We start from the raw sequence: 288358 nt of genomic DNA, 5'->3' as shown, positions 1-288358 counted from the left end.
CTCCAAAGAAGATATACAGATTGCCAACAGACACATGAAAGAATGCTCAGCATCATTAATCACTAGAGAAATGCAAATCAAAACTACAGTGAGGTATCAGCTCACACCAGTCAGAATGGCCATCATCAAAAAATCTGGAAACAATAAATGTTGGAGAGGGTGTGGAGAAAAGGGAACCCTCTTGCACTATTGGTGGGAATATAAATTGATACAGCCACTATGGAGAACAGTATGGACGTTCCTTAAAAAACTAAAAATAGAACTACCATATGACCCAACAATCCCACTACTGGGCATATACCCTGAGAAAACCATAATTCAAAAAGAGTCATGTACCAAAATGTTCACTGCAGCTCTATTTACAATAGCCAGGACATGGAAGCAACCTAAGTGTCCATCAACAGATCAATGGATAAAGAAGATGTGGCACATATATACAATGGAATATTACTCAGCCATAAAAAGGAATGAAACTGAGTTATTTGTAGTGAGGTGGATGGACCTAGAGTCTGTCATACAGAGTGAAGTAAGTCAGAAAGAGAAAAAGAAATACCGTATGCTAACACATATATATGGAATCTAAAAAAAAAATGATCATGAAGGACCTAGGGGCGAGACGGGAATAAAGATGCAGACCTACTAGAGAATGGACTTGAGGATACGGGGAGGGGGAAGGGTAAGCTGGGACAAAGAGAGAGAGTGGCATGGACATATATACACTACCAAACGTAAAATAGATAGCTAGTGGGAAGCAGCCGTATAGCACAGGGAGATCAGCTCGGTGCTTTGTGACCACCTAGAGGGGTGGGATAGGGAGGGTGGGAGGGAGGGAGATGCAAGAGGGAAGAGGTATGGGGACATATGTATATGTATAACTGATTCACTTTGTTATAAAGCAGAAACTAGCACACCATTGTAAAGCAATTATACTCCAATAAAGATGTTAAAAAAAAAAAAAGAATGGCTATCATCAAAAAGGCAAGGGAGAGGGCTTCCCTGTTGGCGTAGTGATTGAGAATCCGCCTGCCGATGCAGGGCACACGGATTTGAGCCCTGGTCCCAGAAGATCCCACATGCCGCCGAGCAGCTAAGCCTGTGCGCCACAACTACTGAGCCTGCACTCTGAAGCCTGCAAGCCACAACTACTGAAGCCCACGTGCCTAGAGCCTGTCCTCTGCAACAGGAGAAGCCACCACAATGAGAAGCCCACGAACCGCAGCAAAGAGTAGCCCCCGCTGTCCGCAAGTAGAGAAAAGCCTGCATGCAGCAACGAAGACCCAATGCAGCCAAAAATAAATAAATAAATATTTCAAAAATTTAAAAAGGCAAGGGAGGATGTGGAGAAAAGGGAATCCTTGTGCACTGTTGATGGGACTGTAAATTGGTACAGGTACTATGAAAAACAATGTGGAGGTTCCTCAAAAAATTAAAAATAGAACCACCATATGATCCAGAAATCCCACTACTGAGTATATATCCGAAGGAAATGAAATCACTATTGCAAAGAGATATCTGCAGCACCATGTTCACTGCAGCATTATTCGCAATAGTCAAGACATGGAAATAGTCTAAGTATCCATTGAAGGATGAATGGGTAAAGAAAATGTGACATACATACATATATATATGTATGTCTGTATGTACCATTAGTTACAGCTCCAAGGATGATGGGTTGTAAAATGCTATTAAAAACGGATTTTATTTTAAAGTAAAAAAAATAAAGTAAATCTATTAATTAAAAAATAAACAAATGTGGTAGCAGGAAAGACAATAATAGGAAATTTCTTAGTGTTGATGATTCTTTGTCAGTTTTTCTGGAATATAGTATGCTATTTCAATTTGTAAATTAAAGTGTTCCTCTTTTTCTAGAAAATTTTCTAGAACTGTTTTTAAACATTTGGTTTTATTTTTTTTCAGTTTTCTTCTTTAGGAACTCTAGGTATGTTTTGGATCTCCTTTGCTTGTCTTCCAAATCTACCATCTTCTCTCTTTTTAGAGTTTTAATTTCTGTTCTCATTTTTTGAACACATTAGAGATTTAACTCGTTAATTAATAAAGGAACCAGTAAGATGTTACAGCTGTTTCAAAAGATGAGTAAAACACACACACACACACACACACACACACACACACACGGGCAATTAGGAAATGGATTTACAAGTATATTCAAAACTGAATTGCCCATAAGTGTGTGTGAATGTGCATGGGTATGTTATCCTTTGCTATTCCAAAGCTAGGATACAAAGGCCAAGAAACTCTCTCCACCAGATTTACCCGTAGTACTTATAAATTTGAGGAAAATCATCTTTTTTCAAGGTCCTTCAAATTTACTAAGGTCCCTGGCCTTATGGAAAGTGAACTTTTTGTCACATTTAGACTGGGAACCCTCCCTATAAGTCAGGTAACAGGACAGTTCACTGAGAGGACTTCGTAGGCATTTACTCCATACAGCTGAGGTAAGAGCAACCTTATTCCTTAAACGTATCTTATCATACCTGATTAAGTGGCTCTCTTTCTTAAATATGGATAGTTCATGCAAGGCCTTTGTTGCACAATGAGTCCATTTATATCCTGGTTTAAAAAGTGGAAGATTTTTATAGAACCAATGCAAATAACTATATTGCCATGAAAAATAGGGAGACTTAGGAACAGTTTCTGAATTCATAAGGGAGGGGTAGGATGGGGAGGAGGTAAGTGAGAATCATATCATTTTTAAATATTTTAATTTAGTTTACAGAAGCAGCATCTACTAAATTGTTTTGAGTTACAAATAACTTACAAAGAAAAAGGACTTTCTCATAAATTCAGAAAATAGAACATTAAAACATAATCAACGATATTCCAAATAAATAACCACAATAAAATTTCCCTCATCAGTTTATTCAGTCCTATATCATTAGTGCTAGATCTTTGGTTAGTAGTCTGCTTTCATGAAGCTGTATGCTTCTAAACTTAAAAAAAAAAATCTCTGGAAATCCTCACTAAGTACACTGGTCTCAAAGTTGTCTATGCAATGTTAACTTAGAAACCTGTTCCTGAAAGTCTATTCTGATACGTCAGTAGTTTGAAGAACCTGGTCAGTAGTTTGAAGAACCTCGTACAGTCCTTTTCTGTGAGTCTCTGAGCCTGTCCTTTGTTGGAGACACAGACTCTGGCCTGTAACTTATAGCAGTCTTCAAGCCAGCAATAGAGTAAAACAAAAACTGTATACTACAGAGAGTTAATGGCTGTGGTTAATTTAGTAAGGTAACCAATAATATCAGAATGGAGGAAGGTAAACTTCTCTATTGGGGTACAGTACATAACTATTTCATAAGAGTTTTTATTGTGGTAAAAAATATATATATAACATAAATTTGCCATTTTAGCCATTTTTACATATACAAATCAGTGGCATTAATTACATTCACAATGTTGTGCTATTTATTTCCAAAACTTTTTCATCACCCCAAACAGAAACTCTGTACCCATTAAAAAATACCTCCCTATTCCCCCTTCTCCCAGCCCCTGGTAACCTCTAATGTTCTTTATGTCTCTATGATTTCGCCTATTCTAGATATTTCATTTAAGGGCAATCATATGATATTTATACTTTTGAGACTGGCTTATTTCACTTAACATAATGTTTTTAAGGTTCATCCATGTTGTGACATATTAGTACTTCATTCCTTTTTATGGCTGAATAATATTCTATTGTATGGATATACCATATTTTGTTTATCAATTCATCTGTTGATGGACTCTTGGGTTGTTATCACCTTTTAGCTATTATGGATAATGCTGCTATGAGCATTGGTGTACAAATATACAAAGCAAATATCTGTTTGAGTCCCTGCTATCAATCTTTTGGATCTATATCTAGGAGTGGAATTGCTGGGTTATACGATAATTCTACATTTAGCTTTTTGCAGAACTGCCAAACTGTTTTCCATAGCACTACACCATTTTACATTCCCACAAGCACTGAATGAAATTTCTAATTTCTCCACCTCCTGGTAGCCATCCTAGTGAGTATGAAGTGGTATCTCATGGTTTTATTTGCATTTTCCTAATGACTAATGATGTTGAGTGTCTTTTCATGTGTTTATTGTCCATTTATATATCTTCTTTGGGAAAAAAAGGACTTGTCTGTCAAGTCCTTTGCCCATTTAATTGGGTTAGCTGTCTTTTTATTGTTGCTTGTATTAAGCCTAAAAAAGAAAAACCTAAAGTTTCTTCCCCCTCCTGTGTTTTTTCTTTCCTGTATACCTCCTTTACCTTCACAGAGAACACTTCTGGTCACCAAACGTGTGGAGATTTTCCCCCACACGAAGCAATTTTCTGTGACACCAGCTGAGTGTGCTGCAATTCACCTGGGCTTCTGACCAATGGCTGTAGATCAGAGATCCCAACAGCTCTCCCCTTGGGTTCAATTAATTTGCTAGAGAGGCTCATGGAGCTCAGGGAAACATTTACTTATGGTTACCAGTTTATTATAAACGGAGATGATAAAGGATACAGATGAACATCCAGATGGAAGAGATGAGTAGGGCAAGGTATGTGAGAAGGGACGCAGATTTTCCATGCCCTCTCCAGACATGCCACTTTCCCAGCACCTTCATGACTTCATCAACCCGGAAGCTCTCGGAACCCTGTACTTTGGGGATTTTTATGGATGCTTCATCACGTAGGCATGATTAATCATTAACTCCATTTTCAGCCCTTATCCCTTCTTAAGAGAGTGGGGGACGGGGCTTAAAATTTCAAGCTTATAATCATGGCTTGGTCTTTCCAGTGACTAGTCCTCATCCAGGAGCCCACCCAGAGTCACCTCACTAGAACAAAAGATACTCCTATCACCCAGGAAATTACAAGGGTTTCAGGAGCTCTGTGTCAGGAACAATGATCAAAGACCAATATTAGAACAAGAGATGCTTCTTGTGTTCTTATCTCTTGGGAAATTATAGGAGTTTTAGGAGCCCTGTACCAGGAACAAGAGGCAGAGACCAATATATATATTTTCTATTATCTCACAAAACCCTTATCAGGTACATCATTTGCAAGTATTTTCTCCTATTCTGTAGGTTGTCTTTTCACTTTCTTGATAATGTCCTTTGATGCACAACAGATTTTAATTTTGATGAAGTCCAGTTTATCTGCCTTTTCTTTTGTTGCTCATTATTTTAGTGTCATATTTAAGAATCTATTGCCAAATCCAAGGTCATGAAGATTTGCCCCTGTATTTTCTTCTAAGAGCTTTATAGTTTTAGCTCTTATATTTAGGTCATTGGTCCATTTTGAGTTAATTTTTGTATATGGTATGAGGTAAGCATCCAGCTTCATTCTTTTGTGTGTGGAAATCCATTTGCCCCAGCAGTATTTTTTGAAGAGACTTCTTTTCCTCGTTAAGGAGTATTGACATTCTTGTTGAAAATCAGTTGGCCATAGATGTTTATTTCTGTTCTCAGTTCTGTTTTATTAGTCTATATGTTTATCCTTAAGGCAGTACCACACTGCTCTGATTACTGTTGCTTTGCTGTAAGTTTTGAAATGGGGAAGTGTGACTCCTCCAACTTTGTTCTTTTTTGAGATTATGTTGACTTTTGGGGGCCCTTACAATTCCATATGAATTTGAGGATTGACTTTTCTATTTCTGCAAAAAAGGCTGTCAGAATTTGGTAGGTATTGCTTAAGGTAGTTTTGATATCTTACCAATATTAAGTCTTCCAATCCATGAACATGGGATGCCTTTCCATTATTTAGGTCTTGTTTGCTTTCTTTCATCAATGTTTTATAGTTATCAGTATATAAGTCTTTCACCTCCTTGGCTAAATTTACTCCTAGGTATTTTATTCTTTTGGATGCTATTGTAAATGGAATTGTTTCCTTCATTTCCTTTTTGGATTGTTCACTGCTAATGTATGGAAACACAGCTGATTTTTGCATGTTGCTCTTGTACACTGCAACTTTGTTGAATTCATACATTTCTTGTGGATTCATTGGGATTTATATATATATATATAATCATCTCATCTGTGATCAGCAATAGTTTTATTTCTTCCTTTTTAATGTGGATGCCTTTTATTCCTTTTTCTTGCCTGATTTCTCTGGCTAGAACTTCCAGTACAATAACAGCAGTGAACACAGGCATCCTTTTTTTGTTCCTGACCTTAGGAAGAAAGCTTTCAGTCTTTCTCCATTGATTATGTTACCTGTGAGCTTTTGTAAATATCCTGTATCAGGCTGAGTATATTCCCTTCTATTCCTAGTTTTCTGAGTGTTTTTTTTCTTTATCATGAAAATGTCTTGGATTTTATCAAATGATTTTTCTGCATCAATTGAGATGATCATGTGGGTTTTTTTCTTTTGTTCTATTAATGATATATTAATATATTATCAATTGATTTGCTTATGCTGAACCAACCTTGCATTCCTGGGTTAAATCCCACCTGGTCACAGTGTATAATCTTTTCATATGTTGTAGGATTTGGCTTACTAGTAGTTTGTTGAAGAGTTTTGAATCATTATTCATATAGTATATTGGTCTGTAATGTTCTTTCCTTATGATATCTTAATTTGGCTTGCTGCCAGAGTAATGCTGGCTTCATAGAATGAGTTGGGAAATACTCCCTACTCTTCAGTTTTTTGGAAGAGTTTGAAAAGTGTTGGTGTTAATTCTTTAAGTGTTTGGTAGAATTAATCACTAAAGCCTTGTCATCCTGGACTTTTTTATTAGGAGGGTTTTGGTTACTGATTCTCTTTTAATTTTTTAGGTCTGTTGAGATTTTCTGTTTCTTCTTAAGTCAGTTTAAGTAATGTGTGTGCTTCTAGGAATTTGTTGTTTCATCTAGGAAATCTAATTTGTTGGCATACAATAGTTCATGGTAATCCTTTTTATTTCTGTAAGGTCAGTAGTGATATCCCCTCTTTTGAATTACTAGAATCTGATTCTAGTAATGAGTCTTCCCTCTTTTATTGTCAGTGTAGCTAAAGGTTTATCAATTTTGTTAATCTCTTCAAATTCTTGGTTTCATTGATTCTCTCTATTGTTTTTCTATTCTCTATTTCATTTTTCTCCGCTCTTTATTATTTCCCTCCTCTAGTAGCTTTGAGTTTATTTTGCTTGTTTTTCTAGTTTCTCAAGGTTTACAGTTATGTTATTGCTTTGAATTTTTTCTTTTTTTAAAAAGTATATTTTATTTTATTTTATTTGGCCATGCCACTTGGTATGTGGGATCTTGGTTCTCTGACCAGGGATCGAACTCATGCCCCCTGCATTGGAAGCATGGAGTCTTAACCACTGGACCACCAGGGAAGTCCCTCTTCTTTTTTAATGTAGGTATTTACAGCTATAAACTTCCCTCTGAGTACTTGCCTTCACTGCATCCCATAAATTTCAGTGTGTCGTGTTTTTGTTTTCTTCCATCTCTAGGTATTTTCTAACTTCTCTTGTGATTTTTTTCTTTGACCCATTGGTTATTGCTTAATTTCCACATACTTCTGAATTTTCCAGTTTTATTTCTGTTGTAGATTTCTAGCTTCATTCCATTATGGTCAGAGAATATACTCTATTTCAGTCTTATTAAATTTATTGAGACTTGTTTTGTAGCCAAATATATGGTCTCTACTGGAGAATATTCCATGAGCACTTGAGCATAAAGTGTTTTCTGCTGTTGTTGGATGGAATATTCTGCATAATGTCTGTTAGGTTTAATTTGTTTATAGTGTTGTTGGCATCCTCTGTTTCCTTGTTGATCCTCTATCTAGATATTCTATCCATTATTGAAAATGATTCGTAAGTGTTTCTCTTGAAGGTAAAAATACACTAGGAACAGAGAAGACAGTCAAAAATCTCCAGGAACTGCCCATAAAGTATAAAATATCTGAAATTTTTATATTAATAATGTTTTACCTATAAAAATTTAACATAGAGAAGGCTGAGCATCTCTTCTGATTTTGCAACTCTTCTCATGCAACTCTTAAAATAGTAACCCATCAAACAAACCTAATTACTTCTCTCTTTTTTTTTTTTTAATGTTTGGTCTTTTATTTATTTTTTTAAATTTATTTATTCATTTATTTTTGGCTGCGTTGGGTCTTTGTTGCTGCGCACAGGCTTTCTCTAGTTGCGGCGAGCGGGGGCTACTCTTTGTTGCAGTGCGCAGGTTTCTCATTGCGGTGGCTTCTCTTGTTGCAGAGCACGGGCTCTAGGCACACGGGCTTCAGCAGTTGTAGCTTGCAGGCTCTAGAGCACAGGCTCAGTAGTTGTGGCGCATAGGCTTAGTTGCTCCGCGGCATGTGGGATCTTCCCGGACCAGGGCTCGAACCTGTGTCCCCTGCATTGGCAGGCGGATTCTTAACCACTGCGCCACCAGGGAAGCCCCCTAATTACTTCTTATATTTCTGTCTTTATGAGGAGAAAGAATAAATCTTTGCAGTTTTCCAGGGGCCCTTTTGAAAATCTCAAAGATAATTTTAGCTTTAAAAGATATCCTGAAAACTTTATTTTATATCTTCTATATTTGGGATGCGACTTTTCAGAAGACAAAATCAAGAGTTGTTAGAGGCAGTTTGGGCGCTTGATTAAAATAGGATCATGGGTGCCTAAGAAACAGTACCTGGTTACCTATTCAAGCAAAATGACAATAAAACGTTTACAAATAAGCATAGGAAGTAACACAATTCTAAAGAACTTTAGCTCTTTAATAAATGAGGAAACTTTGTTCTTTGTTTGCCATTAAATGATCAAGAGTAAAGACATAACAAAGACAATAAAGATCAGAAAATTATTCTGATAAAACACAGAATCTGCTATCTAGGCAGATTACATACAAGGTAAAGAATAGCCTTTCATATTGTAAGTGAAACCATTAATTAGTAAACTAAGGAAGCAAGCCCATCAAAAACTCAAGATAACTTTGCTCCATTTTAATACATTACAGAGCTTTATTTCAGACTCAGGTTTATACCAGGGCAAATAAAATTTACTTTCCAGGTTTGTCCTTCATTATGCTCTTTTATATTCTGGAACAAACTGACAACCTTTTAGAGGATCTGCCTAGTCAAAACTATTTTTATGATAATTCTAAGACATAGTTTTCCAGAGGCTACATGATGTGTGATATTGTAATAGATTGGATGCAGAAGCAGATATAAGAATCTAGCTATTTCTATTAAGCCAGGCATTAAGGAGCTTTTCAAAACTGTGAAACAATCTTCTCATTCATTTTTAAAATATAATTACTTTTTAATTGACGTTAACATGCAGTGGGTTCGTCTCAAATTAATTCAATCAGGAAATAAATTTAAATTTTCTGTTTTAATTTTTAATATGGTAAATATCAATAGTTATAACCTACATATGAAAAATCTCTTTGATAATTTTTTCAGAGTGCAAGGGGGACCTGAGAACAGAAAGTCTGAGAACCACTTATTTAGGAGTAAACTACATTTTCCTTTAAAAACAAAAGCACAGGGACTTTCCTGGTGGTCCAGTGGGTAAGACCCCATGCTCCCAATGCAAGGGGCCTGGGTTTGATCCCTGGTCGGGGAACTAGATCCTGCATGCATGCCACAGCTGAGGATCCCACATGCTGCAACAAAGACCTGGTGCAGCCAAATAAAATAAATAAATAAATATTTTTTAAAAATCGGTTACAATTGATTAAAAATAAATAAATAATAAAAGCAAAGGCACCTATCCATTTGACACTATTGCTCATATATAATCTCAACCACTTGTTTTAATTGTAACTTTTAACCAAAATAATTTTTATTTCAAAGAGAAAACTTGGAGAGGTGTAATTGAGAACCATCTCTCACTCACAAACAATATATTTATCTAATGAAAGAACCAGCTTTTAGTTTTATTGATCTTTGCTATTGTTTCCTTCATTTCTTTTTCATTTATTTCTGATCTGATCTTTAAGATTTCTTTCCTTCTGCTATCTTTGGGGTATTTTTGTTCTTCTTTCTCTAATTGCTTTAGGTGCAAAGTTAGGTTGTTTATTCGAGATGTTTCCTGTTTCTTGATGTAGGCTTGTATTGCTATAAACTTACCTCTTATAACTGCTTTTGCTGCATCCCATAGGTTTTGGGTCGTCGTGTCTCCATTGTCATTTGTTTCTAGGTATTTTTTGATTTCCCCTTTGATTTCTTCGGTGATCACTTCGTTATTAAGTAGTGTATTGTGTAGCCTCCATGTGCTTGTATTTTTTACAGATTTTTTCCTTTGATTGATATCTAGTCTCATAGTGTTGTGGTCAGAAAAGATACTTGGTACGATTTCAATTTTCTTAAATTTACCAAGGCTTGATTTGTGACCCAACATATGATCTATCCTGGAGAATGTTCCATGAGCACTTGAGAAGAATGTGTATTCTGTCGTTTTTGGATGGCATGTCCTATAAATATCAATTAAGTCCATCTTGTTTAATGTATCATTTAAAGCTTGTGTTTCCTTATGTATTTTCATTTTGGATGATCTGTCCATTGGTGAAAGTGGGGTGTTAAAAGTCCCCTATTATGATTTTGTTACTGTCGATTTCCCCTTTTATGGCTGTTAGTATTTGCCTTATGTATTGAGGTGCTCCTGTGTTGGGTGCATAAATATTTACAATTGTTATATCTTCTTCTTGGATTGATCCCTTGATCATTATGTAGCGTCCTTCTTTGTCTCTTGTAATAGTCTTTGTTTTAAAGTCTATTTTGTCTGATATGAGAATTGCTACTCCAGCTTTCTTTTGATTTCCATTTGCATGGAATATCTTTTTCCATCCCCCACTTTCAGTCTGTATGTGTCCCTAGGTCTAAGGTGGGTCTCTTGTAGACAGCATATATACGGGTCTTGTTTTTGTATCCATTCAGCCAGTCTATGTCTTTTGGTTGGAGCATATAATCCATTTACATTTGAGGTAATTATCAATATGTATGTTCCTATTACCATTTTCTTAATTGTTTTGGGTTTATTATTGTAGGTCTTTTCCTTCTCTTGTGTTTCCTGCCTAGAGAAGTTCCTTTAGCATTTGTTGTAAAGCTGGTTTGGTGGTGCTGAATTCTCTTAGCTTTTGCTTGTCTGTAAAGCTTTTAATTTCTCCATCAAATCTGAATGAGATCCTTGCTGGGTAGAGTAATCTTGGTTGTAGGTTTTTCTCCTTCATCACTTTAAATATGTCCTGCCACTCCCTTCTGGCTTGCAGAGTTTCTGCTGAAAGATCAGCTGTTAACCTTATGGGGATTCCCTTATGTGTTATTTGTTGTTTTCCCTTGCTGCTTTTAATATTTGTTCTTTGTATTTAATTTTTGATAGTTTGATTAATATGTGTCTTGGTGTGTTTTTCCTTGGAATTATCCTGTATGGGACTCTCTGTGCTTCCTGGACTTTTGATTAACTATTTCCTTTCCCATATTAGGGAAGTTTTCAACTATAATCTCTTCAAATATTTTCTGAGTCCCTTTCTTTTTCTCTTCTTCTTCTGGGACCCCTGTAATTTGAATGTTGGTGCGTTTAATGTTGTCCCAGAGGTCTCTGAGACTGTCCTCAATTCTTTTCATTCTTTTTTCTTAATCCTGCTCTGCAGTAGTTTTTTCCACTATTTTATCTTCCAGGTCACTTATCCGTTCTCCTGCCTCAGTTATTCTGCTATTGATCCCTTCTAGAGAATTTTTAATTTCATTTATTGTGTTGTTTATCACTGTTTGTTTGTTCTTTAGTTCTTCTACGTCCTTCTTAAAGGTTTCTTGTATTTTCTCCATTGCATTTCCAAGATTTTGGATCATCTTTACTATCATTATTCTGTATTCTTTTTCAGGTAGACTGCCTATTTCCTCTTCATATTTTAGGTCTGGTGAGTTTTTGCCTTGCTCCTTCATCTGCTGTGTGGTTCTTTGTCTTCTCATTTTGCTTAACTTACTGTGATTGGGGTCTCCTTTTCACAGGCTGCAGGTTCGTAGTTCCCGTTGTTTTTGGTGTCTGTCCCCAGTGGCTAAGGTTGGTTCAGTGGGTTGTGTAGGCTTCCTGGTGGAGGGGACCAGTGCCTGTGTTCCGGTGGATGAGGCTGTATCTTGTCTTTCTGGTGTGCAGGTCCACGTCTGTTGGTGTGTTTTGGGGTGTCTGTGGCCTTATTATGGTTTTAGGCAGCCTCTCTGCTAATGGATGGGTTTGTATTCGTGTCTTGCTAGTTGTTTGGCATAGGGTGCCCAGCACTGTAGTTTGCTGGTTGTTGAGTGAAGCTGGGTCTTGGCATTGAGATGGAGATCTCTGGGAGATTTTCGCCGTTTGATGTTACGCGGAGCTGGGAGGTCTCTTGTGGACCAGTGTCCTGAACTTGGCTCTCCCACCTCAGAGGCACAGCCCTGCTGCCTGGCTGGAGCACCAAGAGCCTGTCATCCACATGGCTCAGAATAAAAGGGAGAAGAAAGAGGAAGAAAGAAAGAAGAAGATAAAATAAAATAAAATAAAGTTATTAAAATAAAAATTAAAAAATAATTATTTAAAAAATTATTTTTAAAACGTAATAAAAAATTTTTTTAAAAAAAGAGGGAAAGAAAGAAGAGAGCAACCAAACCAAAAAACAAATCCACCAATGATAACAGTGCTAAAAACTATATTAAAAAAAATACAGACAGAACCCTAGGACAGATGGTAAAAGCAAAGCTATACTGACAAAATCACACACAGAAGCATACACATACGCACTCACAAAAAGAGAAAAAGGGAAAAAATATATATATATCGTTGCTCCCAAAGTCCACCTCCTCAATTTGGGATGATTCATTGTCTATTCAGGTATTCCACAGATGCAGGGTACATCAAGTTGATTGTAGAGATTTAATCCGCTGCTCCTGAGGCTGCTGGGAGAAATTCCCCTTTCTCTTCTTTGTTCACACAACTCCTGGGGTTCATCTTTGGACTTGGACCCGCCTCTGCATGTAGGTCTCCTGAGGGTGTCTGTTCTTTGCTCAGACGGGACGGGGTTAAAGGAGCAGCTGATTAGGGGGCTCTGGCTCACTCACGCCTGGGGGAGGGAGGGGTACGGAGTTTGGGGCAAGCCTGTGGTGGCAGAGGCCTGCATGACTTTGAACCAGTCTGAGGCGCCGTGTGTTCTCCTGGGCAATTTGTCCCTGGATCACGGGACCCTGGCAGTGGCGGGCTCCACAGGTTCCCGGGAAGGGAGGTGTGGAGTGTGACCTGTGCTCGCACACAGGCTTTTTGGTGGTGGCAGCAGCGGCCTTAGCATCTCATGCCCATCTCTGGGGTCCGCGCTGATAGCCGCGGCTCGCGCCCGTCTCTGGAGCTCCTTTAAGCGGTGCTCTTAATCCCCTCTCCTGGCGCACCAGGGATCAAAGAGGCAAGAAAAAGTCTCTTGCCTCTTCGGCAGCTCCAGACTTTTTCCCAGACTCGCTCCCAGCTAGCTGTGGTGCACTGGTCCCTTCAGGCTGTGTTCACGCAGCCAACCCCAGTCCTCTCCCTGGGGTCTGACCTCCAAAGCCCGAGCCTCAGCTCCCAGCCCCCACCGGGGCCGGCGGGGGAGCAGACAAGCCTCTCGGGCTGGTGAGTGCTGGTCGGCACTGATCCTCTGTGCGGGAATCTCTCCTCTTTGCCCTCCGCACCCCTGTTGCTGCACTTTCTTCCGTGGCTCTGAAGCTTCCCCCCCACCCCGTCCACTCCCCCGTCTCCACCCGCAAAGGGGCTTCCTAGTGTGTGGAAACTTTTCCTCCTTCACAGCTCCCTCCCACTGGTGCAGGTCCCATCCATATTCTTTTGTCTCTGTTTTTTCTTTTTGGTTTTGCCCTACCCAGGTACGTGGGGAGTTTCTTGCCTTTTGGAGGTCTGAGGTCTACTGCCAGCGTTCCGTAGGTGTTCTGTAGGAGTTGTTCCACATGTAGATGTATTTCTGATGTATTTGTGGGGAGGAAGGTGATCTCCACGTCTTACTCTTCCACCATTTTTAAGCTCCCCTCTCCGTGACTCTATGTTTAATTGTTTGAGGACCTACCAGACCATTTTCCAAAGTGGCTGCACCATTTTATATCGTCACCAGTAGTGTATAAGGCTTCTGATTTCTCCACCAGCATGCCAACACTTGTATTATCTGACTTTTTGATTCTAGCCATCCTTCTGAGTGTACAGTGATATCCCATTGTGGTTTTGATTTCCTGATGACTGATTTTCTTTTTTTTTCTTTAATTTATTTATTTATTATTTATTTTTGGCTGTGTTGGGTCTTCGTTGCTGCATGCGGGCTTTCTGTAGTTGTGGCGAGGGAGGGCTACTCTTTGTTGCGGTGTGCGGGCTTCTCATTGTGGTGGCTTCTCTTGTTGCAGAGCACAGGCTCTAGGCACTAGGGCTTCAGTAGTTGTGGCACGTGGGCTCAGTTGTTGTGGCTCGTGAGCTCTAGAGCGCAGGCTCAGTAGTTGTGGCGCATGGGCTGAGTTGCTCCATGGCATGTGGGATCTTCCTGGAGCAGGGCTCGAACCCCTGTTCCCTGCATTGGCAGGTGCATTCTTAACCACTGCACCAGCAGGGAAATCCCAGTGACTGATTTTCTTGACAACTAATGGTATTGAGCATTTTTTCATATGCCTGTTGGCGATTTGTACGTATTTTTTGGAGGAATGTCTATTTAGATCCTTTGCCCAATTTTTAATTATTTTTTAAATTAAGTCATAAGAGTCCTTCTAGATGCAGGTCCCTGATCAGATATATGACTTGCAAATATTTTCTCCCATTCTGTGGGTTTTTTCCTTTTTTCAGTAGCATCCTTTGAAGTACTTTTTTTTTTAACTTTCATGAGGTACAATTTATCTATTTTTCTTTTGTTGTTCCTGCTTCTGATATCATATCTAATAACTGCCAATCCAAAGCCCTAAAGGTTTACTCCTATGTTTTCTTCTAAAGAGTTTTGTAGTTTTAGTTCTTACATGTAGGTCTTTGATCCATTTTGAGTTAACTTTTGTATGTGGTATGAAGTAGGGTCCAACTTCATTATTTTCCATGTGGCTATACAGATCCATTTGTTTAAAAAAGCTATTCTTGGGGCTTCCCTGGTGGCGCAGTGGTTGAGAATCTGCCTGCCAATGCAGGGGACACGGGTTCGAGCCCTGGTCTGGGAAGATCCCACATGCCGCGGAGCAACTGGGCCCGTGAGCCACAACTACTGAGCCTGAGCATCTGGAGCCTGTGCTCCGCAACAAGAGAGGCCGCGATAGTGACAGGCCCGCGCACCGCGATGAAGAGTGGCCCCCACTCGCCGCAACTGGAGAAAGCCCTCACACAGAAACGAAGACCCAACACAGCCAAAAATAAACATAATAAATAAATAATAAATAAAAATTTTTTAAAAAAAAGCTATTCTTGGGAATTCCCTGGTGGTCCGTTGGTTAGAACTCTGTGCTTTCACTGCTGAGGGCGCGGGTTCAATCCCTGGTCAGGGAACTAAGATCCCAAAAGCCATGCAGCACAGCCAAAAAGAAAAGAAAATAAGTTATTCTTTCCCCATTGGATGGTCTTTGTCTCCTTGTGGAAAATTGTTGACCATAGACACATGGTTTTATTTCAGGAAATGTTAGTCTCCAAATGTGTTCTTCTTCTTCTTTTTTTTGTGTGTGTGTGTGTTTGTGTGTGCTCTTCTTTTTCAAGATTGTTTTGGTTATTCTGGATCCCTTGAATTTCCACATGAATTTTAGGATCAGCCTGTTAGTTTCTGAAAAAAGAAAAAAGCCAGCTGGGATTCTGATAGGGATTGTGTTGAATATATAGATCATTTTGAGGGGTATTGCCATTTTAACAATGTCAAGTCTTCTAATCCATGAACATGGAATATTTTTCCATTTATTTACATCTTCCTTACTTTCTTTCAATGATGTTTTATAGTTTTCAGTGTACAAGTCCTGCACTTCTTTAATTTAATCCTAAATAGTTTATTTTTGATGCTATTATAAGTGGAATTGTTTTCTTAATCTTATTCTCATTTTGCTCATGGCTATTGTATAGAAATAGAATTGATTTTTGTACATGAATATTATTAAACTTTTTTATTAGTTCTAATGGTATTTTACTGGAATCCCTAGGAATTTTATTTACAAGATCACATTGTGTATTAATAGACAAGAAAGATTGTCTCGCAAGATTGTCTTGCAATCAGACAAGAAAAAAATAAAGTGCATCCAAATTGGAAGGGAAGAAATAAAACTCAGTGTTTCCAGATGACATGATACTATATATAAGAAACCCTAAAGTCTCCACCAAAAAAGTATTAGAACTAATAAATGAATTCAGTAAAGTTGCAAGATACAAGATTAATATACAGAAATCTGTTGCTTTTCTATACACTAATAATGGACTATCAGAAAGATAAAGCAAGAAAACAATCGTGAATAAAATCACATCAAAAAGAATAAAATACCTAGGAATAAACTTAACCAAGGAGGTGAAAGACCTATACTCTGAAAACTATAAAACATTGATGAAGGAATTTGAAAATGATACAAAGAAATGGAAAGATATCCCATGTTCTTGGATTGGGAGAATTAACATTGTTTAAAATGTCCATTCTACCCAAAGTGATCTACAGATTTAAGGCAATCCTTATCAAAATACCCATGGCATTTTTCACAGAACTTGAACAAATAATCCTAAAATTTTTATGGAACCACAAGAGACCCCGAACTGCCAAAGCAATCTTGAGAAAAAAGAACAAAGCTGGGGTATCATGCTCCCTGACTTCAGACTGTACTACAAAGCTACTGATACTCAACAAGTGTATAGAAGACATAAATAACACTATCAATCTACTTGATGTAATGGATATTTATAGAATGCTCTACCCAACAACACCAGAATACACATTTATTGTGATCAAAACAACACATTTATTTGTAATCTAAACAACATGGTACTGGCAAAAAAATAGACACATAGATCAATGGAACAGAATAGAGAACCCAGAAATAAACCCATGCACCTACGGTCAATTAATCTATGACAAAGGAGGCAAGAATACACAATGAAAAAAAGACAGTCTCTTCAATAAGTGGTGCTGGGAAAATTGTACAGCCACATGTAAAAGAATGAGATTAGAGCATTTCCTCACGCCATACACAAAAATAAACTAAAAATGGATTAAAGACCTAAACATAAGACCTAAAACCATAAAACTTCTAGAAGAGAACATAGGCAGAACACTCTTTGACATAAATCATAGCAATATTTTTTGGATCTGTCTCCTACAGCAAAAGAAATAAAAGCAAAAATAAACAAATGGGACCTAATTAAACATAAAAACTTTTGCACAGCAAAGGAAACCATTGACAAAACGAAGAGAAAAGCTATGGAATGGGAGAAAATATTTGCAAATGATATGATCAATAAGGGGTTAATATCCAAAATATATAAAGAGCTCATACAGCTCAGCATCAAGAAAAAAACCAGGGCTTCCCTGGTGGCGCAGTGGTTGAGAATCTGCCTGCCAATGCAGGGAACATGGGTTCGAGCCCTGGTCTGGGAAGATCCCACATGCCACGGAGCAACTAGGCCCGTGAGCCATAACTACTGAGCCTGCACATCTGGAGCCTGTGCTCTGCAACAAGAGAGGCTGTGATAGTGAAGAGGCCCGCCACTGCGATGAAGAGTGGCCCCCACTTGCCACAACTAGAGAAAGCCCTCACACAGAAATGAAGACCCAACACAGCAAAAATAAATAAATAAATATTAAATAAATAAATAAATAAAAGTAAATGGAAAAACAAAAAAAAAAGAAAAGAAAAAAACCAGCAACCCAATTAAAAATGGGCAGAAGTCCTAAATAGACATTTTTCCCAAGAAGACATACAGATGGCTAACAGGCACATGAAAAGATGCTTGGGTTTCCCTGGTGGTGCAGTGGTTGAGAATCTGCCTGCCAATGCAGGGGACACGGGTTCGAGCCCTGGTCTGGGAAGATCCCACATGCTGCAGAGCAACTAGGCCCGTGAGCCACAACTACTGAGCCTGCGCGTCTGGAGCCTGTGCTCCGCAACAAGAGAGGCCACGATAGTGAGAGGCCCGCACACCGCGATGAAGAGTGGCTCCCACTTGCCGCAACTAGAGAAAGCCCTCACACAGAAACGAAGACCCAACACAGCCATAAATAAATAAATAAATAAATAAATAAATGAGTTCCTTTAAAAAAAAAAGATGCTCAATATCACTAATCATTAGAGAAATGCAAATCAAAACCACAATGAGATATCATCTCACACCTGTTAGAATGTCTACAAATAACAAATGTTGGTGGGGATGTGGAGAAAAGGGAACCCTTGTACACTGTTGGTGGGAATGTAAATTGGTGCAGCCACTATGGAAAACAGTATAAGGTTCCTCAAAAAAGTAAAAATAGAACTACCATATGATCATGCAATTCCCTCCTGGGCATGTATCTACAAAAAAAGAAGACAATAATTCAAAAAGATACATGCACCCCAATGTTCATAGCAGGATTATTTATAATAGCCAAGATATGGAAGCAACGTAAGTGTCTATCAACAGATGAATGGGTAAAGAAGATGTGGTGTAATATATAAAATGGAATATTACTCAGCCATAAAAAGAATGAAATTCTGCCATTTGCAACAACTTGGATGGACTTAGATAATATTACCCTTAGTGAAATAAGTAAGACAGAGAAAGACAAATACTCTATGTTATCCCTTATATGTGGAATCTAAAAAATAAAACAAACCAATGTACATAACGAAGCAGAAACAGATTCACAGATACAGAGGACAAACTAGTGGTTGCCACTGGGGAGAGTGAAGCAGGGAGGAGGCAGGACAGGAGTATGGGATTAAGAGATACAAACTACTATGTATAAAATAGATAAGCAACAAGGATATATTGTACAGCACAGTGAAATATAGCCATTGTTTTGTAATAACTTTGAGTGTAAGCTATAAAAATATTGAATCACTATGTTGTATACCCAAAACTAATATAATATTGTAAATCAACTATACTTCAATTTAAAAAACATACTTTTAAATAATCAAATGGGTCGAAGAGAAATTCGCAAGGGAAATTAGAAATAGTTTGAATGGAAGTAAATGAAAACACAGCATACAAAAATTTGGAGGATACAGCTAAAGCAGTGTTTAGACAAAACTTTGTAGAAATAAATGCCTCTGTTAGAAAAAGAAAGATCTTAAATAAGCCTCCACCTTAGGGGAAAAATTAGCAAATTGAACCAACTCAAGCAGAATGAAAGGAATAATATAAGAGCAGAAGTCAATAAGATTTAAAACAGAAAATAATAGATAAAATTGATGAAACCGAAAGCTGTATTGTTGTTGTTGTTTGAAAAGACCAGTGCAGTTGAGAAAACTCTAGCCAGGCAGATCAAGACACCAATTAACAATATCAAGAATGATAGTGTAGACATCACTACAGATGCTAGAGACATTAAAAAAAAGATAACAAGGGAATATTCTGAACAAATTTATGCCCATTAATTTGAAGGGTTAGATGAGATTGACAAATTCCTTGAAAGTCAAACTACCAAAGCTCCCACAAAAAGAAATAGATAACCTGAATTGTCCTATACCCATTGAATTCATACTTTAAAATCCCCTAACAGAAAACCCCACTAGGGAATTCTACCAAATATTTAAAGATGTAATACCAATTCCATATAAACTCTTCCAGAAAGTAGAGGAGGACACACGTCCCAGCTCACTTTATAAGATCAGTATTACCTTGATACCAATACTAGACAAAAAATGAGCAAAGAAATCTATGGACCAGTATTCCTCATGAAAATAGATGCAGAAATCCTCAACAAAATATCATCAAATTTAATTTAGTAAAACATGAAAAGGATAATAGATTATAACCAAGTAAATTTTATCCTGGGTTCAGCATTGTAAACTCAATCATTTAATTCACCATATCAACAGATTAAGTGACAAGACTCAACATCCATTTATTATAGAAACTCTCAGCTAAACAGGAATAGTAGGGGAGTTCCTCAAGCTGATAAAGGCCATCCACAAAAATGAAACCTACAGCTAATGTCATTTTTAATGATGAAAGACTGAATGCTTTCCCTCTAAGGACATAAACAAGTCAAGGATGTCTACTCTCACCACTCCTGGTCATCATCATCCTGGTGGTCCTAGCCAATGCAATAAGGCAAGCAAAAGAGTGGGAAAAGACATATAGAGTGAAAAAGATCAAATAAAACTATCTGTATTTGCAGAGGACACATGATTCTCTATATAGAAAGTCCAAAGAATCTACAAAAAAGTTATGTGAACTAATAAATGAGTTAAGCAAGTCACAGTATACAGGTCAATATTCAAAAGTTGATTGTAGTTCTACATGCTATCACTGAAGTTCAATAACAAAAAATACCCATTAATAGTGATAGAAGTCAAAATAGTTGTTAACTCTGCAAAGGTGGTATTGACTAGAAAGGAGCACGAGTGTTGGAAGTGTTCTATATCATGATCTGGGTAGTGGTTATATGGGTTTGAACATATATAAAAATTCATCACCCTCTTTGTTTAAGATTAATGCACTTCACTCAGTTTATTGTATGTATGCTATACCTCCAAACTTTTGAAAATGTTCCGTCTAACAAGGGTGATTGGAAACCATCTCACGTAGTATGGTAGATGCCACCTGATACAAGATTCTGCCCATGACGATAACCAAGAAATATTGTTGACTGACTAAATGAAACAGTTTGGAAACTTTCCCTAACTTTGTTTAAAATAAAACCACAGTTGGTTTATATTGCACTGTATTTTCTGGTTAACTCAGTCATTAAAGTAAGGCAGGTAAACGTATTTGAATAGATAGCAACAAGACTTTTCCAGGCTATTTCGGAATATCATGGTAATAATTTCAGGAAATGTAGACAACTCCAGTGAATGCATTTCAGTGTGTGAAAGTATTGGTGAGTTTATAGATTTTAAAATGTAAAAGATCTGTCTACAGGAGCTGGGATAACCTTCAAATTATAAGTAAAATTGATTTTCCTCAATAGGAAAATCTCTCCAGAAGAGAGATTAGAATAGAAGAGAATGTAATAACAGAGAATGTTGCATTTTTGCCTCTTTCTTAGGGGACTTCTCAGGTGATCCATGTGAGACATTGCTTCTGCTGTATGAGTTTGAAGTTAAAGCCAAAATGAATGACCCATTACTGGACAGCTTCCTGGAATCAGTGTGGGAACTGCCTCATTTAGGAAGTGGAACATTGGAAACAATCGCATGTAAGAGCTATATTTATGTTTTTGGAAGGCTGGTACCCATTTAAATCGTACTACTCTTTTCTTTCTTCTCTCTCTTCTCTCTTTCCTCCAGGTGGGAAGCAATGTATCCTCATAGCACTTTGTTTCCCCTTCTCTAATGGCATTCTTGAACTATTTTGTATTATAATCATTTGTGCATTTATCTTTTTCTTTATATGAGATTATAGGCTCTTTAGGGTCATGAGCAATAATTACTTGTATTTGTTGTACTTATAAACCCTAGCAAAGTGCATTGCCCATAATAGGTGCTCATATTTATTTTATGTGTAGAATCGAATAATATAACTACACAATAGAGGTAGCTCAAACTTCAGAAAGTTAGTTTTGCTCAGCTAGTTAGAAATAGACAATCAGCTGCTTCGCCAATCAAAAGTGATACACTCTTTGCTGTTTATGAAAGTGTACAGAGAAATATTGGTGATATTTTTAACACAGTTGCCAACCTCAAATTTGTCATTGGGCTATAAGTAGTATTTGGGGGCTCAGAGCCTCTATGGGGATATACTGCAAGAAATGGCCTCATTATGTTCCCTTTATATCTTTCACCCTCCTCAGGAACCTATGTGTGGCTAATAAAGGTATTAGGTAGCCCCAAGTGCACAAGAGTCACATTTGCCTTTCCTTGTCTTGCCAAGACAGAATTTCTAGGGACGTGGAGCTGGTGGCGTATACTTTATAGACATGTGAAGGTGACCACTGTTCCTTGTATAATGGAACTCCAATTCTAGAGGCCTGGTAGATGCGTCTAGAAGTTTTAGGGGTTTTATCTCTGATACTTACTCTTATGTCAAGTGTTTCCTGTTTTTAATAGTAGGCAGAAACAGTATATTTAGTATAAATCTGTTTTTGGTTAGTACCCTTTTACTTATCTGCTTTCTGTTTCCTTCTTAGTGTGCCCCTCCTTCACTTTGGTTCCTAAGATTATTGCTTCACCTGAATGACTATGCGCAGGCTCACAGAAACAGTAGGTTCTCTGTTGATGTTTGCTGAAGAAAAAATATAACCTGGTGATCCTACCATGTTACTCTGCCCAGAAAGTAGAAGCTATCTCTGAAAGCCATGGATTCATCGTTTTATAAAATTCATTTTTGGGTTTTTGTGTTTGTTTATTTGTTTTTGTCATCTGTCTCAGGTCAGCTTCATTAGAGAAGGTCAGTTGTAACGTGGGATGAAAACTGTGATAGATGAGATTATGGTATTCACAATCTTTTTGCTTCCCTTCCTGTAGCATTAGCAATGGAAATGCCTGCATACTATCCTTCTATCGCTCTAAAGGCCTTGAAAAAGGCTGTATTTCTCTACAAAAAGAGAGAATCAATTGATGTTTTGAGATACAGGTTAGTAAATATAATTCAACACTGAATCCTAGCTTTTGATAGCCAAAAGTGCTATAGTCAATGTCCCATAAGTCATCAATCATACTCAACTGACTCAAAAGATGATTGGGTCACTCCTGTAACTCCTGGACTAAAAAGCCCTCAGAACAGCTCCATATTTAGAGTTGTGTGATAGACCGAGGCAAGGTGAAGGAGTCTGGTTTTCCCAAAGGAGAAAAGAAGGAGAAAGTTGCTTTTTTGTGTGAGTCTGTGTATATAATAAAATTACTAATTAAGTACCTTTCTTTCTTTCATTACTGAATATGCCAAATATACAGAAAAGTACAGAGATTAATATAACAAACACCAGTGTATCCACCACTCAAATTTAACAGATGTTAACATTTTGCTACATTTGCCTCATATATTTTTTTCTAAGCACCTTTCTTTAAGGACCAATAAGTGCTGTACATAATATAAAATAGTATTTATTGAAGATTTTATGTTCTCTACGCCTAGACATGGGGGAAAAATAGATATTGTGTGATTTTTCTCTGGAAAACTTCATTACAGTCTTCCTTTTCTGAGACATGAGAGAGCTCTCCTGGAATTACTCCCAATTTAAATCCCAATTCCCTTCCCCATTTGAGGATGTAACGAGATGCTTTAAAGTATCTGTAGATTAAACCAGCTCATAAAATATAGTAAACAGATACAACTCCTTAGTTCAGGAAACTAAAAAAAAAAAAAAAAAAAAAAAAAAGTGAAAGACAGCCGTAGGCATAATAAAAGGAAGGATTGGTCAGCCCCCTTTATATCTTCAAAAATCTGTCTTCTGAGCTTGGAGGCCAGATAAAATTGAAGGAAGAACAGAAGTGTTTTGAAGCTCTTAGTCTGGGATGAGATCCAGATTTTACTTATCTTAGCCATGAAGTCAATGATTTCTTTCCTTATGGGATGCGTTTTCTCTTTTTGATTTTCAGCAAATGTATGCACAACTTGATTAACCTCTTAGTGCCAGATGCGGTGGTGAATAAAGAGCTCTGTCCCCTGGAAGAAGTTTGGGGCTATTTTGAAGATGCTCTGAGCCTTATTAGACACACTGTAAGTCAAACAATGATATTAAACTTTTAAGCTAATTTTAAAGAATTAAATTATCTTATGTATTAGAAATTACATAGAATAATGCTTTCGATATGAGTTTTAATGTAAATAAATTTGTATTAAAATGTGGTTACACACTATAAAATTTCCCTGGGTTTGTGAAATGTAAATAGTTAAAAGTAGAAAATTTCTAATACAAGTATACTATGGATTAGGTCAAAGTAGCAGTACCATCTGGCATTTTTAATTACTTTGTATTTTCAAAACCTGGGAGAATTATTATTTCCCTGTGATGAGACTAACCCTTTGAAAAAGTTTATTATTATTCCTGCCACTTCTGAGACAGGTAATAGAGTAGAAGGAACAATGAAGACCTGTGTTTTAGTCCCTCCTCTGCTGCTTTTTTTTCTTTTCAGTGCAGGTTTATTCAGTAATTTTTAAATTAGCTTTATTAAGATGTAACTTATATACCGTAATATTCACCTATTATATCTATATAATTCAGTGATTTTTAGTAAATGTATGGTTATGCAGCTGTCACCATAATCTAGTTTTAGAATATTTTCATTACCCCCAAAATTTTCCCATTGCCCATTTGCAGTCAATCCCTGCTCCCATTTTCAGGCCCAGGGAACCACTGATCTGCTTTCTATCTCTATAGATTTTCTCATTCTAGACACATCATATAAATGGAATCATACTTGTGACCTCTTGTGTCTGGTTTCTTTCAGTTTAGCTTACTGTTTTTGAGGTTCACCCATGCTATAGCATGTATCACTATTTCATTCCTTTTTATTGCTGAATAAATAGAATATTTTTATAGTCTGTTGAATTAGTACGTCATATTTTGTTTATGCACTCACTAATTGATAAACATTTTATTTGTTTCCACTTTTTGGCTATTACAAATAATGCTGCTATGAACAGTTGTGTCTAAGTCTTTGTTTTCAAAGGTTTGTTTTCAGTTTTCTTGAGTACATGAATTAATGGGTCACATGGTAACACTCTATATTTAACTTTTTGAGGAACTGCGATCTGTTTTCCAAAGTTGCTGCACCTTTTACATTCCTACCAGCAGTGTATGAGGGTTCCAACTTCTCCACATCCTTATTAACACTCGTTATTGTCCATCTTTTTTATTATAGCCATCCTAGTGGGTATGTAATGGTAGCTCATTGTGGTTTTGATTTGAATTTCCTTGATAGCTAACACTGTTGATCATTTTTTCATGTGCTTATTGACAATTTGTTTATCTTTTTTGGAAAGATATCTATTCAATTATTTTCCCATTTTTAAAATTGGATTCTCAGTAAATTATGTGTTCTTTATGTATTCTAGATACAAATCCTTTATCAAATATACTATTTGTAAATATTTTCTCCCAGTCTCTGGCTTGTCTTTTCATTTTCTTAATGGCAGCATTTAAAAAGCAAATATTCTGAATTTTGATGAAGACCAATATATTATTTTTTCTTTTATGGATCATGTTTTTAGTCATGATAAGAAGTCTTTGCCTATTCCAAATTTACAAAGTTTTTCTTCTATGTTTTCTTGTAGCTTTTATACTTTTATTTCTTACATATAGGTCTGTGATTCATTTTGAGTTAATTTTTGTTTATGGTGTATGAGGTAAGGGTCTAAATGGTTTCTCACTTGTTTGTTTTTGCATATGGATATTCCTCCTCTGCTGTTTGACTTCAGTTTTCTCATTTGTAAAATGGAAATAATACCCTTTCTGACTCCCACACTGAGGTTTTAAGGATCAATTAAAATAATAATATGTGTTGTGAACTTTAACAACTCATACACAGGTAAGGTAGTATTGTTATTATAAGGGAGCTATAAAATATTAAGAAGGTCAAATGGCTTGCTTAAAGTCACACAAAAGTCATTATCTGAGTCCATGTTAATATCCAAGGCTCCTGACTTGCCCAACTGCTTCTTCATATACAAATGTCTGCAAATCACAACAGATGGTGGAACAATATAGCAGGGTGACAACCTGGTACAAACTAGCATCATCTTACAGAAACCCAGAATTCTGGAGCTATGTAATTATGGCCTGTGTAAATTTAAGTTTAAAAAAAAAACTTTAGCATTGAACATTTTGGAGATATGTACATCTTTTTTTTCCCCTCATCTTAATTTTCTTTGGGGAAGAAGAGAAAATTAAATTTCTAAGCCATGAGCCTCATCTGGACCTTCAGATGTGTTTGCCATAGTAACAAATACAAACTAAAATTAAATTGTACTATAAATTCAAATTGATCAATTTCCATAGTCGCTATATAAGGCCAAAACTGCTCTGAGCATTTTGTTTTTGCCACTTTTATTCTATCTAATGTATTACTGTTCCATCTCTCCGAATCTTGGGTTGCCTATTAGAGAGGTTAATATTTTTTTACTTTTTTGACCAGCCTCCCATCCATTATTGCTAATTCCCTGAAACATGATGGGATAGTTAGCTTTTCTATACAGACATTAATTTAATAACCCTCTTGGTTCTTTACATAGTATATGTTGCTTTTTACTGTTTGATTGAATGTGCTCTGCATCCCTTTTGTTTTAAATACTTGGAAAAATATTTGCCCTTATTTGACTTTTCTGATGACCAGTCACTCATTCATTATTTATTAAGCAGATAACCTTTATCAAGTGCCTCCATACGGTGGCAAAATGGCTATTGCACAAATATAAAACCTCAAGCCCACACTATCATACTTTACATTTTACAAAGCATTCTTACATCCATTATTTCATTTGACAGCCTGCCCCCCAGTAATTCTATGAAGTAGGCAATGCTGGTATTATCCTTGATATACAAATGAGGAAATTTTTAAGATTCAAAAAAGTCAAGTTACCAATTTGCCTAAGTTCATATGGCTAACGAATGAAAATCAGAACTAGAACCGTCTGACCTCAGTCCCAGGGCTCTTTCCACCAGAACACACGTCTTATTTACCTGCTCTTGCTAGAAATTTCAGTTCAAGGGAGAGGCTCAAGTGGGTATCTAGTACACTTTTTGCCTAGCCCTATATCCCAAAGATTTTCTCCTCTTTTTTTAAGTTTTATAGTTTTATATTTTACATTTAAGTTCATAATACATTTTAAGTTAATTTTTGTATGAGGTGTGAGATTTAGGTTGAGGTTCATTTTTGCTATGATATCTAGTTGCTCTAGCACCATTTGTTGACAAGGCTGTCTTTCCTCCGTTAAATTGCTTTTGTACTTTTGACAAAAAATCAGTTGGGCATATTTGTGTGAGTCTCTTACTGGGTTCTCTATTTTCTCTATGTGTCAATCCCTCTGCCAGTACCTGATTACTATAGCTACACAATGTCTTAAAAGCAAGTAGAGTGATTGTACCCACTTTATTGTTATTAGCTGTCTAGTTCCTTTGCCTTTCTATATTCATTTTAGAATAATCTTGTCTAAATCTACAAAAATTCCTCCTGGGATTTTGATAGGAATTGCATTAAACTGTATTTGTTTCCTAGAACTGTGATAACAAATTAGCACAAACTGTGTGACATATAACAAGAGAAATTTATTCTCTCACAGTTCTGGAGGCTAGAAGTCTGAAATCAAGGTGTCAGTAGGCCATACTCTTTCTGAAGGCTCTATGGGGAGGATCCTTCTTTGCTTCTTCCTGTCTTTTTGTGGTTGTTGGCAAACCTTGGCATTCCTTGGCTTATAGATTCATAACTCCAGTCTCTGTCACCACATGGCATTCTCCCTCTGTCTTTCTCTTTTTCTTATAAGTACACAGCCATTATTGGATTAAGGGTCCACTCTACTTCAGTATGATCTCATCTTAACTTAGTTACATCTGCAGTGACCCTATTTCCAAATACGGTCACATGATGAAGTACCAGGAAGGACATGAATTTTGGGGGAGGACTCCATCGAACCTAGTACACTGTATATCAAGAATTGACATCTTTAATTATATCTCAATTTAAAAAAAGAATTGACATCTTTATTATATCGAATCTTCCAGTCCATGAACAGGGTATGTCTCTTCATTTATTTAGATTTTTTATTTCTTTCATCAGCATTATGTAGTTTTCAGCATACAAATCCTGTACATGTATTGTTAGATTTATATGTAAGTGCTGTGGGTTTTTTTTTTTTTGAGTGATTGTAAGTGGTGTCCTGTGTTAATTTCTAGTATGAAGAAATGCAGTTGATATTTCTGTGTTTATTTTGTATCCCACAACCTTGCTGAACTCACTCATTTCAGGAATTTTCTTTGAAGATTCCTTAGGATTTCCTATGTAAACAACCATGTCATCTGCAAATAGGGACAGTTTTATTTCTTCCTTTCCAATCTATATGCCTTCTCTTTCCTTTTCTTGCCTTACTGCGCAGACTAGAACTTTCAGCACCATGTTAGTTAAGAGTAATGAGAGTGGATATTCTTGCCTTGTTCACTCTCTTAGGGGGAAAACATTCAGTCTTTCACCATTAAGTATAATGTTAGCCGTAGGATTTTTGTAGAAGCTCTTTATCAAGTTGAGGAAGTTCCCACTATTCCTTTTTTCTGAGAGTTTCATGAATGAGTATTGAATTTTGTCACATGCTTTTCCTGCATCAATTGATATGATCATGTGATTTTTCTTCTTTAACCTGTTAATATGGGGGATTACATTGATTGATTTCAAATACTGAACCAGCCTTGCATCGTTAGAATAAATCCCACATGGTCATAGTGTATAATTCTTTTTTTTTTCTTAACATTTTTATTGGAGTATAATTGCTTTACAATGGTGTGTTAGTTGCTGCTTTATAACAAAGTGAATCAGTTATACATATACATATGTTCCCATATCTCTTCTCTCTTGCGTCTCCCTCCCTCCCATAATTCTTTTTATATATTGCTGAACTCTGTTTGCTAGCATATTGTTAAAGATTTTTTATCTATATTCATGTGGGATATTGGTCAGTAGTTTTTTTTCTGCACAGTCTTTGGTTTTGGTATCAGGGTAATACTAGATTCATAAAATGAATTGCAGCGTGTTTCCTCATATTTTTGGAAAAGATTGTGTAGAATTTATGTCAGTTCTTTTCTAAATGTTTGGTAGAATTCTGCAGTGTAACTAGGCCTGGAGATTTTTTTCAAGAGTTTAAAACTACATATTCTATTTCCTTAATAGTTATAGACTGTTCACATTATCTATTTTATATTGGGTGATTTGTGGTAATTTGTGTTTTTCAGTGAAGTGACCCGTTTCATCTAAGTTGTCAAAATTTTTTTATATATAAATTAGTATGACCAAGGCTGACAACATCAGCATTTTATTTTATTTTTTAAAATTTATTTTATTTATTTATTTTTGTCTGCATTGGGTCTTTATTGCTTCATGCGGGCTTTCTCTAGTTGCAGCAAGTAGGGGCTACTCTTCGTTGCAGTGCACGGGCTTCTTACTGTGGTGACTTCTCTTGTTGCAGAGCGTGGGCTCTAGGCACATGGGCTTCAGTAGTTGTGGCATGCAGGCTCTATAGAAGGCAGGCTCAGTAGTTGTGGTGCACGGGCTTAGTTGCTCCATGGCATGTGGCATCTTCCTGGACCAGAGCTTGAACCCATGCCCCCTGCATTGGCAAGTGGATTCTTAACCACTGCACCACCAGGGAAGTCCCCTAAGTTGTCAAATTTATGTGTATAGAGTTATTTGTATTATTATTCCCTTATTATTCTTTTGATGTGTGCAGGGTCTGTAGTGATATCTACTGTTTTATTCCTGATATTGATAATCTACATCTTCCCTTTTTTTCTCTCTGTCATTCTTGCCAAGAGTTAGTAAATTGTATCCACCTTTTCAAAGAACCATCTCCTCCATTGATTTTCTCTATTGCCTTTGTGTTTTCAGTGTTGTTGATTTCTGCTCTTTATTATTTACTTCTTTCTGCTTGCTTTGCATTTAGTTTGCTCTTCTTTTCTAGGTTCTTGAGATGGGAACTTAAATTACTGAGACCTTTCGTCTTTTCTAATGTATGCATTTAGTGCTGTAAATTTCCCTCACTGAGCTGCTTTAGCTGTAGCCCACAAATTTTGCTATATTGTATTTTCGTTTTCATTTACTTCAATGTATTTTTTTAATTTCCTTTGAGACTTCCTCTTTGACCCATAGATTACTTCGAAGTGTATTGTTTAGTTTCTAAGTGTTTAGAGATTTTCCTATTATCTTTCTGTTATTGAATTCTAGTTTTATTCCATTGTGGTCAGAGAACACAACTTGTATAATTTCAGTTATTTAAACTTTTTGAGATTTATTTTATGGCCCAGGATATGATCTTAGTAAATGTTCCATGGGCACTTGAAAAGAATGTGTATTCTGCTGTTGTTGGGAGGAGTAGTCTATAAATGTTGATTAGATCTCACTGGTTCATGGTGTTGCCAAGTTCTTGTATACTTTTTCTTATTTTCTGACTAATTGTTCTATTATTTGTTGAGCAGGCATATTGAAATCTTCAACTATAACTGTGGAGTTATCTAGCCCTTCTCACTCCTATTGGTTTTTGCTTCATATTTTGTAACTCTGTTATTGGATGCATACACATTTATGATTGCTATGTCTTCTTTGTGGATTTCACCTTTTATCATTGTATAATGTTCCTCTATGTCTCAAGTAATTTTCTTTGCTCTGAAATCTACAATAACTAATATAATATTGCCACTCTTGCTATCCTTTGATTACTGTTTATATAATATACCTATTTCCATCCTTTTACTTTCAACCTGCCTATAATGTTATATTTGAAGGAACTTTCTTGTAGCCAGCATATAGGCAACACATTTTTTAATCCACTTTGCCAATCTCTCTTTTTTAATGTTCTCTCTTTTTTAATTATATTAAAAGTTTCAGGTGTACAACATTATAATTCAACATTGGTATACGGTACAAAGTGATCACCCCAAAAACTCTAGTTACCATCTGTCACCACATAATTGGCTCCCTTTACCACTTTTGCCCAATCCCCAGCATTCTTCCCCTCTGGTAAACACCAATCTAGTCTCTGTATCTATGAGTTTGTTTTCAATTTGTTTTGTTTTTCATTTGTTTTGTTTTTGTTTTTTAGATTCTACATATGAGTGAAATCATAGCCTATTTATCTTTTTTCTTCAGACTCATTTAGCATAATGCCCTCAATCCATGTTGTCACAAATGGCAAGATTTATTCATTTTTATGACTGAGTAGCATTCCATTGTGTCTGTGTGTGTGTACACACACACACACATACACATATATGCCACATCTTTATCCATTTATCCATCCATGGACACTTAGATTTCCCCATATCTCAGCTATTATAAATAATGCTGCAGTGAACATAGGGGTGCATATATCTTTTTGAATTAGTGTTTCATATTCTTTGGATAAATACCCAAAAGTGGAATAGTTGGATAATATGGTAGTCCTAGTCTAAATTTTTAAAAGAATCTCCATAATGTTTTCCATAGTGGCTGTACCAATTTACATTCCAAACAGCAGTGCACAAGGGTCTTCCTTTCTCCACGTGCTCGTCAACACTTATTTGTCTTTTTGAAAATAACCATTCTAACAGGTGTGAGGTGGTACCTCATTGTGATTTTGATTTTCATTTCTCTAATAATTAATGATGTTGAGCATCACTTCATGTATGTGCCTCTTGGACATCTCTATGTATTCTTTGGAAAAATGTCTACTCAGGTCCTCTGCCCATGTTTTTTTTTTAATACCTTTATTTATTTATTTATTTATTTATGGCTGCATTGGGTCTTCGTTGCTGCGGGCTTTTGTCTAGTTGCAGTGAGCGGGGGCTACTCTTCATCACAGTGCATGGGCTTCTCATTGTGGTGGCTTCTCTTGTTGCGGAGCACGGGCTCTAGGCACACAGGCTTCAGTAGTTGTGGCACGCAGGCTCACTAGTTGTGGCTCACAGGCTCTAGAGCACAGGCTCAGTAGTTGTGGTGCATGGGCTCCGCGGCTTGTGGGATCTTCCCAGACCAGGGCTTGAACCTGTGTCCCCTGCATTGGCAGGCGGATTCTTAACCACTGTGCCACCAGGGAAGTCCCTGTTTTCTTATTATTAATTACTGCCTTTTTTTCAGCTTAGAGAATCCCTTTAACATTTCCTGTAAGGCCTTCTTAGTGGTATGAACTCCTAAAGGAGTTAAAGATTTTGCTTATCTGGAAGACTCTTAATCACTCCTTCAATTCTGAGTGATAACCTTGCTGGGTAGAGAATTCATGGTTGGAAGTTTTTTCCTTTCAGCACTTTGAATATGTCATGCCACTCTCTTCTAACCTGTAAGTTTTCTGCTGAAATATCTGCTGATAGTCTTATGTGGTTTCCCTTGTATGTAATAAGTTGTTTTTCTCTTGCTGCTTTTAAGGTTCTCTCTTTATCCTTAACTTTTACCATTTTAAGTATAATATATCTTGGTGTGTTTTTCTTTGGGTTCATCTTATTTGGAACTCTCTGGGTTTCCTGGACCTGGATGTCTGTTTCCTTCCCCAGATGGAGGGTGTTTTCAGCCATTATTTCTTCAAATAATTTTTCCAGCCCTTCTTCTCTCTCTTCTCCTTCTGGGACCCCTTTGATGTTCATATTAATACTCTTGATGTTATCCAAGAGGTCCCTTAAAATATCTTCACTTTTTTAAAATTCTTTTTTCATTTTGCTGCTCTGAGTGATTTCTATTGCTTTATCTTCCAGCTCACTAATTTGTTCTTCTACTTCATCCAGTCAGCTGTTAAACCCCTCAAGTGTATTTTTTAGCTCAGTTATTACTTCTGTTTGGTTCTTTCTTATATTTTCTCTTCCAGTATCCTCCCAAGTTTGGTGAGCATCTTTGTGACCATTACTTTGAACACTTTATAAGGCAGGTTGTTTATGTCCATTTCATTAAGGTCTTTTTTCTGGGGATTTGTTCATAGGTTTGGAACATACTCTTCTGTCTCTTCATTTTGTCTGACTCTGTGTTTGTCTATATATATTAGGCAAAACAGCTACCTCCCCTGGTCTTGAAGGAGGGTTCTAGTGTAGCAGATGATCCATGGGGCCTGGAAACACATTCTCCCCTGGACATCAGAGCCAGACACTCAAGAGGTGTCCCTTGTGGGGCCATAGCTGCTAATGGGGAGAGTGAGGCAAGGTGTATGTGCTCACCCCCTTGGTTGTAGCATAGCTGTTTCATGGAAGGTTGGGGATGAGGCACATGCCTGGCCTGGTTGCAGAACAATTGCATGGCATGGGGGTGGACTCAGGGTGCTCTCGTGGCCCAGTTGTGGTGAGATTGCTGCACAGGTGGACAGTACACAGGGTACCTGCCTGGTCTGATTGCATCACAACTGCTGCACTTAGGCAGGTGGGGGGGTAGTGCTCTCACCTAGCCCAGGTGTGATGAAGCTGTTGTGTGAAGTGGGTGGGTGCTCAGGGTGCTCACCCAGTCAGGCTGTTTTGCAGGCTGTGCAGAGCATGCCCAATGGTGTAATCAGGCTAGAGGGAGGGCACCAAAAATGACACCTGCCAGCTCTGTCACCAGCAAGTTAGGATATGACTGCAAAATGTTGTCAGCCACGAAAAGACAACCCTCAGAATGGGAGAAAATATTTGCAAATGAATCAACGGACAAAGGATTAATCTCCAAAATATATAAACAGCTCATGCAGCTTGATATTAAAAAAACAAACAACCCAATCCAAAAATGGGCAGAAGACCTAAATAGACATTTCTCCAAGGAAGACATACAGATGCCCAAGAAGCACATGAAAAGCTGCTCAGCATCACTAATTATTAGAGAAATGCAAATCAAAACTACAGTGAGGTTTCACCTCACACCAGTTAGAATGGGCATCATCAGAAAATCTACAAACAACAAATGCTGGAGAGGGTGTGGAGAAAAGGGAAACCTCTTGCACTGTTGGTGGGAATGTAAACTGATACAGCCACTATGGAGAACAGTATGGAGGTTCCTTAAAAAACTAAAAATAGAATTACCATATGATCCAGCAATCCCACTACTGGGCATATACCCAGAGAAAACCACAATTCAAAAAGACACATGCACCCCAATGTTCATTGCAGCACTATTTACAATAGCCAGGTCATGGAAGCAACCTAAATGCCCATCGACAGACGAATGGATAAAGAAGATGTGGTACATATATACAATGGAATATTACTCAGGCATAAAAAGGAACGAAATTGGGTCATTTGTTGAGACGTGGATGGATCTAGAGACTGTCATACAGAGTGAAGTAAGTCAGAAAGAGGAAAACAAATATCGTATGTTAACGCATATATGTGGAACCTAGAAAAATGGTACAGATGAACCGGTTTTCAGGGCAGAAATTGAGACACAGATGTAGAGAACAAACGTATGGACACCAAAGGGGGAAAGCCGTGAGGGCGTGGAGGTGGTGGTGTGATGAATTGGGCGACTGGGATTGACATGTATATACTGATGTGTATAAAATTGATGACTAATAAGAACCTGCTGTATATAAAAAAAAAAGAAAAAAAATAACATTCTTTTCTCCCAGTTAACATTTTCTCTTTTCTGTTGATTTTCATGGCATGGGATAGCAGGCCTATCCTATATTTACAACACTGCTTTTCCAATTTTGTCTGAAGAGCCATGTCTTGGAAACAATAGATGTGAACTTTTTTCTATTAATATAAAAGTCATTGTCTTTCAATAGGGTAATATATTCTACTTATAGCTATTTTAGTGTGTTTTTCTTTTCTGTCTCTTCACGTTTTTCTTTATTAAAATGTCATCTTTACTTTCTTGTATATTCATTCCTCCATATTCATGCATTAAATCATTCAAAATATTTATTAAGCAAAAAAAAAGAAAAGATGCTCAACATCACTGAATATTGGAAAAAATGCAAATCAAAACTACAACAAGGTATCAACGCACACCAGTCAGAATGGCCATCATTAAAAAGTCTACAAATAATAAATGCAGGAGAGGGTATGGAGAACATGGAAGCCTCCTACACTGTTGGTGGGAATGTACATTGGTGCAGCCACTGTGGAAAACAGTATGGGGGTTCCTTAAAAAACTAAAAGTTACCATATCATCCAGCAGTCCTACTCCCAGGCATATATCTGGAGAAAATTCTAATTTGAAAAGATACATGCACCCCAGTATTCATAGCAGCACTATTTACAATAGCCAAGAAAGGGAAGCAACCCAAATGTTCAACAACAGATGAATGGATAAAGAAGATATGGTGTGTTTGTGTGGGTGTGTGTAATATATATTTGCATACCTATACACACACAATGGAATATTACTCAGCTATAAGAAAAAATGAAATAATGCCATTTGCAGCAACATGGATGGACCTAGAGATTATCATATTAAGTGAAGTAAGTCAGATGGAGAAAGACAAATGTTATAAGTTATCACTTACATGTAGAATCTAAAAAAATGATACAAATGAACTTATTTACAAAACAGAGGTAGACTCACAGACCTAGAAAACAAACTTATGGTTACCAAAGTGGATAGCGGAGGATGGGGGGAGATAAATTAGGAGCTTGGGATTAACAAATACACACTACTAGGTATGAAATAGATAAACAACAAGGACCTACTGTATAGCACAGGGAACTATACAGTAAGTCCCCTACATACGAACCTCCAAGTTGCAAACTTCCAAAGATGCAAATGTGCATTTGCATGTCCAGTCATGTAAGGCGTGAGTGAAATTGCAGCTTGCCCTCCGTCTCCTACTGCTGATGATCCTTCAGCTCTGCCATCTCCCACCTCCTCTCCCTCCTCCAGTCAGTAACTCTTCTTGCCTGTTCACTCGATGCCAACCCCTGTATGCCAGCTGTTGTACTGTACTACTGTACTTTTCAAGGTACTGTACTGTAAGATTAAAAATGTTCTCTTTATTTTGTGTGTTTGTTTTTTATGTATTATTTGTGTGAAAAGTATTATAAACCTATAATAGTACAGTACTATATAGCTGATTGTGTTAGTTGGGTACCTAGGTTAACTTTGTTGGACTTATGAACAAATTGGACTTAGGAACGTGCTCTTGGAATGGAACTCATTCGTATGTAGGGGACTTACTGTATTCAATATCTTGTAATAACTTATAATGTAAAAGAATCTGAATCACTTTGCTGTACATCTGAAACTAACACAACATTGTAAATTAACTATACTTCAATTTTTAAAAATGGTTAAAAAAAAAAGGAACCCCAATGAGAGTAACTGTTGACTTCTCACCAGAAACAGTGGGGACCAGAAGGCAGTGGCATATTCAGAACGATAGGAAAAAAATAACAGCTAACCAGGAATCCTATAATCAGAAAAATTATCTCACAAAAATGAAGATATTATCAGATAAAGAAAAACTGAGAATTTCTTGCTAGCTGATCTGCCTGCAAGAAACACTAAAGGAAGTTCTTTAGGTTGATAGCAAGTGACTGCAGATAATAATTCAAATCCAAACTAACAAACAAACAAAAAGCATTGGTAATTAGGTAATTATACAACAGTATAAATGCATATTTTCCTTTCTTCTCTTGTACTATTTAAAAAGCAAATGTATAAAACATATAATTGTTTGTTGGGCTTTTATCATATAAAATGTAATATAAAAATAACAGCACAAAGAAGGAAGGTGGGAGCCAGTTTGGGAATAAGGAATGACACTAGAGAATAACTCTTAAGCCATGGGAAGAAAGGAAAAGAACCAGAAATGGTAAATAAGAAAGTTAATATAACAAATTATAAATATATACTTTCAATCTTTACTTCTCTTAGCTTCTTTGAAACACATCAAATTATATGAAGTAATTAAAACTATTATTGTTGCATTGTCTATTTCAAAACTTACCACAAAGCTATAGTAATCAAGACAGTGTGGTACTGACATAAGGATAGACATAGAGATCAGTGAAATAGAATTAAGAGTCCAGAAACAAACCCTCACCTTTATGGTCAGTTGATTTTTGACCAGATTGTGAAGACTATTCAATGTGAAAAAGTAGTCTTTCTAACAATGGTTCTGGGACAAGTGTGTAACCACATGGAAAAGAATGAAGTTTGGACCCCTATCTCAAAATGGATCAAAGACCTAAATGAAAGAGCTAAAATTATAAAACTATAATTATATATAAGCTAAAATAATAAAACTTTTAGAAGTATAGGCTTAAATCTTTGTAACCCTGGGTTAGACAGTGTTTTCTTAGATATGACACCAAGAGCACAAGCAATAAAATAAAAAATCAATTAATTAGATATCAGCAAAATTAAAACTTTTCTGTGAAGGACCATCAAAGAAGTGAAAAGACAACCCACAGAGTGGCAGTAAATGTTGGAAATCATATATTTGTTACAGAACTTGTACTTGGAATCTATAAAGAGCTCTTACAACTCGATAATATAAAGACAACTAATTTTTTTTAATGGGCAAAGATCTGAGTAGATAGTTCTCCAAAGAAGATATTCAAATGACCAGTAAGCATATGGAAAGATTCTTGACATCATTAGTCATCAGAGATAGGCAAATCAAAACACAGTGATCTACCACTTGACACCCACTAAGATGACTATAGTCAGAAAGACAGATAATAACAAGTATTGACAAGGATGTGGAGAAATTGGTGCCCTCATACACTGTGTTACTGTACAGTGGTACAGCTGCTTTGGAAAACAGTCTGGCTAAGTTCCTTAGAAAGTTAAACATGAAGTTACCATATGACCCAGCAATTTCACTTCTAGGTATATACCCATAAGAAATGAAAACAAATGCCAAACAAAGACTTGTACACAAATGTTTATAGCAGCCAAAAGTGGGAGCAACCCAAATGTCTATCAACTGATGAATGGATAAACAAAATGTGGTATTTCCATACAATGGAATATTAATTGGCCATAACAAAGAATGAAGTATTGACACATGCTACAACATGGATGGACCTTGAAAACATTATGCTAAGTGAAAGATGCCAGTCATAAAGGACTACATACTGTGTGACTCTGGACATTTATCTGAAATGTCCGGAATAGGCCAACCTATAAAAGACAGAGATGGGGGTTATTGGGGGAGATGGGGAGTGACTGCTAATGGGCATGGGGGTTTCCTTTGGGGATGAAAATATTCTACAATTGACTGTGGTGATGGTGGCAGAACTCTGTGAATTACTAAAACCCATTGAATTGTACACTTTTAAGTAGGTAAATTGTATGGTATGTGAATTATATCTCAGTAAAGCTGATGTACACAATATTCACTTCAGGAACCCTGAAGAGAGCCTAAAAAGACAGCATTTGTGTTCCAAAACACGTACAGTTTTGTTAGAGATATATATGACTGCCATGTTTATTAAGATGTTGAAGACAGAGAAAACTGGCTTCAGATATGAGCCCCAGAAAATCATAAGCGCAAACATCTCTGCTTGCTGGCGTTGATTTGTATGTTACCACAGGCAAGCCTGTGTTGCACTGGGGTGAGTAGCTGCACGGTTGCATTTCTTCATTGAAGATGAATGATTCTCCTGAGCAGTGCTGGACATGAGAGTAGCTAACGCAAATGAAAATAAAACTCCTCCAGTTCCCTAACTCATTGAATGGCACCATCATTCCTCCGGTTGCCCAAGCCAAACATCTCGGAGTCATCCTCAATTCCTCCCTCACTCTCATTTCTAATCTATCACTAAGTCCGGTCAGTTCTGCCTCCTAAATATCGTATATTCATTTACTTTTTCCCATCTTCCACCATCACCAACCTAGTTCAGGTTATCATCTCTTTCCTCAGCTACTGCAGGAACCTTTTAGCTGGTCTTCTTGCATCTCTTGCTTTCTTCATTTCTCCATCCAGCAACCAGAGTGATCTTTTAAATTTTCGAATATATGTGACCTTGCTTAATCTTCTTCAGTAGTTTCTCATTGCTCTTAAAAACCAAAATCCTAAACGTGGCCTACAAGGTCCTGCGTACCTGTCTGTCCTCATCTTGAGCCACTGTTTGCGTCACTCTCTGTACTGCTAGCCACACAGTACTCCACTAATTACCACCTCCTAGACAAATTTGATGGCCTCTTTCTTTACCCTGGCCTTCATTATTGACCACTGCCTCCTTATTGAAACTGTCTTTTCTTTTGTCCTTTATGTTCTCATCACTCTTCTGTGTTATCTTTTCCATCTTGCCACCCAACTATGAACGTTTCCAATATTCTCTCCTCTTTCCTTCTCCATATTCTATACTCTGTCCCTTAAGTGGATTGACATTTTTCAACTATTACCTGAGTTCCAGTCCATACCTGCAACAGCCCACATGATATTGCCAAAGTTACCTCAATCTCAACATGATTAAAATAGAAGTTAACATTATCTTGATCCTTTATCCCCAGAAACATTTCCTTCCAGTTTCTTCTTTCAGTGGTATCAGCATTCTCTCAGCCACTCAAACTGTGTACTTCAGAGCCATTTTTAATTGACCTATCTTCCATTCCCCATATCAAATCAGTTACCAAGTTCTACTGATTCTTCCTTTAGAGTGTTTCTTACATCTTTCCATTTCCATTGTCACTATTCTATTTCTGACCCTCATCCACTTCATTCTTCGTCTCTTACAAGTCCATTTAAACAGTTCTCGCTGTATGTGTTTTCTCACACTCACGTCTGTTCTAAACACCACTGGCATTTCAATCTTATTAAAACTCCAGTTTCATCATATAACTTTCCTTCTCAAAAAGTTGCAGTGACTTCTCATTGCCAGCAGAATAAATCCCAAAATCTGTGGCCTGTTATGCAAAACCCTTAACACTCCAGCCCGATGTTTCACAAATTACATTCCACAAGATGTTAGTAAATGATCTACATACTCTGGATTAAACAAAGTTACATGGTTTCTTCACTGTAAAAGTTCCTAAAACTTTTAATGAACTAATGTGCATTAAAACTCTCCAAGAGGTTGTATATAGAATGCAGCATTTCCAAAATGTATTTGACTAAAGAACCCTATTTTTATACACCATCTGTTAACATTTTTCATGACACTAATGTTCTAAGGAAAAGCATCTAGGAAGTGCTTAGGTAGCCCCATCCTACATTTCCAGTCCTGTTTCCCATTAATTTCCCTACATCAATTGTCTGCTTGGGCCAAATGACTATTAGTCCCCCTGAGATGTGCTTAGTCTCAAGCACAATCTGAGTCTTTATTGATTCTGTTCTGCCCACATGGAATGCCCTTCTCTTTCTCTGTATATATTTTTTAAGTTGAGATACAATTCATATATCAATTCATATATAAAATTCACAATTTTAAGGTATACAATTCAGTGGTTTTTAGTATATTCACAAAATTCTGCAACTATCACCAGTATCCAAATCCAGAACATTTTCATCACCCCAAAAAGAAACCCCATAACCATTAGCAGTCACTCCCCATTCCCCTCTCCCCCAGACCCTGGCAACTACCAATCTGCTGTCTCTCTGGAATTGCCTGTTCTGGACATTTCATATAACCTCTCTATAGCTAGATATCCTGCTCATCTACTCTTAAGATCATGTTTATTTGTTCAGTCATTTGTTAAGTCATTCAGTTAAAATCACAACACGGTCATGTGTCAGGCTGTGAATACGCAAAGGTAGATGACATTCTGCCTTTAAGGAACTCCCAGCCTAGTGAAGGAGACAGACAATAGGTGCCGTGAACAAAGTGCCATAGGAACAAAGTGGTACAGATAATAAATTGTGGAGAGTCAGGCAAAGCCTGACTGAGGAGGTAGCATTTTAATAACTGGATATTAATTCATTTGTTCATTCATTCATAAATTCATTCATTCAGCAAATATCTATTGGGCCCTTATTATGTGCCAGGCACAGTGTTGGACTCTGAGGATACAAAGATGAAGAAGAAAAATTCCCTGTACTCAAGGAGCTCAGCCTGGAGGAGATATATATTATACAGTTTCAAAACAATGTGATATAAGTTGTATTAGAGGAATGTAAAGCTTGCTGTGGGAACAGAGAGAAAGGAATAACTAACTCCATTTGTTAATTTGAAGGAAAGGTAGAAGTTTACCAAGTGGATAAAGATTGGGTGGGGGGGGTGGCATTTCAAGCAGAGAGACTAGACCTCTGACTGTGCCAGCCCAATGCTCATTTGTTTGACTGAGCTGGAGCACCTAATGCCTGTGTCACTCTGACTAGCCCTTAATCACATTCCTGGTGTGGTCCTCTCTATACGTGGATGCCTTGTCTCCCCAGAGGCATTATGTGTCATTTAGGGTAAGAGCTTTGTCTTGTCACTCTTAGCACCCTCATTTGCATAGTGTTTTATGCATAGTAATTTTTTATAGATCCACATGGGTGAAAGGACAGCTGAGACAATGTCATTGACACTCTCAAGAACCTGCTGCCCAGGTCTTCTGTCACATGTCCCCCTTCCAGGGCCTGAGACCTCTTGTGTAGATGAAGGACTTTAACATGGAATGAGCACACAAGTGCTCCCTCTGTGGTCCATCTCCTATACAAGAACGGCAAAAGTAGCTCCTTAGACTAATCCTTTTTGCTATTGCAAAATCTTGTGATCAGCCACGTTAAAAGGCAAAGGGACCATCTTAGAAATGTGCCCTGTGTTCATAGCTAGGTAGGTACTGTCAACGCTAAAGATCATTTTTAAATTGCAATCAGTTGAGTTGAAGTACAATAAAACGATTACACTCCATAATCAGTTTTTGCCTTCAAAGTGGAAACTGAGGTTTCCCGGAGAAGGAATTCTGCCTCAAGATTCTAACAGAAATTCTTCCTGAGTTTCCAGCCTGCTGGCCTGCCCTACAAATTTCAGACTCAAGATCACAACATCAAGTCTTACCTGATTTTATAGCCTGCTGGCCTACCCTACAGATTTCAAACTTGCCAGCCCCTACATTGTGTGAGCCAGTTCCTTAAAATAAATCTGTCTATACATATGCAAAAAATAAAGATTAATATAATTTCTATTCCAAACACAGACTGATTCAGGTCAAGGAAATTAAGAGATTCAATAAAACTGCTGCTTCACAACCTTCTCTGAAAATTAGAGATAGGTACTGGGGAGATAATTGACTGAGGACAGCAACAAGGGAAGCCCCAAACAGGATACAGGTTTTTCTCCTGCTTCAGAAAGACAGAACTCAGTCCAAGAGGGCTGCATTGCTTTGCTTTTTTAGTGTATATGTCACTTCATGAGGTCTTGCTATGGAGCATCCTACAGCTGACAGACTTTCAAGGTGGTCTCCTCCTACTCTCCAGGAGCACAGGATTGCTCGTGGGGGCCGCGGGCTCCTTCCTCCGTGTCAGCAGAGCACCCATTGTTTAATAATACTGGGATGCAGCCCTGATAGAGTCAGGGCTACAGTGATTGTGACAGTAATAACTGTAAACCCACTGTTCTTGGATTTCAGGAAGACTACCCAGAAATGGAGATTCTGTGGCTGATGGTCAAGTCCTGGAATCTTGGAGTATTTATGTACAGCAGAAACAACTATATGTCTAGTGAAAAATGGTGTGGCCTGGCACTGCGTTTCGTTGACCACCTTGGCTCCCTTAAGAGCAACTGTGAAACTCAGGTGAGGAGGGAGAGGGCTACGGGTGGATGGCATGACTCAGGGACAGAGAGGTTCTACATAGCTCTCGTTAAGGACACAACCCTACCTTCCTTGGCTAGGAAAGGATCGTGACCATTGTTCCTCTCAGTGGTTCCACAGAAGTGCAAGAGTTATGGGACTATAAACAGTAATTTTTTATAGTGAAAACCAGGAAGAATGGTGAACAAGGCAAACTTAGGAATAGCAAATGGAATCTAATTAAGAAGAATGCCAAGAGTGAGCTCTGGAAAGATGCATCCCTGTCAATGCCAGTGCATGCAGGGAAGGACCAGTGTCTGTGCAAACAGCGACTGTTTTAAAAGACATTTTCTGCAGGAACTATTTTGAGTAGCAGACTTCTGGGCCCTTAGCTAACCAGGAGAGGCTTGATAGAGAAAAAGTTTTTGTATCAAATAAGAGCAAAGGATCTTTTATGTTTTAAGTACTTCCTCCCTTCTTCTGCCTATCTCTAGTGAACAGACCTAGTGTCATGGGATCCCTTTTCCCCAGGTGAGTACTGTATGTTCTTCCCAGAGTGGTGCCTCAGGTCTCAGAAGATAAAGGTTGGACTCTCATGCCATCACCATGGGTCTGGGAAGATTTCCCACATTTCCTTTCCTCTCAAGAAATCTATTTGCTGTTCTCTTTCCCAGATGAATGTTCTGTACAGTGAGCTTGTGGAAGCATTAGATAAAAAAAAAGGGCCCACTTGTTAATGAAGAGTGAGAACTGCTAGAACGGAGCAAGCTGACAGTGACTTGAAGATGTGTGCTCCCGAGATGTTGAATATTTAAATTCTTACCAAAGTTACTCTTGAGTTTTTGTTTCTGTTTTCTCCTGCCCTGTTTTCATGTTGTTAAATGACATTTTCTAAAATAAAAGCATTTTGACTTTTACTGCTGTGACCAGCTAATTTCTGGGGGACAAATGATTTTCTCCAAAGTGCTAAGGAGCTAAGGAACATTTTATATATATATATATATAGAAATAGCCCATGTGAGAGCAAGATAGTTCATGCCCCATGTGAACAAAAGGGGATGTTCATCCCAGTCCCACACAGGTTGCATTTTATTCGAGAAGTGCTCAAATTCGCAATACCTGAAGATAACAGAGAACCATAGACTCTTCATCAGAAGGACCTTAGTGGTCTTTGGGCCCAGCATTGATCAGATTTCATGAAATCTATGACATCCTTGAGACTTGGTTGTGCAGTCTGTATCAGAACATAGCCTGTGACGAACTCCCGAGACAACGCAGTCTGCCTTTTTTTTGCTAATTGGTAAAATACCCTTCCTCATACTGAACAGAAATTCGTCTCCCTGTAACAAGTTTGTTTCCTCTGTCCCCCACCCTCCTGACTTTTTTGTCCTCCGGTTAAACATCCTCAGACCCCCTCAGCTGTTCCTCATATGATGTAGTCACCTCACCTTTCCCAGAGCCAAGGCCCATGTTCCAGTGAGGTCTGACCCACACAGAGTTCAGCAGCCTCATTCTGGCTAGACTTGCATTAGTGTACCGTAAGATTACACTGGCTTTTTTTCCCCAGTTGATTTGTATTAACATTTTTTAACTTTTGATTTTGAAATAGTTTCATACTTACGGAAAAGGTGCAAATTGCCACATAACCTTTACCCAGATTCCCCATTTGTTAACATTTTACCACATTGCCTTATCATTCTCTCTTTGTGTATTTCTTTCTGAACCATTTGAGATTAATTTACAGACTTCTTGCTCCATTACCCCTTAATGCCGCATTGTGTATTTCCTAAAAGCAAGGATACTATTCTCCTAAGTCAGGGGCCCCCAACCCCCGGGCCGCGCACCACAACCGGTCCGCGGCCTGTTAGGAGCCGGGCTGCACAACAGGAGGTGAGCAGTGGGCGAGCGAGCGAAGCTTCATCTGCCGCTCCCCATCGCTCGCATTCCCCGCCCCCGGCCCCCCACCGCTGTCCGTGGAAAAATTGTCTTCCATGAAACTGGTCCCTGGTGCCAAAAAGGTTGAGGACCGCTGTCCTAAATGACCACAGTACAACCATCAAAATTAGAAAATTAATAATGATACAAGTCTACCATCTAATCCACAGGCTCCATTCCAATTTCATTGATTGTCCTAATAAAGTCCTTCATAAGTTCAGGATCATAAGTTGCATTTGGATGTCATGTCTCTTTCATCTCCTGCAAACGGAAACAGTTTCTCAGTCTTTCCTGATCTTTCATGACCTTGACATTTTTTAAGAGTACCGGCCAGTTACTTTGTAACATGAACCTCAACTTCTGTGTGTCTGGTGTTTCCTAATGATTAATTTATGCAGTTTTGGTAGGCACACCACAGAAGAGATGTGTTCTTCTCAGTGCATCATACCAACAAGACAGACAATGTCAGTTTGTCCCACTGATGGTTAAAGTTAAGACGGTGTCTACCGTATTAGTAATTCATAAGTAATTAGGAAGTGTTTTGTGGAAGACACTTTGAGACCAAATATCCTGTTCCTCATTGAACTCCCACTCACTAGTTTTAGCATCCATTGATGACTCTTGCTGGAATCCCTTTTTACTGTGATGGTTGCTAAATATTGATTTTTAAATTTCCATCATTCCGTCTTCATTTATTAGTTGGCGTTTGTTAGGGAGAGCATTTTCTTCTCCCCTACTTATTTATTTATATTTTAAAAATATGTTTTAGTACAGGCTAATGGATTCCTATCTTATTCAATGAGTTATAATCCACTATTTTGCTGCTCAAAGGTGGCTCCTATGTCCTTTTGACATGTCCCCATCATTCTTTGAACAATTCCTTACTTCGTGACATAGTAAGATGTTCCAGGCTCATCTTGTACTTTCCCTGCTCCTGCACTGGAATCAGTTATTTCTCCAAGGAGCCCTCATTTTTTTTTAAGAATTTTATATTAATCTTTTATTTATTTTATTTATTTATTTTTATATTTATTTTTGACTGTGTTGGGTCTTCGTTTCTGTGCGAGGGCTTTCTCTAGTTGCGGCAAGTGGGGGCCACTCTTCATCGCGGTGCGCGGGCCTCTTAACTATCGTGGCCTCTCTTGTTGCGGAGCACAGGCTCCAGACGTGCAGGCTCAGCAGCTGTGGCTCACGGGCCCAGTCGCTCCGCAGCATGTGGGATCTTCCCAGACCAGGGCTCAAACCCATGTCCCCTGCACTAGCAGGCAGGCTCTCAACCACTGCGCCACCAGGGAAGCCCCCTCATTCCTTTTAATGGAGAATGGTAGTATGCAAGATCTGGGTGCGGGCTTCCCTGGTGGCGCAGTGGTTAAGAATCCGCCTGCCAATGCAGGGGACACGGGTTCGTTTTCAGTCCAACACCAGAGGGTTCATTCTAGCCTTCCTCCCTTTCCATATTTGCAACTATCTCTTCCAACACTGAGAAACCTGGCTCCTATTAACCTCAAGTATTCACTTATTTGCTCAATCATCTCCCTGCTTGAGAATAATCTCCCAGTCGTGCCTCAGTCCTGACCCCACCATCCTGACCATGAGGGCCGCCGCTTCAGCCGAGAAGCGCTGGCAAACACTGGCCAAGTCATCAGCGGAGCTTCCAGCCCAGGGAGTGAGCAAGCTGAGTCCCTCGCTGAGCCCCCACCAAGGGGAAGGCCAAGGAACCACATTCCATTCAAGCAGGCATTTCATATTGTTGACTCATGGGACTTATTGTTTACTCTCCCCTGCTTTCACCTTGGTGTTTTTCCTATTTAGTTTTGAGAAGTCAGCTCAAGTGTCAGTTCCTCAGAGAAACCTTCCTCCACCAGGTCAGGTTCTCTTGTCGTGTGCTCTCTTAGTGCTCTGTTTTATTCTTAATAGTTTATAAACATTTATTTCCTTGTGGACTAATTTGATTAACATCTGTCTCTCTCAATAGTCCTTAAGCTGCAGAAGGGCAGACAGTATGTTTCCTCACCACTGTATATCCCAGTGTCTAGCACAGTGCCTGGCACTTTCAACAAATATTGGTTAAAAGAATGAATGAAAACTTCGAAGTCTTCTTTTCATACATCCTGCTATTAACTGATGTCTCAGCTTTTACTTCCAGTCTGTTTAAGTGCATTTATCACTATTAAATTGCTCTCGCCAGTTGTTCTTTTTGGATACAGTGTCTATCTTTATTACAGTGTTATCCTGCTCAGACTCACATTATCTGCATATTTGATCAGCGTGCCATCTAATGTCTTTATCCAAATAGGTGATAAGATGTACTGAATAGGGGAGGGCTGAGACAAAGCTTGGTGACAGACCTTGCAGTCCTACCCATAAGTTCATTCATTCATGCAACAAACAAACACTTTCTGAGCACTTTCTGCTATGTACTGGGCACGGTTATAGGTACTGGGGATAAAGTCATGAGCAAACTAGAGGACGAAGTCTCTCCTTTGAGGAGCTTACATCCGAGTGGGTGTGTCAGATAATAAATTAGTATATAAATAAGCTTTGTTCTTTTAACTAGCAGACTTTGGGATGATCATTCGCCCATTCCATAACTGTACTATCTACATTTTCCCAACTTTTTCACAAGGAAAAAGTCACACATGAGTGATTTTGTCAATGCCTTGCTAAGATCCTGATAACACTGTGTCTACAATGTTCCCCTGCTTTACCCACTTATATATACTCACCTCATTTCAGAAAAGAAAATGAGCTTAGTCTGTCTTGCGCTATTCTTAGGTAAAGGGTTTTATATATCCTTTGTGATCACTAGTTCCCTTCCAGGTCTCATGCAAACCATCCTTTCCCATAACGTATAGAAATTTGCCTGGGATTAAGAGGAAATCTACCTGTCTAAAGCTTGTGAAACCTATCATCCTCCCTTCAAAAAGGAGCATATGTCCTTCTCTCTAGGCTTCCAGCATCTTTCTTATTCCCCATGGTTACAAACACCAGTGCAGTGATCTCATCAACAGGTTTTCTCAACATTGTGAAATACAATTTGTCTGGGCCAGGAGACTCAAAATCATTTAAAGCACCCTGATGCTTTCTTACAATTTTCGTATTTACTGTGATTCTCAGGTCCCTCTTACCAATGTCTGCTTGACCCTTTCCAGTCTAATGGACAGAGTTTGTATGGCGGAGAAGACCAGAGCAAAGGAGGAATTAAAGAGGTCCTCTTTATCTTTGTTGTCTGGCAACATTACACCATTTCATTTTTCATTTTATACCCTGTGGTACTATTGGAATTCTTTTTACATGTGCTGTATTACGTTTATAACTTTAAAAACTAATTCTTTTTTAAAAATTTATTTATATTTTATTTATTTTTATTTTTGGCTGCGTTGGGTCTTTTTGTTGCTGTGCGCGGGCTTTCTCTAGTTGCGGCGAGCGGGGGCTACTCTTCGTTGTGCGCGGACTTATTGCGGTGACTTCTGTTGCGGAGCATGGGCTCTAGGTGCACGGGCTTCAGTAGTTGCAGTACGTGGGCTTCAGTAGTTGTGGCTTGTGGGCTCTGGAGCGCAGGCTCAGTAGTTGTGGCACACGGGCTTAGTTGCTCCATGGCATGTGGGATCTTCCTGGACCAGGTTTCAAACCCGTGTCCCCTGCATTGGCAGGAGGATTCTTAACCTCTGCGCCACCAGGGAAGTCCTTAAAAACTAATTCTAATTAAAAGAAAACATACTATCTGCCCCAACTTGCAGAGTTTTTAAGGCCTCCTTGATCTGCTTCTTGGCGTAAACAAAACTGAAAACAGCCTCTTTTTCTTAGTCTTAGCATTAGCTCATTTGGGGTCAGGCCTCCCCGATATGATTCTGACAGCTCCGTGTTACTACTTTATAGTCATCTGTGGTCACATGCCCTCTCTCCACCTTATTAATGTCTCATCATCAAAGAACTCCCTCATTTACATCATTTTCTTTCCATACTTTTACTTCTTCATTAAAATACTTCACAATTATATGGTCAGAATTTAGTTTCTAAGAGCTTTTCAACCCTTTTGGGAGGGCAGTTAAGTAGAAAGTGCAAGAAAACTAACAGTTGATGCACCCCTACTAAGAGCTGAGCCCTTCATGCATGTGTGCCATCCCATCTAACTGTCGTCACAACCCCGGGAAGGAGGTGGTGTCATTCTATTGTTGCCATTCCTTCCTTCCTTCTTTCCTTTCTTTCTCCCTCCCTCCCCTGTCATTCCTGTGGGAAACTGAGGCTCAGAGAGTTTAAGTCACTTAATCAAGGTCACACAGCAGGTAAATGGCAGAGCCATGATTTAAAGCTAGATCTATGGGACCCCTGCTGTTTCTTTGCCCTCATGATACCTTTCTTTTCTCTGAAACATCTGAAGTCTGCCTTCTTAAATTCTAGGGCAAAATACCTTACTATGTCCAGCCTTATGCTCTCACAAGCCCTGAGCTAATACGGTTGCTCTTTAAGTTTCCACTTCGCCTATCATTTCTTTGTTATTGGTCAGAATTAGGTCATGGAGAGCAGACAGTTCTCTTGTGGATTTCTTTACTTTCTAAGGGGCAATATTGTCAGCAAGACAAGTATAAAATTTTGAAGTGTTCTGCTTTTAAGCAAATGAAGCAAGAGAAGCCCTGGACAAAGTCCCTCATTGCTGCTAGATCTTGCCCAATGCCATTTTTGTGATCTGCATCAGGAATACATCATCCATTTCTCCCATTTTGTAAAGTGCTGTGTGACGTACTTACACGATATTACTCCTGGTCCTTTCTCCTTTCAACTTCACCAAAACTCTGTACAGGACTCTGTCCTCATGTTTGTGGATATCTATGCACACAACACAATACCACCTCCCATTCTCAAGGGCACCTCTCTTCTTTACAATGTGCTCCTCCTGATACCAAATTCCAGTTGTAAGTTTCATTCCTCCAAGTCTTAATGATATCTCTTAGGTGATATTTACTTCCTTGAGTTAAAACTTCAAGTTTACCTCATAACCTTAGGTTGAACCATATGAAGTTGCCATTTTTGTAGGTCAAAACCATGGAATATTGGCAATTTCATGTGGTTCAACCCAATGCACGTGCTGTGTATTGATACAGAAACAGCTTAAGCCGTAAGTTCTATTTATGACTCTTCCCAGATGTATTCTCCTATGACTGAACAGGCACCTCTTCCAGTGCTGTTCTTGTTGTCATATCTGATATCATCCATAGTAATTGATTTTATAATATCATCAGGTCATTTTTCTCCTTTCCCCTCCATTTTCAGTTTACAGTTCTCTGTATCAGATCAGCAAGGCTCTGGGTAAACACATTTTTCCCAGTTACCATAGAGAACTCTGTCCCTAGCCAAGAGCCCAGCAATCCAGTATTTTAAACAATGGTCCAGACAAAGCAAATCCTATTCTACAGTTCCATCTCTACAGGCAACTATTTCACCATCCATCTATTCTTTTCTAAAGTACCAGTTTTCTTTTGCAAGAAAAAAAAAACCCAAAACACCACCTGGTCCGTCACATCCTTGGATTTTCTGGGCACAACTTCATAGTCCTTGGAGATGGTTTCTATGTCTCCTTTGGTGGGGCCACTCATCCCTACAGGAGGTCCACCTGTTAGATCAAGAGGTGGAGGAAGGTGGAAATGGGCAGCATTTGTTTGATTTGATAGCTTTCCCATGGCTCTCTGCTAAACTGCAATGAAAATACATGATCAAAGAAAATATTCATAATGTCTGCATACTTATGGCCCCCTCCACATTGTCAATCATGAAGCCACCAACTATTCATTCATTCATTCATTCATCTGTCCATCCAGCCAATGAGTAATTGTGGTTTATACCCAGATCCTACCCTCAGTGAGCTTATAGGAAAGGAACTGGTTAGGCTTACATTTATCATATTACAGTGATTATAATATTAAAGACAGAACATGAATGGTATAAAAGTAGGGGAAACGTGCTGAGATTTCAAAGGAGGGGACCAGGAAATGCTTTGTGGAGAAGGTTGAACTGGACTTTAAAGATGTATAGTATTTGAACATAAGGGGACAAGGGGAAGGGTATTCTAGGCAAAAAAACAAACCAAACCAACCAAACAAAAAACCAGCATGGCAAAGACATGTAGTCTTTCCATACAAGGAACGATGAATGTTTATTTGCAGCATAGAGTACTTGAAGGTGAGTATTCGGGGAAAGCTTTAAAAAGGTGGGTTGGAACCAGATTATGGAGCATCTCCAATACCTGGCTAAGGTGTTTGAACTTTACTCTGTAAGCCATGGAAGGAATTTGAGCTGGGGAGTGGTGTGGTCAGAGACAGACTCTGGGAACATTAATCAGGGCAACAGTGGGTGCAGTGGATTGGAGAAGGGAGAGTCTAGAGGTAGACTAATTTGGAGGTCATTGTAACTTCTCTATTTCACCCTTTTATAAAGGCCCATACTTTTTGTGAACAGCACCTTATCACTTTGTAAATATCTATTTGCTTGACTGTCTGATGCCTGTCTCCTCCACAGTGAGCTCTATAAGGGCAGAGACTTATCTGCTTTGCTCACCGTTGTATCCCCAGGGCCTGACATGTGGAATTATGTGTTTGTCGAATGAATGAAAATAATGAAGAATCAAATTGGGATAATAGCAGTGAAAACAGTGATAGCGGACGTGAGGACGATTAGAGAGACATAGAGATGATGCAAAGGTTTCAGGTCTGGGTGGAGAGGATGTTTCAACAGCATCAAATATGGCAGAGAGCTTTGTCTACCTCTATGAAGGTATCAAATCTGGTGACTTGGAAGCCACGATGACTTTTGAGAGCAGTTTCGATGGAGTGGTGAGGGCAAAAGCCAGACTGCAAAGAAATACCTAGGCGGGAAGTGGTAAGAAATAGACGAAGCAGCACAGCATGGTGGCGTAACCCGGGACCAAACAACTGCCCAGGTTCGAATCCTTGCTCTCCCACTTACTAGCTGGACGGCTTTGGGTGAGGTACTTAACCTCTCTCCAGGCCTCAGTTTCTTGTCTATAAAGCTTCCATAACAATCCTAGAGTTGTTGTAAAGAGTAAATAAGTAAATACATGCAAAGCTGGTAGAGCGATGCCTGACACCCAGTAAGTGCTTCTGAAGGTCTGCAATTATTATTCCGCTCTTGCTCTCTAGCAGGGTCACGTGTTTCCCTCCACCCACTAACTCTTGACACCCTCTTGTCATTCTGTTTCTCCAGGAGATCTGAATTTTCCAGCCCCAGGAAAGGCTTCCTACCTTTATGGGGCAGCTAGAGTGATGATGTGGGGTTTTTAACTCTTTTCTGTTGTTTTGCAGTCTTCTTCTGCTCATCAGAGTCTCGACTCTGGTTTTTATTCCCCTTTACTTTCTCTATTGCCTGTTGTTATTTCTTCTCTAGAAATAGTGGGGTGAACTCTAGCAGACCCCGGTGAGCAAGCACCATTTTTGTCTCCTCTACTTAACAGCAAGGAGGGTGGGTTCCCTCTTGGCTTTTTTAGGATCTTTTTACCTTTACCTTTTGAGTTCTTTTTTTTTTTTTTTTTTTGCAGTTTTTCCCCTCATTCGGCCTAGGAAACTTCAACCTCTCTGATAAGGCAAAGGCCTGGGAACCTTTTTAATGCCTCGAGAAAAGTTGAAAGTTGATAAGCTCGCATTTAATTTAACAAACACAAAGCCAGCAATTGCTCTGACTAAAAGCCAAACCTAGGCTTCCCTGGTGGCGCAGTGGTTGGGAGTCTGCCTGCCAGTGCAGGGGACACGGGTTCGAGCCCTGGTCTGGGAGGATCCCGCATGCCGCGGAGCAACTAGGCCCGTGAGCCACAACTACTGAGCCTGCGCGTCTGGAGCCTGTGCTCCTCAACGGGGGGGGCCGCGATGGTGAGGGGCCCGCCCACCGCGATGAAGAGTGGCCCCCGCTTGCCGCGACTGGAGGAAGCCCTCGCGCGGAGGCGAAGACCCAACACAGCCAAATAAATAATAAATACATAAATAAAAACAGAAAACAAAAAACAAATAATGTTTAAAAAAAGCCAAACCTGGTGCATCACTGCCTGCAGGGGCCTTGGAACCAGGAAGTACTTCCTGGTTGGCGTCTCACAGCTGACGGCCCTCATGCTCTCGTGGGAACCACCACTAGGAGCTACTATTTGCCACCGTGGGCCACCTACACTCTCCTTAGGAGGGCATCTAGTGGCACGTTTGACACCTCCATTCCCATATTTCCCTAGCGCCATTTCTTTGTCTAACGGTAAGTAATGAGAAGCAGCGCCCTCTTCTACCACAGTTTTCTATTATTTTAAGATGTCCTGGGATCGTGCGCCTCCACCCAACTGGGAGAAGGAAATTTCCCGTGTCCCAGTCCACACATCTCCTGTGGCTCCTTTTGCCCCCTCCTTTCCAGCAGGCACCTAGCCTCTGTGTGTAACGTGTGATCATGTATAAACCTTGGGCCATGTTCTTTGGCAGCTGTATTTAAGCCGTTCACGTCATCTGCATCACTGTTCATTTGTTTTTTCCAACTGCAAGTCCACACAAGGCATGAACTTTCTTTTTGTGAGGGATTCCGCACAGTACATGTCCTTTAGAATTCTATTTTATCATTGTCAATAAGCGTTAAGGGCCAGAAGAGGCCGTAGAGATCATCTGTGCAACTTCCTCCTGTTTTAGATTAAGACAGTGAGGCCCAGAGAGGGGGAGCTCATTCAACAGTCCTTTATTGAGCATGTAGCATGTAGTAGCTGCTGTGAGGAATACAAAGATACACCAGATGCAATCCCAGCCTTCTAGAAGCTTTTTGTCTAGTTGAAGTATGTTATGGACGAGGAAGAACAGAGTAAGTTCGTATAAACTGCTAAAGTGGTGCAAAGGAAGGGAGGGGGAAGCTCTTCTGGAGAGACCAGTGACGTCATCATGAAAAAATGCCATTGAAGCTGAAACCCAAAGGGTTTCATAGAGATCGGGACTGGAAACATTCCAGACAGAGGCTTTGCTCACAGGTGAAAAGGCAAGTAGTCTAGATTGGTTTATAGAGAAATACAGGAGATAATAGGGAAAAGCAGATTGGGGCCCGCAGAGGGTGTTCAGTACTTCGCTTGCCTACATCCCACACACCTCCACCACCAGGCTAGCCCTGCTGACCTTATAGGTCTAACCTGAACGTCTACCTCCTCAGAGAAGCCGTCTCTAAGCAGGGCCCCTCGCTGTATTACCCTCTATTGCTGCATCCCATGTATTTCTTTCACAGCGTTTAGTATAACAGGTAATTATATACTTAGTTACTTGTTTGTTGCCTCCCCCCACTAGACTAGAAGCTCCCTGAGGGCAGGGGCTGTCTTTGTGTGATTTGCCATTGTATTTCCAGCACCAAGCACGAGGCCTGTCATGAGGTGCTCGCCGGGTCGTGGCTCTTGTTATTGCAAGGGTAGGGGCAGTGATAATGAAAACAAAGCACTAAATTGAACAGACACTGTAAAGAATCAAGTTTTGGTAGGAGATTGGCTATGATGACCAAAGGAGAGAAATCAGATTTTGAGCTTAGGTGACTAGGAAAATGGTGGCACTTAGGATGGGGGAGAAGAGTGGGTGAAGCAGTCTTCCTTGCAGCCAAAGGGCTCCAGGGAGGAATGGGGTCACCGCGAGGAGCGGGGGACGTGGCATGTTCATCTTTCTCTGACGCTGAGGCTGAGAGAGGAGTCTTTGAAAGTCATGCTTGGGAGGTCCTGGCTGACCCTGAGAGCTTTCGGGCACTGGATAAACTTGTGCTGAACGAACAAATGGTCAGTAAGTGGGAGCAGAGCTGTGGGACTGTTCAGTTCCTGGTGAGCAGGCAGCAGAGTGAAAAGAAGGGGAAGGAGCTAAAGGAGAGGAAGCGGTTGGAGATGGAAAGGAGTCATAATTAATTGGAGCAAGATCCCAGAGGAAGTAGCAGGAACTCCAGAACGGAGGTTCTCCATAAAACAGAAAACAAAATTCACATTCACCACAGGTTTGGGCCTCGTCAAATCTCTTCCCTCCAAGCTTGAGCCAAAGACTAGGACATCTCCTCGTTTACTGAGCACCTGCTATGCGACAGGTACTGTGCTGAATGCTGGAAATGGGAAGGCAAATAGGACAGTCTCTGCTCGCAAAGAGGAGTCAGGGAGAGGAAGCCAGATGTCAAGAGAGAAGGGCCAGAAAACGTGTGGCAGAGGGAGAAGCAGCGCAGCGCTTGAGAGCACAGCCACTGCAGCTGGCCTGCGCTTGACTCATTGCCGCGTATTAGCTGCATGACCTCCGTGTGCCTCAGTTTCAACCGGAAAATAAGGATAAGAGCACCAACCCCACAGGGCTGTTTTTGGCAATAAATGATTTAAAACGCACAAAGCACTGAGCACGGTGCCTGTCACATAGTAAGTGTGAAATAAGTGTTAGCGGTTATGATGATGGCGAAAGTTCTTACAGGGTCTAACAGCACAAAGGAAGGAAGGGTCATTGTGACCCACGGCATGGGGGCAGAAGAGGTGCTTCAGGAAAGGCAGCATAGAACGAGGGGAATTCTTGGAGTCTTAAAATGTTGACAGGAGTTTTGCAGGTGAGCAAGGTGGGGTGGCAGCGAGGGCATTTATGGGCAGAAAAAAAAAAAAGTCAGCAAAGACACAGGGTTGTGCTGCATTCAGAGAACTCACGGCTGGAGCGGACGGGGCCACGGCAAAAGACGAGGCAGGAGAGAAAGGGCAGGGCCGCCACGATAAGGAGCTTGGACTCTTCCCCGTAGGCAACAGAGCCCCACGGGAAGGGAGGGCGCTTTAGTAGGCCGATTCTGTCAGCTACAGGGAAGGATGGCTGTGGTGACAGGAAGGCCAGTCAGGAGAGCATCCGCTTGCACATGTTCTTCACCACCAGCAGGCAGGTCTGAATCCTCCTTCTCAAACCACCCACTTTCCAGTCCTCTGCCGTGCGCTAGATGCTTCTGGTGACAGTGTGAGTGCCGGGGAGGGACAGGACGCAGAGGGAGTCCATTAGGTCTAATGTGGAAACCACCAGTGGGTATCACCCTGCGACAATAGGCTCAGCCCTTCAGATAAAATGTAGTTGGGGCTTCACAGCTGAAACAGACTATCCTCTGCGAAAGCTCTTGCTACCAAGACCCCACTGGTTCGGCAGGAACCAAGGTGTGCGGGGAGTGGGGGGAAGGGGGTTGCCAAGTTCTGCTGTTTCTGGGAAGTGATGAGGAAGAGAGGCTTTGGAGGAAATTGGAATTTGGGCTTCAGAAAGTTACTTGCAGTAATAATAGAATGTCCTAGAGGTGCCACGGAACTGACTGAATGGGTAAGAGGATTAGTGGCATCGAGGCCATGAAACCCTAGTTGGGAACAGGGATGAAGGGCAAAACGTGGGAGCGCTGAGGTGAGCGTCTCCCACAGGCGCTCGCTCGTGGGGTTGCCTTGAGAAAGCTAAGGCTCTCTCAGCAGCCACCGACACCGTGGGCCTCCAGTGGTTGGCACCAGGCAAGTGCTGTCCCCGTGGAGAGGGCTCCGTTGTCCTTTAGTACTGACCTTTCTGCTCAAGGAGCCCAGTGTCCCTTTGCAGTCCCATCCTTTTTAGCTTGACTTGGACCCACTCAGGAGACTCCCCCTGTAGTCTCTTCCCAGTCCTGCAGCCCAACCCCTACCTTCCTCTGTATCTGTATTAGCCTCATCCTTGAGCATAACTTCCACACTTGTTTTGGTAAAGATTTTGCCTTCATCAGCTAATTTCTAGAACCACTTTCACCTTAAGACAAAGTTGGTCATTTGCATCTGAACAAATATTTTATGTAGTCATCAGCATCATCCTAGGAATGTTTTAACTTAAGGTCTGTTTGTCAGAGACGAAGAGACTGGGGCGGGACTGGCTGCGTTGTCAGCAGCAGAGCCGGGGAGAGAGCGAGGCGTTGCCTCCCAGTGGAGAAGGCGGCGGTAGAGTTCAGGGTCAGGGTGTCCACCTCTGCTCTTTCCGAGTTGCTCAGCATCTTCCCTCCGGGGCTGCGTTTCTTCAGCTGCGCTGCCTCTAGGAGGGACAGCAGCTGTGGAGCCAGAGTCTCAGCACAGAGGGATCAGAGGCCAGCTCTTTGTGCCCTTTACACTTAGGAGGTGGATTTCCTTAAAACCCCACAGAGCACTTTGGGGACTCCTTTTTGTTAGGCTGCCTTCTGGCAAATGAGAGAATGCGTGAAGAGAAGCACCCTGCAAACAGCTAAGCACTGTTGTCCTTGCTGTGGTTCGGCCCACACACACTCAGTCATCGCTCTTGAGCTGAACCACAGCAGGACGTCCTCAGGCTTCTCCACACAAGCTACAGGGACATCAGCCACGTCACGGGCACCTGCTCTAAGCGCTCCTCCTCTCGTCACAGGGTCGCCGGGATGACTGCCACCCTGCTCTGCAACCTGGGCCCATCTCACCCCCATTCCCCCTGCGCCCTAATGCTTTCTGGTAGCTGGGAGCCCAGCTTTTTCTTACCATGTTTATTACTCAGTTCTCTGCTCCTGCCTTGGCTCCCGCTTTCTCTAACAAACATCTGTGCTGCATTAGGCACCTCCTGTCTTTGTGTACCTTTGCCATTTTGCCCCGAAGGCCGTGGATGCCCTCCACACACACCCGGCCAGCACTACCTGAGGCCGTTTTTGGGGGGTGGGGTAGAAGACTGAGCGCAAAGCTTTCACAAAGGACCTCTTATGACCACAGGAGTCTAGAGCCATCCAGAGGAACACCTGACTCGGTCAGCTGACGGTCACTAAGCAGAGAGCCTTTTGGCCCCCAAAGGTTTGGGCCATTTTTCCCACTGCTGTGCCCCCACCCTCCCCTCTCAACTACTTCAAGAAGGTCTCTGAGCCACAGTTCATTGCAACTATCATTTATTAAAAAATATATGTCTCCTTGGAAGGAACACTGGTAAACCAACTAGTGTCATGCTTGCTTTGAATCTCTGCTTTTCTTCCCTGGGAGGGGTAGAGGGTTGAGCGTCACTCAGACTACATCACTTAACATCAGAGAAATCAACAACACTCCCAGCTCACCCCCTCCTCCCCAGAGTCATAGTCGGACACCACTTTACCCCTCTTGCCTCCAATCCAGTGTACTGCGCAGGTAAAGCTGCTGCCCTTTCTTTACCCACATTCTGGGCCCCACACTTTACAGTTAGCCTCATCATGCTGGTAGGAGAACTGTTAACAGACTTCCCAAATCTGGCTGGTAGCGCTCAAAGCATCTTCGACATGTATGCTTTGCGCCGGTTGTGACACAGTGGGCTAGGAAACAACAGGCTCAACCCTGGGGCCCAGCATGTCCACGCTCTTCTCCCCTGGGTCGTGCCTCCAGCGTGGAGCTGAGGGAGGCATGGTGGCTTCAAAGGAGCATGGTGGGGTGGGGTGGGGTGGGGTGCGGTGGGGCGGGGCCCGGGCCACACCTGCCGCCTGCATTTGCGGTCAGAGAAAAACCCCCTTGACCACAATCACTGCCGTCTGACTCTGGGAAAAAGCAACAAGGTTTCACATCTCAACAGTAAGTGAATCGTAGCTCTACAGCTCAAATTGACAGCATCAAAGTCTACTTTCTTCTTGAAGAAACAGTAAGCTACCAGCTGTTGGTGAGGGACTGGGGTAGGTAGGGCACATGAAGCAGCTGCGAAAAAAACCCAAATCAAACTTTTCATTACGCGGCTGGCCAAGCTCAGGGCCGTCCCACTGTCCCAGCGCAGAGCTGGAAGGCAAGTGACTCCCCGTCCCTGCCAGTGGGCCCCATGACAGGGCCTCGGCTGAGCCCAGCATGTCCCTGGCAGGTGAGTGAAGGGACACGTTACAGTAGGAGGCCCAGCTCCTGTCGGTTCTCAACTGCCCCCACTTCCCTTTGCGCTGACGGGATGGCCAAGCCCGGGTCACCTAGTCTATCACGAGGCCCGGCTCCTCCAGAACATCATGAGCCTTTAGAACACGGTCAAATTGGATTCTACACATTCACTTAAATAGTAAAAGTAAAATTTGGAGGAATGAAAAGGCTGACACAGTAGCACAACATGGTTTTGGTTTAACAGCAGCTTAAAAATGAACAAAAAGGAAACCTCTCATGCAGACACATCAGGTGGCATAAAACAATCGGCAATTTAATACGGTGGGAGCACCGTTAGCCATTCTCTCGCCCCCCACACGCGGGCCTGACTGTGCCCCAAGGGCAGCATCGGCTCTAGGGTCACAGCTCCAAGCCTCTGGCCCCCAGGCCAAAGCCCTTTCTCACCGTTCTCCGGCTGACCCCTCCTAAAGAAAAGCCCAGCTCTCAAGAGAATGACCAATGCGGGTGCCCTCGGTACAGCACTTACTACCACTTTCACTCCCTCCCCAACCAGTTGGGATATAAGATGCCATCTGATTGGAATATGAAAATTAAAGCATTTCTCTAATAACACAGTACCATTGATGAAGTCTCCATAGATTTTCTAGTCCAAATGCGTGTGAATATATATATATATTATATGAGAGTGTATAATATATATATATATAATAATTTCTATATATTTTATATAAATTACATATATATATCTATATATAAATAAGATACTTTCTGTCGCCATGACCGCGCTGTCCCAAGCCGCGAGGCAGTGTACAGATCGTAGCAAAGCCTGGGAGCCTCTCCTCGCGGGGTGCGCGGGGCTCGCTTCATAAGCCGCGCAGCTGTCCAGTCTGTCTTTCCATCAGTCCTCCTCTCTTCTCTTCGCTTCTGCTTGGTTTTATGAAAACAATGACTCTGATGGATTTGCACCTGTGCTAGTGCTTGGGAAAGGTCCATGCAGGAATGGGCGCAGTCACATGATGAGTGAGATGGCATCATCCCAAAAAATAAACTAAAACAAAACAAAAATTTAAAAAAACAGAACAGGACTAGAAAACTCAATTTTTTGGACATATCTAAAAAGGAGACAAGAACAGTACTCATCTGTTCTCCCCATGGGGACAGGAATGAAGAGGGAGGAGGGAAGAGGGACTTGATTTCTTCTGTTCACAATAGAATGGTTGGAGGGGATTCTTCAGAGTTTTTCAGGGGATGGGACCCAAATGTAGTGCCCAGACTGGTCCTCAATGATTTGTTTGATTTTGTTATAAATCTCTTCCAGTGAGTCACCCTGTACAATGGCTGAAGAGGAAAACAGAATTATTACTGTGCTCCACAGCAACCCCCTGCCCCAAACCCTGACAGTCTGGCCCATCCCAACTGTCCCACAGCTCAGCCCCGCTCATTCACTAGGCGGCCGTCTGGGAGCCCAGGGCGCTGGGGAAACTGGCGGGCACTGCAGGCCCGGGGCTTGATGTCAACTTGCTAAGACAGTGAGACTGAGCAGCAATTAGTAGGAAAATGTGTTCTTCAAAAATGTTTATTGAGCACCCATTAGATGCCAGACCTTGTAGATCATGCCCCTCTTGGCTGCCATGAGGCCGGCAGCTGGTAATTCTAAGACGGCCTTACCAGAAGATGTGGAAAATCCTGGTTATCCAGAGCAAGAGCTGAAAAAGCCACAATTTCTGGCAAGGTGCCGTGCTCCTGGGGCCGTCACATCTGCTCCATGTCAGAGGTCAACCCGACAAAAACAAGGACATGGATGCTAACAGAAGAGGGAGCTCCAAGACCCAAGGTATGCGAGGACAGTTATGAATCCTGTCCCCTGGTAACCTTGCAGCACCACCAGCTAGAGTTTACTCAGCACCACCTTGCACACATATGTCCCTGTACTTCAAAAGGTAAGCGACATATTACACAGAAACCTTCCCAACCTTTTAGGAACTGACCCTTCTAAAGTAGGTGACCATATAAACACACACGCACGCGTGTGCACACACCGACAGACAGCCTGAACACCACGCCAGGGAATCATCATCATCAACAAACGTTCACTCAGCACATAAAACATGCAAGGACAAGTGCTGGATGGGGCAGCCTGGGAGGGAGGGAAACAACCTAAAACAGGGAGCCTACAATCTAGGAGGGACATGAAGACGAACAAAAACGATCAAAGGCAGCATTTGGTGATGGTGGTTGATACCAGAAGCTGGCTAAACTCCTCTGGCTGGAGGGCACTTGAGTACTTTGGAAATGCTTGAGCTCAAAAGCACCCAGAAGCTCTGTGCAAGGTGTCTGGGCCTCTTGGAAACACTCACAGAATAGGTGCCCAGCTGCTCCCACGTTACCCCAGCTGTGCAATGGGGAGACTTACCTGTGAAGTATTCTCCAAACTCCTGCTCCAGTTTCATGGCTTTGTCATAGATCTTATTTGCTTGTTCATATGTCTGCCGTCGGTTCATTTCCCTGCCAAAGACACGGAAGAAAACAGTACCCAAAACTAGGTTCTATGTTTTGATTAACATAAAGGACTGTTCCAGGCTCCCTGAAAAGCTGCTCAGCTGCCCTCTGAGAGCAGCAGCGGCCCAAGGCTCAGCATTCCTCAAACCTGGAAGGTTTGAAAGCTCAACCAGTAATACACGCAAGAGCACTCGAATCCAAAGGAGCCCCCAGTGAACAGGGTGGGGCGCAGACATTCCACTGGGCACCCATTGGGTCTTACCCCTGCCCAACAAACCACTTGATTTTTCATTTCCTTTCCAGGGCCCTCTCCTAGCCGAGAGTCTCAGCAAATACTTACATAAGCGCTTCAATAGACTTGGGCTTGATGAAAATGGCAATGGGGTAAAGTTGTGACTGCTGCAGCCTCTTGATAGCATTGCCAGAAACATCTAAGATGCAGTGCTTGCCCTGAAACAGCAAAGACTGGCATCAGTGCACCCAGTCCCTGTCTACGCACTGTGCTAACCCAAACATCCGCCTGCGGGAAACATGGGGCTGCCCAGAGAGGCCCGGAAGATTCTACTTCTGAGGTACCCAGGCTCCACATTTTGCTCCTACTACCCAGACAAGGCCACATCTGCAGCTGCAGGTGGGTGACGCCCTGGGGTGAGTTGCGCAGAGGAGACAGATGCCTCCAACCCGGGGCTGGGAACACGCGGAGCGGGCGTGGCCTTGGTCAGCACTGCCACTCGGTAGGCCATGTGCTGCTGGAAGGATGAGGATCCACGCAGCACCTTGGCTGGAGCATTTCCGTGCTCCCTTTGAGGGTAACTTCATAGGGCCACCGCCTCCGCCTCTCTCCTTACCCTCTCTGCAACTGCCCTCACTGACTGGATGCTGGTCCCATAGAGATTATCGTTGAATTGGCCTGCCTCGATGAACTTGTTGTCCTGAATATCCTTCTCCATCTGTTCTCGGGAGACCACAAAGTGGTAGTCTTGCCCATCCACTTCATTATCACGCCGAGGCCGGGTAGTATCTGCAGGAAGAGAGGAAACGCTCTGTGGTGCAAGGACAACGACCTGCCCCAAGCCCCCGAGAGCTGACTTGTTCCCCCCAACCACCGCTGGGCCCCAGGGCCACTCCAGTGCTTTTCAGATGAGTCAGGGGAAAGAGGCTGGGAAGAAGTTTGTCTTGCCTACATCTCTTCTAACCGCCAGGTTAGAAGCTGGGAGCTATCTGCTTTAGCTTCAACTGGACCAGAAAGGTGGGGCTTCCTGGGCCAAGGTCTGGCAGACAGAGGGTGCCAAACGTGGTACAGGAGCCAGCAAGCCTCACAAGCCGACCAGCGGGCCGCACCCACACCTCGTGGGCGGGGCACCCCCAAGCGTCCAATCGTCCAATCGTTCCCGACCACCACCACTCAAACTCCTCTCCAAGGGAGTGAGCAGGCCGGCCTGATGTCTTAATCCTCCCCACATCAGCTTTGGGGGAATGCGTTGCTGCCTAATCTCTTCCAGGGTGGGTTTTTTCTTTTTACATTTTTTAAAACTATCTATTTTTTCAGCTGCGCCGGGTCTTACTTGCGGCATGCGGCATCTTCGTGGCGGCATGCGGGATCTAGTTTCCTGACCAGGGATCGAACCTGGGCTCCCTGCATTGGGAGCATGGAGTCTTAGCCACTGGACCACCAGGGAACTCCCTCTTCCAGGGTGTTAGGTGCACCCTGTTCCCAGAGAACCCTAGAACCTGGCTGCAGGCCCTTTCCATAAAACATCAGAGCAACAATTCCCAGGGCACCAACGCCTCCCTCCCAAAGATGCCCTGGGCTTTTACGTGGTACACAGGATCCAAATTTATGCGGGAACTCCGAAATCAGGTCATCGTTGACTCTGTCCTTCATTGGGCCCAGGATGATGACAGGCCTTGCATAGTGAACTGGAGAGCAAGCACGGAGACAGTCAGTGAGGCCCCCACCAGATGGCCTGTTGTCCCTCCCCGTCTGCCTGGAGCACTGAGGCTCTGGAGCCACTGCTCAGATGGGAGAGCACATCTTCGGCCATTCTGCCTTTCAACTACAGAGACATCAAAGAGCCTTTAATTTGAGAATATCTAAGTCCAAGGCAAGTATGAAATCAGAAGCCTCTCCCTTTCCGACAGATTCAGGAGAAATCTCTGCATGGGCACCAACAGCTGAGCAAGGGTTTTCAGAGCAGCCACGGAAGGGAGGGACCGGAGCCTCTCTTTTAGCAGTGGCCACATCCACTGAAATCAACCTCTGCCATCCTTGTCAATCTGTCCTATCCTTCGGAAAGCATCCCAGCAGCAAGCAAAGGTATAGTGAGGGATGCACACTGGGTGGCCTTCCCTGTTCTCTCTAACACTAGGAAGAAGTAGATGAGAAGGAGGCACCCAGGGGCTGGATGCCCTCCTACTCCCCCACCTTCACCCCTCTGCCGCCACGGCCAACCACTGGGCCGGGCCCCATGACCACCAGACTGGCTCAAAGGCAAGGCTCTCAGAAGGGGGCTTACTTTCTTGCCGTGTCACTGGCTCATATGACAAAATAGCATCCTCTTGTCCTTCTGCAACAAAAAAGGGAGACATGTTAGCACTTTATAATCTGCCTCCCTGTGTCCTCATCTCCCTACAATGTTCACTTCACCCCCACCTCTGCCAGAAAACAGCCTTGTCAGCTGGTACTTGCTAACACCTGCCCTTGGGCCTGTCTACTTCCCACTGGCAAGAAAGCACAGGAAGACCTTCACCGCCCCGGGGACAGGAGTCAGGAGTCCTCTTGTTCAGTGAAATATAGCTGAGCAAAGGGACATGACCCAGAAGCCATGAAGCCTCCACCAAAAGCCACCTCAATTTCTCAGAAGTCTTCTTATAGGTAATAGTCTACTGTGCTCAGTTGCCTTCTTGCTCTGGTGAGAATCACAGGAAAGCATCAACTGGTCGAGACACACTGCCTGTGTCCCCTCATCCGCGGGCAAGGGAGTCAGGGCACTCATGCAGGTCCCCAAAGATGCAACTGAACTTTGCCCCTTTTAAGGGTCTACCTATCTCCCCTTCACTGGAAGAAGCAACCAGAAAAGTGGCACAAGGCTGGGCTAAGGTCCTCAGTGCCCTTTAAGAGCAGTGCTTAGCACCGCTCTCCCCTCACGGTAGAGCTCCATCTATCCTAGCAGTGATGAGCTCTTCCTAAAACAGTCACCAAGCGACGTGGTACTGGGCGCTAGGAGGTCCCAAAGTGGCCGACGGCAGTGCCGGGGAAGGCAGCGATATCTGCATCAAGCCCCAGGATGCATTCTCAGGGCCTCCAGCCACAACTCCTGAGAGGCCAGTAGTCTCAAAGTTCATGCAGCTTGAATTGTGGCTTCTCTGGCCTGGTCACAGGATCTCTGAAGGAAAACTGGGCAGTCATCTGGTCATTTAGCCCAGCTAAAAGGTAAGGACACCAAGCCTTAACCCAGGAAGTACTAGTGACCTGGAAAGGCAATTCAGAACAATATCCCACAGGAGCCATTCTTCTTTTGGTCTCTGAGCAAATCTGTAAAACTGGCAGCACCTACAGCCCATAGTGGCTATGGCAGGGATTTGCTCACTGGCTGCTCAGCCTTCCCAGGGCCCAGGGAAGCTTTTAAGTCAGGTCCTGGCCAGAACTGCAGGGCTTATGCTCTCCCCTCTAATCCACAGCCTAAACCCCATCCCATAAGGACAAAATGGCCACAGCATTTCCAGGATCTCCAAGTGTACATGGCTAAAAGAAGCACTAGCCTCTGAACAGAAATGGCAGCCGTGCAACGCTGGAATGAGGATGGCTGGGACACGTGGTAGAGCTACATGACATGGGGGAGAATGACACACACTTACTGGAACTGCTTTCGCTGTCACTGGTGTTGGATGTCACTCCCTCTGCAAGCCAACAAGAAAGAGACTCCGATTCAGAACACACCACTGAGAGGTCACACGCGGCACAAAACTCAAATGCTCCAAGAGCCAGACACTGAGCTGCCAACCAAGTCAGGCCACGGGAGGCCTGCCACATCAGGCTACCAGCTGGGAGGCACAGCTCCAATCCTGAGCCCCGGCCACCTCGCACTTGTCCCCAGGGCCCTCTGGGGCTGCCAAGGCCCTCCCTATAGACTACCAGCTTCCAATCTTTGGCAGCATCCTCTTCATCTGAATCAGAAGAACTGACTTGGACGGTTTCCAAATCCTATCCCAAAATGCACCTCCCAATGCTAGACGGGCAGTGACAGTAGCAAAGGAAGCCCAGAGACCAGGCTGCTCTTGAGTTTCCTCCCCACATAGAACCCCTGAAGTACAGAATTGTGCAGGACTAAGAGGCTAAGCACTGGGTTGGCTGAGCAGTCAGCAGGGAATGACGTGTTGGCCAATGGGTGGAACCAACAGCCCTCCTGCCACTGCTACCTGGAAAGAGGGCTTGGCCCCAGCGGTGAAGGGGGATGCTCCTCCGTCCAGGAGAAGACAGACACGTCACAACACAGAGACAACAAATGAAGAAGAACACTGGGAAGACAAGACGATCCTCCTGTCTCAGACTGTTGGGGCCTCCCCGCATCTGAGCGGGCACAGCAGCCGCACTCACAGGAGGCACAGAGCACAGTTTGGCCCAAAGAAAGCCCATCGCTCCCGAGACGACAGGCAAATGAAGATGAAACATGGAAACAACGAACTATGGAGTGAGACACTGCTCGTTTCAGCCAAGATGACACTGTTCCAGACCGTGATATGCTGTGGCCCCCAGGAAGGACTGGCTGAGTCACCACCCATGCTAGTTCCTGAGCAACCCCCCAATGAAGCTCCTTTACCCTCATGCCTTTATTACTTATGGAAGGAGAGTATCCACTAACAGAACCTGCCCGGCACGGCCGCATGTGTGTGCCCGTGCCTGTGTGCACAGCAGGGAGGCTAAGGCCCTGTCATCTAGGTCCCTTCCTTTTTCAAGTCTAGGATTATTTTCCAGAGGGGAGAGGTTGGTCAGAGTTTTCCCAAGCTAAAGCACTAAACATATATAGTCCAGAAAATGCTGTCGAGGCTCCCACCCGCTCAGCCCCTTAGAGATGCTCTGTGGGGAGCCAGCCCACAGCCATCTGCTGAGGCCCCTGAACCTTGTGGGACATCCCAGATGTACGCTGGGTAAAGGGCTTCACAGTACTCTTACCCCCTGTTTAGAGAGACTGAAACAACTAATTCTTAAGTCCAATTCTTTAGTGCTGTGTCACTGGAAGAAGAATACAACGGGCGGGTACCCCTCACCTCAACAATAGGTTAGAGATGAGCTGAGTGGTCACCCCTGGAGAAGCACTTCTTGCCCCCCCTCACTTATAAGGTGGGATGCCAAGACGGCTCCACACCATTTCAAGGTACAAAAGGAAAAAAAGAGACATGGATGAAAGGCTTTTATTAGGGTACCAGGGATCCAGAGCAAAAGTGTGACATTCAGAGCCACTTCTAATTCCTCCTGGTGTGGTACCAGTTCTCACAAATTCTCTCACTGCCCTCCCCTCCGCCCTTTGCCCTCACCCATGTCCCCTATACCCCAACCCCAGCAACTCCACTCATGCCAGAAATACAGTTAACGGTATGTAAGTTTGACTTACTCAGGTTCTTTGCTCCATAATAATCGTCACTTAACCCAGGGAAGTCCTAATTTCACAGACAGCAGGACAAAGTGGGAGGTAGGGAGGGAGGGAGGGAGGAAGGAAGGGAGGGAGGGAGGGAGGGAGGGAGGGAGGAAGGGAGGGAGGGAGGGAGGGAAAGAATTGGGGAGAAGACAGAAAATAGAGAAAAAGACAAGGGGAAGGAAGAATACAGAGCCAGGTGAGCATCAGTGACAGAAGTATGAAATACTATGAAGACCTATAAATATAGCCAGGTTAAGAACTTTGCTACAGAAAGAACATCCCAGGTCATATATGATACCTGGACTTCATGCTGCCCAATTTGCTGCCAAAAGGCCCTGGAGTGGATGACCTTTTTGAGGTGGTCTATATATAGCCTACAGGCCGACAGGACAGACAGGTGACTTACCAAGGCTTGGAGCACCTGCTTTGACTAAATGTGTAGTTACACAGCCATCTCTGCTTTGCCCCTGAAATCACCATTTCCCTCTGAGGGTGAATGAAAAATCAAACATCTATGTGTGGCAGACAGGCCGGCAGAATTATCATCATCCCAAGGAGCTTTCGTCCAATACTGACTCACTCTGTCCAAACCCTTCAGGGAAAGCTTCATGCAGTCTGAGGTGTGGGCTTCCAAGCTGACCTGAGTTGTGCAGACCACAGGGGATGAGCTCAGCTTCTGGAGAATAAGCACTAGGCAGTTTCAACTCTTATCCAGCAGCCAATCCCCTCCCCCTGTTCAGCTGGGCCGCCCAACAGCGAAGCCTCCCCAGGCTGGGCTCAGCACGGAAGTTCTGGAACTTGTCTGGTGAACTGTGGTGACCTCACCTCAGGCCTCTGTCTCAGACCGCCTCCTACTGCACCTAGTGCTTCTTATTGAGCTGCCCAGGACTGTGAGCCCTAACCAGCATCTGGATGAGGGCACCCTTGTAATCTACTAGCTGCCACCCCAGACGCTGATGACCTATGTATCCCATGACCATGAAACATGCTGGCCTAGAAAAAGGACATTCCCTATCGGAACTAGTCAGTCTCCTGCTGTCCCAACAGCTCAGGACCCCGAGACCCCTCCTTGTGAGGCAGAAGAGGAGAGGTTTACAATTCACCATGAGCCATGTGAGAAATATTTTAGCAGCCTGACCTGGTATTTAAGGTTAGGGTGAGAGCAGTTAATTTCTGAGGCACATGGTAGAAAGAGAATATTTCTCAGGATGGCAAGTTCATTTAGCCCAGCTTTATGGCCTTTTCTATCAAACCAGCTTTGTGTTTCTCAATAAACCTTTATTTGGACAATGTTTAGTAAGCCCCGTTCGGTGTCAATTCCTTTAAGCAAGCAGGATTTTATTTTGAAAGCTGGCTCTGTAACACTCTGGGAAGACAGTGAGTCTGTTAGAGCTGTGTGAACATCCCTATGCATTACACACATATGCATGTGTGTGTAATTCAAGAAGGAGGCCCAACTCCATGTGTCCAGGGAAGAAAAGGCTCTTCTCTTGACATAGATGAGTGAAGATAAGGGAAAGAAAACACAAGAGGAAGAAGCCAGGAGAGCAACACTGAGTCCCTAGACTTGGTTTTCTTGAAAAACCGTTTTTCTGAACTGTGGCTGATAACTGCTCATCACCACCACAGCAGAGCTCAGCCTGGCACTCCCAATGCCAGTGCCAGCGACTTCCTGGTGGGCAAGCCCTGGGACCAGTTCTACCTCAGAGCCTCCAACATTCTTTCAGAGCGAGGAGCTGGACAAAAAAGACCCAACGTCTCCCTGTGAAGACCAATTTCTACCCTGACTCTGCAAATAAGCAGGTACACACACACACACACACACACACGCATGCACACATGGCAGATAGACAGGGGGACCAACACACACGGACACACACACACCCACACCCATACCCACACACACTTTCCCAGTCTTCGGTGCAAATGAGGAAGAGAGGGCGGGGCTGTGGGTGGCCTGCTCTCTGTTCCCTGCTGCTACTTACGTTCCTGTACGCTGCTCTCCTGGGCCATGTTTTCTTTGCTCTTGTAAAATGGAAACTTTCGAGAGAGGCGGAAACTCTTTTTACGTTTCGTTTTGATCGACTGTGAAAGAACATGAAGATGGAGGGGAAGGACAGAAGAAAAAAAAAAACAGAACAATGGATTTTAAAGCATGCAAGAAAAACTAAAATGGAGACAATGGTGAGCTAAACAAAAGACCATCTCTCACAAATGGAGTCTATGAGATTAAATGAAAGTTGATGTAAGAGGAAAATTATGTTTACAGGAAAATGTTGTGGGGATGTTAGAGGTTTCTACCTAATCCAGACTCACAGCACTCACTGGTACTTCCTAAAGGATAAAGGTCACTGTAGCCTCCTGGACACATGCCCTAAGGTGCCACTGATACACACAGAGTCATCTACTCCGTGTCTCTCTTCCCTCTACCGCTCCGGAAGTTCTTTGGCCTGTGAAGCTCACAGAAGAAAAGGGGTGAATGGAGAGAGCCCTCATGCCTCGTTTGGTCTGAAGGGCGGTCGGAGCTCTGGGGCTGGCCTTGCTGGCTGGATGATGAGGCCAGGCTCTGTTCAGGGTCCCCACAGCTCCGAAAGGGTCTACAGCCAGGGAGACACCCACAAGTGGTTTCATGTGCCCCAAGAAAGTCAGCCTTCCAAACAGTCCAACTCCAACACATCTTCAAGAGCCAGTTACCCAGGGGGGAGGAGTATATACTGGCTGTAGAGGTTGGGTGCCCGCTCTCTCTGCTTTGTGAAAAGCAGTCAGTATTCTGATAGGACAGAGCCAGCGCCCTGAGAAAGAGATATTCTTTTGTGCTCGCCAGTTCTCTTATCCACCAGACAGACTTCAAGCTTCTTATGCCTCTTCACATATGGCTGACTTCCTTGGGGATCCCCACTTACCCTGTTAGACTCAATCATCCCCGTCCTGGCATGAAACTTCACGGTTTTCAATCGAGCCCTTTCTTTCTTTTCCACCCTGTTTTGGAGTCAGAAAGAAGTCCTGTTACTGCCAGTGCATGGTCTCAGCAGTGGGTTGCAGTGGGCACAGCAGCCATCTTTGACTCACTGAATCGTAACCATGTCCTGAGCACCAACTCTCTACCAAAAAGGAGTAATAAAGCACATCCACTGCTCTCAAGCAACTTATAGTATAATAGGTAAAAAAGAAATCAATACCAGGAACAGGGTAAGGAAAACCTCGCTCATGATCATGATGACTCACCTCTTCTTACTGGGGATCACACCAATTTGCTCACTTTCTCCATGGGGGGTCACCAGTCTCGCCTGCCACCACTCATCATCAGAGGCGTTAATGACATGTAGAATGTCACCATAGGAGAAGCTGAGGCCTTGGCTCGGCAGGCAGCTGTCCCGAGTCCGGTCATAATCAAACAAGGCCCTGGAAACAAACAGTGAAAGATGAAATGGTCATCTCAACCCTAAATAGGTGGAAGGATGACAGAGGAAGGCCAACCCAAAGAGTCAGCACACACCCAGCAGCCTTACAGCAGACCAGAAGGAATTCTGTGGGAGACTGCATCCTTCTTTCAGTCTTGACATTGTAAATATCCCATTCTCCCAACAAGGGGCGTAAGGGAAAACAATCTTTCACGAGTCCCATCTCCTCCCAGCTTCTGGACATGAAGTGTGAGTCCGAAGCAGAACACCCTCGCTAGTCTTCTCCCTCAGCCACATCCTAGGGAAAACAAGTTAGCTCTGCCAATGGGCTGTCTCAGTTTACAACAAATCTTTAAAAAGTAGTTGAAGATAGGACACAAAAATGTTAACTACAATCCCAAACAATGAATGGTAAATGTTGTAGAAATACAAAAGAGAAAAGGGCCGTGCATCCTGGGGCAGCGAAAGAAAAAGCTAAGGCTGATGTTGACCCGCACAAGGATAAAGTTGAAGGGGCCCCTATAAAGAAGTCTCCCAGTTCAGTCTCTCTCTCTCATATACGGGGAAACGGAGGCTCAAGGAGGAAGAATAATTTGACTGAGGTCACACACCAAAATAACTGGGACAGAAGCCAGGTCCTCTGACAAGACATGCAGAGTAAAGATTAAAGGGGAGGGTAGGAGAAGGTGGGGAGAGAGCTATTCCATCTAGGCTTGAAAAAAAGGAGGAAACCAGCTTGGTTGCAGCTGAGAGTCATGGAAAATGAGGCTGGAAATAAAGGTCTGGGGCCAATTTTGGAAGGTCTTGAATAGACCTGATCTAGTGACCTCTGAAGATTTGGGAGTAAGGAAGTGACACATCAAAAGAGACTTAGGAACATTAATCTGACCTCATATATGATGAGATTAGCAGGGAAAGGGGGTGGATTTGAAGGAACATTTAAACCAAAGCTACAAGCTCAATCCTTCAGGATACACCGCTGACTTCGGCTCTGGTGAAGCTGGTGGTACTTGACAGCAGAGCTCCCCTGCTCAAGGAACAAACACATCTACATGAAAGTGTCTACTTTTCTCATCCACTGGATCTCTCCTCATACGCAGTCACCACAAATGGGTGATTTCAGTGAGAAGTCTGTATTTTTCTACTTGCAATCTAGGCTCTGTCTTCTTCGTATTCTCTGTTAACACCTTTGCACATACAGCCCAGCAGATTTCCCAGAACTAGTTCCAAGACTTAGACTTCTACCTGCAATACAGTGGTCTGTGGCTCGGAGGGAAGCTGCAAAGTAAAACATACTATTTCCCCATGTGCAGGCCGGCCCAAATGAAATGCAGAAGGTCATAAAACTGTGGAGCGTGAAACACCCATCTACATCTTAAACTTCTTAAAATGGAATCCTTAAGAAGTCACTGTCAGAGTATTTGAAAATGAAAATACCCAAATTCTGACAAAAAGCCCTTTATCTCCCTCAATTTACACACTCAAAGCAATAAGGAGAGAGGCTGAGGTCAGCAGATTAAGGAGGCCCTCCATCCCCAAGGTTCTTTCTGGGCTTTGTGTGATAGAATCAAATCTGAACACGTTTGCACTGCATTCGAAACTGAGTGTCCTAAAGCAAGGAAGCTATTCTGTCAGAGCTTCCTACGAACACGTACATGGTGAAGACCTTATCCTAAGTGACAATGAGAAACACTAAATGTCATTATGGGCTTCAAAGATTAAAACAAATATAGTAAGGAAAAGAAAAGAGCTTGGATTCTGTACAAATTAGTTTGAGGAGGGAAGGAAGAAAATGTTTAAATGAGTTAGGAGAGCTTAGGATGAGGCTGTAGAAGATTAGAAGGGAGAGTTTGCTGGTTACAAGTTTAAAACATAAAAGGGGCAATCCAATATATATTTAAGCACCTCACAGAACCATATTGACCTGTGGCAACAGCAGTAAGAAGCTGGAGTACATATAGTAAAGTTGATGTAAACATTTTCTGCATGAGGAATCCAATTATTGGTAATTGATTAAACATCTGAGATTTAAATAAAACTAATAGGTCAGTTTACTTCCAAGATGAATTTTGGATACTTTACAATATTAAAACACATAACACGAGCTAAGTAAAAACAAAATAAGCACAGATCCAAGGCAACAAGAATGCCAGCAGTTCCCACTGCGTGTCAGGAATGGAACTGTTTGGTTTGTTTTTAAACCACAGGCATGTGTTCCTTTTACGACTTTCAAAAAATGTAACTCAATTTAAAAAGGAACTGCTTTCAAATATTTTAGCTGTTTCTTTTTCTTTTCTAACATATTTCTAAACAACTGCTTCTTCTTGCTTTGTTTTTTACATTTTAGACATTATGTATTGGTCTTCTATAGCACTCACCCATTTTTTTCCCCCTGCCCTCCCAATTTAGTTACATCACATTTTTTTGGTTAAACAATATTTAATTTTACATCATTATGTAAGTGGTGTTCATAGATGACTACCCCTCCTTTCCTATAAACTTTTTCTATTGTTGTTTTTTTCTTAACAAATTTATTTGTTTATTTATTTTTGGCCGTGTTGGGTCTTCGTTGCTGCGCATGGGCTTTCTCTAGTTGCCATGAGCCGGGGGGGGGCTACTCTTCGTGGTGGTATGTGGGCTCCTCATTGCGGTGGCTTCTCTTGTTGCAGAGCATGAGCTCTAGGTGCGTGAGCTTCAGTAGCTGTGGCACACGGGCTCAGTAGTTGTGGCTCGCAGGCTCTAGAGCGCAGGCTCAGTAGTTGTGGTGCACGGGCTTAGTTGTGCCGCAGTATGTGGAATCTTCCCAGACCAGAGCTTGAACCCGTGTCCCCTGCATTGGCAGGCGGATTCTTAACCACTGCACCACCAGGGAAGTCCTCTATTGTTTTTTTTCCTGGTGGAAGTAAATGCCTGATTTTTCATTTGACTATATTTCTACATCCCTATTATTTTGTAACTCCCTTATTTAACACATAGAAGGCTATTTAGATTTACTATTTCTTTTTGCTACAGTTAAAATATTTGAAAGCAGTTACCTTTGTGTAGCAAGAAAGGGGGGTGAATAGGCAAGGGGTTAAATTTTTTGCATATGCTATTGTAATATTTGACATTTTAAACTATCCATATGCATTAATTTCATTAAAAATTAAATTAAAATAATATAAGCTCATTATAGAATATTTGAAAAATATAAAGTCTAAAAATAGAAAAATCACATTTAATGTAACTTAGAAGTAACTCTTCATACTGTTGTGGTATTGTATAATATTGCATAATAAACACACAAATCAAAAAATATATATTTCTCTAAGTTGCAAACATGGTGTGTATACACAATTTTGCAACCTTACTTGTCACTTGAAATTGTATCATTAATATTTCCCATATCATTGACTATTCTTCAAAACTAATATTTTAAATGATGATACAATAGTCTATTCTTAAGGATATTCATTAATTAAGCAAATATTTCTCAGCATCTAATATGAACAGACACCACTCTTCTAGGCACTTTAAAAAAAGAAAAAAAAAAAGGGCTGGGGGAGTCAATAAACCAGGCACCTGACTTGAGTCATTTACTTCAGATGAGGAACCTGTTTGGTTCTAAGTTCCCTGGCAAAAAAGGTAAAAAAGGCAATTTCCCAATAAAATGTAGTACCTAAGTTTATCTACATTCTATCTGATGAATTTGTGAATGAGCAATAGTGAACAACAGAATGGACAACGCTTTTTTTAAACCATGATTTTGTTAAAAACATAGCAGCCTAAAATTTGAATTTGAAATTCTGAACTACAATATCATTCTCAGTTGAGAACGTAAAAGGTGAATTGACAAGAATTTCCTTTTCTATCAATCGGAACAGCAAATGAGAAGAGCTCTGCAGAACACCGAAACCTCAAGGGTCATTTCATCCCACTTCCTATCTAATAAAGGAAATTCCTTTGATATTCTCTGAATTTCTTTCCAGTGCAAACATTTAATGAGTCTGAGTCCTTGCTAGGTCTTCTCTACCAGGCTAAACATTCCTAATTCCTTCAACAGTCCTTCCATTGTCATGATCTTGATTTGTTTTCCAAAGCCTTCAGAGGGAGCATAGGTCATAGCGAGCTTGGGGAATCTATGGGGAGGTGTTAACTTTGAACTGGGCCTCGATGACGGTTCAGATTTCAAAGACAGAGATGGGGAGAGGCCCATCCGGCTAGAAGGAACAGCATGAGCAGAAGCTCGGAGGCAAGCAGCCCAGGGCCTGCCTGTGGACAGCCTGGAGTCCAGCTAAGGAGTCTGGCATTCATTTAGGAGGCCTTGTGTGACCGACTTCATTGCCTCGCTTTTTTTTTTTTTCTTTTTTTTTTTTTAAATCATTACCAGGCTGGTGGCACAGTGGTTAAGACTTCGCGCTCCCAATGCAGGGGGCCCGAGTTCGATCCCTGGTCAGGGAACTAGATCCCACATACATGCTGCAACTAAGAGTTCCCGTGCCACAACTAAGAAGCCCACATGCCGCAACTAAGGAGCCCGTGAGCCACAACTAAGGAGCCCACGTGCTGCAACTAAGACCTGGTGCAACCAAATAAATTTTAAAAAAAAATCATTACCAGGCTAAACTTTCACGTGGGAAGTAATCCAGTAAAAGTGAACAGGCCTGAGTAGTAAAGTCAAACCACCTTTCAAATGACATGTATTTCATGTAATAGGAAAAAGTATGCAAATTAGACCTTAATAAATTTTGAAAAAATATTGACTACCTACCTAAGATCTTTAAGAGGCATGCTAAACTGTGGCCTTCTAGCAATAACAGTCTCTCTTAGGAACAACCTAGAAACCTAAGGAAGTGACAGGGATTGGCACCTTGTTACAAATGCCTCTGGTCAGGCTTGGTAAGAGGATCAAAGAACACCTTTCTCCACAACATGAATATATCCTCCTGCCCGCCCCTTTTTATCCTTAGGGCAAGCACTAAGGAAAGTCAAGGCAGTAACATACCGTCCCTTTTAAATCAGACTGAACAACTGTCCTGGAGCCAAAATCCTACACATGCAGGGTCCAGATGACACAGCAACCAACCTTTTCAACCTCTGACTCAAACCAAGAGTGAGCAGAAAAAAAAAGGAACACCTATTTGTCTCCAGACCCCTAAAGAAAGACCATAATTAACTACTCTGTCACCTTGGTCCCATCTCATGCATGTGAGCTTATTGACAAGATGGTGTGTTGGGAGACTAGAAGCCTCAGAAACTCCTTATCCTTCCTGGGTGTAAATATAAAGAATCTCATGGGGGTCTCCAAGTTAAGGACTGGTCAGGTCAGAAGGAAACACTATGTCGGGAAACAACAAAGCTTATGGAAATATTACCATCCACAGCCTAAGATCACAGTGAGTGGTCTACATAAAAGATTATTGACTTCAACCCTGAATATGTTCTCCTTGGTTATGGCCATGTACCTCTGTGAAGCAAAGGAGAGCCAGATCTTGGGTTTTCCCACAACTTCTCAAACATCATGGCCAGGCCAGAAAATACTGATTTATCTTGAGAGCAGGGTAAAGAGCATGTCCCAGGTAAAATGTGGCAGGTAAAAACAGAAAGTGGGCGATGAAGCCACCTTCCGGAGCAAAGTCACAGCAGCACCAAAAGCAGATGCTCACTTCCCAGGGTCTGCAGGTTGGAGTTCCCAAGCTAAGCTTCAGCGCGGCAGCTTTAAATGCCGCTGCCTGTCTTTCTTAAGGAGAAAGTGTTGTCAAAGGTCTTGAAAGATATGTTGTTTAAGTGGTGACCTTTCAAATAGTATCCCCTAAGAGCTGCCCACAGGGATGATGCACACGCTCCAGAGGACTTTGCCTAATCTTCCTTTCAGCTGGGACCTCACTGCCAAGTGGGAAAGCAGGAATATAATCAGCTCAAAGTAAACAGATTACCAGGCCCAAAGTCTCTGCAGTACAGGTCCTAAATTTTAAAGTTTAGGGTCTGAAAGATCCAGAGAAATCATAAGCATCTGGCCCAGCCACCCTGGTGTCTTAGTGAACAGGAATGCAAAGAAAATGGCAACTACGGAGGAAACTGGTCAGGCAGGTTTCTCAAAGCAAAGTAAACAACAGCACGTCAGCACTACAGCCTCAAAGGCAAGTAGCTGCTTCCATGTGCTCACCTAGTAGTGTGCCCACCTCTTTGCCTGTGGCCCCAGCCATCTGTCTGGCCTGGGAGGCTCTGCCTGTCCCCTTGCGCCATCAGCAGCTCCTCTGAGGCCCAACCCAAGTCCCACCCTTCTCTGTGACCCTGCCCACTCCAAATTTCCTTCTTCCAAATTCATACTACGTATTTAGCAGTGATCTTTCTTTATATTTTCTGTTTATTGCTATTTAACTCTTGCAGTTTTCTAATCTTTCATATTATATCCCTTTGGGGAAAGCCCTTTGAGGACTGAGGCCACGTATGATGCTCGTGAATGGTGGATGAGACCAAGCTGGGGCAGGGAGCACAGAACACCCTCCCAGTTACTATCCTGCAGTGTCCTTCCACTGTATATCCCTCCCATACCAGTTGGGAGACATTGATTTCTTCCTTTGGTCAGTGTTATCGGCTGAATGTTTGGGTTCCCCCCTCCCAAGTTCATTTGTTGAAGCCCTAACCCCCAATGTAATGGTAATTGGAGGTGGGGCCTTTGGGAGGCAATTAGGTTTAGATTAGGTCATGAGGGAGGGCCCCTCATCCTAACATCAGTCCTTTACGAGAAGAGGAAGAGACAGAGAGACCTGTCTCTCCTCAGAACACACCCAGGAAAGGCCACATGAGGACACAGCAAGAAGGTGGTCATCTACAAGCCAGGAAGCGGGGAGGGGGCTCACCATAACCTGAATTTGCCAGCACCTAGAACTTGGACTTCCCAGCCTCCAGAACTGTGAGGAATAAATGTCTATTGTTCAAGCCACTCAGCCTATAGTATTTTGTTACAGCAGCCCAAGCTGCCTGAGACAGAAAGTACCAGATAAAGGGCACATGTTACTTAAAAATTCAGCAGCCCCTCCCTTGCCTGGTCCATCTAAAGGATGCACAGAGAGCTATAAAGCAGCAGTCATTCATCAGCCCTTGACCTTAGTGCGAGAGTTAAAATTTCTAGCAGCTCCTGAAGAGCAACTCAAAAGTCCAAACTTGAGTACTCAGGTAGACACAAGGTGGGTCATCACAGGAGGAGCAAGTGCGGCTGGCAGCAAGTCAGGAGCCCCTTGCACACCTTGAAGAAGGGAACATGGAGAACAGGGGAGGGCACTCTTCTCCTTAGTCTACCTCAGAGTCTCAGGCCTTAGAGAGCAATTATGAAGTTAGAGGGGCACTCACAGACCCACAATGTGTGAATATTCGGGGTTCACAGCACCTGTTGGATCAGCTGAGGGGATTACAAGTCCAGGACTGGTGTCTGTATATGATCTAGCAACAGGCACTTCCAGAATCACTGATACAGGAAACTGTCCCATCCTCTGGTAGCCCTGAACACTACATAAATTGTGATTGCTTTTTAAGATGCGGATTATCATCACTCCCAAATTCTGTCAGATAGTGAAGCCTGCCAATATTACCTCGTTGGCATCTTAATCCACTACTGAAACTCACTAATGAGCAAGACAAAGTTGGGCTCCCCCGGGCACCACCCTGGGCTAAGCACAGAGCAGTGTACAATTAATGTCTGCTTGTTAAGAAGAAGGAGCATCTTCCAGCCTTCTTTGATGACCAAGCCAATATTTCTGACATTTTTTTTTGACATTGTTTCTTGAATCAGGACTACAGATGGGGCATGATTTCCTTCCTAGAGTGGGAAGAAAACTGGGATGGCAGATGGCCAGCCAGAAGGCCAGGACTCCCAAAATGCCTGATGCTGTCCTGTGACTGCAAAGAATATAGCCAGGCTAGCCGGAACAGACTTTCAAAAGCTATTTCTACAAATGTACTATCAAGCCTCTTGGCAAGCTTTGGAGGATAAGGTCTTTTGTTCATTCATGAAATACATAAATAAACTAAATTAAATACAAGTGTAGAACTTGGAGGTCTCTGGAACTCTAACCTACCCTGTGTCTTTTTACTACCTTCACATCAGAATGGCCTGAGTTAAACATCTAATCACCCTGACCCTGAGAAAAAGGCTCAAGAGAGGCATATTTTGTGGACTTTTCTAGTGTGGAAGGCAAATTAACCAGCAGAGCAAAGGCCCTAGACTGGGCAGAAAGAGGGGCTCTGTTCACCCTGCCTATACTATTTAAGAGATGTTTCTATAGTATGGTGAAGGGTGGGGAAGGCCTTTCCATTAAGTCACTAGTGACTTTAAAACCAAGTTTCATTGTCCAAACACTGTTATCTTTCCTTCTTCCTCCTGCTCCCCACTCCACAAATCCCATCCCCCCTGTGGTTAGTGCGGCTGCAGCTCCCTAAGGCTTCACCTGCTACAGCCTCGGTGCAGCTGCAAGAGGGTGTTATTTGCTTCAAAACAGCTTTGCAACCCCATGCACACCAGAGGAGGACAGAGATTCAGGGGAAGGGAAGGGAGGAGGAGCATGTCAGAAGGGGAAACAACAGCAAACAGAATTAGAGGTGAAATCCCACTGTGAAGGGTTCCTTCACTTTAACCACCTGCTGCGCAGTATCTTCTGTGTGGATGGCAAGCTGCTGGAGGGCGGGAACCACGTCTACCGCTTCCTTGAATCTACCGCCACAACCACGCCCAATTTCTCAGGCCCGTGCTTTACTGCTTTCCACGCAGCAGGAACTAAAGTAAGTGTAATGTTCAGTTGTTCGAGTGAAACAGAAATAAATGTCTATTCTGACAAACAAGTGGTCATTCCTAAGCATTATGACTGCTTGTTAAAAACATACATTTCCCCAAACCTGGTGAATCTAAATCGATAGAAGAGGAGCCTGGGAATCTGTACTTTTACTAGCATGCCAGCTGATTCCTATCAGCAAGTTTGGGAAATGATGAGAGAGCCACACTCTAGTCAGAACCAGGTTCAAATTCCAGTTTTGGAACTTCTTAGCTGTCTAACTGGAATCTGTTTTCTCACCTGAAAAATAAGAATAATAATGCCTACTTCGTAGCATTATTAAAAGGATTTTAAAAGCAATTTAAAGAGAATGTTTAAATGTTTGTTCCCCTAAATGTTTGTTTAAAATGTTTATTTGTTCCCCTTCATCCTGAAGACACTGGGAACTACTAAAAGCCTCTGAGCAGATCTTTAGCTTCAACCCGCTCTGCAACACTCAGACACATGGTTGCCCAGCCTCTTCGGTAACACCTCCAGTGACAAAGAATCAAATTTACTATCTCCAGAAGCAGTTCATTCCACTTTCAGACAGTTTTAATCATGAGCTCTTTCTTCCTTATGTTGAGTTGAGATCTGCCTTGGGTGACAGAACAAATCTAATCCCTTTTCCACATGATAGGGTGACGCAATTAATTTAGATAAGGAAAGTAAGGAGGAGGAGTAGGTGTGGGGGTCCATTTGGAACACACTGCTTGTTTGAGGCACTGGGAGGGCAGCTCCAGTCACGTGTGCAACAAGTGGTTGATATGTGGGTCTGGAGTTCAGTAGAGATCAGAGTTGTCATTTACACAACAGGATTTGAAGCTGTGAACATAAATGACATTGCCATTTATGGGGTAGAGCTAATGAAACGTATTGAGGAATGGTCAGCAAGGTAGAAAGAGAGCCTTTAAAGAAGAAAGCCGGTAATTCATGGAAACAAATGTGACGAGGTCAGACCAATGGCAGAGAATCAGCGAACCAGTCACTACTGACAGAGTTGGGCTTCTGCCCCTCTGGAGCCTTCCAGAGTTGCTTGGAACCATACCACCATGCTGATAAGCAGATGTACACTTCCTTTCCTACTGAAAGAGAGGCAATTTGAAGAAATAGCAGCAGCAAGTACAGATGACTGCAATATTTCCCAGCCTGGATGCTAAGACCAGTTTCTCCAAATAAGGCTCCCATGCTCCTATCTTTGGGGGAAACACTGCCTAGTACAATCCCTCCTGGAGATTGATCACAGTAAAGAACCCTATTTTCCTCTGTTTAATCCTGCATTTGCCCAACTTACTGAACCACTGATTTTTCACACAATACTTAACATCTTGAGGAGCTAGTGTTTCCTGGCACATAATGTGGCAAATGTGGTGAGCAGAAGAAGAGAAACAAGACAATAGTTTAAGGGACTATTGGTATCAAGGGAATTTTTTTCTTTCCTTTTTAAGAATGGAAGAACCTTGAATATACTTAAATGCTGAACAAAAGGAAGCTACTGCAGAGTAAAAAAAAAGGCCAAAAACAGGCACAAAAAGCAATAGAGCGAGCCAGGCTTCAGGCTTTGGTAGAGGGTTAGCTTAGCGAAATACCTCAGCTCGCTAATCTAGCCATAAAATATTATTTCCCTTGATGAACTCTAGTGATTACAAATGTTCACTATTCTAAACCATATTTACTTTCCTCTGAGGATACAGATGTTATCTACATAAGGTTAAGGGCAGATGATATAAACTGTATAAACTGATTCACTAGAAAGAGTGCAGTCTCCACCCTCCTCCCCAGAGGTAGACGGAATGTGTCCCTTGCCAGGACCAGAGAAGGGTGTTCCAGGTCTTCCAGGTTGAGAGCTGATGCCCCACTCCCCCTGCCCAGGCAGGGAGAGCTCTAGCACAGGATAGGCGGAGAGGGGAAATTTAGAAATAAAGCTCTCCAAAGAAACTGTCTTGCCTAAAGATCAGCTTCCCACACACACTGGAGTGCCACATCTGCGGGGGCTGGAAGCACGGGAATGGAACAATCCTGACCAAGTCACATAAGTATTACCCTTTTGCGGGAGGCAACAGCATATTTCTGAGTCCCCCCATTGGCACCCCAGTGTCTAGGCTGCAGATCCAGAGCAAGGGCTTAGGGACAGAAAACAGGAGACTGAAAAGATCACCAGTGACGACTAGTCCAGCCTTCCTCCCGCTCTCCTCTCTTCACAGCAAATGTGAAGAAAGCTGCTCTCAACACAGAGGGAGTTGAGCTGAGGGTTCATTTTAGAAAAGAACCATGAAGGGTTCTAGTGGGCTTGAGGCTCAAATCTGGGCTCCCTTGGCTCTTCTCCCTGCAGGAGGGTCAGGAACTAGCAACTGAGGAAAAAGAAAATCAAGCACCGAGAGAAAAACTGCAATTAGCATTTATATCGGTTGGCTATTGGCTATCGTCATCTCAAACCCCAAGGACAGAGTAGATGTCACGTTGCCAGGCAACTAGCAACTGTAGCCTCCCCTCCCCCACCCCCTAGCTGGTATCAGAGACCACTAGAAAAAGTTTAACCCAAGAGTCTGATACAAGCATTAAACACACACACACACACACACACACACACACACACGGCTCAGAGGAGTAATCCTACGACCTCTTTCTCTGAGGATTTTACCCTTGGAGAGGTACAATGTACTTGCCCCAGACTGTTGGAGTTTTGCCAAGAAGCCCAAGCAGGAAGAAGGAAACTATCCCTAATTCTAGGAGGAGTCCATAGTGTTCATTTAGCAATCCAACTCTCTAAGAGGTTTGTACTTTGACCTGACAAAGTATTATAATGTGACTCAAGGGTCAGAAGCTCAGCCTTGGACAGTATCTCAGAACAGCTTTCAGCAGCAATACACTCAATGCTATATATCCGTTCCACCCACCCTTCCTGTGGAAGATACACCATCCCATCCCATGTCCCATGATTCAGATACAGCAGACCAGTGCACAGGGAGTGAGGGAACACACACACAAAAAAAAACCCCAGAAAGCAGCAACCTGTCAGTTCTTTGGTTTCTTAAAAGAGACCCTGTACCAGAACACAGTGATAGCTGATATGCTCAGATACAAATTCTGATGTCTATTATGCATATGTGGAAGGGGGGAATGCCAAGTTTCCCCTCAAATCACAGATTGCAAGCAAAGTACTTTGAACATTTGAGTGCTCTCTGAATGCTGACTAGCAACAATCACCCAACAGTCTTTTACAATTAGAGCAAACTGAAAATTTCCCATACTGAGTCATTCGGGAGCAAAAAGGAAGAAGCCAGCTCACAAAAGGGAGGAGATACTGACCATAAAGTACACAACCTGAGCATACAGTGCAAAGTGTTGTTTTAGTACTGGGAGTACACACTCCCTACCCCACTAGTTAAACAAGAAGGGCTGGGTTGGCACGGAGCTCCCCCCGTGCAGCACAAGGCCTGGTGCTCAGAGGTGAGACTTACCTGACATACAAGGACCTCTTCTCACTCGTTCGCAGGGACCCAGACCCAGAGCTCATACTGCTGTTCATCATTTGTTCTCGCAAGTCATGTATCTTCGATTCAAAGCGACTGTATTCTGTCAGAGAGACAAGGGAAAGGACAAGAAAAGAATGAACCCAAGGAGCTGCACCAAGCCTGTGTGCCAGCGGCCAAAGAGCCAGGAGGACCCTTGGCTTCAAAGCAGCCAGAGCCAGCCCAGTCAATCTTTGCTTTGATAAGCAGAGTACCTCCTCCACACACAGAAAGATTTCTCTCCACCCCCAGACTAGTAGAATGAAAGAATACACCTGAAAAAGGAGTAACATTTGGACATATCAAATGGAAAAAAGCTCACTGATCCTTAAAAAAAAAATAACAACTGGAAAGAGGTTCCAGTGCAGCCTTCATTAATCTTTAGAGCAAGCACTAAGGCCCAAGGAGAGCAGATGGGAAAAGAGACTTTCCCGAAAAGTGGATTGCAGAGAACAGATGGCCCTGAGGTGCAGGGTGGTGGGGCAGGGAAGGACCTGAGGCCATTATATCACTGTTAGGCAAAGAAGATGATCTGTTTCTAGATGACTTTTTTTTTGAGGGGGGACGTTGGAATGCAGTACAAAGGTAAAAACAAACCTCACAATCAGAAGAGAAGATCACAAAGCTCTCCTGAATTATTTCCCTTCTAACAAACAGGGTCTTTGGCTTCAGTAACAATTGAACATTACAATAGAAATTCTCCCAAACCCAGAAGTCTGCTGACATCTCTCTCCTCCAAAACCATCTAGTCAGGGGGGTCATAAGTCCATGCCCAACTTTGTAGCCCACTGACACCATTACAACAGTCTGAAAAAGCCTCATCATTCTGGAAAGGTGACTACAGGTTTATACCCAATTTAAGAAAACCTGACATAGGAAAATTAACTCTATCCATACAATTATTATAAAAGGCTTTTTACAGGGCTACTTTGCTGTGACACTCTCCTAGCACATTTTAAATATGATATTCACATTTACCACAAACACACACACACACCACACATTTTTCAGGTCTATAATTGCCAGTCTATAATTGCCACATAAAATGGGATATATCTAAGGCACAGACTGTGAAAACGGTAGAAAACAGGCATACTTCATTATGACAAGCTGATTTTAAAGGAAGTCACAATTTATACTGGGGGTTGAAGGCTGGGGAACTGCTTTAAAAAACAAACACATTTCCAGGAAAAAAGAATTCCACAAAAGCATTTTCATGCACCACAGAGGGCTGGCAAGAAGCATCCCCATCTAGTGTGCATGACTCTACAGGCAGAAAACAAAACACCTGTTCTAACACCTGACACTCCCCTTCCCTCAGCAAAGCAACCTGACCTTCAGCTGGGTATAAAGGGAAACAGTAAAAAGCCTAAACAGGAGGGAATAGAGTTCTAACTCATACAAATATCCTCTTCTCAACAAAGTTTCTTTTTGTTCACTCTGGTACCAATGAAGCCAACTGGTTAATAAACTCATGTGCTCTTTCATTCATCACGCACTGGTGTTATGGTGATTTGTCCTCATTACTTACTCCTGTCCCTGAAATCCTGCAGGAAGCAGTTAAGTCACTGACTCACCCATTAAATGTTGGGGAAAGAAAAAAAGGGAGACAGCAGCTGGACAATGTCCCTATTCTGAGGGTTACAAGGCAACACATCAATATCAATGAGGCTTCCCAAACTAAAGGTAGAAGGTGGTGACCGATCTGTCATGGCAGCCCTGGACGGCCCAAGCGCGCAGCAGCAGGGCTATCTACCTCTAGAGCTGCCCAGGCGCAGGTCCCGCCCCAAGGCTCAGCCCTCCAGCCCAGCCCTCTCCAGTTGGCTCCTTTCTGGCCCTCCTCCCCACTCACCGGCTAAAAGGAGACTGGGTGAGACAAAGAGATTTCTGACCAAGCAACCATTTCTTGAGCAAGATAAGTAAAAGGCAGAAATATGCATTGAACACAGAAAAAAAAAAGAAAAAAGAAAACCCACCACCCAATCTATCCTTAAGCCATTTTCCCCCTCTCCCAACTTGTTTATATATTCTCTTCTTTGGAATTGGCTTGCCCACTGAACTCCAACTTAGCAGCCGGTCATGGTAGTTGCTTAGTAACTACATTTCTTAAAAAACCCTTTAAAAACAACCACCAAACCACCATTTCCTCAAAGCTCCTAATCCAAGGTTGATAACGCTGGGCCAGAGGGCCCACTTAAAATAGACTATAGAAAGAGAACAAGGCTATTGCTTTATGGAAGCCACTTTCTGTTTTCTACGCGCTACTAAGCTTTCAAGTCTATTAAATAGTGTTTTATTCACTTTTCCCTCATTCAGATGATCCCCTTAGAGTTCTAGCTGCTCATCGGTCTCTGCCTTTTATTTGTAGTTATCTAATGTCCAGTAGGCACAAAGTAGGCTCTGAATAAATGATTGTTGGGTAAACGAGGAGCAGATTAAAAAACTCTGCCCAAGTCGATGCTTCTGTTCTCAAACTAATAAAACTAATGGTTTATTTAACTGATGGCTGCCAGCTTCACTGAGGGCTTGGAAAAGTAGTTAAGAAGTATTCCCATTTGCTTTTGTTCCCAAGGTTAATTGTTGGGAGCAATTGGAGTATATGTTTTTTAAACACCTTTTTCAGATGTTAATAACCCACAGTGGGCATCTGATTAACAAACTTTGTTTATAACAAAGAAAAAATAATTCTAACAAAAAGCTGTTTAGAATAGTCTTTAGATAGTACCTCATCTTAATATTAGAGGCCTCATTTTCCAAGGACAAAAGCTTCACCTAAAAAGCATCTGAATTCTAAGACCTTACAATTTGCCAAGGTCCCTCTTTTCCCCTTCCACTCATAACAAAGCCGTTGCTGGAAGGCATCTCCTAGGCCTAAGTCTTTGCCTAAGAAGCCCACCAGACCAGCCTCTATAATTCAAAAGGCCTACTTCAAACAGGTTATTTTAAAGAAACAACACTTATTACTAAAATCTCAAGTCTACTAAACTGTGTTATATTCATTTTTTTCCCATTCATATGAATCCAACCATTTGTGATCCACAAAGATACCCACGGTGAATCAGTCATTGCTCCCTCATTCTCTTTACTAATCACAGAGAGAAAAGGGGGTGGGGGTGGGGGACAATCAGGCATCATTCCCCCAAACAGGATTTCTCACTGACCATCTGGGGTGCCTCTGAAAGATCAGGATTTGGGACCCTACCCCCTGATACACTGACTCAGAACCTACTGAGTGGGCCCAGGAATCTGTATTTTTAACAAGCATCAAGGTAATTCTGATGCCAAATAAAATTTGAAACTGCTGGTCTTGATTACAAAATTGAGTTTTGTTTTATTTTGTTTTGTTAGTTCAGGGAAAAGATAAGGTAAGTATCCTGCAGCCTGTCTCAAAAGGAAGTTAGGACAAGAGGGTTGGAAAGCTCTCCAAAAAAAAAAAAAATTGTCAATACAACTGCAAATTCCACGGGAAAGGAAAGTGCTAAAGAAGCCTCTGTCCAATATATACACTACCAAACGTAAAATAGATAGCTAGTGGGAAGCAGCCGCATAGCACAGGGAGATCAGCTCGGTGCTTTGTGACCACCTAGAGGGGTAGGATAGGGAGGGTGGGAGGGAGGGAGACGCCAAGAGGGAAGAGATATGGGGACATATGTATATGTATAACTGATTCACTTTGTTATAAAGCAGAAACTAACACACCATTGTAAAGCAATTATACTCCAATAAAGATGTTTAAAAAAAAAAAGAAAAAGAAAAAAAAGAAGCCTCTGTCCAATGTGCCTGCAAAGAAAGCTAATGAGTTTACACTTTTTTAAATTATAAAAGTAGCACATGATTTTTTAAAATCTTTAACTGTTTTCTTTGGACATTCCTGTATCATTTCCCCATCCCACTACCCAGAAGTAACCAGTTAGGATTTTTAGTATGTATCCTTCCAGACTTACTTCCATGTATATATCGTTTATATACATACACTCACAACTCACATAGATTCACATGCTTTTTTCATTCTCTGATATATAATGGAAACCTATTCATGTCAGTGCACAGTGATCTACCTCGTCCTTTATAATAGCTGCACAGTACTGCATATTATGGACAGACCATAATTTATTCAGTCATATCCCAACAGACATACATTTAAATTGTTTATAATTTTTTTATATTACAATCAATGCTGCACTGTATATTTGTATGAGCATTTCGATAGCATAGATTCCTAGAAGTGAAAATGCAGGGTCAAATTACATGCACATGAAAAAATTTGATTGGCACTACCAAACTGAACCCCAATATTCTGAAACCTTCATGACTGGAAGTGAGGATAAACTGCTAGTCTAAAGCTTCCAGCAGCTCTTCTGTTCCTGAAGAAGTAGAGGCAGAATTTACCTTTGAGGACAGATTGATCTTTTTGTTTGGGGGAAAAAACTCTAATAAGCCTTTTGGTTATGAAAAAGTAAAGCCAAGACTGCATTCTGGAATAGACAAAGAGGAACCTCAAATGTTCTCTCTGCATAATCACAGAAAAGGTCCTCCTGTGGGTGGAGATGCTGATTCAAAGGGCTTGTCCTAACACCTATATGATACTTTATCTACCTCTAGAAACATCTACCTCTAGACTTGACCACTCTGCCTCCCCCTACTTAGTAATTTCATGCCAAACCTCCCTGGTACAGTAAATGACAGCCCCCTTCCTCCTGTGCACAACCAGTGTTTCCTCCTGCGCACAACCAGCGTTTCCTTAGTGTTTTGCTGATGTTCTTCCTAACTGCTTCCTCAATCCATCTCCTTCTTTCTAACTTCCATTGTCATTGCCTTTTCCTTTTCTCATGATTATTTTTATCTCTTGCCTGGATTTAGGTCACACTGTGTTATCTCTTCTCTGGACCACTGCTGTATTGCTCTAGCTGGTAGTCTGCCCCCAGGATCTCCAAACTCCAATCCAGCTTAAGATTCTATTTGAAAAGCCTTCCTAAAACGCCAACTTGTAGCCCTCTGTCCGGGTATCTATAATAACTCAACAGCAACTAAAGAACTTTAATATCTCAACTAAAATTTCAAAGACTGCTAAAACCATCATCCTGTCACTCTCAGCCGATCTATCCCATGTCTCATTAGACAGATCCTCTTTTGATCTAACCTGCCTGGAACTCCTGAACACAATTTGTTCATTCCTACCTATTATTCCCTTGTCCTGAAATTTTCCTCCCTGCCTGACACTGAACATCCTTTATGTCCTTCACCACCCAGAAGTTTTACTCATTCATTTATTTATTCAAATATTAACTAAATGTCTACAGTGTGCCAGGCATTATGAGAGCTGATGGGGATATAATGGTAATCAAACAGTTCCTAGAAATTACAATAATGAAAAAAACAACTATTTAATTACAATTTTAATTACGATCGTGACTACTGCTATGAAGAAAATGCTACGAGAAGAACAGGGTGACCCAATCTACTGAGGGGGGGATGGGAGGTTAACAAAGGTTTCCATGAGGAAGTGACATTTAAGCTAAGCCTTTAAGGATGAAGAGTTAGCCCGGGGAAAAGGGGTAGATAAAGAAAGCATTCCAGACAGAAGGAACAGCATATGTGAGGGTATAAAATATCTGGATCACAGGGAAGTAAGGGAATACTGGCAGGAGATCAGACTTGTAAGGTAGACAGAGGTCAGATTATACATGACCTTGTGGACTACAGTAAAGATTTCTGCTTTCATCCTAAGAGTAACAGAAAGAAGTCACTGAAAGATTTTAAGTAAAGGAATGACATGAACATGTGTGTATGTGTATCACTATGGCTATTGTGGGGAGAATAACTGTGGTGCCTCACATGTAGATTTAAGTTTCTTGACAGCAGAGGACCATGCTTTCTCTTTTTGTCTAGGCCCTACAGCCTCTAGGGGGGCCTGCTTTACAGCATCCAAACCAGCTAGCCCCCTAGCCTCTGCTCAGATATATCCAATGTTGGGAAGCTCTGTATTCCTTAATTATTAGACAACACTATTCAAGAGAAAATTCTTGGATTGAGGGCCATCTCTTTTGCTAGCTGGTCCTATTTTGGTGTCTAAAACAGTATAAAACATGATGGATTCTCTTCTGCATAACTGTATGAAGGAACAGTTTAAAGAAAATCAAAGAGCTGGGAAAGCCTGGAGCAGGTTCCAAGACTACTGAATAAGACTGAAGAGAAGGTAGAGTGTGAACAGGGGAAGGGGAAGTGATGGAAGGTTAGGGGGCCAGATTATACGAGTTTGAGATAGGACTTTTCTTACTAGGCTTTGGGAACCACTGTTAAGTGTTTAAATAGGAAAGTGATACAATTAGAACTAGGTTTGGGGGAAGATTATTCTGAGAACATAATACAGAAGGGAAAGCAGTGACAAAGATAACAGAGACCTGTTCTACTAGTATAGACAGTGACTTCAAAGGCTTGACATAGTGTGGGGGCAACTGAGGACAGAAAAAAAGAGGCAAGAATCAGGAAATATGCTGGAGCTAGAGGAGAGAAAATCTGACATCTGACTGGATGTAGGGTGAGAAAGGATCAAAGGCAGCTTCTGAGTTTCTTCCTGAAAGACCAGGAAAAGGTGGGATAATATCAGCCATAATAGAAAATGGCCATCATGTCCTCCAAATAAGTTCCCTATTCTCCAGGCTAAATGTTGTTACTTCCTTAACCATTCTTCATCTCACATGGTTTCCAGGCCCTCCACTACCTCTCCCTTTTTAAAATCTAGTGCCCAGAATTTGTGGTGATGTCATTTTCTTTACAAAACTGTAAGCTCCTTGATGCGGTTTTTGTTTCCTACTCAAAGTTTAGCATGGCAATCTGCACCCTTGTTGAGTCAACGATCTTTACTGAATGTGCTAACTCACTATAAAGATCCAACAGGACAAACCTGGACACTGTAATTCTCAAATTCTGACTCCTCAGGAACTAATGTAAGAAAAAAGAATACAAAACTTTCTCCTTCCACTGACCCCAAAATGGTAAAAACTGAACAACAAAACCACAAACCACTTCTGCAAAACACTAACATATCAGAGGTTTCAAGACCTACTTAATAGCCTAATAAAGCATCAAAAAGGACTGAAACTACAATATTCACTAATATGAAATGGACACATAACCAAGCCTCCAAATCCATCTCCCCTATAAGACTTTGATCTCAAATGCATCTACATTCCTAATGACAGAAAAACTGTCTTCTCAGGATAAAAAATGACATTTGTCAGTAATTTGGAAAAGCAGAAAGGGGCTCAGTTTCTCAACCCATAGAAGATTTATGTGGTTCTATTTGATTATGGGTAGGAAAATGTTGTAGAGACAGGAAACAATGGGAAGCAAAAAAGGGTACTTACTCTGCATGAAGCACTGACTACCTATGGTTTGAATGAAGATATAAAAGGTAAATGCTCCAAAATAAAATAAAAACCATGCCTACCAAATTTGGAAGTGACAATGAAGCTGGGGAGACAACTGGATGACAGACTTCAGACACACAGATTGTGACAGGTAGGAACAATGGAAAGATGTGAATACAAGTAGAATGCAAAAGAGAAATGTAACTTCCTGACCTTGAGTCCCCACACAAATACTGAGTAGGGAAGACAGGGCTGAATAACAGCATGTGTCTTGCTTGGCTATCAACACAAAACAAGTCAATAGCTGCCCAAAGGCTCGTTTGTTCCTATGGAAGTGAAGGTGTTCCAATCTCAAACTCATACAGCCCTCATTTGCCATTGCTGAGCTGCCCTGAGCTCAGAGGAATCACCCGTTGTGCAAATGTACAGAACTCATGACAGAGTCACAGATTTTGATGAGTATGAATTGTGTTTCAGGTTTCTACAGTTACCTTTGGAGTGCAAACCCTCAGGATTTGTATGAATTACAAGCATCTGTCCCAACAACATAGCTCATGTTTTCAAAAGAAACGGATGGAGCCAAAAGTAAAATAAGCCCATCAAGAAGATACCTGTCAGTGTGGTGATAAGTACATGAATCGTCAAACAGCACAACATTTCTTGGAATCACAAACTTGTCTCTATAAAATAATATGAAGCCTATTACTTGGGTTAGTTTCTAATTATGGGGCCTACTGTTTAAAGAATCTGACACCTCTAAGAGACGCCGCAGACCCGGACCGGAGCAGCTTGGAGGCGGTGAATAATAGCTCTTCAAGTCTGCAACAAAAAATGGTCTCCAATAAAACTACATTGCAAAAACTGGGAAAGAAACAGAATGGAAAGAGTAAAAAGTCGAAGAGGCAGAAGCTGAAGAATTTGTGGTAGAAAAAGTACCGGACCAATGTGTAGTGAATGGGAAGGTGGAGTATTTCCTGAAGTGGAAGGGATTTACAGATGCAGACAATACTTGGGAACCCGAAGAAAATTTAGATTGTCCAGAGTTAATTGAAGCATTTCTTAATTCTCAAAAAGCTGGTAAAGAAAAAGATGGAACAAAAAGAAAATCTTTATCTGACAGTGAATCTGATGATAGCAAATCAAAGAAGAAAAGAGATGCTGCTGATAAACCAAGAGGTTTTGCCAGAGGTCTCAACCCAGAGCGAATAATTGGTGCCACAGACAGCAGTGGAGAATTAATGTTTCTCATGAAATGGAAATATTCAGATGAGGCGGACTTGGTGCTGGCAAAAGAGGCAAATATGAAGTGTCCTCAAATTGTAATTGCTTTTTATGAAGAGAGACTAACTTGGCATTCTTGTCCAGAAGATGAAGCTCAATAATCGTTTGCATTGCTTTATATATATATATATATATTTTTTTTTATCAAAAATCTGGGTCTTGGTTTTTTGATTTATTAGTGTGAAGAAATAACTACATTCTAATGAAAATCAAGTTTGATATGTTCGTTTTGAAGTAGTATTGGGGAAGTTGTTGGGTTTTAGGGGGGTTTTTTGGGGGTTTTGTTTTTGTTTTTTTTGCATCTGTATCACTGGTTACTTTTAACAAATAAAAGCTTTCTGTAGTTGCTTCCTTTAGCAGAAAAGAACGTTTGATACCACGGTATATTATTTCCTCTGCATTAGAGAACAGCTTTTCTAAATGTTGGAGAAAATCTCCATATTCATTACTCAATCAGAATTTAGAATTTGCATTTAACTCATATATGCCTAAGGACCATTCTGGGTTTTTTGTATGTGTATACATAAAATACATATGTAAATGGTTTGGGGGTTTTCTGGTTATTGTTTAAATACATTTACCAAAACAAAAACAGCCTTTCACAACCATGGATGAGCCCATGTTTCTGGGATTCTATCATTTTGAGCAATATAAGAAATCACTTCAACTTAAATTGAAAATTTAAGTCTTAACCTTTCAAATTAAATAATTTTGTAATTAGACAAATTAATGTAAACAATTTAAATTGGATAATTTTTTAAAGCAGCCCTACTAGAATCTGCATCCATATCTACCATCATATAAATGCAGTTTTATATGTAAAACCCCTGAAAGGAAAATTTTATCTCTGTCCACCCAAATGAAAAAACTAGAAAAATTCTGGTATGTTTTAATTAGCCAAGCAAGACTTAGTTAAATGGACATTTAAAGCTTCCTTTTGGCAAACCATTCTTTTATAAGAAGTTGAAATCTCTGTGCTGTATTTACTGAAAGACTGTGATACATGGAATGTCTCAGACTTGTTAATGGAAATCTAATCAGATGGTTAGAGATGTTGGCAATTTAGGATCTGCAGGAATAAATGAGTGAACAAACTTTACTAATCTAAACTTGACCTGCATGTTTTTTCAAACTTTACCCCAACCCATTCCTTACATGTAGGCTCAATCTTCTCAGTATTCTGGGTTACTGGTTCAGCAGAAGCCAGGAAAAACAATAACTTTGTAGTAATCAGAATGTTATTCAACTGTATATTGTTTACTTTATTGTAAATACTGGTGAACAGTGGTCAATAAATAGTTTTATATTCAAAAAAAAAGAATCTGACACCTCTAAAACTAGACAATTTCTCAGGTCCCTTCTAATTTTGACATAATTATGATTTTAGAACCAAATCAATGAGGTGCATAAGAAATCAAACCTAGGACTAGTCTAATAAAAAATTTTAATATGATCTACAAGAAGGAAATCTTCACATCTGCAAATAATCCTAAACTCTTTGGGTCAAAAAAATACCAATTTAAGGAGTATAAATTGCAAGAAAAAGAATTTAAGGCTATATGAGAGGGCAGAAAAGTTGCAAACAGACCTCCATATGGGCAAATGCTGCTTTAAGAAAAATAATTTCAGCTCTACTTTTAGAACAATGGGCTCGGAACTATGACTAACCCAGAACAGAAACTTCAGTGTCATTGTATTCTGGTCCCTGCACTGTCACAATGTGCTTCCTCACCCATACACACACATTACCAGGGTCCTGATACTGGGAATAAAACAGAAAACAAGACAAGCCATAAAAAAATCCAGATTATCCCTACTGACTGGATGTTTCTGTCCCCTAAAGAGCTTAGTGAGGATGCAGGAAGGGCCACTGAGCAAAAGTGCTATACTATATAAAGGTGCCATGACATTGAGCCACCTGGTCTGAAATGAGTAGAATGAAAAATGCTTTGATCTCACATCAAGCTAAGAAAAAGTTTTTCATAGGACCTGGCCATTGGCTCTCCTCACCCTGTTCTGGATCACCCAACAGATCAGGGTAAAAGCTTCAAATAGGGCCTTTTCTCTAAATCAAAAGAATTTCATATAGCATATTCAAATGCAACAGTAACAAAGCCTTTAGCTCCTTTAACCCATAAGTCAAAGTCTATGTAAGAACTACCCCAAGACAAAACACCTCATCTAGAAAAACATGAGCATGAATACCTTGCCCTGAAGGTAGCAGGTACTCTTGTTCACAACAATCTTTTCCACTTAACAGAAATGCTGCAACACAGTGACCGAAACACACAACATTTTATGACTAAGCTTGCTAACTTGAGATAATGTAACTGATTTCTATGTTTTGTTTTGTTTTTTGTTTTTTTTGGCCACAGCCGGCGGCTTTCCCCCCACCAGGGATCGAACCGGGGCCCCCTGCAGTGGAAGCGCGGAATCGTAACCACTGGACCACCAGGGAATTCCCTGATTTCTATGTTTTACTATGTCAATTGAGAATCTAGATTCAAATGTTCTTCACAGTAGTCACTCCAATAGGATCACAAATTCTCTCACAATAGTTATTGGGGTATCAACTGAATCTCTTTTGGGTCAAGTTTCTGTGGAAGGAACCCAGAAACTGAGACCTAGAGAAAGACCCTTCTGGTTATTTGTCAAAACATCTGTGGTCATTTTTCATATTTTACTCTGATAATCCCAGAGTAAAATATTACAGAAGAGAATTAAGAAACCCCAAATCCAAATTATGAGCATGTGTGTGTGGTTGTGTGTGTGTGTGCATAATAAAGGTGGCACTTCAAAACAGCAGGAAAATGATGGATTATCTAATAAATGGTACCAAGGTATTCCTTAAATATTTGGAGCGGGCTTCCCTGGCGGCGCAGTGGTTGAGAATCTGCCTGCTAATGCAGGGGATACGGGTTCAAGCCCTGGTCTGGGAAGATCCCACATGCCACAGAGCAACTAGGCCCGTGAGCCACAACTACTGAGCCTGCGCGTCTGGAGCCTGTGCCCCGCAACAAGAGAGGTCATGACAGTGAAAGGCCCGCGCACCGCGATGAAGAGTGGCCCCCGCTCGCCGCAACTAGAGAAAGCCCTCGCACAGAAACGAAGGCCCAACACAGCCAAAAATAAATAAATAAATTAATTAATTAAAAAAAATATATTTGGAGCAAAAATAAGGTAGTGTCCTATCTTACATCATAAATAAAGTCCAGGCAGGTTAAAGTTTTAAACGCAAAAAGAAAAACATTAAATAACTACAATAAAACAAAGGCGGACATTTATTTTCTATCAGGGTAGGAAAGGCCCTTCCAAACCTAGGGGCAGAGGTGAAATACACAAAAGAAAACACTGATAGATTTGACTACATAAAAACAAAACATCTGTACATCAAAATAAAATAAAATAAAGCAAAATGGGAAAAACCGCTGCAATATATATGACAAAGAACTAATATTCTAACTACTTTAAAGCTTTTACGTATCAGTAAGAACTAATGAACATACGTCAACAGGGAAATGGGGAAAGGGTATGAACAGGCAATCCACACACAAAAAAAGAAAATGATGAACACACAAACACACACACAAATGTTCAATTCTATTATGAAAAAGAAATACAAATTAAGATATAAATTAAGTAACATTTTTACCTATCCAATTTGCAGAGATTTTTAAAAAATAATACTCCATGTTAGCAAGGTTGGTGGAGGTGGAGAAATATACCAAAATATATCAAATATATCAAAAGTCTTAAACATGTTCATATCCTTTGGCCCAATAATTCCACTCCAAAGAATTCATTCTGAAGACACAATCACAGATTCACAAAAAGCCTCATACAAGGATATCCATCAAAGTGTTATTTATAAGATCAAAAAATTGCAAATAACCTACAAGTCCTCCAATAAGGGAATGATTACATGAATTATGGCACACACATGATGGAATATTGTTTAATTATTAAAAACCATTTTAAAATATGCATGACATATGCTAAGTTAAAAGAATGGATATAAGACTGCTTAAATACAATGATCCAAGTCTTGAAAGAGATACATACATACTATATGATATATAAAAGTTTGGAGGGAAATATACACAAACACAAGGTTATTTCTGGAGGTAGTTTTACAGGTGATTTGAACTTTTTTTACTTTGTATTTTGTTATGTTCCAATTTTCTACAAATCTGAATGTAATATTTATATATCCAGGAAAAATATAATTTTAAAAATTATATATTTTAAAATTATATATATTATAATATAAAATATAATTTGAGGGGGATGGGGAGGCAGACTGAAAAAGACAGGCCCAAGGATGAAGCCAGGACACACGTGCACTAGAAATTCCCCTCCTCACTGCTCTTGACTCCATCATTTTCCTCTGGGACGGATCACCCAACCAGTTACAGACAAATCCACTTAAGTGTATTATCACTATTATCACCTTGCCATCTTATCCAAGAGTAGACCAAAGAAGCCCTGCCAATGCATTGCTAAAATCTAGATATACCACATTTACCCTATTTCCTTGGTCCACCAGTCCAGTAACCCTGTCCATCAAGGCAATTTGGCAGTCTGACATGATTCGTTTGACTTTGGTGAACCAATACTGGTTCCAGTGCTCACCACTTCTTTTTTCTGAGTGTTTACAAAACAACTCTTAATAATCTAGTTTGGAATTTAACCCAAGATTTACAAAATTCTCTTTCTCCTTTTTGAAAATCTGAAGGACACCTGTGTATCCATATCCCCAATGCACATATTTATACAAAATGTGTTAATTTCATCAAGTTGAAAAATCCCCAAATCTCTAGGGTCTTTGTTTTTTTAAGATATCTAAATTCAGTGAAAAGTAAACAAAGATCTATTTCAAGAGGATGAAAGCCTTATCACAGGAAAGAAGAGGGGAAGACAAGACCTTTATTAAAGCAAGACTGTTATTAACTCAAGACTGTGATTCAATAACAGTCTAGGTACAAACAGGAACTTGTGAATTGAATTCACAACTCACACTTATCTAACACAGAATTTGAGTTAGAAGAAACATGTGAGATCATTTTGCACAGTCCCCTCATTTTACAGATCAGAAAACTGGGGCCCATGGGGACTTCCCTGGTGGCACAGTGGTTAAGAATCCACCTGCCAATGCAGGGGACACGGGTTCGAGCCCTGGTCCGGGAAGACCCCACATGCCGCGGAGCAACTAAGCCTGTGCACCACAACTACTGAAGCCCGTGCTCCGTAACAAGGGAAGCCACTGCAATGAGAAGCCCGTGCACCACAATGAAGAGTAGCCCCCCCGCCCGCTGCAACTAGAGAAAGCCCACGTGCAGCAACGAAAACCCAACACACCCAAAAATAAAATATAATAAAATAAAATTTTAAAAACCCAATAAAACAATTACCCTATTGTGGAATATAAGTCTAAAGTGTCAAACAAACAAAGCAACAGTGTAAATATCAGGGTCAAGATTTCAACAAGCAACACATTAAATTAAAAAGAAATTCTAAAAAGCTATAAATAAATAAGAACTAATTCATTCTCTATATCATTCTAGTCACTCTACCCCATCAGAAGAACCGATGTTTTACAGACACCAAAGCTCCTAGGATTTTGCCTCAAACCATGTAACAAGGACAAGAAAGCACCTGTCTAGCTAGGTTCAGAATTCTTTGCCAACTCTAGCTACCATGTCCTTAGGCTACATGGAAGACAAAAAAGCACAGTGCACACGAGTACACACACAAACACACACACACACACCTGTATATAAAGTTCAGCCCCAGGAGGCAAAACTGAAAAGAAAGCTAACATTTTTCTCTCTTCTAAGTTTGCAAAACAGGGTGGGCCTAAAAGGGCGCAGCCACTTTGGGAAAGTCTGGCAGTTCCTCAAAAATGTTCAATGTTGTTACCTTATGACCCAGCAATTCCACTCCTAGGCATATATACCCAAAAGAATTGAAAACATATGACCGCACAAAAACCTCCCATGAAGTTCATAGCAGCAGTATTCACAATAGATGAAAGGTGGAAACAACCCAAAAGTCCATCAACAGAAGAATGGATAAACAATTTGTGGTATAACCATAGGATGGAATATCATTCAGCCTTAAAAAGGAATGAAGTGTTACATGCTACAACATGATGAACCTTGAAAGCACTATGCTGAAAGAAAGAAGACAGACACGAAAGACTACATGTTGTATATGATTCCATTTATATGAACCAGCCAGAAAATGACACTTTACAGAAACAGAAAGTAGATCAGTGGTTGCCTTGGGTGAGGGGAGGCGAGGGGAGGTGAGGGGAGGCGAGGGGAGGAGTTTGGGGGAAATGGGCAGTGACTGCTAATGGGACAGGACTTCTTTTTGGGGTGAGGAAAATGTTCTAAAATTGACTGTTGCACCACTCTGAACATTCTAAAAACCACTGAGTTGTACACTTTAAATGGGTGAATTGTACGGTATGTGAATAAGCTGGAGGGTTTTCTGTTTGTTTTTTTTTAAAGGTGGGCCCTATCATTTTTATCAGGTCAGCATTCCTAGATAAAATTATCCGTACCCACGCCCTCCAGCACACAGTGATAAGAGTGGAAAGGTAGTCCCTTATCCTCCTGGTTCCCTCTAATCACCTGAGTAATAACAGTTGGCTTGCTCTGGTCTCAAGTCAATTTATAAACAACGTGAGAATCAGGGGACTAAGCAAAGCAAAACAATAAGCACATGAAAAGATGCTCAGCATCATTAGCCATTGGGTAAATGCAATGAAAAGCACAATGAGGACTTCCCTGGTGGTGCAGTGGTTGAGAATCTGCCTGTCAATGCAGGGACACGGGTTTGAGCCCTGGTCCGGGAAGACTCCACATGCCGTGGAGCAACTAAGCCAGTGTGCCACAACTACTGAGCCTGCGCTCTAGAGCCCGCAAGCCGCAACTACTGAAGCCCGCGCGCCTAGGGCCCGTGCTCCACAACAAGGGAAGCCACCACAATGAGAAGCCCGTGCACCGCAATGAAGAGTAGCCCCCACTCGCCGCAAGTAGAGAGCAACTACTGAAGCCTGCGCGCCTAGGGCCCGTGCTCCACAACAAGGGAAGCCACCACAATGAGAAGCCCGTGCACCGCAATGAAGAGTAGCCCCCACTCGCCGCAAGTAGAGAAAGCCTGCGCGCAGCAACAAAGACCCGACGCAGCCAAAAATAAATAAATAAATAAATAAAAATTAAAAAAAAAAGAAAGAAAAGAAAACCACAATGAGATATCACTTCACACCCACCAGAATGGCTAGAATCAAAAAAACTGACGTTAACAAGGGTTGGCGAGGATGTGGAGAAACTGTAACCCTCACACTGCTGGTGGGAATGTGAAATGGTGCAGCCACTATGGAAAACAGCCTGGCCATTCCTCGAAAGGTTAAATATAGAGTTGCCATATGAGCCAGTAGGTATATATAACCAAGAGAAATAAAAACACATGCCCATGCAGGAAACTGCATACAGATGTTCAAAGATAGTATTCATAATAGCCAAAAGAGTGGAAATAACCCAAATGCCCATCAACTCATGAATGGATAAACAAATTGTGATATATTCATATAATAGAATAGTATTCAGTCCTGAAAAGAAATAAAGTACTGATACATGCTACAACACAGATGAACCTTGAAAACACTATGTCAAGTGAGAGTAGCCAGTCATAAAAGACCATATATGAATCCATTTACACAAAATGTCCAGAACAGGCAAATCCATAGAAGCAGGAAGTAGATTAGTAGCACTGAGGGGGATGGGGAGGTTGGTGGGGCAGTGGGGTGGGGAGGGGGCTGGGGGGACCGCTAAAGGATTCAGTTTCTTTTTGAGGTGGTGAAATGTTCTAAAATTGACTGCTGTGATGGTTGCACAACTCTGTGAATTTTACACCATTGAATTACACCCTTAAATGAGTGAATTGTAAGTTCATAAAAAAATGAATGACAAATACAACTCTATTTCACTTGAAGAAATGGGAAATTCCTCTTTACTGCATTAGTATTCTTAGGCCTGCACACATTTGCTGTTAAGTCAAGCCAACCAATTCCCAACTTTTGGCTCCTCCTGAGGTTCCCCCCACAATATCATTCTATGGTAGTCTTCCCAAGTCCACGTTCCTTTTGCAGGAGAGGGGGGGGTCTCCTTCAGGCTTCCAGCAGTCCCTCTACCCCCAGGTTACCTCCTCCTTTGGTACAGGAGTTTGTGGTCATCAAGACTTAAAAAGCTGACATTTGGGGCCTTACCTGCTGGCGCAGTGGTTAAGAATCCGCCTGCCAATGCAGGGGACACAGGTTCAATCCCTGGTCCAGGAAGACCCCACGTGCCACGGAGCAACTAAGCCTGTGCTCCTCAACGAGAGACGCCACCGCAATGAGAAGCCCGTGCACCGCAACGAAGAGTAGCCCCCGCTCGCCGCAACTAGAGAAAGCCTGCACACAGCAACGAAGACCCGACGTGGCCAAAAATAAATAAATTTATTAAAAAAAAAAAGATGACATTTGGGAGTTGGCTTTAGTCCATTTTTTAACAGCTTCTGGCACCTGAAGAGTCTCAGAGCAGTATCTTCTGGGTAGAGAGAGGGGGCTCACAGCTTCTCTGCTGTGGAGAGAGGTTGTTGTGGTCTCTTGGCAAAAGCCCTGGACACGAAGTTCTCAGGAAATCTGACTTCAAATTGTGATTCTGCCCCTTACTGGCTGTGGGACCTTGAGCAAGTCACTCAACCTCTCTGATCCTCACTTTCCTCATCTGTAAAATAGGGATAATACCACCTATCCCACAGGGATATCCTGAAGATTAATGCTTACAAAAGCCATCTAGAACATAGACATACTCAATAATTCAACAAAACATGTGCCAGGCTCTGGACTAGGTGCCGGGGCACAAAGAAAAATACAATAGTAGCTGCCTTCAAATTGTTCAGTGTAGAAATGCTGTTAACAGGAATTCATTTTCTTCCCTCCCTACATTAGCCTTCTTTTAGGATGGCAACAGGAGTTTCAGAACTTTGATTCTTTGCCTTGATAAACTTTCACCTCTGTGCTCTCAAAAGAGATCATGCTGATGGGGTGGCAGCTATGTTTACATCCCTCACTCTCAAACAGGGGAGATGGGGTGGTAAACTTAAATGTTATGGGGAAAATATCCCTTTTATGCTTTCAAGTTATTACCAACACTGATCCTTACACTCTTCCAGGCCTTACCTGAAGGTGTTTCCATGGTGAAAAGTGTGCTTCTTCAGCACTTTAAAGTAAGTATGGAAAACCCTAGTTCTTTCTCATTCCCTGTACCCCCAGCCTGTCTGGATTTATATTCCAGTTGAAAAGACTAGTCACAAAGGATCAGTTCCCAGTTTAGCTACCTTAGTGACCAATTTCTGGCTCACCTCCTGATTTGGGGTTCAGAATCTATGCTAAAAACAAAAGGACTTTCCAGAAAAATACTAGCTGAGTTTATAAACAGAGGCTGACACAAAGCAACTAGGGAGGAAAATGTAGGAGATAGTTTCTAAATCAAAATGTTATAACATGAAAACCATCCTTCCCTTGGTGGAGCAATTCCACAAGTCACAGAAAAATATTTTTCATTTTAGAATAGATTGGAGGAGAGCCTCTGCCAAGAGCCAGTTGTTTAAATTTTCAATTTGAATTTTAAGCAGGATTATACATGCCCAAGAACATCATGCTATTTTTAGCTAAATAGGTAGGATTGCTGTGTCCACAACTGTTTGGAGCAATCAGGAGTGAAACTATTAAACAGCATCTCTCACTGTAGTACCTTATCATTTGGCACTTCTATATCTATTTTAATATTTTCCAAAGCTTCATCATACAAATATTTGTAAAGCACCCATGCTTAGGCACAATACAAAGTTTAAATAGATAGACAAGGTTCCTATCTTCATTATGGTTCAACCTATTAAGCAACCAGATATATGAAAGAATCTCACAATTAGAGCAAAGTCAGAGCTGCCATCCAGCCCCTAAGTGCCCAGATGAGATACTTCAGGAAGCCACTGTCCTACACCTATCACCCTTCCAATGCTTGCACCATCTCTATGTATTCAAAAGAGAGGGGTAATGAAAATGTTCTAAAATCGACCGTGAGGATGAATGCACAATTCTGTGAATACACTAAAAGCCACTGAATTGTACACCTAAATGGATGCATTGTATGGTGTATGAATCATATCTCAATTAAGCTGTTAAAAAAAAAGGAGAAAAATTGTTCTTACTCTGATTGTTCTAATTAGTGAAAGCTATTTTTTTTAAGCTCTCGTACTAAAGAATACCTAGCTAAAGGCTGCACTGGTTTGGCAATGGTGCCTCAAGGGCCACCATGGAGACCACTCTAATCTTTCCCTCACCCCCTCTTCCATTATTTTCCCAGTTCCCTTCCTCTGCTCCAACTAGGTCTTAGGTTTCTCAGGTATTCCCAAGCACGATTTGTCCCAGCTGGTGGACTTCAGGATTAAACTGATTGCTGACCCTCAGCAACTTTCCCTTCATGACCTTAGGCAAGTCATGTCCCTGCTCTCCTGTCGCTGTTCTGGTTTGCACAATGAGGGACTGGACTACGTGATCCTTTCCAGCTCCCACATTCCATGTGAAAAAAATACAAATGATGAACACTTACTTGGCCAATAACATACAAAGTCTCTGCCATTTTAGCCAACAAACATATATTTGGATTATTCATTTTGTAAATGCCTATGTGATGCAATCCTCCAAAAAACAGTATTTAACATAATTATAAAACGATCAACATGGAGTCTTTATTCTTAAAAACTATCCCTTTATCAAAGAAAATTCAGAGCCCAACACGGAATGCTTGATAGTCTCTCCGGACCTGTTTCCAAGGGTCCATTTTTGAATGGAAAAAAAAAAAGCTTTTGCATGTTGGGGCCCTGTTGGATTTTCCAAACCAAAGGAAGAAATGAGATTGGGGTGGCAGAGCCTTAACAACAGTAGTTCAACTAAATCCTAAGAGAAGAAAGGCTTTGTTTGGCAAATGGTAGAGAAACCTAGCATAAGACAGCACCTCGACAGACATCAAAAATGCTCAGAAATATGCCCAGAGGGCAATGAACACTGAAGGAATCCCTTTAGCCAGGACAACTTGCAGCTTTTTATGCAAATCAATTACATTCTCCTAAGAAAACTCGGAGAAACATGTAGTCACCAGTTTCCAACATACTACCACCAGACAAATTCACAGTATTGTTTCCATGTGCCCAGCATCAGTGAGCAAAACCGAAAGAAACACATCAATTTCTCCTACACACACACACACAAATATGCAAGAGAAACCATTTTCTTTGCAGAACCTACGTTGCCTAAGTTGTGGGCATGAAATGGATAAATATTGGTTGCTAATAAAAATCAGATGGTGAGCTCTACACTGAGAAGCAAACAGCACGCGCAGGCATCATAAAAACAATAACCCTAATGTGTGTTTCTTGTCATTAAGCTGGACACCCAACATGGAAAGAAATGACTCAAAGTGTCCATTTGCATCCCTCTTTCCCACTACCTCAGACCAACAAGCTCTCCTGTTAGTCACCTCCCTACACTTGTCCCCATCAAAAGAGCCTAGTGCAGAAGGCTGCAGGCCCCTCTCTTGTTGGCCTTCAGGCTCCTGGCTTGAGGCGCTGAACAAGGGGTAGGGAGGGGGGCGGCGGAAAGGACAAAGGTAGGCGCTTTCGATCCCTCACGGCTTTGCAGCAGGGCTGCCAGCCTCTCCCCATTCTCATCACGGAACAGAGCACCTGCCCAGGAGAGGGCCCTTCCTCCACCTTAGTAACCGGCCCTGGGGCCTAGGTGTCCCAGGAGCCCAGGCGCTGCAGCCCTAAGGGACAAAGGCCGGCCTTACAAAGAGGAGGGGGAGGCGAAAGGGGTCGGCGACAGTCGCAAACGCTGGCAAACAAAAGCGGGCGTGGGGGGGCCCGAGAACACCAAGCCCACCTCGGGGGTTCCCAGAGGTCGCCAGGTTGGGGTGGGGGGGAAAGGAGGCGTAGTAACGGATGTGGGGGAGGGGAAGACGGAGAAAATTCCTCTGAGGACCGAGATTAGGGAGCTGCTGGGGGCGCAGCCGCCGGCAGGAAGGAGACTGGGGGGCGGACAGAGGTTCCAGGCGAGAAGGGGCAGAGTTCGTGGGTGGGGAGAAGTGATGGCCAAGAGGTGGAGGCCGGCCGGGGCTCAGCCGCGCGCGTTGCTCTGCGGGGCCGCGAGGGGCCCTCGGGAGGGGCTCCAAAGCCGCGCGCCGCGCGGGGCTGGGGACACGCGGCCCAGGGATTCCGGGGAGAGCTCAGAGTTGGGGGCGCAGTGTGGGAAAAGAGAGAGTCTGAGAACAGAACCGTAGAGAGGCTAGGGGGGACTGTGAGGGGGCCTGACCCCCGTCCGCCCCACCTCACCTGGCGCCGGGTCGGAGTCCAGGTCTAGTGCTGAGAAAGCGCCAGCTCCGGCCGGCCCCTCTGTCCCGCGCGGGAGACCACGGACACAAAGCGGGGCACGCGGGAGGAGGGGGGGAGGAGGGGGAGGAGGAGGAGGAGGAGGGGGGAGGGGAGGGAGGAGGAGGAGACGCCTGAGGCGCCCGAGGCGGGGAGGGGGGGGAAGGAGGGGGGCCCGCCGCCCTCCGCCTGGGTCAGGGGGCGGGGCGTGAGGCTGGAGGCCGCGCTCGGCCGGCCAATGGCCACCCCGCCGGCCGGCTGGCTCAGGCGCGCTATCCCGCAGCTCACCTCGGCACCTGGGCCTTGGCTGGCCCCAGCCAATCAAACGCTTTCGTTTGCATAACCGGCCCCGCCCACTCGCCCAAGCCGGGGGACTGCTCCCGCAGAACACAAAGAAGGCCCCCAGCAGGGAAAGGGGGTCCACTTACGATTCCCTACCTGGAGAGCCTAGCATCACCTTTTCAGCGCGTTTATGGCTGTTTCACGGTCACCCTGATGAGGGGAGAAGTGGGGGTCATAGAGGTTTGGCCCAAGCACTCAAGAGGTCGGTACTCTTCTCCCTCAAGTCCTTCTAACCGAGAAGTACACTCCTGTTCCAGGGAACACAGTTATGATCTTCGCCTCTTGAGCCCTCCGCCTCTGCCTCCCTCCCCCTCCCCTTTTTCCAGTCGCCCCAATCTCTGCGCTTCCTCCCGTAAACTGCTGCCCACTACTGGCCTTCAGCTGCATTGCAGCCCTATTCACCAGGCTCTGAGCACAGCCTTGATTGATGCTCCCAAGCTGTCCAAACCTACCCCAGACCAGAAGGAAAACGAGAGAGGAGGAGGTTACTGTACCAGTGTAAGAAGGGACCTAGTCAAGTGGCTTTGTTACCTATGATGGCAAAAAGCCAGCAGTTAGTAATAAGTCTAATCTCCCCAAATCATCTTGTTCCACCTTCCTTCTCCTACCTTCAGGTCTGTACTGGGCCACAATAGTGACTGACTGGCCAGCCCGTTTCAGAGCAGCTGCAGCCTGCTCATGAGTTGCATTCCTCAGGTTCACGCCATTCACCTGTCCAAAGAGAGGAGTTATGAGCCACCCCAAAAGCAAGAAAGGAGTCCTCTGTTGTAGCAGTTAGGAGAGGGAGATGGGTAGCCCATCCCTAAGCCTACTTGGATGCCTTTCTCAATATCCCATCCTTGCCCCTAGGACAAGACCTAAAGGATACACCTCTAGCGTAATAATATCTTTGTGGGGGTCAAATGCCAGCCAGGGTTAAGATCCAAGAGATACTCACTTCCTCCTTAAGTATAAGTCTGGTCCCTGTCCCTCACTAAGGACATCTATAAAGAGAATATGTTTTCTCCAGCTCTTAGCCTTCCCCCACTTCAAGAAGCATTCCTTGGAGACAGCGAGGTCTTCCCTCCTCCCTTTCAGACTGGCATAGCTCCCATCCTCCCACCTTGCCTTTGTCTCCTCACCGATAAGATCCGGTCTCCTCTGCGCAGCTCCCCACTCAGGTCAGCTGGGCCTCCTGCCAGGATGAAGGAGACGAAAATGCCTTCTCCATCCTCTCCTCCCACGATGTTGAAGCCCAGGCCTGTGGAGCCCTTGTGCAGGATGATCTTGCGGGGCTCTCTGGTGGGAAAGGAGTGGAAGGGTCAGGACAAAGTAGGTATAAACTGTTGTCCCTGTGAAGGCCAGCCTGGAACAAGGCCCATATGGCTGTAGAAGGACTTAGGTCCCTAGGTATGATACTCTGTTGCTCCCTTTCTCTCCTGAAACCTGCTTGGCTGCTGTTTGCTGCCAGGTGCCAAGTTTCAGTTGTTCTTCCTCCCTTCTTCCTGAGGGCTTGGAGTCAACTTCCCAGTGGACAGTCCCCGACTCTCTCTGGTCAACAAACCCCTACCCTGGGCTCTAGAGACCATATCTCAGAGCCCACTCACTGGTCCTCTTCCTCCCCAGATTCTCCCATCCTACCAACTGGTGTGATTTGAACCCTGGGCCACAAGAAGGGGAATCAGTTAGGGGCTGTGGGATGGCCCTGGGGTTGATTGCACTCACCACCCACAAACTGTGCATACTTACTTTATACATGCTTCTCCGCAGTCTCAAAAATCCACCGACCAACTATGACCCCTCCTACTTTCCCCAACAACAGATTTAGTCAACAGCTAGCACTATGTACCCTTGCTGGGTGATGTGGGAGATAGAGATAAAGAAATCCCAGGTCCCCAGAAGAAGCTTAGGAGCCTAACTGAAGAGAGGAGACAAACACATGAAAACTCCAACTCCAGCTAACCATGTCTAAGGAATCCCTCTGTAAATGGTCACAGTGTCATCAAGTGAGAGCAGCTGCGGCTCCTGTATATCCATACAACCTGACTCAGCACACTTGCCCAGCCCACTGCCTTCACTTTAAGCATCTTTCACCCGAGGAGCCCCAGGTCCGAGGCTCTTCCCTTCTTGCTCCCAGTCTCAGGTGCAAGGCTCCTTCCCTGAGACCCGGATGCTCTTGCTAAAGCCCTCCTCTCCTCCTACCTGGCATCCCCTCCAGGCCGCAGGGAGCGGAGCGGCCAGGCCCACCTCTGCGAAGCCCTCCTCCGCGAAGCCCTCCTCCAGGCCGAGGCCGAGGCCGAAGCCGAGCCCAAGCCCAGGGGCAAGCCGGAGCCTGAGAACTTGCGTGCCCTCTCCATGGCTCCTCCAGCTCTCCCCCCTCCTCCAACTCCGTCCGCCTACCCTTCCGGCTCTACTGCAGCCAGCCCAGCAGCCTCCCAGGCCCCACCCTGCAGCAAACCTGTCCCCCGGAACCCCTGCCGGCCCAACCAGTTCCGCGGCGGCAGCAGCCGCCAGAGTGGGGCGGGGCCGTTCCCTGCGTGCGAGGCCACCTGGCCCGCCAGCCTCCCAGCATCCCAGACCAACCCCACCGGCTGAACTGCTCTCTTCTCTAACGTGGAATGGTTGCGGCAGAGGGGGCTGCAACTGTCTCGGGGCAGGAAATCCGGCAGCCTCCACCTCCTCAGCCCCCTAAACACTCCATCCTACCCTTTCTCTGCACTTTCGAATGGGGGCCACACACTTGGCACTCCCCCTGATGGTAGAACTTGTCCCTGCAGCCACCTCTGTCCCTCCTTAGGGCCCCAAGGGCTTGAGAGGGGGCCTCAGACCCCAAAGACAGGAGCGATGAGGGCTTTATCCTCTTCTTTGCCATACTACAAGGAGGCCTGTGGCCAGCCAGAAGCGATTCCTCTCCGCCCCATCCCTAGGTAGGATGCGGAGGGGCGGGGCGGGGGGGGGGCGGGTCTTACCTGGTGAAGTCCTCCTCAGCCAGCATGTGCCTGGGGATAGGAGAGTAGCGGGCGGGGGGAACCTGAGGAGGAGCAGGGTAGCTGACCTTGCTCTCCACAGCCCCGAGATAACCCAGGCTGGAGTTATGGCTTATGTGGTTGTCAGCCAAGGCAGTAAATGCTGGAATCGAGAAAGGGAGAGAAAAGTTCCGAGACCACTCCCCAGTGGTACCCTACTCCACCCGCCACCAAGGGCTGACCACCACCCCCCCAACCTCAGATGCAAAGAGACCAGACCGAGGGATGCAGATTCCTCAGGCGTCTCCTCCCCACTCCACCCCCTAGGGTTCCTCCTCCACAGTCCCTTTCTGAATCCTGAGCTCACTCCTGTGAGTCTTAGAAAGAGCTAAAGTCAAGGCAATCTACAAAGAAAGGCATGACTAGAGGTGTGACTAATAATAATCCCTCACATCTCTATAGCCTGATACAGTTTTCCAAGGGCTTTCTCGTCCGTGATCTCATTTGATCCTTGCAGCAGTCCTATGAGGAGGGCAGCACATATATCATTAGCTCCATTTTGCCAAAGAGGAAACTAAAGACAGGTGAAAGGAACTTGTCCAAGGGCACCCAGGTATAAGGGACAGGGCTGGGATTTGGACTCAGCTTTCCTGAGCACCACTCTTATTCTCTCTCTCTCTCTCCTTCTCTCTCTCTTAACAAGGAGCATAAACTTCTTCCCCTCCAGAAACCAGGGGGCAGGGCTTCAGGACAGGGACAGGGCAGGTTGGTACGTACTGCTGGCATAGTCGGGGGGTGCATACATGTCGTTGAGGTGGAGGCTGCCTGGCTTGGCCACCTTCAGATAGACCATATCAGATGTGTTCTTCAGCGAGGCCACAGCTTCCTCATGCCTCACATCCTGCAGATTGGTGTTGTTCACCTAGGAGAGGAGAGGCCTTAGGGCTAGCACCGGGGAGAAGAAGGGAGGGCCTCCCCAGGGAGCCCTGAGGGGTGCCCTTTCAGTGAAATTCAACAGTGCTCTATCTAACAGAGGTCCAAATACAGTGCTGTGAGGGGCAGAGAAGCAGGGGGTAGGGGTGGACAGGTGAGGGAGTTCCAGCCATGAAGAGGACTAGGGCCTTGCTATCTGGGGACACACAACTCAGATGATGCTCTTGAAATTTCCCATGATGCCTAGTCCCTGAGTGAGGTTCAGGTGGAGGGAGAGGCTACTAGAGCTCCACCTCCCCACCCCACCATTTGGGCATCCCCGGGAAGGCTGTCTCACCGCCAGCAGCCGATCCCCGATCTGTAGGCGTCCATCCTTCTGAGCAGCGCCCCCCTCAATGATCTTGGTGATGTAGATGCTGTTGTCTCCTGGGATGTGCTGGTTGCCAATCCCCCCAGCAATGCTGAAACCCAGGCCTGGGCGGGAGCCAGCAGGGAGTGGGAGAGGGACACAAGGAGAAGTTAGAGCACGCAGTCAATCCCAACCCCAATCCCCCACACCCAGCCAAGCCACCAGCCCCATAGGAGCTCCCCCCAGGGATCCCAAACACCAGGCTGCCATCCCGAGGTCAGTACAGGTGAGATGTGAGATCAAGAAAGAACGCTGTGAGCTGCACCAGGGAGTCAGGAAGGAAGTGAGGGTATTCCCTTCCAATTCCTACAGGGCCAACCAGGGGCCTCTGGCCAGAGCACGAGAACCCAGAGGGCCGCACCTTTGGGCCCTTTGAGCAGGTTGACCTCCATGATGGTCTCTGGTGGGGGCTGTCGCCTCCGTACCACCAACCGCACCACAGGGCCGGCCTCCTTCAGCGCCTCCACCGCCCGGCTGTGCACCACCTCTGACACATCCACCTCATTCACCCGCAGCACACAGTCATTCACCCTGTGGGGGAAGCCCAAGAGGCATGACACCCTGCCACCACCCCTCCACCCCCTCCCACCTCCTCCTCTCCCTCTCCCCTCCCCTCCCCCTCCCTTCTCTCCCCCTCCCCGTCTCAGATCTAATGGAAGGGTCATTCTGCCAGGCGGCCCTCCTCCCCTCACCTCCATCCTGCCCCTGCCGTCCCCAGCCCTGCTTCCAGGCCGCCTCACCCCAGCCTCCCGTCCATGGCAGCTGCTCCACCAGGGATAATCTTGGTAATAAAGATGCCAGGGTCATCGGGGACATGGGGGTTGTCGATGCCACCAGCAATGCTGAAGCCCAGGCCAGAATTGCCCTGCAGAAGGAAGTGGAGGGGCACAGTTTGCTCATGCAGAAGGCATGGGGGAGGGTTTCCGGGGCCCCATCTACCCCTGCCCCCCCCAGAGCAGCTTCTCCAGGCCTCAGAAGGGGCCACGGCAGGCTGGGGCACATTCGTCACGAATCTGGCAGATTCCCAGCCTGTGATGACCATTCTGGCGTGGAGGCCTCAGCGAAGCCATCCCCTCCCCAATTCCCCAGGCCTCAGCGAGCAAGGTCAATTAATATTTGTTAGTCAGTTGATTGATTGATGCAGTGATGCAGCCTCTGAGGGCCGCCGTTTCCCCATTCTCTCAATGCAGGTCCCCCATGAGTCTTGAGACCAAGGTTCAGGGCCCTCCCCTCTCCCCGTTCTAACCCTGCCCTCCCATTTCATCCTGCCCCACCTCCAGACTCACCCGCTCAAGGACTATCTCTTCATACTTGAACATGCCATCACTGCCATTCACCTAGGGGAAGACACAGGCAGGGCCCTAAGTGCATCCTGCGCCGCCCACCCCCCCGGCCCCCTGGTCAACCTGCTTGTCCCCCAACTCCCCACAGAGTAGGAGAGCCCAAATTGACCCTGAGACACCTGTTGGCCACAGATGGGACAGGCTGACCCTGAGGAGGCCCCCCTCCCCTTGCTTCCAGCCATATCAGGCCCAACCCAGCTGCTCATGTAGCCCAGATCAATTGTCTGGGACCGAGCCAGCCAGTGGTGCACTCACCAAGAGGATGGGCTCCAGGGCCTCGTGGTTCACTAGGAGGGGTGCAGGGCTGGCCTGAGGGGGATGGCAGAAATGGAACATGGCAGGCAAACCATGCCACACTCAGCATCGTGGGGGCACCCAGTGGCCTGGACAGGGACCTGCGCCCCTTCTGAACAACAGCTCTCCCTGACTTGGGATCACAGACTCCCACCACGTCAGAGCTGGAAGGACAGCAGACGCCATCTTGTCCAACCTCTCCCATGCGACAGATAGTGACACTGAGGCCCAGAGAGGACACAGGTTGTGCCTAAGGGCACACTGGGAGTTAGTGGCAGAGCAGGGGCTAGAACCTGGATCTCCACATGCTCTTTTGAGTAAAGCAAGCTGCCAAGGCCATTGATGTTCTGGCCACTCATCACCTTGCCCAGCAAAGCTCATGGGAAAAAGAAAAGTTACCCCCTTCAGAGTACCTCATGAACCCTCATTCTATCTCCTGTGTCCCCAAGAACCCAATTCCTCAAATGGGCAGAAGTCAATCCATTTTCTATCAAGGGGCTTTTGATCCCGAACCCTTTGTGTTTCCCAGCAGAAAGGGATCTGCTCGGGAGTCAGAGGCAAAGCCAGGGGTGGGACAGGAGCAGAGTGGACAAGATGCCCCATGAGGGAGAAGCTGATGACCCATGGACTGATTGGCAGCAGGGTCCACGGCCTTCAACATGCAGTAGCCACAGGAGGAGAAGCAAGGGAAAGGGATGGAAACACAGGGTTGGTCTGACCAACTCACAGAGATGGCCTCTCGGACAGGACTTACTTGTGGCCACTGTCAAGTGAAAATGTGATTCTGGACAGACAAGTGGCACCTGCTCGCTGGCTTTCACTCTTATCCCCAAGAACGGAGGAGCCCTCTTGCCTCTCTCCCCAGATAGACTGGTGCCCCTCCCCCATCTTTCTCTGGCTGTGTTGCCCCTTTCCTGACCCCTGGTCTCCTCATCTGAAGAGGGAAGCTGCAAACCCAGGGTGAGGGCTCCTCTGCATGCCCTGCTCTGCTTCCCCTCCCACCTACACCCCACACAGCTTTGGCTTCGAAAAGCAGAGAGGAGGAGAGGAGGAGAGGGCCGGCTAGTCACGCCTCCACCGTTTCTGAGCCGGGCCCCAGGACTTTTTGCCCTGCAGCCCTAGGAGTTGGTGGGAGGATTCTCCCTGCAGCCCTACTCCTGTCCCTGATCCCAGGAGGAAGAACCGATGGCTCTTAAGAGCCCGGAAACCAACACCACTGCCTGAAGTACCGTGCAACAGACACATAGGCAAAAGGATTTCCATGTAGCTCTTGTATGCATCTGGTACACCATGTGTGCCCACATGTGATAGCCATACTTCAAGTCCAGCTCTGGTGAGACCCAGCAGCTCCCAGCTTCCACTGGTCCACCCTCCAGCCTGCCACCACCCCCCTCAGGGAACCTGCTCCCAGGGCCAGGAGCCATCCAGGGATCAGCCCTGGCAAAGAAACCTTGACCAACTGGCCCAGCCTTGGGACTGGCACCTATCTACCAGTTGAGCAGGACAAGCACAAGAGAGTGTTTACAAGGGTAGGGCCCCAGGATGGAGGGGAATCCGCTGGAGAGGGCAAGGGGCCAAGGCAAGGGACACAGGAAACAGTCAGTGTGGACAGACAGAAGGCCAGAACCGAGGACTCCTCTCCCCAGGAAGTCCCCACCTTTGCTTCTGAGTGAGAGCACATCTGATCCCCAGAGGGGGACAGAGGTGGCCAGAACGGTCACCAGCTTGGGGCAGCCAGCACCTGCCGTCCGCAACAAAGCCGCCTCCTCCCCTCTCCCTACCCTGGGGGCTGCAGAGCCGAATAACCAGACAGGCCCTCCGCCATGCATGCCAGGGACCTGGCTCTGCCGGCCCAGCCTCCATTTTGCTGCTTCTCCCACAGATGCTCCTTCCATTTTCTAAGCTGGCAGTTTAGGCTGGGAGTGGAAGCCGGAGTTGTGCCCAGCACCCAGGGGTTCCCAAGCTGTGCCAAGTCAGGGCTGGGGGGCCAAGTTCTCCCACATCTTGCGGTACCCACGGGGAAGATGCCCCACCGGGGCCAGTCCCTGCACCAGAGCAGCTGCCCCTTGCCTGGCTCCAGGCATCATGCCTGTTCTGGAGCAAGGAAGCTGGCTTCAGTCCCCCCCCTCGCCCCCTGAGTACACATACACACTTCAGAGCTGCTTGGACAAAAGAGTCCATCCTTCTCAGCAGCCTCTCAGCCTTGCTTGGGACGTGTCTCTCGCCTCCTCCCCCTCCCCTCCCTTGCCTGTCAAGCGCCTCTCACCAGGGACACCACACGGGCGCGCGCGCGCGCACACACACACACACACACACACACACAGAGGCACACGCGTGCACACACTTGCAGCCACATGCTCACACACATATACATGTAGCCACACACACACAGGCAAACAGAGCCAAACCTGCAGCTTCATCTACAGAGACACCTCCACATTCAGAGAGACATCCCCACATGTCCATGTGCACATTCACACACAAAGGGACTAGGACGGAGAGGGACTCATGGCATCAAGGGATGAAGCTCAGCAAGCTGGGCACATGGGCTCCTCGACATAGATTCACAGGAGCTCCACTGCCTTCCTCCACACACCTCAACACACACACACACACACACACACACACACACACACACACATGTCCCCCCTACACAGAGCACCATGCCCCCTCCTCCCCTCCTGTGGAGACACACACCGCACACAGCCCCCGCAGAACCTCCCGCCCCCTGCCAGACACAGAGACACTGCTAAACCCCCCGCCCACGCTGAGGCGAACCCAATCCCCCCACACGGGAGAATGTGCCCCTCCGCCATGCCTTCGCCTCCTGACACACAGCTCCTCCCAATCCCCTCCAAATGGAGACCCCCAAACAGACACACTGGGAAGCACACATTTCCAACCGCCTCTCTTGGCCCAGCTGCAACGTTAGGGCTCAGGGTCTGCGGGCTGGGAGCCCCGGGAACCCGTGCTGCACCCCAGGCCTCCAGGCGCCCACTCCCCAGCCCCCGTGGGTTGCCCCACCACCCCCCCCTTTACTGATCCATACCTGCTCATACCAATCCCGGTTGGTACAGGTGCACTCGGGCCACCAGCTGGGGCCGCTGCCGTTGAGTTTGGGGGTGCTCTTGCCCGGGACTGGCTTAGGGGGCACTGGCCCCACATCCCGACCGGTGGGGATGAGCTTGGCCTTGGTGCGGGGGGTGGGGGTGGCCCCCGCCTGCGAGGGCAGGGTCTGCGAGCTGTAGCCCCCGTAACCGGCGCTGGCTCCATTGCCCCCACCTGGCCCGTAGGGGTCGGGTACCTGCCAGTCCCCGTAGCCGGGAGGCTCGAGGCGCCGCAGGGCGGCCAGGCGGGTCACCTCGTAGCACTCGGGGCACTTACAGCAGTGCTGGTGCTTGTGCATGGCACTGCCCCCCGCGGCCCGGACCCCCCAGCCCACGCCGGTTTCCACACCGCCGCTGCCGCCGCCGCCGCTGCCACCAGGCTCCCGGGCACACTCACACTGCTCGGACCAGGAAGGGGGGGGCACCCGTGGGGGCGCCCGGGCGGAGCGGGGCCTGGGGCCGGGCGGGCGTCCCGGGGCCTCTGCCCCCACGCTGCCCCGCACCCACGGCTCCCCCTCCAGCACTGGCGGCTCCGTGTCGCCCGTCGTGGCTCCTGGGCCGAGGCCCAGCAGCAAAGAAGAAGCGGGAGCCTGGGCAGAAGCTGGGTGCTGCGAGGACCGCTCCCGCACTGGTCCCCAGGATGGATCTGAGTGGAGTCAAGAGCATCTCTCCCTGGCTCCCTTCTCAGTTGATTCCAGCCAATCAGCGTGCAGAGTCAGGCAGCGGCAGCGGCAGCGGCAGGAATGCTAAACAGCGGCTCCTTAAAGGAACAGAGGCAGTGGCGCCCCCAGGCTCAGCCCCAGCTCCCCAGATATCCGGGGTAGGGCCAACCCTAGGGCAGGGACAGGGGACTTGTGCCACGGGTGAGCTCAGCCCCCCCTCTCGTGCCCCCTCATCTCCAATTTCAGCCTGTCTTCGGCCCACTCCACCCCACCCCACTACCAAGAGGGAGTTGCAGGGAGATGCTCAATGGGTCCCCGGGCTTGCTCTGAGCTGGGGCCACCAGAAGTAAAGACTTGAGGCGGCAGAACAGATCGAAGGGACGTTAGAGCAGGGTGAGGGAGGTGCTCTCTCCTAACAGGGGACCAAGGAAGAGGGCAGCTTAGGAGGCTACTCTCTTGTCAGGGCCTCTTCCTCAGGACTATTGTTCTCTCAACCTCTAGGCCCCGAAATGACTGCAACCTCACACTTGACCTGCTTCCATCACCAATGAGGGACTCAAGCCTAGAACAGAAGGAAAGGGAAGCTCTAAGCTTTTGTCCCTGGCGCACAGATTCCTGTCTCCTCAACTCCACTCCTGCATGGTTATAATGGGGCAAAGAGCTTCAGGATGCCAAGAGAGTAAAGAAAGTCCAGGGCAGAAGGAAAGGTAAGAAGAGATCTGAAGTGAAAGAAATCCGGGGGTCTGGAGAAGAAGTTGGGAATACTTATCCAAGGACATTTCCTTAGCCTCTCCTGGCTCAGTCTGTTGGCGGATGGAAGAAGGATGACATGCTGGGAAAACTCTTATCTTTTTGCTGTTCTTTTTGTCATTAGCTACCAATTATTGAGTCTTCACAAAGTCCTAAGTGCTTTACATGCAAACAAAACCCCTACCAAGGTGCTACTATTATTATCTGACTTTTACCGAGAAATTGAGGCTCAGAGATGTTAATACAGCTAGGTTACACAGGTGGAAGTGACAGAATCAGGATGCAAATCCTGGCCATTTGACTCCAGAGTCCACGCTCTGAACCACTCAAGTCCAACAGGTCTATTCTAAGTTCTCCTGCAGATCTCAGATCTCAGTTCAACGAACATTCATTGCACACCTACTCTGTGCAAGACCTTGACCTAGGCCCTAGGGCTACAGAAATTCATTCTTAAGTCAACAAGTATTCACTGAGCACCTGCTATGTGCCAGACACTGTTCTAGGATTTGAGGATACAGCAGCAAACAGAACAAAACACAATAAATCCCCGCCCTTGGGGTGCTCACATTCTAGTGAAAGGGCACAGACAAAAAATAGCACAATAAATAAATGAAGTATATACTACGATATATGGTGATAAGTGCTATGGGATAAAAGAAAAAGAGCAGAGAAAGCGGGATTGGGAGTACTAGGGAAGGACATGAGGTTGTGATCATTTTTCTTCAAGCTTTTTACCCCTGCATTTTAACATGAAAATTTTCAAACATACAGAACAACTGAAAGAATTTTACAGGGAACAAACAGCCAATTGCCACCTAGATTCTCATTAACATTTTACTATACTTGCTTTATCACATGTATATCCTCCACATATCCTCTCCAACTTTTTTAAAAATGAAAACTTGCAAACATACAGAAATGTTGAAAGAATAGTACAAGGGACACCTATATATCTTCCTCACAGAGCCAACAACTGGCAATGTCTTGTTATATTTGCTTTATCGATCTATCTACAATTTCTTCTGAACCGTTCAAATGTACTTTACAGATTTCATTACACTCCTCCCCTAAATATTTCAGCATTCATCTTGTGGGAATAAAGACATTCTCCCACATAACCACAATATGATTATGACATCTAAGAAAATTAACAATAATTTCATATCATCTAATATCATCTAATGTCCAGTCTATATTCAAATTTCTCCAAACTTGCCTTTTAACATTTTTAACATCAGAACCTAATCAAGGCTGTCACATTGCATTCGTGTCTTTAGCCACTAGAACAGCCCCAATCTTAAAAGAAAAACTTTTTATTTTGAGATAATTATAGATTTACAAGGAAGTTGCAGAGACAGCACAGAGGGGGCCCGTGTACCCTTCACCCAGTTTTCCTCAATGATTGCATCTTACATAATTATAGTACAATATCAAAACCAGGAAATTGACATTGGTACAGTGTGTGTATAGTTCTATACCATTTTACCACATGCGGAGATTTCTGTAACAACCACTGCAATCAAGATACAAAACTATTTCGTCACCACAAAGACCTACTGGTGTCGTCATTTTAAAAGGTTGAGGAAAGTGTAAAAAACTTACCTCCCTTTAGGTCTCTTTACCATGTCTCATTTATAGTATGGTTGTCTTAAATATTTCCTCTACATATACTGAGCTTCACATCAGATGATGTTTTACTTATTGCTTCAACCATCAAACATTATTTAGACAACTCAAGAGAAGAAGGAAAGTCTGTTGTACGTACTTACGTTTTTACTCATTCTATTCTTTCTTCCTTCCCGATGTTCCAAGATTTCTTCTTTCATCATTTCCTTTCTGTTTTGAGAACTGCCTTTAACCACTCTTTTAGGGTGGGTCTGCTGGTGCCATGGTCTCGTAGCTTTCCTTTTTCTGAGGATATCTTGATTTCTCCCTCATTTCTGAAGGATATTTTCACTAGATATAGCATCCAGGCTTGGCAGTTCTTTTAACACCTGAAATATGTTGTTGCCACTTCCTTCTGGCCACCATGGTTTCTGGTGAGAAATCGCTGATACTTAAATTGTTTTTCCCCTGTTGGTAAAGTGGTGTTTCTCTCTTACTGCTTTCAAGATTTTCTCTTTGTCTCGTTTTTAAAAGTTTGATTATAATGTGTCTTGGCATGGATTTGACTTTATCCTGTGTTGGGGGTTTGTTCAGCTTCTTGAATCTGTAGGTTTATGTCTTTTGCCAGATTTGGGAGATTTTCAGCCATCATTTCTTGAGGACTTTTTCGCCCCCACCCTTTCTCTTCTCCTTCTGGGACTCCGATGACATGAATGTTAGGTCTTTTGTTATAGTCCCACATGTCTCTGAGGCTCTGTTCATGTTTTTGTTTTCAGTCAAGTCACCTAGTCAAGTCTGTCCTTTTCTCCTTCTTTTAGCATCTTCCTATGTTTCTTTTATATATCACATACAGAGTTTTAGCTGTCCTTAGTGGGAGAAATAGGGAGAAGCATGTCTACTCCACTTGGGTCCAGAACTAGAAGTCTCCCATCTTTATTTTTTTTTTAATTAATGACATTGGCTTTTTGAAAAGTACAACTCAGTTGTTTTGTAGAATATCCTACTTCTGGATTTGTCTGTTGTTTTTTTTTTTTCCCCCTCGTGGTGTCATTTATCTTGTTCCTCTATACCCTGTATTTACTGTAAACTGGAAATTAGAATAGAGGCAATCTTAAATAGGCTGGTCAAGGTAGGCCTCACTGAGAAAGTGACATTTGAACAAAGACTTGAGGGAGGTGAGGAAGGGAGCCATGCAGAAGAGTATACCTAGCAAGGGAAGAGCCAGTGCAAAGGTCCCGGGTAAGAAGTGCATCTGGCTTGTTCAAGAAACAGCAAGGAGGACCAAGTAGCTGGAGCAGAGTGGGAGGGAGAACGTACTAGGAGATACGATCAGAGATTTAGTAGGAGACCAGATTGTATAGGGCCTGTAGGCCATTGAAGGATTTTGGCTTTACTCTGAGAGAGATGGGGAGCCATTGGAGAGTTTTTGTGCTGAGAACTGACATGATCTGACTTGCGTTTAGCAGGATCACTCTGGCTTCCGTGTGGAGAATAGGCCACAGGGGACAAGGGTGAAGCAGTGAGACCAGTCAGGAGGCTACTGAGGTGATGCCAGTGAGACGTGATGGTGGTTTGGACCAGGGTGGTAGCACGGGAGGTGATAAGAAGTGATTGGTTTCTGGATGTATTTCAAAGAGAGAGTCAACATGATTTACTGACAGACTGAATATGAGGTGTGGTTCCAAGGTTTTTTGGCCAGAGCAACTGGAAAGGTGAAACTGCCATCAACTGAGATGAGGACCGCTTTAGGGGAGGGGTCATTTGGGCAAAAAAGATCAGGTGTCCAGATTTGGACACGTTGAGTTTGAGATGTCTATCAGACATCCAAGTGGCAATGAATAGTAAACAGACCCTGTCGCCAAGGGGCTCAAAGTTAGAGAAATGGACATATAGAAGCATTTCATTACAGTAACTGTGAAAAGTGCTATTTCAGAGGGGTATACAAAAAAGCAAGTTATCAACTCTACTTGTGGGTGATGAGGGGCTTACAAAAAGTTTCATAAGAGATGACATTTTTAGTTTGCTCCTGAAGGGTGACTAGGTGTTCATTAGGTAGAGAAAAGAGAGGAGTGTCTTGTTTCCTGTATTCTTAGACCCTGGCACACAGCGGTTGCTCAGTCACACCCAACCCAGTCACTAGTTGTGTGACCTTGGCCGTTACTTTACTTCTTGAGCTTCAGTTTCTTTATCTGTGAAAGGGAAATCATCATAGGGTTTTTGTGAGGATTAAATGTAAAACATTTAGCACATTACCTTGTACACAGTGGGTTAAGGTTAATTATTATTGTTGAATGAACAAATGAATGAATATCTTCCTTCCTTACCAAGTCTAGGCTAGGCTGGTAACTCAGGACCTTAAAGTCTTCTATATGCTCAGCAGTTTGCCAATACTATAGAGTGCTAGACTCTTTTCCTACATCGTAAAAGTAGCTCAGGAAAAACAAAAAACACCCTATAGCCTGGGCCTCTGAACTGCTCTGATTGAGGAATAAATATTGCTAAGCCTGGAGTGAATGGAGAGGGTCAAACTGCCTTCCCCACACCCCGTCCCCATTGACTGCTCTCTCTCTCCTCTCTCCTCTCTCCTCTCTCCTCTCTCCTCTCTCCTCTCTCTCTCTCTCTCTCTCTCTCTCACACACACACACACACACACACACTTTCATTTTTAATGAATATGAGTTACATCCCTTTACATTCATAGTGAGCTTCTCCCCACTCTACAGGCTCTCTGATGCTCAGACTGGACTTGGTTGGCAAGTCAGCAACCTTGAGATGCTTTGACACTTGGAATCCCCTCCCAACTGCTAGAGTTCCAGCCTGAGGCCCCAGGGAGACAGGCGCCCCCTACAGGTCGAAAACAGCCCACGCCCCTGCAGGAGGTTGTGGTTGCTCGGCAACCGGGAGGCCCACACGGAGACTGAAGCCACAGAGGAGCCTGAGAAGGGATTTGGGAGAAGGACTGTTTCTCACTCCTATCCACCGTTTCTCCAGCGCCCTCCCTCAGCAAACCGATGGGGTTAGGGCAGTGCGGCCCGCTGCTGTCTGATAACCTGGGCTCATTCTTGAAAGTACAGCTTCACTGGATGACCCCAATCTTTTTGTGTAGGGAAATAATCACCCTTGCCCCAAAGCCCTCGGGTTTCACCTGGGTGCCAGAGATTGGGATTGCTGAAAGCAGGAATTTTCTGGTTTGCGAGTAAGGGGCATTGCTGTGGGTGTGCATCCTTGGTGGATGGGAATTCTAGCACATTGGGCGTGGGTAGGAATAATTTTGGTGATTAGTCTACTAAGGTATCAAGATTTCCCCACCATTCCCAAGGTATGGATTAGGGAACTCCTACTTTCCCCCATTAAAATAAAAAGGCCCCATAGGAACGACAGTATATAAAGGATCATTCATACCTTGGTGGAGACAAGTTTCTCAGTGGCTTTCCTGAATTAGATTTCTCTATGGAGTAGGGAGAGATCCTGAGGTCTGTTGACCCCTGTGAGTAGGGACAGAGCCCAACAAGAGGGAAAGAAACAAAAAGAAGAATGGCAGGGTAGTAACACAGAATTCGGCAGCTTCCTAGTGCTGTGTCTGGTTTGGGGCTAGCAAATCCTGTCAGCTCTGTGCCCTCTCTGTTAGGACCATGCTGAAGTATTCCGTCCTTATGACGGCCTTTGGGGACCAGAAATCCACAGCTTTTCCTCCTAGTAACCTAGCATTCTGGCCCAGGAGTAGGTCCAAGCAGGCCGAAGCCGTGGGCACAATAATCCCTCCACTTGGGACTCATCTCTTCACTCTCAGTACAGCAGGAGCATCATTGTGGCAGAGCCCCAAGCCATGGCAAGCTTAGGGGAGAGCTGTGCCCGGAGTCTCGTCGTGGGCTTTCCCTCAAGAGTTCCAAGGTAGAGATACCAGGCTGAGGTACTGGCAGCCAGAGAGGTCCTGGTCCAGCCACTGCCCCAGTCCACAACATCTCCACAGCCGCACGATGGCAGGGGGAGGCTCCTTGCTCCCTGTGCTTCTAAACTGAACTGGGTCGGGGCTGTGCCTTAGCTCTATTAATAGCCCCCTAGCCCAGCCTGCTAGCCCCAAACCCGGATGCCAGAAGCTGTGAGTCAGCAGCTAAAAATAACGACAGCAACTGCACCCAAACCCCAATGAGCAGCGCCCCTTGGCCCTCCGCCCTCAAGTTTTTGTCAATCTCAGCCTCCAGTCCAGGACCTTATAGAGGTTAAGTGCGCCATAGCTGTCCAGTCCTCCTGGGAAGAGAGGAAGGATGGGCGGTGGCAGGCTCAGGGCTGAGTGCTCAAGGCTAGGGGCTGGGGGCAAGGGCTTGGGGCATTCCGGCGGAGAGTCTAGACTCTGAGGCTAGAGGACTGCAGCTGAGAGCCTGGGAGCTGAGAGGTGGAGGCTGCGGGGGTTGGAGACCCTGGATGTGGTCAGGGTCAGGTCGGAATGGGAGGGGAGGAAGAGGCTGCGGGGCTGCGAGGCTGGGCGACTGGGAGGGGACAGAAAAGTAGGGATGGGGGTGGGGGGGGAGGTCCATGCTGAGAGGTGAGAGCCCGGCAGTACCTGGGCGCCCCAGAGCTGAGGCCAGCAGTCGGTCTGAGGGGCGGGATCGGGAACAGGGAAAACTACGGAAATGCAGCTTGAAAAGGTAGTGTGTGGAAGAGGCGGTCCAAGGCGGCGTGGACCCCCGAGAAGACTGGGACCAGGCAGCAGCCGCGGCGTGGGCTCCCGGCGCTCCTCCCACCTCCCAGCCCGTCGCACGCCGATGCCCCCGCCCACCGCGCCTGCTGCAGGCCAGGTATGTTGGCGTGGACGGCGGCCTGTGTGTGTATGTGCATGTGTGTGCATGGCGAGGGCGGGGTGGCGAGAAGGGAAGGGGCGGGGTCGGGGAGGAGGAGGGGGCGGGAACACAAATTCAAATTCGCTTCGGTCCATCCCGAGAGCGGAAGTGGCCGTGGGGCATCCTGGGAGTTGTAGTTCCCGGGCCTGCCCTGCAACCGAGGAGGGTCTTGTCCCTAGGTGCCAGTGCCGCCCCCGGTCCCAGGCTGGCGAGAGAGGAGGAATTGAGAACCGAACCTCCTGACCTCGTCAGACCCTTAGTTCGATTTCCCTTCGTGTGGAGACATGAACCGGGGTGAATGTGGGTGCGGTGGGGACTGAGGAGTCAGCCAGAGCACCCTCCTGTCCTTGTGTTTGCCTTAGCCCCTCCCCCACTTCTACCAGACTCCTTATCCTAGGCCAGCTCCGCGCTGGTCATCTTAACTGTTTATCCCAGGGACTCACGAGCAGCAAACATACCGGGGAACTTGCTCCTCGAGGGGAAGGTGGGCCCGGCAACCTGACCCTGCGCGCAGCCCAGAGAAGCGAAAACTTGTGGAAATCGGACCATGCCCTCGGGGTACGGAGTCAAGGACACAGGTCCCCAATGGGCACAAGAAACAGGTAGCATTCAGCAAATACGTCACGGGTGACGACGGCGCGGCCCTCCTCTTGGGGCAGGTGACCACAAGGTGGAGCTACAGCGCAAGTCTGCACAGCGCGCCTGGGCCACCCGGAACGCTCCCTGTGGCGGCTGCTCTCCTGCTTCCCACTTGCAGCCCTTCATTGCCCCAGGTGGACCTCTTGCCACCTCCAACCCACGATTCTCCCCATGATGACCCCTCAATGTCATGTCACATACAACCCTAGATGGAAGGTGCATCCTCCACCCAGCCCCAGCGCTGAGAAGATTAGACTGTGCCAAATGGGCATTCAATTCATTGAATAACCTATTAACGGACAAGATTCAGGAACGAATGTGTCTTGAAGAAAAGACTGTGTACAGCAAAAAGCCACCTGTAGGCACATGGCTAGATGGGCTCTTTGGCCCCCAGCCTCTAGGCAGGAAATAAGATAAATTGCATATGTCAGGGGAGACAGTGAATGAAGCCAGGTCGATATCTCCATCATCTTATAGTTCTCCAGGAAAGGCCGTTTTGTCATCTCCTTCAGTCACTGTTCCAAGCTGTCCCGCCCCTGACACCCTGTGCCTTCTACACAAGAACACGTGCACACAGATCAGAAACATTCTCTTGGCAATCTCCTTGTCTTTTCCTCTGTTCTAGTTTCATTTGGGGAGAAACTTCTTGTGACTCAGTGTCTTCCTAACCACTTCAGGTCGAAATCTCAAGGGGGACAGATTCCATGGAAGCTTGGGGCATGCCACCATCTGGGCAGAAGGCCCTCATAGTTCAAAACCTCCTGTTGGCAAATTTCACCCCACACCAACCCCACCAACATTCCACCTCAGCCATTCTGTCTTCCTTGCTGTTGGCCAATGCAGACAGGCCTCAGACTTTGGCTGGTGGGGGTCGAGGACAGAACATTCACTCCATTATGAAAGCGTTGATCCTGGTCAGCAGCACTGCTGTTTCTAAGCCTGGAGAGAGGAGCATATAGGGAGTGAGCAAGGGGAAGGCTAGAGGAGGAGAAAAATGAGGTGAGGGGAGAAAGTTCTTACCGGTTCTCTCTCTCTCCTTAGCACATCTCCTATAGGGAGAAAAGCTTCTCATTATGAGTTCAGCCAGCTTCAAGCACGACCTTTTGACCCCGAGTTCCCCCAGACTGCCTTTCCCAGGTTCAAGCCAATGGGATATATAAGGAAGGGTCTAAGAATCTCCGAGGAACCAAACAGACCAAACCCCAAGCCCCAGGCAGCATTTATGAGTCTGAATCAGCCCCATCACCAGGACCCTAGGGAGAATAAAGACCCAGAAAGCTGGGGCACAAAACACTCACCGTTGGAGGAGAAAGGTCCACAAAAGCAGCAGGATTGAGACACAATTGGTAATGATCCACATCATTAGGTAGGTTTGAGGGGGCTATGGGAATAGAAAAAAGCCCCTGTCAGTGGCCACAGCGACCCATATACAGACACAGGTAGTATATGGGGGGAGGAGGGGCAATAAGTAAGGAAGAGAGGGATAGGGTTAAGGAGAAGCAGGGATGGGAAAAGAGGAGGAGGGGTGGCAGTCCCAGAGCCCTTACAATAAGCCAGACAGGGTAACGCATCTGCTGCAGCAGCTGGCAGTCATTGGTGGTGACCGAATCCACCCCTGCACACCAGAGTAGGGAGAAGAGCCAGGGCTTGTTCACTACAAATAGGTTCACCGAGACATTATCTTGGTGCAGTGCTCTGTGGAGGCGGGGAAGAAATAGGGAACATCCAGAATCTTGGCGCTCCAGGCATGGGAGGGAGACAGCCCCTCTCTGTGCTTGAATCTCCAGTGTCACTGCCCCAGAGCCATCAGTTCTGCCTTTGCGTAGCAGCCCCTGACCAACTCTGTCTCCTGGTGGATTCCACCTATGGGTCCTAGCTTTGCTGTCTGGGGCTACACAAATGTGTCTCTCCTCTTTGTCTCATGACATCCCTTCAGAGGTCTGAGGGGCAGTGACCACATTTCCCTGAGTCTTCTCTTCCCCAGGCCCAACAGCCCCAGTCGCTTCAACTGGGGCTGGGGACCTCGCTTACCATTCCCTTCCCCATACAAACCTCTCTAATCTGATCTTACTCCAATTTATCTATGTTCCTTTTGAAGTTTGGAGCCTGCATCTGAAGGTGATATCCCAGGTGGGCTGGGACCAGCTTCGAGGAGAGCAAAACTCCTCCTGCCTTCTGGGCACTATGCCCATGTGAAGGCAGCCCAGGGTCAGGCTAGTTTTTGGCAGTGTCATTCATTATTCACAGTGTTCAATCAAAGCCCTGGTCTTTTTCACACATGTTCCTGCTAATGCCAGTGTCTCCCTCTCTTGTTTTTGTGCAGTTGAGCTTCTTTTGGACCCCAAATATAGGTCTTTACATGTATCTCTGTTGCATTTCATCCTGGTACATTTGGCCCGTCATCTTGGAGTGCTTAGACCTTTCAGGGCCTCCGTTTCCCCATCAGTGTTTTCATTACCAATTCATGCCTTTTGGAAACATGATCAGCAGTCGATGTTGACCAGGACAAGACTAAGGGGAGGGCCAAACCTGATATCGTGTCTCCTCCCATGGTGACAACTTGGGGAAAGGTCCTTGAAATACTTAATATGATAACCGGGCTATCATTCAGTCCACATTTTTTTTCTATCTGACCACAAGGATATTATAAGAGACCTTGGCAACTGCATGTTTTTAAGTCTATCATGTTTCCTGGCTGGGTCAGCTTCTGGGGCCCAGCTCACATCTGGGACTCTCGCCTCTCTCCCCTGGATCCATCCTCTCTTGCACCAACCTCTTTGGTGTAGAATGAAAGCTAAACTCCTTCTGGTGGCCTACAAGGTCCTACCCAATTTGGCCCCTGCCTACCTCTCCAGCCTTGCCTTCCCCTCGCTCACAAGGCTGCTGTTCCTGCTCTTCTGCAGCTCTTCCCATTGTCATCTCTTTGTGACCTGTCAGGTCTCAGCCCAGACACTACCTCTTTAACCACTCTTCCTACTGTGACCCTCCCTAGCCCCTCTCTCCCAATCTCTACTACATCTTCCCAATTTTTTTGTCTTCAGATCACTTATCACTATCCAATATGCATATGTTTTGTGCAGTGGTTTATTGTCTGTCTCTTTCACTCCCAAAGCCTGCAATAAACAGTGCCTGACACATAGCAGGTGTTCAATAAATATGTGTTGTATGAGTGAGTGAATGAATGGCCTTTGCCTTCCCAGCCTCGGCTCTTCCCCGCCATGAAGCCTCATGTGATCCCCTCAGCTCCTTTCCTCTGGCACTCACTTGATATCCAACAGCGGCAGGTCTTGATAGGGGAGGTTGAGAAACTGGGGCCTCTCAGTGCTGTGGCCTCCCAGATGTCCATATATCTGGCGCATTTGGGGGGCCCGTTGTTGGACATGAGCCCGATCTTCATCCGGTAGCCAGAGGACCTGTGGTTCAGGGTGGATGGGCATGAAGCTGGGGAAGGCCTAGGGATTCCGGGGGTGGGGACAGGGGCAGAGAGGTCTGACTGCGGATGGGCTGTATGAGCTGGGGTGGGGCCCTGGGGCGGGGGGAAGCCTCAGCATTATCATCATGGCCTAGGGAAGGCAGGGGAGAGGGGCACTAGGGAGCACTTGGGGTCCTGGCAACATCACCATGGCTTGGGGCACCCCTGAACTCAGCACAGTCTCCAATGTCTGGTTCACAAAAGTGTCATGGTATGTGTGGTTTCGTGGGGGGCGGCGCAGGTCAAACATGACAGAAAGGTTGCGGGCTTCAGCTTCTTTCAGTAGTTCTTCCAAGGCTGGCACTGTCTGATTCTCAGCGTCTTTCCGATCAGGGCCTGACAGCTGCTTAGCCCCCCAGAAGGGTCGCCTCTATAAGAAGAAGAAAATTGTTTCAAGATCAGAAGAAGCCTCCAGGCCATCCTCCCATCCTCATTATCTTCACTCATTACCCCCACTTGGTGTACAGCTTCGGCCCACTGCTGAGCCAGGGTTTTTCCTTTCTCCAAACTGTGGCCTTTTCTAAACCCTCTAATACCTTACTCTGGCCCCAACCTCCTACCCTCCCGGTTTCCTAACTTCCTCGCTCTCACTACACTTTCCCTTGGGTCTCACGGAGACCTCTGGGATCTTGACCCCTTGGTTTCCTCCCAATCCATCAGCCCCTTTCTGGCCACACCTACATCCCCTACCCATGGTCCATCCGCAGCTTGAACTACTTTTCCACAGCACCGTCAACTCCTTTCCTGCCCCACAAATCCCAAACTCTGATTGAATTCTGCAATTGTCCGCCTCCTCCACCCCTAGAATTGGGGGGCAGAGCATACCACGTGGGCTGTTGGCACTGTAGTCCTGTTTTCTGCTCTCAGTGCCACTTAGCCATCCTTTTACTTGTTCTTGATTTGCTCCCTCTCCCATTCCTCCTGGTGGCTGTTCCAAACCTCTGCCACTCTCCTCTCCTCCCCTTGAAATCAACAGATGACCTTACCTCCTAGTCACTGGCATGGAGAAAGTGAGCTATCAACACTTATTAAATGTTTACTATGTGCCAGGCAGTATTAGAAGCACTTATGTGTATTAATTTATTTAGTCCTCCCGATAATCCTACAAGGTAGGTACTGTTATTATTCCCATTTTATAGATGAGGAAAATGAAGCACAGAGACCCTAAGGAATGTTGCCTAGGCTCACACAGCTAGGAAGTGGTGAAGCCAAGATGCAAACTCAGACGTCCTTTACTCTTAAGCGCTCAGATATGTCTTAATCCCTCAGAATACGTATCCAACAGATGGGTTGGATTACGGGAGATTTTTCAATTTTAGGTTATTTCTCTGACATTTTACTTTTTTTTTTTTTTTTTTTTTTACAAGGAACTTGTATTACTTTGGTAATCAAGAAAAGAAAAACTAAACAAATTAAGTATCCTTTTAAATAATTTCCATCACCTGCCGCATTGAGGTCCACACTTCTAGGCCTGGCATTCAAAGCCCCCGGAGACCGAGCCTCTGCTCTCCCGGCCCCCGGCCAGTCTCATCTCCCACGACTCCCATGCATTTTTGTCTCCCACTTCCACTGAGCCACTTTTTCATTGTCTTTTTTTTTGGCCTTGCCGCGCGGCTTGCAGGATCTTAGTTCCTCCACCAGGAATCGAACCCGAGCCCAGGCAATGAAAGCGCCAAATCCTAACCACTGGACTGCCAGGGAATTCCCACTGAGCCACTTTTTGTTCTCTGGAAAGGCTTCTTCATATTTCTGGGCTTTACACACACTCTTCCCTCTGACCAGAATTCCCGTTCCCTGCCTTGTCCATCTTAAAAACTACCCTCACTTCATATGCTGCTCAGGCATCCTCTCCTGGGAAACCACTCCTGACCCTCTCCCACACTCCCCCTGCCCAACAGCGACCTCTCTCTCCTCTCTACCCAGTAAAGACCTTGCTCTTGCTGGAGGTTTCATATTCTGATAGCCTGTTGCCTAGATGCTTTCCTTACTGGGAGGGAATGACCTGAGTGCAGAGACTGTATACCTGTCGCCCAACATGGGGCTCAGCAGATGCTTATCAATGAATGAACTCCACCCCCGAGTGCCCCTGCCCGTGGCTGCCTCTTCCAGAAGGCTGTCCTCACCTGTAGGAACCAGGCCCCGGCATTGAGTCTCTTCAGCTCAGTCCAGGAGAAGTCGCTACTGTGGCTGTTGACTCGGTGTGGGAACACAGAGGCCACATCTGTGGTCCTGGTCAGGCGCTCATCATGCATGAGGAAGGGGATCCCGTCGGAGCTGAAGGCACAAGGGGAGTCAGAGGGCCAAGCTCTGGGGCTGGTCATCATTTCCGCAGCTTCCCTGCTGTGTCACTCGGGTTGGGAGGGGACCCCGTCTTCCCTCACCTGACCATCACGTCGGTCTCAAACACAACAGCTCCACATTCAGCTGTCTTCCGCAGGGACATCAGGGTGTTCTCGGGGGCCAGCTGGGAAAGGTGAGGAGGTGGCAGGGAAGGGTGGGAGCCTGGGAACCCACAGGCCTGGTCGCAGCAGCCTAGAGGAGCAGACCCTCCCTGCCCTGCCGGCATTCTGCCCAGCACTCACCATGGGGGCCCCTCGGTGTCCCATCAGCTCAGGCTTGGGGGGTAAGTCTTTGGGTTCCATGATACAGGCTGAGGAGATGAATAGGGGCACCAGGTAGATGGCCAGGGCAACTCCAAAAAATAGGAGCAGTAGCAGAATCTTGGGACCTGTGGCGAGTGGGGGACAGGCTATAGAGAAAGGACAGTGGTGGGCCCTGGGGACAGAAAGCAGAGTGCAGGTGCAGGAAACGGAGCAGCAGGAGGCAGGAGCACTGATGGCCAGTGCGGGTGCGTGGGAGGGTGGAGTTGGCACCTCTTCGGTGGATACGGTAGAAGGTATCAGCCACAGGCCAGGCCAGGAGAGTGATGCCAGCAACTGCTCCAATATGAAGGAATGGGGCTGTGGCCTGTGGACAAGAGCTGTTGAGGAGGGCTCTTCTCCCTGGAAGCCCTCCCCTTCTCCTCCTAGGACCTGACTTTTGAAGTTGAGAGCTACCTGGAGTCTCGGGGCACCAGGGAGCAAGCTGTGTCCTGGGGTTGGCCACAGGCGAAGGTGTCCCCCGCTAAGCCCTGGATATCAGCCACTCACCTGCAGTGACAGACGTAAGCTATGCCACTCCTGCCGCCATTGGACCTCCAGTCCCACAAGGCCAGCGGCCACAAGAAGTATAATGAGGAGCAGCAGCACCTGGGGGGCCAGGGATCTTCATGTCAACCTGGGCTTGTGGCTGCCTGGGCTGCCCCTCACTCTATGAAAACAGGACCATTCTCTTCTCCTGACTCAACCACTGTCCTTCTTTCACTCAGCACGTATTTACTGGGCTTCAGGTCCTGAGCTCGTGCCCAGGGATAGAAGAACTGGCTAAGCGCCGGGCCCAGTGTACCCGTCTCCCGCTTGCTCCCATCCCCACTCTACCTTGTGGGCGGTGTGCAGGCACAGAGGCTGGCCACAGAGCCGCAGGAGCAGGGCCAGGAGCTGGGGGCAGAGGTGGTGGGAGTCATGAGGTGCCAAGAGGGGGTTCCCTGAGTGGGCTTCCCAGGCTGACACCTCCCTCCTCCCCTCCCCTCAGTGGCCAGGGTGAGAGCGACAGGGTAGAGCTGAGCGGGAAGGAAGGGCTAAGGTTAGACCAGCTGCCCCGGGACCCACCAAGAGCAGGGATGCGTATGTGACCAGTAGAGAGATGACCAGCAGGAATGCCGGGGACCAGTCCATCCAGTGTCCCCAGTGCTGGAACAGGAATCTGTGGGAGGGGAGAGGGAGGTGCCCGAGTGGGGGAAGGGCAGCAATAGTGGCCTGAGGGGAGCTGGGCTGGGTGGCTCTAGGATGGGGGCTAGAAGGGAGTGAGGGGAAGCCCTTCATGGGGTCAGGGGCTCCAAGGACTGGGGAGACTTCACGGAGGGGTTTTCAAGGAGGCTGGGTAGGGGGGCAAGCCAGGCAGGGCTGGGGATGACCGAGCACCCTGGAGTCCCGGGGTGGGGAGTAGGTTGACATGTCTGCTGAGGTGTCCGTGACACGCTCATTGACACACTGAGGGTCCGTGACACACTCATTGAAGTTGTGCAGGTCATTGAGAAGGATGAGCACGACGTACAGCCAGCCCAGGGAGAGGAGAAAGGTGAGGAAGAGCAGGCCAAACCAGATGCATTCGCACTGCAAAGGGGCAAGGAGAGAAGCTCACACCCCATCCCCACTTCAGCTCAGAGTCCCCAATGGAGGGCAGCTCAAGGGGGCTTCCCGCCAGGCATGGGGGTGCTCTGCTTTTGCACGTAGTTCTTTCCATGTTTGAGGGGATTTTCCTCCTGGGGAGAGAAAGCCCCTTCCTTCCCTATCCCCTCCCCTCCGCTGTCTCTGAACACACCTGGCCTTCTTATCCCCTCCAAGTGGCCTCTGCCTTGGACTTCCAACCCCCCACACACCCCATTTGTACTTCACCTGGTTGGTTTGTGTCCTGTCTTTGGGGCATTTCTTCCAGTGGCAGCTATACAGGCAGTGGAGGCAGTGGGCCCAGACCGAGCAGCAGCCGGGAGACTCGCCCATGGTGAGGGCCTGGGGGAAGGGACACTTGGCTATCAGGGACCCTGGCAGAAGGCAGATCTCAGCCTCCCTCCCAGTATATGTGAGGAGCCCCGGGGAGGAGCAGAGGCCTGGGCCGCTGCTCAGCAACGGAGGTCACAGGGCAGGTCCCAAGTGCCAGATTGGATGAGGAGGTGAGCAAAGGGGACAGTTTCCGGGGTCTTTCTTTCCCTTTCATCTGCATACCTGGAAAGTCAGTGGGACACCCTGGAGGTCTAGCCTCCTGGCAGGATATACACCCACTCTCTCTATCTCCTCCCCTTTCAACAGCATCCCTATCTGGGGATGGAGAGGTTGCCTGGGGTGGGGACTCAGGAGAAACTTCCCCGGGGTGGGGCAAACACGGTTTAGCAAGTTGAGGCAGATCTGGCCAAACTTCAGGTGGCCCCGTGTTGAGGCTTCCACCATAGGAACCAGGAGTAACCTGAAGGAGAGGCACCAGGCCTGACCTGGGGCTGAGGGAGGGCTGGCTAGTGGCTAGTTGGTCAGTTGCTATGGATACAGAGATTGCACACATCGCAAAGCCCTGAACTGAAAGATTGTCTGTCTCCACCTCCCAGGGGCAAGGGGGCACTACCAATAAGAGGAAGTCTTGAGGGGAACAGGTTGCCTGGGTCACTCCCTACCTTCTGAAGGAAACTTTTTCCTGCCCGCACACACCTGGAACATCTAAGCCCTCTCACCCCAGTCCTGTCGCTTTCTGCCCAGTCATCCCCGAACCTCAGCCAGGAACCCAGTCCCCGCCTTTTCCTTTTCAGGGGCCCCACCCTCTGAGGACACTTTGGTGAAAGTACAACAAATACAGGGCAAAGGTGTGTATGGGGGCTGTGGTTGTCTTGGGGCAGGGGATCACTGGACCTTGTACTTTGGGGTCAAGCTGAGACCAAGCTGGCTTACTGATCCCCAGACTAGGCTGGGTGTGTGATTTTGATTCTACATGAGAAGGTGTGGGATTTGTGTCAGCATTTGTATGTGCATGCGCACTAGTGGCTGTCAGTAAAATGGGTTTCTAGGTGACTTGGAGTATGTAAAGGAGCCCCTGGATACACCCATAGTGGGTGTGGTCTGAGGAACACGACCCCTTGCCTTGTCATCTGGGCTCCCCTGAAGCTGTGGAGTCTTTAGGGGGTGCACAGTGGCTGAAAGGAGGGTGTGGCTCCTCCTGAAACAGCCCTTCTTACCCTCTGCTTGCCTTGGGAAAGGAGGGTTGAGGTAGGGATGGAAGTTAGGGGGCTGAAGCTGGGGGGAGGGAAACCTCTCCCCACCCTGACACCCCTCCCAGGAAAAAGCCAACCCAGAGGGAGGTCCCCTGCCTCTTCCCATGCTGGGACCGAGTGGTAGTAGCCTGCCTCGGGCTCCAGCCGTACGTCGGGTACTGCCTCTGCACCCCAGACACTGCCGTCCAGGGTCCCACCTCCCTCCAGGAGCTGTCTGTAGGATGGGGTCAGGATCTGAGCAGCCAGAAAACTCCAATCAGGGGAGCTGACCAGGGGTGCTGCTCAATCCTTGGGCCCAATCCCTGCCGGCAGGAGCCGGACTCGGCCCTGCCACTCCCGCCTGTGGCCCCCAGCCTCCCCGAGCCCTCACACCTTTTCTCAGCAGCAGGTCCGCTCTGCTCTCTGCCCTCTGCTGTGCACTGCACTGTTTCCCAGGTCCTCTCCGAGTTGTCAGCCTCCTCCCTCTTCCAGGCTCAGCCCCACCAGTCAAACAGGTGGCACTGTTGCCACCTACAGGAGGCTGTGCGGGTCCTCTCCCAAGGCCTGCAGCTGCTCTGTGGCCTGTGGTGTCCGTGCCTGGTCGGGTGGGGAGATGGGAGGGGGGAAGGGGGAGGGCGAGCAGATCTGCTTCTTTACTCGCTGCCGGTCAGGGGGCTTGGGGTGAGGAATTCCTTTGTGCAGCTTTCCCCATCCCTCTGTCCCTCCTCCTGTTCTCCTCTTAGTCACTGCTGGGGCTTTGTCCCGGCTCAGGGAGGCGAGGGCTGAGGGCGCGGGCGGGCGGGAAGCTGGGGGGAGGTGACCACACAACTTTGCAACTTGGCAGTGAGGAGAAGGGGCCCAGCCAGCCCCCTGGAAAGGGGTGTGTATGTGTGCGAGGAAGTCTAGCATCCAGTCTCAAGCTCCCTGGGAGGATAGCCTTAATTCATCAGCCTCCCTTCCCTCTTGGGATCTTGCTTCTGCTTCTGCAAGGTGCATCTAGAAGGGAACTCAGAGTTGCACGCCACTTCTTGTTTCACCCAGTTTCTGGACCAGGGGTCTCCGTGGGCCTTATGGGGCCTGGGTGGTACTAGCAGCCCTTCCCTTTCCCCCCTCACCCCAGAAAGGAGATGCTCATTCAAGATGTGCTGAGATTTGCATCTTTTTCGCTGCTTTGACCCCAAGGCATCTACCGTCTCTTTCCAAGAATCATTTGAGGAGTGTATAGTGGTATGGTCACTGGCTTTTGGAAGATGAATACATATAAAAGACACTTTTACCACACCATCAGCAGGGGAGGGATGGCCAGCAGGCCGTAGAGTCAGCTTAGTGCTAAAGCACAGGGCTCTGGGTGGGCCAGGGACTGGGGGCTGGCTTGATTGACTTTCCCTCTCAACCTTTTGGCTGAGGCAGTGGCTCGATGCCTGGGGGCTAGTGTAGTGTTGGTGGGAAAGAATGTCTTCTCTGGGGATAAGCTCATTTACCCCTCCCCCCAAACGCACTGGATTTGGAACAGTGAGAAGGAAGACCTGCTCTCTTAGGCCAAGAGCCTGCCCCCTCCTTCTCTGCCTTCCCATTGTATCCAGAGGCTCTAGTTGGCAATGGCAAAGGCTCCCTTGCTCCCTCGGCATTAAAATGCAAAGAGAAGCAGGGCTGCTTGCTGGCAGGAGGCCAGAAAGGGCTGCAGGGTCACCTAGTCCCGAAGGCTTCGCTCTAGGCAGGTTGTCCTTCAGTTTCCTTTGCTTGGACTCTGTTGGATTCTGGAGGAGTCTTGGCTTTCATGTGCCAAATTCTGGGGGGTACTTTGGGAGCTTTGTTCGGGGCAGGGGGCTGGGACTCAGAATGCATGGATATGACGCTCAGGGCTTGTGAACTCCTGAGAAGGCTGCAGGGCCAGGGCTGGCTCCCTCTTCGCCTTAAGCAGAGATGAAGAACCCAGATGCAGAGTGAGGAGTAAGCCGCGCCCATCCTCTTCCCTTTCAAAGGAGGAAGCAGGGTGTAAGTGCAGTGCTGTCCGGGGGCTGGGCAGCAGTACGATCCCATGCCCAGGCGACTCCAAATCAGGCCGCAGGCTGTCAGTAATGGCCTCCACTGCCGATCTAGAGTCAGCTAAGAACTTTTGGTGTCAGACCTGGGTTCAAGTCCTAGCTCGATTACTCGTTAACTTTGTGACTTTAGTGAAGTGACTTAACGTCTTTGTATCTCAGTTTTCTCATCTGCAAAATGAGACCTATTCACCTTGAACTTTTTTGTGAGGAGCAAATAAAATTGTGGCAAGCACATGGAGATGCTTGGTAAATATGGTTCCTTCCTCCAAAATCTGGAGGTCAGGCAGCCTCTACAGTGAAGGTCAGGCCACTGGACTTGCTAGCATTATTCTAACCTCCTGAGATAACAGAGCAACATGAAGACACATGACTTGCTGCTCCATACTCCCCTCAGGGGATGAGGGCTGCTACAAGGCAGTGGGGCTTGGGCACTTGCACTGACTTTCCTTAATAGCGTTCCCAGGGGCGGAGGAACACAGGTTGAAATTGTATTTCTCCCTCTAGCACAGAAGACTCTTTCCAAACAGCAGATGGACTAAGATTTATTTATTTACTTAACATTAACATTTAAAAAGATTTCATTTACCTCAGCAACTTGAAAGACAATTGAGTGTACTATTAAAACACTTGAAGTCCAGAGACAAGAAAGATCCCAGCACCATTCTGGAGGTGGCGTGAAGATCTGTGCCAGGCCTCCAACCTAGGCTAGGCTCTGCCATGAAACTGAGACAACCTAAAGATAAGACAGCCTTGGCCTCGTTCCCACTGGGAGACAGCCCTAACTGCTCATGAGTAAGAGAGAGCTAGATTGTACTGAGGACTGGTTCCTCATGAGTCATCAGGAAGGTCAGTTGGTTCTCTCTTCAGCAGGTAGCTTAGCACCCTTCTGGAGAGGAGAGTAGTCGTCAGGGGCTGGGGGACTGGGCATGAAGTTGCCAACATCCAACAAAGGTTCCCTCTTTTTCAGTAACGTGCTGTTCCTTTTTTCAACAGCAAGAAACCTGAAATCAAGAGGAATCATGAAAAAAAACCCCTTCTGGCTGCAACCTGAAGGCATCTCCCAAGCCAGACCGGGGCAGATATGATGAGTCCAACTTCAGTGGGCCTCTTCTTCAATGGGGGAGCAGCCAGAGAAGAAGCTGGTATTGCTGGCCAGAGCTCGTTTCTTTTTCTTCCCTGGAGCTTTATTTTCTTGGGATTCTGTTGCTACATGTTTTGACTCTGGGAGGCCAAGGGAGGAGGCACCTGGAGCCGTGTTGTTTAATAGCACCTGCTCCACATCACACATCTCTTTCAGGATCTAGGAAGGACAGAGACAGCTATGACTAGATCTGGGGTAGGGACAGAGGCTCAGCGCAGCCTAGCCACTACAGATGTTTAGCACACTCCCAGTGGTATGAAGTGACCCCCCCAAATCGCTCTGTTGAAAAAACCAGACTCTAGCAGATGCCCAGTTCCCAGTTCCCAGCAAGCTGATTGTACCTTTACCTCCTTTTCTCCCACAGCTCTCTGTCAGCGCTAATGCAGAGATGGACGCTAATACATTTGGAAACACCTGGCTTTTAGGCCACCTACCTTGCTGTTGGGAGTGGCACAGACAGGGTTAAAGAAGCTCAATCCTGGGGTCACCTCTGTGGGATCCTCCAGTTTGAAGGAGCCTTCAGAATCCCGAGTCCGCTCAACAGTGCCCAAGCTATCCTGAGAATCAAGCAGACAGGGATATTAGAAATTCAGCTACTAGGGTTACACAATCAGTCTGCTCCCCTTCAGCCAGTGAGGTACCAGCTCTGAGGGCCTCATCAGTCAGTGTAAGCAGGTCTTAGGGTGACCCTGCTTGGGGAGGTCACAGTGCTCAAAAGCAGCCTCTGAAGGCAAAGGACTGGGTAGGAGAGCGGCACAGGACACATCATGAGGCAAGGTTTAAAACGAGGCTGAGCCTTGGTCATTTCTTTGATTAATCCTCTCCCCTCCCCAATCTACAATATACTTTTTAGCATTTCTACAGAGTGTTGCCTGTATTGGTCTTCCTTTCAGAGAGGAAGCTGAGGCCAAGAGAGAGAAGTTGCTTAGGTAACAAGGCGACTCTGTGGTAGAGCTTGGATTAGAATTATAGCCTGTTCTCATGGAAACTGAACTGGATTAAGAGTCAGGAAGCCTGAGGTCTAATCTTAGCTGCCATGACCAGCTGTATAATATCACGCGAGTCACTTAAGCTTATCTCTGGGCCTTAGTTTCCTTCTCTGTAAAATGGCAGTATTGGACTAGATCAGTGGTTTTCCAACTGAAATTCTAAGAGGAAACTCGATATATAAACAAGTAAAGAGCAAGTTGCTTTGGTTGGCACAGGGTCAAACTGAGCTGGGCCACACTCCTCTGCCTGGAAGCACTTCCATGGAGCCACTATAGGACTCTAGAACCCAAACTGAGAAAAGCACAGGCATAGAGAATCCTGAAGGTCCTTCTGCAATGCTACTTCTACAGTTCTTAGCCTGACCTCTAGCTTGCCACCTTAGTCCTCTAATGACTACCTACCTCAGAAGTTTTTTTAATAGAAGACCCAGGGCAAAACTGCGCCCATATAGATGGTTAAGAAATGCACGGTGAACTAGTCTTGCTAAAATTCCTGTGTATCACACAGAGAGCAGTAGGAATGAGCTTTTGCCGTGGGCACAGGTAGGCATAAGGCAAGTTCGGGCATCTGACCTGCTTGGTGCTGCACTTCTCGTACACATTTCGTTTCTCTGAGTTTGCTATCCCTGGGAGCAAAAAAGAACAGCTACAGTTAACTTGGCTCAGAACAGTGCCTATCAGAAAGACCAAGTTCCTGTGGGTCTTTTCCTAGAGCCATGGAATAGCTGGTTCCCATGGAGAAGGTCTAAGTAACTAATGTCTCAAGATGTCAGAAGGATTAACTTCCTTCCTGGAAGCTGCTACCTCAGCACGTGGCCCTTAAAATTCCAGCTAAGCCTCTGGACTAGTTTGATCCTGCATGGCTGTATGCCTGTAAATGCTTGCTCTACTGTTCCTTGCTTGTGCCTTAGACACTGTACAGAAATTTTACAGCCAAGGCTAGGGGTGGGGAGCTGCATATCTGGGAATCTCCTGGGAGGGGCTGTGGCTTCTGAAGGGGTTGTGTGGACAGGCTAGCAGCAAGGAAGAAGGACTGAGAAGCGAAATGTCTTTTTCTGGTTGCAGAAGAAGGGTAGGAAGGGCTGTGCAGGAGACTCTGGCTTTCAGGAGGGAAGGTAGAAGAAAAGGGCAGAAACTGCTGGGAGATCTGAAAGGATGGTGAGGGACGACAGCACTGATCCTACCTTGCCTTGCTGACGGTTCCTACACTTTGTGGGGTCACAGCTGCAGTCCGCACCACAGTCCAACTTCTGTCTCCTGCACCCGCACTGCTTGTTCCCACACCAGCCCTTGCAGGAACACTGCAAAGCAGGTTTGTAGAAAGACACATTACTGAGTCAGAAGACTAGGTTTGAAGTACCTTCCCTTCATTCTCAGGCCATTCTAGAAAAACTGGAAAGTACCATCAACTTTACTAAGCTTCTATCTCCTCAGTCCTCTCTTTAGTGAAACAATGATCACCAAGAACCCCCATAGGTTTTCTAAGAACAAGTCATGCCACACTTTTGGGATAGTATACTTGAAAGATGGATTGGATGGATACCATAATAATGCAGGGAAACTGACAAAGATCCTCATGATGATTTTATGGCCAAAGTGAAGAACTATGAGATGAATGGGAGTAGAATTAGGCATATTTAAGGACTGAGTATAGTTGCTCAGTATCCTTAGATCTACCCAGCTGTACTTTCATCCAACTCACATTTCTACAGTTTGTTAGTGTCAGCCTAGGCTTTGTCCTCAGCAGTTTAACCATTCAACATTTTAATAAATCACTGATGATATGAAATAAAATCATTTACATTTGTATAGCACTTTACAGTTTTCCGAGTACTTTCATATATAGAAATGCAAAATCTCATTTGAATCTCATAGCCAGTCTACAAGGTAGGCATATTTATCAGCTGTAACAATGACACAAAGCTGGAAGGATGATTAATATGTAAGATAATAGAATCACAATTCAAAAATATTTTGACTGGCTGGAATTATGGGCTGGAAGTAGACAGAAAAGTTATAACAGGGATAAATGTAAGTCTGGCATTAAGTTCCCCCCAAATCAGCCATATAAATGTAATGTTGTGGGGGGGAGATCTGGCTTAAAAGTAGTTTGTGCAGGGAATTCCCTGGCGGTCCAGTGGTTAGGACCCAGAGCTTTCACTGCCGAGGGCCCAAGGGCCCAGGTTCAATCCCTGGTTGGGGAACTAAGATCCCACAAGCAAGAAGGGAGCCCGTGCTTACACAGAGCTGGAACTCCTGGCTTGGGGTCTCTTCCCTCTGCTGTCACTGAACTGCCCTGGAGCCCGAGCGGAGGGCGGCCTCACTGAGGCTGTCGGCTCTGGAGGGGTCCCAGCAGCCGAAGCCACGACAGTCCTGGGGACCATGGGATGGATCACTCATCCTGGGGTAAGCCAGCTGCCACGTCATGAGGACACTCAAGCAGCCCTAAGGAGAGATCCATGTGTCAAGGAACTGAGGCCTCCTACCTACAGCCACATGACCGTGTGGATGACAGGCTCGTGGTGCTCCAGCCAGGTATCAGGGCTGTGCCTCTGAGGTGGGAGAGCCAACTTCAGGACACTGGTCCACAAGAGACCTCCCAGCTCCATGTAATATCAAACGGCGAAAATCTCCCAGAGATCTCCATCTCAACGCCAAGACCCAGCTCCACTCAACGACCAGCAAGCTACAGTGCTGGACACCCTCTGCCAAACAACTAGCAAGACAGGAACACAGTCCCATCCATTAGCAGAGAGGCTGGCTAAAATAATAAAAAGGCCACAGACATCCCAAAACACACCACCAGATGTGGACCTGCCCACCAGAAAGACAAGATTCAGCCTCATCCACCAGAACACAAGCACTAGTCCCCTCCACCAGGAAGCCTACACAACCCACTGAACCAACCTTAGCCACTGGGGACAGACACCAAAAACAACGGGAACTACGAACCTGCAGCCTGCGAAAAGGAGACCCCAAACACAGTAAGTTAAGCAAAATGAGAAGACAGAGAGACACACAGCAGATGAAGGAGCAAGGCAAACACCCACCAGACCTAACAAATGAAGAGGAAATAGGCAGCCTACTTGAAAAAGAATTCAGAATAATGATAGCAAAGATGATCCAAAATCTTGGAAATAGAATGGAGAAAATACAAGAAACATTTAACAAGGAGTTAGAAGAACTAAAGAGCAAACAAACAGTGATGAACAACACAATAAATGAAATTAAAAATTCTCTAGAAGGGATCAATAGCAGAATAACTAAGGCAGAAGAACGGATAAGTGACCTGGAAGATAAAATAGTGGAAATAACTAGTGCAGAGCAGAATAAAGAAAAAAGAATGAAAAGAATAGAGGACAGTCTCAGAGACCTCTGGGACAACATTAAATGCACCAACATTCGAATTATAGGGGTCCCAGAAGAAGAAGAGAAAAAGAAAGGGACTGAGAAAATATTTGAAGAGATTATAGTTGAAAACTTCCCTAATATGGGAAAGGAAATAGTTAATCAAGTCCAGGAAGCACAGAGAGTCCCATACAGGATAAATCCAAGGAGAAACACGCCAGGACACATATAAATCAAACTATCAAAAATTAAATACAGGGCTTCCCTGGTGGTGCAGTGGTTAAGAATCCACCTGCCAATGCAGGGGACATGGGTTCTAGCCCTGTTCTGGGAAGATCCCACATGCTGCTGAGTAACTAAGCCCGTGCGCCACAACTACTGAGCCTGCGCTCTAGAGCCCATGAGCCACAACTACTGAGCCCACATGCCACAACTACTGAAGCCTGCGTGTCTAGAGCCCATGATCCACAGCAAGAGAAGCCACCACAATGAGAGGCCCGTGAACCGCAACGAAGAGTAGGCCCTGCTTGCCGCAACTAGAGAAAGCCCACTCACAGCAATGAAGACCTAATGCAGCCAAAATAAATAAATAAATAAATAAATTAATAAAAAGTACTTCTTTAAAAAAAAAAGAAAAAAAATTAAATACAAAGAAAAAATATTAAAAGCAGCAAGGGAAAATCAACAAATAACACATAAGGGAATCCCCATAAGGTTAACAGCTGATCTTTCAGCAGAAACTCTGCAAGCCAGAAGGGAGTGGCAGGACATATTTAACGTGATGAAGGAGAAAAACCTACAACCAAGATTACTCTACCCACCAAGGATCTCATTCAGATTTGATGGAGAAATTAAAACCTTTACAGACAAGCAAAAGCTAAGAGAATTCAGCACCACCAAACCAGCTTTACAACAAATGCTAAAGGAAATTCTCTAGACAGGAAACACAAGAGAAGGAAAAGACCTACAATAACAAACCCAAAACAATTAAGAAAATGGTATTAGGAACATACATATCGATAATTACCTTAAATGAAAATGGATTAAATGCTTCAACCAAAAGACAAAGACTGGCGGAATGGATACAAAAACAAGACCCATATATATGCTGTCTACAAGAGACCCACCTCAGACCTAGGGACACATACAGACTGAAAGTGAGGGGATGGAAAAAGATATTCCATGCAAATGGAAATCAAAGAAAGCTGGAGTAGCAATTCTCATATCAGACAAAATAGACTTTAAAATAAAGACTATTGTAAGAGATAAAGAAGGACATTACATAATGATCAAGGGATCAATCCAAGAAGAAGATATAAGAATTGTAAATATTTACGCACCCAACATAGGAACACCTCATACATAAGGCAAATACTAACAGCCATAAAAGGGGAAATCGACAGTAACACAATAGTGGGGGACTTGAACACCTCACTTACACCAATGGACAGATCATCCAAAATGAAAATAAATAAGGAAACACAAGCTTTAAATGATACATTAAACAAGACGGACTTAACTGATATTTATAGGACATTCCATCTCAAAACAGCAGACTACACTTTCTTCTCAATTGCACATGGAACATTCTCCAGGATAGATCATATCTTGGGTCACAAATCAAGCCTTGGTAAACTTAAGAAAATTGAAATCGTATCAAGTATCTTTTCCGACCACAATGCTGAGACTAGATATCAATTACAGGAAAAAATCTGTAAAAAATACAAACACATGGAGGCTAAACAATACACTACTTAATAACGAAGAGATCCCTGAAGAAATCAAAGAGGAAATCAAAAAACACGTAGAAACAAATGACAATGAAAACACGATGACCCAAAACCTATGGGATGCAGCAAAAGCAGTTCTAAGAGGGAAGTTTATAGCAATACAATCCTACCTTACGAAAAAAGAAACAACTCAAATAAACAACCTAACCTTACACCTAAAGCAATTAGAGAAAGAAGAACAAAAAAACCCCAAAGTTAGCAGAAGGAAAGAAATCATAAAGATCAGATCAGAAAGAAATGAAAAAGAAATGAAGGACACTATAGCAAAGATCAATAAAACTAAAAGCTGGTTCTTTGAGAAGATAAACAAAACTGATAAACCATTAGCCAGACTCATCAAGAAAAAAAAGGGAGAAGACTTAAATCAATAGAATTAGAAATGAAAAAGGAGAAGTAACAACTGACACTGAAGAAATACAAAGGATCATAAGAGATTACTACAAGCAACTATACGCCAATAAAATGGACAACCTGGAAGAAATGGACAAATTCTTAGAAATGCACAACCTTCCAAGACTGAACCAGGAAGAAACGGAAAATATGAACAGACCAATCACAAGCACTGAAATTGAAACTGTGATAAATAATCTTCCAACAAACAAAAGCCCAGGAACAGATGGCTTCACAGGCGAATTGTATCAAACATTTAGAGAAGAGCTAACACCCATCCTTCTCAAACTCTTCCAAAATATAGCAGAGGGAGGAACACTCCCAAAGTCATTCTACGAGGCCACCATCACCCTGATACCAAAACCAGACAAAGATGTCACAAAGAAAAAAAACTACAGGCCAATATCACTGATGAACATAGATGCAAGAATCCTCAACAAAATACTAGCAAACAGAATCCAACAGCACATTAAAAGGATCATACACCATGATCAAGTGGGGTTTTTCCCAGGAATTCAAGGATTCTTCAATATATGCAAATCAATCAATGTGATATACCATATTAACAAATTGAAGGAGAAAAACCATATGATCATCTCAATAGATGCAGAGAAAGCTTTCGACAAAATTCAACACCCATTTATGATAAAAACACTCCAGAAAGTAGGCATAGAGGGAACTTTCCTCAACATAATAAAGGCCATATATGACAAACCCACAGCCAACATCGTCCTCAATGGTGAAAAACTGAAACCATTTCCACTAAGATCAGGAACAAGACAAGGTTGCCCACTCTCACCACTGTTATTCAACATAGTTTTGGAAGTTTTAGCCACAGCAATCAGAGAAGAAAAAGAAATAAAAGGAATCCAAATTGGAAAAGAAGTAAAACTGTCACTGTTTGCAGATGACATGATACTATACATAGAGTACCCTAAAGATGTTACCAGAAAACTACTAGAGCTAATCAATGAATTTGGTAAAGTAGCAGGATACAAAATTAATGCACAGAAATCTCTTGCATCCCTATACACTAAAGATGAAAACTCTGAAAGTGAAATTAAGAAAACACTCCCATTTACCACTGCAACAAAAAGAATAAAATACCTAGGAATAAACCTACCTAAGGAGACAAAAGACCTGTATGCAGAAAACTATAAGACACTGATGAAAGAAATTAAAGATGATACAAATAGATGGCGAGATATACCATGTTCTTGGATTGGAAGAATCAACATTGTGAAAATGACTGTACTATACTCAAAGCAATCTACAGATTCAATGCAATCCCTATCAAACTACCACTGGCATTTTTCACAGAACTAGAACAAAAAATTTCACAATTTGCATGGAAACACAAAAGACCCCAAATAGCCAAAGCAAACTTGAGAAAGAACAACGGAGCTGGAGGAATCAGGCTCCCTGACTTCAGACTATACTACAAAGCTACGGTAATCAAGACAGTATGGTACTGGCACAAAAACAGAAACATAGATCAATGGAACAGGATAGAAAGCCCACAGATAAACCCACGCACATATGGTCACCTTATCTTTGATAAAGGAGGTAAGCATATACAGTGGAGAAAAGACAGCCTCTTCAATAATCGGTGCTGGGAAAACTGGACAGCTACATGTAAAAGAATGAAATTAGAACACTCCCTAACACCATACACAAAAATAAACTCAAAATGGATTAAAGACCTAAATGTAAGGCCAGACACTATCAAACTCTTAGAGGAAAACATAGGCAGAACACTCTATGACATAAATTACAGCAAGATCCTTTTTGACCCACCTCCTAGAGAAATGGAAATAAAAACACAAATAAACAAATGGGACCTAATGAAACTTAAAAGCTTTTGCACAGCAAAGAAACCATAAACAAGACCAAAAGACAACCCTCAGAATGGGAGAAAATATTTGCAAATGAAGCAACTGACAAAGGATTAATCTCCAAAATTTACAAGCAGCTCATTCAGCTCAATATCAAAAAAACAAACAACCCAATCCAAAAATGGGCAGAAGACCTAAATAGACATTTCTCCGAAGAAGATATACAGATTGCCAACAAACACATGAAAGAATGCTCAACATCATTAATCATTAGAGAAATGCAAATCAAAACTACAATGAGATATCATTTCACACCACTCAGAATGGCCATCATCAAAAAATGTACAAACAATAAATGCTGGAGAGGGTGTGGAGAAAAGGGAACCCTCTTGCACTGTTGGTGGGAATGTAAATTGATACAGCCACTATGGAGAACAGTATGGACGTTCCTTAAAAAACTAAAAATAGAACTACCATACAACCCAGCAATCCCACTACTGGGCATATACCCTGAGAAAACCATAATTCAAAAAGAGTCATGTACCACAATGTTCATTGCAGCTCTATTTACAATAGCCAGGACATGGAAGCAACCTAAGTGTCCATCGACAGATGAATGGATAAAGAAGATGTGGCACATATATACAATGGATTACTCAGCCATAAAAAGAAACAAAATTGAGTTATTTGTAGTGAGGTGGATGGACCTAGAGTCTGTCATACAGAGTGAAGTAAGTCAGAAAGAGAAAAACAAATACAGTATGCTAACACATACATATGGAATCTTAAAAAAAAAAAAAAAGGTCATGAAGAACCTAGGGGCAAGACAGGAATAAAGACACAGACCTACTAGAGAATGGACTTGAGGATACGGGGAGGAGGAAGGGTAACCTGGGACAAAGTGAGAGAGTGGCATGGACATATATACACTACCAAATGTAAAATACATAGCTAGTGGGAAGCAGCCGCAAGCACAGAGAGATCAGCTCTGTGCTTTGTGACCACCTAGAGGGGTGGGATAGGGAGGGTGGGAGGGAGGGAGACGCAAGAGGGAAGAGATATGGGGACATATGTATATGTATAACTGATTCCCTTTGTTATAAAGCAGAAACTAACACACCACTGTAAAGCAATTATACTCCAATAAAGATGTTAAAAAAAAAAAAAGATCCCACAAGCTGCGCGGTACAGCCAAAAAAAAAGTAGTTTGTGCAAAAAGGGACTAGGGATTTGAGGTGTCAGCAAGCTTCATGAGTCAACAGTGTGAAATAGCTGTCAAAAAGCAAGTCAGTCAGGCAGAAATTTGGAGTTCAGAAATCACAGGGAGAGAATGTTTCACTAAACCCTGGGTCAGTCAGACTCCATTTGAAATGATATATCCTATTTTAGGGCCCCATAATTTTTTTTAGGCATATAAAAAGTGTAGACAATAACAAAACCCCACTAATATCCCCAACCCTCCCTTGATGAGTAAAATACAGATAGAACTGAAGCCTCCTGTCTACGCTTTCCTGATCCCCTTCACCTCCCTCCCTCCCAGGGGCAGTCTCTTGAATTAGGTGCTTATTATCCTATGCATGCCTTTTTACCACATGTGAGTTTTTATTTAAAATATGTAAGGAATTATCTTACACACTTTTAAACTTTATATAAATGGTATCTTATCATCCGTTGATGCATGTAGCTCCTGTTCCATTCATTTTCACTCTACGAGTATGCCACAATTTACCCATACTCCTCATAGTGCCATATTTCACACTTACAACAAGGCTGCAGTAGTAATAGCTGACATCACCGTGTGCCAGGCACTGTTACAAGTGCTTTCCATGTATTAAGCCCATTTTATCAATAAGTATGTTTCCTTGTGCACACATTCAGGAGTCCACTGTGTATATGTGCTTCATAAAGAGGGAATTAAACAAAAAGGGGGCGGGTGACCAGCATTATAGGAAGTGATGTTGTAAGAGAAATGGTGGAAGAAAGTAGGATAGTTTGGCTTGAAACAAATATAGGTGACAGAGCTCACAGAATGATGGATTAGAGTCACAGGAGACCTCAGTGACCATCTAAAGCCTGATTTGATGTATGAAGCCCCACTCAAACATCCCTGGTCTTATTATCCAATGCTCTATTTATCCTGAGATGATAACAGTTTCTATATAACTTCTGACCTCAGGACCAAATTCTGCCATCTGGAATGACATGGAATCAATTTAACCCCACTTTCACAGCATATATGTTCAAACCCTGAGCATCATTTTCACTCCCCAGTCCCACTCTGTCCAAATCCTCTCACAGCTAAATATACCTAGCTCCCTCAATGATTCACCACATGACATGGTTTCCAAGAATTCTCACCACCTTGGCTATATACCAATTTGTCCAAGTTCATCTTTAATTGTGACATCCAGAAATGAGCATAACTTTCTAAATGTGGTGTGACCATCGTGAAGCAGATTGAGACAAACACCTCCCTTGTTATGAACTCCATAGCTCTGCTAATGGGTCCTAAAATCACAGTAGATTTTTTCCCTTGTCATATCTTTGTGGATTCATACTGCGTTTACAGTTAAATTCAAGCCCTCGAGTCTGTTTCATATGGACAACCATCACCATTGTTCTGTAGTTGTGAGGGTAAAAGAAACCATTAAAACATCTTCCCCCTCGCCCGCATTATGAGAATAATATATAGTACTTTATAAAATCTGAAAATCAAAACCATGATTTTTAATATTTAACAGTTGTATATAGTCTTTCATCATGTGGAAGTGTCAATTTACTTAACCAGTCACCTAACGTTAGATATTAAGATTGTTTTGAAAGAAATTGTTTGCCATTATAAATCATGTTACAGCAAATATCCTGGTACATAAATACAATCCAAATCTTACCATGATTGACAAGGCCTCTGATTACGCCTCTGACCCGACCTTGTACTGCACTCTCCCACTTCTCAGTATCCTCCAGCCTCACTGGCCTCTTCAGCTGTTCCTTGATAAGCCAAGCTCATTCCTGCCCCGAGGCCTTTGCATTTACTGTTTCCTTTTCCTGAAATGTTTTCCTCATTTTTTTCCTGACTTGCTCCTTCACTTTGTTCAGATCTCAGCTTAAATATCTCCTCTTCAGAGAGGCCTCTCCCAAACACTCGTCCAAAGTACTCTTTTCCTACCCCATCATTCTCTATGATTTGACTATATTTTCTTTTTATCTCTTATCATCTAAAATTATTTTATTTGTTTTTCTGGTCACTATGAGTCTCTCTCCACAAGAATGTCTCCAGTTTCATGAGGCCAAGGATTTTACCTGTCTTGTTTATTGCATCCTCAGCACCTAGAAGCAGTGCCTGATACATAGTTTGATGCTCAAAAAAGATTTATAAATCTTTTTACATATCAATGACTATTTCCTTAGTATAAATACCTATGTGTATAATTATTGAGCCAAAGGATAGGAACATTTTTAAGGCTTTTGATGCATATTTTCAAGTTGCTTTCCAGAAAGGTATGCCAAACTACACTTCTTTTTTTTTTTTTTAAAGATTTATTTATTGATTGCTCTGTTGGGTCTTCGTTTCTGTGCGAGGGCTTTCTCTAGTTGCGGCAAGCGGGGGCCACTCTTCATCGCGATGCGCAGGCCCCTCACTATCATGGCCTCTCTTGTTGCGGAGCACAGGCTCCAGACGCGCAGTCTCAGTAGTTGTGGCTAACGGGCCTAGCTGCTCCGCGGCATGTGGGATCTTCCCAGACCAGGGCTCGAACCCGCGTCCCCTGCATTAGCAGGCAGATTCTCAACCACTGCGCCACCAGGGAAGCCCAATGCCAAACTACACTTCTAACAACAACAGACAGGAATGCCCACCTTTGTCACTTTTGCCAACACTGGACATAACAAGAAAAACCCCCTAACTTTGCTTCTTTGAATAAGACAGAGCAAAAGACAGAGTTCTATGACATGTCCTAGAGACACCTCGCCAGGATGACATTGATCCATTGATTGCTACAGGCTGGGTATGTCCTCTGACCACTTACACATTTATCTATATTATATGCCTCAAAAACACTCTATTACCCTGTCCATGTGTCTCTATTTTATCCAAAGTACAAGAGTGGCATCTGAAGGGCTATCATAAGGAAGAACAATTAGACTTTTACATAGCCAAGACTCACTGGGATGATTTATAGGACAGCTCAACAAGGAACTACTTTCCAACACCTACTTGGAATACAATGGGCTGCCCTGTCTCACGACTGTGAGCCTCCCCCTACTAGATTGCTTGTTTTCAAGCAAGCAGAGGCTAGATAAACACCTGGGAGTGGTATTATAGAACAGTCATGACGTACATGACAGATGTATTCACACAAATGCCATGTGCACTAGCTTTAGCTTCATCCTATTTTCTCTCACACCAGGACGCAGATCAGAATATAAGAGAGGGAGCAAGATCTTGCCACAGACAAAATGTCAAATATGATGTATGTGGGGTGTGTGTGTATCACAACTGCTAGCAACCCACCAGCATGTCCCAACACCATAGCTGAGAACCACTATAATAGAGAGATTGTTTATATAAAAGAAGTGGGAAGTCGAGATGAAAGACCTCTGGGGTTCCTTTAAGCCGGTGGTTCTCAACCCTGGCTGCACATAAAAAATCTCTGGGAAGCTTTTCAAAAAGGCCAGGTCCCACCTCAGACCAATTAAATCAGAATATCTGGGGGTGGGGTCCCAGGATCCCTGTGTTTAAAAGCTCCCTGGGGGATCCTAACCGTGCAGCCAGGGTTGAGAATTATTTCTTTAGACTCTATAATTCTTCTAGCACTGATTTCAGTGTTACATTATATCTCAGAATGATAAGATCTGGTAAAAATTGTAACATAAAGGATACCAGGCTAGGAATTAGGAGCCTTGGGCTCTAGTCTTATATTTAATACTTGGCATGACCTTGGACAAGTCACTCCATCCAAGTTTATCTCCATTCTTTCATGACTAGAGACCAGAATACCTCCTCCCTCTTTTCTGCCAAAGGGGACAAATGGGAATATTTGTTAAAATGCTTACAGTGCTTTAATAACAATACCGGCATGATATTTTATCCTTCACAAGGTGCTCTTGCATATATTCCTTCTTTTAACTTCTCAGATACCATATAACCCCATATAAAGGTAGTATTATTAAAACCCATTTATTAAAAACAACAACAACAAAACCCATTTACACAACTTTGACTGTTACTTTGACTCAGGATATTAGTGCTGGAAGGGACCTTATATATCACTATTCCAGCCTCGTCCCTTTATTACATAAATAAGGAATCTGAGGCTCAGAGAGATTAAGAGACTTGCTTAAGGCCATCCAACTAAACAGTGGCAAAGTCAAGACTAGAACTCATGTCTACCTGGCTTCTAAGCTATCATTTCTTTACTACAGCACACGGCCTATCCTTCGGCATCTCCTTAGTACAGATAGGAAATATGGCTGAATGAGGACACCTAGTTTTTTCAGCATTAGCTTTGGACAAGTCATCATTTTGGTACCTGCTGCAGTCTCCTTTGCAGATACCTAGTGACTCATACCAGCCCACTTCAGCTGGGTTGAAACAATAATAATCAGGATGGCCTTCATGCAAAGCATCAAGGTCTACAGCTGATGTGTCTACAAGCAGTCTGATCAAAGAGCAGTCCATGTACTTCGAGGCCTCCAAAAGGGAGAAACTAGATTGTATGTCAACTTGCTCCCCTTAAAACCCAGTTATATTCTCAAGTTATAAAATCAGGGAAAAAGCCTAGAAAAGAATCATCTCTCAGTGTTTTAGAGACAGGATTTATCATTGATAGCAAATATCACTTACTTGCATTTTTGGCTATACTTCTATATTTCCTTTTTAAGCTTACAGCAACAGTGCTATTATATCTACGCTTGTGTGTGTGTGTGTGTGTGTGTGTGTGTCTGTGTGTGTGTGTATGATAAGCTTTCCTCAAGGACAAGTATACCCATATTTGCTTGCCATTTGGAAACTCCTTCCCCAGAGTTTTAGGTCCTCTACCATTTGTTCCTGTGTGTACTTCTCACCTGTGCTTCCTATTACTTGGCTGACCTTTTCATCAACAATCAGCTCATGCTTACCACTTCAACCACAGTAGAGAGCATAAATGTTTGCTGAGTAAGTGAATCAAAGTCAGACATGTTCTGCCCCACTTACTCTCAGTGTCCCAGCTCTGTGTCCCGCTACTATCTCTACTATCAAGTCTTTGCAATATGCTATTCATTGTGCCAGAAAATGGCTTCCCAGGTGCTCCCAAGACTGTATTTCCCTTTCTGTCTTATAATGCAGCAAGAGTCGTCTCTTTCATGGCATGTTCATAAACTATATCTACTTGGTTTGGCTTTACAGTCACTCTTAAAAGCCCCTCAGTCCATCTCCCTGAGATGAGTATGCTGAGGTCCTGTGATGTGTTCCTATTTCTTTGGCTTGTTTTCCCATTAGATTATAAACTCTCTGAGGCTAAGGATGAGCTCTTAGTCCCACTAAGAGCACATGGTATGTTGCATTCCTGATGACTTTCCAAGTGACTTAAGGCCACCATGGCTGTCTATTCCTCATGACTTGCTTCTCTCTGGTGTTGTGGCTTTACAAGGCTCAGTTCCCCATGTGGTGCACTATCAGCTAATGAAATCGAATAACCTTCCAGGAATCCAGCTAGGGTAATTTGTGAGCTGTTCTCTTTAAGTGGAATGTGGCTGCAGGCCACAGTTGGGGTAGTGATGAACTGCAATGCCTGGGAAGTTAATGTTTCAACATAGAACACCTAGGTTTGATAAATACATAGGATTATCATTGTGTAAGTAAATAGAGCATGCCTCAAAGTCAGATTGTTTCTAACTAGCCTTAACTTTGGTGCGTTCAATCTTAAAGTTCCCACTCAGCTTCTGGTCTACAGTTTTCACTGATATGACCATGATGTGGTAGAAACAAACTGGACTTGGAGTCAGAACATTTGATTTCAAGTCCTGACTGTCACTTTGTTTTATGTCCCTGGGCAAGGTCATTTCCCTCTCGTGGGTCTCAGATCCAGCTGTAAAATACAAATAATAAACACCTCACTGGATTTTTTTTTTTGGTGACAATGAAAAGAGGTAACATATATGAGAATGGTTTATAAACTGTAAAGTGCTTTAAAAATGTGAAAGATTATTATGGTCACACTGGAACCAGTTTCAATGAGATGGTATAGAACACTACTACCTGTTCAGACTGGTCAGAACTTGAAAACATGAAAAGAGCCTCCCTGTGCACCCAGGCAGCCCTCTCAACTAGCCCCCGGTTCCATACAGAGCTGGCCCAACAAGCAACCCTCAGCAGAGCCAGTGCCTCTGAACACGATCAAAGGACTGAGGTGTAGGGTCTGGGGCCGGCACACCCTCACTGGCAGTGAAGACTAATGATTAGAACCCCTGAAAGAGATGAGCTGCCTCCTACCCCTTGGATGTTCTTCTTGGACATCTTAACTAATTTTGTTGGCTTCCATTCCTCATCATCCCCATCACCACCATCACCATCACTGTCCTCAGGCTCATTCACAGAATATTCTGAACAATATTTTATATCTTCGATGTCCATGCTTTGCTCCAGGAACTTTTCTTTAAACCGGGAAGGTTTGGGCTAAGAAAAAAGGTTTGGAATGGTTATTTAATTAAAAACAACAACAACAACATGTGGATTATATCTTCCCAGTGGCTGCTGCCAGCTATATTCTCAGAGCAGAGATTTCAGATGCCCTCAAATATACCCCAATTGGCTTTACCAATCAGAAGAAATTCTGCTTTAGCCTTTGGCCTCACAGAGTCTTTGAAGGGAGAGAAACTGAAGGGATAGAGGCTGAGCAATCTGAGGGAGGAGGGAGGGACTCATGATATGATAAGTATCTTTGGATGGACAGCCGAACACTGCTCTTTTCTATGTGCCTCCTCCTCAGTTGTGTTGCATAATGCCTGTACATGGTCCAAAGTCAGCCGTCTAGGGAGGGAGAATGCTTATTTTCCTCAAGATTGCACTGTAGTTTTATTTGGGACTCCATAGAAAATTGAGATGCTGGAATGTGGGAATTTTAACTCTCAACCACTTCTGAAAGGTGATTTTAGTACACTCACCCCAAACCTTGGCTATGCGAAGGTATCACAGGCCCTGAGCAGTTTACCTTAGGTGGGATATATTCGAAAGAAGAGTCTGGAGATAGAAGGGTATCCTTAGGAAGATGAGATTTCTGTCTGCTGGCTACTTGGAGGAGGTTCAGTTTCTATTTGAAAAGAAGAGACAAAGTGTACATTGCAGGGCAGCTTCTGAGAGTGTTCATGGCTAAAACATAAAGATTCCTAAGTTAGCTTAATCTTAAGCCATGGTAAAGTGAGGCAGGGTAAGAGCAAAGTAGGTTGAAGGACTCCCACTTTACAAGATCAGTATTAGATTCAGAAAAGAGCAAATTAAAAATGTGTTTATACCATCTGAAATGCACATGACCATACCACATGGAAACTACATGTAGACCTCATAAAATTGAGCCAAGTCATTATACTCAGGGTTGCTCCCACGAGCTGGCCTCAGTTGCAAGAGGGTCTCCCAGGGCTTATTAAATGGGTGGGAAGCTGTACTACCTGCTTCATGATTTTGTTCTCTCGGAGAAGTTGCTGATTTTGCTCACACACTTCCTGCATCTTCTCAAGTTCTTCATCCTATTTCCAGATAATGCAGTGATAGGTGGGGTTATTTTGGGCACTACATGTGGGTTACCAAACAACTCACAGAGATGAAAACATACTACTGCCAAGTTGCTGGCAGCAGGTGGTTTTTGCACAGCAGGCACTGGCGCCCAGAGAAATGCCTGATCCTCACCAATTCCTAGGTGTCCTGAGTGCCACCTCTATTCCAACGCTCCCAAGCAGCCACGACCGCACTTGCAGGAATGCCTTCCTTGTTCTTTTCTATTTTCTAGCCTCATATCCCTTATTCACATCAGGATGCTGATAAAGAAACCCACCCAGAGAGTCAGATGTTTCTTTGAAGTCTACAGATGCTTTTGTCCACGCTTCTCAACACAGATTAGGCAGTTTATTTGCTACACTAATAAGCCTGATTAAACTTCCTTGGCACTTAACGATAATTGGATTCATGCCTACCACCTTAACACGTTTGGTTATGTCTTTGATGGGCAGTGCCAAGGAAGCCGTAGAGACTGGTGGTTCAGGAAAAAGACTCTAAGTTGGATAAAATAGTGCTCCAACATGCTACTAAAGGGTGTGGTGTTCCCAGCCTCTGGAAGAAATGCAGACCCCAGGCATTTTACAAACAGGTCAGGTCTCAACTCAGAACAGGCACAGGAAGAGACAGCTAAATGCCCCTAGGATTCTACTGGATGATTTAACTTTCTCAACTCTTTAGAGCTCAGGGTTGAGGCAAAGAACCAGGAGGCCTCGAAGTCTGGTATGGAGTATGTACTGTTATTTCTGTACCAAAACGGAGGTAATCCTATGTGTGGCTACATCCTAAACACCCCTAAATTGATCAAACAGGGCAACAAGGCAATAGAGGCTACCATTATAAAAGGCTACCATTATAAAGCTTTTTTTCAGTAGGTAATTACTCTTTCCTGCAGGTACAGTCATGTGAATCAGACAGGATTCTCAGTCAGGCAAGGGGACCCCATCTCTGGAGACCTTTGCCTCATCTCCATACCTGACACTTCAGGATGCTCAGCAGCTGTTGTTCCTTTTCGCTGACGGACTCCTCGAGCTGCTTCTCCGCCATTTGGCTTTGCTGCAGCTGGCTGAGGAGGTATAGCACCTAGAGAAAGATACAACCCAAAGGTACCAAAGGAATGAGAGGAAAAAGGAATTCTGGTTTAGTCCAAGCAGTGATCCAGTTACTCCTTTGTGATTTCAAAGTAAATTGTTCTCTTTGGCTCTCATGGCTTGAAGTATCATCATGTTCATCTTGGTATTAAAGTTGAAGGCTAAGAGCCATTGTCACTGGTATGTGTAAACTTATTAGATAAGTCATTTTTCTCTATTTCTGGTTTCTTATTTGCAAAAGTTGGAAAAGACTACGTGGTCTTTTGAAGGAAACTTCATACCCCCATTATTATTATTATTATTTTTAACTAACAACAAAGAGCAACAATGGTTTGTTTTTCCGTATAGCTTCTTGGCTCGCCAGCTTACCTTCTCTTGGTGCTGTTGCTCCACTCTCACCAGCTCTGCCTGTAACTCTGTCTCTATTTCAGCAAAATGATTTCGTTCCTCAAACAGCATCTTCTGCATGTCAGCACAGCTGGCCTTGTTCTGTTTCAGGCTGCTTTCAAGCTTGCTGACCTGTATTTTGGAGGAGACCAGCTGGAAGGGATAAAAGAAGATCAGTTTATTTGGAGAATGGCCACCTTTCCCCATTCATTAGGCAGGAAAATGTCAGCTTTCTTGAAATGGACTGAGAAAAGTTCTTCCATGTCCAAGTCCATTCTTATGTTTTCATGTCATATGGATTCTACCACTGAATAGAATCACCACCACCCAAACCAAGAGCCGAGATAGATATCTGTTGAGATAGGTATCTTAGGGCTGGAAGCCACTGCTGAGGTCATTTAATCTCTTGTTCTACCTCAAGGCAAGAATAAATCTAACACAAACAGTATCTGACAATTCCAAATTCTGATACTCAAGAAGTTCTTCCTTAATTTTAAAGAGAAATCCATAGCACACACCCTTATGGCTAATTATGTCCCATTTCAGAATGTCTGTGTTCACATGTTGGAACTCGTAGACACATTAGCCGAGACTACAGCTCTGGCTCTTCAGGCTAGATTGATATCCTATGCTGTCCTAGTTTTATATTCTCTACTAGCCCAGATAGTGAACATCATAAACACCAGTGTTCACAAGACTAATCAGGATTTCCTTAGTAGGATAAATCTGCTAACCCAACACAAAAATGCATAAAGGATAGCACTGCTCAAACTTGCAGAGTCAGAGTTTGTATGCTTGCTTCAATCACCAGAGGTGATCAATTTTAATTCCTCTTGTGACAGTGGAAGATGATATGTTTATTTTAAGGTCAGTGAAGATGGATTTTCCTTAAGATGAATCTTTATATGTCAAAGGTTTTCTCTTTCCTAGATTGTATCTTAAACTTTTTGAATATAATACATGTCAGAGGTGTTTTAAAAAGTAGTATAGTATAATATTTTACGTTTGACCTGTGGCCTACTATGGCATCCTGATCTTTTCATAATAATAACAGTGAACATTTATTGAGCACCTGCTATATGCCAGGCATGGGTATCAACTTGCAACTCATATATATTTTTAAGTGACTGGCCTGTACTTGCCCACACCAACCTTTACCCATAAAACTATTTCTCTAATGTTTGTGTCATTGTGGTTTCTACCATGCACAGTGGCAATAACACTATGATAGTATTCTAGGCTAACATCTTATTTCAACCCACCAAGCCAGACCCCGAATTGCTGAGAGGAAGAGAGATGTTTACCTCTCCAATTAAGTATTTCAGGGCACACTTGGCTTCCAGAATGGTAGCAATATTCTCCCAGCGGTGTTTTGGCCTGTCTTCACTTTCTGCATCCAGCAGCTTCTGCTGTAGGTCAGCAATCTGAGCACTCCTTCAGGGGAAGAAACAGTGAGCCTTATTTCCAGTAGCCTCAACACCAAGGAGAGGGGAAGAGCTCTGAGGAGAAACTTCAAATAGTTTCACGGACACAGGTATCAGTTAAATACCATTTAAATAATGATTGAGTCATCTGGTTAGGGTTTTATACAGTATCTCAAATCTTGTTACAAAGGGATGCTAAGACTAACCAAATGGTTTTAGTTTATTAAATACTGGTTGAAATAAGTGGGTCATATAGTGGGACTTGGAAAGCTTTGTTTTAGTGAGGCTTTTGTTGTAGCACGTTGACCATAATGTGACTTTGTCTTGAGGCCACATAAGCTGGAACTGTGACGTGGTGGCTCACCTATGCAAGGACAAGATTCAGGTTAGAGACCTTAAGGAAAAAAATCTCAGAAGAACAAACAGGTAGATGCTCTTTGCTGGAATCTAACACCAAACTGATACCTATGGCTGGTGTCGTGAGAGGTTATCTTGGAGTACCTGCCACAGGACTGAGAAGTTTCTACGAAAACTAGATACCACGACCCTGGTTATAGCTTCCAGATACTTTATGGTCAAGTATAGCCTGAGACCAAGATGTACACAATATTTCAGTTTCGTCAATAGCTTCCTTCTCAAATTTGCTAGGTGTCCAGTGAGAGGGAGCATACCGGCATGTGTGTAACATGCAGTGCTATGTAAGGTACTATAAAGAAGATGGGTACTAAAATAATCTAAGATAGCAGTTCTAAACTTTTTGGGTCTTAGGACCCCTTTACACTCTTAAAAATTATTGAGGACCTCTAAGAAATTCTGCTCATGTATGTTATACCTATTTACAGTTTTAGAAAGTAATTTTACAGTATTAGAAAGTAAAACTGAGAAAAACATTATTAATTCACTTAAAATCACAACAACCCATTATACATTAACAATTACACCTGCAATGACACTATTTCCAAATAAAGTCACATTCTAAGTCACATTCTAAGGTCCAGAAAGGACATGAATGCAGGGTGGGGGAGTGTGTGTGTCACACACACACACAACAACATTTTCCAAGACGAAAAATAATGTAGTGAGAAGAGTGGGATTGTTTTACATTTTTACAAATCTCTGTAATGTCTGGTTTAGTAGAAGATAGCTGGATTCTCATATCTCCCTCTGCGTTTAATCTTTTGTGACATGTTCTGGTTGATGTAAATGAAGGTAATCTGGCCGCACGTGGATATGTAGCTGGACAAAGGAGGAGCATTTTATTTTATTATTTTATTTTATTGTGGCCATGCTGTGCGACTTGTGGGATCTTAGTTCCCCGACCAGGGATTGAACCCAGGCCACTGCAGTGAAAGCGCCGAGTCCTAACCACTGGACTGCCAGGAAATTCCTGGGAGGAGCTTTTTTTTTTAAAATTTTATTTATTTTTGGCTGCGTTGGGTCTTTGTTGTTGTGCATGGGCTTTCTCTAGTTGCGGCGAGCGGGGGCTACTCTTCGTTGTGGTGCGTGGACTTCTCATTGCGGTGGCTTCTCTTTGTTGCGGAACAGGAGCTCTAGGCGCACGGACTTCAATAGTTGTGGCACTAGGGCTCAGTAGTTGTGGCTCGTGGGCTCTAGAGTGCAGGCTCAGTAGTTGTGGTGTACAGGCTTAGTTGCTCCACGGCATGAGGGATCTTCCCGGACCAGGGCTCGAATCCCTGTCCCCTGCATTGGCAGGCGGATTCTTAACCACTGTGCCACCAGGGAAGTCCCCAGGAGGAGCATTTTAATAGTCTTTTCAGATAATTGTGGATATTCTTCTTTGAGACTACACCAAAACCCAACAAGTTCCTTAAAAGTTAGTTGAAATGTGGTTACTTGCAATCTGAATGGATCTTTTACTCAACCTTGACTCTGTAACATGTCATTTGGACAGTCATACAGAGCCTTCAAATCAACACATTTCATTACACAATATAAAAAAGACCACAATTGTTAATATCACTACCGGTCTCATTAGAAAAGTTACGAAAAACTGTCAAGTTTACAGTGGCAGATACATGTTTTCCAAAATTCTAAGTTTTGCTTGAAAGCTCAAATTTTATTTTTGGTGACAAACACTGTCATTTGTTTTCCTTGACTTGACAGGCTCACTCGGTTCATTTTTGAGAAAATGTCTGCCAAGTACCCAAGTCTGAATAACCATAGTTTGTCTGTCAGTCGTTCTTTCAAGTAAAAATGATGTCCCATGAAAAAAGAGGCCTGTTAAACTCACACCTCAAACAATTGCACAAATGCTTTTCCTCGAGAGAAACATCGTCCTTCGGCATCAGCACAAGTGGTTTATGTGTTCTTCCCATTCTGTCACACAGAATATTAAAAAGATCTGAACTCAAGGGTTGAGATTTAATAAAATTAATAATTTTTATTGCTTTATCAAAGCCAAAAGTAAAACTGACTTTTAAGTAAAACCGAGAGTGTATGGTGGTGAAGTATTCAATGACTGCTAGTACAGGTTTGTGCCACTGCTTTGATTCAAGCTAAGGTGTTAGCAGTTTTGTCCACTGTTGCTTTTGCACTATCATGGCAAATGTCAGTGTAGTAAAAACGGCAAACAATGTCTTAATATTATTATAAAAACAGGGAGTCACCTAGACTCCCTGAAAGGGTCTCGGAGACCCCCCAGGAGTTTGTAGACCTCACTTTGAGAACCCTGGTCTAATATATAGTCCTTTCCTTTAACAAGCTTACAATCTGTCTAGATTGACAAGACTAATCAATGTAAAATAATTAATAAATATAAAGATAACATACATCATCTATACTACATGACCAAGTACTGTAAGTTCTGAAGGAGTTTAGAGAAGAGGAAAATTAGTGAGGGATGAAGAGTCAGGGAAGGCTTCTTGGAAGAGGTGGGCCAGAACACTTCAGAGTTGTTTTATCTATCAAATGTCCTTTCTTGTCCTTAGGGAAATTCCCTTGATTAAACTCACCTCTGTCTAATTGCCCTCTACCTGGCACCTGCCCTACATTTAAATAATCATTTACTTATGCACAGTGGTCTGCAGGTAAATGTTTAACAAACAGCACCTAAAAAACCAGATCTGATTTGTAGCTTTTGCTAGTTTCTGTAGTGTAAATACTCTCACCAAAGGAATTGTAAGCTCTCAACAGTTTACAACCGTCTTGAAATTTTAACAAACAATTCCAACACACCACTGTCAGTCATTATACTGTTTCTACTTGAGAGCAAGGACAATGCCATCTATTCTTTCTATATATCCCAACTGCATCCAGTGCAGCACAAAGCAGACACTCAAATGTTGAGCAACTTAAAGATGTATCCAAAGATAAACAGCTCGTATGTGTTGCTAAAAACAAATTAAATGGTCTCCAAGGTCTTCTGGGCAATAAAATTCTATTACTCTAAGACACTATAAAATATCTGTCAAAGTTCTGTTCCTTCTAGATTTCACAGACACTTAAAAGAAAGTAACAGTGATTAAAGAGAAGAGCATTCATTGAGCACTTCTAATATGCCAAGTACTGTGCTATGTACTTTACTTTCTAATCTCATTTAATGGTCATGATACTTTACTTATGCATTATATTATATCTACTTTGCTGATGATCTCTAAAGTTCTCCTCCTCCCAGATTGTTGATCTTCTGGTATCATTTCTTGGGCTCCTCTAAAGTTTTGTTTTTAGTCAGTTCTTGTGGTATATGATAAAGACCATAGGCTTTGGAATTAGATAACCTGAATTTCGAATCCCAGTTCTGTATAAACTTTAGCAAATTTTTTTTTTTTGATGGACATAGTGGTTCTTATTTATTTATTTATTTATTTATTTTGCCTGTGTTGGGTCTTCGTTTCTGTGTGAGGGCTTTCTCTAGTTGTGGCAAGTGGGAGGCCACTCTTCATCGCGGTGCGCGGGCCTCTCACTATCGCGGCCTCTCTTGTTGCAGAGCACAGGCTCCAGACGCGCAGGCTCAGTAGTTGTGGCTCACGGGCCTAGTTGCTCCGCAGCATGTGGGATCCTCCCAGACCAGGGCTCGAACCCATGTCCCCTGCATTAGCAGGCAGACTCCCAACCACTGCGCCACCAGGGAAGCCCAGCAAATTTTTTAAGATCTTTGAACTTTAGCTTAGATCTCTAAAGTGAGAAGAATGATACTTACCTCACAAGGTATACTTCATAGGGAGAGACTGAATGAGAAAATGTATCTAACATGTCTAGTGAAGTGTATAGCTCAAAAAATCGTTACTTTCTCTTGTTTCTCCTACATCACAAAGCTTCTGAAAAACAAGCTTTAGAATAACTGATTGATAGGTTCTATTTTGATTCAAGGCATAAATTTTTATAATGCCTTAGACATAGTCCCATTACCTGAGTTCCATTTCAGTCTCTAGGCTTTCAATCTGCTTTGTAATGGAATCCTCTGACTCAGAAACTTGACCACGCAGTTCAGCAAGTGAGAATGTACGCCTCTGTAAAGAAGAATAGTGGGGATGAGGGTGAAGTACTACTTGGAAAGTAATTCTCCCAAGTAGTGAGGGCTTCTGTGGAGTGTGGAGTCTGATCATTGGTAATGTATTTCCATAGGGCACTTACGCGGAGTTTAGGAGGCGGATTCTCCCCAGATTCCACTTTTTCTTTGAGTTGAGCCACATCCTGAGCCAGGATCTTTCTGTCTTCAAGAAGGTCATTCAGATGGCGTTTGGCTTCCTCAGTACTGACCATAACCTCAATTTCATTTCCAAGCCAACTCTAGAAGATAAATCAGTGATGTTGGGTTAGGGATGAGGAATCTCTGGCCCATGGGCTATATTCAGCTCCAGATTTAATTTCACTTGGACCAGAGCTCAAGTAACTAGCAGTGAGATTTCCATTTGTGCCTACACTGACCAAAAATCCCAATAATGCTCTAAGAGCCTTTAACAGCAATATCCCAAAAGGTCACAAGAAAAGTTTTCTGCAGAAAATCTTTCTCCAGATATCCTAGCATTTCTATGTATTCTGTCTTTACCTTCTCCACTTTCTCCTTAACCTTTGTCCTTAACAAGTCATAATATAGAACTGAAGTATATTTAGATTATCTGTTCTATTTAATAAATAGATAACTATTATTAATCTTTAAAATAGATGAATGGAATTTAATAAAAGCAAACAAAATTAACTAAATTCAGTTTTTAAAAAAGTAACCATCCCTGAGAAACCTTTCACTTTTGGATGAAGATATACCATGCTAAGAGTAATCAAAGAAAGCTGGAGTGGATATATTAATATCAAATAATATAGAATTTACATCGAAGAATATTATTAAAAAGAACAAAGGCTGGAGGTATCATGCTCCTTGATTTCAAACTATACTACAATGCCACAGTAATCAAAACAGTATGGTACTGGCACAAAAACAGACACATGGATAAATGGAACAGAATAGAGCCCAGAAATGAACCCACACTTATATGGGCAATACATCTATGACAATGGAAGCAAGAATATACCAATGGGGAAAAGACAGCCTCTTCAATAAATGGTGATGGGAAAACTGGACAGCTAGATGCAAAAGAATCAAACTGGACTACTCTCTCACACCATGCACAAAAATAAATTCCAAATGGATCAAAGACATAAACGTAAGACCCAAAACGATAAATCTTTTTAGAAGAAAACATAGGCAGTAAGCTCTTTGACATCAGTCTTAGTAATATTTTGGGGGCTATGTCTCCTCAGGCAAGGGAAGAAAAGCAAAAATAAACAAATGGGACTATATCAAACTAAAAGCCCTTGCACAGTGAAGGAAACTATCAACAAAATGAAAAGGCCACCTACTGAATGGGAGAAGATATTTGCAAACGATATATCTGATATGGGTTAATATCCAAAATACACAAAGAACTCATACAATTCAACATCAAAAACAAACAAACAAACAAACAAAAACGAACAACCAGGTTTAAAAGTGGATAGAGGATCTGAATAGACATTTTTCCAAAGAAGACATACAGATGGCCAACAGGCACATGAAAAGATGTTCAACATGGCTAATCATCAGGGAAATGCAAATCAAAACCACAATGAGATATCACCTCACACGTGTCAGAATGACTATTATCAAAAAGACAACAAATAACAAGTGTTGGTTATCCATTTTAAATATAGCAGTGTGTATACCTGAAACTGTCACAACATTGTTAATCAACTGTATTCTAATATAAAATAAAAAGTAAAAAAACAAAAACAAGTGTTGGTGAGGATGTGGAGAAAAGGGAAGCCTCATGCACTGTTGGTGGGAAGGTAAATTGGTGCAGCCACTATGGAAAACAGTATGGAGATTCTCAAAAAATTAAAAATAGAACTGCCGGGGCTTCCCTGGTGGCGCAGTGGTTGAGAATCTGCCTGCCAATGCAGGAGACACGGGTTCGGGCCCTGGTCTGGGAAGATCCCACATGCCACGGAGCAACTAAGCCCGTGAGCCACTATTCCTGATAAATAAATTAAAAAAAAAAAAAAAAAAAAAATAGAACTGCCATATGATCCAGCAATTCCACTCCTGGGTATTTATCCAAAGAAAACAAAAACACTAATTAGAAAAGACATATGTACCCCTATGTTCATTGCAGCATTATTTACAATAGCCAAGATATGGAAGCAACCTAAGTGCCATCAATAGATGAATCAATAAAGAAGATATGAGATATATATATGTATATACGATGGAATATTACTCAGCCATAAGAATGAAATCTTGCCATTTGCGACAACATGAATGTACCTAGAGGATATTATGCTTAGTGAAATAAGTCAGACGGAGAAAGACAAAAACTGCGTGATTTCACTTATAAGTGGAATCTGAAAAACATAACAAATGAACATAACAAAACAGAAACAGAGTTATAGATATAGGGAACAAACAGGTGATTGCCGGGGGGAGGGGCATAGAGGGAGGAAAGAAATAGGTGAGGGAGATTAAGAGGTACAAACTTCCAGTTGCAAAATAAAGGAATCAAGGGTATGAAATGTACAGTGTGGGGAATATAGTCAATAACTATGTAATATCTTTGTATGGTGACATATTGCAACTAGACTTATCATGGTGATCATTTTTAAAAGTATAGAAATATTGAATCACTGTTGCGTAACAGGAACTAACATAGTGCTGTAGGTCAATTATACTTCAAAAATAAACAAACTAACAAACTCATAGAAAAAAAGATCAGATTTGTGGTTACCAGAGAGGCAGTCAAAGTACAAACTTCCAGTTATAAGATTAAGTAAGTACTAGGGATGTAATGTACAACATGATAAATATAATTAACACTGCTGTATGCTATATATAAAAGTTGTTAAGAGACTAAATCCTAAGAGTTCTCATCACAAGAAAAAAATTTTTTTCTATTTCTTTAATTTTGTATCTATATGAATGATGGATGTTCACTAAACTTATTGTGATAATCATTTCAAGACGTATATAAGTCAAATCACTATGCTGTACACCTTAAACTTATGCAGTGCTGTTTATCAATTTATCTCAATAAAACTGGAAGAAAAAAGAGGAATATTATCAAGGATAAAAAAAGATAATTTCGGGCTTCCCTGGTGGTGCAGTGGTTGAGAATCTGCCTGCCAATGCAGGAGACACGGGTTCGAGCCCTGGTCTGGGAAGATCCCACATGCCACGGAGCAACTAGGCCCGTGAGCCACAATTACTGAGCCTGCGCGTCTGGAACCTGTGCTCCGCAACAAGAGAGGCCGCGATAGTGAGAGGCCCACGCATCGCGATGAAGAGTGGCCCCCGCTTGCCACAACTAGAGAAAGCCCTCGCACAGAAACGAAGATCCAACACAGCCATTAATAAATAAATAAAGCACACCTAGTATAGTGTAATTAAAAAAAAAAAAAAGATAATTTCATAATGGTAAGGGAGTCAGTTATCCAAGAGAACTTAATCCTTAATGTTTATGCCCCTAATATACAAAGCACCAAAATATCTGAAACAAAATCATATATAAGCCAACAAAGGAGATAATATGGAATCATAAAAATATTCAATTGATCCAAAAGAAGCCAGAAAACAAGGAAAAGGGAATGAAGAATAGATGGGACAAATAGAAAACAAATAGCAATATGATAGATTCAAATCAACCCATATCAATAATCACATTAAATGTAAATGGTCTAAACACCCCAATTAAAATGCAGATTGTCAGATTGGATTAAAAAAGCTAGACTCAACTGTATACTGCCTACAAGAAAAACACTTTAAAAACACACAAAGGCACAAAGAGGTTAAAGCTAAAAGGATTTAAAAAAATATACCATGCTAACATTAAAAGAAAGCTGGAGGGACTGTATTATTATCAGAAAAAGTAGATTTCAGAACAAAGAATATTGCTAGGGATAAAAATGATCGTAATAATAATAAACTTATTATTATAATAATAAAGGGATCAATTAATCTTACATGTTTATGCCTCTAATAACAGAGCTTCAAAATATACAGAGCAAAACCAGAACTATAATAAGAAAAAGACAAATCCATAATTCTAATTGAAGATTTCAATACCCATCTCTAAGTAACTGATAGAAAAAGTAGGCAGAAAATCAGCAAGAATACAGTAGAAATGAATGGCACAATCAATCAAATTAACATGACTGACATTTATAGAACACTCTATCCAACAATAGCAGAATATACATTCTTCTCAAGTACACACAGTTTGAACATTTGCCAAGACTGACCATATTCTAGGCCATAATAAGTCTCAATAAATTCAAAAGGATTCATTCAAGTCATATAAAGGATAGTCTCTAACCATAATGAAATTAAATTAGAAATCATAACAGAAAGACATTTGGAAAAATCCCCTAATATTTGGAAACTAAATAACATCATTTTAAATAACTGTGGATCAAAGAAGAAATCAACAGGGAAATTAGAATGTATTTTGAATTGAATGAAAACATAACTATCAAAATTTGTGGGATGTCATTAAAGGAGTATTGAAGGGGAAATTTATAGCACTAAATGTTTATATTAGAAAAGAGAAGGGCTTCCCTGGTGGCGCAGTGGTTGAGAATCTGCCTGCTAATGCAGGGGACACGGGTTCGAGCCCTGGTCTGGGAAGATCCCACATGCCGCGGAGCAACTAGGCCCGTGAGCCACAACTACTGAGCCTGCGCTCCGCAACAAGAGAGGCCGCGATAGTGAGAGGCCCGCGCACCGCGATGAAGAGTGGCCCCCGCTTGCCTCAACTGGAGAAAGCCCTCGCACAGAAACGAAGACCCAGCACAGCCAAAAATAATTAAATAAATTAATTTAAAAAAAATAATAATAAATTTAAAAAAAGAAAAGAAAAGAACTCAACTCAATGACCTCAGGTTCCACCTTTAAGAAACTCAAAAAAAAAGCCAATTAAATCCAAAGCAGAAATAAGGAAATAATAAAGGTCAGATTGGAAATTAATGAGCTGGGGTTTTGGGGGTATTGTTTTTAATTGTGGTAAAATATACATAACATAAAATTTACTATTTTAACCATTTGTAAGAATGAGCTGGTTCTTTGATAAACCTTAGCCAAACTGATCAAGAAAAAGGAGAAAAGACACAAAATATCAATAACAGGAATGAGATAGAGGACATTACTACAGTTTTTACAGACATTAGAAGGATAATAAGGGAATATTATGAATAACTTCACACCAATAAATTTGACAATTTAGACGAAACACACAAACTACCAAAGCTCACTCAAGAGGAAATATATAACCCGAACAACCCTATATCTATTTTAAAAACTGAATTACAGTTAACCCCTCCTCCCCACCAAAAGCAACAACTAACAAATACATCCTTCAGGTCCAGATGGCTTAACTTGTGAACTGTACCAAACTTCCTCTTCATTTTTTTTTTAAGGATTTTTATTTTTATTTTAAAAAATATTTATGTATTTATTTATTTATGGCTGCATCGAGTCTTAGTTGCGGCATGCGGGATCTTTCGTTGCAGCGTGTGGGCTCCGTAGTTGTGGCGCGTGGGCTCCAGAGCGTGTGGGCTCTGTAGTTGCAGCACGTGGGCTCAGTAGTTGCGGTGCGTGGGCTTAGCTGCCCCGTGGTGTGTGGGATCTTAGTTCCCTGACCAGGGATGGAACCCACAATCCCCTGCATTGGAAGGCGGATTCTTAACCACTGGACTACCAGAGAAGTCCCTGTACCAAACTTTTAAGGAAGAAACAATATTAGTTCTATACAAACTCTTACAGGCAATTGAAGAGGGGGCAATAGTTTCTAACGTATTCTAAGAGGCCTTGATACCAAAACCAGACAGAGACTACAAGAAAACAACACACCAATATCCCTCATGAACACAGATGCAAAAATTTTACACGAAATTTTTATTTTAGCAAAATTTTAATTTTATGTATTGTTGAATTCAATAATACATAAAAAGGATGATATATCACAACCAAGTGGAATTTATTCAAAGAATGCAAGGCTGGTTCCATATTTGAACATCAAAGTCATTCACCAAATCAACAAACTAGAGACAAAAAGTATTTGACAAAATTTATATACACTCATTGGAAATTCCCTGGTGGTCCAGTGGTTAGGACTTGGCACTTTCACTGCTGGGGGCCTGGGTTTGATCCCTGGTCAGGGAAGTAAGATCCCGCAAAGCGTGCAGTGTGGCCAAAAAAAAAAAAAATTATATCCACTCAGGATAAAAACTCACAGCAAACTAAGAATAGATAAGAACTTCCTTAAGCTGATAAAGGGCCTCTATGAAAAACCTATAGCTAATGTCATACTTAATGGTAAAGACTGAATACTGTTCCCCTGGGATCAGGAATAGCAGAAGGGCTTCTACTGTCACTACTCCTATTCAACATCATCCTGAATGTCCTAGCCAATGCAACAGGGCAAGTAAAATAAATAAAAGACATATAGATTATAAAGGAAGAAATAAAACTATTTATAGATGGCATGATTGTCTATGTAGAGAGTCCCAAAGAACCTACAAAATAGCCACTAAACTAATAAAGTCAGAAGATAAAAGTTAATATACAAAAATCAGTTGTATTTCTATATACCAGCACTGAACAACTAGATAAATAATTTGGCAGTTTTTCTTTTTCTTTTTTTTAACTTTTTATTGTTTTGATATTATTAGATTTTTAAAAATTTTATTTTTGGCTGTGTCAGGTCTTAGTTGTAGCACGTGGGATCTTTGTTGCGGCATGTGGGATCTTTTGTTGCAGCTCTCGGGCTCTTTGTTGAGGCACAAGGGCTTCTCTCTAGTTGTGGTGCACGGGCTTCTCCCTAGTTGTGGCGCACGGGCTCCAGAGCACATGGGCTCTGTAGTTTGCAGCACTCAGGCTCTCTAGTTGAGGTGCATACAGTCAGTAGTTGTGGCGTGCAGGCTTAGTTGCCCTGCAGCATGTGGGATCTTAGTTCCCCTACCAGGGATCAAACCTGCATCTCCTGCATTGGAAGGTGGATTCTTTACCACTGGACCACTAGGGAAGTCCCTTGGCAGTTTCTTATAAAGTTAAACATACACTTACCATATGACTGAGCAATCCCACTCCTAGGTATTTACCCAAGTGAAATGACTACCTTTGTTATACAGAAACCTGTATGTGAATGTCTTTATAGTGGCCTTATTCATGATCACCAAAAACTAGGAAAAAAAAAAAAGACTCCAAGATAACCTTTAATGGGCGAACAGATAAACTGTGGAACATCCATACGATGGAATAATACAGGCAACAACATGGATGAATATCAAATGCCTTATGCTAAGTGAAAGAAGCCATACTGTACGTTTCCAGTTATATGACACTGATGCAATGCAAAGTGAAAACAATAATGACAGAATACAGATCAGTGTTTGTGAAGGGCCAGCATATGGATGTGGGAGAAATTGACTACAAAGTGTTATAGGGGAATATAGAACTATTCTATATTTTTATTGTGGTGGTGGTTATACACCTGTATATGATGTTAAAACTTGCAGAACTACAGTAAAAAGGGTAGATCTTACTGTACATCAGTTATACCTTAATAAAATAAATTGGAAAAAAATCAATGTCGTTTGCCATACTGAATAAAAACCAACCAACCAACCATAAGATCATAAGATCACCTCAAGAGGATTATCTCAAAAAGATCAGAAACCATAAGATCATCTCAAGAAGATTCAGAAAAAACTTTTGAAAAAACCCAACATCTATTCGTCATAAAAACTTTCAGCAAACTAGGAATAGACAAGAACTTCTTCAACCTGATAAAGAACATATACAAAAAACCTATAGCTAATATCGTACTTAACGGTGAAAGGCTGAATGCTTTCTCTCTAAGATTGGGAACAAAGCAAGGATGCCCTCTTTTCACCTATCCTATTCGATATTTTATTGGAGGTTCTAGCAAGTACAATAAGGCAAGAAAGTTTTTTTTTAAAGGCATACAGAGTGGGTAAGGATAAATAAAATTGCCCCTATGTGCAGATGATGTGATCGTCTATGTAGAAAATCCAGTGACAGAAAGCAGATTAATGGCTGCCTGGAGATGGGGCATAGAGGGATAGTCTGGGGAGGGGAGGGAGGGATTACAAAGGTGTACGAAGAAAGTTTTGGTCCTGATGGACATTGACTTTATCTTGATTGTGGTGATGATTTAATGGGTGCATATCTGTGTCAAAACTTATTAAACTGTACACTTTAAATATGTATAATTTACTGTAGGTCAAGTATACCTCAATAAAACTGTTAAAAAATTAACTGAACAGGGGCAGGGATAGAAAGGGTTCACTACTCATGGTCTTTAACAACCGTTCAGAGATAATCATATCTTTAGGAAATAACGCTTTCAGGTAGAACTCCAGATTTTGTAGTGTTTACTTCTAAACGAAAAGAAAGCTACTGCCCATTTTTTCCTATCCCCAATGTACATAAGACAAATGGCAGTTCAAGTTGTCCATACCTTCACTCGAGCTGTAGTGCCTTCCATTCCACGGCTCTGAGTCTCCTTCCGCTTTTCTGTGACCTCTCGTTGTTTTTGGAGAGCATCCTTGAGACGCTTGTTGGCAGCTGCTGCCTAAATAAAAATGGCTCATAGTAATGTTGAATTGAAGGGTAGAAAGAAGAACATTCTTCATTAATTATGTATCTGATGATTCATACAGCTAATCATCTGAGAAATACAAATTAGAACCCAGTGAGATGCTTTTACTCAAACCCTGGAGTGGCTACGATGAAAAATAAAATGACTGACAATCCCCAGGTTAGTGAGGATATGGAGCAACTGAAACTCTTATCCATGGCTGGTGTGAGTAAACTTTGGTACAAATACCATGGAAAATCGTTCGTCATTATTAACTAAACTTGAACATACACAATCCCTGTGATTCATCATTTCCCCCCTAGGTATAACTCACCAGAAATGCTCATGTACCTGTGCCAAAAGATACTGAAATGCAAGTTCAGAGCAAACCACCCCTACATGCAACAGCATTGGTGTTTATAACAATTCTACTACCAAATGAAAGAAACAAGATGCATTTCATTCTCTGTAATTCCCTTCTAAACCAGGAAAACTAATTTGTAGTGTTAGAAGTCAGGACAGTCGTTACCTCTGAGGAAGAGGGAAGGACTCGTCATTTGGAGAGAGAATAGGTGGGGGGTGGGGATGAAGTTCTAAGGTTCTAGTAGTGACTTGTTTGTCTTAGGTTGATGGTTGTACAGGTTTTTTCACTTTGGAATAACTCGTGGAGATGTACACAATATTTGTGCCCTTTTTAGGTATATATATTCTACTTCAATAAAATAATTTATATTAACGTAATAAAAAAAAGAAAGAACATTCTAATTTCTAGCATATTAGTCAAGAAAAATAAAAATTCTATGGGTTTGAATTCTTATAGGAACCATATTTATAAGTCTCCATGTACATAACACTGGTGAACAGCTACTGCTTTAGAGCCTAGGGGAGGCACACAATTTCAAGGAAGCACTGCAGACTGAAAGCGTCTGGAAATGTCATATATCAGAATTACTCTGCTTTTTGTTTTGTTTTGTTTGGAAAGAAGCAAGCCCAATTAGAAAAAATCCTTATTTGAATAGTGCCATTTTCATCAGGTTTTTTTTTTTTTTTTTTTTTTTTTTTTTTATTAATTAATTTATTTATTTATTTTTGCTGTGTTGGGTCTTCGTTGCTGTGCGAGGGCTTTCTCCAGTTGCGGCAAGTGGGGGCCACTCCTCATCGCGGTGCGCGGGCCCCTCACTATCGCGGCCTCTCCGGCTGCGGAGCACAGGCTCCAAATGCGCAGGCTCAGTAGTTGTGGCTCACGGGCCTAGCCGCTCCGCGGCATGTGGGATCCTCCCAGACCAGGGCTCGAACCCATGTCCCCCGCATTGGCAGGCAGGTCCTCAACCACTGCGCCACCTGGGAAGCCCTTCATCAGGTTTTTATCTGCTCACAGTTCATGACAAACAGGGATCAAGACTTAGGAACTGCTGGTCAAGACTGTTATCCCTGGTTTCTCAGGACACTGGCTCATTTAAGGGATACTACTCTGCCATCATCCAAGCCTGAAAGTGATAATACACTTGACCTAGCAGATTGGATTTTCTTACCTCCTCAGTTTTACGTCTGAGCACATTAGACTGTTTCTGGAAGCTTCTTTCAAGTTTGAGCAGTTCATATTGCCTCTTACGGTCCTGAGAAGAAAAGAGTCAGACTTTTCATTGCTATTCAGCTAGCTAAAATAAAACCTTATAATGTAACTGAAGAGTCTTTCAATGGTATAGTCATTATGGAAATCAGTATGGAGGTTCCTTAAAAAATTAAAAATAGAAAGACCATATGATCTGACAATCTCACTACTGGGTATATATATCCAAAGGAAATGAAATCAGTATCTAGAAGAGATATCTGCATTCCCATATTCATTGCAGCATTATTCACAATAACCAAGATATGGAAACAACCTAAGTTGACAACCTAAGTTGACCTAAGTTGTTGACAAATGAATGGATAAAGAAAATGTGGTATGAGTATACAGTTGACGCCTGAACAACGTGGGCTTAGGGGTGCCAACCCCCATGCAGTCGAAAATTCGTGTATAACTTCACAGTTGGCCCTCCATATCTGTGGTTCTGCATCCATGGATTCAACCAACTGTGGATAGTATAGTAGTATAGTATTTACTATTGAAAAAAATACATGTATAAGTTGACCCGCACAGTTTCAAACCCATGTTGTTCAAGGGTCAACTGTATATACAATGGAATATCATTCAGTCACAAACAAGGAAATCCTGCCATTTGCAACAACATGGATGAACCTGGAGGTCACTGTGGTAAGTGAAATAAACCAGACTGAGAAAGACAAATACTATATGATCTCACTTATATGTGAAATCTAAAAAAGTCAAACTCATATAACCAGACAGTAGAATGGTAGTTACCAGGTACTGGGGAGGGGGTGGGGGCAGTGAGGAAAATGGGGAAAGGTTGGTCAAAGGGTACAAACTTTTAGTTATAAAATGAATAAGTTCTGGGGATCTATGTATAGCATAGTAACTATAGTTAATAATACTATACTGTATACTTGAAATTTGTTAGGAGAGTAGATCTTAAGTGTTCTCCCCACACTGAAAAGAAGGGGTAACTATGTGAGGTGATGGATATGTTGCAATCAGGAAATGTGGTATCTCCAAATTTATTGTTCTCTTTCAAGATTGTTATGACTATTCTGGGTCACCTGCATCTCCATATGACTTTTCGGATCAGCATGTGAATTTCTACCAATAAGCTAGAGGAAATTTGGTTGGGATTGTGTTGAATCTGTAGATCAATCTGAGGGGGTATTCCAACTTAAGAATATTAAGTCTTCCCATCCATGAGCATGGATTATTGTTCCATGTATTTAGATCTTTTTTTTTTTTAACTAATTTATTTATTTTTTGGCTGTGTTGGGTCTTCATTGCTGCGTGCAGGCTTTCTCTAGTTGCGGTGAGCGGGGGCTACTCTTTGTTGTGGTGCACGGGCTCTAGGCACGCAGGCTTCAGTAGTTGTGGTGCATGGGCTCAGTAGTTGTGGCTTGCGGGCTCTAGAGCACAGGCTCAGTAGTTGTGGTGCATGGGCTTAGTTGCTCCACAGCATGTGGGATCTTCCCAGACCAGGGCTCAAACCCGTGTCCCCTGCATTGGCAGGCGGATTCTTAACCACTGTGCCACCAGGGAAGCCCTATTTAGATCTTTAATTAATTCAATGATGTAGTTTTTAGTGTATAAGTCTTACACTTGTTTTGTTAAGCTTATTCCTAAGTATTTTATTCTTATTGATGTTATTACAAAAGGAACTTTCTTAATTTCATTTTCAAATTGTTAGTGAATAGAAACACAACCAAATTTTGTGCATTGAACTTATGTCCTGCAACCCTGCTGAACGCATGTATTAGTTCTAATAGTTTTCAGTTGATTCTCTAGGATTTTCCACATACAAGATCATGTCATCTCTAATAGAGATAGTTTTGCTTTTTCCTTTCCAATCTGGATGCCTTTCATATATTTTACTTGCCTAAGTGTTCTGGCTAGAACCTCCAGGACAATGTTGAATAGAAGTGGCGAGAGTGGATACCCTTGTCTTGTTCCTGATCTGATGAGAATTCAGCTGTTAATTTTATTGGGATTTCTTTGTATGTGATGAGTCATTTTACCTTGCTGCTTTTAAGTTTTCATCTTTGTCTTTCAACATTTGGACATGATGTGTCTTGGGTGTTGATCTCTTTGCATTTATCCTACTTGTAGTTGATTGAGCCTCTTAGATGTGTAGATTAATGTTTTTCATCAAATTTAGAAAGTTTTCAGTCATTAGATCTTTGAATATTTTGACTGCTGTTTCATTTATTGTTCTCATGGAGCTACCAGTCTCCTCTTAATTGCTCACCACCAAAATTTCCATTGTTTTTGACAGCACCTTTAGGTTTTAACTTCCCCAGACTCTGTCCCCAAATAAAGTCAGTCCCCTTAGGGAGAGCTGCATTCCTATGGCCTGCCCCTCCCCCTGGGCAGAACCCTCTGCACCACTGCTTAGGACCTGGGGGTGGGGACAGAAGCCCACTTCTCTGAGTGACATCTCTGTTCTATGAGTAGGATGCTGGCCAGTGGCAGCATACCCTATTTTTCTTGGCTGGTCTCCTGACATGGAACCTACATCCTACGATTAGGTGGGTTATGGTAGTCAGACCCCAGTAGTCCTGGTCTTCTGCAGCAGGGATACAGCTTCCACCCTCTGCATGGAGGCTAGGTGGAAGAAGGGATCCCCAGATCTCTTGGCTGCTCTTGCCTGAAACAAAGCTTCAGCAACATGGAGCTGAGGGGGATGAAGGGAGAGAGTTGGTTGTGGCTCATATGCCACAGACTATTGTTGCTCTTACTCAGATTTAGTAGATTTCCTTGAATAATCGTTTCCTTGCTTTATGCCCTTAGGACAATACATTTCACCAGTTGTGCTTCTTTTGCTGGGAAGAGAGTCCACAAAGCTCCTCATGCCACCATTCCTCATGTCACCATTCCTGAAGTACTTCTCTCATTTCTTGACCCAACATATCACATTCTGGCCAATTCTAAAAATTACCCCAAATTAATGTCCTTTCCAGTGTGCTTTCCAAGAACATTGTTACTACTCTAATTCAGGCCCTTATTATCTTTCTGGAGGATGCAATATCTGCTTAACTTGTGTTCTGGCCTCCAGTTTCTCAATACTTCAGTTTGTTCTACACCTGACTCCCAGATGTATCTTTGGAAAGCAGTACTTTGCTGATAGCACTTTGTTTCTCAAAAACCTTAAAAATCTTTACACTGCTAACAAAATACAGTTCAAACTTCCCAGATCTTTAACAATCCAGATTCAACTTGTCTTTCCAATGGAATCTTCTTCTACTATCTTTCATCCCACTTGGATCATTCGCTATTCCTTGAATATTCCTACAAAGTTGTCATCTCTGTGTCTTTGTTCCTGCTCTTCCATTTATCTGGAATGCCTGCGTTTATCTCTATCAAAATCCTCCCTATTGTTCAAGGTCTTTTCAGTCCAACTGGAAGTGTGCTTCCTTTTCTTAATTACATTGGTATTTTAGACCATTTGTAAAGCACAAGTCTCTTTATTTCTTGTATTGAAGAAAATCATGCTTATGTCTCATTTTCCCCTTTAGACAAGACAGTCTTCAAGAGCAAAACACATATACTACCCATCTTTCTATTTTCCATGGTATCTAGTGGATAGTATCTTGCACGTAGTAGATGTTTAATAAACAGTTGTTAAATTCATGAATGTATCATATATTTAGAGATACCAGCTGTTTGAAGAGAAGCTTTAATGTTAGTCAGCCCAGAAAAGCGTTCATTAGGTAGGACTTTGAGAAATTGTAGTTACTTACCCGTTCTTTTAACTGGATTACTTCTTTGTCTTTTTGTTGCTTCCACTGTCTAAACCTCTCAGCATCCTCTTTCATCTGACGCATTAACTGTACCCGCTGGTTTTTCATCACCTGTAGAAACAAAAACCAGCACGAATAGTAGTCATCTGCACTTATTCTGGGCTGATGTACAGATGGATAGACTAACCATTAAGAAGAGAGAAAAAAATCCAGAGCTGGGCTGATATACAGATGGATAGACTAACCATTAAGAAGAGAGAAAAAAATCCAGAGCTGAGCTGAGAAGCCTGCCAACAGGTTTTCTGATTACGTTTGCAATACCACTTGCTATGCTTGCATAGACTATACAAATGAACGCTCTGAAGAAATAATAGAAAAAATGTACCTACAAGCTAAATCCAGCCCTAAATTCACTGCATATAAATGAAATTTCAAGGAAGTATCTACTAAGTCTCAAGGACAAATCTACCTAGCAACCACTGTATTCGAATAGTTTCAGTACAATGACCTGTAACCACCACTTTGTAGATGTCAGAAGTTGAACATTCAATGACTGATAATTTTCTCTAGGTGTCTGTTGTTTTGCAACCACTTTGCAAAATTATTCCACATGATCATGGAAAGTGGTCAGAATGTCACCACTAAATATTAAGGTATCCTTGCCCTTTGGTTTCAGAGAATCTAACACTAAAACTCTGAATGTCAAAGCAGAGTTTTGTTATTCAGATTCTAGATGGCTAGCACAATGTCCTACAAAAGGGACATTTCTAGAGATTCAAACACTTGAAATGATGGGCCCTGCCTGCTACTTTCTCACCTGCAAACACCTCTGTAGTATAATTCTAAATAAAACACCTATGTTTGTAAGTTTCTATAGGGTAAATGCAAGGATGAGAGTTTATTACCCGTATTTCCTGGTTCAGTTTGGAGACGGTATGCTCTGTGGATTCTTTCAGCTTCAGAAGTTTAGACTGCTCATTCAGTTTCTTCTTCAGATCAGCTATTTGACCCTCTAGCTCCTGGAGACGTTTCCGGCGGCGCTCACTCAACCTAAACACAGATGTTGTAGGAATGAGGACTAGCAGCAGCAAAGTCTGACTCCAAAAGACATAATATTAGACTCCCAGGTTCACAACCTTGATATATATAAAATAGGCAACCAGTCACATAGCCATCTTTAAATAATGAATCCCACCCAAACAACCAAAACCATCTCAACACTGGGAGCTAAAGAGTAAAGGAAATTTTTTGTATAAGTAACAATGTAGCTGCCTCAATACACTACTCTCTCACCACTCTGCGTTAAAAGGATGGTTCTTTGAAGGCATTTCACTTCACTTGAGCGTAAGGAATAATTCCGATGATTGTTACACAAGTCTGAGATAGAAAGTAAACATTCAACATAACTTTTAAGAACATGAACTTTAGATACTATAGAGAGATATAACAGAATCACTGAGTAAAAAGAAGGTAGAATAGCCAATAGAGGCAAAGGTTTAAGGGAGTGTAGGATATTCTGGTAATTTGTCTTGGTTTTATTCTTAACTGGCTAAGGGATGGCTAGATTGATTTTTCATTTGCTAGCCTGAATATTAATTCTATTCACAAACTAATTTACCATCAGCACAGGGACAAAGAAACTGTTGCTGTCTGGTAGGTCTGATAATCTTTCAAAATACAGCTCAAATGCTAACTTCTTATAAATCTTTCCTTGATCATGCCAGCCTGAACTGATATCTCCTGCCTCTGAACTCTTAAAGCCATTACTGCCTAAGAAATTTATTTGGCTGCTAATCATATGCTGTGTTATGGCATTCTTTTACTGTCACCATGAGATGTTATTTAAAATCTCAATTCCTTAGCTTTTCTTTTGTTTTAGGTCTCCTCTCCATAATTAGGTTTAAATCCTGTAGGGGCAGGAAATGGCTCTTTCACTTCTCTGTTTCGTCTATGGCTCTTCATACACAGTTTGGGACTTGAAATAATAGTATTGACTTTTTTCTTACTTGGCTTGGTTGACATCCTTCTTTGTTGTCTGAAGTTCAAGAACCAATTCTTCTTTTTCCTTTTGCAGATTGATGACTTCCAATTCTAGATTTTTTATGTTATCCTAGAAATGTTATAGGTCGAGAGAAAGAAAGCATTACAAGGCAAAGCAAGAAAATCACTTCAACATCTCATGTCTTAAGGAACTAGGCATTCAACTTTACCACTTCGATTGCACACTAAAAGCATTTGTACTTGATTTGATGGAGAATGAAGTTATGTAGTGGGAAAAGTACGAACTTGGAATCCAAAGGCCTGGGTTTAAACCTTGAGTCCAGCACATCCTATCTAAATAACTTAAGGAAAGCCATTTCATCTCTTTTAGCCTTAGTTTCTATGCAAACAAGAGTTAATGTGGCAGGCCTGAGACTGATATCCTAAAAACAGACCTGGCTTGCAAGTTGGACCTCGGCTCATGTCTGGGATCTTGGATTTTAGTAGGATTCCCACCATCTCCTAACTGATAAGAGTCGCTCATTATGCCTAAACTGTGCAAACAGTATGATTTATCCTGAACACATGCTTTCCTTCTGGGAGTCTAGAATTTTTGTATGTGCTAGGCAGAGAATGCCTACATGAATTACCGCTGCTAACAATCCTGGACTCCTAGGCTCAGGGGAGCTTCCCTGATAGACAACATTTCACACATGTTGTCAAAACCCATTACTGGAGGAATTAAGTACATACTATGTGACTCCATCGGAAGAAGACTCTTGGAAGCTTGCACATGGTTTCCTTCAGACCTTGCCCCATGTGCTCTTTCCCTTTGCTGATTTTGTTTTGTATACTTCCACTGTAATAAATCTTACACTGAGTCCTGTGAGTCCTCCTGGTGAATCGTTGAACCTGGGGGTGGTCTTGGGGACCCCCGAGAGTTTTCCTATCTATGTAAACAACTAACACCACCTACCTCACAGGGTTGTTGGGAAGACTGAATAAGACAAAAAGTAAAGATATTTTGTAAACTGTAAAGAGCTGCACAAACATTCTTATATTCTGAACTTTCAAACGTATGCATTCAATAGCAACTGCAGTTCTGCATGCACTTAGAAAACAAATTCTAGAAACTGAAGTTTGGTAGTTTTTCCAAGATTGGGAAAACTCAATGAACAGATTCCTTCCTGTTCTCATAACCAAAAAAAGATTAAAGGAAACTGGCTGAATGAGTGGTTGGTAGCCAAGAAGATTATACGAGGGCCTTAGACCAGTACTGAAATGACAAAAAGAAGCAGAGGCAGGTTAGGTGGGGCTGTATCTAAATAGGCAAGAGCTATTTTCCATGAAGTATACTTTTAGCCATTTCAATCTAATCAATGAAGACCAATCTCACTGCTTTATATACCCTGTATATTTAAACTGGCAATAACGTGTGTGTGTGTGTATGTGTGTGGTGTGTGTGTGTGTGTGTGTGTACTTATAGAAGTAACACATGAAAACATTCTTGTAAAAAATAATCCAGATAATACATATAAAGGGCAAGTCCCCTTGACTGCCCCACCCCTGCCAAAATTCCAGTCCTCTCTCCAGAAGTAACCATTGTCATCAGCTTGGTTCAGATCTTCCAGACATTTTTTTCCTAGACACTTACATACTATGTATATGGGCATGTACATATTCTAGACATTTACATAGAAATGTAAATGCCATGTGCATGTGTGTGTGTGTGTGTGTGTGTGTGTATTTACTAAATATATTGTGGCAAATGCCTAGAATATATAATAATATATGTAAATAAATAGATTTTTTTTTAGTAGTTCTATTTTTTTTTAACATCTTTATTGGAGTATAATTGCTTTACAATGGTGTGTTAGTTTCTGCTTTATAACAAAGTGAATCAGTTATACATATACATATGTCCCCATATCTCTTCCCTCTTGCGTCTCCCTCCCTCCCACCCTCCCTATCCCACCCCTCTAGGTGGTCACAAAGCACCAAGCTGATCTCCCTGTGCTATGCGGCTGCTTCCCACTAGCTATCTATTGTATGTTTGGTAGTGTATATATGTCCATGCCACTCTCTCACTTTGTCACAGCTTACCCTTCCCCCTCCCCATATCCTCAAGTCCATTCTCTAGTAGGTCTGTGTCTTTATTCCCGTCTTACCCCTAGGTTCTTCATGACTTTTTTTTTTTCTTAGATTCCATATATATGTGTTAGCATATGGTATTTCTTTTTCTCTTTCTGACTTACTTCACTCTGTATGACAGACTCTGGGTCCATCCATTTTAAAATAACATATATACACACGTGCATATATGTATGTGTATGTGTGTACTTACTGAAATATGCTAAAGATAAATAGAGTTACATTATATGTAGATAATATTCTGTAACTTGCCTTTTTTTTAAAACTTGGTCTTGGAGATTTATTTATATCAGTGCATACAGATCTATCTCATTCTTTTTGTTGCCATAATGAAACATTCTTGTACATGCCTTCTGTGCACACGTGCAAGGTTTTTCTAGGGTAGAGACAAGTGGAATTACAGGGTCATGGGGGTACACATTTTCGATTTTAATAGATACTGCCAAATTGTCCCCTAAAGTGGTTATTCCAATTTACACTCTCGCTAGCTATGTATGAGAGTACTTATTTCCCTGCACCCTTGTCAACATTTGATATTGCTACACTTCAAAATTTTTACCAATGGGATGGGTAAAAAAATAGTATCTCTTCATTATGTATGCCACATTCAGTTAATAGTCTCACTGTCTCCACAAGGGAAATTATTCAAATATTTGACTCCTGGGCTATTATAATTCATGGTAGTCTTCACTAACAAGAACTCCTCAAAATTTTTCTATAGCAATTCTTTACAGTGATAGGAAAAATATTGTTTAGAACAAAAAACTACCTTTATTTCTTAGAAAAAGAGAGACATTTACATGTGATTAAAAGGTACTGTTAACATTAAGAATTTATTTCCTTTTAACTTTAAGGTTTGGAAGCTCAAGCATATTTGATTCCAAGGGAAAAAAAGGACAAGTTATCTTACTACAGCTATAGCTATAGATCATTACTAGCACCCCCTCATAGGGTTAGAAGTACACTGGGGGAACATATGTCCCTCCGTTTCTAGGCAAGAGTACAAGAAGAGAGGAATAATTTCTCAGCCTTACTGTTAATCCTTCGTTTATCCTGGAAAGGCCAAAATACGTTCAACCTAAAAAAGGCTGCATTTTATGTCCTGTTAGTATGGAGGATTGAGCTACGTATTTAACTTGCTCTCTCCTGAAAGCCCACTAAAATGACCTCCCAAAAGGGTATAAATCAACAAGGATGAAGAGAGCAGTCAAGAGATATAAACAAACTTTTTTGGATGAGGAAAATAGTTGGATAAGTGGTAACTGAATTAGAGTAGAAAAAGCTAAACTATGACTCCTATAGGACAAATGTCAAGAGGTAACAAGCCAATTTGTACCATAACACCACAAAGAGGAGAAGAGGTTTCCTCTCTGGAGAGGCTGAACCTGACAGGCTGGACTCATAGGCAGCAGACACAGCAAAAGGCAGGGATAAAGTAACATACTACTGATAGGGGATTAAATAAAAGTCTGTATATAACTGGAGAGACTTCAACTCCCTTATTTCCTCTGAGTTACCAGAAATAGAGCATATTACTACTCTTCCCACACAACTCCAGGCAGGAGAATGAAAGATTTCTTTATTGGAAACTGACCAGCCCAGAGAAACCTATGCATACAGAACTTCCTATTGACTATTAGTGTCTCACTGTTAAATATGAATGGACAACCAAAGATCACTGGAAATTTGCAGAAAGCTTCTTACATGAAAGACCAAATCAAACACACTAAAGAATGGAATTTGAACGAAACAGAGGCAAGGCAGAAAGAAGAAAACTTCAACAAAATTTAATTTCTATCCTTAGAGATGAGCACTGTATCCATGAAAAGAAAGAAGAGAAGGCTATAAAAAGGAACAATTAGAGGATTTTAAAAAATCTTAGAAATAGGCAAATAAAAAAATTCACCAGAAGGAGTGCAAGGAAATCTCCCAGAGAATGGAATAAAAAGACAAAGAAATAGAAAATAGGAGAGAGGAGATAAGAAAAGCAGAGACTAAATCTAAGAGATCCAATATCTGACTAAGAAGAGTGCAAGAAAAGAAAAAACAGGGACTTCCCTGGTGGCGTAGTGGTTAAGAATCCGCCTGCCAATTCAGGGGACAGGGGTTTGATCCCTGGTCCAGGAAGATCCCACGTTCCACGGAGCAACTAAGCCCGTGCGCCACAACTACTGAGCCTGCACTCTAGAGCCCGCGAGCCACAACTACTGAGCCCGCATGCACAACTACTGAAGCCCGCGCGCCTAGAGCCTGTGCTCCACAACAAGAGAAGCCACCACAATGAGAAGCCCGCACACCGCAGTGAAGAGTAGCCTCCGCTCGCCGCAACTAGAGAAAGCCCATGTACAGCAACGAAGACCCAATGTAGCCCAAAAAATAAATAAAAATAAATAAATTTATTAAAAAAAAGAAAAGAAAAAACAAAGAAAATAGAGAGATGGGCATTATTAAAGAAATAACACAAGAAAACTTCCCACTAAAGAAGAATACAAATTTCTAGATTGAAAGGACCCACCAAGCACCAAGCACAATAAGTGAGAATAGATCCACACCAAGGCACATGATTGTGAAATTAAAGAATACTTGGGGACAAAGAAAAGATCCTGAAAGTTGCCAGAGGGGAGGAAAATACAGGTCAAATAAAAAGAATCAGGAATTATAATGGACTTCTAAACAGCAACATTGGAAATAGAAGACCATGGAGCAAAGCCTTCAAAATTCTGAAGAAAAACGATTTCCACTGTAGAATTCTAAACCCAGCCAAACTAACAAGTGTGAGAAACACCACCATCACCACCACCACCACCACCACAACAAGAAGCTATTTTCAGGCATGCAATGGTTTAAAACATTTTCCTTTCATGTACACTTTCTCAGAAAGCTGTTTGGGTTGTACTCCACCAACACAAAGGAGTAGCCCAAGAATGAGGAAGACATGGAATCGGTTTCAACACAGAGATGAGAAGTGAAGCAGGTTCCCAGGACGACGGTCCCAGGCTGATGGCTGGGCAGTAGGCCTACAGAAAGCAAACCAGAACAAAAGATTCCAAGAGGGTTGTCTTCAAGAAAGAAATGGATTGATAAATTACCTGGTATGTTTGACTACTGAGATGAGCTTTATAATTCTGTTAAGAAGTTTGGAGATAAATTATTGACAGGTAAATAGCAGACTAAGTAAATGAAAAAATGAGATTATTATTACTATTGTGATTATTATTATTTTTTTTGGCCACGCTACGTGGCTTGAGGGATCTTAGTTCCCCGACCAGGGATTGGATCCGGGCCCACAGCAGTGAAAGCCCCCAGTCCCGACCACTGGACCGCCAGGGAACTCCCAAAATTAACTTCAGGAAATGCAAAAGGCTGTATAAGAAAGGAAACGGAATCATAGTATACTATGTGGCTCAGTTATAAAACTTACGTAATCATAAAATTTAAACACTAAATATTCATTTAATCAAAAAGTGTGATATAACCATTTTGAAAGATAGAGGTGAGGCAGTGTGCATGGGGGGATGTATAAGAGAGCTATATTCCCATCTCCCATAGTGGGAAGTCAGTTGAAAATGTCCAAAAATTTTAAAGTAACATAATTATACGACCAACTCTTATCTAGAAATCTGGAGGTAAATGTCAGAAGAAACAGCTTACAGAACTTAAACTATAAGCCTAGGGAATACGGGAGAAGGTAGTAGGGCAGGAGATTGCTTTTATTTTTCTGAGCATTGTACTATTTGACCTGTAAAAATGATATACATGCATTTGTGTGACATAAATAAAAAATAAGTTTCAAAAAAGTTAAGACTGTGATAACAAAAAGGAAATAACACCTCTATTGGCAACTCAGTTATTATTTTGGAAGCGACTTCTGCCCTACGGAAAAACAAGTGGTGAAAATTATTTAGGAGAAACACTTTTCTTGTTTTTACTCTGAAAACTTAGGGGAACTGGTGGTAGAAATGTATGAGTAATACAGGGATTTGTCGAGAACAGCATATAGGACTTTGGGGATGGTAGGATATAGCTGAATGGGAAAGCATCCACCCGTCCCCCTACCAGTTCTGCTAACATCCCTTTGTGGATGGGAAATACCGGGCTACAGGGGAAAATAAGGTCTGGAGCAAGGGTAACCTTGTGGACAACCTAAAAGCCCAAGACTTGTCTTTAAGTAAAGACCTGATTATTAATTAGCAAGGGCCACTTAGGACTACCACTAGGAAAAGCAGTTTAGCCATTTGCCAAGTCATGTGACATCCACTACAAGTGTCTTCATAATTCTCACTATAACCCAGACCATCTACTAAGAGATGTACCTTTCTTAGAATCCCAGCATAGTTATTAGAACAAAATTTCTCTACAAGTAGAGACCACATTTATTATAACATTATCTAACTATTTATTAAATACCTGTTGCATAAGTAAGGTATTAGATTAAATGAAAGAAAATTACAGTTTCTTTATACTGAATGTATCCTTTTTTTAACCAGCAGTACAACTCCAGTTGTACTATGCACATTATGTTGCCTTGTCATCATCAAAAACGGTGTGCCTGTTTTCTTCCCATACTACTAAAGAGAGATGGTAGACATGAACATTACGTGCCCTAGTAAATATTGTACCTGGTACTGGAACTCGATAGGCTGTAGTTGGCTGTCATTCTGAGTCATTTTCTTGGCTAGGGCCTCTTTCAGTGCAAGGGCTTTATTCAACTCAACCAGCTCCTTAGACATCTGAGCTTGACGTAGAGCATGCTGAGTGGTGAAAGCATCAGAAGACCTGCTGCTCCCTGGACTGATTTCCACTTGCTGGAAAAGATCAGGATAATGATTTGTGAGAGGAACAAGCAATTGGAGTTCCTTAGGCACTGTTTCATCAAGTCTCAGTGCCACTTCTCCATTATCAGTACCTCTGTTCTTTTTTTTTTTTTAAGTACCTCTGTTCTTTTAAAACTGTGGCTCCTCAAACATTTGCTTTAAACATCAGAAGTAAATTGAGCTAACCTATTTCTCTGCTCTCACAAGAACCTTATTTCTTATATCCTTTAACTGATTCTTTTAGAGTGAACCAAGTTTCTTGCTCTTTCCTTTATGCGTCTGGCGAACACTTCTTACTTTCACCTTATTAGAGGAGAGAGGGCTCTGGAAATGGCACTTTGGTAATGGTGGAAATGGAGAAGAGGCTTCATTTATTCTCACAGAGCTGACCTCTGGCACCTGATTTATCTCCTATCTTTCTTCTTTCAGAATATAAAAAATACCAACATATATTTGTTTTAGTGAGAAAAAGCTGTCTCAAGCAAACCACTGTCCATCCTTTCATTCTGACTCTGCTCTATAGCCTTCAGCCAATATCTAACACATTTTATCTATTCTTGCAACTTGAATGATCAAAATATTTTCCTTGGTTCTTTTAGCCCTTAACCACTGCATCCACAGAAACGTATGCTGAGAAAAAATTTTCTTCCATTTCTTCTCTAATGCTTTTTCGACTTTGCCATAATTTCCTAATTTGTTTCCTTCTTCGTCTTAACGTGCTAGACAGTTGATGCAGAATACTAGCATCTAATAAGAAATCAGTAAGCCAGACTGCAAATATGGAAAGTGGCATCCCTGAGAAGCTCTGCTACCCATTAGCAGTTATACTATTAGAGAGAGATACTATCCAAGTTAGGGATTTTATAGTTAACTGAGGTTTACACTCAAGATTTCTGGATTTCCAAGGCATTCTATGGAGGATAGTAGCAATCAGGGAGTCTCTTCCTCAGGTGAGTGATAAATTATAAGAAATGGCACAGTTAAAGCTCCTGGTTCTACACAGAGGGGCCAATTACTTACCGCTTCTGGTTCCACTGCAGTATCAATGGCTGCAGCCATACAAGCAACAGTTTCATCCTGCAATGAGAAATGATGTCTCAGTTTAGGAGCTTACTAGTGGGTTTTATATGGGTTATTTAGTTGTTTTCAAGTGTATATAGAGACCATTTAAGGTGTTGAGCCAATTCTGTAGTCACATATACCCCAACAACCACGTTTCCACTTCCCATCTCTCAAGGGTCTGTCTTCTTTATAAAGGTTGATTGTGCAGTCTTCGTAAAAATAGGGTCATGTGGCCACTGACATATTTATTGCACCTCTCCTGCTCTGCCAGAGTTCACTGGGCTAGAGTGAAACAGCCATTCCAGCAGGCCAAAGTTCAATCCACTTTATAGACTCTACCCTTTCTTTTTCTGTTTTTTACCACTAAGTCTACCTCTACAGGTCTAGCCAGTTCTCATGGACATACCATCCTAAGACCAGACATAGCAAATAAAGGCAATGCAGCAGAAAAGTGAATAGGATGAAGGATTATTTTTGATTTTTATCTTATATCCAGTCAAGGTAGCAAGAGCCCACTCTACAAGGAAATAAACGCCACAGGTGAATGCCCCAGAAAAATGTGCTCATGAAGTCAGACACACTTCAGACTCTGTCCCTCATATACATAGGAACCAATCATATGCAGCTACTCCAGGTAGTGGTTAGTTGAAGGGAAAGGGTAAGCACTGATTCCCTCCCAGAGAAGGGCACATTCCTTTTTTGGGCATTAGAACAACAACCACCTAAAAGGGAAACCTAAAACCACTTACTAGGACTAATTTATTTATAGGCTCTCATATGAGCAAGCTCTGTTCTCCCCACTGGAATTTAGGCTTTATTTGGCATTGCAACATAAAGATTACCACTTCTGTTTAAGTGATTCTGCAAAGCCCTGGGAAGAAAGGATTATTTCCAGGATGTCGCATGATTAAGGTCATAGATGAAAGAGCTATTGGCTCAATAGCAAGGAAAGAATTTAGGGTTAGCACAGGGAGTCTCGGCACCAGCCCAGTGAAACATTACATAGTTGCTGAAACTTGAATCTTAGTACCTTTAAGGCAAGAAGTGAAAGAGGCCCTTAATGGGACTTCCCTGGTGGTCCAGTGGTTAAGACTCCATGCTCCCAGTGCAGGGGGCACGGGTTCGATCTCTGGTCGGGGAACTAAGATCCCGCATGCCACACAGTGTGGCCAAAAAAAAAAAAAAAGAAAAGGCCCTTAGTAAATGCTGTTTGTAAAGCATTTCCCTTATTCTGTCCAGAAATTCCTAACCAGTGAGACTCAAAGAGAATTCAAAGGAAGCCCCAGTATTCCTACATCCTTTCTCATCATGATTTACACTACTGGTGATTCTCCAAGGGCAGGACATACTAAATCCTTCTTAAAAAACAGAGCACTTTGGGCTTCCCTGGTGGCGCAGTGGTTGAGAGTCTGACTACTAATGCAGGGGACACAGGTTCGAGCCCTGGTCTGGGAAGATCCCACATGCCGCGGAGCAGCTAGGCCCGTGAGCCACAACTACTGAGCCTGCGCGTCTGGAGCCTGTGCTCCGCGACAAGAGAGGCTGCGATAGTGAGAGGCCCGCGCGCTGTGATGAAGAGTGGCCCCCGCTTGCTGCAACTAGAGAGGGCCCTAGCACGGAAACGAAGACCCAACATAGCAATCAATCAATAAATCTTTAAAAAAAAAAAACAGAGCACTTCAATATATTATAGATTAATGGTTACCCTTTTCTCCCTCCCAGTAAGTCTCAGTAAAAGGACTAGTTATAGGCCTATCCTAGATTAGTAGGGCCTATGACACTGGCTTTTGGAGACTTTTTCTAGGACCTTCCAGAGGGTCAGGATCCAAGTAGATCCGATTCAACATGCCATGAAGAAGACATGTTGTTACTGTGGGTTTACCTTTTGGCCCAGTGAAATTTCACAATGCTAAGGTTTAAGCTTTGGTGACACGTTCTACATGAACATGGCAGGATTATGCCTTTATAATCCTAAATGTAAATATATAACAGTAGGATTTATTTCAATCTAACAGCCTCTTTCTCCCTCATTCTAAGGCTACTGAGAACCTCTTGTAATAAAAAGACATGATTTGCTGAAGGTGATGGTCAGGGGAACAGGACTACTACGGGGACAGGTACGTTGAGCTACATTAATCAGTAATACCCTCCAAAATGAAGTTTGTGCTTGTAGGCTGTAGGCAATAGCATTACTGGGCATGCAAAAAGCTTTTTATGGAACTGGTCTTGGAGGAAGGGGTAAAAACAAAAAAAAATTGATTTTGTGGGAACTGAAAGGACTACATGAATTTCCTCACAGGTAACTGTAACAAGGTTTGCTTGAATTATATTTTAAAGGAAGAAATAGTACAGTTTAGCACTTAAAGCCCTAGGAGAAAGGTCCAGGAACAATGGTTGCCTTCATAACTGAAAAGAGGGTGTTCAACCATCACTTATAATAAAAATAGTTTTAATCCAGAATGAAGGGCACAAGCACTTACATTTAAAACATTCTGCTTTCACCATAGTGAGTCTCAATAAAAGCCACAGGATACATTGTTGTGTGTTTCCAAAAAAAATATGTAGCTGGGAGGGTCTCCAAACAATAGACACAGAGAACTCTGATTCAAGAGTCCAGCAGGAGCCCAGGGTAAAAGGGTTTACTCTACCTGACCATGACGGTGGATGGAAGCCAGGGACTTTATCAGCTTGTGGCAATCTTTAGCACCCTCCTGCTGCGCATGCCAAGTGAATTTTAGTGACAGACACAGCAATTCTCTAGAGTTCCTCTGAGCCAGCCACCACTAGCAACTTCCTCCACAGTCACGCCAGGCACCAGTCATACTGCCAGATCCTCACTGAAGATATGCCTTCTCTTATATTGTTAACTTGGTTCCATTAGTTTCCTTCTTCATCTTTCCCATGTGACTCAAAGAGGTGGTGTGGGATCCTTTAAGATTGGTGTGGTGGCCACGAACAATGGTGCCCTGGATTACTCTTTTCTGATCTTATAAACTTTGGCTCCAGTAGGGTTCTGCAATCTAGATTATCTGAATTCTGAGGCAGTTCACACAAAGTTTTCATATATAAGATGCTTCACCTCGATTACAGATGGTGAAATTTAACCTTGTGATAGCCATTCTCTAGCACACATTCTATACTTCAGCCACAATGAAGTTCTTACCATGTTCTAAACATTCATACCTCTTTGCTTTTGCATATACCTTTTCCTCTATATAGATCGTCCTTTCCCCTCTGTCTGTGTGGCAAACTCCTATTCATTTTTTAGGACCCAGTTTTTTCTTCCTGAATTTTCTAGGCAGTTAATCACCCCTTCCTTTGGGCTCCCACCACACTTTGCTCATATGGTTAATGTAAGAGGATTAAAACAGACATGAGAGAGGGTTTTTTGACACCTCTTCCACCTGTGAACCTTGACAAACTGACAAACAACAAGGCTTGCAAGAACAACTCTTGAAAATAATCGGACATTTATCAGGATGGGATTGCACCAGTGTTCTTGAGCAAGAAGCATGAAAACTGGAGCATCCTCCAACCAAAAGATTCACAGCAATTAACAACAAGAACTGCCAACTGAGACAAACCACAAGGAATCACACCCCTCCCTTCTCACCGTATGAAACTCCAATCCTATTTCAAATCGGGGAGTTATTTGGAGTTCAGGTGATCCCTGAGTACATCAGCTGAATAATGCCTTTAACCTCGATTTGAGTCACTTGGATTATTTTCTTTCAATATCAATATAGTACTTAGCAAGGTTACACAGCTTGTGAGTAGCAGAATGGGCTTCAGACCAGGGTTTGTCTGGCTTTGGAGCTCAGATTCTCAATTACTATGGCCTGTTTGTTAGGAAAATGAACTGTCATCTTGGACTACCTGTAATAATTTTGTACAGTACTACTTATTCTAAAATACTGCTTTCTACTCTTTTGGAAGTTTACTCATTTAATTTCTTGAACTGGCCATCCTAACCATTCCCCCTACAATATTGTATTTTTTTTTTCACTGACTCTTTAAGAGTAAAATAGAGGTGCGGATGATTTTGTGATACCCTTTTGACAACTCTAGAAAACACTGGGCAAGACCCGGGGTAGAGAATCACTGTTCTGGTAAAATTAAAACCTCTGTTTCAGACCTAGGAATTACTACCAGGCACTTAACATACACATTACTGCTTCAGAATAATAAACAAGAGGGTATAGATGGAACAAAACAAACCATAACCCCTTTACCAACCATGACCCCGTAACATAATATGATTTCAATTTTTCAAAAAAATATCTATGCTTAAGTACTAGGATAGAGAAGGAACACCAAAAATAAAAAGAGGCTTTTAGGATGGTAGGACTGTAAGAATGTTTCTTCTGGGAAAAACAACAAACAACCACCCTCCCAACAAAACCCACCCACAACTACTATACTAGTTCTATAAATAAAAATGGGAACTTATAGCGGAATGATCATTCAAACTAATTTATTACTGGTTATAAAAGAGAGCTACGGTATTCCCTGGAGGCTCTATGCTATCTATCAGAACCCAGCTTATTTAAAATTGGGGTATGGTATAAGGCCTCTCATTAAGGTAGCCTACACTGAAAGGACAGCAAATCAGTGACTGCTGCTCTTGTTACCCAGGCAATTTTGCACCACTGTGTTGCTGCTTCCAGTGTTTGATTAGAATACTGAAATATTAACGTGCCATTGCACGTGTAATCTATGAGTGTTTTTGATTTAACTAATTTAATATTCAGATCATATCCAATGATCCATGATCTTTGTCCTCAAACAGCTCACAATCTAGTTGTTTCAGCAAAAGGTGCAGAGTTAGACATGTTTATATGCATCAAGAGAAACAAACGAAAGCAATATGCCTATTTACACTGTCCCTACTTGGCTTACCGATAGCTGGGTAATCACTTGCTGCAGGTTACGAATCACCTCTACATTTTCTTTTAATTCTTGGTCTTCCAAAGTCTCCACTAGCTTTTGAAGATCCACTTTGCAGCTGAAAATTCAAGCAAAGGAACCCAAGGGTTAATCATACTGCAAAGGCCAGTGGGTCCGTGATTATGTACTAAGGTGGTATAGGTCACTAACAAACATCTGGTAGGAAACTTACGCTGCATGCTTCCTGAGCTCTTCTAGCTTGGCGTTCATTTTTTCATTCGCTTGTTCTGTCTGCAACAAAGACCCAGGAGATCATCAGTGGCACTGCCTGACAGCCTCACCTAAGTAGGCCCTCTCTTCTGCTCCTATGGATTAAAACCTAGGTAGAGAGGCTAACTCCTTTGCTGTAATAGAGGATTTAGTGGGCTTTGGTTATTTAGCGAGAAATGTGTTTTTTAACAGTCATGGAAATTAGCCCTTCAGTCAACATGAGCTACTAAAAATAGCATCCAAGCAGCTGGGTCTTATGCTTGCCATGAAGCTCAGACTATAGGGTGGAGCGTGAAGCCTTAATTCCATAGAGAACTTTGCAACTGGGGGAAAAAGCAACACTTCCTGGCATGCTACTCCCTGCTGTTTGCAAAAAACCCACTTGCTTTAAAACTGCCTCCTACACTACACTGTTCCCTAGCCCCACCATAAGGACATTTAAAACATAAAAGGGCCTCACATTGAATATGAGCTGAGGGATTTTTCAAGTTACACTATCTGATATGGTAGACTAGTTTTAGCAAAAGAAAGCAAGAAAAAGATGAGGCATAAGAATGATGGCAGAGAAGAAGAAATGGCAGAGAGGCAGCCACATTTTGGGAAGGGTTACTGATATTTTCCATTTTATTTCAGTCACAGTATCTGTAACATGCTAGATGCTGCAACAGATTTGGGAAGGACGGTTTATATAGGACAAAACTGTTGTGCTCGTTATGAAGTTCTGACAAGACATCAAACAATAAACCTATTGGGCAGCCATTGTAACAACCTTATAAAGGTCAGATGGGTACATGGCTAGAATAACAAGTACTGTCTGTTATGTGAGCCACACTCACATGTGAAGCACAGCTTCTAGAGTTACTTCAAAGACATAAAATGTAGCACTGGAGATAGAAAACTGTATATAAAAAATCCCCTAGATCCCATTTTCACCCTTCTGCTAGTAATGGACATTACAATGGACCTAGGATTTGGCCCCCTTTAAAGAAATCTTTAAGCAGCTTACCCTTCCTTGACTGGAGTACACTGATGCGTGAAGGTGTATAAATTACAGATGTTCAATTACATTTTGGTGGAAACTCATTTTCACTTCTGGCAATCGCTGTGCTATCAAAGATTGAGTTGTATTTAGACTAATAGAACAATGTTAGTGACAGAGCCAGCACACACTGATCCAGGAGGGTACTATCTCACACGTAGTACGACACAGAACTGGTGTAGTCAGTTACATAGTGATCCACTATTTGAAAATTAACCATATGTAAAAGGAGTTAAAATTAATTTTCCAGATGTTTTCTCTCTCCATGACAGCTATTAGGATGGGATATGAACTGTGACATTAGGGGAAGGGAGATAGAAAGGAACTAAAATCTTAGTGAGGAGAGTTACTTGGTATTATGGATGATTAGGCAGAACTTAAGGTGACAGAGGGACCTGGTTCTTTCCTCTCTGATATTTTAGAACAAATCCATTTTAAAATGGGTTTCATGTAGATTCTTTGTGGTAGATACATAGGTGTTCACGGTATAATTCTTTTAATTTTTCTGTATATTTGATTAAACGTTCTTGGATTTTCCCTGGAGGGGGCTCCAGGGAGGATATGGTAATATTAATTCATTTCTTTCCGTGTAACTTGTCTCTCATAATGAGAAGCATGTTAAGTATTTCAGAAACTAAAGTTAGTAAATGTCCAGACTGGTAGTAGTTTAGTCTTGAAGCCTCACCAAAATGATCCTCTCCAACATCTGGGCTGTCTGACCAGCAGCCTCACTTAGACCACGACTTAATTTTTCATTCTCCTCTACCAGTGACTGATTCTTCTCCATTAGGGATTGTAGATTCTCTGATGGTTCCACACTAAGACAAAGAAAGTAACATATTAGAAAAGTACTTGTGGACTTCCCTGGTAGCACAGTGGTTAAGAATATGCCTGCCAATGCAGGGGACGTGGGTTCGATCCCTGGTCCGGGAAGATCTCACATGCCGCGGAGCAACTAAGCCAATGCGCCACAACTACTGAGCCTGCTCTCTAGAGCCTGCAAGCCACAACTACTGAGCCCGCACGCCACAACTACTGAAGCCTGTGTGCCCTAGAGCCCACGTGCCACAACTACTGAGCCCATGCACTGCAACTACTGAAGCCCGCGTGCTTTAGGGCCTGTGTGCTGCAACTACTAAAGCCTGCGTGCCTAGAGTCCATGCTCTGCAACAAGAGAAGCCACCGCAATGAGAAGCCCATGCACTGCAATGAACAGTAGCCCTCGCTTGCCGCAACTAGAGAAAAGCCCATGCACAGCAGTGAAGACCCAATGCAGCCAAAAAAAAAAAAAGTACCCGATTGATAACAGTTATATCAAAGGTGGATAAAAATATATATCCCATGGGCCTTTGGGTGGGATTGGTTTAAAATTACCCCCAAAAGTCTAGAAAAAGCATTCATTCCAATATATACTTCCAGCCAGGTAGTATATTGGATAAATAAAAATGTATGCCTGAACTACTTTAAATTAATGGTTTGGAGGAAGGTAATAATTCAGAGCAAGAAATGGTTGCAACAAGAATGACTAACCTCTAGGTTTAGGATCTTGGTTTAAGATCTTTCTATTTATGCCATCTAGGTAAGAAGTAAAGGCTAACTAATAGCTAAGATACATGTTCTCTCCCTCTTCTCATTCTCAATCCCTCATTAAAGATTAGGGAACTAGAGAAGGAAGAGGTATGGGGGAGGTAGAAGTGACACTGCTAAGGGTCAAAATTTAAGCTAATCAACATAAGTCAATTACCTATTTGCTGTAAAGTTTAGGGAAATAGCATTTAAGGAGTGAAAAAGTTGAAATGATGACCTGTGGCCACTAAGAACACATTTCACAACTCTCCATAAACAAGTGCTCCCTTCTAAATGCTTGCCTCGCTTCAAACTGATGACCCACAGCCTCCTGTTCATTTGTCTATCAATTTTTAATGGCTTAGAGTGGGTGGTGGCAACAATAGTATTCATTTCAAATAGGAGTGGGAGGGACAGAAATAGCTTCAAAGAACTTTTGGCATTTATGCAGATTACTTGCTATCAGTTCCAGACTACTGAAACAGATCAATAAGAAGCAGTTTTGATTTGCTTTTTTTGTAATCCACTGGGATTAATTGCTCAAAAGACTAGAAAATAGGACTGGCAAAAAAAGATCAGAAGAAACATGAAGATTTGATCTGAAGGAAACGGAAGGGGAAAATGAATAGTTGTCAAGGATATAATAAAGAGAAAAAAAGGACAGGGAACAGCTGTTCTCAATCTCAAGAAAGGATAGAAAAGGATTTCAGGAATAGATGCTCTCTCACCCAGTTTAAGATTTCCATGAAGTCTTATAGAAGATCTTAGCATGTTCTTTATCAAAAAGTTAAGAGCAAGGCCACACCATAGGTTCTCATTACACTCTTGAGAATTTACTAGAACTCTTATGAAGGAATGTTCAATTAAAATGTGGATTATAAAAATAAACTATGGGTAAATTTAGTGTTAGTTTAGATTGCTCTGATTTCTTTATTGTTATTAAACTGAAAACTTCCATGCATCATTCATGCAAGTTGACAAGCTCCAAAGTAATGATACTTTTAACTCAATAGTTTTTTCCTCTAAAAATTTCCAAGGTTTCTCTAAACGGGGGAAAATACAATGTAAACCAATGTTTCCTCTTTCAGATGCTATTTAATTGCCAATGCTAGTAGGATTTGTCAGTTGAGCATGTGAAAATTGACAAACACGTGCAGAAAATCTATACAAAAGCTTCAATGACACACATTCACAAAGAAAAGAATATAACCTAAGGAAAAAAGCAAAAAAAAAAATCATGTATATAAACTGTACATTTTGTAAAAAGCCTTAAGAAATGTCTCTAAAGATATAAATATACATTTTTGAGAAAAGTAGCATCTTTATTTCTCTGTAAAACATTGAACAACTGAGTTACATTATTTCATTCATCAACTGTTTCTTAGAATCTGTTACTTTTGTAGCTAAAGCTATATCCTATAGGATATTCTAGGTAGTTGGAAGTCTGGAATGGTTTTCATTAGTCTCCTCTTACATGAAACAGGTCTGTGCTAAATTGAAAGGAAAGATGGGTCAATTGCTTCTAAACTGGGTATACTAGAACAGGTCTTTAGGAGACCCTTTAAGAGATCCAAGCTTTCCTCAGTTCCTTTATCCAACATTTTAAAAATATTATCAGGAAACCAAGATTAAATGACCCAAAGAGGGAGAGTTACAAAGAGAAGGGCAGTCATTTCTGGGTGATAAAACTATGGCAAATTTTAAGATTTATTCTTTATACTTTTCTAAATGTTCTACAAGAAGCAAGGTATCACTTTTATAATCAGAAAAAATGATTGAGTTATTGAAAACAAGGATATTAAAAGAAAATAGGTCCACACCAAACACAAGTATAAACTCCAAATGGAAAAATGAAATGTAAAAAATAAAACCAACATAAGTACTAGAAGAAAACATGGGTGATTGCCTCTTTAATCTTGGCATAGAGAAAGCTTCCTAACTATGAAGCAAAATCCAGAAGCATGAGGAGAATGTAAACAGTGTAGCGACTTTGGAAAACAGTTTGGCGGTTTCTTTAAAAGTTAAACATACGACCCAGAAATTCCACTTCTAGGTATCTACCCAATAAAAAACATATGTCCATACAAAAACTTGCAAGTGAGTATTCATGGAAGCATAATTCATAATAGTCCCAAAGTTGAAACAACCCAAAAGTCCATCAACTGGTAAATGGATAGACAAAATGTGGTATATCCAGACAATGGAATACTATTTAGCAATGAAAAGGAATGAAGTACTGATAATCTCAGAAACATTATAGATGAAAGAAGCCAGACAAAAAGTCCACATACTGCAAGATTCCACATATATGAAATGTCCACAATAGGCAAATCTTGTAGAAAAAGACAGCAGATTAGTGATTGCCTGGGGCTGGGAGTGGGAACAGGAGTGAGTGCAAACGGGCACAAGGGATCTTTCTGGGCTGACGGAAATGTTCCAAAATTGGATTGTGGTGATAGTTGTAAAACTCTGTAAGTTTACTAAAAACCATCGAATTGTACACTTAAAATTAGTTAATTTAATGGTATGTAAATTATATCTCAATAAATCTAGAGGCTAAAAAAACTAGAGGCAATAAAAAAATGATGGATAAACTTTTTACTACATAAAAAGTAATTTTTTAGGGCTTCCCTGGTGGCACAGTGGTTGAGAATCTGCCTGCCAATGCAGGGGACACGGGTTCGAGCCCTGGTCTGGGAAGATCCCACATGCCGCGGAGCAACGGGGCTCGTGAGCCACAACTACTGAGCCTGCGCATCTGGAGCCTGTGTTCCGCAGCAAGAGAGGCCGCGATAGTGAGAGGCCCACGCACCACGATGAAGAATGGCTCCCGCTCGCTGCAACTAGAGAAAGCCCTTGCACAGAAACAAAGACCCAACACAGCTAAAAATAAATAAATAAATAAATAAATTTATTTAAAAAAAAGTAATTTTTTGGCCCGCCTGAGCTGAGGTGTTGGCGGCAGCCAATCCACACTAGGAACTCCAGTCAGAAAAGCCAGGTGAGAGGCCTCTGCACATGGCCCCTGTGAGCAAGTGAATCCCAACTAAGCACAAAGGGGAAAAAAAAAGTCATCTCAGAGCTGTGACTATTTTAGCCATTGTTTTTCCCTGTGGAACACTGCCTTTGGGGCAAAACAAGGAAGCAGCAGGTGATTCTAATGTGCAGTGCAGAAGGAGAGCCACTGCAGGCCAGCTTCCCCAATTCTAAAGGCACTCCAGCCGTGTGGCTGACAGGGTCTGGGTGCTCCGGCCAGGTGTCAGGCCTGAGCCTCTGAGGTGGGACAGCTGAGTTCAGGACACTGGACCACCAGAGACCTCGTAATATCAATTGGCACGAGCTCTCCCAGAGATCTCTGTCTCAATGCTAAGACCCAGCTCCACTCAACAACCAGCAAGCTACAGTGCTGGACACTCCATTCCAAACAACTAGCAAGACAGGAACACAACCCCACCCATTAGCAGAGAGGTTGCCTAAAATCATACTAAGTTCACAGACACTCCAAAGCACACCACAAGATGCAGTCCTGCCCACCAGAAAGACAAGATCCAGCCTCATCCATCAGAACACAGGCACCAGTCCCTTCCACCAGGAAGCCTACACAACTCACTGAACCAACCTTAACCACTGGGGGCAGACACCAAAAACAACGGGAACTACGAACCGGCAGCCTGCAAAAAGGAGACCCCAAACACAGTAAGTTAAGCAAAATGAGAAGACAGAGAAACACGCAGCAGATGAAGGAGCAAGGTAAAAACCCACCAGACCAAACAAATGAAGAGGAAAAAGACACTCTACCTGAAAAAGAACTCAGAGTAATGATAGTAAAGATGACCCAAAATCATGGAAACAGAATGGAGAAAATACAAGAAATGTTTAACAAGGACGCAGAAGAACTAAAGAGCAAACAAACAATGAACAACACAACAAATGAAATTAAAAATTCTCTAGGGACTTCCCTGATGGCGCAGTGGTTAAGAATCTGCCTGGCAAGGCAGGGGACACGGGTTCGAGCCCTGGTCTGGGAAGATCCCACATGCTGCGGAGCAACTAAGCCCGTGCGCCACAACTACTGAGCATGCGCTCTAGAGCCCACAAGCCACAACTACTGAGCCCACATGCCACAACTACTGAAGCCCACGTGCCACAACTACTGAAACCCGCGTGCCTAGAGCCTGTGTTCCGCAACAAGAGAAGTCACCACAATGAGAAGCCTGCACACCGCAACAAAGAGTAGCCCCTGCTCGCCACAACTAGAGAAAGCCCACATGCAGCAATGAAGACCCAAGGCAGCCAAAAATAAATAAATAAATTTTTATTAAAAAAAACCTCTAGAAGGAATCAATAGCAGAATAACTGAGGTAGAAGAACAGATAAGTGACCTGGAAGATAAAATAGTGGAAATAACTACCACAGAGCAGAATAAAGAAAAAAGAACGAAAAGAATTGAGGACAGTCTTAGAAACCGCTGGGACAACATTAAACATAGGAACATTCAAATTATAGGGGTCCCAGAAGAAGAAGAGAAAAAGAAAGGGATTGAGAAAATATTTGAAGAGATTATAGTTGAAAACTTCCCTAATATGGGAAAGGAAATAGGCAATCAAGTCCAGGAAGCATAGAGAGTCCCGCACAGGAAAAATCCAACGAGAAACATGCCAAGGCACATATTAATCAAACTATCAAATATTAAATACAAAGAAAAAATATTAAAAGCAGCAAGGGAAAAGAAACAAATAACATACAAGGGAATCCCCATAAGGTTAACAGCTGATCTTTCAGCAGAAACTCTGCAAGCCAGAAGGGAGTGGCAGGACATATTTAAAGTGATGAAAGGGAAAAACCTACAACCAAGATTACTCTACCCAGCAAGGATCTCATCCAGATTCGACAGATAAATTAAAACCTTTACAGACAAGCAAAAGCTGAGAGAATTCAGCACCACCAAACCAGCTTTACAACAAATCCTAAAGGAACATCTCTAGGCAGGAATCACAAGAGAAGGAAAAGACCTACAGTAACAGACACAAAACAATTAAGAATATGGAAATAGGAAAACACATATCGATAATTACCTTAAATGTAAATGGATTAAATGCTCCAACCAAAAGACATAGAATGGCTGAATGCATAAAAAACAAGACCCATATATATGCTGTCTACAAGAGACCCCCTTCAGACCTAGGGACACATACAGACTGAAAGTGAGGGGATGGAAAAAGATATTCCATGTAAATGGAAATCAAAAGAAAGCTGGAGTAGCAATCCTCATATCAGACAAAATAGACTTTAAAATAAGACTATTATAAGAGACAAAGAAGGACGCTACATAATGATCAAGGGATCAATCCAAGAAGAAGATATAACAAGTGTAAATATTTATGCATGCAACATAGGAGCACCTCAATAAATAAGGCAAATGCTAACAGCCATAAAAGGGGAAATCGACAGTAACACCATCATAGTAGGGGACTTTTAACACCCCACTTTCACCAATGGACAGATCAACCAAAATGAAAATTAATACGGAAACACAAGCTTTAAATGACATAATAAACCAGATAGATTTAATTGATATTTATAGGACATTCCATCTGAAAACAGCAGACTACACTTTCTTCTCAATTGCACATGGAACATTTTCCAGGTTAAAGCACATCTTGGGTCACAAATCAAGCCTCGGTAAATTTAAGAAAACTGAAATCATATCAAGCATCTTTTCTGACCACAATGCTATGAGATAAGAAATAAATTACCGAGAAAAAAATGTAAAAAACACAAACACATGGAGGCTAAACAATACGTTACTACATAACCAAGAGATCACTGAAGAAATCAAAGAGGAAATCAAAAAATACCTAGAGACAAATGACAATGAAAACACGACAATCCAAAACCTATGGGATGCAGCAAAAGCAGTTCTAAGAGGGAAGTTTATAGCAATACAATCCTACTTCAAGAAACAAGAAAAATCTCAAATAATCAATCTAACGTTACACCTAAAGGAACTAGAGAAATAGAAAACAAAACCCAAAGTTAGTAGAAGGAAAGAAATCATAAAGATCAGATCAGAAATAAATGAAATAGAAACAAAGAAAACAATAGCAAAGATCAATAAAACTAAAAGCTGATTCTTTGAGAAGATAAACAAAATTGATAAACCTTTAGCCAGACTCATCAAGAAAAAGAGGGAGAGGACTCAAATCAATAAAATTAGAAATGAAAAAGGAGAAGTTACAATGGGCACCACAGAAATACAAAGCATCATAAGAGACTACTACAAGCAACTTTATGCCAATAAAATGGACAACCTGGAAGAAACGGACAAATTCTTAGAAAGGTATAACCTTCTGAGACTGAACCAGGAAGAAATAGAAAATATGAACAGACCAATCACAAGTAATGAAATTGAAACTGTGATTAAAAATCTTCCAAGAAACAAAAGTCTAGGACCAGATGGCTTCACAGGTGAATTCTATCAAACATTTAGAGAAGCGCTAACAGCTACCCTTCTCAAACTCTTTGAAAAAACTGCAGAGGAAGGAAGACGCCCAAACTCATTCTATGAGGCCACCAACAGCCTGATACCAAAACCAGACAAAGATACTACAAAAAAAGAAAATTACAGACCAATATCACTGATGAAGATAGATGTAAAAATCCTCAACAAAATACTAGCAAACTGAATCCAACAACACAATAAAAGGATCATATATCATGATCAAGTGGGATTTATCCCAGGAATGCAAGGATTCTTCAATATACCAAATCAATCAATGTGATACACCATATTAACAAATTGAAGAATAAAAACCATTTGATCATCTCAATAGATGCAGAAAAAGCTTTTGACAAAATTCAACACCCATTTATCATTAAAACTCTCCAGAGAGTGGGCCTAGAGGGAACTTACCTCAACATAATAAAGGCCATATACGACAAACCCACAGCAAACATCATTCTCAATGCTGAAAAACTGAAAGCATTTCCTCTAAGATCAGGAACAAGACAAGGATGTCCACTCTCACCACTATTATTCAACATAGTATTGGAAGTCCTAGCCATGGCAATCAGAGAAGAAAAAGAAAAAAAAGGAATACAAATTGGAAAAGAAGAAGTAAAACTGTCAGTGTTTGCAGATGACATGATACTATACATAGAGTACCCTAAAGATGCCACCAGAAAACTACTAGAGCTAATCAATGAATTTGGTAAAGTTGCAGGATATAAAATTAATGCACAGAAATCCCTTGCATTCCTATACACTAACAACGAAAGATCAGAAAGAGAAATTAAGGAAACAACCCCATTCACCATTGCAACAAAAAGAATAAAATACCTAGGAATAAACCTACCTAAGGTGGTAAAAGACCTGTACTCAGAAAACTATAAGACACTGATGAAAGAAATTAAAGATGACACAAACAGATGGAGAGATATACCATGTTCTTGGATTGGAAGAATCAATATTGTGAAAATGACTATACTACCCAAAGCAATCTACAGATTCAATGCAATCCCTATCAAACTACCACTGGCATTTCTCACAGAACTAGAACAAAAAATTTCACAATTTGTACGGAAACACAAAAGACCCCGAATAGCCAAAGAATTCTTGAGGGAAAAAAACTGGAGCTGGAGGAATCAGACTCCCTGACTTCAGACTATACTACAAAGCTACAGTAATCAAGACAATATGGTACTGGCATAAAAACAGAAATACAGATCAATGGAACAGGATAGAAAGCCCAGTGATAAACCCATGCACCTATGGTCAACTAATCTATGACAAAGGAGGCAAGGATACACAATGGAGAAAAGACAGTCTCTTCAGTAAGTGGTGCTGGGAAAAGTGGACAGCTACATGTAAAAGAATGAAATTAGAACACTCCCTAACACCATACACAAAAATAAACTCAAAGTGGATTAAAGACCTAAATGTAAGACCTGACACTAAAACCCTTAGATGAAAACACAGGAAGAACAACACTCTTTGACATAAATCACAGCAAGATCTTTTTTGACCCACTTCCTACAGTAATGAAAATAAAAACAAAAACAAACAAACGGGGCCTAATGAAACTTAAAAGCTTTTGCACAGCAAAGGAAACTATAAACGAGACAAAAAGACAACCCTCAGAATGGGAGAAAATATTTGTGAATGAATCAATGGACAAAGGATTAATCTCCAAAATATAAAAACAGCTCATGAAGCTCAATATTAAAAAAACTAACAACCCAATCAAAAAATGGGCAGAAGACCTAAGTAGGCATTTCTCCAAAGAAGACATACAGATGGCCAAGAGGCACATGAAAAGCTGCTCAACATCACTAATCATTAGAGAAATGCAAATCAAAATTACAATGAGGTAACACCTCACACCAGTTAGAATGGGCATTATCAGAAAATCTACAAACAACAAATGCTGGAAAGGGGGTGGAGAAACGGGAACCCTCTTGCACTGTTGGTGGGGATGTAAACTGATGCCGCCACAATGGAGAACAGTAATGGAGGTTCCTTAAAAAACTAAAAATAGAATTACCATATGATCCAGCAATCTCACTACTGGGCATATACCCAGAGAAAACCATAATTCAAAAAGATACATGCACCCCAATGTTCATTGCAGCACTATTTACAATAGCCAGGTCATGGAAGCAACCTAAATGCCCATCGACAGATGAATGGATAAAGAAGATGTGGCACATATATAAAATGGAATATTACTCAGCCATAAAAAGGAATGACATTGGGTCACTTGTAGAGACGTGGATGGACCTAGAGACTGTCATACAGAGTGAAGTAAGTCAGAAAGAGAAAAACAAATATCGTATATTAACGCATATATGTGGAATCTAGAAAAATGGTACAGATGAACCGGTTTGCAAGGCAGAAATAGAGACACAGATGTGGAGAACAGACTTATGGACACCAAGGGGGGAAAACCACAGAGGGGTGGGGATGGTGGTGTGCTGAATTGGGCGATTGGGATTGACATGTATACACTGATGTGTATAAAATTGATGACTAATAAGAACCTGCTGTTTAAAAACAATAAATACAATAAAATTTAAAAAATATTGTGGTAAAAAGCATAACATAAAATTTACCATCTCAACCAGTAAATTTTAAGTGTACAGTTCAACACTGTTAAGTATATTTACATTGTTGTGCAATGGATCTCCAAAAGTTTTTCACCTTGTAAAACTGAAATTCCATACCCATTATACAACAACTCTCCACACACCCCCCCAGTCTATTATTTTAGTTTTCTGCCACTGCTTTTATTCATAGAATGCTCTTTACCTTCACCTATGTGCACACAGAAGTTTGCTTATATTTTCTCCTAGTTCTCTTGTAGGTTTTTTCTTTCTTAAAAATTGTGGGGGGCTTCCCTGGTGGCGCAGTGGTTGAGAATCTGCCTGCCAATGCAGGGGACACGGGTTCGAGCCCTGGTCTGGGAGGATCCCACATGCCGCGGAGCAACTCGGCCCGTGAGCCACAACTACTGAGCCTGCGCGTCTGGAGCCTGTGCTCGGCAACGAGAGGCCGCGATGGTGAGAGGCCCGCGCACGGCGATGAAGAGTGGCCCCCGCACTGCAATGAAGAGTGGCCCCCGCTTGCCACAACTAGAGAAAGCCCTCGCACAGAAACGAAGACCCAACACAGCCATACATACATACATAAATAAAAAGAATGTAAGCAGACAAGAATAGCATTAAAAAAAATAATTAAAAAAAAAAAAATTGTGGGGACTTCCCTGTTGGTGCAGTGGTTAAGAATCTGCCTGCCAATGCAGGGCACATGGGTTTGATCCCTGGTCTAGGAAGATTCCCACGTGCTGCGGAGGAACTAAGCCTGTGCACCACAACTACTGAGCCTGTGCTCTAGAGCCCATGAGCCACAACTACTGAGCCCGCATGCCACAACAACTGAAGCCCGCGCGCCTAGAGCCCGTGCTCCACAACAAGAGAAGCCACCGCAATGAGAAGCCCACGCAACGCAATGAAGAGTAGCCCCCGCTTGCCGCAACTAGAGAAAGCCCGCATGCAGCAGTGAAGACCCAATGCAGGGAAAAATAAATAAATAAATTTATATTTAAAAAATTGTGGTAAAAAACATAACATAAAACTTACCGTCTTAACCATTTTTAAGTGTACAGTTGAGTAGCATTAAGTATATTTACATTGCTGTGAAACAGATCTCCAGAACTTTTTCATCTTGTAAAACTCAAATTATATACCCATTAAATAACAACTCCCTTTTTCCCCCTTCCCTGGCCCCTGGTAACCACCACGCTAGTTTCCATTTCTATGAATTCAAGTACTTGAAATTCCTTATATAAGTGGAATCATACAGTATTTGTCTTTTTGTGACTGGCTTATTTCACTTACATAACGCCCTCAAGTTTCATTCATGTTGTAGCATGTGATAGGATTTCCTTCCTTTTTAAGGCTGAATAATATTCTGTTGTATGTATATACCACATTTTATTTATCCATTCATCCACTGATGGACATCTGTATTGCTTCTGCTTCTTAGGTACTTTTTATCTTATTTATTTATTTATTTAGTTTTTATAGAATATAGGAAGGTGTTTAAGCCCTTCCTACATTCTTTTCTTTTAATAAATTTATTTATTTATTTTTTATTTATTTTTGGCTCCGTTGGGTCTTCATTGCTGCATGCGGGCTTTCTTTAGTTGCAGCGAGCGGGGGCTACTCTTCATTGCGGTGTGCAGGCTTCTCATTGTGGTGGCTTCTCTTGTGGAGCACGGGCTCTAGGCGCACAGGCTTCAGTAGTTGCAGCATGCAGGCTCAGTAGTTGTGGCTCGCAGGCTCTACAGCACAGGCACAGTCGTTGTGGCGCACGGGCGTTGCTCCACGGCATGTGGGATCTTCCTAGACCAGGGCACAAACCCATGTGCCCTGCATTGGCAGGCGGATTCTTAACTACTGTGCCACCAGGGAAGCCGTTAGCTACTTTAAATAAAACCTTTATTTACTTATTTGGCTGCATTGGGCCTTAGTTGTGGCATGCGGGATCTTTCGTTGTGGCACATGGGCTCTTTGTTTTGGTGTGCGGGCTTGTCTCTGTTTGAGGCATGTGGGCTCCAGAGTGCGGGGGCTCAGCAGCTGCTGCGCGCGGGCTCTCTAGCTGTGGCACGCAGGCTCTAGAGTGTGCGGGCTTAGTTGCCCCACAGCATGTGGGATCTTAGTTCCCCAACCAGCAATCGAACCCACGTCTCCTGCATTGGAAAGTAGATTCTTAACCAATGTACCACCAGGGAAATCCCTCTTAGCTATTATGAATAGTGATGTTATGAACATGGGTATGCAAATATCTCTTTGAGACCCTGTTTTCAATTCTTTTGGATATATACCCAGAAGTGGGATTGCTGGATCACATGGTAGTTCTATTTTTAATTTTCTGAGGAACCTCCATACTGTTTTCCATAGCAGTTACACCATTTTACAATCCTTTCAACAGTGCACAAAGGTTCTAATTTCTCCACATCCTCCTCATATCCTTCCCAACATTTGTTATTTTTTGTTATTTTTTTTTTGATAGTAGTCATCCTGACAGGTGTATGGTGATATCTCATTTTGGTTTTCATTTGCATTTCTCTGCTCTGAGTATATCTTTTTGTAAAACTCTGACTCTTAGACCATGATAATGTTTCACATACCCTTCATATACCCAAAATATAAACAAACAATTAAAACTAACCAAGCAAGATGTAGTGGGAACCCACAATGGAATACAAACAGTAACTCTGGGAAACAATATCTTGCCTGGATACTCTAAGCCTAAAGACAAAAGAATTATACATATATGATGTAATCTAGTTCCTAAAAGTGTTTCTCACAGGGGTATGGGCTAGCAATTCCAAAATTACTTTATGTGTATACTAGAACTCAACAAGTAAGTAAATAGAATGCAGATAGTGAGAGCTGGTTTTTCACTGCTGGAGAAAGAAGTTATAAATAAGGAGAGTGGGAGGATTAGAATAAACCCTGTAGTGTTGGACTGGAATCAGAGGTATCAGTCTAAAATCATGGTTTTTAATATATACACAGTTAGATAGACATAAAAATATAGATATATGTGTGGGTTACTCTACATACAGATATTTCCTAGCTCTACTCACTGAGAGGGCCTAGAAGTAATGACTTCTCAGTAACAATGAGCACACCTAGCACCCAGGTCTGGTTTCTAAACACCATTTTCCAATTAAAAAAAAACAACCCAGGGCTCCTTGGACATATGGTTGATTCCAGAATTGGGGCAGGGAAAATAGAAGACAGGTGTGGAACATCTGGTAGAAATGCTTAAAAACTTGATAGCGTGTTAAAGAATACAAGAGCCACCCTGAAGGAGCTCCTAGTGGACAAAGCAGAAACAACAAATAAAACAAGCAATGGATGTTAATTGGATGTTAATGCATAGAATAAAATAAATACCCATGAGTCTATATGGCTATAAATATATAATCAAATAAATAAATGGTGGGAGGGGAGAGGCAGCTCTTCCTCATAGTAGAATTCCAATTAATAAATTTCTGAGGCCAGAACCCATGCTCTTTCTATTATACCAGGTTGTCTCAAAGCTAACTAGCTAGTCCTAAGTTGATAGCAAGTTTGTTAAGTTCCCTACCTTGACACCAAGTGCTACCAGAAACTTTAGAATATCAGGGGAAAACAATCATAAGGAGAAAAAGGCTCTGTTAGAATATACACTTAAAATTAGTCTATGACTCTTACTTTATAGATCCAGGCAGGGTACCTCCATGGGCTTGCAGCAACAAGACCTGTAGCTGTTGTACCTGGAAAAGGCAAAGAAAAATAGTCAGCTAGTTACCAATCAAAAGTTACTTATCCCTTATCAGCAAAATTACAATGATTAGTAGTAGGGTAATTTTACTTGATACCTATGAAATCTAAGGCATATCTTAGGTATTACAGAAAGCAACATGGTTGATGATTTAATGATAAAAGGACAATCAGCATTACATGAATAACTAGTACTTAGAAGATGAGTTGTCTCTTTTACCTAAGCATCTTCATGAGTTTTTATTGAGAATCTATTTTTTTAAATTTATTTTTATTATTATTATTTTAAAAAATATTTATTTATTTATTTTGGCTGCGCCAGGTCTTAGCTGCGGCACACGGGATCTTCGCTGTGGCATGTTCAGTTGCGGCAGGCCGACTTCTTACTTGTGGCATGCACGTGGGATCTAGTTCCCCGACCAGGGATCGAACCCAGGCCCCTGCATTGGGAGCGCAGAGTCTTACCCACTGGACCACCAGGGAAGTTCCAGAGAACCTACTTTTTTAAAAAAATCAAACTTAGGGACTTCCCTGGGGGCGCAGTGGTTAAGAATCTGCCTGCCAGTGCAGGGGCCACGGGTTCGAGCCCTGGTCCAGGAGGATCCCACATGCCACGGAGCAGCTAAGTCTGTGCACCACAACTACTGAGCCTGTGCTCGAGAGCCTGCAAGCCACAACTACTGAGCCTGCATGCCACAACTACGGAAACCCACGCACCTAGAGTCCATGCTCTGCAACAAGAGAAGCCACTGTGATGAGAAGCCTGTGTGCCACAACGAAGAGTAGCCCCTGCTCACTGCAACTAGAGAAAGCCCGCGCGCAGCAACGAAGACCCAACACAGCCAAAAATAAATAAATAAATAAATAACTTAATTAATTAATTAAAAAATCAAACTTAGCACTGGGCTATGCAATGTGGGGGGGGGACACAAGAATAAACTCTTGTGGTTTATTATCCAGTTTACAATCTAGTTGATGAAGACAAGACTAAGGCCTGAAAAAGTAGGAAATAACACAAGACAGAAGATGCTAGTCATCAAGTATAGTTAAGTACTTTAGGGTTCTGAGAAGAAGCAAATTAATGAAATCCCAAAATAGTCCAAAGGAGGCTTCGTGGAGACGGATCTTAAACCAGAGTGAATGTGCAATCAACCTCTCCATTCCCTCTTAAGATAAAAGAGGAGCTGTTCTGCTTGAGCTTTGGATCCCAACTCTTCTTGCCTTCTGATAAATCCTATGCTAGGGACTTCCCTGGTGGTCCAGTGGTTAAGACTCCATGCTCCCATTGCAAGGGGCCCAGGTTCAATTCCTGGTCAGGGAACTAGATCCCACATGCCACAACTAAAAGCCTGAATGCCGCAACTAAAATATTGCGCGTGTCGCAACTAAGACCCGGTGCAGCCAAATAAATAAATTAATTAATTAATTAATTTAAAAAAATCTTATTCTATTTGTTATCCGTTCTCTCTTCTATATCTTTGACTTCTCCCTTTTTACAGAATCCTTCCTACTAAGATTAAAACATGTTCAAGTCTCTCCCATCTTAAAACAAAACAAAACAAAACAAAATAAAAGCACCTTTCCCAGTCCCACTTCCTATCTCTTTTGCCCAATTTCTCTCCTTCACAAAGTTTGACAGAATAGTCTACACCCACTGCCTCCATTTCCTTTTGCTCTTCTCTCACTTGCTCTTTAACCTATTCTAACCTGATTTGTGCCCACAACATTCCGCTGAAATAACTCTTGATAATGTCACCAATGATCGGCATGTCACTACATCCCATGGGCATTTTTCAGTCTTCATTTTATTTGACTGTTTGGTAGCATTTGGGTTACCAGACGCCACGCTTTCTTGCTTTTCCTTCTATCCTTCAAGCTGATCTTCTAAGTCTTAGTTCATCTTTGCTCCAATTGTCCTTTAAATGATAAAGTTCCTCAAAGCTCACTCACTTTCTATTCTCTCCTTAAAGTCTCACCTCTGACTATGGTTTCAATTACCATCTATAAACTGGTGACTCCCAAATTTATCTCAAACACAGATCTTTCTGAATTTAGAACCCTTTTTTTAATGCAATAACACTAGTATTTTACATTTATTATCACATCATTATTTCCAAAGCATGACTACACATGTGATTTCATTTGGTCCACATAGATTTCTAAAGCATTTACAGGGAACAAGGCTGTTTGACAGGGAGAAACTGGTATTTTATCTCCATTTTATGAAAAGGAGCCTTCAGGCAGAAAGCTTAGGGGGGATTTGCTGGCCATCAGTGAAGGAACTGCTGGTAGGGGGGCGCTGTTCCCTCCAATCCAGTTATCTCTCCCTTGCAACCTGCAAGTAAGGCTTATCAGAGTTACTATACCACTGTAGGGAGAAGAGCTTTCTCTGTTCCTTGATAAGCCGCTACTGCTCCATCTTGGAAAGACAGTGGGAAAAGTCAAGGGCAGGATATCAGGAGACCTGGTTCCTCCATCAGCCTGCCCTGAACCACCTATATTCATTTCTTAGACCCCAGTGTCTTAAAATGGGAATAAAGATATCTGCTGTGTTCACTGGCTTATTATGATGATAAATTAAATAATGAATATAAAAGGGTTTTTTCTGAACCATAATCATATATGAATGTCAAGGTGAGACAGGAAATCTGAAAGGAAGGGAGCTTCTTTGAGGCCTGAGTCTAGCCCCTGGAGCCAGACACTACGCAAGATGGTTTAGACATAATATCCTGTTTAATCCTCAAATCAGCCCAGGGAGCTGAGTATTACTATTATTAGATCCCCTTAGATTTTTTGAATTTAGAACCTTTATATTCAAATATCTACTTAATATTTCTGCCTAGTTGTCTGCTATCCCAAACCTGGTCCTTCTCCAGTATACTCTAGGTCAGTGAATATGCAGTTTCACATGCCAGAAAGCTGGGTGTCATACCCTCACCCCCTTATCTAATCCACTGGTCACTTCTTTCTATCACTTTCTAAGCCACCATTTCTCTCTCTGGACCACTGCAGTAACTTCTTAAGTGGTTTCTATGAGTCTACTTTTGCTCCACTATAATCCATTTCCACACAGCAGTCATACCATTTTTTAAAAGTGGAAATGATCAATGTTGCCACCTTGCTTAAAATCATTTTTAACATAGTACATGAGGCCTTGATCAGGCCTCTGCTTCTTCTCTAGTCTCAGACTGGAACACCCTTTCCTTGCTCTCTCCACTCTAGCCACACTGGCATTCTGAGTTCTTCAAATGCACTGTATTCCTAACTCAAGATCTTTGCAGACATGCTATATGCCTGGCACTGTTCTAAGTGCTTTACATGTATTAACTCATTTAACCCTCACAAAAACCCTATGAAGCAGGTACTATTATTATTTCCATTTTACAGATAGGGAAACTGAGGTACAGAGAACTTGCCCCGGGTAAATAGCTAGTGAGGTATAGAGGCAGGATTTGAACCCAGGCAGCCTGGCTGCAGTGTCAATGCTGTTTCCCATCATACTTTGCTACACATGCTATTTCTTCTTCCTGGAATCCCCTTCTTTCTTTTCTGCATAGGTGATTCCTACTCAGTCCCTCAGATCTCAGCTCAAATGTAGTTACTTCAGGGAAGCCTTCTCAGATTAGATATTTAACAGAAGATCCTGTTCCATACTTTCACAGTGCCCTATAGCACACTATCCCAGTTTATAATGATATGTTAGTATGATTGTGTGTTTAATGTTTGTCTCCCCCACTAGGCAATAAATTCCATGAACGCAGAAACTGTGTCTGCTTTGCTTAACAGTGTATCCCAGCACAGTACCTGGCACATTAACAGTGTTCAATAAATATTTATTGTTGGAATGGATGAACAAATAAATGACCAGGAAAAAGAGCATTTTTGGCAATAGGAATACACATGAAAGAAAATAGAGGAGCAGGACTGAATAAGGAATTTTACAATTGAGATGATTCTGTGAACAGGTAAATTACTTATATTTTCTATAGTGAACCCTAGGAGGGAAGGAAATAAAGGAGGATAAGGGGAAGGAAGACAACAGATTGAATGAATGGTAATAATTATCACTGAGGAGGAAGGCCAGAGACGGAGTGAACACTAGACAGTTGGGAAACACTAGATTCCCATTGGGAAGAATGCTACACCAAGAAAACCTGACCCCCCCAAAGGGGTCAACCCAACCACCTGCCCTCTCAGCTCCTCTGCCAGAGCTACTGAGCTGCTGCACAGTCATACCGATACCACCACAAATTCATGTTCCTAGTCAGCTACTTCTTCCATTTCCGTGATTTTGAGCCTTCTGTGGTTACCTCAGTCCCTCTACCCTATCATCATCTGCTTGCTTGCTCTTAGAAGATGACCTTGCTTCCTACTTCACTGAAAAGATAAAGATTGTCAGGATGATAATTGCTCAATTTCCCTTCTTCTTCCTCTAAATTAGTGTCATTGTATTCTTCCTATCCTAACCTCTTTTCTTCTAGTCTTGGGGGCAAGTATCCCCTCTACTGTCTAAAGCAAAGCCCTCTTTATTTGTGCTCAGGATCTCAACTAAGAGATGACCCCTTATCAACTCATCCCTATTCTCAGTTTTAGTCTCTCCCAACTGGTTCTTTCACATGTTCAAGTCTCTTCCATATTTTAAAAACAAACAGATTTACATCCCTTGACCCTTGACTACCAGCTATTGTCTTCTTTCATCTTGCCTTCTTGAAAGAAGAGCCTAACAACTTCCTCCACTTCCTTATCTAGCATTCACTGTCCATCCCATAGCAATCTGCTCCTATCATTCCCCTGACCCTCTTCTCACTGCAGTCATCAATAGCCTCCTTGTTGATTAAAAAAAGAAAATCAATGGACACTTTTCAACCCTTATCTTACTTTACACTTCTTTATAAATTTATACTTTCAGTAGCCCTCCTTGTAACTTTCTTCTCTTGTCTTCCATGAACCACTGATTTTCTTCCTGCCTGTTTGCTCCTTCTTCATCTCTCTTGTCTTTTACTCCTTTCCCCCTTCCTTAAATGCTGCTGTTACCCCTGAGTTCTGTCTAGGCTTCTTCTCTCTTCTTGTCCATTTGCTCATTCAGCAAATATTGAGGAAGTGCCTTTAACACGCCGGGCACTCTTTGATCTCATCCACTCCATAACTTCAGATACCATCTAAATGCTGATGACTCTCAAATCTGTATCTTCAGTTCAGACCTCTCTACATTAAACCCACATACCCAGCCACGTTTGAACAACTCTACTTAGATGTCCCACAAGCCCTTCAAATTCAAAATGCCCAAAACTGAATTTCATCATTTCCATTTCCCTACCTGACCCCGTTTTTCCTCCTATATTCCCTGACTCAATGATTATTACTACCACTTATTCAGTTGTCCAAGCAAGAAACCTGGGAATCAACTTTGATTCTCCCTACCTACCCTTCCACGTCACATGTGTCACCACATTTATAAGCCCTATACATTCTACCTCCTTGTCTTTTGTTTCTAATTTGTCCCCCTTTCTTCATCTCTATCGGTACTGTCTTTAGTTCAGGCCATAGTTCTCACCTGAGTTATTATAATACCCTAATTTATTTTCTTACTTCTAGTCATACCCACCTCTAATCCACTTTCTATATACTTGCTAGCGTAATCTCATTTCAACATGTTACCCTCTTACTTAAATCTTTCAGTGGCCCCTTACAGCTTTCAGGTTGAATTCCAAATCCTTTAACAAGTCATATAAGGACCTTCGGGATCTGACACCTGCCTACCTCTCTTGCCTCATCTCTCACTGCTCACTTCTTTATCAGTGAAATCTCCAGTGCCACTCCCTAATCTTAAATATGACCAAAAACCTGTTAATAGGAGTTACTTTAAGATTTCCCCAAACTAACATAATGCTTAACCAACATCTCTAAACTTCTGGTAGAGAAGAAGCTGAGAAATAGGAGCTCTATCATTCCACTCACACACTTGTAATTTTTCCCATCAAATGTCAAGTTCCTTCTACCTGTTGCTTCAGACGATTAAGTTCAGCTCTCTGGGGATCAATATTAACAACAGGTTTGTTCTTGATTTTTCTTGCTCTGTCAGCATAGCGAAGAGTATTTAATGTTTCCTCTAGATTGGAGTCAGCAGGACTCACACAGGCTATCATAAGAGTGTGGCTATTACCTCCTAGAGAATCTGAAAAAGAACAAGGGAAGGAAATGAAATCAAACAAGTAGGATGCAAGCAAAACTGTCCATTTGGGTTGGTGACTTCAATCTCAGAGCTGTAAGAAAAAAAGTCTTAAGTATCTACAAGTTTCCTATTGTGTCAATATAAAAACATTAAGATTTCTGTTGTATAAAATGATATAGTTTAGAATCCTATTGCATGTGTCCTCGTTCTTAAGAGAGACTGTGACTTCAGTAGTTAATCAGGTTAAAACAAAAAAAAACTTACTGGGCCAAGGAAGTTAGGAGTCACTATTAGGATTAAAATTTCTTAGGATTGCCCCCTCTAGGTAGATCTTAACTCCTTAGGGAATTCTGCTTATCAGCAGTAATAAAGGCAGTAACTAAGTTCATTTTCAGGTACAAAGTACTAAGTACAGTTGACACGCTACATACAGATTTTTTTGCTCTCAAAGCCATATATGAAGACATTTTTTCCATTACCTTAGAAGCCTGCTTGCCAACAGGTCTCTCTCCTGTTTATCAACTAGACAGCTCTGTATGTAATAGTCCAAAAATCTGGCTTTTTACCTGTTCTATCTTTGCTTTCTCAGCACTATCATTCTGAGTTACTCTCTTATTCTTAGAGGCACTTTGGGCTTACCTTGAAGCAGTCGAGTCAACTTGGAATCTCTGTAGGGCACAAAGCCACCCTTTTTGTCATCTCCAAGAGCACTGATTACATTTCCCAAGCATAGGAGGCCTCGGTTAATATTAATACCTAATAGCAGGAAACAAAATTTAAATTGCTTGGTAACATATACCCATGTTACCTGGGTAACATCTAACATATACCTATCCTGAGAAAGAGATAAGAAATAAAAACCCTATAGAAATATTACATCAGCAATCTTCAAGAAACCTCTTAATCTTGTTCACTTTTCTGAGAGTGCCTCTTTTTTTTTTCAAACAGAAAGCTTTATAGAAATGAAAAACAACAGTATTTAAAAATCTTTAGTGTTCTTATCAGATATTCTTATGCTCTTTGGGAAACAGGCCATATTTTTCCTAGGTGGTATGGGTAGAAATGGGAATAAACATAATGCTGGTAGAAGTTGGTGATATCCACTCTGATATTTTACTTTCTTTCCATCTCTTCCTCTTTCAAACAGTTGGTCTTCCAGTTAAGCAAAGTTCAAAGGACAAAGATGAATGCACAATTGAGTCTGTTGGCACTTCTTGCCCTTTCCCATGGAAACAAAGCAGAGAGACAGATAATGATCACCATGACAATAACCACTTGTATAGTTATTTACAAGTGGTTATATACATTATCACACTTTTAATATACATTATCACACTTAATGCTTAAATTAATGCTGTGAAATTACATTAAAAGCTATTTTTTATTATTATCATTATTTTAACTATCATTTTCAGTTTATTGATGACAGAACTAGCTCAAAGGTTAAATGACTTGTCTAAGGTCAAGTGGTACCACTAGCGGATAAGTGGTAGGCCTGAGATTCCGTCTCAGGATTGCAGTCAAATCCTATGCTCTTTCTATTATACCACAATGAAATACCTTTCCTCTTATTGCTTTAAATAGAGTAAAGGTTCTTTTCCACTTCTTAAATTCCAAGGTTTACTTTTTAAACATTATAATAATCTCTGAGGTCCCTTGAAAGCCCCTGACCCTCCCATGGTTATGTTTATCATGGAAAGTCTATGTAGTATAATGGTTAAGTGCATGGGCAATGGTCAGATAGACCTAGGTTCTAATCCTGGCTCTGTCACTGATTAGCTATGCGATTTTGGGTAAGCTCCTCTATAAAATGAGGCAAATCTACCCACCTCGTTAGGTTGTGGTAGGGAGTTAACAAGATACTTTGCACAAAACAAAGTTAAATGATATATAAATGGCATCATTATTGTTAGTGCTGTACTACTTTACTTATTCAGCTGTACTTTGGACTCCCTTATAACCTGAAACAATTATATCTACAAGATCCTGAACTCCAAAATTCCTCTCTGCATCCTACTACTATCCTTCCATTTCTTTCATGGATCCTGTTCTTCACCCTTATTGTGGCTACAAATTTACTGACGCTTTCTTTCTTCTTTCTTTTTTCTTTTTTCAGCTGCACCACGTAGCACGTGGGATCTGAATTTACCAACCAGGGATCGAACCCGTGCTCCCTGAAGTGGAAGCGCGGAGTCTTAACCATTGGACTGCCAGGGAAGTCCCTACTGACACTTTCTAATACTCCCAGTAGATCATCCTTCCTGGGCCTTAAACTACCTATTCCCTGCGGTCAATCATTTCAGTTATGTTTTCCCAAGCACTCAGTAGACCCATGACCTTCTGCCATTCCTACCATGTCAATTCCCAGGCCTAGGTTAAACCAACTGTGTGTGTGTGTGTGTGCGCGCGCGTGCGCACGTAAGTTTCTGAAAGTCACATAACGAAATAGACTGGATCCATCCATTATAAAACACGCTATCTGACCTTGGCTGAACCCTTGGCCAATAGACAATCTTCTCTTCTTCATTCTTCCTTCACCACAGCAGCTATTCTAAACACTCATCATTTCCAAGACTGGAAATCTACCTTCACTCTATTAGTAGATGATTTCAACAAATACATTATGGTGATCAATTATTCACAAGGGCTCCCTAACCTTCCCTCTCCTCACTTCACAGTCTTTCCTTTGCTGTTACTGATTCCTTTGTCCTTCTCCTTGTTTCAGAGGAGGAAATGACTACCTTTATTTTCCCTTCAGCCTCTGCCAGTGTTTCTATTCCCTCCATTTTCCCAGGGACCCTGGATCCTTCGATCTTCCGCCTCCTTCTTAGATCTTCAATTTATTTTTCCTTCATGAATTCCTTCTTTTCAGTCTATACACATGCTCAAATCTCCCCAACCTAAAACAAAAACAATTCCCTCAAGCAACTATCTCTTTCTTTTCCCTTTATTGCAAGTTGGAAGGGGTACCATTTTTCAGGGCCACTTAGCCCATCCAGGATGTGAAGGAGATCCTGCTGAGATTGATCAAACCTCACCAATGCCTGTACTAATCCTCATATTAGTTCACTCCTTTCTCTTCTTTCCCCCTTTTAGCCAAACAGAACATTGTGCCATCTTATTGGCCCATATCCCATCTAGGATGTGAAGGAGAGACTGCTGAGGTTTTTCAAACCTGCTGAGCAAAATGTCCATCTATAGTTCCACAGGAACAACAATAAAAGTCCAGATGAGCCTTGAGAAGAAATTATGGCTACTATGATCTAAGCAAGAAGCACAAACTTAAGGATAAAAAGGCTGATTTTTTTTTCTTCAAATGAGAGTTGGAGTTTTGGAATAGATAGGAGCAAGGGAAATGAATGTCCCTTTGGAAAGAAATCATCACAAAACAGCATTTGATTTCCTGTTATTACGAGAAAATTCTTGACATGGTTGGAGATTATATATCATAAAGACTGGGAAGAACATGTCTGCAGAGACTTAAAAGTTCTAATCAAGGATGGCTATGGAGAAAATGCCCAGATAAAATTATAAGACCAGAAGTTCCTCTTCTCTCTAAAAGATTGAGAACAGACCAAGTGAGGAGAGGATCAAGAATACTACTTAACAGCTTCGGGTATTTGTTCACTAGGGCAACAAATAAGTAATAAAGTAGAGATCTTAACTTTAAAAAGGGACTAGAACTTCACAAGTATCATGGAGGCACGTTACAATTGGTTTCACAACTAGAATAAAAGGGTATATTGGTAACAGGAGAGAAAAACGAGGCAGAAGAGAAACGAAGCAGCAGCTCTCAACTGGGGACAATTTTGCTTCCTGCAGGACATTTGGCAATATCTGGAGACATTTTGGTTGTCACAATCTGTGAGGTCAGGGGGAGTGCTACTGGCCTCTAGTGGGTAGAGGGCAAGGATACCACTAAACACCCTACAATGCCCTGGACAGTCCCTGCCCCCCAATATTGTTTGACCCAAAATGTCAATAGTGCCACAGCTGAGAAACCCTGCTCTACATGTGAAGAAAATATGTATGAGCCTAAGGCAAGTAGCACAGCCAAGAAAATTAGGGTGAAAAACATAAGTAATATGATAGTATAGATATGGTCTGCCTATCTAGAAGGGGAATGATCTATTACTGCACTAGATCACAAGACTTACAGGAGTAACTACTAAGAGGGGATACAGTGGAAAGGAACTTGATTGGGAGATAGAATCTTAGTTCAAACTCTGCCTCTCCCACTTATCAATGTGTGTGACCTTGGACAAGCCACTAAAACTTTCCTTTATCCATAAAACAGGTGTAATACATACCTTACCTCATGAGGCTATGATAAAAATCAAATGTGATCTATAAAGTGCTACCTACATGTAAGTTATTATTATTATTATTTTTAAAATTTTTATTTATTTACTTATTTTTATTTTTGGCTGTGTTGGGTCTTCGTTTCTGTGCGAGGGCCTTCTCTAGTTGCGGCAAGCAGGGGCCACTGTTCATTGCGGTGTGCGGGCCTTTCACTGTCACGGCCTCTCTTGTTGTGGGGCACGGGCTCCAGATGCGCAGGCTCAGTCGCTGTGGCTCACGGGCCCAGTTGCTTCGCGGCATGTGGGATCCTCCCAGACCAGGGCCCGAACCCATGTCCCCTGCACTGGCAGGCAGACTCTCAACCACTGCGCCACCAGGGAAGCCCAAGTTATTATTAATAGGATAGAGGAACTTAAATAATCTGGATATTTGCTAAGTTACATGACAGTGAAAGCAGAGCACCCAATAAATTCCTTATCTACTCTGATGACAATTTCTTCACCAAAAAGATACTGCAAGTGAAGAAGGAAATGGCAGTATCTTGAAGTTGGCCTTCAAGTTGACACACATGGAAGAACTGATTATGTAAGTAAAATGATGAGAATCTGGTTGTAGGGGACCGAGGTGCATGGTCAGACATCAGTATGCTAGATGGTAAGAAAACGTATCTCTAAAATTCAGGAAAAAAGATAGTTAAGTTTCTGGTACAGAAAGTCTAAAGAGGGAAAAGTATGAAAGGCTTTCAAAAAATAAAATTGTAATTATCTAGGCACATATTATTCCAATAAAAAATTGATATAGCTTCATAGGAACCAATGTAACAAATAAAATTATATACAAAAAGAACACAGAGAGCATTAGAGGAAATTCTGTTCAAACACAGGAAACTGACCACCAGCATTTCCTTCCCCCCTAAGATACCACTAAAAGGAATTTAAAAAGTAATAACCCGTAAGATCACAGAGCACAGGAGAGGAAATATCCATAGACAAGAGGTTTCAATGTGTTTTTAGAGAACAGGTAGAGAAGCAATAACTGACTCAGCAAGGTGGAGGAGCCTCAATCTAAAGTGCCTGCAGAGGGACAATAATGACCACGACAGTGATAATAACAGCTAAGTTTATATAGTGTTTACTATGAGCCAGATACTGTTCTAGGAACTTTATACTTATTACCTTACTTAATCCTCACAATAGTCCTATAAAGTATGCATCAAGTATGATTATGTCTGTTGACAGATATGAGAGCTGAGGCACAAAGAGATTAGGTAACTTGCCTAAGGTCACATAGCTAATAAGTGGCAGAGTCAGGATTCAGATGGAGGCAGTCTGGCTCCCAAGTCCATGATCTTAACCTCTATGCTCTATGGAAATGAGCAAATTTGCTCACTTAGAGGCACCAGGTACCTTGGAAAGAGGAGAGATTTGAGGCTGAAAAGATGGGGTTGGTAGAAAATATATTTAAAGAAAGCTTGAACTCTCACGTCGCCCCTCCAGAGCCATGTGACTACTGTGTCCCCCATTCTCAACCATTTCCAGTCTACTTAATGGGATAGTTTTTCCAATACCCACCCATTAAATGTTGGTATTCTCTTGGGACTGTCTTAGGCTCTTTGCTTACTATATATACTCTTCCTGGGCTATCTCATCCTTGCCTAGAGTTCCAATAAACACCTATATTAATGACTTCCTCAAATTCCCATCTCCAAACCAGACCTCTTTCCTACTGTCCAAAGCTATATTTTGTCTGCCTACTGAATAACCTCCAGTGGGCTGTGCCCACGTGGCATTGCATAACACAAACTTGAACAACACAGAATTCATCTTTCAGTGCAAATCTATTTCACTTCCAGCACTGTTCCTTTTCATTGTCTCACCACCTAACCAGTCATCCAACAAACAACAAACCTGTGACATCCTGGACTCTCCCTCTTTTCTCACCCCACACATCTGAGTCCTTATCATCATTTAGTGAATATGTTCAATATTCTAGGCACTGTGCTAGGCATTAGAGGTAGAAAGATGAATAAGTCACAATCCCTACTCTTGAGGAGTTAAAAATCTAAAGGGAGATAGACACACCAACAAAAAATAATTGCAAATATAATGTTAAAGGAAAAGGTAAGTATAGTAAAAATGGGTTCTCATAGGAGTGGGAATTGAAAATTTGAGCTGAACTGTGAAGAATGACTAGGACAATGCTGATGGAGGAGGGAAGAGTAGGAAAGAAGAATGTACAGTCATTCCAGGCAGAGAAGTAACATGTCAAGGCACATATTTGTGAGAGAGCATCATACATTTAGGAACTACAGGGAGTTCAACAGGAAAATAATGCAAGTTATGAGATAGAGAGTAACAAATAATGAGGCCAGAGGACAGTTAGGGACAGATCATAAAGAGCATGAAAGATATGTCATGCTCAGGTATTTGTGTTTATCCTGTAGGACAGTGGTTTTCAAATTGTGTTCCTCAGAACCTTAGGGATACTTTAGGGAACCACAAAAATACTGCAGAGTTTCTGCAACTGTAATTTGGATTTTGTTTTAAAAATTATTTCTATTGTGGTAAAATACATATAACATAAAATGTACCATTTTAACAGTTTTTAAGTGTATAGTTCAGTGGCATTAAGTACATTCACACTGTTGTGCAACCATCACCGCTATTTAACGTTATTTTAACTATTTTAAAAACTGCATTTAAGGGACTTCCCTGGTGGTCCAGTGGTAAAGAATCCGCCTTCCAACGCAGGGGACATGGGTTCGATCCCTGGTCGGGGAACTAAGATCCCACATGCCACAGGGCAACTAAGCCTGCACGCCACAACTAGTGAGCCCCCGTGCCTCAATCAGAGAGCCTGCCTGCTGCAAACTACAGAGCCCATGTGCTCTGGAGCCCACATGCCGCAGCTAGAGAGAGAAAAACCTGCACGCCACAACTAGAGAGAAGCCTGCGTGCCGCAACGAAGATCCCGCATGCTGCAACAAAAGATCCCGCATGCCACAACTAAGACCCGACGATGCAGCAAAGACAAAAAACAAAAAAACCCTATGTTGTTTTTTTAAAAAACCTGCATTTAAATGGCTCATTCCAATGTGCTATAAAGCAAATCTTTTTTTTTAATAGATCTTTATTGGAGTCTAATTGCTTCACAAAACTGTGTTAGAATCTACCGACACATTATCTTGCACAGCAAGGTTAATTAATTTTTCTGCAGTCTTTGAAAATACCTCTATTATTTGTACATATGTTTGAATTTTTTGCAAATGTGTAATTTAAGGTTGTGGCTTTGCACTAGACTTTTGCCCAGTTCACATGCACACTCACGGAAAACTGTACAGATAATTATACCACTGTAGCACATGAGCTTGTACTGAAACACCAGACAGAGGCAGTTACTCAATTCATGTGCTCATCACTGCGTCATAGTTGGTTGTGTGGTACCAAATGAATATGGAACTCAACATGTTATGATATACTATTAAAGATGGTTTCACAATCTAATTGTCCATTGATGGATGAATGAATAAAGAAAATGTGGTACACACAGAGAGAGAAATATTATTCAGCCACAAAAAGGAAGAAAATCCTGCCTTTTGCAACATAGATGGACCCTGAGGGTATCATGCTGAGTGAAATAAATCAGATGGAGAAAGACAAATACTGTGTGTCCTCACCTTATATGTGGAATTTAAAAAAAGCTGAACTCATAGAAAGAGAGTAGAATAGTGGCTGCCAGAGGCTGAGGGGTGGGGGAAATGGGAAGATGCTGGTCAAAGAGTACAAACATCCAGCTATTAGATGAATAACTTCTGGGTATCTCAAGTACAGCATGGTGACTATAATCAACAGTACTGTATTATGTACTTGATGGCTGTTAAGAGACTAAATCTTTTTTTTATTAAAAAAGTTTATTGAGATAACGTTGGTTTATATCATTATATGTTTCATGTGCACATTACATTTCTACTTCTATATGTCCTACAGTATGCTCACCACCAAAGTTTTAGTTTCCATCCATCACTATACAGTTGATTCCCTTTACCCATTTCATCTTTCCCCAACCCCTTCCCCTCTGGTAACCACTACTTTGTTCTAAGGGAGTAAAGCTTAAATGTTCTCACCACACACACACAAAAATGGTAATCATGTGAGGGGATGGAGATGTTAACCAACCTTATTGTGGTAACCATTTCGCAACATATACATGTGTCAAATCATCACATTGTACACCCTAAATGTAACATATGCTATATGTCAAGAATATCTCAATAAAGCTGGAAAAAAAAAGAAAATGTGATGGTGCATATGAAGCACTTAGCCAATGGCACTCAAAAAAAAAAAAGATGGTTTCAGTGCTTCTTGTAAGCTTTGTGTCTTGTTAGACATTTATAGCTATTACATAACATATTAGGAAATATATCGTTAGTGATCCAACATTGAATTTAAATGTCCTATCACTCCTCATTGAAGCTCCTAGATCAGTTTAATAATTGAAGAGATTGTAAAGTGGGCTGTTAAAAAATGTTTATAACTCATAATTATGTATTAGTATGAATCAGGATTTTCTTGATAATGTGTGACAAGAAAAAAATATAGAAAAAATAGATACAAAACCTTAAATAAGATTGTAGCTGTCATCCAGAATCCCCATCATGTTATATACTAAGAACTAAGAGTGTTCACTGGAGCTAGTGTGTAATAGCAAAAGTCTGGAACCAACCTAAATGTTTATCAATAGGGGAATGGTATAATAAATACAGTGGCATATCTATACAATATATGGACATGAAAAAGAATACAGTAGAGATGTATATACTGATATGGAACAATCTCCATAAATACAGGGTAGATTAGAACAGAGTGCATAGTATGCTTCCATTTATACAGAAAGAGAGAATGTCTAAAGACATAGACTAGGGATTTGGGGAAAGAGAAAAAGTTACTTTTCATTATACTGCATTAAAAAAAAACCTTTTTATTTTGAAATAATTATAGACTCACAGGAAGCTGCAAAGAAATGTACAGCAAGGTCTTGTGCACCATTCACCCAGCCTCCCCCAATGGTAACATCTCACATAACCAAAGTACACTATCAGAACCAGGAAATTAGCATTGGCACAATCCCCAGATGTTATTCAGATGTGACCAATTTTTACACATACTCTGTGTGTGTGTGCGTGTAGTTCTGTGTAATTTTATCACATGTATAACTTCATGTAATGATCACCAAAATCAAGATATAGAACTGTACTATCATCACAAGGCTCTCTTGTGCTGCCCTTTATAGGCACACCTACCTCTTCACCCTCCAATCCCTAACCCCTGGCAATCATTAAGCTTTCTCGCCTATAATTTTGTTATTTCAAGAATGTATAAACGGCATATACAGTATGTAACCTTTTGAGACTAGTCTTTTTTTTTTCACTCAGCATAATAATAATCCATCCAAGGAGCCTGTTTTAATAGTTCATTCCTTTTTACTGCTAAATAGTATTACATGGCATGGATGTACCACAGTTTGTTCAACCATTCATTCACCTGCTGGTGGACATCTGAGTTGTTTCCAGTTTTTGGTTATTACAAATAGAGCAGCTATGATGAACATCTGCGTACAGGTTTTTGTGTGAACATACACTTTTTCAGGAATAAATGTCCAATAGTGCAATGTATGAGAAATTCAATTTCACCACATTCTTGCCAGCATTTGGTATTGTTACTATTTCTTCTTTTAGCTATTCTGAGAGGTGTACAGTGAAATCTCCTTGTGGTTTTCACTTGTATTTCCTTAATGACTAAGGATGTTGAACATCTTTTCATGTGCTTATTGCCGTTTGTATATCCTCTTCAGTGAAATATCTGTTTGTGTCTTGCTCATTTTCTAGTTGGATTATTTTTTACTATTGAGTTTTGAGAGTTCTTCATATATTCTAGATACAAGTCCTTTGCTGGATGTACTGCATTTTTTTACCATGAAAAATTTTATGATATGCAATAGACAGAAAGAAATTGTTATCATAAAAATAGCTATAATAGGGGCTTCCCTGGTGGCGCAGTGGTTGAGAGTCTGCCTGCCAATGCAGGGGACACGGGTTCGAGCCCTGGTCTGGGAAGATCCCACATGCCGCGGAGCAACTGGGCCCGTGAGCCACAATTACTGAGCCTGCGCATCTGGAGCCTGTGCTCCGCAACAAGAGAGGCCGCGATAGTGAGAGGCCCGCGCACCGCAATGAAGAGTGGCCCCCGCTTGCCACAACTAGAGAAAGCCCTCGCACAGAAATGAAGACCCAACACAGCCATGGATAAATAAATAAATTAATTTTAAAAAAAAGACTATATAAATTAAAATCACAAGTTTAAAAAAAAAGCTATAATATTCTTATTGTTTGAAGATTGACCTACTCAATGTTATAAATTTGAACTTACAAAATAAATTTATGTGAATTTAAAATCTGTTTTTAAATTTATTTCAGCTGTTAGAATTTGTTTTAAGACTTCATTTTAAAAAGAGTTCCTCTGCTTTAAAAAGAAGGCAGATTAAAAACATCTATTGTAGATGATGGACACAAATGAAAGGTTTTAAAGAAGGAATAAACATGATCAAATTTAGATTTCAGAAATATTACTTTGGTAGTCATTTGGAAGGCAGATTTGGGAGTAAAAAACTGGTGTTTAAGAAACCAGTTAGGAGGTTATTTTTTTTTTTTTTGAGGAAAAGATGGACAATTCAATATATTCTGTTGGGGAAGATGGCTATCCATATGGAAAAACATAAAACTAAGTTGCTACCTCACACCACACGTAGTTATAAATTCCAGACAGATTTAAGACTTTTTTTAAAGAAGAAAACATAGGAGAAATGCCTTTATGTCTGTATGACTACACTGAAATTCTATTTATATAAAAAACCCAACACTTTATATGACAAAAGACATCATACACTTAGTAAAAAGATGTGCCACAGATGGGGACAAAATATTTGGAACTCATAAAACTGACCACTTATGTCCAGAATATATGAACTCCCTCTCCCAATTAATTTTCTAAAAAGTCAATAGAAAAAGAAGCAAAGTATTTGAGTTGGCAATTCACAGAATTTAACAGATAACAATATAGGACATATAAAACACAAATAAGTTTTTAGTATAAGTATGTCCTGTGTATCCTGTATTCCTAGTATATCCGTGTCCTGGGCTTCCTGTGGTTTATTTGGCAACTTTACTGAAAAGACAACCTTACTAGAAATCAAAACATACAAATTACAACAACAATAAAATTTTGCATCCATCAATTTAGCAAAAATGATCAAATTAATAATATTTGCTGGTGGGTGTGTAAAAGGATATAAACTCCTTAGAGAGGATTTTGCAATACCTACTAAAGTAAAAAACGTTCATTACAGTATGACCCAACAATTCTACTTCTGGGTGTCTATCAAGAAACTTTCTCATCAGTGCATAAAGAGACATGTACAAGGATGTAATTTTAATAGTTCAGTTGAGCGATCGCTAAGGACTGGAACCATGGGAGAGGAATGAAGGAGATAGAAGGTGTTTAAGACATAAATATGACATGACCAAGAGACCTTTTGGATGTGGGAGACGAGAAAGAAAGAGGATGAATACAACATGTACTCATATTCCAGGAATAAGGCAGATATTCATATATCCGGCCAGACAACAGTTATGGAACGCCTACTGTGTGTCAGACACAGTCTTAGCACAGGTGGCAAGAAAATACGAACTGGTCACTACCTTCAAGGAAATCAAAGTTTAATGAGAAAAAAAGACAAATATAATTACAGTGAAAAGGGAGAATGCTGTGAGACGTGGTAGGGTGACAACTGACTGGGAAGAGAGATAATCTTCTATATCATGATAAGGCTTTGGATTACAGGCTTTTAGGTAAATGCATTTGTCAAAATTCAGCTACAATACACTTAAAATTTGTGCTTTTCATTGTACATTTTACATTAAAAATCTAAAGAAATATTAAGCTCCAGTTAATAATATGTAAGCTTAAGAATTTGGGAGAAAGTGCACTAGTGTGTGCAATTTACTTTAAAAATGCGTTTTAAAAAAGAATGTGGATTAATGAGTGGATAAATGGACAGATATAAAGCAAATATAGTAAAATATTAATGGCGGAATCCAGATGCTAGGTGTAGGGATGTTCCTGTATAATCTTTCAACTTTGTTGTATCTTTGAAAATTTTCATAATAAAGCGTTAGGAAAAAAATACTATGGGAGCACCAACTGATGGAAAGACTTCAACCCAAAGTAGAGGTTTCATAGGTGGGTGACATCTGAACTGTGAACTGAAATATTAGTAGGCATTACCAGTCAGACCAAAAGGGAAAAAGAACTCAGGCATTCAATGAGGGCTAATGATGACATGTCAGGCACTATGCCAGGCCCCTGGGGTTCAAAGATGAATAAGACATAGTTCCCCCTTTTGATTAGCTTGCTGTCTACTGGGAGTCAGCCAGGCAAGGTGATGACTGTAGTACAGAGTTGGGGTAGTGTTAGTGTAGGAAAGAGGTAAGCACTAGATGAGGGAGGTGGGAGTGGAAGGAATTGGAGGGGGTCAAAGAACTGGAGGTGGTTCAAGGGGATGAAATTGGAGCTGAGTAGTGAAGGCCGAAATAGAATTAGCCACGTGAAGACAGAGGGAAGGCATTTATAGCAGAAGGAGCAAGATGTACAAAGACGCATAGACAAGCAAGAACATAGCACACTTAGTATGGCTAGGCAGATTCTGACAAAGGGCTGAGGAGAGGGGAAGCTAGCCAGGTAGGCAAGGCTAGAGCACAAAGGCCTTGCTAAGCAGCGTGGCACAAAGCGAGGAGCTCTGAAAAGAGCTCTAAGCAGGGATATCCCGTTTAGGGAGAACATGCTGCTGCTGGTTGGTAGATAACTTGAACAGGTGCCTGGCTGAAGATAAGGAATCCAGTTGGAAAGCATGCTATAAGCTAACGATGAAGGCCTGAACGAAGGTAGTGGTAGTAGGGTTAGAGAAAAGAAAGTGACTTGAGAGATGAGAAAGTAAGACTGACAGGACTTGGTGACTGATGGGATTGGGAAGAGGAGTCAGAGTGAAGGAAGAGTATGGAGTGATGCCCTGGTTTCTGGCTTGGGTGACTGGGGGAATGTTGATATTATTGAATACAGGTAATGGAGGGGCAGGTTTAACAGAGGCAGGGAAGGATGGGGAGTTCAGCTTCAGATACGTGGAATGGGAGGTACCTGTGGGACATTCACAAATTGCCCCACAGGCAACTACATTTATAGGCTGAAATGTAGATGCAAGATATGGGCAGGAGATAGAGGTTTGGGATCAGCAGCATATGGGTAGGAGCTATAAGCATCTAAGTGAGCGAGACCACTTAAGATGGTGCGGAGGGAGCAAGGTGATGGGCTTGAACAGCGGGAAGAGAAAGAAAAAAATCCCAGGACAGAACCTGGGCTATGTTTCAAGTATGTGTGGGTGGAATAAGAGGAGCCGGAGAAAGAGTCCTCAGAAAAGTAAGAGGAAACCCAGGAGAGGGTAGTGTCACAGATCCACGGGAGGAATGAGACTGTCCAGAAGAAGGGGCAGGGTGTCAGACACATTGGAGTCACCAAGTAAGAGGAGGACTGAAAATAGCCTAATGGATTCAGTTATTCAGGTCATTGGTTGATCTCGGCAGGGACAGTTTCAATGGGATGAGGATGGAGGGCTGCCAAAAAAGCAGAGTGAAAGGAAAAGGGAAAAGAGCAGTAGTATGAGGAGGATCAAGGATTTTGTTTGTTTTAAAATGGGAGAAACACATTGGTATGCTTCTATGCTGAGGGGGAAAAGCCAGTAGAGAGGGAAAGGTTAAAAACACAGGAGGAACAGGGGTGCTTGATGAAACCAGGTTTCTGAGGCAGTATGGAAAAGAAAAAACCCAGCATATACAACAGCACAGAGATCTGAAACAACAGTACTGTTTGGAAAGCAATGAGTAGACTGCTGTGGGTGGATCCCTGAAGTTTGTGGGGAAGTGTTGGGAGATGAAGCTGAAAATACAGAGGGGCCAGAAAATGACCAGAGAGCCCCCTGGTACTACAGAATTTTAGAGGAGAAGAAATACATTAGAAGATGAAATGGTTACAAAAGGTGACATCGAAAACCTCAAGACTTAAGTTGGACCTTGAAAGATGGCTATGTTGTAGATAGTTTGATGGGGGATGGGGAGAATGCCTTCATTCTGGAGAGAAGAGGAGACAGCTGTGATGAAAGTACACAGAAGCCAGAATTAGCAGGGCATGTTGTGGAGGCCATGTAGCTGGAGAGGAGAGTGTGGGCAGGAAAGCTGTGAAAGACAGCTGAGGAGGTAAATGGGATCAGGGTACAAAGGTTCTGGAAGGCCTAGCTACGGTTTTTCGACTTCATCCTATAAGCAGTGATGTGCCACTTAGTTTCTAAGCAGGGGAGGTGTCATGGACAAAGTGGTATTTTAAGAAGATTAACATGGCTATGGTATTTAGAAGGAATGCCTCCTAGGATTGAAAGTGTTAGGAGGCTCCTGACCAGGTGTGCTGGGTAAGGCACGGACTTTGCAGAGGCAGGAGGAACAGACTGCAAGTGGGTGAACCTCCACAATATTGCTAAGGAAGAACTAACAGCAGGTGATGGGTACTCATTCCTTGTCAAGGAAATGATGCTGAGTACAATAATTAGCATATTATTAGGAACAGAAAGAAGAAAAGCAAAAGAGACTGAAAAGGAATAGTTTGAGTTAAGAAAAGAACTAGGAAAGTGAACATTCACAAACCAGAAGAGTTTCAAGAAGGGTATGTTCAAGTGTCAATGCCACAAAGAAGTCAGGTAAGATGGACACTAAAAATAACCAATTCGTTTTGGTAATTAAGATATCAATGGTGGAGGAGACCTTCAAGATGGCAGAGGAGTAAGACTTGGAGATCACCTTCTTCCCCACAAATACATCAGAAATACATCTACATGTGGAACAACCCCTACAGAACACCTACTGAACGCTGGCAGAAGACCTCAGATCTCCCAAAAGGCAAGAAACTCCCCACATATCTGGGTAGGGCAAACGAAAAAAGAAAAAACAGAGACAAAAGAATAGGGATGGGACCTGCACCTCTGGAAGAGAGCTGTGAAGGAGGAAAAGTTTCCACACACTAGGAAGCCCCTTCACTGGTGGAGATGGGGGATGGGCGGGGGGGAAGCTTCAGAGCCACGGGGGAGAACACAGCAACAGGGGTGCAGAGGGCAAAGCAGAGAGATTCCTGCACAGAGCATCGGTGCCGACCAGAACTCAGCAGCCCGAGAGGTTTGTCTGCTCACCCGCCGGGATGGGTGGGGGCTGGGAGCTGAGGCTCAGGCTTCGGAGGTCAGACCCCAGGGAGAGGACTGGGGTTGGCTGCGTGAACACAGCCTGAAGGGGGCTAGTGCGCCACAGCTAGCCAGGAGGGAGTTCAGGAAAAAGTCTGGAACCGCCTAAGAGGCAAGACACCATTGTTTCGGGGTGAGCAAGGAGAGGGGATTCGGAGCACCACCTAAATGAGCCCCAGAAACGGGTGCAAGCCGCGGCTATCAGCGCGGACCCCAGAGAAGGGCATGAAACACTAAGGCTGCGACTGCAGCCACCAAGAAGCCTGTGTGCAAGCACAAGTCACTATCCACACCTCCACTCCCAGAAGCCTGTGCAGCCCGCCACTGCCAGGGTCCCCTGATCCAGGGACAACTTCCTCGGGAGAACACACGGCGTGCCTCAGGCTGTTGTAATGTCATGCTGGCCTCTGCCACCGCAGGCTCACCACGCATTCTGTACCCCTCCCTCCCCCCGGCCTGAGTGAGCCAGAGCCCCCGAATCAGCTGTTACTTTAACCATGTCCTGTCTGAGCGAAGAACAGACACCCTCAGGAGACGTACATGCAGAGGCGGGGCCAGATCCAAAGCTGTGCGAACAAAGAAGAGAAAGGGAAATCTCTCCCAGCAGCCTCAGGAGCAGTGGATTAAATCTCCACAATCTACTTGATGTACCCTGCATCTGTGGAATACCTGAATAGACAATGAATCATCCCAAAATTGAGGTGGTGGACTTTGGGAGCAACTGTAGATGTGGGGTTTGCTTTCTGCATCTAATTTATTTCTGGTTTTATGTTTACCTTAGTTTAGTATTTAGAGTTTATTATAATTGGTAGATTTGTTTATTGATTTGGTCGCTCTCTTATTTTTTTTATATACAGATATATATATATTTTTCCTTTTTCTCTTTTTGTGAGTGTGTATGTGTATGCTTCTTCGTGTGATTCTGTCTGTATAGCTTTGCTTTTACCATTTGTCCTAGGGTTCTGTCTGTCCGTTTTTGTTTGTTTTTTAGTATAGTTTTTAGTGCCTGTTATCATTGGTGGATTTGTTTTTTGGTTTGATTGCTCTCTTTCTTTCTTTCTTTTTTTATTACTTTTCAATTTTTAAAAAATAATTTTTAAAAATATTTTATTTTAATAACTTTCTTTTCCTCCCTCCCTTCCTTTCTTTTTTTCTCCCTTTTCTTCTGAGCCGTGTGGCTCACAGGGTATTGGTGCTCCGGCCGGGTGTCAGGCCTGTGCCTCTGAGGTGGGAGAGCCGAGTTCAGGACATTGGTCCATCAGACACCTACCGGCTCAATGTAATATCAAATGGCGAAAGCTCTCCCAGAGATCTCCACCTCAATGCTAACACCAGCTCCACTCAACGACCAGCAAGCTACAGGGCTGGACACCCTATGCCAAACAACTAGCAAGACAGGAACACAACCCCACCCATTAGCAGAGAGGCTGCCTAAAATCATAATAAGTTCACCACCACCCCAAAACACACCACCGGGTGCAGTCCTGCAACCCAGAAAGACAAGATCCAGCGTCATCCAGCAGAACACAGTCACCAGTCCCCTCCACCAGGAAGCCTAAACAACCCACTGAACCAACCTTAGCCACTGGGGGCAGACACCAAAAACAACAGGAACTACAAACCTACAGCCTGCAAAAAGGAGACCCCAAACACAGTTAAGTTAAGCAAAATGAGAAGACAGAGAAACACACAGCAGATGAAGGAGCAAGGTAAAAACCCACAAGACCACACAAATGAAGAGGAAATAGGCAGTCTACCTGAAAAAGAATTCAGAGTAATGATAGTAAAGATGACCCAAAATCTTGGAAACAGAATGGAGAAAATACAAGAAACGTTTAACGAGGACCCAGAAGAACTAAAGAGCAAAAAAACAATGATGAACAACACAGTAAATGAAATTTAAAATTCTCTAGAAGGAAACAATAGCAGAAAAACTGAGGCAGAAGAACGGATAAGTGACCTGGAAGATAAAATAGTGGAAATAACTACTGCATAGCAAAATAAAGAAAAAAGAATGAAAAGAATTGAGGACAGTCTCAGAGATCTCTGGGACAACATTAAATGCACCAATATTCGAATTATAGGGGTCCCAGAAAAAGAAGAGAAAAAAAAAGGGACTGAGAAAATATCTGAAGACATTATAGTTGAAAACTTCCCTAATATGGGAAAGGAAATAGTCAGTCAAGTCCAGGAAGTGCAGAAAGTCCCATACAGGATAAACCCAAGGAGAAACACGCCAAGACACATATTAATCAAACTATCAAAAATTAAATACAAAGAAAAAAATATTAAAAGCAGCAAGGGAAAAACAACAAATAACATACAAGGGAATCCCCATAAGGTTAACAGCTGATCTTTCAGCAGAAACTCTGCAAGCCAGAAGGGAGTGGCAGGACATATATAAAGTGATGAAAGGGAAAAACCTACACCAAGATTACTCTACCCAGCAAGGATCTCATTCAGATTCGACAGGGAAATTAAAACCTTTACAAACAAGAAAAAGCTAAGAGAATTCAGCACCACCAAACCAGCTTTACAACAAATGCTAAAGGAACTTATCTAGGCAGGAAACACAAGAGAAGGAAAAGACCTACAGTAACAAACACAAAACAATTAAGAAAATGGTAATAGGAACATACATATCGATAATTACCTTAAATGTAAATGGATTAAATGCTCCAACCAAAAGACATAGACTGGCGGAATGGATACAAAAACAAGACCCATATATATGCTGTCTACAAGAGACCCACTTCAGACCTAGGGACACATACAGACTGAAAGCCAGGGGATGGAAAAAGATATTCCATGCAAATGGAAGTCAAACGAAAGCTGGAGAAGCAATTCTCATATCAGACAAAATAGACTTTAAAATAAAGACTATTACAAGAGACGAAGAAGGACACTACATAATGATCAAGGGATCAATCCAAGAAGAAGATATAGCAAGTGTAAATATTTATGCACGCAACATAGGAGCACCTCAATACATAAGGCAAATGCTAACAGCCATAAAAGGGGAAATCGACAGTAACACAATCATAGTAGGGGACTTTAACACCCCACTTTCACCAATGGACAGATCATCCAAGATGAAAATAAATAAGGAAACATAAGCTTTAAATGATACATTAAAAAAGATGGACTTAATTGATATTTATAGGACATTCCATCCAAAAACAACAGAATACAGTTTCTTCAAAAGTGCTCAGGGAACATTCTCCAGGATACATAATATCTTGGGTCACAAATCAAGCCTCGGCAAATTTAAGAAAATGGAAATCGTATCAAGTATCTTTTCCGACCACAATACTATGAGACTAGATATCAACTACAGAAAAAAAATGTAAAAAAATACAAACACATGGAGGCTAAACAATACACCACTAAATAACCAAGAGATCACTGAAAAAAATCAAAGAGGAAACAAAAAAATACCTAGAAACAAATGACAATGAAAACACGCAACCCAAAACCTATGGGACGTAGCAAAAGCAGTTCTAAGAGGGAAGTTTATAGCAATACAATCCTACCTTAAGAAATAAGAAACATCTCAAATAAACAACCTAAACTTACACCTAAAGCAATTAGAGAAAGAAGAACAAAAATACCCCAAAGTTAGCAGAAGGAAAGAAATCATAAAGAATAGATCAGAAACAAATGAAAAAGAAATGAAGGAAACAATAGCAAAGAGCAATAAAACTAAAAGCTGGTTCTTTGAGAAAATAAACAAAATTGATAAACCATTAGCCAGACTCATTAAGAAAAAAAGGGAGAAGACTCAAATCAATAGAATTAGAAATGAAAAAGGAGAAGTAACAACTGACACTGCAGAAATACAAACGATCATGAGAGATTACTACAAGCAACTATATGCCAATGAGATGAACAACCTGGAAGAAATGGACAAATTCTTAGAAAAGCACAACCTTCCAAGACTGAACCAGGAAGAAATGGAAAATATAAACAGACCAATCACAACCACTGAAATTGAGACTGTGATTAAAAATCTTCCAACAAACAAAAGCCCAGGACCAGATGGCTTAACAGGAGAATTCTATCACACATTTAGGGAAGAGCTAACACCTATCCTTCTCAAACTCTTCCAAACTATAGCAGAGGGAGGAACACTCCCAAACTCATTCTACAAGGCCACCATCATCCTCATACCAAAACCAGACAAAGATGTCATAAAGAAAGAAAACTACAGGCCAATATCACTGATGAACGTAGATGCAAAAATCCTCAACAAAATACTAGCAAACAGAATCCAACAGCACATTAAAAGGATCATACACCATGATCAAGTGGGGTTTATCCCAGGAATGCAAGGATTCTTCAGTATATGCAAATCAATCAATGTGATAAACCATATTAACACACTGAAGGAGAAAAACCATATGATCATCTCAATCGATGCAGAGAAAGCTTTCGACAAAATTCAACACCATTTATGATAAAAACCCTCCAGAAAGTAGGCATAGAGGGAACTTACCTCAACATAATAAAGGCCATATATGACAAACCAACAGCCAACATCATTCTCCATGGTGAAAAACTGAAATCATTTCCTCTAAGATCAGGAACAAGACAAGGTTGTCCACTCTCACCACTATTATTCAACATAGTTTTGGAAGTTTTAGCCACAGCAATCAGAGAAGAAAAAGAAATAAAGCGAATCCAAATCAGAAAAGAAGAAGTAAAGCTGTCACTGTTTGCAGATGACATGATACTATACATAGAAAATCCTAAAGATGCTACCAGAAATCTACTACAGCTAATCAATGAATTTGGTAAAGTAGCAGGATACAAAATTAATGCACAGAAATCTCTTGCATTCTTATACACTAATGATGAAAAATCTGAAAGAGAAATTAAGGAAACACTCTCATTTACCATTGCAACAAAAAGAATAAAATACCTAGGAATAAACCTACCTGAGGAGACAAAAGACCTGTATGCAGAAAACTATAAGACACTGATGAAAGAAATTACAGATGATACAAACAGATGGAGAGATATACCATGTTCTTGGATTGGAAGAATCAACATTGTGAAAATGACTATACTACCCAAAGCAATCTACAGATTCAATGCAATCCCTATCAAACTACCAATGGTATTCTTCACAGAACTAGAACAAAAAATTTCACAGTTTGTATGGAAACACAAAAGACCCCGAATAGCCAAAGCAATCTTGAGAAAGAAAAACGGAGCTATAGGAATCAGGCTCCCGGACTTCAGACTATATTACAAAGCTACAGTAATCAAGACAGTATGGTACTGGCACAAAAACAGAAATATAGATCAATGGAACAGGATAGAAAGTGCAGAGGTAAACTCACGCAAATATGGTCACCTTATTTTTGATAAAGGAGGCAAGAATATACAATGGAGAAAAGACAGCCTCTTCAATAAGTGGTGCTGGGAAAACTGGACAGCTACGTGTAAAAGAATGAAATTAGAACACTCCCTAACACCATATACAAAAATAAACTCAAAATGGATTAAAGACCTAAATGTAAGGCCAGACACTATCAAACTCTTAGAGGAAAACCTAGGCAGAACACTCTATGACATAAATCACAGGAAGATCCTTTTTGACCCACCTCCTACAGAAATGGAAATAAAAACAAAAGTAAACAAATGGGACCGAATGAAACTTAAAAGCTTTTGCACAGCAAAGGAAAACCTAAACAAGACGAAAAGACAACCCTCAGAATGGGAGAAAATATTTGCAAATGAAGCAAGTGACAAAGGATTAATCTCCAAAATTTACAAGCAGCTCATGCAGCTCAATATCAAAACAACAAACAACCCAATCCAAAAAGGGGCAGAAGACCTAAACAGACATTTCTCCAAAGAAGATACACAGATTGCCAACAAACACATGAAAGGATGCTCAACATCACTAATCATTAGAGAAACGCAAATCAAAACTACAATGAGGTATCACCTCACACCAGTGAGAATGGCCATCATCAGAAAATCTACAAACAATAAATGCTGGAGAGGGTGTGGAGAAAAGGGAACCCTCTTGCACTGTTGGTGGGAATGTAAATTGATATAGCCACTATGGAGAACAGTATGGAGGTTCCTTGAAAAACTAAAAATAGAGCTACCATATGACCCAGCAATCCCACTACTGGGCATATACCCTGAGAAAACCATAATTCAAAAAGAGTCATGTACCACAATGTTCATTGCAGCTCTATTTACAGTAGCCAGGACACGGAAGCAACCTAAGTGTCCATCATCGGATGAATGGATAAAGAAGATGTGGCACATATATACAATGGAATATTACTCAGCCATAAAAAGAAACGAAATTGAGTTATTTGTAGTGATGTGGATGGACCTAGAGTGTGCCATACAGAGTGAAGTAAGTCAGAAAGAGAAAAACAAATACCGTATGCTAACACATATATATGGAATCAAAAAAAAAGATTCTGAAGAACCTAGGGGCAGGACAGGAATAAAGACGCAGACATAGAGAATGGACTCGAGGACACGGGGAGTGGGAAGGGTAAGCTGGGATGAAGTGAGAGAGCGGCATGGACATATATACACTACCAAATGTAAAATGGATAGCTAGTGGGAAGCATCCACATAGCACAGGGAGATCAGCTTGGTGCTTTGTGACCACCTAGAGGGGTGGGATAGGGAGGGTGGGAGGGAGACGCAAGAGCGAGGAGATATGGGGATATATGTATATGTATAGTTGATTCACTTTGTTATAAAGTAGAAACTAACACACCATTGTAAAGCAATTATACTCCAGTAAAGATGTTAAAAATATATATATATCACTGGTGATGTTTTACATAGTGGTTTTAGTAAGGTGGGTAAAGACAGACTACAGAGAGAGTGAATCAGGTTCCTAGATTCAAAGTCAATCTTAGAAAATAAATTTTATTTCCATATGCCAAAAACAAAGTTAGAATATAAAATTTTAAAAGATTCTATTCTTGCTGGTTACATGAGTTTATTCAGTTTGTGAGAATTCAGCAAGGTATTCACTTATATGTACTTTTCTGTTTGTATATTATACTTTACTAAAAAGATTTTAAAATATCACTTCCAATAGAGTCAAATTACAAATTACTGAAGAATAGAACAAAAGATGTATAAGATGTCTACAAGGAAAATTACTGAGAGATATTAAAGAAGTCCTAAATAAGTGAGGAGATATACATAGATTTGGAAAACTGAATTTGACTTAAGAGAATAGAGTGCCCCAAAACAGACCAAGCTACATTTGGGCACTTAATAAATGACAGAATTGGCACTGCTCATCAGTGAAAAAAGTATGGACTTTTCAATAAATAGTGCTAGGACAAATGGGTATTTACATGGAAAACCAAAATTGGACCCCTACATCATTCTGTGTACAGAAAACAGTTGCAGGTGAATTAAAGACTTAAATGTGAAGGCAAAATTGTACAGCTTTTATTAGATAATAAAGAATATCTTCAAGAATATCTTGGCGGTACTGAAGGATTTCTTAAAGAAGACATAATATAAAGGAATCATAAATGAAAAGAGAGTGAAAAGACAAGCCAGAGATGAAGGAGAAGATATCTGCAAAACATGTGGGGGTGGGGAGGTTTGCAATAAATATAACTGAACAGTGACTAGAATCTACAGTATATAAAGAACTACGTTTTAAAATCAGTCAGAGACAGACACAATAGAAAAATGGGCAAGAATAGAACAGGCATTTTACAGAAAAGAAAATATACATGGCCAATAAACACATGAAAAAGTGATCAACCGGTCATCCAGGTAATGAAAATTAAAACCATGTGAAGTTTATCACTCCACACCCACTAGATTGGCAACTATTTAAAATTCTGACAGAACATGGGGAATATAACTACGTGGGGAATGCTCAGCAACAGGACTCTCACACACTGGAATACTTTGGAAGACAGTTGGGTGTATATCTATGACCAAGTAATTCTAGGTATATACCTTAGAAAATTCTATGCTTCAGGATACATGAACAAGAATGTATTGTTGATAATAGCCAAAAACTGGAAACAACTGAAACTGTTGTTCCATCAACAGTAGAAAGAATAAATAGTGGTATAATCGTACCAATGGAAAACTATACTGAAATGGAAATAAAAGAACTACAGCTGTATGCAACATACGAACCTTTCACACACAACGTTGAGTGGAAGATGTAAGACACAAAAGATTACATACAGTATGATTCCACTTATATAAAGTTTAAAAGTAAAGAAAATTATTGGGTTGGCCAAAAAGTTCGTTTGGGTTTTTGGTAAGATGTTATGGAAAAACCCGAACGAATTTTTTGGCCAATCCTATAAATTATGCTGTTTAGAGATGTATACACAGGTGGCACTACTATCAAGGAAAGCAAAGTAATTACTACCACAAGAGTCGGGAGTGGTTACCTCTAGAGGGAAGGGAGGGGATCGTGACCTGTGAGGGCTATATATGGGTGCTAGAAATGTTTTGTTTTTCAACCTAAGTGTAACTACATGGGTGTTCACTTTATAATTATTAATAAACTATATACATGATTTATGCAATTTTCTGTAGGTATGCTATATCTCACCAAAAAATGTATGAGTGAATCACATGTGTTGCTAAGCAGTGTAAACATTTTTGAGGAGCTTAACTCTAAAGGGAAGCAGATACGGTAGCAGTTACAGGAGAATTCAGGATTGAAGGAATTTGTGTACATATGTTCACCAAAATACAGGTACAAGAATATTCATAGCAGCACTATTCATAATAGCTCCAACCTGGAAATTACCCAAATGCCCATCCAACAGTACAAAGAATAAATAAATTGTGGTATATTCACCAATGGAATATGTATAGTAATGAAAATGAATGAACTACAACTACATGCAATAATATGGATGAATCTCACAAGCATAATGTTGAGTTAGGGTTACTAGATTTAGCAAGAGAAAAAAAAATACAGGGCATCTAGTTAAATTTGAATTTCAGATAAATGATGAATCATTTTTAATATATATATATATGCTCCATGCAAAATGATTCACTGTTTATCTGAAATTCAAATTTAACTGGGCATCCTGTATTTTCTTTGGCAACCTTACATTGGATGAAAGAAGTCAGACACAAAGGTTACCCTCTAGGGAAGACAGAGACTGGAAGTGGGCACAGTGGTAATTCTGGGATGCTTGTAATATTGTTTCTTGATCTGGGTGCTAGTTACATGGGTATATTCACGTTGTGAACATTCACCAAACTGTATAATTATGAATTGGGCAACTTTCTATATGTATATTATTCTTCAGTTGAATAATCTATCTGTTATCCATCTGTAATCTATTTATAATCTATCTGGCACTGATCTGAACATGTTTTATATTCAAAGTCACAACAAAAAGTAGGGATAAACTTAACAAGAAATGTACAGCACCCAAACTGACTAAAGGGAGAGAAATGCCTTGAATAGGTAATTTAATCCAGAATATAAATGGTCTATAAATATAAAAGTGTATTCAATTCACTAATAACTACAGAAATGAAAATGAGATACCACTTTTCACTTATCAAATTGGTAATAATACTTAGTAGAAAAGTGAAAAAACTTTAGAAAAATGAATAATCTCATGTCTTCATGGGAATTTTAAAAATGTAGATAGATTTTAGGAAGATGGTAGGTTAAAGACATCCCAGATCCCCTCTATTCCCAAGTCTGATCCATCTACTCTGTTCTTGAGCCAAGTAGGTATTGCAGTCAGCCAAGAGAATGAGGTCACAGGATGGGTCTGAGACCTGAGAATAAGGAGTGATGCAGGGTTTTTCATCTCTGGAACAGATGAGAGCTCTGGGCTACTGGCCTGGAGTCTGATGTAGGAGAGCCAAAGTGCAAGGATGGGAACACCACAGTTCCTGGTGAAGACTTGGCCTGCAGGACTCTATGAATTCCTAGGGGACAGGTGATATTACCGATGTGAGTGTGCCAGGTTTTCCTGGATCTGAAAATGCTGAGAAGAAACTGAAGAGTTGGATTGGGTCCTCCCTACCTTGAGACAAGGACAGCACCAGGGAACAAGAGTACAGACAGGCCCCTCTTGATGCCTCCCAAGAGTGTGACAAGCTGACTGACATGCCTGTTCCTACAGTCCTGGCTCATGGGCAGAAATCACTGTGGCTTTTCCACTCAACATAGCTGCTACAGTGGAAGGCACCCCAGCATTAGACTTGAGCCCCAATGAGCAGACAAAGGAAAATAACGATACACGTAAGGAGACCCAGAAGCCAATAAAAGAAACAAGCAGAACGCTTAGAATAGGCCTTTTATAAAATAGAGTTGCTGAAAGGAAGCAGACAACTTGAGCTTAAGAAAGATCTCTCAAGGAGATTAAAGTACAGCTTTACTTTCTGGAACTAAAAGAATTAGATACCATTTACCAAAACCAGTAGCAATTATCATTCCAAATATTAAAACACTAAAACTATTCCAATTAAAATCAGAAACTAGATTCCTCCCAAGGAAAGCAACCTTACAAGCCCAGGATGTGTCCTTCATCATGTTTCTTGCTAATAAACAAAAAATAAGAGAATTAAATAACAGGAATAAATATTGGCAAAGAGATAATTTTCTTTTTACTGATATGACTTTATACTAAGAAAATTTAAGACTTTAGTTAAAAAAAAGCTTAGAACAGAGCTATATGGATCAAGATGGATGAATCTCACAAACATAACACTGAGGAAAAAATCAGTGATGAAAAAACAAATACATTATGAAACCACTTATGAAAAGTTTAGAAACAGGCAAAATACCACTACATATCATTAAGGGATACAAGAATAAGGAAATTAATGGAAAAGATAAACACCACATTCAGAATGGTAGTTACATTCACACCTCAATCTGATGCAACCTGCCCCGATTCCTTACCACTCAACTGATCACCAAAAACCTCAGTGGACAAATCCGTTTCTTTTCAGTCCTCATCTTATGTAACCACTCTGAAACATTTGACACAGGTAACAATCCCTTCGTTCTAGAAACTCTTACTTTGGTTTTTTAACTACTACTATCCTGTGTCTCTTGAACCTCGTTAATTGGCTCCTTTACTCTTGACTCTTAAATATTAGTGCTCCTCACTAATATTTAGTGTTGGCTCTCTCAATATCTAGTCTTTCTCTACAAAACTCTTTCTGGGCAACCTCACCCATAGATTCCAAATATTTATCTCCAGCCCAGACGTTGCTTTTAAGTTCTAGTTCTGAATTTCCCCTTTCTTCCTGGACTTTTCTAATATGCATTCCAAATCTGACACATCCAAAATCAAACTCGTTATCTTTCTCTCTGCTGTCTTCTTCCTATATACCTGTGTCTTGCTTTCTCACTAGCTTCCCTTTCAGCTAATGGCATCTCCCACTTGATCTAAGACTCAATTGTGATTTTGTCATAAACTTCTTTGCCTCATAAATCAAATCTGACACTTGAGTACACCTCCTTCCTCCACCCCCAGTAATGCAATATGCAACAAAATTCTGATGAGCCATATCCACCCTCTGAAAATATCCTAGAGGGGCTAGCAACCTTCTTAGCTCTTGATAGCTAGAAAATTATTCCCTCTAACAGTGGGGGACTTGGCTTTGGGAATGATATTTTGTTAGCTAAAGAAAACTTAATTCCGCTGGTACAAGTCACATTCCCACAAGCCTCTTCCAACCCTCAAAAATCTACCTCAAATGATGACAAGCACCCTAGCAAGCTCCTAGGGGGTCTTAGTTCATCTGAGCTTGTTTATAAATATCAGTAGGGCCCCTATATTCCTTATTAACCACCACTCAGAGCAAGTGAAACCACAGAAGATGGAATTAATAATTATTAAGAGCCTAATATATACTAGGAATTATGTTACATTTTTTTACAATATGAGTTCACTTAATCCTCACATCTTTGTGGGGGTATATATTCAAATCCTATTATATAAATGAGGAAATTGAAGCTCTGAAGTTAAAAAAAGGAACCTGGAATGTAGGGGCAAAACTCTCTAATGAAATTGAGTTAAATTCCTTTGAGAGCTCCTAAAAGTCTTTGAAGATGCTGCCAAGTGAGAAAGGCAGCAGCCACTTCTTTTTTTTTTTTTTTTACTGTATGATATCATTTATAAGTGGACATACAAAAAAAAAAATTGAACTCACAGAAACAGAGAGCAGAAAAGTGGTTGCCAGGGGCTTGGGGAAACACGAAAAGGTTGGTAAAAAGGTACAAATTTTCAGTTATAAGATTAATAAGGTCTGAGAATTTAATGTATAGCATGGTGACTAAAATTGATTATACTGTATTGTATAATTGAAAGTTACCAAGAGTACAACTTAAATGTAGATACTCTCACCAAAAAAAAAAGTGATCAATGTGTTAATTAACTCAAGGGGGATAATCCTTTCACAATGTATAAATATATCAAATCATCACATTGTACACTTTAATATCTTACAATTTTATTTGTCAATTAAACCTCAATAAAGCTGAAAAATAAGGGTAATTATTTTGATAATCCAGACATTATATAAGGCACCTACTAAGTTCCTGCAATTGATTAGGCTGGAGAACACAGATATGAAAAATAGTGAGGCAGTAGAATTGGGAGAACTTTTTCACAAGTTCACACTTGTTCAAGCACAGAGAGATAGAAAAGAGAGATCTGAAATGATTTTATATTTCAAGCTTTTGTAATTAAGTCCAAACACACAAGGTGGTACAATATATTAAATTGATATTTAGAAAAAGAAACAAACTTTGGAGAACTGGTAATGTGTTCAGATTTAAACATTCTGAACTAGTGAGAAAACTAGTCTAAAAGGAAAGTTTCATTATGGTTAAGAAGTTCAGAGAAGCAGTTAAGGCAGGAGATTTAGGTATATTATTTATCACCATACATAGAATTATAATACAGAAATTAGTTTAAAATTCTGAGAGTGGATAAGAAAGATAAGATGTAAGATTAGATTGAAAAGTTTTGTGTGGTATCTCACAGGGACCGATAATTAATTGTTCAAGTCAGTTACATTAACTCCAATCAGCAAATATATTATACAGTCATTCTGTGCCAGGTACCATTCTAAGTTTTTGAGGATACAATGGTAAAAAATATAGACTCACTGCCTTTCCTCTAAGAGCCTATAGGATTCTTTGAGAACAGATCTTTATATCCATGATTAATAGTTTCCTATTACCTAGAACATATAATTTCAACCCCTACTTTTGGCATTTAATTATCTAAATGACTTGAATGAATCATTATTTACTGCTAATAGGCACATATACTTTTTGTTTACTCAGTGTAGTTTGACCCTTCTTCTGGAAACAGCACATTTTACTTAAAATTATTCTCTCCCCAACCCTCAATCTATGGGTTTACTTGGAGAGAGGGTGGAGTATTTGATCCCACCTGTAGTTCAGAGTGGGCATGTGACTGAAAGCCAGCCCATCTGAGCCTTTTATATCAAAGACCACAGTTCAGAAGGGGACAATTGGCCCTAATCACACCATCCAGACCTGAAGAGACTTCTGGAGAAGGACGGTAATGTTGGAGGAGGTCATGGTGTAATGGGGAAGAACAAATCTGATTCCATAACGGATCTGTTTCTTTTACTTTAACCTTTGTATTCTATTGCTTTTGCTACAAGTTAAGAATGTTGCTTATAGCCTGAAATATACAGGATAGCCCATTCTCAAGGCTCTGCCCTTTAAAGATGTAACACTTTTCCATTCATATAGAAATAAAATGTTGCAGAACAGAGAATACCATTTGTCTTATTGGAGGTTTATAGGAACACTGTGACCAGACCTACTTAGACAGCTGCAGGATCAATGGATTCTGGCACCAAGAAGTTTGTAGCAACAACCGTACACACACACCCCTTTTAGTGTAAGAGAAGCTTGAATTCTAACTCTGAGAAGATGGTTCTTTGGGATACTAGTCCACCATCTATCTACTTGATCTGCTGGCTTTCTGAATAAAGTCACTATTCTTTGCCCCAACAATGCATCTCTCTATTTATTGGCCTGTTGTGCAGCGAGCAGTTCAAGCTTGGACTCGGTAATACTAGAGAGGATATTACCACAAATTGACCCATGAAATGGACCTGGGCATTTGGGGGCTCCTCACCCCCTTCCCTGTCCTTGGAACTTATGTGCTGTCCACCATTCCCACAGCTAGAGCCATTTTCAAGAATGCAGCCTTGAGAGAGTAAGGTCATATTGAGACCATATGGACAGTGTACATGACTAAACTCAGTTAAGCCTCTATATAAACTTTAAGATTCTGGTGGGCAGGTGTGGAGATCCACTTGTCTTGCAGCTGCCCAACACAAGCCTCATGTTAAGTTCCCTTGCTTATTAAATCTGCCACCTACCAATCTGGAATGGCCCAGCAGCCACTTCTGAATCTATCACTGGTGGATCAGAAATGGCAAAATCCGTGAGAGACTGAAAGCAGATGAATCGGACTAACAGAAGAAAAAATACACAGGAGAGAACTGCTATGAAAAGGTGGCAACAACTCTAAGGGTAGTGTAGACTTGAAGGGAGTGGATCCAGCAAACAAGAGGGAGCCTTGGGACAACAATCAAGGTAATTGGTTGTAGTACCAGAGTAGGAGTAAGCCATCGGGCTAGTAGCCAATGATATGGCAGGAATAAGTCCAAACACAAACATAAAAACATGTAGAATAAAACCCTCTGTTAAAAGAGAACATCCGATTGGGTATGAATGAATGAATGAATGAATGAATTTCAAGATACACTGTTTCAATTAAGGGATGCAAAAAGACATACCAAGCAAGGGCTAACAAAGAGAAAGTAGGTGAAGAAATATTAATCAGACAAAATAGATATAATCATCTAAGAAGATATATGCCATGACACTTTATGCAGCTAGCAACATAGCTTAAAAATATATAATACATAAAGAAATACAAGGAGAAATTGACAAATCCTTGGTCATAATGTAAGAAAATAGCATATTAAGTAAATAACAAGACAGGACATGGAGACTCTGAATAATACAATTAATGAGTTTATCTAATAGGTATACATAGAACTATATACCTAACAGAAAACACACTCTTTTCAAATATACATGGAATATTAACAAAGCTCAAACAAGAGTCAGACAAAATTTCAAAAAACAGAAATCACACACATTCATTGATCATAATGCAATAAATCAGAAATTAACAACAAAAGAATACACAGAGACACCTACTACCTAACTCTTAGGTTAAAGAGGAAATTAAAAAGGAAATCTCCTATTTAAAAATGAACAGTTAGAGTACTATTTCTCAAAATTATACGATTATATCCAAGTGGTACTTAGAGGAAAATGTATAGTTTTAAATAGATCTTTTGGGACTTCTCTGGTGGTGTAGTGGTTAAGAATCCGCCTGCCCATGCAGGGGACACGGGTTCGATCCCTGGTCTGGGAAGATCCCACATGCCGTGGAGCAACTAAGCCCGTGTGCCACAACTACTGTGCCTGTGCTCTAGAGCCTGCGAGCCACAGCGACTGAGCCCGCGTGCTGCAACTACTGAAGCCCGTGTGCCTAGAGCCCGTGCTCTGCAACAAGAGAAGCCACCACAATGAGAAGTCTGCGCACCGCAACGAAGAGTAGCCCCCGCTCGCCGCAACTAGAGAAAGCCTGCACACAGCAACGAAGACCAGACGCGGCCAAAAATAAATTTAAAAAATATATATACATACATATATATATATATAAACTTGGCAAAATCTTCGAACCAAAATAAGGAGAGCATACATACAAAAAAAAGTTATAGGTTACTCTCTCATAGGAACAGATATATAAATGTCCTAAATTGGAAACTAGTACGTGAATCCTGCAATGTACAGAAAGAGTAATTTATCATGATCAATTGGGGATGATTCAATGACAGAAAATTTATTTTTACAATTTATTCTATCAATAGGTTGAAAAAAAGAAAAACTACACGTTCATTAATTCCCAATCAATGATAAAATTCAATACTCATTTCTTATTTTTAAAATATACAATTCTTAGCAAACTAGGACTAAAAGGTCACTTCCTTAACTTGATAAAGGCTATCTGCCAGTAGATTAAGGTGAAACACTAGCAATGTTCTGGTTAGAGCAAAAAAAGAAAAAAAAAGATGAGAATGGTTACTATCATTGGTACTATTCAACCTTACACTGAAAAAGATATGAAAAGAAATAAGATATAAATGTTGGAAAGGAAGAGGCCAAAGTATGTACTTGAAAATAATGTGAATACCTACCTAGGAAATCCAAGACACACAACTGACAAATTATGAGAAACTAAGAATGCAATTCAGCCATGTGGTTAGATATAAGACGGAAATTTGAAAATTAATACTTTTCTTAAACAGGATTAGAAAATAAAAATAGAAAAAGAGGTATTCAAAATAGCAACAAAAACTATAATATTCCAGAATAGGCCTACCAGGATATGTGGTGTAAGAATTACATTAAGGGGGCTTCCCTGGTGGCGCAGTGGTTGAGAATCTGCCTGCCAATGCAGAGGACACAGGTTCGAGCCCTGGTCTGGGAAGATCCCACATGCCGCGGAGCAACTAGGCCCGTGAGCCACAACTACTGAGTCTGCGTGTTTGGAGCTTGTGCTCCGGAACAAGAGAGGCCGCGACAGTGAGAGGCCCACGCACCGCGATGAAGAGTGGCCCCCGCTCACGGCAACTACAGAAAGCCCTCGCACAGAAACGGAGACCCAACACAGCCAAAAATAAATAAATAAATTTAAAAAAAAGAGATCACGGTCCTTAAAATGATATATTAAAAAAAAAGAATTACATTAAGAAAACTACGAAGCTTACTGAAAGACATAAAAGAAGACTTGAATAAATGCGGAGAGATCATGCTCATGGATGGGTAGGCTCAGTTATACTTAATCTATAGGCTGAATTTAAGTTCTCAATAAAAATCGCAAAAATATTTTTCATAGAACCTGACAACTTGATTCTAAAATTCACCTGGACAAGAAAATAATCAAAACAGTTCTGATAAAAGAAAAGTGAGGTGAAACTTGCCCTCCCAGAGATTAAAATATACTGTGATGAACTGTATTTATTAAAAGGTTTGGGACTTCCCTGGTGGTGCAGTGGTTAAGAATCCACCTGCCAATGCAGGGGACACGGGTTCGAGCCCTGGTCCGGGAAGATCCCACATGCCACGGAGCAACTAAGCCCATGCGCTACAACTACTGAGCCTGCACTCTAGAGCCCATGAGCCACAACTACTGAGCCTGCGTGCCACAGCTACTGAAGCCCGTGCGCCTAGAGCCCGTGCTCCGCAACAAGAGAAGCCACCGCAGTGTGAAGCCCGTGCACCACAACGAAGAGTAGCCCCCACTCGCAACAACTAGAGAAAGCCCTCATGCAGCAACAAAGACCCAACACAGCCAAAAATAAATAAATAAATAATAAATAAATTTAAAAAGAAAATAATAAAAAAATAAATAAAAGGTTTAAGAATAAACAAATTCACTAATAGGGCAGAATAGTGTCCAGAAATAGACACACACACATATGGTCAACTCAATACACCAAGATACTAAGTCAATTCAGTAGGTAAAGGACCTTATTTTTAATAAATGGTGCTAGAAGAACTGGATATTCATGGGGGGTGGAGGATGATCTTCAACCCCTATCTCACTTTATAACCAAAAACTAATTCAAGATAGATCATACAACTAATGTAAAAGCTAAAACTATAAAGCTTCAAGTAGAAAACATAGGAAATTATCCTCATCATTTTGGGTATGCAAAGGTTTCTTGGACAGGATACCAAAAGCTCTAAGCATTAAAGAAAAAAAAATGATAAACTGAACTTCATCAAAATTAACATTTTTGTGCAAATCAAAACTACAATGAGATACCACCTCACACTGGTCAGAATGGCCATCATTAAAGAGTCTACAAATAATAAATGCTGGAGAGGGTGTGGAGAAAAGGGAACCCTCCTACACTGTTGGTACAAATGTAAGTTGGTGCAGCCACTATGGAAAACAGTATGGAGGTTCCTCAAAAAAATAAAAGTAGAGTTGCCATATGATCCAGCAATCCCACTCCTGGGCATATATCCAGACAAAACTATAATTCAAAAAGATACATGCACCCCTATGTCCATAGCAGCACTATTCACAATATCCAAGACATGGAAACAACCTAAATGTCCATCAACAGATGAATGGATAAAGAAGGTGTGGTACATATACAACTGAATACTACTCAGCCATAAAAAAGAATGAAATAATGCCATTTGCAGCAACATGGATGAGCCTAGAGATTATCATACTAAGCGAAGTAAGTCAGAAAGAGAAAGACAAATAACCATATGATATCACTTATACGTGGAATCTAAAATACGACACAAATGAACATACCTATGAAAGAGAAACAGACTCACAGACATAAAGAACAGACTTGTGGTTGCCAAGGGGGAGGAGGGAGTAGGGGAGGGAAGGATTGGGAGTTTGGGATTAGTAGATGTAAACTATTATATTAAACAACAAGGTCCTACTGTATAGCACACTATAGTCAATATCCTATGATAAACCATAATGGAAAAGAATATGAAAAAGAATATATATATGTATAAACTGAGTCAGTTTGCTGTACAGCAAAAATTAACACAACATTGTAAATCAACTATACTTTAATAAAATTTTTTTAAAAAGCTATGATGGGGAATTCCCTGGTGGTCCAGTAGTTAGGACTCAGTGCTTTCACTGCCATGGCCCAGGTTCAGTCCTTGGTCTGGGAACTAAGATCCCACAAGCTGCGTGGTGCAGCAAAACAAAACAAAACAAAAACAAACAACAAAAAGCTATGATGAGATGTATTTGACGCCCACTAGAATTTCTAAGACAACATCTTTATTTATGAAGATGTGATAAAATGGAACTTTCAATAACATTGCTGGAGTATAAAACAGTACAAACCATATTACAGAACTGTTAGGCACTTTCTTATAAAATTAAGCACATATCTACCTCTTCCACTCCTAGGTAATTACCCAAGAGAAATGAAAATGTATGTTAACAAAAAGACCTGTACACGAATGTTCAGGGCAGCCTTATTCATAATAGCTAAAAACTGGAAATAACCCTAATTTCCATCAATAGGAAAATTGAAGAACAAATAGTGGTATAATCATATAATGGAATACTACTCAGCAGTACAAAGGAACACATTATTAATCAAAGCAAGAACATGAAAAAAATCTGCCCAAAAAATCTTAAGTTGAGCAAAAGAAGCCAGACACATGAAAAAATTATATGATTCCATTTATATGAAGTCTAAGAACATGTAAAATTAACCTATGGTGATAGAAGTCAGAAAGTGGTTGCTTAAAGTGTAATGTGGGAAGGGTGGATTGACTGGAAAGAGCACAAGAGAACTTTCTAGGGGAGATGGAAATGTTTTTTATCATGTTTTGGTTGGTAGTTACATGAGGGCATACAACTATCAAAACTCAAGATATTGAGCATTGAAAATATGTGCATTTTATTGTGTATAAACTTTACCTCAAGAAAAAAGTATATAGGAAGAAATACACACATAAGACATGAATCGAAAGATTAACAAAGTTAAAAAATGAGACTGGGCTTCCCTGGTGGCGCAGTGGTTGAGAATCTGCCTGCCAATGCAGGGGACACGGGTTCGAGCCCTGGTCTGGGAAGATCCCACATGCCGCGGAGCAACTCGGCCCGTGAGCCACAATTACTGAGCCTGCGCGTCTGGAGCCTGTGCTCGGTAACGAGAGGCCGCGATAGTGAGAGGCCCGCGCACCGCGATGAAGAGTGGCCCCCACTTGCCGCAACTAGAGAAAGCCCTGGCACAGAAACGAAGACCCAACACAGCCATACATACATACATACATACATACATAAAAAGAATGTAAGCAGACAAGAATAGCATTAAAAAATAAATAAATAAAAAATAAAAAAATTTAAAAAAAAAAAAAAAAGAGACTAAGAAAAATATATGCAACAAGGGATTAATATCTAGAATATAGAAACAACTCTTAAAGTCAACAGGAAAAATAACAAGAAAAACAAGAAAAAGTCAACCTGAAACAAAAAAACCAAATCAAAACAAAGGGTATGAGCAGGGAATTCACAGAAATGGAAAGAGAAATGGCCAGTAACACAAAAAGATGCTTAATTTCATAAGTAATTGGGGAAATACAAGTTCTAAAAAAATAACATGCAATGTTCAAGATAGGGGAAAATAAAAAAGGTCAATAATATCCAATATTGTCAACGGTACAGTGAAACATAGTCTCACATATTGTAGGTATGTGCATACTGGGACAGACATTTTAGAGGATAATATTTAGCAGTATTTAAAAATCTGAAATGTGTACACCCTTCAAACTAGCAATTCCTCTTCCACGTATATAACCTAGAGAATACTCTCACTTGTATATCACATACAAGGCTATTGACTGAGGCATCATTTTACAATAGCCAGGAACTGAACAACCTAAATGTCAGTCAAAACAGGAATAGTTAAACAAACAAGGTAGACTTTGTATACTGTGGGATCCTAAATAGCAGTTGTAAAAATGAGGTAGACTTATATACTAATACAAAAAGATTTCAAACATATATTGCTGAGATAAAAGCAAGCTGAAAAACAATATATGCAGTATAATAGCATCTATCTTTAAAAACAACAGGAAACACCAATAAAAATATATACACAGAAAAACATCTTGAATGCTACCCACCAGGCAGGTAAAAGTAGTTACCTCTAGATTAGGATCAGGTGGTAAATCAAGGGGGATTTTATCTTCATCCATATTGCTTATGTTTGTATACCAGGAATTGATTCATGTATTACTTGTGTAATTAAAAGGAGATAAATTGATTTAGCAATGCCAAAATTTTAAAAGGCATATAACAAATGTATTACTAAATGTGCATATATATATATATATATATATATATATATATATATACGTATATAGAAAAATATCTGGTGATGATAAACACCCAACTTAATAGCCATGGTCAAACAAGAGCCTGGCTGAAAACTTAAAAGGAAGATCTGGGGAGTGAAATGTCCACTGGGGACTTTATTTTATTTAATTTATTTTTTTAACATCTTTATTGGCGTATAATTGCTTTACATTGTTGTATTAGTTTCTGCTGCATAACAAAGTGAATCAGCTATACGTATACATATATCCCCATATCCCCTCCCTCTTGCGTCTCCCTCCCACCGTCCCTATCCCACCTCTAGTCCACTAGGGACTTTAAAAAGCTCTGATATTGCTGGAGAAAGCCATGTGCATGCTCAGGAAAGACCTAAACATGTCAGTAAAGACCTAGAAGGCCCTCATCTTGTACCTCTGGCTGACTCTGAGACCCTGCTCAAGAAGTAAAGACTAAGACAGAGTTGTAAAGAACCTTAGCATTGAAGGTAAGCCGCAACACAAACTCAGAGCCCTAGGCAAATGCTGGAAGAGTTATAGGTTCAAGGCATTTAAGGAAATGAGACCAATCACTAGCTAACTACTAAAGTAACTGAGCAGACACTTCTGTGACCACAAACTATAGGGAGTTGTAGAATTAGTCCAGTGAAGTCATTAAAGGTATAAAAACAGTAAGTTAGATTTATTTTAGGAATACAAGATGGTTTAGCATCCAAAAAGCAATTAATGCAATATACCAACAGAAGAACCAAAATAACGTGATCATGTCAATAGATGATGAAAAAACATTTGACAAATTCATGATAAAAACACTCAATGAACTAGGTATAGAAGGGAATTTCCTCAACCTGGTAGGGGCATCTGTGAAAAACCCACAGCTAACATCATACTTAATAGTAAAAGACTGAATGCTTTTCCCCTAAGATCAGGAACAAGACAACAACATCCACTCACGCCACTTTTATTCAACACTGTACTGGAGGTTCTCAGCAAGCTTGCAGGCACAAGATCAATATACAAAGCTCAATAAATAATTTGAAAATGAAATTAAGTAAAAACAATTCCATTTACAAAAGCATTGAAAAGAATAAAATATTTAGGAATAAATTTAACAAAAGAAGTGTAAAACTTGTACTCTGAAAATTAAAAAAAATTCTACTGAAAGATATTAAAGAAGACCTAAATAAATGGAAAGACATCTGATGTTTATGAATTGAAGGACTTGAAAGAACTGAAAGATGCCAACACTCCCTAAATTGATCTACAGATTCAACACAATCCCTGTGAAAATCCCAGCTGGCTTCTTTGCAGAATATGACAAGCTGACCCTAACAGTCATATGAAAATGCAAAGGACCCAGAACAGCCAAAACAATCTTGAAAAAGAACAAAGTTGGAGCCCTCACACTTTCCCATTTCAAAATTTATTACAAAGCTACAGTAATGAGGACAGTGTAGTAATGGCATAAGGATACACATATAGATCAATGGAATAGAATTGAGAGTCCAATTGCTTCTTAACAAGGATGCCAAGACAATTCAATGGGTAAAGAATAGTCTTTTCAACAAATGATGCTGGGATAACTGAATATCTACATGCAAAATATTAAAGTTTGGACTGCCACTTTACACTATATACAAAAATGAACTCGAAATGGATCTTCAACTTATATTTAACATTGAAAACTATAAAACTCTTAGAAGAAAACAGAGACGTAAATCTTTGTGACCTTGGATTAGGCAATGATTTTTTAGATATGATGCCAAACACCAAGCAACAAGAGAAAAAACAGATGAATGGAATTCATCTAAAAATTTTAAATGTGTGCTTCAAAGGACACCATCAATAAAGTGAAAAAGCAACCTAAAGAATGGAAGAAAACATTTGCAAAGCATATAACTGATATGGGGCTAGTATCCAGAATGTGTAAAGAACACACACAACTCAACAATAAAAAGATAAATAACCCAATTTAAAAAATGGGCAATGAATCTGAATGGACATTTTTCCAAAGAAGATAACACGAATTGCCAAGAAGCGCATGAAACATTATTAGCCGTCAGGGAAATGCAAACCAAAACCACAACGAGGTACCACTTCATACTCACTAGGATGGCTATAATTAAGACATAATAAAACTAAGAATATGGAGAAATTACAATCCTTTATATATTGCTGGTAAGAAGGTAGAATGGTACAGTTGCTATGAAAAACAGTCTGACAGTTCTTCAAAAAGTTAAACATAGAGTTATCATTTGACTGAGCAATTCCACTTAGGTATATACCCAAGAGAAATAAAAACACACATCCACACGAAAACTTGTACATCAGTGCTCATAGCAGCATTACTAATAAAAACCAAAAGTGGAAACAACCCAAATGTCCATCAACAAATGAATGGATAAATAAAAACTTAATATATTCATGTAGTGGAATATTGTTTGGCAATAAAAAGGAATGAAGTACTGATACATGTTACAACATGGATGAACCTTGAAAAGATGTTAAATGAAAGAATTCAGTCACAAAAGATCACATATTGTATGATTACACTTATATGAAATGTCCAGAACAGGCAAATCCATAAAGACAGAAGGATTAGTCACTGCCTGGAGGTGGGGTGGCAGGGGCTGGACAATGGAAAAAAATGAGTGACTGCTAATGGGTATAGGTTTCTTTTGGGGGTGATGAAAATATTCTAAAATTTATTGCAGTGATAGTTGTACAACTTTGTGAATATACTAAAAAATCACTGAATTGTACACTTTAAAAAAGTGGGTTTTATGGTATATTAATTACATATTAACTTTTTAAAAAAGAAATTTAAACAGCTACCATATGACCCACATATAACACTCCTAGGTTATACCTAAAGAGAAATTAAAACATTTGTCCACACAAAAACTTATATATAGATGTTCACAGAGCAATATTCAAAATAGTCAAATTGGATACAACTGATGAATGGGCAGACAAAATGTTGTATATCTGTACAATGGAATATGATTTAGCAATAAAATGAAGTAATGATACACACTGCAACATGGATGATCCTTGAAAACCTTATGTTAAGTGAAATAAGACAGTCACAAAAGACAATAAATTATATGATTCCATTTGTATGAAATATAGGTTAGTGGTTGCCTAGGGCTAGAAAAGGGGGTTGGGATGGGGAGTGACTGCTAATGGGTATGAGTTTCTTTTTGGAGGTGATGAAAATGTTCTAAAATTAGATTGTGGTGATGGTTGCACAACTCTGAATATACAAAAGTCCATTGAAATGTACAGTTTAAACGGGTGAATTTTATGGAATGTGAATTATCTCAATAAAGCTGTTAAAAAAAACTCAGAGGGCTTCCCTGGTGGCACAGTGGTTAAGAATCCGCCTGCCAAGGCAGGAGACACGGGTTCGAGCCCTGGTCTGGGAAGATCCCACATGCGGCAGAGCAACTAAGCCCGTGTGCCACAACTACTGAGCCTGAGTGCCTAGAGCCGTGCTCCACAACAAGAGAAGCCACTGCAATGAGAAGCCCGCGCACCGCAATGAAGAGTAGTCCCTGCTTGTCGCAACTAGAGAAAGCCTGCGTGCAGCAACGAAGACCCAACACAGCCAAAAATAAATAAATAAAATAAATAAATTTTTAAAAAAAACCTCAGACTGTACACCTAAAATAAGATAGAGGAGGCAAAAGAACCTTTAAAAATAGTCTTAAGAAGGATAAATCTCAAAGTACAAACATAGAACAAAAAGGGCACTTTTAAATACATTCAGAACAAAAAGCTGAATGAGGAAGAAATAGGTCTCTGCCCTGTGCCAGCAGTATAATAATGATAAATGACAAAGAGGTAAAATTCCTCAATTACTATTTCTGCTTCTGCCTTCTCAGTTCCCAAGAGGGAACTGAAGCCCAATATGAGTAAAGAACTCATTGTAGTAAGGTAGTAAGCAAGAACTCAACTACTTTAATAAGAGTTCAAATGTCTTGGACCAGATGAATTATAGCTGAGGGAACTGAGAGTAATTTCAAACAAGAACACTGAAGCTATGTCAATGATATTTGACGAATCACAGAGAAGGATGTTCCGGAAGACTGGGCAGATGTAATTTCAATTTTCGAAAAAAGAGAGGTAAGTTAATTCCATAAATTACAGACCAGTCAGTTTGATATAAGTCTTCTAGATTATTATAGGGATGGCTTGCAAGAACCTAGAAATGGAAGAATAAGCACTAGAAGCCAGCTTGAATTCACTTAGAAAAAGTCAATTTAGGCTAATCTTTATTTCTTTTTTGTACCGTTACTAAGCTGGTAGCTATGAAAAATATGGTAGACATATAGTATATCTGGACATTAGCAAGGCATTTGACAAAATCTTTTATGAGATCCTTAAGTACAAAATTGAGAAATGGGAGCTGGTTGTTAATTTTTGTTAGCTAGATTAATAACTGCTTGAAAGACCATTCCCAAAGCATGCAGATTACCAGGTCATTATCATGCTAGACGCAGGTTTCTAATAGCATATACCATGGGGTTCTCCTAGCCTTAGGAGCTTCATCGTTTATACCCAACCACTTAAATGAAGATATGGAAACCATGCTGATGAGGTTTATAAGTGACAACATCTGGGAAGGAGAGTGAATACTTGGGATGACAGAATCAGGATATTGATTTTAATTATAAGTAGTTGGGGGTAAAACAAAACAAAACAAAAACTAAAACTTGCCTGGGCCAGATGAAATCAAACCAAGGACCAGATCCAAATCTCATACCTAAATTAGAAAATGAGTGCAAGGGAGAGAAACAATTTTTCACTGTTTCTGAAATCAGCCTCAAACTTGAATTGTAGCTACTGTTAGAATGTGACCTGAGATATTCCAGTCAAGACACCAACAATAGCACGAAGAGTACTGGAAGTTTTTATCTACGACTGTAGCCTTAATTATTCTCACCCTCTTTTAGACGATCCCCTTCGGCCTTGGTTTTCTTCTGTCTTTCTGATCCAGCAAGGTCTACAAGATGCAGCTTGGAGCGAAAGCTGCTATTCCTGTGATGATAACAGGACACAAGTGAGAATGGTACACAAGCTTGAGGGTAGGTGAGTATCAAAGCTCACCTGCCGGCTCTCATTTTCTTTCACGTCAGTCCAAATGGCTCCATTCATTACTCATGCTCAGAGTACTGATGTCTGGTTATTTTTCAAATCAAGAAGCAACCTATCATTCAACTTTAGTAGAACTAATGTTAAAAATCTTGACTCTTACTTGTAATTTGAACTTACTTGTCACTTTTCTTTCTTTGCTCTATGGAGATTGTAAAGATGGCATGAGATCGGGATGACTGGGAGTTCATAGCTGTGGAGGCCACAGTCCTACAGTTGTTGCCCTGCTCCAAACAGGAAACAGTATCCAGGGCAACTAAAACAGTCTTCTCAGTGAGTCCCACAATCTAATTCAGAGAAAGAAAAAACTCTCTTATGATTCGACTTCAAATACTTCATCAGAGATATAAGGACTGGTGGTTTAAAAAATAATGCCTTGATGTTCCAGTAGAACCTCAATAAATAGTCATGGTAATAAGGGCTGGGTTTTTCATGTTTTTTTTAAAATTTTATTTTGTTTATTTTTGGCTACGTTGGGTCTTCATTGCTGTGTGCGGGCTTTCTCTAGCTGTGGCAAGCGGGGGCTACTCTTTGTTGCGGTGCATGGGCTTCTCATTGCGGTGGCTTCTCTTGTTGTGGAGCACGGGCTCTAGGCGTGTGGGCTTCAGTAGTTGTGGCTCGCAGGCTCTAGAGCTCAGGCTCAGTAGTTGTGGTGCACGGGCTTCGTTGCTCCACGGCATGTGGGATCTTCCTGGACCAGGGCTCGAACTCATGTCCCCTGAATTGGCAGGAGGATTCTTAACCACTGTGCCACCAGGGAAGTCCCATAAGGACAGTTTTAACTAGCAACTCTGTGATCACTGCAAACCAAGGTCTCCAATCTTCGCTGGGGACCTCCAAAACAAGGATGCCAGTCAATACTGGAGCTACAAAAGACCTCTAGATTTTATGGTAGCAATGGTATGTGCCTTCCAGGGAGCCCCAAGTGAAGGTAAGTTTTGGCCCTAAGGACAGCAAGGGCCACACAAATAGCTATGGTATTTCTCTTTGCTACATTCTCCTCCATGTGGCCCTGTGTTCCTCCCTATATCTTGGACCCATTTTATACCTCATATTCACTAGGGAAAATAGCATGGTACAATTTCCACTAGGCTTCCATTAGGAAGCCAGGAAAACAGGGTCCTAGGCTTGGTACTGTATCTACCCAGGAGAATTTGTATAAGATAAAATCTCTTGGAGCCTCTGGAGATTGAACTAGATGATTATGAAGTCTCTTCTAGCCTCAATATACTATGATTTTATTACCCCATAGCTCCCAAACCTATATCTGTGGCCCTAATTTCTAGTCCTATACTTCAAATTGCCTGCTACTTACACTTTGACATCAGTAAATTATAAAACCAAACTCATCTTCCTTCCACCAACACTGATTCTCTCCACTACTTCTTCGTTTCTACTAAGACCTCTATTCTCAAAACCTCAGATTCGCCTTTAATTCCTGCTATTCCCCCATATCTCACCTATCACCAACTCCCAGTCATTCTTCTTTTGAATCCATTGTTTCCTTTTCCTTTCCACATCTACCTGCCTAATCCAGGCCCATATTACTTCATGCCTGAAAAATAAGGCAAAGTTTCCCTAAATTTTCCTTCCTCATCCTAGTTTTTCTCCTTTTCAATCCATTCTTGTTTAGCCTTCCGAAAATCCTGCTTCCTAAAATGTCACCAAACTCCTAAGCCCTATGCTAGATAATGAGGGTACAAAGAGATCTTAAGATACTCTCCTAACCTCCCGGGAGCTAACTTAGTCGGAGATATACACGTAAGATAAAAACTTGGTAAAAGTAGCCAGTGCAATCCTTCATTCGGAAATATTAAGTAGCTTACATACTATTCACAGGGATAGAAACTAAGCTCTTTAGCCTGGCTTCATAATCTGGTCCTAACACATCTCCTATTACTTCCCAACCCATATCCTCTAATGCAGACAGACCAATCTAGTCTTATTACCCCCAGGAATATATTTTCTGCTTTCCTGCTTAAGCTATTCCTTACTACAAGAATAACCTTACTTCTTTACTTACTTATATTCCATCCATCCCAACTGAAGAGTGCTCACAAACTTGTCCTTACCCTCCTCAATTTGAGTCAGAAACTTAACACTTCTCTGTATTGCAAATTTTCCCTCAAATAGCGCTTGGGATTTAATTCCTGCCTTGGTATAGGACACATAAAAGATCTTAGTACTGGGTCAAGAGCCGGCTCAGTACCAACATTCTTTCTGGTCACAGCATGCATTTTACCCAGGTTTCTTATCCCCACTATCCAAACTGTCTTTCTGTATCCCACGCTTATCAGGCTTTCAAAATAAGTCTGATTCTTCAAGCCTTGCTTTAGTGCCTGGCTAATGACTTAACGACCCAGAAGGAAAAAAATTTCAGTAGCATAGGCATCTGCCCCTCAAGCACCTGCACCCTAAATTTCAGCTTTTTCTGCAGGGAAGAGAAGAAGGAGAGAAAGATGGATAAGGTATTATTTTCCCAAGTTTTCCTAAGTCTGTACTACCCTATTCTCATCCACTTCCCACCTCAAATTCTCCCACTCCTGAATACTCAAGCTGCTGCTAGAACCAAGCTCTGCCTGTTTTCAACACTGGCTCCTGGATTTGGTCCACTCCCATATACAATACTCCCAACCTTGCCTCAAACTTTGTTCAGCTACAGCTCCTCAGCCTACATCTATACCATGTGATGGAAGCCTCTCAAATAAGCGATCTCTTCTTCCTATGGTACTTATAAATTTTAAATTTTTGTATCGTTTTACTTTCTAAATATCATTCCAGAGATCTAGCACAATGTCTATTACAGTGTTGTCTAACAGAATTTCCTATGACCATGTTTTATATCTGTGCTATCCAATACAGTAGCCACTAGTCACGTAGCTATTGAGCACTTGATATGTGGCTGGTAACTGAGGGACTGAATTTCAAATTACATTCAATTTTAGTTCATTTAAGTTTAAATAGCCATTTGTGGCTAGTGGATACCATACTGGACAGCCCAGCCTCAGAACTCTGTAAATAGGCAATAAATATTTAATTGATATTAGCATTCCTTCAAGAGGTAATAGGAAGGTGATAAAACTTCCTTCCCCACAAAAGTTCCCATCTAGGAATTCTAGGTTAACAAAGGGAATTAGGACCACACAAAATCTGAAAGACTGAGATGTTAGTAGTCATTTAAAACCACAGTGGCAAATAAAAGGAGTGTGAACTTTAGTAGTGGCCAACATTTTAAAATAACATCAAATGAGAGAAAAACACACCTTTATGCCTTCCTTAGGATCCTCCCGTATATTTATTTGAGGGGCTTTCTCACGAGATGGGCACAGAAGATCCAAGATTTCTTCATTGTAAATCTGGTATTGTTGAAAACAAAGTGGTAAAAACAAGATGTTAACAGTGGTAATTGAGGAGTGGTGGGACCACAGGTGATTTTTAAAATTCTTTATGACTTTCTGTATTAAAAAAATTTTTTTCAACAAACATATTATTTTTATAATTAAGAAAAGGATTTTAACCCTACATGTAACCATTTGATACTTATAGGAATAAATTCACATATTACTTGTAACAAAATTGAGACTGCTCTCTTGAGAGAGTGTTTCTCAGGAATAGCAGACACAATGAAAGCTACATGGGTGCCCAAATTCAGTTCTTTGATGGTGTCATGACAACATCACCTTCACCAATTTTGTTAAAATGTAAGCAATGGGTCCTTAGTGGAGGGTGGAAGTGGGAAGCAAAAGGGAGAGGTAGCAACCAATATTTCAACAACAACCAGAACTTTAAGTACTAAAACAGTGTTTGCACATAGTAAGCACCACATTTGTTTGCTATTATTGCTGTTGCTACTATTTAATATAGCAGGTTCCTAAGTTATTTTTACATTTGGTCACCTTGGCCACAACTGGGTTAATCAAGAGTTTCAAGAAGGTTAATCTTAATGATGTTTAACTCCCCATCTTCCACCTCTATACCTCCTATACCAACTAACATATTGAGATTCAACTTCAGGATGAAGTATTCACATACTATTTATAATTGCATGTTTAAATTATATACATTTAATTATTGCTCCTTAAAGATAAGACATCTTATCACTGCTATGGAATCAACCAGCTAGTTTCCCAGAAGCCATAAGTTCCCTAACTATGTGTTTCTGGTGTCATGAGGTTAGATATAACTGGTCAGTCTACTTGTATACTGATATATAATAGAATGAAAATACCCACAAAGGCAGGGACTTCTGTTTTGTTCACTGATATATCCCAAATACCTAGAACAGGGCCTGTAACATGTAGGTACTCAATAAATGTCTGTTGAATAAACACTCTGTCATCACTTACACAGCTCAATACTTCACCCAATTTTTATAACATTCTTCATGGAGTAGCAGCATTATCACTCAAGCCTCGAAACACTAAAGGGATATCAAATATTTTTCTACAGACTCTACAGGGAATCAATAATAGAGGCCAAACTGGAATTAAAGGATTCCTATTATCTTTTTATATGGGAATGCCAACTCCTCTAACAATCGGATTAAACAGACTATTCTGACAACAGGGAAAGAACTGGGTGGGAGCCAGATCCAACTGAGCCAGTAAGTTTTCTCTATCAATTTATTAAAATGCAATTTACTAAAAATGCAATTTATTAATTTGAGTTATGCCAGGAAAAACCTGATTTGTATTTATTTTTCTACCCAAAGACAAATTTGAATTCAGAATAATTAAAGATAAATCATTTACCTCCAAGTATGATACTTTCAGAGTAAATTCGAAGTCACTCTTTTTATCAATTTCTTGGAAGAGCAGCTGTATTACTCTAGGAATGACCCCAACTGTTGGTTCATTTTCTTGCTCTGCAGTGTATGCACCGCCCATCGAATAGGTTTTTCCAGAGCCAGTTTGCCCATAGGCCAGGACGGTTGCATTGTATCCTGACAAAATAGAAGTCACATGCGCGGCAGTGCTCAAATATTTTCATCCAATCAATACACTCTACTTCCTTCAGCAATTACTTGTAACAAAATTGAGACTGCTCTCTAAACACAAGGGTCTCTTAGGAATGTCAGACACAAAGAAAAGTTATATGAGTGCCATGACTTTGCACTACTCCAAATAAGCAAAGAAGAAAAATATCAAACCTGAATGTGTGCCTCTCTTGATAGCCCTTAAAAGCTAGGAAGTAAAACACTTAAAGATATGACTGAGATAATGAAGGTAGCCAAGTCACTGTCTAAAAGCCATTCAGGGCTTCCCTGGTGGCGCAGTGGTTGAGAATCTGCCTGCCAATGCAGGGAACACGGGTTCGAGCCCTGGTCTGGGAAGATCCCACATGCCGCGGAGCAACTAAGCCCGTGCGCCACAACTACTGAGCCTGCGCGTCTGGAGCCTGTGCTCCGCAACAAGAGAGGCCACGATAGTGAGAGGCCCGCGCACCGCGATGAAGAGTGGCCCGCGCTTGCCACAACTGGAGAAAGCCCTCGCACAGAAACGAAGACCCAACACAGCCAAAAATAAATAAATAAATAAAAATAAATGTACTAAAAGCCATTCAGAGTTTTATAATTCTACTTTCTCTCTACTTCGAACAATTCTAAATTAGGGCAATTAAATGAAAGTTTTAGAAGCTGCATAAATAGAAGGGATTCCAACGTGTATTTCTTTGATTAACAGAGTCTTCATTCGAAAAGGCAACAAAGTTGCTTTTTACAGTCAATGAAAGCATCCCTCCCTATATGAATTCTCAGACTGCATTTGGACCGTATTATCAGGCTCTTCATAGAAATGTCATCATTTAAGTATGATTCAATGTGATATATGTCCTTTGCTTTTTTTTCTTTTTGAAAGAACTTATTCACCTAAATGAAGACCTTGATGTTCTGGAAGATCTTAAGATGTTAAATTGAGATTTTCACTGTAATAGATTGCTAATATCACCTGGCATGACTCTGGGACAAGAGAATAACATTCCATAATCTTCTGCAATACCACAGATATGTATATATAGTAATAAGTGGGGAAACCAAGTTTCAGTACTTTTTACAAAAACTCAGGGTGCTGTTGACCTGACTGAAAAATACTGGCTTTATCTCTGCAACTGAGAGCAATGTTAACAAAACACATAGATATTGGAATCACTTTCTACTTTATATTGCCTCTAAAGACTATCATTCTCATAGTTTCCCAAGTTAAGAATACTAAAGTAGAACTATAGTGTTCTTACTAAGCTGTGAAAGGTACATTCTGAGGAAGATAACAAGATAATGAAGGGCCTGGATACCATATTTTTTTTTAGGAATGGCTAAAGGAAAGGAGGGATGGTTAATTAGAAGAGACTTAGAATCAAATAATGGTCCTCCAAATGTGTAAATAGGAAAGATTAACTTTATATTGGAGAAGTCTGGCAGACATCACCTTAATCATATGATCAAAATGAACATCAATAGTAATGGAACAAATCAAAATCGTGTGCTGCCTGATAGAATTCAATGAGAAGAACACAGCATCACTTCTGTGATATTCCTGCTAAAGATATATTGATACAACCTGAATCTAATCATAAATAAACTTCAGACAAAACAAAATAGAAGAACAGTTTACAAAATAATTGGCCTGTGATCTTCAAAAGTGTCATGATCATGAAAGTCAAAAGAAGACTGAAGGAGTTTTATAATAAAGGAGACTATAGAAGTAGTACAACTAAACGTAACATATGATTTTGAACTAGATCCTTTTGCAACAAAGGACATTATTGGGACAACTGGTGAAACTTGAATGAGGTCTGAGGACCAGATGGTAGTGAGGTAGCAATGCTAATTTCATGATTCTGATGGTCGTATTGTAGTTACGCAGGACGAAGTTCTTGTTTGTAGCAAATATACACTGAAGTATTCAGGGGGCCATCAGGTCAACAACTCAAGTCAAACGGTTCAGGAAAAAAAAGTTCTTTATGCTGTTCTTGCAACATTTCTGTAAGTTTGAGATTACTGCTTTAATAGTTTAAAAATTTGAAACAAAGTATTCAATGTGTCCTGAGCCATGACATCATTTTCAGAAGTGAAAAAAAAAATGTGAATAGCTGTTGCTTGGAAGAAGGCTTCTGTTTGTCTAGAGGGATGAACTAACATCACTGGGTAGAGATTACGGAGAAGCAAATTTCATCTCAATATAATCTAAAACAATTAGAGTTGTCCAAAACCAATCAACAGGACTACCCTATGAGCCAGTGATATCCCTGTTAAAGAAAAAACTTTTAACCAGATGCTGGAAGTTCACTTAGAGATATTGCTAGAAAGTATTTTTCTTTGGATGGAAAGTTAGACTAGATGATGTACAAATATCCCTTTCAACTTTAAGGGACTAGTATGCCATGGTTCTGCTTCTTTTAAATAGCCCTCTGCTTTGAATCCTGAATAACCACTGTACTAGAATAACAATTAGACACCTCTCAGGCATTGCTCCCTTCTTCAGAACTTTGCCATGGTCTTCAATAACACTAAAGCCTTAGCTTCTGTAATCAAGATTATTAACTGGCCAGGGTATTCGGGGGCTTTAGGAAACCTCAAAGGTTTTAACTTTTAAAATATTTTTTCTTAAAGATAGGAGCAAAAAGTTTAACATTTCTAATGTATTTAAAAGTATGGGGACTTCCTTGGTGGTCCAGTGGCTAAGACTCCACGCTCCCAATGCAGGGGGCCCTGGTTCGATCCCTGGTCAGGGAACTAGATCCCACATGCTGCAGCTAAGCGTTTGCATGCTGCAACGAAGATCCTGCACACAGCAATGAAAATCCCGTGTGCTGCAACTAAGACCCGACGCAGCCAAATAAATAAATAAATATTTTTAAAGTTCACAAAAGAAAAAACACAAGTGATAAATGTCAATAAAATATAAAAAGATTTTTTAAAAAGTATGTATGTAGTCATCTATTTCCACTCCTACCCCTGGACTTTGAACTCTTCCAGGACCCAGAAGCTATGTTATTTATCTCTGAATCCCTCAACAGGCTTTGCAGTGCCTGGGCCTCAAGTAGATCCTCATCAGCACCCATCAAACAGCTTAGAATCTAATGAGGTTCCAGGACAAACAAACCGAAACATATACAAGTCAAAGATGAGCAGAACCATAGAAAGCAAATAAAGTATAAAACTAGTTTCAAGGGTACAAGTGATATTTGGTGAGTTCTCAGGCTGTGGGCTTTTTGAAGGCAGGACTCATGCTTCATCCATTCCTGTATTGGCAGCATGCAATCACAGTGCCTAACACAGTGTATGCTCAAGAACCATTTGAAGAATCAAACAGCCTCACCTTTAAACACGCCTTTTATGAGTGGTGCTACTGCTGTATTGAATACTTCCTCCTGTTCAGTAGAGGGGTCAAACACAAAATCGTAGGTAAAGGATTTGTCAGTACCAACCACCACCTAGAGAAGGCAAGGGACAAGGAGTAAGAAAAAAAAATGAAAGGCCAGACCACGCCCCTCACTGCCATTTAGCCCCAGCTGTTCAGAGGCAGGCCCAGGACTCGCTACGCACCTGAGGTTCCTCGGGTACGAAGGAAAGGCACATCTGGCAGCCCTCATTAATCTCTTTGGGGACCAGAGGGCGACATCGCAGTGCCACTCTTACAGGAATGCCCTTCACCTCTTCCTTCATGATCCTACCTCGGCACCGTCTCTGCGGCGGGGGGGTGGGGAAAGATGATCGCTGATTAAGTTTTGTAGGTCGGCAGGGGTGGGAAGGCGTTCTTCCTCAGTTCCGGCCTTCCTCGGAGGGTGTGGTGGGTTAGGGAAGTCAGCGGTAGCCTACGGTGGCGGCGTCCCCGTCCCAGCGGGATCGCTGCCTCGGGAAAGTCACTGTCCCTCAGACTTTGCCACGACAGGACTGCCAGTCAGCCCGACCCTCTGAAGAGAGCGAAGTGGCGTCTGAAATGAAAAGGAGAAGCCCAGCGGAGACGACAACAAAGAACCAAAGCCCCAGGGTACCGGGAAAGGCAGATCCTGAGCTAAGGTGTGCCCCCTTAACTCACCAAACTAAACGTCCCTTCCCCGGTCTCCCGCCGCCCTGTTCCAACCACAGCTTTAACCGCCAAGTTTCAAATCGCTCTCGGAGGCGCCAGCCAATCGGAGCGCAGAAAGCCTGTACGCAGAGCACGCACGCGGCGCGCGCAAGATGACGCGTTGGGGAGGAAGGAGGGCCTGCGCGCCGCACCCTGACCCCGCCCCTTTTCCACAGCTGAGCATCCGCTTCCGGGTCCCAGGCTGAATTGATGGTGAGAGGAGTACGGGGCGTCTGGGGCCTGCCGGCGGGAGAGGTGGTACGACGATTTTTACAGCGCCGTGGGCGCAGGACTCAGGCACGATGCGGGACGGGTATCTGGAAGGTGGCTGGTGGTAAAGGAAGGGCCGATCTGGGGTCCCCCACCATTACTGATCAAATTAGGGGATGTGGGGCGGTACCTTGCCCCGAGTCCCCGTGGATAGTTGGAGTCAGCACTCCCTTGAATTTCCAAAGTAGTCAGATCTTTTTAGACGCGTTCCTGATTTCCTCTTCTCTAGAATGAAGACGGTAACATCTATTTTGCAGGGTTGTTGTGAGAAAGGAGATCATTTCTATAGTGTACCTAACAGGTTGCTTGGAGTCCAGATATTCAGCCAAGTTGATAGTTTTCTTCCTTCTCTCCCAAAATGTTTATCACCTACCTAGAAGTGGGCCGGGCCTAGAGACTGACAGCCTTGGAATGGGTTGGGGTTGTTTTCTGAAACTCGCTGGGCTGCTATCCCTTTTGAACCATTTTCGTCAGCTTTGATTCACCCTTCCATTCCAGGGCCTTGCTGGAGATGGACAGCCGGATTCCTTATGATGACTACCCGGTGGTTTTCCTGCCTGCCTATGAGAATCCCCCAGCATGGATTCCTCCTCATGAGGTGGGAACCATCTGTACAAGGGATTTTTTCCCCATAGGCAAGGGATGATATATGAAAGGTAGGATGGCAGGGTTAGAAAGCTCAATAGAGAGTGAATCTTAGCCAGAAGTTAGATTCTGAGCAACTGGCCCCATTGGGAACTTCTTATGGAATCCTCCTGCCAGAGTCCACTTACACCAGAGAATTCTGGAAATTCAGAGCCCTGATTTCCATTTTGTCGAGGTAAAGAAGTGGGGAGCTACTGGGTGGCTAGCATTTCTCCACTGCTATCCGTCTACCTATTTGGACAGTGTTATCGGTTCTACTTAAACTAAGTCCATGACTTCACCTTCTCCTGGCTTCAGGGTGATGCAATTGTGTTCTAGATGAAGGTAGTAAGACTGGTAGTAAGATTTCTGGGGTTGCTGTGTCTTGCAGAGGGTATACCACCCAGACTACAACAATGAGTTGACCCAGTTTCTGCCCCGTATCATCACACTGAAGAAGCCCCCTGGAGCTCAGGTGAGCTTATGGAACAGTTGCCTCTTATTCCAGGTGAGATTTGTCCGTACCAGGCCCAGACGTTGGCCACGGTTGGGGGGACGGATTGGGAAGCAGGTAAGGAGGTAAAGAAACTTACTTTTATGGGCAGAAAAGCTGAGATGCCACTTCCACAGCTTCTGACTTCTCTCTGAGGGACACAAGGCAAGCTATCATACAGTGATGCTACTAGATGTTCTTGTGTTTGTGGTCTGTATTGAGCCCCCATTCTGTGCTCTTGTCTTACAGTTGGGATTTAACATCCGAGGAGGAAAGGCCTCCCAGCTAGGCATCTTCATCTCCAAGGTGCGTGTGCCTGGTAGGCAATATGGATAGCTACTTCCCTTTGTTAAGTTATCAGGTTGCAGAACCCTGATGTCCCAAGGCTGGGGAGAGGGATGATTTAGTAGACTCATAAAAGGGGCATAGTGGGGATACCCTTGCCCACTTAAAACTTCCCACCTGGCAAGCCACCCATTTCCCTGCATTGTCTCACACACACACACACAACCGATAGTACCTTACATTTGAATAGCACTTAATTCACTTACATTCTTTGAAATTATCCCACCTTGATCATGTATATTCTCTCCTTACCAACAGGTGATTCCGGACTCTGATGCACATCGAGCAGGACTTCAGGAAGGGGACCAAGTCCTAGCTGTGAATGATGTGGATTTCCAAGATATTGAGCACAGCAAGGTGAGCACAGCAGCCTGGGCTGTGGTGAGGCAAGAAGCCATCCCAGGTAGGACACAGTGGATAAGATTAGCCTGATGTATAACTTGATAAGAAACAATTTCTCCTTGGTAAGAGGGAAGCAGCTATTAGTGACCCAGAAGGTTGGAATGGCAAACTACATTCCTTCTGTTATGATTCTGTCCTGGGTTGTATCTCTTCATTTGTACAAGCTGCTGTGTTCCTTCCAGGCTGTTGAGATCCTGAAGACAGCTCGAGAAATCAGCATGCGTGTCCGCTTCTTTCCCTATAGTAAGTGCCGCTCTCTTTTTTGCTTACCTGGCAGGGCCTTCGGTAGGAACTCTTTAAATACCAATTACTAGAGGCCCTACAAGTTGGAGATGGGGAGTTGGGAGCTCAGGCCGGAAAATAACCTGCTCTTTTCCTCCTTCTTTCCCCCAGATTATCACCGCCAGAAAGAGAGGACTGTGCACTAGAGAGTTGCAATCCACAGCCCTCCACATGGAATCTTCTAGGACGAGCTAGCTAGGCCTCAGGGAAGCCACTTGGGAAACTCTACTCTCAGCCCCACCCTGGCAGAGTGGAGTAGGGAGGATGGGGAGACAGCGAGGCCCTGCCCTGAGCTAGCTGGCCAACTGCATTATCCCACCCATACTGCACTTTGAGTTCCCTAGTTTTCTAGGTGGGCTTCATTCCCTGGAAGGAGAAGGATGATGATGTCTAGGTATCGCTTAGCCTGTGGAGAACCCTGCTAGAGAAGGCAACTGACATTTATTGAATACCATGTGCGAGGCAATTCCACATATGTCGTGTCATTTTCATTAACGTCTACAAATCTTGGGGGCCTCCCACCTAATCTGCCTGGCCATCTCATCCCATCCTTATACTACCAGTCACACACTTTGGAGACTCCAGTGGAACCCCGTTTTCCCCCACTCCCTCCTTCTGTCTTCTCCCTCCAAAAAAGTAAAACACAATGCTGAGGAAATGTTGGTTGATACTGATTTGGATGATACTGATTGGGTGTTAAATGCCTTCGAGATAAAAATAAAAGCTCTTCCAAAGAGAGGAGCCACTAGAAGCAGCAGAGCAACACTATATGTACTTCACAATTATCTCTCTCAGAACATTAGGGAGACCCAGGAAGCTTATCTACAGTATAACTGAGGAATGGTATAGGGTGAGGGGGTACTGGAGGAAACAGTGCCCCTTCCCCCATGAGCTGTGGCCATTTCTCTGCAGGGGGCAGTATTAATATAGTTTTGTCTTTTCTTTTCCCAGATTCTTTCATCGGGAACATAAACTAAGGGAGAGGCTTAGATGCATTTCTTTTCAGGGACAGCAGTAAGAAATTGCTTCCCAATTTCCACCTGGTTGGTTGAGTAGTACTGACTGCTGATTTCCCCCTTGTCTTCACCCCAGCCCCCAAATAACCTTCTGCTATGTTCTTAGCAATCCATTGTTAGAGATTCCAGGCCACGCCTTATGCCATTTCCATTGGCATGCTCACAATGCCCGTTCAGAATAGAAAGTTGTCTAATGAGGTACGGGGCGAAGTTGTACCCCATAATGAAAGTCCCGAATTTGCCTTGAAAGAATCCTGGGAAGCTTCAATATATATTTTGAGGCCCTTGCCCCCATTGAGTGATTCTATTGATCTGAGGTGGAGCCTGGATGTCTGAATTTTTATTTTTATTTTTTTTATTTTTTTGTACTTAAAGATCTCTTTATTCAAAGTCACAATACAATTATGTACATCAACTATACCTCGATTTAAAAAATCACAATACAATTAGGAGGCTGCCCCTCTGCACTTTCAGTGCCACTTCTACTCATGTTGCCACAGTTAACTCACTTTGCCACTCTACTCTCTTCTCTCCAAATTTTGCACAAACCAACCAGTTTACTGACTCTGCGAAGCACTAATCACCCAGGGTTTCCATGCTTCTTTTTTGTTTGTAATGGATTTTAAAATAAGGCGAATAAGTCTTCAAATATGGGAGACAGTTCTAAATAGTAGTAACATATCTCTGTGAGGAAGTTCTGGTTCTTCCTATGAATCCCACCCCAGCTCTGCTATGGTACCTCTTCTAGAGGCTCGGTGCTATTGTCAGGTAGCAACAGCCTAGTGAGCAGAGCTGGAGGTGCAATCAATCTAGCTGTCTCTGTTTCCCGGGAAATCCCCCCACATAGAATATATGCTCCTGTTTGCTCTGCTGCCCCCCAATGGCCATCTGAGTAAGAAACTAGAGGCTGAGATACTTGCACAAAGGCATATTGGCTGAGTCTACTGAATGTTGAGGTCCAAGACTCTCCCAACTGTCTGTGGTTAAAAGGTTTTAGAACAACTCATCGAAGAAGTGTGGTAAACAGGGTAAAAAGTCCCAGCCAGGTGCCACGGGCCTAAGAGGCAAAAATCCTGCCCTAAATTGGTTCTTTGAGGTATTTAGAATGGTTCTGTGTTGGGGCACCAGCACGATGCAACTGCATTGTGGAGGCGTAGGTATAGCATGGAGAAGGTGCAAACAATAAGAGGCTGAGGTGAAAGGACCAGTCATTTATTGAGGGTGAGATAAGAAAACAGTGGAGAAGGAACTGTATCAATCTTTGAGGTATCCCAGCTGCTGTAGAACTGCATCCACTATAGATGTGTTTTAGCAGTCAGAGACGGCCAGGTGGGATTCCTGGACTCTGCCAGAACTTTCCACCCTGTAACTGTGAGAAGTGGTCAAGAGAAAGTGATAGCATTTTCAGGGGTTCCGTTTTACTCCTAAGCCTAGGAATTGAACAAGAGCTTAGTAAGTGGCCAAGTATTTAAACCATAAACATGAGGTTGGGGGAGAAGGACTGGTACTGGGAAGCCCAAATGCAGTAAGTTGATCATATTAGGCAGAGAGATAACCTAAGCTATCAACAGGAACAATGGTTTTTGATGCCTGACTCATTGGAGGGTTCCAGTTGGATTTCAGCACTGAAGTGTGTGGTAAGGAAGGAAGGTAATAAAGTGGCTGGGGTAAAATCTCAACTCCCAGGGGCATCTTCTAGGAGATACAGAAAAGGAATTTTTATCTTATGATCCCTTTCACTTAAAGGCAAACCAGGGAGCTGCTTTGGGCTGAAGTTAGTCCCATTTTCCCTTCAGTATCAGTCAGGCAGGAAAATTGGCCTGGCCATCAACTCAGCAAAGGAAGTTTGCCTTCTCTGCTTGTACCCTCCCTACCCCAGCAAAGCTGGGAGAAAGGATACTCTCGTCTTCCTTCAGTGGAGAGGAATTACCTCTGAAAGTGAGGGCAGAAGCCATGCTATGGAATAGCCGTGTGTGTGTGTGTGTGTGTGTATGTGCAAAAGAAAGAAAAAAGGTCAGGTTTAGAGATATGATTCCAGGCCTCTGCACTGCATGATGGGGAGATGAACCTTACCCCCACCCCACGATAGGACAAGCCAAGGTTATCCAAAAGAATAAGCAGTGGTGAATTTGGCACTGGTCTCAATAAACATCACATTGAGGTCTCTGGATTTTTCTTCTGCCTCCTCGGTAGAGACTTGTCTGGACAAATGAGAAATGATACAAGGGACCAGATAGTGGTAAGACCCCCTTCTGACCTAGAGTTAGTGGATGGGGATAGATCCTTCTGAGGTGTAAAGATGCATCCCTAGGACCAGGAACCCTCGAAGCCCTGAACCCATGACCTTTCTGATCCCTGGCACAGGTAACTCCTCCCAAGTAAATAGAGCACAGTAGACCCTCCCCATTGGGATTGAGCTCTAGGTATGCCAGAAGCAGTTGCAGTTACACCTTTCCTTTTGTTGTTCAGATCAATCTTGTTACCCACCAACATGATGATGATATATTCTGCCTGTACATCTTCTACCCACTTATCTGTTTCCTTGAAAAAGTTGATGTCTACAGGACAATGTGTTGCAGAGAGTTGAAACATTTAGTAGAGATTTGGAGAAAATAACGTACCTGTCTTTCTCTCTCCTAGTCTTTTTTTTTTTTCTTATGCACTAATGCTTGTATTTTTTTATCCTCTCTGCTAGTCTTACCAACCTCTCTATTGCTTCCCTCAATCCTCTTTTCAAGTAAAACATGGCATAACTCCCGCTTGTGATGTCATAGACAACCACAGCAATAGTTGAATCATGAATGTTGCTAGAATTAGGCTGCAGAAGGTCTCCTGGCCAGCTGCATTCCATAGCTGCAGCTGAACCTGCATAAAACAAATGTTTAGAAAGAAGGTGGAGAAAGATAGAAAAGAAACTAGCTTTTTAAAGGCTAGAACTTAATAAAGGCATAAAAAAAGTCAAGGAAATTAGGTTCCTGAAAAGTGGCTGCTATGGCCACAAACCAGGTGCCTACCATCCTAGTATAGGTCCGATCTCAATACACTATTTTGATTAAGGAAGACCCTACAGAGCAGCAGATTTAAGGATTCAAGGCTACTTGGACTTTGTTACAGCTGGAGATTAGATGAGGACAGACAGAATAAGAAACAGCACAGGATTTGGTAGTTTGGGGAGGTTTCACATTTTATTTCTCCTTCTTTATCCACAGGTAATGTGGGGTGGTGCTACCCTACTGTGATGAATAGGCCTAAGTGATTGAGGTACCGGATTAGTGGCATGAGAGTGAACACTCACTATTCAGTCCTCCAAGTACATGATCTTAGAAAGTCAATTCCAAAGGTCGCCTGCAAACCCCTCCTCTACCCCCAATACCAGGCAGTATTAGACCCAGAAGTGGAGAATAGCCCTTGAAAAGTGTTCTGGCTCAGCTTTTCAACACTTACAATAGATAGCTTTGAGGAGAAGAATCCCCGGGTAAGTTGACCAAAGAAGGGGGCAAAAATGTACTGTGTGATGCCTTGGCGGTGGGCTCACCCAGCAGGCGCCTTCGAAGCTGTTGTACGTAAAGTGGGTGATGATAAGTAGGCCAAGTGTCACCCTGGGCGAGGAGGAAATTGATTCCCCAGAGAACCCCCCATTCCATTCGATACCATCACACCTTCCTGTTCCCAGAGCCCAACCCAGACCCCCGCTGCTCTGACCCCCAAGGATTGCAGGGTTTGGATTTGCGCAGAGACTGGTGCTTGGGTGCCTCGGCTGTGGGCCTTCTGGTGTGCTGTGTGCTTGGCAGGTGGGTGGCACTTGCTGCCTGGGGTCACATGGCACTCTGTCCAACCATCAGCGTCGCCCTCAGGCCTGGTCTCAGGGCCATGTCCCCTCAGGCGCTGCCCGCAGCTCCGAGGTGGGAGTGGGATAGTTGGGGGTGGGGGCAGAGGTGGCCAGGGCTCAGAAGGAAAGCTGAAGGACTCACAGGGTGGGTGGCCTTGACAGAGGGAAGTCAGGGTTGTTTAGAGGAAAAGCACGTGCTGCAGGAAATCTAATCACTGATGTGGGGTGGCGGGTGGGGAGGTGGCTCATTCTAGGTAGTTCCATTACCCTCCTCCAGGAGGAGGAGATACCAAAGCGATCAGTGGGCACGTCTGGACAAGCTGATTTATTAGAGTGTTGCAGTGGGGCTTCCACACAGAGGCACCCGAGCCAGGCGCTCAGCTGCCCTCATCCCCCTCGGCCGCCAAAGCCTCCTGGCTCTCCTCTCTGCCGGGCTGCTGCTGAGTGAGCTCCTCGATGACTATATCCTCAGAGCTTGCAGAAGCAGCAGAGGGAGATGGAGGGTTAGGAACAGCTGTCTGAGCGTCTTCCACATCCACTCCCGTTTCCTGATCCCAGAGAAGTGATCCCTTCCCTGCTTTCCAACTCCGATCCTCACCCCCTCTCAGCTGCCCCCACCCCACTTGGATCACACTGGCTTGTCTCCTTTGTTCCCTCCCCAGTCTGCCAACACAAAAGCCCCCATGAGGGCCGGAGGGGAAATAAGAATGGAGGGTGGGAAGGAGGGAAGGGATGGGAGAATGAAAGATGGGAGAAGTTAGGGTGAGGAGGTGTGGGGGGAAGGAAAAAGAAAACTGGAAGGGATGAGGGGGAAGGACGATTGGGAGAAGAGCAGGAGGTGGAGGGCGGGGGACGCAAAAAGGTAAAGAGTAGGGCGTATGAAAAGCACTGAACTATGACACGAAGCTAAACCATACGTTTCCACTGCACACCTATTGAAAGCAACACTCCAGGGAAGCTTTTATCCATTTCCATCGTCATAAAATGGAGAGTGGCAGTGGGGAAAGGGGGGCGAGGTTTCCAGGCCTCACATTTTCTTACCTAGCAGCCTCTGTAGCAAGCATGGAGAAGGAAGGAAATATGGATTGAAGCTGATAAGTTCCCTGAAGAAATGTCTTGTTACTCATTCCTCTCCCTTTTTAACCCTCTCCCTCCCATATACACAATACACACACACACACACACACACACACACACACAACTTCCCCTGAAAACCTAGACACCCAACCTACCTATTGCTATTCAATCTCTACCCAAACTGCCAGTCCTCGATTCATGAGATCAGAACTGCTTGGTCCCCAAACCTCGGGACCACTGTTCCTGTGAGTCCCACCTGGTCACTCACCGTTCGATGGCTTTGGATGCATCAGGATCAAGGGCAGCTCCACGCCAACATCACTGCAAGGATCCCAAGGTAGAGTTACAGATTTCCCTCCAAGGCCACCCCCTGAACCTCTCTCCCTCAATTTTTCAGTCCTGGGATGCCCTTAGATTCTCCCATGTCATTCTTTTGGTCTCCTGATCGCATCCTCCCCTTCTTGCCCCAGTTCCCCCTCCCCACAGTGTCTTACCTGGCTGTCAGGTCGCCTAGGATGCTGAGGGTAGAATGACACCCTAAAATTAACAGCTGGAAATGGTTAGTAGCAACCTAATTTTGCAGGGGAATGAAGGATTGTAAGGCCAACTCAACCACAGAATGGGTTTCTGGAAGGGAAGGTGGCTTGTTCGTGGAGCTCACAGGTTTGGGAAACTGGTCCAGGAGAAGGGGTGGGGAATAGCTTGAGTGGGTCAGTCCAACTGGGAGGAAAACAGAAGTGGCTCCCCAGCCCCTGCCCAGACAGACCCTGCACTCTCACTCACCCTCCACAGGACACCATCAGGTTGACTCTGACTTTGTAGGACACCAGGATCCCCAGCAGCTCCTTGTCCATTCCTGGTCGAAGACTGGAGGTGGTAGTATTCATTGTTGTGTGTTTGGAGTGGAGGGGCTGGGGGTTAATTCATTCAGTGCACCTTTTGTCATCTGACAGGTCTCCCAGGCTCTGATCTCCTACTCATTGGGACCACATTTCTGTTCCTCAGATCCAGTTTTACCAGGTCACCCTCTGCTCAGGAGCCTACCTCTCTGAATATAACTACTACACTGCTTGGCTTTCATGACCCTTAACAATCTAACCTTCCTGCCCTAACTCCCTAACACCTGGGATACAACCTAAGCGGACCCATGCTCTCTCCATGCTCAGAACGTGCCATGCAGATTCCTACCTTCTAGCCTTTGCCCAGGCTATGTTCCCAACCCGGAACACTCTTTTCTTCCTCTGTTGCTATCCAGATCCAACACCTTCTTCAAGCTCTAGCTCCTTCTGTCTCCTCTAGGAAGCCCTCTCCAGCTATGCTGGCTTCTATTAACTTCTATCGGATTTATAGTCCGAACCACACGTACTAACATTTAACTGTTAGATTGCATTTAAATTCCTCTTTGTTCTCCGTTTAGGCTGTAAATTGACTGAAGGCAGAGACTGTCTTAAACGTCTTTGTATCCTCCCACATTGCTTAGCATAGGAATAAGCATGTAACAGGTGTTCAATGAAAACCCACTGATTGAAAAATAAGGCACAGAAAGCTATATGATCTTGGGAAAGTCTCTTCATTGCCCTGGGATGCTGATCCCCTATCTGTAAAATAATGCTGTTTGTATGATTTCTCAGGCTCTTTCAAGCAATAATAGTCCATAGCTACATGATCGATAAGGCATAGGGAAAGGCAGTGGGAATTAATTCTTGTTAGATGGTGGCAGATGGCTTTTGGTGGGAGACACATCTTACACTAGGGCCTCCAAGTGTTAGGCATAGGACCAAATGAATGATTTGATAGAATTATATCAATTCCTATCATATTTTTCTTCTTTTTGTCCTCTTTTCTCTCCATTTCTCATCTGTCTTCCATTGAACTTCTATCTTCACTAGAGAGTAGCTGCTGTAGAGATCACAGTGTTAGAGCCAGATGACATGTGATAGAATCTTTTCCACCTCTGCCACTTATTAGCTACGCAAGCTTGGACAAGTTCCTTCATCTCTCTGAGCCTCAGGGTCGTTAAGTGTAAAGTAGAATAAGAATACATATCCAGCCTACTTTAATGGGATTCTTATGAAGATAACAGTACCATACGTTAAGACCTTTATGAGCTGTAAAATATTATACAACATAAGGAATTTTTCCTTTCCACTTTTTCCTTTCTTGTTGCCTATGACCTAAGCCTGCCATTGGTCCCATGGGTATTATTTAGCTTACTGTTGGCCCTCTTGCCTGGAGGCAGCTCTGAACACTGACCTAGGGACATTTTTAAAAACAGGTAGGCTTCATTGAAGGTGAAGCCTCAGAACTGTATATATAGCACACAGAATGGGTTGGGGGTAGAAAATGAAGGTTGGGAGTTACATTTGAGCTTACATCGTGCTAGAGGCCAGATTGGTATCACCATGCTTGAATTTGCCATCCAGTGCCAGGCCCTGTTTCTGGCAGTTGGCAGCCAGGAGTGGGGTTACTGCAAAGCTCTTGGAGAAGGTGGAGTTAGCAGCTATAGTCTCCCTTTCAAAGGAAAAGAAGAGATGAACTTAAGCTAGGCTTGCCAACTAAGTGATTCTCATTCCCAAGAATTTTTTGCGCGATTCCACGAAACTACTGGAGTAACCAAGAGAGCTGGCATGTCTGACTGTGGAGAGTGGGAACAATTCACTCTGGTGGGAAATCCTTATGCCTCTGCCCTCTCTCAGGACTTGATGATCCTCTTGTGGTATCCCCCTTCCAGCTTTCTTGAGAATCCCTCCCTCTTTCCACATCAACCCTCACCTTGATGTTCCTCAGTCCTGGGCTCTTCTCCACTTCCTTCTTTCCCCAACCCCCTCCTCTGCCTCCAGACCCCGGCCCTCTTCCCACCACCCTATCCCTTGGCTCTCTGACCCAGGCCCCAGCGCCAGCTCACATGAACTCCTGAACGAACACAGTCTTGGTGTACTTGTCTAGTGAATACAGGACGACATCTGTGATCTGGTCAACTGAAGAGCCAGGAAAAACACATGACTACAATTAGTCAGTCATCCTCGAGACCCCAACTTGCTGCCCTTGTACACGGGCACACTACTCACGATATACTAAGATGTGCATATGGACAAACAGAGATACGTGTTCTGATAAGCCTGCAATGGAGGGAAAGCCTAGATGAATGCAGACTGGGTAAGTGGGGCAGAGTTCTGGAAAAAGACTTCTGGATTTGGGACCAGGTGCAGGGGGATAGGAAAAGAAGCTCACCTGAAATCTTGATCTTTTTGATGACCTTGTTGGTGCAGTTGTTGATGGAAACGTTGACAGTGATGGGTTTGCCGTGGTAGTGAACCTGAAGCAGGAGGAGAGGCCCATTATAAGACTGGAGAGAGAACACCCAGATCAAGACCTAGAATTTGTTTCCTCAGTGCTTTTGCCACCCTGGCTTCCACCCTTGTCTTCCCAAGTAGGAGATCAATGAAGAAAGGGTGTCAGAGGGGGTGCATGGTAGGGGGCAGGAAATGGGGGTCACAAACCTCCCTGTCCATCCAGGCCTGGAGTTGTAGGGGCTGAGCTGACAGAAGGAAGCGGCGAACAGTCTGGGCCCAGGGGCCAGGGCCTGGCTCCAGGGGTGCAAACTGGATTTTCCGAATCACCAGCCACACAGAGTCTCTAAGTAGAGGCCAAGGGGACAGCCAGAATGTCTCCTTAGGACTCACAGACCTTTCTCATGCCAACCCCATAGCCCAGTCCTTGCTTGGGGAGGGGAGGTGGTGGAAGGCCTCTGTCAGAGAACTCCTCTGGACCCTCAAGGTAGTATCTAGACCACAGGTCAGCAAGCTATGGCTCAGTGGCCAAATCTGGCCTGCTGCCTGTTTCTGTATGGCCCGCAAACTAAGAATGGTTATTACATTTTTTAATGGTTGAAAAAAAATCCACAATAATATTTCATGACATGTGGAAATTATGAAAATTTCAAATTTCAGTGTCCATAAATAAAGCCATGCTCGTTCATTTACGTACTGCCTATGGCTGTTTTCACGCTACAGTGGCACAGCTGAGTAGTTACAACAGAAACTACATTGCTCACAAAGCCTGAATATTTCTTTTTTGGCCTTTTACAGGAAAGTTTGCTGACCCTTGCCCTAGAGCAAAGAAGAGAAGTCAGAGGGAAATCAGAACTGGGCATCTGAGTTGGTGGTGACGGTACTACAGAGGTTAGAAGTAGGGCTGTTTCTGTCCTGAGAGCAAGATCTGTTTTCTGACGCAGGCTGGAGGCAGGGATTTTGGAGAGGACCAAAGAAATACCTCTTGGAGACTTTCTCCTCCAGGTTTTCAGCACAGAAACTCTTCACTTCCAAGTCAACACCACAGGCCTGCAAAGGGGCAGGAGCAAAAAGAACTCATTTCTGACACTACCCCTCCATTCCTCATGGGTTTATAAGGAAATGTCTGATCCCGTCCCTTAGCTATCCCTTTCTCTAGTCTTGTCCATTTATCCCCCTGTCCCTCTTTCTCAGAACCCAGACCTCACCTTTCCTGTATCATCAGGACCTGGCTGCAGTGTCACCGAACAGGGCAGGTTGACAACCATCTAAAAGATCAGAAGGAGGTCAGCCAACAGAAGAAACAGGGACCCCTTTCCTCTGTTCTCCTTCTTTAGCTTCCTTTCTTAATCTTCCCTGGAAGCCTTACCCAGGACTTGGGGTCAGTACCTGCAGGGTAAAAGGGTAGGCATTGTCCCCCAGCTTGTGCAGCAGTCGCTCTTGCAGGACTGTGAGGGGCCCCTGGGGGCTGCTGTGCTCAGCTGGGACCACTTGCTGGACCTGTACATACAGATCTTTGCAGAACGTCAGACCAATCACATCCAAGTCATCATGGCCATAGCGAAAGGCACACGTCAACATGACAAACACTGCAGGCAAAGGAGGAAGAGAGTGACCTGTCAGACCTGAGGAGGAAAGGAGATCTTAAATAGCTCAGAGGAAGACATGGAGAGACAATGTAATATGATCAAAACAGTATGGCCATAAAGAAAAGGATCAATACATTTGACTATAGTAAAATTTAAAACTTCTTTACATTAAGAGTCTTTATAAATAATGAAACAAGCAAAAGCCTGAGAGGAAATATTTGCAACACATATAACAAACAAAAGTTTAGTGTTCGTAATATATAAAGAACTCCCACAAATCAGTAATAAAAATATAAACAGCCCAATATAAAAGTGTGCAAAGTTTATGAATAGGCTCTGCACAGAAGAGCAAAATGGAATGGCCAATAAGGTATGAAAACATGTCCAGTCTAATAATAATCAGATAAGTGCAAATTAAAACCATAATGAGAGGACTTCCCTGGTGGTCCAGTGGTTAAGGCTCCGTGCTCCCAATGCAGGGGGCCTGGGTTCGATTCCTGGTCAGGGAACTAGATCCCACATGCCGCAACTAAGAGTTCACATGCCGCAGCTAAAAGATCCTGCATGCTACAACTAAAAAAAAAATCCCGCATGCCACAACGAAGATCCTGCGTGCCGCAACTAAGACCCAGCACAGCCAAATAAATAAATAAATAATTTTTAAAAACCCACAATGTGATAACACTTCACACCCATCATATTGTCAAAAACTTTTAAGTCTGACAGCACTATGTGTTGAGCAGTGCTCCAGATGTGGAACAATAGGGTTCATTACACACTGCGGTGGGAATATACATTAGTACAACCACTTTTTTTTTTTCTGTCAGAGTTCCTAGGTTTATTTATTTATTTATTTATTTCTGAAGGCAATTCAATTAATGAGGAAACCAGTAAGATGTTAAGACTGACACAAGAGAAAATTCAAGGACCTGGAGATTTGTAGTTGGTCAAAGGAATGCAGAAAAAAATTTGCTAACAAATGAGTACAACCACTTTGGAAAACTGTTGGGCACTATCCAGTAAAGCTGAATCTGCTCATATCTTATGACCTAAGATGAATTTAGAGGAAGTCTTGCTCATGTCTGTAAGGAGATACCTATGAGAATGTTCATTGCGTCAATGTTTGTCATAGCATAAGATTGGAAATGATTTAAATACCTATCAATGGGAGAATGGGTAAACAGTTGTGGTATATTCATATCATGGAATACTAAACTGAGGTTAAAATGAATGAACTAAACTCCATGTATTAACATGGTTAAGTCTCAAAAACTATTGAGTAAAAAAAGCTAGCTGCAGGATGATATGCACAATCTGATACCATGTACATAAAGTTGAAAAGCATGTAGAACAGTACCAAAGTTGCTCACTGATATATAAATATAGAGTAGAAGTATAGAAACATCATGGGAATAATAAACATCAAATTCAGGATAGTAATTATCTGCGGTGGAGGCAGGAAGAAAAGGAGGGAGGGAGGAAGGAGTATGGGATTAGGGAAGGATACACAGGAGACTTCAGTTTGATTCTGTAATTCTTTTTAAAGCTAGGTGGTGAGTACAGGGTATTCATTACATCATTCTCTAGGGTCAGAATACTTGGGCTTGAATATGACTTGCATAAATCCCTCGACTTGTGTGAGCCTCAGTTATTTCACCTGTCAATAATAGGACTGCACTGAGAGCTCTACATATGTTATTTGGACCTCACAATAATCCTCTGAAGTATTATTATCTCCACTTTACAGGTAGAGAAAATGAGCTCAGAGCAGCTAAGTGACAGCCCAGTATTTCAACTCAGGCCTGACTCCAAAGCCCAGACTCGTACATGCCCAACTTAACTCATAGGATGGTTGTAAGGAGTTGATGTATGAGAAATCCCTTTGGAAATTTAAATTAGATGTGGATGATGATGATGATGATCATGGGAATATTAGAAAAGTGGAACAGTTATAAATGAACTTATACATTGCTGATAGTACCTAAGATTAGGGGCAAATAGAAAGTCACTTGAGTGCACTAGTGGTGTGGGATGGGGTACAGAAAGATACCTGTCCAAGGACAGTGACAGAGACTGAGGGAAGGAAAGATTTAGAACAGAGGTGGGGAATCTTACTTTTAATCAGGAGCCCTGACCCAAAGAAAACTACCAAGAGCCACACACTAGTAGAAAGCAACTCATTTTTGTATTTTTAAGAGATCAAAATATCAAACAGCCAAATTATCTACTTTTAAAATTACGAGCAAGCAAAGAAAATGAATCTATATTCAAAAGACACAACAAAGACTGAAAGTAATGATAATGGTAGTGTTTATAATGACTGGGGCAATGGGCAGCCTCATACCCTGCAGGAGGGAGAGTTAATTGGTACAACCATTTTGAAGGGCAATTTGGCAATAGAAACCTTTAAAAATGTGTGACTGCCCTTTGGCCATTCATTCCTTTTCTAGGCATTTAATCTAAAGAAATAATTGGACAAGTATGAAAAGAAATACATACAAGCATGTACTTTATGGGGTTGTTTATCATAGCAAAAAATGTCCAATGATTGAAGTTGGTTAAATATATTATGGTACACCCATACAATATACTACTAGGCAACTTAAAACTTTATAGATTTTTACATATTGCATAGGTAAAAAAGATTAGAAAATGTTATTTATAGTATAGCATTTTTAATAAAAATATAGATATTTTTGCTCAGAAAAGATGAATAAATATGAAGTGAAATATTAGTGATTATTTCTGGGTGAGAGGATTACAGTCTTTTTCTCCTTCATCTGTACTTTCTAATATTTCTACAATGAAGACAAACTTAACAATTTCCAAAAGAGACAACAAATTAAATTCACCTTGGTTCCCAATTATGCCAATAAAAGTGGGAGAAGGGAGAGAGAAAGAAAAGGAAAAGGAAAGAGGGAGCAAAGGAAAAGAAAAAACAGAGAAGATGAGAAAAAGAGGAAAAGAGGTGGCTGGAAGGAAGCAAGGGAAGGGAGGAAATGAAAGAGATGAGAAATAAGACAGAAAAAGATCAGGCGAGGCCAGGCAGAAGGGTATCTAATAGCCCCCGAAGTAAAGGTGTTAATCAGATGAATTGTTCTGTCACATTCCGCTGTGGCATGTGGGGAGGGCATCACTCCACCCCCAAGATCTTATTGGCTCTCTGGCAGTTTAGAATCATCCTTTTTTTAGTGTGTTAGGAAATAGCTTGTTTTTAATTTTTTTAAATTCAACATCTATTCTAAAGTTATTAATTTATATTTATGTTTATTATATAAACAATACATATTAATTGTATGGCAATCAGAAAACACAAAGAGAATCAAAGCCCTGCCATCATACATCATATTCCAGAGATAACTGCTGTTAATTTCTGTTGCATTTGCTTCCCAACTTTGTTTCTATAATTAAACATAAGGCCACCTTAGCTATTGACTTCTCTCTCATTGCCTTTTTGAAATGAAACATTTTATTTTGAGATCATCACATGCAGTTGTAAGAAATAATACAGAGAGATCCCACATCGATTTTTGTTGAACCACACTTCATTCACGCAACCGCATATGTTGCCCTACAACCAGCCTTTTTCATTCAAGGTGTAGCGTAAGCATATTTCACATCAACAAAGGCACCTCAAAAGAAAAAAAAGCATATTTGAAAATAAGATGCAAATAAGATTATCTTCATAAAAGTAACAAAACATATAAAGTAGCTAAGGAATAAACTTAAATATATACAACTTAAATGAATAATAATATAAAACTACTAAGGGACATGAAGAAGATTAGAATTAAAGGAAAAAACACATCTTATTCCTGGATTGACATGCATTTTTTCAACTAAAGATTTCTTTCTGTAGGTTATTCTGAAGACTTTGTAGGACTGTGAAAAAATGACATAGGTTTTAGAACTACAGAGTAATTGAGAGTCTTAAATAAGTTGGTTAATTTACTGGCCATACCCCAAAGTTCCTCTGATATTTAAAACTGGGTGGACTGCTTATCTGCACTGTTTAATCTGAGCGACTAAGTCTGGTTTATTCCACAATATCTAAAGGTTACATCTGAACTAGTATTCATCAATTTGTTCTGAGCCTTTTTCAAATCAAACCCAATTTTCAGTCTAATTGGATCACAGAGTAAGAATTAAAAGAAAAAAAAGTGGCAAAACAATATTTCAGTGTAATCTGGATCTATAATACTGTGGCCAGAGCAATGTCGCTTGCTGTTACTTGCTGTAGTTATTGTTTGTTTCTTTGTTTGGGATTTTTTAAATGGGAAAAATGGGTTTCCCTACACAAAGGAGATATGGAAAAGACATATGCAATTGAAGGAAAAAGCAAATGCAAAGTGGCAGGCTGAAGGTCACATCCACCCTATGGAAAAATAAAGTTTTTTGATTTATCCAGGCCTTTAAAAATCTTTTAATTAGTTACCAACATTTGAAAATCAGGAAATTTGCATTAAAATATGGATTTCTGGTGTACTGGATCTTTCCATGGGCAGTCTAAGCAAGAGGCACCACCAACAGTAATGGAGAAAATCCGAAATTTTAGAAAAAAACTTAATTTCAGCACACATGTAAATTTTGTGTGATCTCGAAAAACAAAATTTCATGTATGCTTTAGAAATATATCTATTTTGAATATCATTTGGGAAAGGGGCACTAGAATCTTTTCAGACTTTGGGCCTCTCAAGGTCGTATTCTGAGCTTCGTTTCCAGTTCCTCTTTAACAATCGGAAAATCTGGCCACACTGGGCTGAAATTCCCAGTGGTTAGCCTCCACCAGACAAGACATTCACAGTTCCCACTACTTTTATATTTTCTTATACCCCTCTGGTCCACTCGTCCACTCCACTCATTCAGGCTACTTGTCTGGCATGTGTGACATTTTAGGTTGGGGTCCCTGGCACATACACAGACCAACAAGGATTTTTACTAACTCTTTCGACCTTTTAAGTAATCAGGGTCAACCAGGACTAACCATCTGTGGAGAGGGGGAGAGATGGCCCTCTGGTCAGGAAAGGTCCTCAGACTATGAAACAGAAGTTGACCCCTGAATGGTTCCTCCTATTTTTCTCTTTAATTGGCCTCCTCCTCTGCATGGTCCTTTCTTGGCTTTCTTTTACTCCCTCACTCCCATTCCCTTCTCCCCAGGCTCTTTCCCTTTTTGGACTCACTGACCAATGGGTTCCACCATGTCCACATGGTCCACGAAGTTCCGTTTCCCCAAGTAGATGGAGAGCTGTTGTGGAACAACCTCCCATGTTATTCTCATAATCATCTTTGAATGGATTCCCCTGAAGCCCCCAACCCAAACTCCTGAGACCTTGAAGGACGTACCCACCTATCCCTTTTGCCCTCTCATTTGCCCAGCTGGGCCAGGTTCTCTCACCTTGCCATTGGAGCAGGTCTTCTTAAACACCCTATGAGGAGAAAATCAGAGGATAGGGAGGGGGATTGGAAGAGAAGGGAAGAAGAGAAGAAGAGAAAGGGAAGTGGGGAGACAAGGAAATATTTCTAGGATTAGAAGAAGAGGCCCAGGGACTTCCCTGGAGGTCCAGTGGTAAAGAATCTGCCTTACAATGCAGGGGAGGCAGGTTCGATCCCTGGTCAGGGAACTAAGATCCCACATGCCTTGGGGCAACTAAGCCTGTGTGCCACAACTACTGAGCTCTCGGGCCTCAACAAGAGAGCCTGAGTGCCACAAGCTACAGAGCCCACGCACTCTGGACCCCGTGCGCCACAACTACAGAGCCCATGTGCCCTGGAGCCTGCACTCCACAACTGGAGAAGAGAAAACCCACACACCACAACTAGAGAGAAGTCCGTGCGCCACAACCAAGATTCCGCGTGCTGCAACTAAGACCCAACACAGCCAAAAATAAATAAAATAAATAAAATAAATAAATAATAAATAAATCTTACTGGTGGGATTGGGGAGGAGCTGGAAAAAAAAAAGAAGAGCCCCAAGGAGAGCGAAATGACACAAAGGTGGAGGTAGTTGGGATAGAGTCCAAGACACAAGTTGGGGAGAGGTTGCAAACCCCTCCACCCCAAAGGCAAGTACTTGGGTTTGGGTAAGTGACAAGTCACAGAATCAGAGAATTAGGAGTTCTTACTTACCTGGATATGTTGGCCATGGCATTGATGTTGAGCCTTTTCTGGCAAAGGGAAAGAAGGAGGAAGGCTCAATCATTTGGTCCCTATTCTCCTTACCTGGCTCTGGTATACCATCCAGACACACCTAGTGTGATGTAACCTTTTCTTCTTAGATAGACACCTCACCACCATCCACGCCTCCTATTCTCCCTCCTGCCAAGGTTACTCATTCAGCCATAATCTCAACTATCCTGGACATGGGAAAAAACCTTCCGTAGTTTTTATGAATTGTTGATTAACCATACTGTCTATTCTCCAGAAAGAGTGAGGCTTTTTGAAATAGCTGGGGCACTCTTGAGAGCCTTTTGAGAGAAGAAATTTGTCTGGAGAAAGGCCTGCATCCAGGAAAGTATGAGGAGAATTGGACTGGATGAGGCTGAACATCACCTGGCACATGGTAGGCACCAAGACATGTTTGTTAGATACATGAATGAATGAATGAATGAACAAAACCCAGACTCTGGCTTTGCTCCTGCAATGGATTCTGAGCCTGAGTTCACCTCACGGTGGCCTTAACACTCAGGTAAGAAAGGAGAAAGGTGTGGGAGAGAAAAGGTTGGTACCCTCATGCTCCTGGTTGTTGGTGGCAGAAACCTGTATGGAGGTTGAAAGCCTTCCTTGAACCTATTCATCGCTCACATCACCCTCCCCAGATTTTCCCACCCTTATCTCCATCCATGTCCCCAGGTGCTAAGCCTTGGAGTAGGGATACTTAGAGAGAGGAAGACGTCTCTCTAATGCTTTTCTTTGATGCATATGAGATCTGGCTTGAGGGGTGAGCTTAGGGGAGCTTCCAGAGGTCTCTCCCAGGGTCTCTCAGCCTGAGTGCCTGTCAGTTGTGTCGGGAAAGGTGCCCTTCAAGTGCTTCTTGATATATTGATGGGGGTGCTAAGGGCAGGGGATATGGGACCTAGTATGGGCTGGAAATAGAGGACTTTGGACTATTACCTGGAGAGGAAGATGAAGCTCACATCCGTCTCCAGCTCTGGTCACTATGCTCGCCTCCCCAACCTCTTATACCCAAGGTCCTCTGAGTTTTTAGATTGGTGGGGGTCAGGAGAGAAGAATAGGGTTCTGGGGGGGGGCATGAAATACTGCTTTATAAATAGCGCAGGTGCCAAGAGTTTGGAAAGCAGATTAGTGGCTAAAAGATTAGTGGCTAAAAGATTAGCAGGCTCTTGCTGCTGGGACAGGGCGGGAGTCAGGGGTTGAATCTGATGGTGTTAAAGTCAGGGGAGCTTGAGAAAGGGAAATACAATGTTTTGGCCTTGTGAGGCCTTGAACCTGAGGACCGGGATCAAAGGGGGCTCTGGGATATTAAAAGAAAAGCAATGTGAGGGATAGAAATAGGAGGGCTCAAAGTATAGGCCTTTGTGATTCTGAAAGGAGAGGCTTGTGTCATATTCCAGTCTTTCTATATCTCTTGATCAACTATTACAGGCCACACAAAAGCCAAGTGTATGGGAAAGAGCACCCCTTCCCCAGCCCCCCACTACTTGGGACTTGGGACTCTTGAAGTGATGTTTAGAGACCCGATTATCCCAGTTTATGTGCACAGCAGGAGTCAATCTCCCGTACATGGGGGTGGGGTAGGGCAGGGGAGGCTGAGTGTGTTGAGCTGTGTGCACATGTCTGTGAGCCTTGAACTTCTTTTCTTGTTGGAGAGGAAGGTAACAAAGGATCCTTGGCCCAGGGGCAGGTTCTCTGGGCAGGATGTTGCCTGTGGAAGGAAAAAGCAATTGACATCTATATCACCCCCACCTGAAGTAAACCTTTCCTGCCCCCCAGCTCTTGACTCTCTCCAATCCCTAAAACTAAGTCCACGCTATAGGCTCTAAGCAGCTTCGCTCGCCTCATATGACCACTCATGGAATTAGAGATATTTCTGTCCTGCAGCTGCCAGGACCCCCCACAATGGTAGCAACAAAAGTAATCTTCCTTTCTTGGCTGTCCTTCCCATAGGGCCCAGGCCCAGGCTTCATGGACATGGGGGATGTAGAGACGGGATATCCAAGCTCTGGGGATACAGGACCCTACACCACCTCACCTCACCATAGTGCCGGCTACGCTTTAGTATCTATCCATAGATGCAGCCCTCAGCCCTCCACAACAGCATGTCCATTCCTCAGAGGGTGACTATGTCCGTGGCTCAGGGGGCTGGGCCTTCCCTATCTCCCACTCCCCACTGTGGGCACTGGAGAGCTAGCTGTCCTATAATCTCTTTGCCCAAATAACCGGGTTAGCCTTTGCCATTCCTTGTTAGTATGCACCCCAGGGCCTTGGCTTTTAGTCATTGTGACTCTTTCCTTCTCAGGGATTTTCAGCTACAGCTAGAAGCCCAGACTCTGCGGAGAAGGTTGGTGTCTATGGAGGAGGTGAAAAGTCCGAGTGAATGTACTTTTGGACTAGCCTTCAACCCATTTTTGTCTTCAGACCCACACTTGAAGCTTAGCCCCTCTTTCAACTCAGGTCCATGGTACTCTCAACAGGAAGTAGATCTGGTAGACCTTTAATTCATTATTATGATTGAACTTAAATCATTCTCTCTTTTCCTGGAGTATGTGCATTTCTTGCCAGAGGTATAATTTAGCAAAAGTAAAATGCACAAATTTTAATTGCACAGCTTGATGAATTTTTACCTACTGTGGAAGGCTGAATAATGCGCCCCCAAGGATATCAGGTCCTAATCCCTGGAACCAATAAATGTTACCTTATATGGCAAAACATGGACTTTGCAGATGTGATTAAATTTAGGATCTTGAGAGGGGAAGACTATTTTGGATCATCCGGGCGGGCCCTAAATGTAATCACTAGTCTGTTTATAAGAGGGAAGCAGAGGGATATAGAGGGAGATTTAACTGCAGAGACAGAAGGCAATATGAGGACTGCAGCCAGATGTTATGCTCTGGGCTTTGAAGATGGAGGAATGCAGCTCTAGAAACTGGAAAAGGCAAGGACACAAATTCTCCCCTATAGTCCCTCATGGTTGCAGGGTGGCCGTCACAGTTCAGGCATAGCCCTGCTGATACCTTGATTTTGGCACAGCGAACCTGATCTTGGACTTCTGACCTCCAGAACTGTAAGAGAATAAATGGTGTTTTAAGGCACCAAGTCTGTGGTAATTTTTTACAGCAGCAATAAGAAACTACTACACCTATGTATACATACATGTAACCACCACCCAGATCAAGATATAGAACATTTCTAGCTCCCCAGAAAATTCCCTTGTGTCCCTTTCCAGTTAGTAGTCTCCCAAAGAGAGACACCATAGTTTTATTTTGATCAAGAGTATTTGCATTTTATGAGGAGGCAAGAGTAAGAAGGCAAAGGAGTGCATCTCTAAAGGGGAAGTGTCTGGCCCCTGTGATAGATTGATGGGAGAGGTATCTTCAGGTCCTTACCCACCCTCACTCTGCACACCCCAGTGATATTCCCAACCAGTCCTTCCAGTTCGGAAATGATGACCGGATAGCTGAGTGAGGAAGGGCTGGTTATTCCATAAGGGATCTTAGCAGACAGGATTGTTTATCAACTCAATAGGCATCTCTCCCTTCCTTCTTGTGGGCAGAATCCCCACTTTTTTATGTACCCCACCCTCCTCCACCTGGCTCTCTGCTCCTCTCAGCCAGTCATGGTCATTTCATCCTCTTTGCCGGTGGTTGGTTTAGTTATAGGCATGATGAAACTCAGGCCACTGAGACATGAGGGGAAGCATGCTAGGGAGATTCTGGGAAAGGTTTCCTGAGTGATAAAAATAAACACACAGGAAGAGAAGCCTTCCTCTCCTTTTGTCAATGGTATTTCCATGTTTGGATACAATGCCTAAAATGCAACAGCCACCTTGTGACCATGAGAGTTGCTGAGCAGCAGGCTGAGGGGTGCAGATCAGAAAGATGGAAAGAATCAGGATTTTTTTAATGACATTGTTGAACTGTTGAATTAATCAACTCTAAAGCTCCCTGCTCCTGGACTTAGATGCTAGATAATACATTTCCTTATTTTAAAGTCAACTGAGTTGGCATTTTCTGTTATTGCAGCTGACAACATACCAGCAGACTTAAGTGGGATCTGCACAATGGCACTGGCTCAGTGCGGGAGGATGGAGAGGAGGCAGACAAATCAAATGGTAGAAGCAGAGACTTCTCCTGCTGTCCTAGGTACCGGACACAGTGGTACTGGTCTCTAGTCTAAAGTTGTTAACAGCCTTGTTGGAGATAAAGAACAGACATTTAGAAAGACTAAAAGGGAACACTACAGAAAAGACACCTGGACAACACTAACTTGGGTACAATTATATGGAACCAGTCACTTTCCCATGATTTTATTAGTAAATTTGGATTGTCCAGGATTTCAGGTTACTGCTCCTTTCCATCAAGCCTGTGGGGATTGTCTTATTCCACTCCACACTGCACCTTACTATCAGCAGGCGACCTCGTCTTTTCACTTCATAAAGAAAACCTAGGCAATTGAAGAGAAATTTTGATTGGAGGGAGATTTGTATGCTGGAATCTCATTGGTCATTATAATTATTCATAACTTGTAAGTTAAATCATGAGAGTGGATGGAGAGAGAGAGGGAGAGAAGGAGAGAGAAAGAAACAATGGAGGAATGGAGAAGGAGGAGAGGAGAGAAGAGATCTGGAAGTAAGCGTTGTGGAAGGGTCACATTTGGAGGAAGGAGGACAAAAAGGAGCCAGGGAAGGGGTCAGAAGGAACACCCAGAGTTATAGGAGAATCAGAGTAAAGTCACAGAAATGAAAGTGAGGAAGAGTTTCACAGGAGAGAGGGGTCTGGTCTGCAACCTTTCATAAGGCATGCATTCCTTTTGGCCCAGGTGACGTCAGCGGAAGCTAGCTTCTGGTTGGGGAATGTTGGGAGAGGTCTTTTCCTGAAGTAGCCACTGGGCGGCAGTGGTGGCAGTGTTGGCAGCTGCAGCTGCGTCCAGGAACTGGCAGAAACCTGGCAGAGCTAAACCAGCTTGAAGCAGTAGGAGCAGGGAGCTGGCTCCTGCTGGGGCTTCTCTAGTTTAGTGGACACTGGAATGTCCCCTTGAGTGTATGCCAAGCTTCAGATCACACTTGTCCTCCTCTGAAGAGGTCAGCTTCACCCCTGGGAGCAAAGTAAATAATACAAAGTACTTTATAGATTAGCAGCATTTTATGGTTTACAAAATGTTTTCACATCTATTAACCAATTCAGTATTCAGAAAACCCTAAAAGGTTGGTATTAGTGACCCCATTTCACTCATGAGGAAATTCAGTCATGAAGAGGTATCCAGGGTGACACAACTAATACGTGGAAGAACAAGGGTTTGAATTCAGGTCTGTCTGGCTCCAAACACCTGAGCCTTTTGTGCAAAATCACAGCGATCAGTTGTCCAGGACTCAGGCTATGACTGCTTTCTCCACGCCTACCTTCTATCCACCACACCCTCACTGGGCAAGGATCTCCAGGTTTCCCCCATCTAGGTTTCTGGGTCTTCCAGGAGATCTAGATTCTAGATTCTAGAGCCTCCCCTGCAGCCCTGCCTCCTCCCCTCACTCCCAGGACCAGCTGGGCAACATTTTCAGGATCTGAAGATCAGTTCAGAGTCCCCATTGCTTCCCAGCTCCCTTCAGAGTGGATTCTGCTGCAGCCTGCTCCCCCTCCCCAAGAGCACTACCCACCTTACCCTCAGAGTCCTCCAGGCCCAGAGCTTGCTTCCTGTGCCTAAGACTTCCATAATCACAGAGCCTTAGTTAGCCTCAGGAGCCTCAGGCCCAGAGCTCCTGACAATTCCATTTTCCCTAGCACTAGGCTCTCAAACATCTAGGCTTGGTGTCCGTACTGTCTTGGCTGTATTCAGACCAGGGTCTCCTGGGGTGATAGAGAGAGACGAGGGGTGGTATATAGGAGGGGGTGGAGTCTTTAAGGGAAGCATGTGGGCTAGCATCCTTGGGGAGGAGTGAATCACCTCCTCGCCACCTCCTCTTACATGCGTAATAGGCATCTTGAAATTGGCAGGTGGAAAAATGAGCTCCTCATCTTTCCCCACACCTACTCCTCTCACAGCCTTCCCCGTCTTTGTCAATGGTGTAAGTCCATTCTTCCAGTTGCTCAGGCCAGAAATCTTGGAGTCATTCTTGACTCCTCTCTTTCTCTTATACCGCTTATCGGTAAATATTGTTGTCTCTACTTTCAAAAGCCAGCCAGAATCTGCCACTTCTCACCACCTTCACCGGCCTGGTCCAAGCCACCATCATCTCTATTGGCAATGGCCTCTGATCTGATCTTCCTCCTGTGTCCCTAGCCTTGTAGTCTATTCTCAACATAGAGCTAGCCAGGGATCTTTCTAAAATGTGAATCAGATCCTGATACTTGTCTCTTCTAAACCCTCAATGGCTTCCCAGTCACTGAAAGTAAAAGCCAAGATGTCCTCACAAGGGCTTCCAAGGACCTTCATGATCTGGTTTGTGCCAAACTCTCTGACCTCCTCTCTATGTTTCCTCTTCCTCACAACCATCCGGTCCTTATTCAAAAGTCACCCTAATATTTAAAACAGAAATCCTCTCTATTCTCTTTCCCTCCTTTACTTTTTTCCATAACAATGATCATGATCTATATATTTTACTTGTTAATTTTATTATCTTTTCCCTCCCACTGGTATGTAAGCTCCATTAGAGTAGGAGTTTTTGCCTGTTTTGCTTACTATTAGTGAACTACCAGTGCCTAGAACTGGTCCAAGCACGTAATAGGCTCTCAGAACATGTTTGCTTATCCTTTCCTAGATTATGGCCAGTGGCTTAGAGAGGCCATTGAGCATAGCAATTATGGATTACTAAAGCCTGGTTCAAAGGTTGGCCTTCCTGGGTTCGAAATCTTGACTCTACCACTAATTAGCAAAATACTTCAACTTTCTGTGCCTTCGTTTTCTCATCAATGAAGTAGGGAAAATCATGATACCTACATCATAGAGAGCCTGTGGGGCCATTAATAAGTACAAAGCGCTTAGAACAGCGCCTTGCATGTAGTAAGTGCTATATACAAATTTCTTATAATTATATGCACATGGAGTTAAGATTTATATCAGTAGTTTAGATTTCCTAAAATCTTTCGATGTGTTATCCATGCTAACATTCATTTTCCATGTTTCTGCTCATACAGATTTCTATGATCTTCCTGCAGTTTTAGTTATCTCCAGTGGCCTGGCTCTTCGTCTGTCATCTTGGACGTTTCCTTGTGTACTCTCTCCTACAGTCATTTAGGAACCATTAAATAGTCATCTCACTGGGCCCCAGTTTCCCAATCTGTGCACTGAGTGGGTGGGACTAGATAATCTTGATGGGCCTTTCTAGCTCTAATGATTTCCCAGGACGGGAGGAGGTACAGGTCCCATGCCCAACCTCGCCCCCTTGGATATGCCCTCTGGCTGCCAAGGGGACGGGTGACAGAGTCAGCTGGGCTCAGCTTCAAGGGGAGCAGGTAGGAGACGTGCCAAGTTTCTTGGGTAAGGGTGGCAATGGGGTTCCTTGGCTGGCCCAGGCTGGGGGAAGATATCAGAGATCACTGTAGTTCAGAGACACTGGGACCAGGGGAGAGAAGTTACTGTGTGGAGAGATGCCTTCTTCACAGGGACACAGCTGTTGTGATGAGCTGGGAGACAATTTGGGTCTGGGTATCTTCCTACATTGGATAGTCCTGGTAGGCCTTGACCCCCTTTAGCTAACCAAGCTCTGAAGGACAGAGTCAGCTTCAGAAGAACGACCCAAACCCACTGACTGCCCTCCTCAGCCCCGGCACTGCCTGCTGCCTACTATTCCCCGGGCTGGACCAAGGGAGCTCTGGCAGGGGCCAGGCTGGCCCGGGTTACTCCCAGATGCATCCTCTCAACTCCCCCTTGTGCTTCAACCATCGCCCTCCCCATTCTCTGCTTTTTTGCCCCAGGTCACGGCTGGGGGGCCAGGGAACTCTGGCCACCCTCACTTCTGCCCTTTCCACCCCTAGGGGGACCATGACCAGTACGGAGTCCTCACTGTTCACAACCGTAGGCCCCCACTCAGATCCTGACGACAGTGAGGTGGAGCTGGACTGCCGGTTTAATGAGGAGTTCAAGTTTATCCTGCTGCCCGTGAGCTATGCAGTTATCTTTGTGCTGGGCCTAGGCCTCAATGCCCTGACCATCTGGCTCTTCCTCTTTCGCCTCCGACCATGGGATGCGACAGCCACCTACATTTTCCACTTAGCTTTGTCAGATACTTTGTACGTTCTGTCGCTGCCCACCCTCGTCTACTATTACGCAGCTCGCAACCACTGGCCCTTTGACACTGGGCTCTGCAAGTTCATCCGCTTTCTCTTCTATTGGAACCTCTACTGCAGCGTCCTTTTCCTCACCTGCATCAGCGTACACCGCTACCTGGGCATCTGCCACCCGCTGCGGGTGGTGCGCTGGGTCCGCCCGCGCCTTGCTGGGCTTCTCTGCCTGGCAGTTTGGTTGGTCGTAGCTGGCTGCCTCGTGCCCAACTTGTTCTTTGTCACCACCAGCCCTAAGGGGGACATCATCTTGTGCCACGACACCACCCGGCCTGAGGAGTTTGACCACTACGTGCACTTCAGTTCGGCAATCATGGGGCTGCTCTTTGGCGTGCCCTTCCTGGTCACTCTTGTCTGCTATGGGCTCATGGCCCGGTGCCTGTATCGGCCCTTGCCAGGGGCTGCCCAGTCATCTTCCCGTCTGCGCTCGCTGCGCACCATCGCTGTGGTATTGACTGTCTTTGCCGTCTGCTTCGTGCCTTTCCACATCACCCGCACTGTTTATTACATGGCAAGGCTGTTGGAAGCTGACTGCTGGGTACTGAACATCGTCAACATGGTCTACAAAGTGACTCGGCCTCTGGCCAGTGCCAATAGCTGTCTGGATCCTGTGCTCTATTTGCTCACTGGGGACAAGTATCGACGTCAGCTCCGGCAGCTCTGCAGGGGTGGCAGGCCCCGGCTCCCCACGGCTGCCTCCTCTCTGGCGCTGGTGTCCCTGCCTGAGGACAGCAGCTGCAGGTGGACAGCTACCCCCCAGGACGGCGGCTTGGGCAGATAGATTGTAACGGAAGCCGGGAAGTGAGAGAAAGGAGGTGAGTGCAGGGCAGAGGGGAGGGAACCTTATAGTGACACCCTATCTGGCTGCTTTGTCCTCTTTTCTGAGCTCTGGAGAGAGGCCCTCACCCTGAGATTTAGGAGGAGCCAGAGAAATCACGTGTGAGCCCATCTCCCCTAAACCCTTCAGTTGCCCTCTCCTTTTTAGCCAAAGACATAGCAGCCACTCTTCGTCCTCGACTTCTTTCTCTTTGTTTCTGTCCCCTTCCTGGGGCCACTGGTCCTGTTTCTTGGTCCTACAAGGCTGCTGGAAATCTTCCCCAGCCCTCCTTCTCCTGCCCTCTCCCCCCATATCCTTGTATAGCATGTATGCTTTCAGCCAGACCAGAGCATTTAACTGGAGGGGTGAAGAAGCTGGGGTGATCTCAGGATTGGCCTGACTCATCTGACAGTGATAGCCAGAATCAGGAAGTGGGGGCACCAGCATATCACAAATGCC

The 288358-nt window shown here is 42.4% G+C and overlaps 6 protein-coding genes and 1 pseudogene across 25 annotated transcripts in view; 3 read left to right on the top strand and 4 right to left on the bottom strand.

Annotated features, from left to right (window-relative positions):
• Positions 1–57049: 57049 nt before the first annotated feature.
• DLG3 (discs large MAGUK scaffold protein 3) lies at positions 57050–120098 on the bottom strand. 9 transcript variants are annotated; one of them, XM_036839582.1, is made up of 22 exons: positions 119911–120098; positions 118752–118834; positions 115514–117538; positions 108875–108925; positions 108329–108453; positions 107950–108119; positions 107517–107653; positions 107024–107168; positions 106250–106409; positions 104423–104579; positions 103910–104012; positions 81781–81895; positions 69358–69534; positions 69036–69111; positions 68118–68217; positions 64355–64396; positions 63013–63063; positions 62315–62416; positions 61345–61517; positions 60837–60946; positions 60411–60502; positions 57050–59335 (listed from the first exon to the last, which is right to left on the bottom strand). In XM_036839582.1, the coding sequence occupies exons 3-22, from the start codon at positions 115571–115573 to the stop codon at positions 59229–59231; spliced, it is 2253 nt and encodes a 750-aa protein (XP_036695477.1). In that variant the 5' UTR covers positions 115574–117538; positions 118752–118834; positions 119911–120098; the 3' UTR covers positions 57050–59228. The 9 variants fall into 9 exon arrangements, with proteins under 9 accessions (XP_036695477.1, XP_036695482.1, XP_036695483.1 ...); XM_036839587.1 differs by lacking the exons at positions 68118–68217; positions 115514–117538; positions 118752–118834; positions 119911–120098 and adding exons at positions 66109–66154; positions 109187–109240; positions 112275–112953; XM_036839588.1 differs by lacking the exons at positions 64355–64396; positions 68118–68217; positions 115514–117538; positions 118752–118834; positions 119911–120098 and adding exons at positions 66109–66154; positions 109187–109240; positions 112275–112953.
• On the top strand, positions 89987–90583 carry LOC118888506 (annotated as a pseudogene).
• A 186-nt stretch (positions 120099–120284) lies between the features above and the next one.
• Positions 120285–130594, bottom strand: GDPD2 (glycerophosphodiester phosphodiesterase domain containing 2). Of its 7 annotated transcripts, XM_036839590.1 has the most exons (16): positions 130522–130594; positions 128792–128905; positions 128406–128509; positions 128006–128099; positions 127775–127834; positions 127448–127546; positions 127172–127265; positions 126881–127026; positions 126680–126762; positions 126422–126572; positions 124447–124668; positions 124091–124239; positions 122374–122521; positions 122125–122207; positions 121847–121875; positions 120286–121765 (listed from the first exon to the last, which is right to left on the bottom strand). In XM_036839590.1, the coding sequence occupies exons 2-16, from the start codon at positions 128894–128896 to the stop codon at positions 121713–121715; spliced, it is 1620 nt and encodes a 539-aa protein (XP_036695485.1). In that variant the 5' UTR covers positions 128897–128905; positions 130522–130594; the 3' UTR covers positions 120286–121712. The 7 variants fall into 7 exon arrangements, 5 of the variants coding, with proteins under 5 accessions (XP_036695484.1, XP_036695486.1, XP_036695487.1 ...); XM_036839589.1 differs by lacking the exon at positions 121847–121875 and having other exon boundaries at positions 120285–121765; XR_005018306.1 differs by lacking the exon at positions 122374–122521 and having other exon boundaries at positions 121653–121765.
• A 2146-nt stretch (positions 130595–132740) lies between these two features.
• Positions 132741–259453, bottom strand: KIF4A (kinesin family member 4A). The gene is made up of 30 exons (XM_036839578.1): positions 258893–259453; positions 258666–258780; positions 255102–255292; positions 253614–253706; positions 250471–250637; positions 250142–250236; positions 209157–209273; positions 208345–208520; positions 202277–202338; positions 188631–188763; positions 186869–186927; positions 186649–186754; positions 181708–181764; positions 180493–180678; positions 173749–173852; positions 172648–172792; positions 171743–171853; positions 167935–168018; positions 166283–166396; positions 157911–158066; positions 157686–157786; positions 153198–153327; positions 151876–152046; positions 151391–151498; positions 150313–150390; positions 149859–149957; positions 149141–149323; positions 135488–135604; positions 133749–133871; positions 132741–133473 (listed from the first exon to the last, which is right to left on the bottom strand). Exons 1-30 carry the CDS (start codon positions 259010–259012, stop codon positions 133270–133272), a joined length of 3705 nt encoding a protein of 1234 aa, XP_036695473.1. The 5' UTR covers positions 259013–259453; the 3' UTR covers positions 132741–133269.
• A 140-nt stretch (positions 259454–259593) lies between these two features.
• Positions 259594–262582, top strand: PDZD11 (PDZ domain containing 11). Of its 5 annotated transcripts, none has more exons than XM_036839091.1 (7): positions 259594–259628; positions 260184–260283; positions 260701–260817; positions 261052–261108; positions 261406–261504; positions 261732–261792; positions 261943–262555. In XM_036839091.1, the coding sequence occupies exons 2-7, from the start codon at positions 260197–260199 to the stop codon at positions 261975–261977; spliced, it is 456 nt and encodes a 151-aa protein (XP_036694986.1). In that variant the 5' UTR covers positions 259594–259628; positions 260184–260196; the 3' UTR covers positions 261978–262555. The 5 variants fall into 5 exon arrangements, with proteins under 5 accessions (XP_036694986.1, XP_036694987.1, XP_036694984.1 ...); XM_036839092.1 differs by having other exon boundaries at positions 259598–259712; positions 260701–260784; positions 261943–262582; XM_036839089.1 differs by having other exon boundaries at positions 259600–259712; positions 261943–262551.
• A 4301-nt stretch (positions 262583–266883) lies between these two features.
• ARR3 (arrestin 3) lies at positions 266884–278775 on the bottom strand. 2 transcript variants are annotated; one of them, XM_036840235.1, is made up of 16 exons: positions 278759–278775; positions 278028–278058; positions 277813–277877; positions 277576–277619; positions 272433–272632; positions 272252–272311; positions 272026–272093; positions 271254–271389; positions 270985–271069; positions 270659–270731; positions 270127–270264; positions 268537–268620; positions 268248–268271; positions 268022–268074; positions 267718–267727; positions 266884–267150 (listed from the first exon to the last, which is right to left on the bottom strand). In XM_036840235.1, the coding sequence occupies exons 1-16, from the start codon at positions 278773–278775 to the stop codon at positions 267054–267056; spliced, it is 1185 nt and encodes a 394-aa protein (XP_036696130.1). In that variant the 3' UTR covers positions 266884–267053. The 2 variants fall into 2 exon arrangements, with proteins under 2 accessions (XP_036696130.1, XP_036696131.1); XM_036840236.1 differs by lacking the exon at positions 278759–278775 and having other exon boundaries at positions 277817–277877.
• Positions 278776–286783: 8008 nt separating this feature from the next.
• P2RY4 (pyrimidinergic receptor P2Y4) overlaps positions 286784–288358 on the top strand; it is a 9168-nt gene continuing 7593 nt past the window's right edge. Inside the window, exon 1 of the mRNA XM_036840123.1 lies at positions 286784–287897. Coding sequence (XP_036696018.1) covers positions 286784–287863 — 1080 coding nt within the window. The 3' untranslated portion in view covers positions 287864–287897. The remainder of the gene's footprint in view (positions 287898–288358) is intronic.

The sequence above is a fragment of the Balaenoptera musculus genome, chromosome X (assembly GCF_009873245.2).
Source record: "Balaenoptera musculus isolate JJ_BM4_2016_0621 chromosome X, mBalMus1.pri.v3, whole genome shotgun sequence".
NCBI lineage: Eukaryota > Metazoa > Chordata > Mammalia > Artiodactyla > Balaenopteridae > Balaenoptera > Balaenoptera musculus.
Note: the sequence above shows the minus strand (reverse complement) of the source record. Positions and strands in the feature narration are given on the sequence as shown.

Excerpts from the sequence above, each read along its gene's own strand:
- PDZD11 (XM_036839091.1), top strand. The coding sequence starts at position 260,197 with ATGGACAGCCGGATTCCTTATGATGACTACCCGGTGGTTTTCCTGCCT. Across the intron at positions 261,109-261,405 it reads TAGGCATCTTCATCTCCAAG|GTGATTCCGGACTCTGATGC; the intron begins GTGCGTGTGCCT and ends CCTTACCAACAG. Across the intron at positions 261,793-261,942 it reads TGTCCGCTTCTTTCCCTATA|ATTATCACCGCCAGAAAGAG; the intron begins GTAAGTGCCGCT and ends TCTTTCCCCCAG.
- GDPD2 (XM_036839589.1), bottom strand. The coding sequence starts at position 128,896 with ATGGGCGAGTCTCCCGGCTGCTGCTCGGTCTGGGCCCACTGCCTCCAC. Across the intron at positions 128,100-128,405 it reads GACCTGCACAACTTCAATGA|ATTCCTGTTCCAGCACTGGG; the intron begins GTGTGTCACGGA and ends CCCCTCCCACAG. Across the intron at positions 127,835-128,005 it reads CATACGCATCCCTGCTCTTG|CTCCTGGCCCTGCTCCTGCG; the intron begins GTGGGTCCCGGG and ends CTCTGCCCCCAG.
- DLG3 (XM_036839587.1), bottom strand. The coding sequence starts at position 112,631 with ATGCACAAGCACCAGCACTGCTGTAAGTGCCCCGAGTGCTACGAGGTG. Across the intron at positions 69,535-81,780 it reads AAGAGGTCCTTGTATGTCAG|GGCCTTGTTTGATTATGACC; the intron begins GTAAGTCTCACC and ends GTTTGTTTCCAG. Across the intron at positions 63,064-64,354 it reads TGACAGCGAAAGCAGTTCCA|AAGGACAAGAGGATGCTATT; the intron begins GTAAGTGTGTGT and ends TTTTTGTTGCAG.
- KIF4A (XM_036839578.1), bottom strand. The coding sequence starts at position 259,012 with ATGAAGGAAGAGGTGAAGGGCATTCCTGTAAGAGTGGCACTGCGATGT. Across the intron at positions 151,499-151,875 it reads AGCAACAGCACCAAGAGAAG|GTGCTATACCTCCTCAGCCA; the intron begins GTAAGCTGGCGA and ends ATCTTTCTCTAG. Across the intron at positions 133,474-133,748 it reads GTGCCACTCCCAACAGCAAG|ATCCTGAAAGAGATGTGTGA; the intron begins GTAGGTGGCCTA and ends TGTCCTTCCTAG.
- ARR3 (XM_036840235.1), bottom strand. Across the intron at positions 272,312-272,432 it reads CCTACCCTTTTACCCTGCAG|ATGGTTGTCAACCTGCCCTG; the intron begins GTACTGACCCCA and ends CTGATCTTTTAG. Across the intron at positions 271,390-272,025 it reads GAGGAGAAAGTCTCCAAGAG|AGACTCTGTGTGGCTGGTGA; the intron begins GTATTTCTTTGG and ends GCCTCTACTTAG.